Source organism: Serinus canaria, chromosome 8 (assembly GCF_022539315.1).
Source record: "Serinus canaria isolate serCan28SL12 chromosome 8, serCan2020, whole genome shotgun sequence".
Lineage (NCBI taxonomy): Eukaryota > Metazoa > Chordata > Aves > Passeriformes > Fringillidae > Serinus > Serinus canaria.
In genome coordinates, this window is record NC_066322.1 from 20,202,306 (window position 1) to 20,441,140 (window position 238,835).

The window sequence follows — 238,835 nt, forward strand, 5'->3', positions numbered from 1 at the left end:
AAATGGGTGAGTCCTAAGATGTTCAGCATGACTGTTTAAGCATCCTTAAAATGAAACATATACTTTCCTGTACCAGAAAGCTTTCCAGCATTTGTTCCTCAGTGCTCTTTACAGATCGAGGTCCTCTTTTGCAATATTTTCAAGTAATTGTACAAAAATTATCCATGAAAACTCATTTAAATTGGCACATTCTATGTTAATAGCTAATGTGGGATGCATAAACACTTAAATGTACATATAGATTCTAAATCTATTCTCCCCTTTTTTTGCCAATATTGTTTCTGTGTGCCATTTTCATGGCAGAGAACGGCTGAGCTACATGAAAATGAAAGGAACAAATAATGACTGCAGGAAAAATGAGGGTAAGTGGCTAAAATGGGGCTACTGTGAGCATTTGCAGGTTTAATATAGCTAGTAGCACTTCAAAAAACATTTGTCAGTATTTGAAGCTTAGCGTGCTGCCTGTCCTGTGCTGTCCAAGGAAAGCAAGCTGCTCCAGGGACTCTGGGACCAACTATTTATTTTAGGCCACAGTCAACCACTTCCTCCAAAAACATCCTTTCTGCAGAGTTATAGCCTTGGTTTAAAACTTCAGCCACAGAAGTATCTGAGTACAAGTCACATTTACATCTTTAAGAAGGGACCAAAGCAGAACGGTTTCAAACAATGCTACTGAACCTGAAGCCATACAGGACTTGGGTTTTGTTAGTTTACTGCACTTCATTACCACTGAAAATTGAGCTTCTTCATCCTGTTTGGGAACTGTAGAAACAACTCAGATGCACAGGCAAGTGGGATTTCTCCACTTGTGTTATAAGTCTCACTTTATCATCCTGTTTAACTGGTGCTCTCAATCAGTGCTTATTGTTCGAATTTGTGAGTTAATACAACCTCAGGGGGCTGTTTAAAAATAGGAGTCTCTAGCAAAGGTTTTGGTAGATAGATATTGTGCAAGTGGCTCCAGAATCATCCACTCATTGCAGCTGGTTAGTGAAATGGGCGACTACTACACCATATTGACAAAAAACCAAAAAAATTAAGTTCCGTAGAGCACAGGATTAGACTCACTACTCAGTCACTGATCCCTCTTCTTAGGTTCAGAATCACAATTATCCTGCAGGCAGGCTCTCCATCACAAAGGAGAGGCCAACATCTCCACCAGGAAAGGACAGTGCTGGTACAGAAGCAGATGGCTCCTGTTTGACCAAGAGAGACATGATTCAGCACCTGTCCCTGGGCAGAAGAAACTCATTTGGCAGAGGGCTGCAGCAGAGCCTTGAACAGGCTTGTAAAGGCCCCCTCCCGTCAGAGAGCAGCTCCTCTGCAATGCAGCTGATCTCCAAGGGTGCAAACTGGTGCCAAATTGCCTAAGGCCAGATTCATAGCTAAGATTCAGTGTGCATTTGCTTGATTTATTTTGTTTTCCATTACATTCTTGCTGCTCTTTTTTTTCCAGACAGCAGCCTATGATTTTAATGGGATATGCCTTGTTAAATACTGTTTAACACTCTGAATGCACCCATAGGATCTATTTTGCCTATTTTAAAGTGGTGCTATAAAGCTTCTAAATCCATATCTTGATTATTAAAAGAAATTTAAAAATGCTTTCTTTACTTAATGGATTGCAGGTTAAGTAGGTGGTCCAGGTTAATAGTGAATATGCATTTATAACCATTTTCTGCAAGTGAGCTGTTATATCCTTTCAGTCATGTCTCCAACATGGAAGTGCTCTAAAGAAAGATGTAAGTACATGTGTCCTTATGGTGCTGGAATACTTGAGGAATGCAGGGTTGGAATTAGATGATCTTTAAGGCCCCTTTAAGGACCATTTTAAGGCAGACCATTTCACAGGCTGCTAGGAACCCATTAGGATGCTGTACAGAATAGCTCACACAGATGTGACAAGGATTCATACCTATAAACAATGCTGTTGCACATTAAATCACTGTGGAGGTACAGCCTCTCTATCATTATTGGAGGATATCTATAGTTCTTGTCTAGTTCACTGGAGGATGTGTATCCTATGCAAAAGCCCTTTGTGTGGCTGTTAATTTTGATTATATGAGAAATACTGAGTGTTGCTGCAGGTGTTCACAGAACTCATTCCTCAAATCTGCACCCCAGGAAAAATAACTGCAGATATAACTTCCCCCCACCTCCTTTTTTGCCAACAGTGAAAGCAAATCAAGGCACACTTGTCTCAAGCATTTCTCAGTGTTATCTCAAGTTCTTAAGTTGAAACTTTACAGGTTTCAAGATTTTTATGTACTAACAGCAATGGCCATTTTATTGTTAATCACCTAAAATAATAAAGGCTATAAGTCAAACAAAACACACTCTGTAGTCATCACGGATGTTTTTCCAAGCTAATTAATACCAATTATGGGAAAAATATAAATTATATTTCCATGATGGTGTCCTTTGAAAAGACACCTGAAACTACTCTACAAAGAATGATAAAGTGTTTTAGTAATATTTTTACATCAGTTGTCAAAAATCACACGTAGAAACAGTGGCAGGGAAAACTTACATTGTGCATTTGAAACCAAACACTGCAACAAGCACAGAAGGCCTTGGAATTAGATCCTCTAATTTCAAGGCTGACTGTGAATGAAATCATTGGTTTGTTTCTTGCCTGTCAGAAACATTTTTGTTTCTGTTTTGAACGTCTTTTGGTTTCTTTTCTCTGTCCACAATGTCCAGGTAGACTTACTACCCATTCTGTGCTAGGTCAGTAAAAGCCTGAATCCACACTGTACTCCAGGAGCTTCACTGCCCTCTGCAAATGCCTCGCTGTCATGTCAGCATTAAAACCACCATAGGATGCAAAACTCTTATCTATGTGAAAAAAAAAAAAAATCCAAACTCTTATTTTGATTTTTTATTCATCATATTTTACTGCCTGAAAATTCTCCCTATGCTTCTACTAAAACATGGGACTTGTGAGAAAACTACCAATTAATAATAGCCTATTAAAAAGCACAAACACAAACCAAGAGTAAACTTTTCAAATAGCCTAATTAAAAAAAACCCAAACCCAACCCAACCCTTTCAAACAGTGATCTACTTAGAAAGATTAGTCCAAGTCATAGAAATGCAGATGATGCAGGCAAGAGCATAAAAAGGATTTCCTGGTAGAGATCATTTACAACAAAACTGAGGCATCCAACCATCAGAAGTTACTTTTTTAAATGTAAAGGTCATAACTAGCATCTCTCATATTCCCATGTATAAAATAGAATTAATGACACTGTTAGGGCTTGCAAAGAGACTGAGATTAGAAGAAAAAGCTCTTTTTAAGTGCCAGTCAAACCCAGGTATGCTACTAAGGAACCAAAGCACCCACCATTTACTGCACATTCTTGTTTAAAGACAGGTGGAACCATAACATTCCACTGACAGCCTTTCCTCTTCAACAAGGAACCGCAGACATGGGGAGCAATGGGATTTCTGCTCCCAACAACAAAAACCATCCATAAAAAAGAAGGGGCTGCATGTAACTTTTGTGCAACACAGGCTCTCCATGGGATGTACGGATGTTAAGAGATGAGTGTTATACAGGGATACAGGTTATGAGTGAAAGGGATCTTTGACTTTCATGGATGGTAGGGTATCACTGGTTAAGCTGCATGGCCTAATCTTTGAACCCTGGGCACCAAGAGAAAAGAATAATTATTTATCTGACAGAAATTGTTCTCTCAATACTCCCTCTGCTTGTGCAGTTATTAAAAGGTTCATCATAGGACAAGTTTAGGATATTCCCTTAGATTAATGAATATCCACAGATTAAAAAAGGGAACATTTTCATGTACGTCTCTGTAGCAAGGATGAGATCCTCAATTAGGATAAATCCAGTGAGATTAAAACTGTACCATAAGGGAATGTGAGTGCCAGTGTTTCTCTTACTGCAAACCTGGGGACAGCACAGCACAAATTCTGCTGGATTACTGTACTAGCTGTGTTCTGGCAAATTATTCAACAATGCAAGAGAAATTGTTGCACCACATAAAAAAGAAATTGCACACTACATAAGGTGTATGTGACAGTGCATACTCAAACTGGTTGTCAAGAATTTTAAAAATCTACAGAACATAATTAAAGAGTTTTAAATATTATAGCTTGAAGAATATACTGAAAATGTGTAATGGTTTGCAATGGGTCAAAGCACTGTTTTAGCAAAACCACAAATTATTTAAAAAATGCCTAACATGTATCATTAGTAATAGCCACAATTCCACATATGTATTGAACTCTTTCAGCCAGAGGATCACAGAGTTTTCCTGTCTGTATTCATAGCACAAACCCACTGTCTGAATAAGTGGGCTCCCATTCTGGAAAACATTGAAAAAATAATTGTTTGCAAGGCTCATACTTGTTCTCAATTGTACCAATTGCCTTTGTGCATGACATCAGCTAAGCTGTTAGCTTCTCTGCATTTCCCAGATCACATGCTTGTGCTCTTAAGAACTCCTTACAACATGCCAGAATTTTCAAGTTGTTGCAAAGCAAGTAATAATCTAAGTTAAAAATAATAAACAGGTAAAGGCAGAACACAGGCCCTGTGATGACCTCCTGACATGCCGAAACTGAAAAAGAGTTGTGAGCAGAGCTCTTTTACCAACATCACCAGAAAGGAAAGGAAAAAAATGAGGAAAAGGGGAAAAAATGCGGAAAAAGGGGTGGGGGGAAGAATTAAAAATTCTCTCAGATGTAATCTACTGTTAGTTTTTTCTTAGACTTACTTCTCTGAAGTTAATCAAAGTGGAAAGTATAGAACTATCTTAGTAAAAGCTGTTCCACTGACAGGGAGCAAAGATGTTCCCATCATTTAATCAAGTGAAGTGCAATTTGCTGTGACAAAGATACATGCTCCTAACAAAACAGAGAATAATGAAAAGTATGCCAAAGAGATTTGTAATAGTACAAATTAATAATAAGTCTTACTCCCCCAAACATATTTATGTTTATGACAGATTAATTACAAAATATGATAAGTTCTAAATGAATTCAACAAGTAATGGGAATCTGCATAGCAAGAGCTCCTTCCCAGCACTTCCAGATCAAACAGATGCAGGACCAGACTTCCATAAGAGCCCAGGGGGTTAATCTTCAAGGGCTCAGCACCCTCAGTTGGGGATGGACAGATTTTTCAATATGCCAAGATCATATTTAAACACTTTCATGATTTCAAGGAGCAGCTGCCCCTCGTGTCCCTGGCAGTGCCACAGAGATAGGACTCTGCACACACACACTGAGCCCTTGGGTTGAATACGATCACTTTGTGTTGGTGCCTAAACTGGGGATAAGCTTTTGAAGGAAGTCTGGCTCACAATGTGGGTAATGACTTTTCTTTTAGAAATCTGCTCCACAGAGCATTCTTTGGATTTCTGACAAGAACATCCTTTCTCATCTAAATCCAGACAGACCAAGTGGGTGACCTGCTGTGCATAGTTACATGGAAGCTGAAAGCTTATTGCTGCATCTGAAGCGTGTGCTGGACAAGAATCCTAACTATAAGTGAATACAAGTTGTAGTTTTTCCTCTTCATTTATTGTAAAATTCTCAGGACTCCCTGTCCTTCTAGAAGGGGTTATGTGGCAACACAGTAACACTTGACAGCCCATGCAAATGAGCTTTGTGATATTGTATTGCTGCATTACTACCACTACCTAACACTCCAAGGGATATTGAGCTCTAACATGTTAATTGTAGCACAAAGAGCATTGAGACGGGCTTACATGCACAAATACTTATTAGTATGGTCCATAACTAATGGCATATTCAAATAGTGCAAGGTTTTTGGTGATAAAATTACAAGAAGAGGACAAAGAGAAAAGACAAATTAAATCTCTACTAACCAGCTGAGGAAAGGTGAGTACCCCACCATGGATATCCCCACCAGTGCACCAGGTTCTCTACCAACATATCTCCCACAGCAGATATCTTGATTTCATCAGGACCTGATCAAGCTCCCAAGAGGTTTCTCCTGCTTATGACCCTGCTTGCACTGACAGGAGTGGACATTAGCTGGGGCAGCTGCTGCGCAGCAGCTGGTTTGTCACCTTTACATATGTGTGGCATTGTGTAACCTGCTGTAAACCAAGAGCTACCACCAACTGCCAGAAAAAAAGAGGTGGGCAGTGAGAGACAAGTCTCTCATTGGTAGTGATCAGTTGCCATGAGAATAGTACACTGTACAATTCTATATTTTGTAGACACTCCTGAAGTGCCATTCAGAGCAAAGATTCTGTGAAAAGGACCCTTTGCTCATCTCTTCCTTCTACCAGATACTATGGAAAAGGCAGCACTGATTTGCTATCACTGTACTATGAGAATTCCATATACTAATATTTGCTACAGCATGAAATTCACCCCTTTTTAATAACTGTATAAATTCAGGGATCTGTAACAAATAATAAAAATTGCTGATTCTCAGAGAATGCTTTACTCAGTTATTTGCTGTGAAATCACAGGAAGCTCAGATATGTCCAATGAGTAATTCACTGTGGAAAAGATGCTGAACCCCCTGGGCACACAGAGTGCACATGTTTAGAGAGGACAGTGAAAACCAGGTATCACTTGAAAACATGTGAAACAGGCACCTGTTTCTGATTTTTGTGGAAATACTGCTTGACTTGCAGGAAAGCCAGCTTGTCAGAGCATAAAACAAGGGTCTGTACTCCCTGGCTTAGAAAGACAGCCCCTATCCAAGGAGTTTACAGGTTTTGCTGTGTTTTTACAGTACCTGGCTACAACAGAGTGCAAGTCAATAACTTGTGCTCCTTGGCAAAGTTGAAAAAAGAGTACATGTCCCTGCCATGTCACAGAGTATGTCATGATGTACTTTCCTCACTCCTCCACTCTTATATCCTGAGAGTGGTAAAACTCAGAGATTAAACAGTATTCCCTCCCACTCTCCTGTTAAGGGTGCTTTAACTTCTCAGACTGCCCTGGTTTCTCCCTCCTTGTAGCTTCCTGTGTAGGTGAGAAAAAGCTTTTGTAGACATGCACTCCCCAGGTTACACATCCTTTCCCTCACAGAGGAACCAGGCACCAGCTTCCTTCAAGGGCTTCTGCTGCATTTGTCCTGCTAAACAGGACAGGCAAAACCAACCCTCTTGTCCTCCAAGACAGCCATAGGTTGAGCACTTCAGCCCACTGAACAGGCTAAATCCAACAGGCATAAAGACACGGGCATTAAGCCAAAGGTAAGAATTCATGAGGAAGGAGCTCAGTAAATTCATGAGTCCTCACATCAGTAAGAAAGCACTGGTTCAGGAGCAACTCACTTCTGAAGATGTCCCCTGCAAATCCCCAAAGCTCTTACCTCAGTCTCTTGGCCTCTTTCTGCTCTCCCTTCCACATGGCCAATTCCAGCACACTCTCCTGGAAAACGGGGTGGACAAGCACTTCTGAACAGATCAGCCTTTGCGGTTCAGCAATTTCCATGGGAATGAGTTCTGTCTCCCCAGGGAGGGGAAGCCTCACTCTTCCTCAGCAAAGTTCCTGGATGAGGGCCCCATGTCCATTTCAACATCCCATGGCAATCCCATAGCAACCTCCACCCCTGAGCCAGCTCCAGCCTTCTTCCCATACCTGTCATGCCCATTAAAATCACTAAAAACTGAGGGTGGAAAAGTAACATTTTCTTATTTTCAGCTCAAGGGAACCATATCTTCCTGCCCTCAATGAGATGGAAGGAAAAGGAAGGGTGAGCCAGCCTCTGGGAAAGTGGGGGCAATAAGGCACAAGAGTGGGGAGACACTGTGTCACCCAGGGTGCACACCAGAAGCATGCATTGGCAGCCTCAACAGACCCCAGGCCTTGTGGCACAGACTTGTACATCACTTAGAGAAAGATGCCCTTCATCTCTTTGCCTTCAGTCGTCTTCATTAAAATAACACAGCACATCACTGTGCAGCTCCAACAGGTCAGACTCTCAGCAGTGGAGACTCAGTACAGAATGTCCAAAACCCAGGAACTATACTGGGCTATAATCCTTGTTTTAAGTTTTTCAATCTTCTTCCAAAACAAAAAGCCCATCATATTTTATTTCAGAAGTAGTGAGGCAGGTGTAACAGCCGGCCTGCTACAGTAACAGAGAAGAAAACCAAGGCTTCCACTGCAAGTAAATCAGCCATCATCAGCATAAAAGATTTTTTTTTCATCTTGTTGTAATGTCTTCAAATTACCTTAACACACCAACTGTCATGACAATGTTCTAAAATTACCATAACTGTTACTATAAAAATGCTAGAAGATATTACGCCTCTCTTTCACCTTTTTTTTTTAGCCCAAATAAAATGGAAAGCTACAAACAACAGTGTTATAGAAAAAGGGCAAACAAGCAACTGGAGATTGATAAAAAATGTTAACATCTTAAATTACTAAATCCTATTTTAATTTCCTTAAGGTTGTTAAATACAGATTTCTTCTATTTGGTAGTAAGTACTTAGGAAATATAATCTATTTGGCCAGGGAGATCCCTACTTGTGATACAGAAAAAAACATTTAAATCTCTGCTCGAGCCATACAGAGCCATAACAGCAACTGACTTCTGTGGTGTTCCGCTACATTTATCCCAGCACAAGTGAGTCTAGACCCTGACCCTTGGAGTGCTCACAGAGAATCAAATGCAGCCCTTATTACTCTTGAGAATAGATACATGTTAGTAAAGTGGGCACTTGGAATAATGCAAAGTGCCTCTTCAATAATGCTGTTTGTGAAGCTGCACTGTGTTTTGTTCATAATGGACAGCTTCAACCCTGGTTCGGCACTGGGCAAGAGTTCTTAGAGAATGCAACAAAGATCCATAGAGTAGCTATGTTACTGCAACAATTAAAATCACTTTGAAGAAGAGAAAACGCCCAGATGGAAAAGATGAGACAGCAACAATTACACTGTGACAGTGGTTTGTGAAAGATACCCGAAACAGAAAGACATCTCTACAGAACAGATGGAATTTATGTTGACAATGCTTTTAAGAAAACCTATCAAAAATAACCCTTTGTCCTAGGACCAAAATGTTTTCCAGGACCATTACCTCTTGTAGGCTTCTCATCCCCTTCATTTTTAATTAGCTTTTGCCTAGCTGCACTTGGTTCCATTTCCGCTGTAATAGCTGTCTTTACTGCTGTCCTCATACCAGAAATGTTAGCAGGCAATCAGTGCTCTTGGGACCGGGACTTGGATTACAAAGGCACAAAGAAGCAGATTTACAGGCCAGGGCTCTCCTGCCTTTGGGCAGTAAGCTGGACTGAGTAGTGGGGTCTAGTCTAGATGGATCAACGGACACATCTGCCCACTCCCAGATAAGTGCCTAAAGGTAAAAGCAGAACCAGCTCAGAGCAGTAAGGAAGCCAATACTTGAACACATTGTTTTAAAAGCAAGCATAACTCCACAAGCAGAACCAAAGTCATCCGAGCCACAGGATCGGATTTTTTTTATACTTCTGTAGCACCTTTCATTTTTATAAATTAATTCCTGGCTTCAACCACTGAACCTTCAATTAGAACCTAAGCTCTAATTTACTCCAATAAGAATAAATGAACCAGTACTATCTCCCTTCCATTATGCTCTGCAATTGTTAAACTCCTTGAAGGGTTGATCCTGGAGATTTTGGCTTCATTTTCTCAATTTTACTGAAATATTTCACAATGCCGTTGCTTTATTTCCCCACAAAGGGCTCGCTCTCTGTTCTTGCCCAAATGGATTTTTAGAATTCTTTAACAAGAATTCTGTTGCAGCTAAGACTATTCCAATATGGTAGAAACAGAGTAATTAACATCCAAGAGCCATTTTTGCTGTTCTCATTGCACTTGAGCAGAAACTTGATACAAGTCACACATTTTGTGCTCTCCTTTTTCACAGATCACTCGGACCCGCTGTCACTTCTCATAAGGAGTGTGACAGAGGGAGCTAAGAACCACCACCTTCTTTTTACCTCCGACAAAGGGCATTATAAAGCTCATCATTCCCAAATACAGTCAGGTTCACAAACAACTGCAGGCATTTCTCACTGAACTGATGTTGCATTCATGTGCTGCTCTTCCATATGGCTTTGTACTAAAGTTATTTGTAAGCACGTTAACAGACATGATAATGAAAAAAGCACATAGAAACTCCCAAATACTTAAAATTAGATCACTAAACCATTCCCCTCTCTGGAATTATGTTTTATATTGCATATTTTCTTGCTTTCCTTAACCCCTACTAATCAGATGGGTTACTGAGGTATGAAAAAATGATTATCAGTTTCTCAAGCATTCAGTATTTTTTAATATTAACTATAGGTTCAGTTTAATTCTATTTTTATCTGCACTAGTCTGTCCATTTCTAATGGCTTGGTTTTATTCCAAAAAAAAATCTTTCTTATTTTAGCATTGAGATTGCAGTACACTCTCTTCCTCATTTATGAATGTTTTAAGGTCTCAACACTAGAGTTATTTCCTCTTTTCCATGTCAGTAAGGAAAGGTGCATTTCATTTTAAACTGCTTAATTAATACACATTTTGTAAAATATTTGGCAGCAGAAGCTTCCCCAAAATGATGATCTTGCAATTACACATCTTAAGTGTAATGACAGAAGACCAATTTGGTTGCTGCAAAATTAACATCAGCATCAAACAACTGTCTCCCTGAGCCTGTTTACTCTTTTCTACTGATCTAGAATTCTTATCAAGAGCATGATAAATTATTAAGATGTATGACAAAGACTCCTCCTGGAGTGATACTACAAAGGCATACTTCTAATGCTAAAATTCTTATTATTATCAAAGCAATTGAAAGAGGCAGGAAGATGAAGCAGGATGTATAAGAATCATTTCAGGAAGATGTGTACTTAAGGTCTTCCAAGTAAAGAAGAGAGCCAGTCAAGGGAGAATGCTGAATCTACAGCATTTCATCCCAACACTCTTGCCACTTTCTATTCAGATAGTGACTCTGGAAAATGCTGAAGAAAAAAAGTTATGGTCCAATATTCTGTTGGCAAAGTACAGTCACCGGCATTTATTTTATCATCATAATAGCCCTTGGCAGGCTATCCTTCCCAGCAATACAACAAACATTTTAAATGCCTTTTCAGCTAAGCAGCTTGGAGAGCTGTGCAAAAATAAACCACAAGTAAGCAGTTTCAAACCAAGAGTTAAAGCAACAGTAACTGCTACTTAATTCCTACTCATTTGCAGTTCCCATTGTCACAGCAGAAAGACAGAAGCCAATCAGGATTCATTGCTTAAGTACAGTGAACAAAACTTTTTGGCTGCATAACTTTCAACTAAGATCACAGAAAATTTTGGGTTGGAAGGGGCCTTAAAAGTCATCTGGATCCAATACCACTGCCATGGGCAGGGACACCTTCCTCTAGATAAGTAGCTTAAAGCTCCATCCACTGTAGCCTTGAACGCTTCCACAGATATAGAGTGCAGTGTTCCAGCACCTCAGCATCCTCAAACCAAACGGTTTCTTCCTAGAGTCTAATATAAACCTACCCCTTCCAGTTTAAAGCCACTTCCCCTTGTCCTAGCACTGGACACCCCTGTAAAAAGTCTCTCTTTCATAGTCTCTTTTAGGTACTCAAAGGGTCTCTAAGGTCTCTCCAGAGCCTTCTCTTCCCCAGGCTGAAGGCTCTCAGCACATGTTCATAGGAAAGGTGCTCCAGTCTTTTGAGTATCTTCATGCTCTCCCTTCTGGTCTCACTTCAGCAGCTCTATGTCCTTTCTGTGTTTCCAGCACCAGAGCTGGACACAGCACTGCAGGCTGGGTCTCACCAGTGCAGTGGGGCAGAGTGCTCTCCCTGCCCTGCTGCCCACACTGCTTTGGATGCAGCCCAGGGTGCAGCTGGCTCTCTGGGCTGCAAGTGCATGATAATCAAAAATTCTACTGAAGAGATACATTTGCTTAGTGAAATAGAGTTGATAAGCCTTTGGGATAAGAAAACAGTAATTGAACACAAACAGTAATTTGCTAATGAAAAGGCCTTACAGATTGCTGGCAAACAAAAGTTTCTGAGCACTAAACTAATGTGTACTGAACTTGCATCAACAGCAAGTTCTCAGTCCAGCAGGTTTTCTCAGCTTTCCTTTTGTACTTCAATCTTCTTCTAGGATATTGTGCATATATAATTATTTTTATATAGGTTCAAATCATACCTTTTTAACAACATTCTCAAATTGCTTATATTGAGGAGAGATACCTTGCTGTGGACTGTAGGAAAAGTGTTCTCATGGGGAGAAACCAAGGAGAGAGGAGACACTGAAGTTCTCATTTAAAAGAACTAGTAGCTTGGAATGAAAGAGGTTTTTGTATCCTAGTACTACACTTGGATCTTGGATCAGTCACAGCCTCAGTCTCTCTTATGCTGAGTCTCAGACTAACATTTCATAAGCCTTCAAGACTCTGACAAAGAATATTTTCTCCAGATCGTGACAATCTCATCTGTCATCTTCCTACTGCTTTAATGGGGATAGGACTCAGCTATAAATGTGTGTGACCCCCAGAAGGAGCAAAGGAATTTAAATTTAGAGAGAGTGCTAGGTACTAAATAAATGTACAAGCCTAGGCCATATTGCTCCCCAGTACACATTCTCAAATGACACACTCTAAAGCAGCAGATACACTGATCACAGAAGCACAGACTTTGCCCTTCAATCTGTGAATTAATGCCCCTACCAGACATAGAATAGTTCTGAGAAATAATGTGTTCATTAGGATAAAATATGCAAGACTAGAGAACCAGAGCTGAGTCATTGGACACCCTGTCTAGTCCCAGCCCAACATTACATGATTGTCTCACTAGCTGGCTAATTTCCAGTTGAAATGTAAATTTACCTTCTTGTTTAGTATTAAGGTGACAGTCCACCTGCAACACCCACTAACAGAAAGGCAGAGGCACAGCCGACACTGGCTCTGCTTTGCCCTCTCTTGTGCAAGTCAGAGGAAATTGAGTCACATGACTACAGGTGAAAGCACATTTCCCATTTCATATTTCCATCTTGCTGGAAGGCTGGTCCTGACCCTTGCCCTAGGAACATTAGAAATCTATTTCTAAATCAGTCTAAACATTCACAACTCATCTTTGTTTTCTTATCTTTTAATTAAATACACATAATTCTTCCAGTTTTCATGCATTTGTCATTCTCCATTATATTTTCCTCCATATACTTTCAAACAACACCCTTGCAAATATTTTGCTGCCAACAAAAATTATAAAACTTTGTGTATTTCCTTCACCAGTCACTGTTTTCAATGTACAATACCAGTTTAACCTACTGTTGGCAACCTGATTCGGATTGTCTAGTATCACTCTGTAATTCCTTTAAATTTTGTTGGGGAATTACAAGTCCTTTAATGGTCAGACAAAGTTCGTTGCAGTTGACGGGCTAAAAACTGTACTTTTCTAAAATTACTCATTTATTTAACTGATATTAAATGCCTGTTATCTGCTACAATTAAATAATCACTCTGAGCAGCAATCTGGTTACCAGAGTTAAAAACCTTTGAAATTCCATTCCTGCAAATACATTTTCTTTCTGTACAAGAGAAAAAGCTACAGGAATGATTGGGCTACTTGAGAATGTGTTCTACAGACCTTGATCTTTCAAGGTGGTGAGTCATTAATTCTGACTGAATTTAATGAGAGTTCAAATTCTTCGCACATTTTGGGTTAGTGTCCCAAGCTCAGAACCAAAGACCAGTAAGAAGTTTTCAGTGAATGTAGAGCAGCCACAGAAGGAGGGAGAGTGAAGAGTTTACAGAAGAATAGGTAAAACGACAGGAAAACTGAAAAAAAAAATGGAACATAAATCTTTAAAAATCTTAAAAACTCAGATCAGCAGCCAGTGCATATGTTGAATAAATGAGCCATTTTTCTTACTCAAATTATCACAGCAGCATACATTTTGATGCCAGTTTGAAGAGATTAGAGCAGTGATAATATTAGATTCAGTAAACAACGACTGAACATACATTAGTATTCTGCATCTTTTATTACTTAACCCTTTGGAATAGCAATTAGTTTTCAGTTTAATTGATCAAATAAAGTTGGTAGAATGACAAAACTGAGGCATTTTATTGATCATAGTTTTTAATGCAAACTGAGGACTGCTGAGGTAGCAGAATTGTCCACAATAGGTTACAGCGTACAGCGATAAACTCCCCATCTCCTATCAAGCCTTCAGCCTGCTGTTCACGGCACAGTCTTTATCTTCACATGCTGACACATGTAATCTAACATCCTCACTTTGTCACTGTAGAAGCAATTGCTTGACAATTTGATTATGGTTTCCTGTCAGCTCATACACAGAATATTCTTGGAGCTTTCAAGATCTTCAAAATATTTTGATTTTACAATGATAATAATCTTGTGGGGAAAACATCATTTAAAATATTGATTTCTGATAGGCAGCCTGCTCCAGATCTGCATGCAGAAACTGCTCAGAACATCTAGAGGCAGATATTCTGCACATGAGAAGAGAGGCAGAAACAACAGTAATATGCAAATAACAGAGGAAGAGGGTCGGTGGATGAAAGCAGTTACTGTCTGACAGCTGCTGTCCTCACAAAATTCCAGACAGTCTGAGCATGGTGGCCAAATCCTGAAAGGACACAAGGGACACCTTTATGCCTAAAAGGGGTTTTGGTAAATCCTGGCTGAGGTTCATGGAACTAGGGAATGGCGGAAGACATGCTCAGTCCCTGCCTTTTTAGTTGTGTCCCTGAGACAATTGAGCACTGCACAACAATTGCTGTCAGCCTAGCACCTTGGGTTTGTTTTTCAGAACAGCACATTCTGTAGCTCTGCATTTTTGGGCTGCAGCCAAAGAGCTGTTGCCCAGGTCAGAGGTTGGGGCCAAAACTGAACTGATGCCACTTCTGCATTCCCTCCACCCTGTGGTGACTTGGTATTAAATTGATCCCCTCCTAGGTTATTCCATTTTATATTGCATATCAAAATCCCCAGTGGCTCAAGGGGATATTTAACACCCCACAGCAAGGTCTCAGTTAAACTCCTGGGCTTTGGCCATATCCTAGAAGCTTAGTGCTCACACAGATCTCTTGGTATAGCCAGAGATGTCAAGTGGGCTCTCTGCTAACAAAACCACCACAGCAGCTGCAATATGCTTGGTAAGCTGAGGCCACACAGTTCAGTTCGTTGCCTTCAAATGAAATTTCAAGAAACATTTTTGTAACAAAAGAACACTTACTTTCCTGAATGTCAAGTGATATAAAGGTCTGCATCCTGAGGAACAAATTGCGTGAATGTTTTAGAGACCAGTTTCTTTCACCACATAGTCAGGATTCCTACCTCAGACTAAAGCAAATGGAAGACAGACACCCAAAGAGTTTTACTTAGATGGCTGCTGAACATATGTGGAAACATTATCCTAAAAGCCAAATGGTCTTGGCACAAAAAATTCAATATAGATCTTTTATTTGCTTAAAATATAAAGTATTATGGGTTTAGCTTCTTGGTTTGGGGGTTTTTCTTGTCTGTGTCAATGTTTTCAAGACATCAAAATACATTTTCTTTTCATTTTTCTCATTGCCATTGTCCCCAAGGTATGACAGTTACATGTAAGAGAACAAGAGACTAACCATACTGAAACAAGACAGAGCAGTCTTGGATAGCTAGAATAAGACTGAAAAGCAAGCACATTAAAATGGCAGAGATACAACTGAAAATAATCCCATTAGTTAAACTGCATGACTAACAATAATTTATATGCACCCAGAACATATGTGCACCCCCAGAACACAATCAATCACTTCTCGTGGAATACAGCCACTCAGCACTATTATATTCATACATACAAGCTGTTAGCTATCATTAATCAAAATGCTTTTAACTAATTACTTTAACTTTTAAACAACAAATTTATGAATTTACACTAAATTACCAAATTGCCATCATATCTTATTTCATCAAAAGGTATTCAACTAACAATTTGCACTGTGACAAATGCTAGACAATCTTGGTGTGTCACAAGAAGCAAACATGTCACATTAGACACCCCGTGCTGGTAAAACTTCCAAAGTGTGAAGAGCTGTGACATGCTGTGAGACAGGGAAGCCTCAGAGAGCCACATGGACCTCAGAAGATCGTGTGTAGGCCCCTACATCTAATGGGATCACAAGAAATCCCCAAACTGAAGACATCCAAATAGAAGACATCTTCACTTGCTGTACAGACTCACTGAAGTCTGTTACTGTTAAACAGGGAGAGCAGCTTAGGAAACAGAAGTTATCTAGCGTAATATAAAAGAGGCTTCCTTCCATCACACAGAAAAGTAGAGAAAGCTTCTCTCAGCCTTGCTAGATGACACTGTTTAACCTAAGGCACAACAGTTTGAAGAGAAATTATCTAGTTGTAGCCAGTTGATTCCACTGTTGTGCTGTAGCCAGTCTTGCCAAGTGTTAAAATACCATTACTATTTCATGATAGACTTTTCCTTTAAAAAAATAAATATGACAGCCTGCATGAGAAGGGAGTATGAACTACTAAAGCAGAGCACTTTGACAAATGGAGTCTCAGATTAGATGAATTGAAAGCACTGTATTTTCTAAAATGTAATTACGTGTACATTTTATAACTAATGCTGACTTACACGTACAAATGGAATAAAAAATAGAAAGCAATACTAAGATATAGCTCAGCCTTTTTGATTCGTATGAAACTTTTCATCTTTAAAGTGATCAAAATTTAAACTGAAGTGCTTTCTAGATAGAATCTAAAAGCTGAAGGGGCCTCTTTTCTGTTCTAGCTTGAGTTTTTTGTGACCAATGTATCATTTCTCACCAAAGTGCTCTTTTCAGAAATACAATATGTAAGGCTCCACAGCCCAGAAGTGTAGATGTGAGGCTGTGATAAAATACTTCTGGAGTAGTTTTCTTCTACAATTCTGTTTTCATTACTATGCAGATACCCTTCCCAGGAACTGCATGGAATTCATGAATTGCATGGCATCAAAACAACATTGGTGGCTCTTTGCAGTCAGATCTAATAGACCTTGACAATATAGAGAGATTACTGAAAAGAACAGAATCTCATCTCTCTGGTTGACTCTCTGAAGCACATAATTTGTTTTATAAATGAAGAAAATATATTTTTATAATTGCAGCAGGTGTAGAATATAGATGGTTCTTTATTTATGCTAATAATCAAAATAAATGTCAGGCCTACCACATCCTTGATCATTTAAGTCACTTTAATGATACATGAAATATAAAATAAGTCCTCACTAAAGGTCTCTAAACAGAAAAGGCCAATACCAGTAAATAAAGAAGGATTATCATGGTGGGGAAAACTTGAAAGAAGATGTATTAATCCAAAATGCAATTTACTTTGACAGTCATTTTCTGTATTTTCCCTGCTATTATTGAACATATGTTTTTGACCAAGAACTTTTTTCTTTGAGAAGCCATTCTCTTTGGTGAAAAGTCATATAGTCCTGTTAAGTCATATGTTAATGGCTTCACCATTTACTACATAAGAAAAATCATGATGATGTCGTCAACTGGTCATTTAGAGCCCTAATACAGGGTTAGGAAACTGAAGTGTTCTGAGGCATGAATTCAAAATCAATGAGTTCAGCTTCATAGAGCTGAAATGTGAATGATGAATGCACAATCATTTAAGAATTCATATTTTATGCCAACAGTTAATATGGTGAAGGCATTTCCAGAGATTGTTTCTGAATTTTTATAGGTGATTATTAGCTTGAATTCCTGTACTTTGACCTTCAGAGACCTCAAATCACTCCAAAAAAGGAAAATTCTCAGAACGAGCATGAATGTAAATCACATAACACCACAAGCCCTTCCCATCAAACACACCACCTGGCACTGTAGGAAGACCTCCTCGGTGTCACTCAGGCTCTAATCTGAAGCCTTTTGATATATTCAATTATTATCATATCTTCACCTCCTACTTACACAAAGGTCCAATGCACCGGTTAGAGGAGAGGACGCTGTTTGCTCCTCCTTTATACCTCAGAGGAAAGGCAGACATGCCCCCCATTCCCTTGGTCTGCACAAACCAAGATGTGTCAGATGTGCCACCACATCCTTGATCCCCTCCGTCCCTGCTAGGCCAGCACACTCCTACATCTCCCAGCTCCCCAGCCCTATTAGCAGCGTTCCCTGGTCTCTGTCAACACCAATGCTCTACATTCATTTACATGCACCCTGTTTCAGACTCTAAATTCTGTTAGTGCAGTCTTCTGGAAGATGTTTGTCTTGATTATTTTTCCCCTAACTCCTGTCATTTACAAACCACATAGCTGTAGAACAGCTCTTTTGGGGAGCACTCTTTTAGCAATTGCATCGGTTCACAATGCAGATATGCAAAAAACAGGAAAAGCAGGAACACATTTATGTTTTAAAGCTGTTGTTCTCTGCATAGTTTAACAAATCACTTCCCTCTATTGGCAACCACTTATGCCACAGGAAAAAAAAAAGCATTTCTCAAATCATAGCAATACTGACTTTTTTTCTTTACCACTGTGCTCTCATATTCTTACAAGGTAAAATTAGTCTAAGTGGCAGCATATTTCCACAAGGCTCAGCAATGAAGCTGTCACATCAGGAAAGCTGGTTCATCTCACTAAAAAAAAGTTACAGAGAACACAAGCCACAGAAGGCTTTTGCTGAGAAACCATCTGCTTTAACTATCAGACCATTTCCTGCCCACAATCCTATGTTACTGCAGGGTAAGGACTATGAAGGATTTCTCCCTCTGTCAAGCAATATCCTTGCACAAGAGCCTGAACACTAGACAGCTTAGATATATGTGCTTCCAACATCCATGATTTACAAAACAATCTTAAAGACTGAAAATTGTCAGAAGTGATGAGGAGAAATCCCCCCTTGGCAACAAGAGCAGGAATGACAAGCAACAGGGGGGACAGGAACTGAGCTTCAGTACCTCTGCTTCAGGAGTCCTAAATTTCTCACAGCTTATCCAACCTGATAGTACTCCTGTCAGGGGACTACCAGTACAAAAGCAGCTATTAAGCTACTATTCATGCTGAGTCAAAGTGAAAAAATAAGGTAGACAAGCAAGCAAAAGCAGAAATTGCTATTTAATAGTCCTGGTCCTATCAAGGACAGCTCATCTACTTTTTCCATTCTCCTTGCTGTTGAGCATCTCCCTACCACTTGTGAACTCTGCTGCTGAACTTTCCTCCTATAAGGAATTTCCTTGGGGCCTCACAATGTCCTCACCTAGCCTTCTTCAGGAGCCAGCATTTCATTTGTGCTTTGTTTCTTAATGGTTAAAATATGGCTTGGTTTTTTATTTCTTAAATCCCATACCAAGTTTATGCCTTTCTATTAGCTGATATCTCTCCAGTAGTTGGTGTGAGATGGGTTGATGACCACTTTCCAGTTTTGCAACAATACATACTTGATCCAGTTGGTATCCATGCTTGTCTCACCAGACTGAGCATTTCAGCCAAAGTCCAGTAAGCATCAGACCTCTGCATTGTTATTGTGGCAATAAGGAAGAGCTCAACCAAACAAGGCTTCTTTTCTGAGTGCAGCATCTGCATTTACCATTCAGGCTTCAGCTTGCCTGGATGTATCAAGAGATGGTTGGAGAAGGGACATCTGATCATCTACTGACTACCTCTGGTCTGCAGAAGCCCCTGGTGTAAAGGCAGCAGTACCATCAATCTTGCACACTCATCACAAGTAACGCTGCCTGCTGGAGCTGCTCTTGGTTACCTGCACTTCAGTACCACCATGCTGGGGCTTCCCTGCTGGGGAAGGGTCCTGAAGCAAAATGCCTACACAACATGCTTGTCCCACCCTGCCATGCAGCCACTTTTATTAGTGGTGATATCTGCTCTCCTACTGTCAAATCCCCCCTTCCCACACAGGGAGCATAGAAAGGGATTTCATACTGTGTTTCCATTAAATACAAAAGCTCAGAAGTAACTCAAACTGTCAGGATTTATTCTGAATCAATTTTTCCCATAATAAATAGAAGTTCAGTTTTCTTGTGGTTAAACAAAATGAAATGCACACAGTGAAAAAAATTAAAGCTGTCAAGCCATTAGATGTCTCATATTAATGTGCATAAATGTTCAGAATTTAATGGGAAAAGGTGTGAGCTTTTGTAATTAATATTAGATGTTGCCAGTAAAAATTAGACTTAGTTTCAGAAAACTGATTGACCTCTTGATCCTTCAGATCATTGCATATGAAATCCTTTTTTCATTACACAGTTAAGTGTTCACATACAACATCCTATTTCTGAATATAGCAGACAGAAGGGGTATTTCTTGCAGTGATTTCCCTACAGGTTTGACAAGTGTGGAGTGGGGAAGAAGGAATTTAAGCAACCAGCTGCTGAAAAGTTGGTTTATAGCATATTACTATCATAAATTATTTTTACCTGAATATTCTGTTCTCTCTTCCAGATATGAAAGGACAAGAGTCTTAATTTTTTTAGACTAAGCATTTGAACTATTTAACATACAATTTTCATACCAGGCAGTGCAATTCCTGGTCTAGTTTCCAGGAAGACTTCTGGAGAATTAGGCAAAAATACTCAATATCTGTTCCCCAAGTGCCAATTTTTGGCTGCTGAGCACGTAAGCCTACAGCAGCAGATGATGTGCTGGACAGCCTCTAGGGAACAAGAGGCATTATCCTCTGCTAATGCTGAAAGTAGTCTCTCTTGCTTACTGCTAGTTTCTATTTCCAGCAGAAGGCAGCAGATCTATTAAATACAATGTTTGATGCAGTCCAGCTGCTGGTGGGTGGATGGCCATATCCTTCCTTCCTTATCTTTTCCTTGACAAGATGTGCTCTGGAGCCCATGAGTCATGTGAGGGAAAGGCACCTGCTGGCAGCCACAACCGTGCACATCAACACTTCACAGTCTCTGGGGCAGTGACTGGAGCAACTGAGAACCTGTCTTTTTTGTAGCTCATGGTGTGACACACAGTAAAGGAGCACCATTTGGAAGAGGAAAAGGGCAGCAGGCAGGAGAACTCACCAAGAGCCACAGATATGTTAAGCTGTCAGAGCACCAGTACCTGGAATCACCATGACCCCAACACTGTGCACAGAGCAGCAGAGGAGCAGATCCCAGCCCATCAAACACTGCTGTGTCCATGTGGGGCAGGCAAAGTAAGAGCAGACTCTGCTTCTCCAGCTGTCATCATGGCCCACCTGTACTTCCAGACCTCTCCACTGCCTACTTGGCCACAGCACTGTCACCAAACTTCCTACAGTTAAAGTTAAGGTGATATGCAAAGTGCTTACAAAGATGGAAACTGTGAAAAGCAATTAATTTGCACTGGCCTTTCAAAATTGACAGCAATGCTTGAACAATCTGGCTGTTCAACCCTTCCCCTTCACTCCCCACCCCTATTTGCTGCAGCATTAGATCATCCTAAAGGGAGGGAAAATGGGATTCTGTTCATGAAAGCACAAATAAAAGTGATTTTTCGTTTACCTACGAGAACATTTTAAAGAGGAGAAAATTGCATTAAACATACTCAACTATATTTACTAAATTATTAATCTAAGAAAAGCCAAGCAAAGATCACACATTCAGGAAACACTGCATTTTTTATTAGTTGGCTGAAATGTCCTCTGGTAGCCTCCTCGAAGACTGACTATTATTTAGGAATGAAGAACTCTTAAAAAGAAAAAATATATAAAGATAAATTGTTTTATAATTAGAATAATTTGTAATTAACCAGGTACTTCAGCCCTCATGGCTGAAGTAGCTCCCAGGGTACCAAAAATTTAGAGGTTGTACTTGGGAAAGCAATAGCTCTTCCTCATACAGTAGGTTTGACAGGCTATTTCTGACCATCCTTCATAACTACTCACCTCAGAAATACAGTGCTAAAAGAATCCTACGTTTCTGAATCTGAACAGGGCAGTGGTTTTACTAACAGTCATTCAGCATGCACCACACAGCACTGGCCTCCAGCCTGGCTCAGGTTCCTGGGCCAGGCAAGACTTGCCTGTTTCTCTCCTCAGCTATGACATTTACAGAAAAACTACCTGGGGTAGCAGGCAAGGTCTTTCCCTGGTGCTGAGGCAACACTCATCAGGATATGTAACTGGGCCTCTGTACAGTTTCTAGTGAAAGGAAGCATTAACCCCAAAGGAAGGCCGTCCACCCTAAAGGATCTCCAGTGATTCCACAGGGAGGAGTGAGACTTGTAAACCTCTCCTATCCCTGGTTTACAAAGATGTCCATTAGTGTTCAGTATCTTACACAGCTTCCTCAATCCTGCTGCTAAAAGCAATTAACAAAGGAAAACGACCCTCCCATTGCTTCACTAGTAAAATCCATGTTTGAGAGTCCACTAGTCCTTGAAGTAGTTCTTTTGTTTGTTTATTTTGGGTTTTGGAGGTTTTTTTCATTTTTAAGAAAGTAGAGTAGAAGTTTATTTAGTTTCTGTAATACATAAATGTTTACTCAGCATCATTCAAGTCCCTCTTGGACAGGGACCCCAAGCTGGCCCCGCTCTGAGCTACTGGTTGGAATAGCACTGCAATGTTCGCAACATTCCCTATGGAAGCTGTATGAAAGGCATGGACTGCCCTGCAATAGCCCTAGGAACAGTTCTCTGGTATTACTGAGCCAGTTACTAGATATCAGTTAGAAAAAAACCCAAACATACTTAGCATTACATGCCTTTGTAAACTGAGATGCATGAACTGGGAATCTATTTGTACATCAAAGTACCTAGACTTTCAAGATCACTCAACTCTCCAGTAAGATTTTGTCTGTTGATGGAGTTATCTACTAGAAATGTTATTTATAATTTTTTGCTTCTTCTCTTTACTCTTGTCCTTAGCAAAAGTTTTTTCAACTCAAAAGAACAAGCAGGACCTTTTTGACAGAGACACAACTGCTCATGGCAACAATGTTTGTAAGGTTCAAACCCAGCTCAGCGCAGAAGGTCCACATAAACAGCAGAACTGGGACAAGAAGGCAGCAGCATTCCCTCCACAGCTGTTTCCTACTTGTGTGCAGAGCTGTGTTCCAGGTTTCCACATTACTGCACAGCAACTCCAGCCAACTCCTAAACAGGAGCAAGAGCTGATAATGGGCTCTATCACCTGGCAGCAGATGGGATCAGCCCTGAGCTTCTAGTGACAGCACGGCTGACTTGTGCCAGCCAGAGCTGGGCACCGCCTTCACTACCACAAAAAGTCTTCAGATACATTATTTATTAAAGACTTTTTTTTGCCTGTATTGTATTGAATAACATAGGCTTCTCTCTGACCTGTGCCTCTATAGTCTATGCAAGAGGTATCTATTCATCTACAATACAAAAACCCAACACCAGCTGAAGTCCAAACTCCTCATTGCATAAGGAAGGGAGGGAAAGGCAAGTTGGACTTTAGCTTTTAGAATTAATACAAATTTGGAAGTGCCACTTAGCAAGATATAGATGTCCTCCAGATTTATTGTCAGCTCTTTCCTACTATATTCTTATATGCATAAGGTTATAAAGTTTGGACACTTTCACATTTAAGCCTAAAAACTATCTGTTCAGTATTTTTTTAATTTTTATGGCCATAGCTACATAAATTATACAATGCAAGTCTTTATTTTAAAAGCTTTTTCTCATTAGTGTCTGCTCTCAGCTCTATAAATCACTGTGCTATACATGTGATTGTGCCCTGCCATAGAGCTCCAAGTACAGAATGGACAAATGAAGCTGTTATAAACCCATACTAAGTGACATTTTTAACCCATACATTTTGAGAGCTTTTTAATTACATATTTTCTATGATTTCTGATTAAACCAAAATTGCTTTCAATGGCACATAATAAATCACACCATAGAATTATTCACATTCTTCCCAAATGTAGTCAAATGACTTGTTTGCTACTTTCAGGACTGAAGTCCATCTTCCATTAGGAAAATAGTAAATTAAAAGAAAGTACTTCTAGATACTCAGACAACTCCAGATCTTTCCTATGACTTGTTCTTCTCTCACTTAAGCTCCAAAGGAAGATTTACTACACTTTCTTTAGGTAAAAGAAAACTTAGCAGCAGGTCTATGGGTATGCCTGCCAGTGAATGTGCTCTGTCTGCTGCTTTGTATCAGAGTCCCTGTACAATCCGAAGGATTGCGGTTTGTTGCCAACTTGCATCCTCATGAAAGTATCACAACAAAATAATCAGAAATAATCCCATTAAGGAATACAGATTCTCCACAGCCAAAAACTTCAATAAGAAAAAAGCATCCGGCAACTTATTTTCTTCATCTTTCCAGGCATTGTTTCTCTAAAAGCTTACTTTTTGACTTTTCTCACCATCTTAAGCCATACAACTCTTATTTCCCCCTATTTCAAACACTTCAATGACACTGCAGTCAGCTTCTAGAAATACTAGACATGAAGATAAATTGTTCGTTTTAAAAGTATTTTATGTAAAATCTAGAATTAATGACTACCATATTGAAAGATCCTTATATACTGACATAAAAGAAGCCTTATTTAATCCTTTTATCATCATGGAATATGATAAATACCTGCATTACATGTAGTTGCAAGCACTTTTTCACTCATGGGTTTTTATCCCTATATTTCATTACAATAACAAATATGGCTATTGCCAGCCGTATACTCACACACACACAGAGTTCTGTCTCCTCTAAGGTTTGGTAGCTGTATCTCAGTACTTTGGAATATAATGCCACTCAATGTTCTCCACTCTGCAAGATACATTTTAGAGTTCTCTACAAGGAAAAAGGGGTTTTTTTACTGTCTTACAGATTACAAGATAGCAACAGAAACTTCTGAAAGTTAAAAAGTTGTGCTTGCTCAGCATCATTTTACCCTTTACAAATGCTCTTCATACAAAATTTGGGATTTTACAATCCCTGTGACAACTTAGTTTATCTAACACTTCCTTTGGGAGCGACAAAGGCTGGGAAATTGTGATTCTTTGAGTAAACAGCAGGAGATATCTGAAACAGAGAGAATATTTGTCTTACAGAAACTATTGGACGGAAAATTACTATCAGTACAATAGGAGCAACCACAAGGCTGAGCTATAGCATGCTGACTTCCAGGAGTGGGAGAATTTTTAATGCTTGAATTCTGCTGTTCATGTAATTGTTACAAGCAAAAAAGCTGTCTGCCTCTATCATATTCCCTACCCTTCAGAGAGCTAAAACAGATAAGCTCCTTTCTACTCCTAAGTTCATGCATCAATTTCTGAGGAAGAAAAAAAGCCATCAACAACTCAAATTAACCTCCTCAACCAAAAGCAGACTAAATTCCCTGGTTTGTTTACTCCTTATCTTGAGAGAAGCTCCAGTTTATCACCATTCTCCCCTGGTAAGTTATCATCAGAAAATACAAAGCCACTAGCCAAAAGCACAAGAGAAAGCAGAGGCACAGGCCTGCCTTGAAACTTCACAGGACAGCTACATCGAAAGACAAACCTCCAGAATCAGGTTTCTAAAGTGATCATGCAAAACAGGGACTTGGAAACACTGGAAAACAGTATTTTTATATTATTCTGCTGTCTCATCTGTTCGTTTCATGTGGTGTGATTCCCCTGGAATCACAAAGAAATTTTAATTAGACATTCTTTACTCAACAACCTGTCTACAAGCTGAATGGCAGGAAACAATCAATGCCTTGATGAATAAGTTGTCAATCAAATCACATCCCTGCATTTGGTTACCTTGAGCTTTCTCAGCCAGACAAACATGGTGAAAGAATACTCCTGTTATTAACCCTCTCTGCCCTGCATTGTCAGGAATAGGATAATCAATCTATTTTCCATTTACCCTTAGCACCACTGATAAAATTGATCCTCACAACAGTAATCTTATGTTTCAGTCTCTAAGACTGCCACTTAAGACACCCTGTCAAAAACATTTTTCAGTTAATTTTTTTCCTACTGAGCCATTTTAAGCAGGGAAAGTGCTCATCTCCATACAGATCCATTTTGCAATACAAAACATTCAATTAAGCTACACCAGCATGAATGGTGATTACTAGAGATCAAATTGAAGGGCAACCAGAAGTGACTTATCTATGCTTGAGTCTGGTGACCCCTTCATTCCTTGCCAGGGAATGTGAAGTAACAGATTAATAAAACACAATAGCCATATGCTTACCTTTTTTTAAAAGCAATCAGATTTCCACAGTCAGAAAAGCATTGACAAGTTGTTCTATGATTTTCTCAGCAAGCATGGCTCACAAAATCTTGTGTTTGTAATCAAAATGCAGCAAAGAGCTGTAGCTCTACCTGTCATCGTGGCCCTAAGGGAGGACAGAAGCTGTGTGCAACTCTTACTCCCAGGATGTATTCTCCAGATACTGGAAAACCCTTTGACCAAACAAATTATTTTAGGGTAAAATGTACTGGTTTAGGGTAAGAAAGACAGATGAGTAAGCAGGAGATGAGAGAACTATTTTAATATCTGTCTATATTTTCATAGAAAAAGACACTAAATGTAAGACATTCTTAAGACCTTTGCCTGAAATTCCTCATTTATAATAAGATTTATAATGTGAAAATTATTTTTCCTCCCCTCACAGGCTTCATTGCAGGGGGATGGAAAAGAATAAACACACTGATGAGAATAATCTTATTTAATGGATTGACAAAGACAACTTTGTGGCTGATGATATGACTGCACTTATTCATTTTTCATTACAATGTATTAACCTGTGGTGGAGAAAGCCAAAATCAGCAATGCATTTAAGGAAGTCTTTAAATCAAAGCAGACAAACAGCCACACTACTGCCTACTACCATTACATCATTAAGATGCTTAGAATTAAGCACCAGTTTAACATTGTTAGATTGTGTCCTTAACATTGGCAGAGCAGAAAAACAGGAAACCCAGAGTCTTTAACTCATATCTTACAAATATATTCTATCATCACAGGTTTCTGAACTCTGAGGAAAAAGTTCCTACATTCCTCCGGAGTTAGGGTTGTGGGTTTATATTTAGGAATTTCATTTGTAGTGAGTGACATTTTCAGTAGGATGGTGAGACAGCGTGGCTTACAGGAAAACATCCCAGCCCAAACAGCTACCATTGTGTCCCAGCAGATTATGTAGAACAAGGATTTTGACCCAGTTTTGGCATGACTATTATTTACAGCTCAACCTGCAGCTGACTGGTTTCCTGGATTTACTCTCTCTCTAATGCATTTATCTGTTTTTAGGTTACTTTCCTTTTTCTTTAATAATTCTGTTCTAGACATGCTGCAAGGCACCTTTCCTGATGAAGTGGATGAATCTACCAACACCTGGTATTTGAAACCCTAGAACAGCCAGATGGTAAAGACACAGACTCTGCAAATGTCATTACAGCAATGAAAGCAGTGCTGCTGCAGACAGAAACAGTCCCTGGGGAAGGGAAAACAGGAGAGAAGGGAGGTTGATTGGGTCCAGTTTTCCTGAGGGCCAGCTACTTATGCTGCTGGAAACGCAGCCCAGAGGGCCAGGCAGCACACGCTGACTGCAAGCAGCAGGTACACAAATAACTGAGCCTACTCACAATCCTGCTTCTGAACTGTCAAAGGATTGCCTCAAAAGCCGTATTATACAGCAGCCCAAACAACAGGTGGTTTTGTGGAGCTTCAGGATTACCCACCTAATCTTCTTAAGGAATGAAATAGAACAGCCATAGAGGGCTCTACAGAGGAAGATCACAAAGTTCATCAGCTGAGATGTGATTATAAGAGAGCTAATCAGTTTAGCAACAAAGTAGATCATACTATTTGTTCTTTGGAAAGCTCCTCAGCTTCTTCAGAGATTTTCTCTTCTCCCCTTTCCCTGTCCTTGCCCCTCTTCTGTTTACTCCCTTTTGTCCAGATACACAGAAAACATTGTATGTTAAATATTTCAATTTAGCCAAGGAAAAACAAGGATATATTAAAAATATTTCCTCCGTACCAGTGTAGTACAGCAAGAGCCTTAAAAATCTAGGAAAGGATCACTCCAAAATTATCACTTCCATTTGTACTTCTCACTTCTATGTGCATCTATGATCCCTGTGTTGCTGTACTTAGTTTCCAGCAGAAACCAGCTCCAGGGTTTGCACAGCAGGCAGTGTCATGAAACCACTGAGATGCCATAAATCTGCATGGCTAGTCTAGCTGGAACTCAGTGGTCAGAAAAGAGTATTTATACTGTTGACAGGCAAAGCACTGCTAACACCTTCTTTCCTAGTCCAGGGTTCTTCAGAAGCTCAGCTCTCCTGTCAGGGAATAACTCTCCATGTTGCCACAAGCTCATTTCAGACCACAAAGTAGCATCCTCCGCCATGAGCATCATTTTACTATGAGCAATCTCTAGCTGTAAACAGAAGCAGCACCTAGTGGACAAATGAAAGTGGAAATCTTGACGGGGTGATTCCTGACCCTTATTTTCTGCCTTTTAACCTCAGTCCCAAATGACAGTTCCAGGGTACTTTCTCTTCAGATTGCCAAAACAGAAGTAGCAATAGTTACAAGACACACACTTGGATTAAATCCACAAGTTCATTTCACTTACCAGTCAATAAACAATCAGCTTTCTATAATTCCTCCAGCTCTTCAGGCTTCATAGATACACACGTCTACTCCAAAGAAATACATAATCCTTTTTTTTTGGTTGGTGGAATTTGGTGTTTTCTGGGGTGGGGGGGAGAGGGAAGAGATGGCAAACTCTTTTCTTTATAAGGCCTAACCTGAAAATCTCTGACTCAGAAGCAGCTGCCTTCAGAGTTCCCTGATATTACCTGGGGAATGGGCTGATGGATCATCACCAATCAACAACAATCACCCCCCTCCGCACACTGAGTCACTCAGGTGCCAGACATTGGGTCTCATCATCTCCTGAGCTAAAAGCCTTTAACATCTGAGGTTGTTTCCATGTAGAGTACTTACACAGATTAAGCTCCCACTTTGGGAGAAATCCTAGTAATTCATTTTTGTCATACACTTATTTTCTGTTCTTTTCACACTTGCTCTCAGTGAATCAATATAATGAAGATGTGTAAGAGAACTGTAAAACTTGGGATATATTGATAAGTCTGTATAAACCCAAGTAAGAAAATATCGCAGAGACTAATATAATACCTAAATTGTTTTATCTCCCATAACAAAATTTTAACTTCCATTTATTTTTTTGATTTTGAGCCATCTCTGAGATTAAATTCAAAGTTCCAGAAGGTTTCTCTGTTTGCTACTTTAAAAAAAATATTTCATAATATTCTAAAATAGTTGATAATCTTTAAACATTGGGACCAATTTAAGGTCAACTACAAAACTGTTCAGCTGTTTTCCCAGGATCTGCATCTTTCCCAGCAGCCAGTCCTGTGGTTCTAGGATCACAAAGGACCATCACTATGATGGCAACGTGCTCTGTGTGCAATCAGAACTTGCCTGTGAAGGTTAAGAAATTATGTGACAGAGTTCTTCAGGAACACTTCACACAAGGGAAGACTTGTGTGGGAACCCCCTCTTCAATAAATGAAAGACATTTATTAAAGTGCAACATTTAAAGTACAGCCTGGTAGTCTTCATTACACAGATCTAGCAACACCTTGACTCTGGACCAATACACTTCAACAATTATGTCTGGCAGATTTTTTGAAGTTTCCTAATTTTTCCCATTCTGATTTCCAACAGTACTACACACATTTTTTTTCCATCTTAGTTGAAGTGAGAACTTGCACACATACTGCACCCCACCTCCCCCTCAGAAAAGCATGCTTTTTAAAACAGGCATTGGTTTTAAGTGATCACCCAAAAACATTTTCTTGAGTCAGGACTTGTACCGAGGTCAAGAGCAGAAGGATGAGCAATCATATATATTTCTTTTACATATATTTCTTTTTGACTGATATAAAATAACTCAGCGTCAGATCCCATGAACAGGCCATTCACTTTGTCATCTCAGAGGAGAAGCATTAGCCTGACAAAACCTGAAGTATCAACCCTACCTCCTAAGGTTACTGAGAAATTCAAAGGAATTCTGGTTATGTTGATACTGCTTACATAGTTATGTAGAGTATTCTACTTGCTGGACATTATTTCTGAGATTAAATTAAAACCATAAAAAACTTTGTCATGCTTTCCTATACTCTCTTCAGGCAGGCTTTTATGATCAACTCTGTAGGTATTATATTTGCATTAAAAAATGCAAGTAAACTTGCTTAACTAGGCAGCCAGACTTCTGCTACTTCACAATTTTTTTTCAGTGAGCTGTTAAAAAAAAAAAAGCCACGTAGTCTTTACTGAATAACAAAACCAGTACTTGTCTAAAAATGCTCAGTGTTACAGGAATTGTATGAAAGGAAACAAAATCTGAGTTCAAAACTACTTCTCTTTAATATACACCATACTCTAGATTGCCTGTCAAGTTGGGGAACACTGCAGATATGAATGCAGCCAGTGCATATGCCAGCTTTCTAAATAAAACCTGTCAACTTCATATTCAAGGGTCTGTTTTCCATGTCTGTCTTCTCAGGCTAACCTCCCTCAGCATTCTACTGTAAACTCAAAAAACAAACTTCCCAGGAGTGCTGCTGATGATAGAGTGGAGAAAATGCTACAGATTTTGGATGACTTCTGCTGCCTCAGGCATGGATTTAAGAAGGGCTGTGGGCATGTGCTCCTGTCCCCCACTCCCACAGCTGGGTGGTGTGCTCTGCACCTTTCTCCTCCACAAACCACCTACTCACATAAGTCTTTTCACTTGAGTTCTTTCAGCCCCCATTGCTTACCTCACGTTTCTGGGATGGCTCAAACTGTAAACTATCAATTATGGCTGAAATAAGTTCTTTGAAAACAATGAAAAAAATCTCAATGAATATTTAGGATTTTTGCCACTCAGCTACAAGGGGTCATTTTGCATTTGTGAGTCATGGGGTTTTTTTCCATTAATTGAAAAGTCTCTTTTTTCCCTCTGAGACAGTTACAAAGGAAGTTCTTGAATAGGTAGTTAGCTAATACTAAAGTAGTTGGTTCACTTACTTCAAAGCTCATTTGAGTTTCCACTGTTTTCATACTAATGCCCACATAAATTAATACAGACTCACTATTTCTCTGAGTTCCTCCATCTACCACTATTGCCTCCTATCTGATTTCAGAAAGTGCTTAGCACAAGGTTTGCCTTTCTTACTGGTGGGTACCTAACACATGAAGTCTCCCCTGTGCCTGGAACATCAAGTTCAGCAATCATTCCTTGGAACTGGAAGCTCTGAGTCTGAAAGTGAACAGGTACATGGGCCATTTCCAGCTCACATGTGTGAGATCCACAAACTCAGTGGCAAGAAAAGGACCATACAAATGACCCTCTGCCAGTTCATGCAGTTTTGGTTTAGTACAGTAGAGTGGCAATCCCACAGGTAACTGCAGGGTCTATGCAGAGGGCTTTGGATCTAAGACAGAAACCCTGAACTGGACCGTAGTCCACAGGAACCCAGCAGAGAGCCTAGTACAGGGTGACATGTTGATGGCAATCTGCATTACTAAGCCAGTAAGTGGCTTGCAGCAGTTAGAGGGTTTTCACAGTATTTATCTTAAGACCCTGATGTAATGAATTGCAATACTCGAAGTTAATAAGCTTATGTACTTGGATCATGATTTCTAGACCTTTCTAAGAAAAGGGGGCTCAATCTTCAATCTGATCAGTGGCAAATAGAAATATGTGTTCTTTAAATGCAAGAGTACAACATCAAGATAAGACAGCTGGATCATTTCCTTGACAGAGACACTGTGGAAATAAGGCCTAAATTCATATCTCAAGAAGCTAAACAGGTAAATTACAGTATTAGCTTTTTTAATGAAATACTTTTTTAAAGGAATAAAACAGGATGGAATCAATTTTTATTGCTCTATCATGCCTCTAAACTGATTGCAGATGTAAAAAAATTAAGGATCCCATTTCATTTAAAGCAAGGAAAGTAATTTTATTTACTTTTTTCAGTCACACCCCCACACAAGTGCATGCACAGAGCAATCAGCCACTGCACTTGTTAACTTGCTGATTAAATACTTTGTCACTTAATGCTGCACTAATTAAAGAGAATTGAAGCTGCCTGTGCATCAGCTAACACAGCATTAACTTAAACTGAAATCCCTACACTTCATTCATTTCTTCTGTGAGAGCTCAGAGGAGGAAGACCCATTCTGCTTTTTTTCCAGCCAGTAGTTCCAATATATCCCTCCCCAGCTGCTGAGATTTCTTTGGCCAATAACTTTTGATGGCTGTACTAAGCCAATAACATTTCCTTGTACCTGCAGAGTTTTGCCGGCTTTGTGACCCACAGGTGCTGAGTGTCAAAGCACAGTGGTGAAAGCCAAAGAGCTGCTGAGCCCTGTGGCTCCAGCTCCTGCCTGATACACACCTTGGGGACAGAGAGCAAACCCTATTAACAAACTGCTGCAAGTGTTTGCTTGGCCAAATAATTGATAATTGTTCAAAGTCCCACCCCAGACCTCTGCCAATTTGTGAAATTCATGCCTATGTTTTTTCGGCTAATTAATAATATTCACAAGTCTTTACATCTCAAAAGTCAGATTTCTAAGCCAACATCACCATTCCTGAGAGTGTGACTCTCCAGTTGCAAATTTTGTTACCAAAACAGAATTACAGACGAGGAAAAACATACAGACCAGGAAAAGCCTCCTTATTGCAAAGTTAACCACATTAAGCATATGAGTTTGTTCTCTCCTCTGTAAATGATATGCACTGAAGTGACAAATGAAGTCTAGATTGATTAGCTGCGTAGGTGTGTGTCTGTGTTTGCAGTTCATGGAGCTGATCACTTAATCTAAACTGACACTTAGACTATACATGTTTCACCATCACGTTTTTTTGGAATAGAACCAAACAGATGGTGCATGAACATCACAATACAGTCACAAGTTCCCAGAAGGAGTTAACAATTTTTTTTTTTTTTTAGAATGGCAGCTCATTATATACCATAACCAAGGTTGTATCACCCATTTCCCTGTAAACTGTGATATTCAAGGGTTTACGATGTAACCACGAAAATTCATTCAGGCTAGAAAAATAGCCTGAAACCAAGAACTCGTTTTTTGTTGAGAAATGTCAAGCAAGCTATCCCACCACCACACAGTTTTCATTTTTTTAAGTTCTCCCCATGCATTCTTAAAAACTGGGAAAGGAGGTAAGAGAGAGCTCCTAAAATTAAGTCCTTTAAAGAAGGTAAATAATTTGTATTTTTATGCCAAATTTCAAACCATAAAAGTTTTTTATTATATTTCTGCATGTTATAAACCAACAAAAGCTGAGAAGCCAAAATAAAGAAATATGTTATTTCCTGATCACAGCATTTTTTTAAATGCCTCAATTGGAGGGACTTGAGATCCCAAAATCAGTCTTTTAAAATATCCATATAGATTGTGCACACCAAGGTTGGTTTGTCCATGCAATTTCAAATATTTCAGTCACTGCCCCTAGAATATGTAAAAGGATCAGCAAAAAATCAAAGGGATTTCATCAACATCACTCTTAGCCAGTGCTGTCAGGCTGTAGAAGCATCATCTTGCTCCTGCTACCAGATGGGTTAAATGTACTTTGGTTTCACTTTCCTTCCACAGGGGAAAACAGAAGCAGAATAAGGTCTTGAGAAGGAAAATACAAGCCTTGCCTATTAAATTTATGGTCACACTTGCAAAATTTGGTTGGGAGTTTTTTTTGGAGGTAAGGTCAGTTTTCTGCATACAGACACACATACATGTGCCTTTTTTTATTGCACTTTGTCTTAAAAGTATCAAGCATGCCCTGCAGAGCATCCCTCCATGCCCATCTCTGTGCTTCACTCCAATCCATCATTCTGTGGCTTATATTGTTAGCCTTAGAATTTTTGGTCCTATATAGAGTGGGTCATATCCAGCTCCAGACTTGCTCTCCTTACTTCCACAAACTAAGCTGTATTTTATTTCTTTCTTGGAAGAGCTACAGGTCAGGCAGCAGATAAGATGACATGGAAAACAAAACCATGCAGCATTTCAGAACTGCCTCCCTATCATTGCATTGTCTGTCTCCAGGTTTGATCTCCTTCGTGTTCTTTGTCATTTCTCTTATGGCTGGGTGTGTTTTTTCTCTCTCTGAATCTGTAAAATGGGGCTTCTCTGTAAAACTCCTCAGACACCTCTGTAAGAAATTCCCTATGTGCATTGCATGGCTGTGCTTTGGAAGAAGAGCCCACAATGGCATGGCTGTGCCAGCACTGTGCCAGTCCCTGGCATGCCCAGCCCAACCAGGCCTCTGACCTGCCCCTGAACAGCACTGCTGGTGCCAGCCTCGGACTGCCCGCACAGCAGCTGGGCACAGGGAGCTGGGGCAGCCAGGGAAATCACTAGGGGAAGGCCAATTGCAGCAAATTCTCCTGACAGAACAGAATTACCTGCAGTGGGAGGCCTGGGACATGTCACCAGCTCTGTTGGGACACAGCTCCGTGCTGCCATGCAGGCTGCAGCTGACTCACTTTGCTGTGCCTGGCTACAGCATGTGCTTCCAGACACCCCTGCAGGCTGATCAGGAACACGAGTGGGATAAACACCATTGGAGTGTACAGGCAGAACTAACTGGCCCAGAAATGGACAAAACCAAGGGAAGACTATCACCACAGTCCTGTGCCCTTGGCCTCCTGCAGCCCGATGACCCCAGGAGGCCCCAGAGCCAAATTAGTGAGCAGAGGCAAGTGACCAGCTGTGACCTGGGCTGAGTATTACACATCCCACAGCAGCCCCAGGGCACAGCTCCAGTCCCCAGGGCTGTTGGCTGCACTGACTTTTGCACATCTGAACACCAGGGTGTTTCACAGCTGCTCCTTTAGGGCAGGTTCTGGTTGGGCTGTATTAAAACAGAGGTCAAAAATGGGATTCTGGGGACATGTTTAATACACAAAAGTTATAGGCACTCAGGTCAACAAAAAAATGTTTGATATTTGTTGCAGGAAAATATTAATTAGGAGTTACTTTAAATGATGGATTCTGGCCCATTCCCATCTGAACAGCTGGCAAACATCCTGTTGCAATCAGGTTGGATTTGGAGGGTCAGGAGCGTTGGGGTTTCTTGATCAAGATACTTTGTTATAATTACAGTCTATTAAGACTTTTTATTAGCTTATTAAGACTTTAGCTTGTTGTCTGTATGAACTATATTAAATAGTACTTAATTTAATATAAAATAATGACACTAGAGGCAAAAAAGTCATCAACTACATGAAAAAAGCCTTTTGAAAATGCAGGTGATCACTTAAGTGAAGAAAGACACTTTTGTACACAGCATCCTTACTTATTCAGATGGTTGATTGCTACATGATCACGATTTCTTTTGTTTTGCTCACTCAACATATGTTCCATGCCTTGTAAACTGCATACCTGTAAGTAGCATCCCATCTTGTTTAGATTAGTGAGATTTGTACATCCTGTGCTCTTTTTCTGAACAGATTTGCCTGGAATGTTTTCAAGCTGACATTAACAAGACACAGCAACATGCAATAGAGATGTGCTTCAGTGCTTAGAATCATCTGTGAGCTTAAATGTGTGTATGTCTGGATTGGGTTTTTTTCAGTTAATACTGGCCCACCCTATCTATGATATCAGTGATGGTCATTGATTTTTTACTAAAAAATTTCTGAACAACATTTTCCCTCGATGTTTCCTGTACCAAAGAAAGTAAAATCTGTTGCCTTGGCATACAGAGGGAAAAACTTGATTCAGCAGTTCCTAAATTATAACGTTGCAAGCATAGTGCAGTCCTTGGGGGTTCCTGGCATGCATAGCTACAGGATAGAATCAGATAATTCAGGGTTAAGTATTTCCTCAACCTGATAAAAAATAGTTCACTTCATATGCTCAGCAAAATCAAGAGAAACCATTTGCACCATTGGCAGTAAAATTTATTCTTATCTATAACATTCCAGGAAAAAAATAAAATTAAAAACCTGAGTAAGATTTGCTTTAATCACAAATCTTTTGGGGCAAAGACTGCCTTTTCTCACAATATCCAAGAACACATTAGACCCAAGTCATGGCTCCAGCTTTTAGGAACTGGCACAGAGAGGAAGAAGACAGCAATATCTGTTACTTGATGTCCTGTGGTGTCTTTGCTGACACCTTGAATATGGACTGCTTACTGCTTGAACCCTCTTGAAGAGGTGAAACACCAAGATTCCTGTTTTCACTGGCCTATCATGCATGTCATTTAATATTTTTAAGACTCTTCACTTTGCAGTTTGTCACCACATAAAATACAGAAAATGTCACTTATTTTAAAAGGCTATATTTAACATGCAGAGAAACTGCATTCAAATGCAAGTAAGATTGTGACAAGCCATAAAGTGTGTAAAATTACAAATAATGCAAAATTAGTACACGAAACCTTGGCCTCCTTCCCATGAAACACAGCAGTACAGAGCTGGTGGCAGGCTGAACAATTGGTAGTTTGCTATGCCATCAGTAAAGACAGAAAGAGAGTAAAAGAAAACCTTTCTAAGCAAAATTATCTTAAATTTTCATTATAATATAGTGCAAGTATCAAGTTTAGTCTTAGCAGCATGTCTCCACTCATGTTGTGAATGTAATGGTAACAAAGGGACTCTGAAAAGTCTTACTAGTAAGAATATAGCTTACTTTTACACAGATCATTGTGGCCAGAGGGGTTCTGGTCACCTGCAAACCATTGCCAGGATCTTATCTTCAGACCCTCAAGTGCCCAGCCCTGGTGCCTGACTGTCCATATCTGCCCAGAGCTCAGACAGAAGCATGCTAGCAGCTCAGCACAAACAAACAAACCATAATATTGAAAGTCACATCCTGTCCATGAATCTGAACTACAACATCCTTACTTCTTGTTATAGCCATCTCCCAATGGCTTCTGGTAAAATATTTCAACTCCTTGGAATTTCTGCAGAAATCCTGGGTCATCTTATGGAACTGAGGTCAAGACGGATTCAGCTTATATAGAAGGGCCATGAAGTGAGACATGAAGTTGCATGATGCAAACCTGTGTGATGTAATGATGCAAGAGGAAGGAATGGACCACCAGACAAAACACTGACAAATTGCTCCAAACTAGCCCTGAGTAGAAGACAGAGTTGAGAGAAAACAGACTTCTAACAAAACAAACAAACCAACCAGAAATATGTTAGAAGAGCAAATATGTAAACAAACAAGTCCTAAGCTAATGGACACCTGAGAAGAAAAAGGCAAATGAGTGTGTGTCTGCACATGCACCTGCGTAAGCACCCAACCTCCTCTGCAACCAGCATCTTCCTGAGGGAAAGGAAATCCTTTCCTCTCACAAGAACATCTCTTCCTCCAGTGTGGCTTTTGTCATTTCTTCCATTTTCTGGTTAGAAATAAATGGTTTGGCCTCAATAAGCTGTCAAGAGAAGCAGCATCTGTTATGGAAGGCAAATTGGCAAGAACTACATTGAAGTGGGATTTGAATAATGGTTGTTTTCCTCAAAATTTAGACTATTTCCAATTTTTTTATTACTACAGATGTAATTAAATAATTCATATAAATTCAGGGCACACACGGGTTTTATTACTGGGCTTGGACTTCAGTCATATCTGAACCTACATTTTGATGAGAATGAGGCCTAAATAGCAGTCTCCAAAATTCTCCCCCAAACTGGTGAGGACTCAAAGTTAGAGCTTTATTTGCCTCAACTTAATATTTGTTTTTCACCCTAATAAATTCTGTGGAATTGTTTTCTATTAATCCTTGTATCCTTTCAAAGAAAACCCTTGTACAAAGTTTAGTCCAAATAGCAGCTTACTCTCTTGTCCTAAATTTACTTGTCATATTGCCCTAGTATTCATGGCCCTATTTCTATTCCTAATTTTCACCAGAAGTATATCAGCCAAAAATGTGATAAATACACTTGCATATACTGTATTTCTCTTGATTGGGCCATGGAAAAGTACTTTATGCTGTAATAAAAACAAGTGTATATATAGTAGAAAGCATTAAAATGTAGGATCAGTCACTATATTCTGAAGAAGCACATTCCATCCTGTGTAGGACTACACCTCTTCTAATAATAACCAACACATCAGGAAAAAGGCTTCAATTCTTTCTATTCCTGATATTAACACCTTTACTGGAAAACCATAGTGCAAACACCACAGGCAGCAACATATATTATCTTTGTTATGCATTCTTATTAATAGAATAAAGTGCTAAGTATGCATTTAATCTAAATTCCTTTAAAAGAGCTGAGGGGACACTAAGAGGAATATGTGCTACTCCCTGTACAAGTTTTGAATTCCTACTTGGAATTCTGCCTGCGAGAGAGATTGGAGATGTGTGGTTGCCTCAGTTCCAGGGGAAGTCCAGGATGGGTGGCACCAGCAGAGGCCTGGGATGTATTCACTGCCCAGAACCAAGGTCATGTGGATGAATACTGCTGAGGTTTGATTTTAGCATGCAAAACTGCCTCTGACTGATGGGGCAGTAAGAACCTCCTGCTTCGGCATTTCTGATCTAAAACTTTTTGAAAGTTGTTTGTCTTTTGGAGTAGTTGAAAACAAAGTTTTGATCTAATTTGAACTAGAGGTATTACCAAATTTTAAGTATTTTCCTCTGGAGGGAGGATTCAGTTTCAGACACAGGGTAAGAACAGGAAGGGATTAGTAAATTGCTGCCATGAATGAGCACATGAACTGCTTGTGCTTTTCTGATTTTTTTGCCCCTTACTGCCATATATACTCCTCTTCATCTTTTACCTGAGCAGACACCCTATTTTAAAGAGAATTGAGGCTACAGTTTATTCCAGTTCCAAACTAATGCAAATTTACATTCAGTATTGAAAGGCACAGGTTTCCATTTTGCATCTAAGTAGTTTAGGGAAATAAAGGAGAAGAGTCAACAATGTCCTACAATGCCTGTGAAGGGACACTTGCCTACCCTGGCTACAAACCCTGTCTTGTTCCCAGCACATCAACCAAGTGTTGCAAGCATTGCCAGCAACACAAGAGCTGGCAAACCACACGGGAACCTCGCTGCAGTTCACTGACTCATAAGGCAGAGAGGAGACCATATAAACAGTTCCTGAAAGCTGTGCCTCTGAGCCACCAGGGAAGGCAGCTTCTTCCAAGAACAGGATCTGCCACAGCAGTGCTGTTTCATCAGGAACATGTCTAGAGCCCGAGCAAGAGAGGAGGGGTGGGCAGCTGGCACACTGCATCTCCCCAGCTTCTCCTCGCTGGGCTTCAGAAAGGAGCAGAGAGAAGGAAGGTGGTACTGGTCCAACAGGGCTCTCCAAGAGCTGATTAGTAAGAGCAGCAAAGCACTTAGAACAGCAAAGCTGCCAACAGGGTAGGTCATGGGCAAGAGACTCAGTGGGCACCAGGGCCTGCGGGGTCTCTGTCCCTGCCCTGCTCCCAGGCAGGGACTTTGCCTGGCAAATCCGAGAATGGTGACACCATGAACAAAAACCATGCCAAGAGATTTCAGCTCTGGCAGGGACGGGCCTGCTGTTCCTGCTCAGTAAAGAAGTTTGTGAGAGGGAGAGTCAGAGACCCAGTACAATCTTTCAGGAGCAATCCCAGTGCCTGTGTAGGGAGGCAGCCCAGCTTCTGTGGGACACACAATGCCCAGGTCCCCAGGACAGAGACTGCTAAAGAGCCCACAGCACTGTACGTAAGTGCAGGAGTGTTAAATGTAACAGCATCCAGGAGAAACCTCAATTTGGATTAACAAAATTATTCCTGCATTTACAGTCAAATTCAGAATTATCCTTTCTTTCTCTGCCAAATTTTTCTATTTCTGAGCTACTGTGGTCCAGATGAGAAGGAGGCAAAATGATTTCTGCCTTGGAAAGAAAGGTGTCTTTTCATTTTCCCGGCCTTGTCTAGTTTTAAATTTTTAACTTACAGATCAGCTAAAACTGAAATCTAGAATTAGTGATATGATACCCATTAACTCTATTTTCTATATTATCAAAGCAAATGTGTAAGACTGAAGTGCTTTTATGATATCCTTGATTATTTCTAGCAGTATTTGGTGGGGGGTGACCATCAGCTCAGCTCTGGGATGAGTATAACTGTTATACATCTGTCATGTTTCAAAAGGAAGAGCAGAGGTGTTATTCTCCAGCTGGAAAGTTGTATTTCTCTTGTTCAAGGATTTTTGTCTTTGTTATTGTTTCCCATCTTGTAGATTTGCAACAATAACACTTGGCATTCAATGGATCACATCCAGCAGCTAACTGAAAGGGTATGCATCTATTTATTTTGAAAGACAGTAAGCTACTTCCTTACTATCTACATTAAATTTCTAGGTATTATATTATTAAATACATTTTTAAAGTGTGAGCCTAATTGCTTTATTAAAGAGAAAATCAGGTCAAAACATTGGAATTGAAAAATACTTTGCACCAAGCTTCTTTGCATGCTTGTGACCTGCAAAATGCAGTTAGCTTGTTTAACTTGTGATTTTTTCTCTTATGATATGTAGGAAGCTATTAAATTGAAATGAAACTCTTCAAATATAGTTTTTACATTGGACCAAAGTCTAAAATGAGGAAAAAGAGTATTTTGCTAGATATGCCCATATAAATGGAGTAATAACAGTTAATAATAATGGAACATCAAACTTTAAATAAGCATTTGTAAAGGTTTCTGAATTTCTCCTACAAACACCTCTGTGGAAGAAAAAACCAAAATATTTGATGCAAGAATACTAAATTACAAACCACCCTATTCTCTGTTAAGCAAGAGAGGGTGACGGCCCAAGTTTGCATCTCACTGGCTCCTATATCATTGATTCCTTTTGGCACTTTCTATCTAGAACACAATTCACTTGTTCAATCTTCACCATCATACTACCTGCCGAGCTTTGTACTGCCTGAATTGTGCTGCTTTATTTGGAAAGAATTAAAATTATCTACCAGAAAGATTGAAAATGTTTGATATTTGGGTTTTGGAGTAAGTGGCTGTTCTTGGTCATCTGTCAAGAGTATAAAGAACACATTGTTGCAGGTGCTGTGTACAACTCATGAAAAATAAAAGTGAGGCAAAGCAAGAAGCATAGATCGTGATTCTTTGCTTTTAAAAATCTGTGCTCGTGTTTTCCCAAGGTTATCATTATCATGACATCACCCATCTGATTCTTCTCTTAGTCCTCAGGGAGTTAAGACAGAAGTTAACACATGGAAGATGAAACAGTCTTAGGTCCTCTACTTCAGAAAATCTTACCGATATTAAGGCCAGCAGTAGATTTTAGCCATGTCTCTCCTAAAAGTTACTCAAAATTTGGTTACTTACACTCGCAGCAGATGAAGTTATTGTGCAGCAATGGAGGTACACGGACAGTAACAAAGAGGCACTCCTCTTACAAAGAGCAGCCCAGCTGGTGATATAAAACACTGGACAGCAGTTACATTATTTGCTGCTGTCCTGATCCTACTGCATGAGCCGTGGGATGAGGAGCACTCTGCAATTCAATTTTAAGCAAAGGGCAGTATTCCTGAAAAATAATTGAGAACTGCAGACAGCCACGACTAGGAAAGTTCTAAGTAACATATACTGCATGTCCCTGGCTAGAGGGGACACTGACATGACTTTTTTTTTTCCCTACAGATAATTACAGAAGGTAAAGCAACCAAAAATGCTTTTAAATGATCATGATTAGGTGAGGAACTCAGGCCCCAGCATCAGTAATAACAGACAACAACCAGTAGTGAGAATTATACTCATAGGCACCATTGTTGCAAGGCAGAGAGAGAACAGACACCAGCACTTACCAGTGTTCCCCAACTAAAACTGCTGATCCAACAAAAGGCATTTCCCTTCTAAAAACCCCACCCATTTAAATCCTAAAATATCAGCACTACAAAAACAGTACTATTAGTCTTTTGCATATACAAATACACACATATCTCCACTATAAAGGCATGTATTGATAAGCAAATGTTTAGGGTATTTCTTAGGGTTTTTAGCACAGTAATGATTATCAAGTTATTGAGGAGAGGTATGACAGAAAGGAGAATTTTTCTAGCTCATTTACCATGAATAATGACCAATCCTTATGATCTTTATGACCCTGAGATGAGCACAGGGGGTTAGAGTATGGTACTAATGACACCAATCTTATGGGTTCAATCCCCATATGGGCTACTCACTTAAGAGTTGGGCTTGATGATCCTCAAGGGTCCCTTTCAACTCAGAAAATTGAGATCTGTGATTATGATTCACGACCAGTCAAGAAACACATTAAAGCTACATCTCCTCCAGGACAGATGTGACTATCAAATTCCTCCATTTACTCACAGATAAAACTACACAAACAGCTCCTAAAATTCAGGTATTTGGTGTTCTAAACCAACGCAAGGAACAAAGGCTACTTAAGAAGTCCTCTGTAGACTGCATTTAGATTACACTTCTCAATTTCAGAATACCTCCATAACCCCAAGAGCCACAGACAAAAATCCAGAATACCCCATTTGAACAATCACCTTTTATGTTCCCCAAAATACAGATTGCAAAATTTAATGTGAGGATAGAGGTGTGCTTGAACAGCAATGAGAAAGTCAGCTCAAGGAGCTGGCTTTCACAAGGCTAAACCACCTTTTTTTTCTTTTCCCTCTACACCATCCATTTCCTTTCATAGCGAGGGAATTGAAATTGCTTGCACTCACCCTATGGAAGTTCAGCCTGCAATAAATCCCAACATTAGCACTTGGCAACACCTGCCCACACCAAGAGCAGGACCTAAATGGCAGCAAACAACTTCCCAAAGGTTTCCCAGCTTCCCACTCCATGCCAGATTCCCCTTACCCACCCAACAGGGCCCACGACTTTTGGAAGTACAAAGAACATGCTCAGCCCTGCAGCAATAGGGTGCTTCTGCCAGCCAGAGTGTAGGAACAGGGTTGGCAAGGGAGATAGTGCTGTTGCTGACTCAGCAGTCTCTGGGCCAGAGGTCACTCCATGCAGAAGGCAGCAGTGACCATGGGCAGCAGAATTAGGATCAGGCAGAGGAAGAATGAGGGTCATTAACACCTGAAAAAACCAAACAGCCTGGCAAGTTTGGAAAACACTGTAGTAAGTAGAAATTCATAAAATAAATCTTACTGCAAAATATATTTTTCTGAGGTTCTTTTTATAGCAAGCTTTATTTTTTGAAAATTGATGTTCAGTTTTACGAGATATTTACAGCTCTTACGAGCACAGAGAGTCTTGCTTTCCTTACTGTTTTAATGTTAGAATTTGATGAACACCTTCGGATATGCTGATCTTTATTATCAACTGCAGCTACACTAAACACCTTAAAGGAAAAGGATATTGGCTCACCTGTCTGTAGCAGCCATCCATTACAATATGCAGATAATTGGGCAGCACACATCTAATCACAATAAGTAAGAGGCTGGAAATATTTGCCACTGCCAAAACAAAAAGAAATAACCAAAATCACCAAATCAGGGAGTCTCATTTTTATTTTTTTTTTGTTGTAAAACAGCTGAGGTGATTCTGTTCAGAAGACACTGAACTTCATGTCCATGAAGCTAATTAGCATAGTCACTGTTTGTTCATTACTCAAACCTATGTCCTCCAATTTACACTACCCATATGCTGGGCTAATTTTGTACGGCATAAGATGCCAGAGAAAGGTGCCAGATCCCTAATACATAAAAATTACAGATACTGCAGTGGCTTAGCAGACAGGCAGAATTGCTTCCAGGATGGAGTTTTGGACCAGTCTGTCACAAAATTCACCCTACCCATATGAATCCTTTAAATCTTTTTTTTCCTAGGCTAAAATTAGATTTTTAGCAATGCAAGGGGGCAGAAGGGGAAGGATTTTCCGTGATAACTGTTTTTGGTGGTGACTGTGCAGAATTGTATGGGAGGTACTGAAAAAATTGAAAAAGATCACTAACAGTCAGATGGGGGAAGGGGGTGCAAACACAGAAATAACTCTTGTAAGATATAATTTTCCAAATCAATCCTCTACTCGGTGCCACAAACATACAGCTATAACAGAGATGTATGATTACATCTATACAACAAGGCCGTGCAGAGTGCTGCTGAGTACAATCTGACAAGAGAAGACCAGGTTTCCTAGACAGCTGAGAGGGGAAAACATCTCCCTGTTTTTAAGACCCTTAGACACTGATGCATGGAGAACCTTACCAGCATCAATAAAAACATGGATAATTTCCTGTCTGGCATAGAAGGCAGCAGTGAGACTTTCTGGTGTATGCAGGAAAGAACAGGTCTTCCCTGCTTAATCTCCTGATGGCTTACAGGCACTCCCTCCATGAGAAGAGGAAGCAGGCAAGAACATGCCAGACATTCAGAGTGGCCCAGTCGGGGTGAATGCCCAGCCTGAACCCCACCAAGACACAGCCTACTGCAAAGCAAAACAGGGCTCTAGGAAACTCTACTCTTGCCCTTCCAGGGTAGATCTGAGGCTCTGGCTGCTCTCTGTTGCTCTGCCTTTCCTGATGTGCTCCCATCCTCTCTTGTCCCACAACACCAGGCACTTTCTGCACACCCTTGTATTTGGACATGAAAACAGGGAAAAAGTAACTTCTCTCTATGACAGCAAAGAAATTCAGCAAATGTTTAAACTACCAAACTAAGTGGAATATCAAGAGAAACTTCTGAAAATAAAAGCAACAGTGGTTGTAGAGATTTTCCTCTCCTACTCCTACTAAAGAAGACAAAGTACCCGTGCAGAGGCCATGTCAGCTGCTCACCATGCACTGGCAGCTCATTACAGAGCTCATCCAGCAGGGAACACCAATCAAACTGGCCATGGGGAAGCCAGAAACATGATTAGCACCCAAACAGCAACAAGGGTGAGGGCCCTCTGTAAGGGCAGGAATTCAGATGTGCAGCCTCCTTCCTCTTCATTATCCCATAACACAAGCACATACAGCTGTAAAAGGAAGATCCTCCCACTGAGACCTACTGCAGATGCAAACATACTGTCTCCAGAAATTAGCAAGGCAAATAGATCAGCAGAGCCTTATTGAGGCTTGTGACCGCTATTATACTTGGCTGCCACAGCTCTCCTGGTGGAAATCAAACACTAAGCAAAAGAGAAGAAAAAAACCTTTTGCACCTTGCCTGTCAGTGAGCCATGTGCAATCCAGCCTGTAAATAGCTGAGCTAATTCACAGCTGTCATATTTTTAAATGCCACCAAAGTGCCAAAGGGAACGCAGACATCCAGAGCCATGCATCGTCCCTGATCAGCAAGAACAACGCTACCCACCCCTGCTCCTCTTCTGCCAAAGGCCGCTGGGCTAATACAGCTGATAAGTGTAATTCAGAAGGCCAACTGTCAAAGCAGATGAAGTGCATGTTTGCTTCCCAGCCTTGTAATGCAAATCAGTACATCCTGTCAAAGAATGACAATTTCAGGTTTCCTTCTTGTACCTGAATGAAAAAGGTACCAGTTCTCAAGACTTGCAAAGTCATATCCTCTTTATGCACAGGCCAGGGAGGGCAGCCAGCTACACTCTGAGCCTTGCCAATGCGCTCCGTGGCAGACCTAGAGCACACGGGCAAAGGTAGGATCAGACAGTTTTGAGGTACAGTCATGTCCGATAGAAGTTCCTTTTGTGACAGTGTTTCATTAAGCACTGTACGGTGGTTAATTCCAGAGAAAAATTAACATCCCCTGTTTGTTATTAATTAGGAAAGTAATAAGACTGTGCCCCTTTTGCATCTTGTGACCTTCTCAAAAAGCAGATGTCATCTACATTAGTGCACACACAAAAGCATTCCTTGAATCTTGCCTCGGCATGAGAACCTAATTGCTTCAGAAAATATATTTAACATTATAGGAGTTTAAGCCTCTGCTGAAGCCTTTTAAAAATGTCACATACAGCTCTTCAAACCTCCAATCCCAGAGCCTTCCTGAGAATGATGAAGTTAAATCAACTTTACTCTGGGATTATCTTGCCCCTCCAAGTCCTCCCTTGGTCAGAAGTAATTTATTGGAAGATTACCACCACTAAAAAAAATTCTCTATCCTCTTTGGAAGTATTTCCTTCCAAAGACTAAAGAGCTTATGCTAGCTAGACTTGGAAAAGCTGGCTAATCAGAAGGACATCTCTGTTAATTTCTCTAATGTTCTTTGCAAACTGCTGGCATTGCAGACAGGCTGCTCAGGTGTGTGGACAAGCATCCTGACCATTTTTCCCGCATTTATTAGAGACACAAATTCAGCCTCCACCACAGCTGTGCACATCATCCTGCTTTTGCCAGTATCTCTGACATGGGAGTAGTAGGTTAGTTTTCTCATTAACAGCAACTGCTTTCAGTCTGGGTATTAGTGATTTACAGTACAATGGCTGGAGCTCTTTGCACGGCTGTATAGCACAGTAAAAAACACGACATAGAAAAGCGTTAATGAATTTGTAAAGTATGGGAGCAGACAGGGTCAATGACATATTTATTATCTTAAAAAGATAGATTAATCAGCCTCGCTAGAACGGAGAAAAGGTGGTTCTGCCAGTAGATACATGTGAAATCCCTATCTGTTAGTCTATGACACAGCACAAGCAAAAAGAACCTAAAGACTACATTTTTTTGTTCAAAGCAAACTATCTCAGAGAATGCACATTCCAGTCCTTTGAAAGGGAGGAGACACCTTTAAATCTGTTTAAATTATCTCTGATTCTTGCTCGATAGCAATAAAATGTGAAAACAGCATTGGCCTTAGCTCAAGGGGAGCTATTGTTAGGCATAGCTACAGCTATTTCTAGGTACTCCATGCACCCCAGCACTGCTCTGTGCAGCCTGCTCTTCAGGCTGCCCTGCCTCTGGTAGCTGGAGAGCAACCCCTGCACATGGGCAGAGAGGGGATACCCTGTACCCAGTAGGAACAGGATCAGGCTCCCTGCCCAAAACCCAGAGCTCTCCACAAACCTTTATTCCACCAAGAACCCTTAGACAGAGAGAAATAGGCCAAGAATGTAAAATGTTAATTCAAATACTTTAATGGTAAGCAGACTAGATTTTAGCTGCATTGCTTTAAAAAAAAAATGAACAAATATAAAGGGATCATTAAGGAGTAACTTGAGATTTCTCAGAGAAGTGGAGCTGGGTTTCATCAATGATACCCTGACATAAGCAGCATTAGAATAGAGGTTTTCCTCTTTTCTGACATCCCTTCTCCTATTCGGTGGTATGAGCTGTATCAGTACAAGATCTCTCTGGCATTTCAGATGCATGTTCTACCTGCTCTCCTCTCTCCCCACCCTCTCAATACTCTGTCACTTACAAAAAGAAGGGATTTTGATTAATGAGTTCTTCCTGCCAAAAAGATAGCCTCACAAGCAGCGGAACAAAAATAAGTTAGATTCTATGGAGCCCATAAATACAATATTTCTGCACAAAAATCTCCAATTAGTTGCCAGGCACACTTGCTTATGAGTCATTAATGAATACTTCTATATGCTGAACATTCATATCTTTCTGTTTGTGACACCGCCTCCAAGCCTGACCCCCTGTCATCACATCACAAGGATCAAGATTTTAAATGAGGTATTAGCAATTTCTTAAATAGCTTTTTTTAGCAGCAGGGGAAAACTATTGAACCGTGACTGTTAAGTCATAGGCAACTATTGAAAACCCAACATCTCATCTCCTCCATCCTTCAGCAGATGAATGCCATGTTTCACCATATATAGCATTCCTGTAGAGGAGTGACGGAATTTTCTGTTATTTAGAACCCAGCCACGCAGTGAAAGTCTCTTATGGGCAGCTTCCTGCACTCTCATGGAAGTTGACATGTAAAAACAGCAGATAAGCCAAGTTCTGTAAGACAGCACCAGGAGGAACTCACCTGTAAATCACTTGGCTTTCTAAACACAATTTGATTCTACCAGATATACAGATTAGAGAGAAACTTAACTGGTATGTCCTTTATTCTGCTATTCGTTCTACTAGCCCTAAAACTGCCTTTTTAATTATCTGCACCTTATTCTGGGTTTTAAAGTGAGGTAATTACCAAATTTGGGCAAATCACATTTGTTTTCAATGTACCACATCTGATACCATTTGGTTCTTGGACCACATCACTACCAACAATACCAGTGACTATCACAAGAGTAGTAAACAAGGGGTTTGAGCGACTTTGGCAAGCAGGGAAATGGTTTCCCTCTGCTCTCAGCCATCCCCTGCACAGCCAGGATAAACCTTCCCTTTCACTCAGCCCCAAAGAAGTACCAGCACTACTCATCTGATTTGTCTTCCTCCCCAGAGCCCTCAGCACCCACAATATGTTTGTTCCTGCTTTGTATGGGATTTGTTTAAAATCCCCAAATCTCTGTGGTACAAAGATGCTCTCAGGTTGGCGCAGCAGGGCCGGCCATGGCATGATCCACTGCTTTGTCCTAGTGCTGGACACAATTCCTACCCTCTCCACAAAGCTTTCCCATTTAAGTCCAGCAGATCAGCAGCTGTGAGGCAAGGTGGCCTCTCCTGGGGACACGTGTCATTGTTCACCTTTCCCCTCTGATGAATCAGAATTTTACCACAACCTGGTTCACCCAAAAATGAAGCAGTAAGATTCAGATACATTCAGCTGCCCTTGCTGCCTAATAAATGAGTGCTGTCAAAAGAAATCCAGTTCTTGTTATTTTGAGGCTTGCATAGGGTCATCGTATGATGATTGCTCCTTGCTGGGGGGGGAAGGCAATTTCCGTGTTGGATTGCTCCTTTTAGATATAAAAAGGCACAGGATGTTAAAACAAAAAAAAAAAATTGAAGTGCAGAAGAGGCTCATATACATTATTTTAGGCTGGAGGAAATACCTTACAGTAAGAAACCTGAACAGCTCAATCTGTTTATCTTATCAAGAAGAAGATTGAGTGGAGAGTTGATTACAACCTCATGGGGAAAAAATACCAGGTACTAAAGGGTTCTTTAATCTAGCAAAAAAAAAAAAGCATAAGAAGCAATGGCTGAAAGCAGATTTATTCAAACTAAAATTAGGAATCTATTTTTTAATAATTAATTCAGCAACCTATTGAGCATGATAGCAAAGAGGGAGAAACTGAGTAATGTAATACAAAGAAGGTTTGACTGGACAACCTCAAGATCCTTGTGGCTCTGCACTCTTTCAGAAGGGGAGTGGGGGAAGAACTGGGAAGTATTCTGGTGTAAGAAAGTGAGATATTTCTTGCTAAAATCAGACAACTTCAGTTGCCCATGCTTCATTCCTTTCTTCTCCTGGAAGGAATATTATAAATTTTGTTAATTTAGAACATTTCAACAGCTAAATCATTCATGTATTTCAATGCACATTTATATTATAATGTGCATCCAGAAGTCACATCCAGGTAACATTTCAATAGATATGAGGAAGTAAAATTCTCTTAGTATACTTTGTTAGGGAATATATATACACACACACATAATATATATATTTTATGTTATTATACATATAAGTATTTCATAGTGATCAAAGAATATAGCAGGAGAACTAGAACTGGAACCAAACAAAAGCAGCTTCTAGAGTCCTTAGAGATGACAGCTCAAAGGGGCAAGCTGAAAGGCAGCATTCACCTCTGAATGAGATGCACCCCTTGACCCCTGCACATTCCACCTCACATTGTGGGCACAACACCTTGGCTGGGATGGGCGGTCTCACAGTGCACAGTGCCACTCAAGGGAGACTCATCTCAGACAGATCAATAGAGCTGAAGCTTGAGGAATCTCTTACATGTCTCACTGGCCACTTCTTCATCTGGCCATTGTACAAGAGTGGTGGATAAAATATTTTGCTTATGTGAAAGCAATATTTTTTCTGCATTGTCAGTTTCAAATTGCTGGAAAACCAGCACCAAAAAATAAAGCTTGTATAGAAATTGACTGCTTTCCTGCAGCAGTCCCTGTTGTGCTATGGGGAGCTACAAAGCTATTGATATTTACCTTTATTCTTCTATTTACTGTGGATTTCAGTTAAACCTATTGCTCTGGTAACCCTCATGCCAATTAGTGTGATCTCAATATATACTGAACATTTCTTTTAAATGCATGTGCTACAAAGAATGCAAATAACACCACAGGAATGCTTACTTTTTAATTAGAAATTGCATTTAAATAAAATTTAATAAATTCTGGTCAGCTTTAACAACATAATCCAATGTACATTAATACTATTACATTAATGTAAATTATGTATGTAATTATGATTACAGGATTTTGCCCAGTAAAGCATGAAAAAATTGTGAATATTTACGGAAGAAATGAGGTAAGGAGCCACACTGAGATCATCCATCACTTCATCATTAAAACAGGTTGTGTAGATAGAAGCTGCAACTTTGTTCAGGAATCTTAATTCTGAGTTGGGAGATTGCTGTATTTTGTTCCTGAAAGCCAAGCCTCTACCCACCAGGTTGTCCAACTGGGCATTCTCAAGAAGAAAGTTGCTTACTGTACCCCAAAAATACATATTGAGTCACTACTCCAGGTGACAGAAAGCTTCAGGAATCACCATAAAATATTTAATCAACACTGGAAATTACTCATGATGAGCACCTAGTTATAAGACATACTGATTATTTCAGAAAAAAAAAAAATTAAAACCACCACAGTAAAGATACTGCAGAAAAGTTTATGCATTTTGAAAATCTCTTAGGCATTTGGGCTTTCAGTATCTATAGTAAATGCTCTTTACTAATCAGCTTAAACAATGATTTGGAATTCCTATGGACAACAAGTCCTTTAAGGTCACACAGGGAGCCTGCACTGATAGGCCACCTCAAATAAAAGACACTCACAGGAAAAGAAAAGAAGCTTCTACACCAAAATAACACATCAAAAAATCCACTCAGCAAACAAGATTTAAAGTAAACAGAAAATCAGATATCTAGGCAATTAAGCAGGTATGGGATGAACACATCAAGTAGTAGAGCAATCCATTCCCATGGCCTCTGTGTTATGGGAACAAAAACCATAAACTGAAGACGGCTCAACTTGGCTGTGATACCATCTCATGTATTTCATACAAAAATGACAGGATAGCTGAGGCAAGTCCAGCAATGCAGCAGGTAGATCACATACAGAGAAACCAGTAGGTCTGGTTGGGAGGGAATTAAAGGATGCTCTATTTGGCAGGGAAATGAAGGATGCTCTATTCTACAGGCTTGGTCTTAGTCAATAAGATAAGCAAAAAAGGTAAGAAAGACAAGAAAAGGTTGCATTAGCAATAAATTATCCTCAGAAAAATTATTACTAGATCTCAGATACGGAAAACATAGGTAGAAGTCTGGCATAATGAATTTGAGTATTATTCAGTTTAATTCCATCTGTAGTTCTGTCATAAGACTTCCATGAAATAGAAAATATCAGAGGAAAGAGCTAAAAGAAAGAAAGAAAGAAAAAAAAAAAGGCAGAATTAACAGCCTTGCTGATGTAAAGCAACTTCAGGAAACCAAAGGCAATAACCTGGGAGGGGGAAGATCCAGGGGCTGAGCACCATTCAGAAATGCCCTTCAGGGCAACAGTTGACACGAAAGGTGGGGAATAATCATGGACTCAGAAAGCAGTATGACAAAAGATGGCAAAGCTGTGAAAGGAGGGGTTTAAGGCAGGAGGTTTTTGCCAGTGGAAGCAGTGACACTGCATGGGCACTAGCGGCAGCCTGGAGGGCAGGCAGGCAGGATGCAGTGGGGCATCCTGCAGGGATACCCAGGCATCTCACAGGAGGGAGGGCACAGGATGGGGACCAGGAGAGCCTCTTGCAGCCCTGCTGGCTGTGATTTATCTCTTCTGCTAGGAACAGTGGCTCCCAACCTGTGGAGGGAAAGCAATGCATAAGCAGGCTAGTACTCAAGAATGGGGAATCATTCTCTTAACTATCACTTAGGTGACTCCCTAATCACTGTGTAAGCAGCTATTTCTTATCAGAACACTATTCTGAAAGGTCTTCTCTATTTTCTCTCAATTTCAATGTAATCTGGAAAAAAAAAAAACCCACAAAAAACACCACAATGCTGAAGGCTTAATAGCCATTGCAAGAACAGTCACTCCTCGCCCATCTATACTTTTAATACATTGCTGATGAGTAAATTTAAATCAGATTTACAATTAAGATATTTGGTCATGCAATTAACGATGAAGATACCTGATACATGTCAGAAGAGCAGCACAGTTCCTGTGAAGACTGACAGGACTTCTACTTTTTACTTCAGTGGCAGCAGAGCCACCCTAATGGTGAGCAATTCAGAATTTTCTGCCTTAGAGCTTTTTTAATGCCATGAATACATGCTGTATCCTTGGTAGAATATCTTTGAGACTATCTGCTGGCATGGCTTAATTATCCAGTATCAGCTTTCAACAATGAGCATATGAATTCTGACATGGCTGTTAGAAGTCTAACAGCTCTTTACCCAAAATGTACAGGCATTCTCTGGAGTCCTTAGGCACAATTTTTCTTTTCCATCACAGCAAAATGTGACCTCTTTACCAGCATTAGCAGTGATATTGTAATTCACAAACCATTTTTAATTTGGGCTAAAAAGCATTTTAATGATGAGAAAAACTTCCCTGAAAAAATATATTCTGCTAGCTGAGGTACTGCGTGACAGCTTCAACACTCAAGAATCAGAATGCTAAAGACATTCTGAGTCAAAGAAAGCTTATGGTAATAAAGAATAGCCTGGTACATAAAGGGAGAAGTCACTGTCTTAAGGGTGAAGTTAGAAGACTGACTTTGACTGCATTTTCTTTTAGCCTTTCCATGCACCTTATTACATGTCTCCTGCAACTGTGACAGAATAACTGCTTTAGAGCAAGCCTTCTCTCTGGCTGCAGTCCTGGACCTCACAGCAAATCCCAGCATTCCCAAAGACAGCTCTTTCCTCTGCTTACAATGAGAGGAACAGTAGGGGTAGGAGCAGGCTATGGTGAAAACTGCTCTTCTAGAGAAAAGCTTCCTAATTCCATTATGATTTTCATTATGTTTCCATTTTAAAATGTCCAAACAATAAACTCATAAAAATACATAATGAAAATAGTCAGACCATTAAGTAAAGTCAAATGCAATGCCACTATAATAAAACTCACAGGTGCTCCTGTAATCCGCAAAGCAACACAATTCTGATTAAACCAGGAAGAAGGGATTCTTTTAAATATTTTACTTCTGCTTCCAGATACATAGAAAATGTGGGTTTAATGTGGCAAATTATGTTTCTTCATGTCATTATTTTCCTAAACTGGATGCCGTGACAGCAGTCTGCATTTCATAAGGCATGGCTTCCAACAAGCAAATTCTATGCTCAACAGGAAATATGCTCCACTTAGTCCAAACGTTCTGAGGACATCAAACATATTTGTATAAACATGCTGTATCATAATTGAGAGGGTTGCTAGTACTTGGGATTTAGACAGCACTTTACAGCTTCAAGGTGCTGTACAAACATTTAACTTATTTATTAATTTTCTAACTAGGGACATAACCTAGATTTAGTTAGAAGAAAGCTGTGGATGAGAGGAGGTTAGGTAAACAGGTTTATCATACTTATGTAAAAGACCATACAGAGTCCTCTTAGAGGTGCTTCCTCACCAAAACAAAAAGGTAAAACATCTCAAAAGCTTCTAATCCCTGATGGGGAAACTAACAGGCAGCTCTATGAAGGCCAGCTCAGACCATCCGGCTGGGGGTTTCAGAGGTATTTTTCACTGGTCTCCCCACATTCTCCCAAAGAATATATTATTTCCCTTGGAGTCAGTGGAATATCAATGAATACTTTCAAAAACTTCTTGTGTCACTCAGCCATGTCCTTCCCTAGTCCATAAACTAGAGCACTGCAAACCAGCAGGCTCAGTACTCCTGCTCTGGTTTCCATGGTTTATTACCACACTCAGGTATATTTTCAAAGGCTCAAGCCTTATGACCTAGATTTACAAAAATATGTAGATTTGTAATCCCTATTAGCTGCTTAATAACATAAATAGCCTCAGTGCCCATCTCCAGAAGGGTTTTTGGTAAGAACCATTTACTACACAGCTGATTTTAGCCCAAATTACAAAATTGTTCTGAGTCAAACAGGGTACAGCTAAAATCATCTGACCTCTATGGGTTTATGTTCTGATAACAGAGAGTGAAACTCTCTCATCTGATATAGGAGTGTCTCTGCAACTTATTACTCTTTCATTGGCACATAGTAAATTGAGCTCTGGCAATAGCAATGCTACTGGGAAATAAAGATAATTAAGAAACATAAAGCATGCCACTCTTCTTGAGCCCAGTTGGAATCTTGGTTTTCTGTGTCTCTCATTGTAGGATTATGAGCCTGGTTTTAAGTTTGTAGTCTCATAATTTTACATAATTGACCATTTGCAATCTTTTATAATCTAAAATGTCTAATAACTATGCACAGAAAGCGAGCCCTTTCCATAGTGTTTATAAATATTTCATATGAACTGGAGTTAATACAATTTATTTATAATGCATGGGAGTCTGCAGTGGGTTTATAAAAATAATGTGTGTTAACATGCAGTCATGATTTAATAATCAGGGACTAATTTCTAAAATACATACGGAGAGTGGCTGGTTCCAGTAATTGGCAATAGGATCGAGAGGTGCAGATATTGACAGATGGCTGAGCTATGGTTTACACACCATACAGGGGAGATCAAAGACAGCACTAACATAACCTTCATCCTATTCACTCCTTAATAATTTCACTATCCATCACAACAAACCTAGAATAGCTTCTTCAGAAGTCCCCAGGATTAATTCCATACTTCTGCTAACAACCATTGTGGTAGAGGATGACATCACACATATTATGTAACCACAATGCAATAAGGCCATCCAAGGATTCCCACCCGCTCAGGAAGCTACCAAGAAGCCATAAAGCTACAAGAGCCACTAACCATCTATTAACTAAATGATTCAAACCTGTTAAAAGAGAAGTTCCCTATCTGTTCGACAGTAAATGCATCTCTCATCTGATACACTGAGGTTGCTGAACCAATTTCCACACCACTTTGGAGATCGACACAGCAGATGGGAGTGAAGAAACCTATCTGCAGAAGAAAGTAGATAAAGCTATTGGATTGACTGGAGAACATGCACACAGCTGAAACAGACCTTCTCATTTTCATCTGTGGTGAATAAAAGGATGCAGAAATAACCAAGCAGATACAGTTGATGGTGATAAGACCACAGCTGCAATAAGACATCCACACACAAGTTATCACAGAGAGCCCCTAAAGCAAGAAAATAGGCTTGCCATGCTAATGCCATTTTTGAAACACAACTCAAATCATTTACCATATTCTTTTAGCAGCCTGCATATTAAAAACAACTGAAAAACAATTATTTGTGTTGCTAGATGTTCATTTCTTCTTTTGGGGGAGGGGAGAGTGTCACAGCATATGCCGCAGTCCAGACAGCCACAACAAACAGAGTGCCACTGTACAATTCAGAGAGCTTCAACCCACACAGAGAAACACCTTACCTCATCAGAGGGCTTCAGGCATCTGCCCATGCAGAGCAACATCCTAACTTCAGAAGGCTGCAAACTCTGCTCTTCTTGATCTTCAGCCCAGCCTTTTATCCCCTCCTGTTGATGCATTGCACCTGTGTGCGCTCTGCTCCCTTTGGTGGTTGCTCAGTGCCCCTGGGCACTCCATGGCTCGTTGCTGTCAGTGCTGCTCACCTGCTGCTCACAGCTGTGCCCACTGGGGATGAGGCTGGGCCAGCCCACTCCCAATCACCCCACATTGGGCACCTACAGAAGAGGACCTCAACAAACACAATTAACCCATGAGATCTCTACTGCAGTCATGCACATCCTTCCTGCCTACAGTTTCAACTGCACATTGTTCATCATTCATTACAGGATTAATCACACTTTCTATAATGCTACAGTGACAAAATTACTCTAAATGTATTTCTTTACTTTTTTTTCACTACTCAGCAACAATAAAGGGTGAAATGTGTAAGAAGACAGTATTTCTAATGGCTTTCTTTTAAAATATATTTCAGGTTGTTCATGCTACAAAATGCTTATCTTTTGAACTATCAGACTGTTGGGATGCACAAAACAGGGCCTTAAAACAAAATTTAAAACCAAACGAACAAAAAACTGAACAAAAGTTGGGTTCTAGTTCTGATCCCTATCTTAAATACAATTTTTAAATAAGAATCTGAATGGAGTAAGCAGCTCTTTTAGGGCAGTTCTAAGTTTCTCAGAAGTAAATGAGTGTTCAGGCAACAACTTATTACATGACATGACTTGAAATATTTCAATTTCCTATTGTAAAAGACTTTGTGTTCTCTGTTTGGAACAATAACCAACATATTTATTTACAAGAGAATGTAATTACAAAGACAAAAGAACCCTTAAGAACTAATATGAAATTATTGCCCTTAGTAAAGTTACTTTCAAGCTTTAGCACCTGCAGTTATAAGTTGTATAGCCTCAGCTCTCCGATGAGTATTTATTTAGCACACCCTTCCTGCAGATTCCCTGCCCCGTTTTGCCTGCTGGAGGTGCCCGTTATGGAACGCTTCAGTAGGGCCACTGTAGACTTCAATCAGAGCAGCACATTTATATTTCCTGTAAAATATTTTTTAGCTCCATGCCACTGAATAGATACAAAGAATAATATATTATGACACTCGATAAAAAATGTATTTTTTAAAAGTTGCAATATATACTAGTTGAGCACACAATGTTCCTCATTTTGGATATCATTTGTGATTTCAGACATCAGGTGAAGCATATGAAAAATGAGAATGCATATTTTAGTTTATGTTTTTGCATAAGTCAGAAGGATATGCATGGCTAATACTTAAAGTGACAACTGTAGCTGATATCGATTCTGATCTCTGTGAAATGCTGTGCAGGACTGGAAGCCAGTGGCAGATTCCCCATTGAGACAGACGCAAATGTCAAAACATGCTCTCCCAACTCTCAGTCCCTGAGAACCCAGCCCCAGATCTGATGAAGTCAAAGAGCCTGAGAGGGTAGATGGTCCAAAGGATACCTGGCAGGCAACTTTGAAAGAACCAGATCTGAACCCTGCACCCACTGAAAGCAGTTGTAACTTCACCATCAACGACAATATGAATGCTAGATTCATCCCCTTGGCATTTAACTTCTGATTTTGGAAACTTATCTTTCTTTCAATCCTTTTCATGTGTTTGTGAATCATTCTGAAAAATATTAATTCTGTTAAAACATTTGCTTTCAGAGATCCTTTGCACTTTCTCTTTTATCAGCAGACCATATCCATTGCTCTCCTCTCTTAACAATCCTCAGGTTCTGTTTAATCCAGTTTTACTTTTCTGAAATTACTTGTCCATTGTTCATAGTTCTTTTTAAAGTATGTTTAAAAAGTGAAACCTCCAGGTTCACATCTTTTTCTCTGTGAACATGCCTTTTTGGAGCATAATACAGTAAGTTCCCATCCTCTCAGGTCTTGAAAACAGTCCTTGGATCCCTCAAAATGTCCAAGCTCAGAGGAGGGGAGGGCATGTGTGATGATTAATATAATGTCTTTTCAGAGCATCAAGGAAATGAGAGACTGGGAAAAGGAAAGCTTACCCTCGGGAATGTTACTTTTAAAAGCCCTGGAGAAACAGACCTCTGAGAACAATCACAAGAAGCCTACAGAGGTGTGCTGCACTGCAGGCTGAGCCCACAAGCCTGGCACAGGTCTGGTTTCCTCCTGCTCTAATTTATGCCAAGGGCCAAACTCCTGCAGCCATTGCTCTGTGGCCTTCTCCCCTCCACTGCTCCTGCAAGGAATGACATCCCTGTCCTGCAGGGCTGAGAGCCCCAGGCTGCTCTCCCTCCCTCTCCAGCCTCAGACACTTGGGGCCCAGCAGCTGTTCCCAGCCCGCTGTCATACACAGCTCACACCACCCTGGAGAACTGACGCACCCCTACGATATCATTTCACCTGGGACAAACATTTGCCCTCCTGCTCATTTTTTCTCCCACCTCAGGTGGAAGCCCTACCAATGCATGGAGAGCAGAGCTCCCCAAGATGTTCGAGCATCTGCAGCAGCCTGGGTAATCAGTATACACTACTCAGGTAAACTAGTAAACTTATAGCACAAGAGAATACAATCATAATGATGTATATGAGAATAAATTTGTAAATATTATGGATCAAACTTCAGATCAATAGATGTTTTACATATCAGAGTAAACATATAAACTCCACTGCCAACTTCAGCTTTAAATAATTTTATTCATTTGTGTATTCATTCATCTTTCTATATTCTGATGTATGGGTCTGGTTCTTCAACAGAAAAACGATTATTGCAGCAAATGTCACCATTTTAATTTGCAACCAGTGTCCCAGAATTTTTCATTAATTAATTGGACAGTCTTACACATTAAATATAGTAATAAATGTCTTGCAATGCAGGTGAAATTTAAATTTAAAACATAAATAAATGGTGAATATCCTGATATTTATGTTTAATAAGTACACAAGGCTGCTAGAGAAAGAAAGCAACCAACATCATCTTGGCCCTGACACCTTCTCTACAGTACTGCAAGGCTGAAGGCATTGCACGTCTGTGTGAAAAAGAAGACAAGGAAATAAAGCCAGTTTGGAAGAGCCATCCTGGGGCTGGAGAAGCAGCACCCAGGGGCTCTCTCCCCTGCAGCCCACCCCTAAGCCATAAGGCTCCCCACTGGGTTCTCATTTAACTCAGATCTTACAGGCATGATGGACGCTTGCCTATCTAATCCCCTTGCCTAGGGAGCCAAGGGTGGCTTCCTCAGCCAGCACCTAATTTTCTGTGTCTGAAGCACTACAGGTGAAATTCCAACTCTGGTACACACTCTTTTTTTTTTTTGTATGCCAGCTCTATGCCAGAAAGACTTAGACATCTTTTTAAAAAACTAAAGCACTCATATCATTCAAAACATTGCAAGGACACAGTGTCAGCATCTGAATTCACATGACAAATACTTCAAATCCAGACCATTTATATAGCTTTGTTTTACATTGGGTAGATGTACTGTTGTTGCCATGGACTTGTAGTATAACACAGCTTCCTCTGGAAAGTCAACATATTATTTCTGGAGTAAAAATCAAACCACTATTTTTTAGATGTGAACATGGGCATAGAACCTTTAAAGAGAGACTAAATAGTGTAGGACCTTTTAATTTTATTCCCTCCCAAACACCATAGTAAATAAGATAGTACTTTGAAAGGGCTTGTATAAGTTATACAGCTAAATTTTCACGCACGAAGAAAAAAATAAAACTGTTACTGGATTTCTTTCCAATATCCTGTTATATTGAGCATAAATACAAGTATCAGACACATGGATCACTAATTCCCATTGAAAAATGCTGAAGAAAACTTCAGAAATAAAAGTACTAATCTCATTTACAATTTGTGTAGAAAATGAGTGTTTTGAGCTACAAAAATATCTGTATTATTGTTCACATATTTCTGATACTAATCATATTTCAATTTGCTAAAATATGTTTTGATGTGTAGATCCTATACTGCAACCTAATAAAGCAACTGAACTTACCATACTCTTAGCAAGAGATTCACCTTTTCAATAAATGAAATGGCCTTTCCTAAAATTCATTACAAGTAAGTTGTTCATTTGTAACTGCAGCAATCTGGTGACAAAAACAAAAGGCTCTTGAAGTTACTGGTTTGCAGTAATACAGCAACACAACCATTTTTATAGCAAATCCTGTCAAACATTTAATGTTTACATCATTGTAAACTTGAAAACATAATTAGTGATCTATCCAGTTACCTAGAACAGTTGGATAGTGCTGCCCTTCGCTGGTTCATAATGGTATACCACAAATCAAAACTAATGGCTACCTGACAAAACTGTGGCTCAGCTGCATCAAAACTGAGTTGTCCCTACTCCTTCCTCCAAGACTTCCACATACCTATCAAATGAACAGCCAAAACTGCCTCTTCATTATCCAAGTTTTCAAGTAATGAATGCTTTTATATACTTGCTTATGCCTTTCACTGGGAGAGATAAGGTAGTTGCCAATACTATCCCTGTTCTTGTGTTTTATCCCATGTCAGAGCACTACTGTTATCCCCTCCTTGGTGTTAAATTATGCTTTTCCTCCATGAAAGAAATGCCTCAATAATAGAATAATGAACATTTTTGTTGGAATGCTTCTATTCAATATTAAAATATTGGACAGATTAAAAGTGGTACTAAATATTGTCTGTATTTGTGTAGGAACAGGTGGGATCAGGTAAATAACCAGTAGTTTTCATGTGTATTTTTCCCTGTTCTGAGGGAACGGAATATAGCTGGTTGAGCAAACGTAATAGTCACCTATGTCCAAACATTGTTTCATCTAGGAACTGAATTTAGATTAGTTGGTTGTTTCAGGTTGTTGTCATACACATACTGAGACCTATGGGTCTTTAGAAAAGTGGTTTTCCAAAGAAATACATTTAGGATAGTATTAACAGCTAGAAGGTGTCTGATGACAGATGATGAATGACTGCTAATTACTGTATGTATTATATGCAGCAAGTCCAACCTTAGATGCAAAACTGAGATGAGAGCAGTGCTCATTTCTGGACACAAACATAAGCAGCAGTCCCTGACTCCAAGTCCTAACAAGTCTGTCTGCTAAAAAAAAGCCAAAGTACAAGAAATATTTTCAAAATATAGAATCAAGAGACAGATCCTCCATTTCAAAAACAGGCTCAATATTTTTTGACAAATAATCTATTCCTATTTATAATATATTGTGTTTACTACTATGTTTGAAAAATGGCTGAATCTTGCATTGGTGCTGGCCATTTCTAGAGAACATTTCATTTTTAAAAGCCTTTTTGGAAGTGCAAAAAAACCTTGCTACGCACATTTTGAATCAATTGTATTGACAGCTGTACCCTATGATCCCCCATGTGGGCAAGTAGGCTCCCCCAGAAATCGGTTCAGTTACAGCAACGGGAGCCTCCGTGAAGTTCTGCATGAATCTGTTTCCAAAAGAGTTCCAGAATTTCCAGAAAAAGTGCCCAAACAGAAGGTGAACTGAGCAGAGAGAAATTCAGAAAACAGGAAATTTTGAAAACTTTCCTACAAAGCACCTTGGACAATACCATTCAGTGAGTTTATTGCTATAAAGATGGCTGAGTCATCCCAGCCCAGTTACTCTGCACTCACCCTTACTAGGGCACCTTATTTTCATTTGATTAATAAGTATTGGCTCATGAACAGCAACTGGTCTTTTATGATCTTTGTCTTCTACAGAATGCATAATGATAGCATGAAAATGCTTCAAATAAAGCTCTTTCATCTCTTATTTCATGGTGGAATATTAAGGTTTACTTTTTCTAGGAGGTTTGACAAATTTCTGAGGACCATTATGTCAGCCCCACTACTAACCATAACCAATGAACTGTCAACAAAAACAAGAGTTAATGGCTGGAATGGTATAAATAAAAGCAAAACAAGCATATAAATAAAAGGTCTTTACAAAACAGCCCAACAGAACAGTTCATGTTTTGTTAAGCCTTTGGCGTAAGCGCATCACTACCTTTCCCAGAAAGTCCGCTCAGCCTACTCTGGAAAGATGGGCATTTCCTCTGCAGTTTAGCAAACCACAGTTCCACGTGGCTTCCCTGAAAATGGCACAAACTACATTGCACCTCCTACCAGAAATCAGTGCTAAACTACCATCTAACTTGTTATCCAGGGTTCCTGAGCACAGCCACAGCTTGCAGCCAGCGGCTGCTGCCGGCTGTGCTCACACCGTGAGGAAGAGCAGTCACACTGCGAGGCAGAGCAGCCACAGCGGAACCGAGAGCAGCCGCACCCCCGGCTGCCAGGTGGGACAGCCATTAGCGGCAATACAGCCCAAGGCTTTGTCAGGAGGGTTCTCAGCTGCTGCTGGTTTCTAGGAAGTGATGAAACCTAAAAATACTGGACACCGGAGGGAGGAATCAATAAGCGAGAGAAGGGTGTATCTCTGTCTGCTACCCTGCACCACTCCAGTGTCTTGTGCACAGCACAGCGCCGAGCCATTCCCTGTCCAGCTGCGGCTTTGACCCCAAGTTGGTCGTTTCCTTCTCTTCACTGCAGAAAAGGACTGATACTCTCATATCTGATCTTCCCTCCATTGCCAGGATTTTCTACATTTCTGTCTGGATTTTGCTTGGGATACTGCTGCAAAGACTGCAAAAACATTAACCACGTTCCATTTAAAAATAATTATCAAGTATTTTTCTTTTCTTTAAAGTGTGAAGTATTTGTTAATTGCAAAGGAAAACATTTAATTTAATGACATATCTGTTCACAAAACAAAAAAACAGTGATTGAAAACAGAATGTATGCTGCCACTTTGTGAGAGTCATTTACAGCACAGAAAGACCACTTTGGCAGATACATTTATGTCTATACAAGATTGGATTTCGCATTTATTTTGTGCATGTGGCATATTATTAATTATTAACACCAAAAATAAACGTTTATGTTTGCGGAAAAACAAGCTGCTAAATTCTGAAAAAATATTGTTGAAGATTTACACATTGTGTCATGTATGTTATGTAAATGGGAACAGCAGAGATTCAGGGCTTATTATTAGAACAAGACATTTTTCATTCTGCAAGGGGAAATCCAGGCTGTAATTTACATGCATCTCTGAATCAACAAGTACAATACCTAAGAACAACACTTTGTATAAAAAATAACTGACTTTGCCTTCTCACAGAGGGCACATCTCATGAAAATTCTTTGCCTGCATTCCTTTGGGAACTGCATGGGAATTACAAACACAGTGCTCTCAGGAGACCTGAAATGGCCCATTTGCTACCCTAGACCTGAGAAAAAAGTAATGGGGTCCCACAGCCTGCTAGCAGGAAACAGTCCCAGCCAAATGAAAAACATTGCTGATGAGGTACTCTTTCTCCCAGATTTCCTACCTACCTTATTTCAAGATTTCAGACCCCAATGTCCATTTCAGAGAAGCTCTCAGCCCTGAAGCATCATTGGGAAAGATCTCCTTACCCTCTAAGGAGAAAAAGTCATTATCAAGCTGTATGGAAATGGAGGCAGGAGTAGGCTGACTAGCATATCTCTTGATGTAGTGTTCATCAGTGTAACATCATACTCCCAGCTGGCTGCCCAGATTACCTTACTCAGGGGTATGCCTCCACAGGCCTTTCCCATTAGGACTTCCCAGGCCTGCTAAGCTGGGTCTGCTAGTGCAGAGTGCTGTGATGGAAGCCATGGTCTAGACAAGGCACCTGTAGCTGCCAGCATTTTTTGTTCTGTCACCCAGCCTGCTCAGAGAAAACCTCTCACAAACTGTACTGTGATGGAGGTTTCAGAGCAAGGGGTGACATTTTTTTCAGTAGCCTCCCTGTCCCCTGCCCTTGAGCTATGCTGAAGCTTGAGCAGTGTCAAAACTACATAGGGATGTCTGTGTATTCACTGCTTCACTGAACAGAGGTCAGGATTTGTCCCCCGCCTGTACAAATCATAGAATCATTCAATGTCCTGTGTTGGTTGCTAGTTCCAATCCTCCTGACATGGGCAGGAACACACCATCCACTAAAACAGATTGCTCAAAGCCCCATCCAGTTCCTCCTTGAACATTTCCAGGAAGGGGGCATCTACCACTTCTTTGGGCCACCTGTTCCAGAGCCTTACCACTCTCAGAGTAAAAGATTTCTTCCTAATACCTAATTTAAATCTATCTGCTTTCAGTTTAAAGCCATTTCTCCTTTTCATATGACTATATAACCTTGCAAAAAACCTTTCTTCGGCTCTCTTGCTGTTGGTCTCCTTTAGGTAACTGGAAGGTGCTAGAAGGTCTCTCCAGAGCATTCTCTTCTCCAAGTTGAACAACTCTAATGCAGAAATCTTTTGATTTTGTCATTTATCTAAATACAATTTTCCAATCATTCTGCTGTAAGCACTGGAGGCACTAAATATGGAAGCCCAGAACAACACTCAAATTCTAGTCAGCCAATTGATTTTACAGAAGGCTAAACTACTGTGGGCAAAGCAGCAATAAAGTGGACAGACCGGCTCTGCCTCTGGGAGAATTTGCTGTTTCTTGCCATTTCTACCCCTGTCTCAGCTCAGCAGTAGGGGGCAGGGGCAAATTAGCACTACTCTTGCTCTTATCTCCCGCACCTTCTTCCTGCTGCTCTGCAAAAACTCCTTCAGCTGGTGACAAGAGGTCAGAAATATGTGTGCAGGGTGATGGAGGAGCAGAGCAGCACATGGAGCGGGTAGTGGCTCCGCAGAGCAGAGGCGCACAGAAGCACCGAGCCGCTCTCTGCCCAGCAGGACCCTCCTGCCACCACTCAGCCCCAGCAGCTGCAGCCACTGCCTCCTCTCCTCTGTCCTGCCAGTGCACTGGCCCCACCATGATCAGCCTCTGTTCTGAGGTCAGGCCCAAGCTGCTGCACCGCATCACACCTGCAGTTTCACTGCGGCCCTCAGCCACCAGCATGCTGAAACACTGAGCTTCAGGCAGGGAAGCTCCCTGTGTCTCTGGATACATTTCCAGGGACAGCTGCTACTTCAGGCAAAGCCAGGTACTCTGCTACTGTCCAATGCAGCAGTACTCTGCTGTGGGGAAAGGCACTAATAAAATAATTCTGCTGTATCATTAGAGGTCAACTTGGACTACAGCAAGTAATAAAAGATTCATAATGGCACATGAGGGGATGCACTAAATAGCCAAACCACAGCTTGAAAACATGCAAAGCTTGTTTAGATTTAGGACTTGGTTAAAAACTTGCAGTTCAGCTGGTGCTTCATCAGAAAAGTTTGCAATCAGCGATATCACTTCTGTACCACCAATTTATGCTGCTTCTAGTATAAATTATGCCTTGTAGCAAGGAGTGTCCTAATAGGCATAGGTGCTTCCATGTTCAGGCCAGTAATCAAAAATTAATCCCCTTCCCTGATTCTGTTAGGGGCCAATGCCAGCTATTACTGAGAAGACATAAGAAATACTGCCGGAAGCACTTTCAAGATAACACTTTCCCAGTGTTGTGACTTTCCATCCTTTGGTATTTAACGACTGCTAAATCTTCATTTTTAGTCAATTTCCAATCCTGTAAGGCAGGCAGTGGGACCTGAGGTGTTTTTCGATATTCCTTTCAAACTTTGGTTAATCTTATCTTCTGTCTACATATCAAATCTGCTTTAGGAATCCTGCTAAAGTCCAGTCTGTGACAGTGACTTGTCCAGCCCATTTACATGCGAAAAATCATTACTTACTATCAAAAGAGTTGTCAGAAATTTAGTACAGGTATTGGCACAGTCTTTTCAGTGTGGTTATAAAAGCACTGTTCCTTCTCTTTAACTCCAGCTTGTCACTCTAAAAAGAACAAAAACAACACAGATAAATCTCTAGCTGCTGAATTCCATCTGCTTTTCCATCCTTTCAGCAGCCTTTGACAAAGAATTTAAATCAGATCCCTTTTCTCTCATGAGCTTAAAATTTGGCTGTAAAGTTTGGCCACATCCTCAGACTAGACTTGATTTTTGGACATCATTTTTACCAGTAAGGCACATCTAATCTCAGACTTGGTGACACTGCACTCAAACCAGCTGCTCTAGCTTTGATGCAGAAGAGGCCAATACCATTGGCATGAAGAAGTTAATGATGTTTGACATGATGACTCGATCCTGCCTTTAATCTTTGTGTCCAGCTAGTCCCACCAGTCAAATAATGGTCTCAGGAGGCCAAAGACGCTGCACAGAGGAGAGAAAACTTCCAATACATCTCTGGAGGTGAGGTTTAGGGCATGTGACCGGAGCAGCACAAGGTGCAGAGCAGGTGTGAATGGCACGCTCCAAGTACACCACTGCCAGTGGCGTTGCTGTGACATGAAGAGCTTCACACATGGAAAGAAGGCATCCTCTCCCAGTTCGAGTCTAAAGTAAGACAACACTTCTCCGGTGCTCCAAAACCACTCCCCTCGCAGCACCTGCAAAACAGCCGATGCAGCCTGGCCCAGAGATGAAGAAAGCCACCACACAGAGCTCCAGGAGGCAGCGGAGCCCCACAGCCGTCACAGGCAGTAGGGCTGGTCCATCCACATGTGCCCACTGCAGGGACTTGGCTCAGTGTGTACAGACTCTTGCACTTCACTGCACAGCCCACCATCTGTCTAGTAATTAGGAAAACAACCCTTTTCTTCCAACTGCACTGAAACTCTGCCCCTCTTCTTTACAAAAGGCCCTATGGAGCCTCAATGCCTGACATGCTTCCAGTTCAAGTGGGAAATAAAAATTACTGATTTCCATCTTTTCTCCTTTTGTACCCCAGGGACCAGGAGGCTGCAAACAAAGCAAGAACTGCTTCTGGGGATTGAAAATCCCTGAAGCTGGCTTTTACCACCCCTTTGATCATTCCTGGATTTCCCACACAAAGAACTTTTCCATGCATGTGGTACCTGCACTAACACGGCCACAGAGATTCCAGAGAATGAATGGAAATGACAAAACAACACCACTGCCCATACAGAGAAGAAAAATCTGGGAGGAACTTGAAGGCTTCTTTTTTACTTTGCTGGGTTACCTGTCTTAGGGAAAAGAAGAAAACTGTCCTTCCTAATGACTCCTGCCAGTTATTTCCACAACCTACCAAATGCCATGGCTCAAATAGAGAATAAATTTCTTACTCTTCCATAAATCCCCTGCCTCATTTCATCTGGTTACCTACTGGCATTGCAAACCGCCAAATTTTGTCAACAAAATACAACGGCACTGTTGCCTACATAAATACATTTAACACCTCTTAACATGCAAAACACGCAAACAAACGGTAAACGCAGCTTCTGAGCGTTCACAATGCAGCCAGTGTCCCACTGCCCAGCGCTGGCAGCTGCAGTCGGTCAAATTCAGTAACCAGGTAGTTGCCAGGAGTAAGTAAAGCACAATTCCTGCACGGGACTTGATAGTCATTAGTTTTAGATACTATTTTGTAGCTTGGAGAAATCTAAAAGGGAGAAGTGCTTGCGCCTCTCGTTTAAGCGACAGAAGTAGAGGGCGTGCAGGAGGGAAGGAGAAAGCATAGCAGAAAGAGGAGACGGGGTTTTCGCGTCTTTCAGGAGCCCTGAGGGGCTGGTACGGGGCGGGCGGTCACAGCAGCAGCACAACAGGACAAGTCGCGCTCCCTCCCTGTGTCGGTGGCACTTCGGTGCTGTAGGCAGAGGACGGAGTGGCGCTTCCTCGGCGTGCCCAGCACTGCGGAGGGACCCTCCGGCGAGTTGGGTGGCACGCTGCCCTGTTCTGCAGCCGAGCGCGCCTGCGGCGGGGCGCTGGGGTCAGACCGCTGGGCTCGGGGCTCGGACGGCAGCAGCACGGACAGCACCTCCGCCTGTGCATTACCAGACTGAAGCCGAAATAACACGGGAAAATTAAAGCTACTCCAGCGGGCAGGGAGCAGTGACAGCCCTGCCGGCGGCTGGGAGGCTCCGGCTCGGTTCGGGGCGGTAGGTCCCGTCCCGTTGCCCCCCCGCGGGGCAGGCGGCGCCGGCGGTGCGCCCGCGGGGCGGCGGGGCGGGGAGCGCGGCGGCGGGGGGGCGGGCGCGGCGGCGGCGCTAGGGCCGCGCGTTGCGCGGGCCCGGAGGTGGGGTAGCTGCCGCCGCCCCGCTCGCCGGCAGTCGCGGCGAGGTCGCTCCGAAGTGAGGAGGCGCTGCCGCCGCCGCCCCCCGAAGTTTGGCCGCGCCGCCGGAGCCCTCCGCGCCGCAGCCCCGGCCAGGGGCGCACTCCGCTCGCGCCGCGCGCCCCATGCCGCGGACGCCGGCGCCCCGCGCGGGGCCGCTCCCGCCCTGAGCGGCGGTGGCGGGCGGGGAGCCCCGGCGGGCAGGACCCGCCCGCCGCCCCGCCGAGCGCCGGAGGAGTGCGGCCACCCGCCCGCCGCGCGCCGCCCGCGCCCCGCCAAACTTCGACGCCGACAAGTGCCTGGGCCAAGCCGCGGCCCCGCCGAGCCCCTCCGCGACCCGCCGGAAACTTTCTCGGGGAAGACCATCCCTCCCCGCCCCCCCACGCCCTCCCCGCGGCCCTTCATGCCGCCACCGAGGAAGCCCCAGCGCGTCCCAGCGCCGCGGCGGCTCCGCGCCGCCCCGCGGTGAGGCTCGGGCGGCCCGAGCCCGCAGGGTGAGTACAGCCCGCATGCCGCTCCGGGGCAGGATGGGGCGCGGGGGCTGCGCGGCGTGGAGGGGCCGGTGCGGCTGCCGGGGGCTGTGTGCGGGGGTCGCCCCGCCGGGCTCGGGCCACCGACCGCGGGCGGATCGGTGCGGGCCGCGCGCCCCCTGCCGCCCGCGCGGAGCGGAGCGCGGCGGGGCCGGGGCTGGGGCCGGGCTGGGGCGGTACCTGCGCGGTGCCTCCTCCGCCGGAGCTCGGAACCGAGAGCCGGAGCTCGAACCGGGCCGGGCTGCGCCACGCCGAGCTGTGAAGGGGCGCGGGCGGTGCGAGAGCCCTGAGGGAGCGCGAGCGAGCCCTGAGGGAGGGGCGCGTCCCTCGCGCCGGCGCCCGCCCCGCAGCGCGGATCCAGCCGCGGGCGCCGGCGGAGAGCGGCGGTCCCGTTGGGCAGAGGCGGGGGCGGCGGCGGCAGCGCAGGGCATCGCCCCGCCGGCGAGGAGCAGCGGGCAGGTCACTGGTACCCAGCCTGGAAACAGTTCCTCCCTTGCATCGGAAATTGCAGGCGGCTTTTCTAAACATTCACACGCACCCAGAACCCCCAAAGAAAACCCCTCATGGCGGTGAGCAGCGCAGATCAGCTAAACGCGATAAAACAGATGCTTCTCTACTCTCAAAGTTGGTGCATGTGCGGTTTTGGCCTCTGATTGATACACTTTTATTGTTCTGCAATCAACTTTTCAATACTCCGGATCCGATGTGGTAGGAGCCAGCATTACTTCTACAGAAACGTTAGCAAAGACAGTGAGTGGAACGAGCGGTGGAGATGCTTTTAAAGAGGGAATAAGTCACTGTCTTGCCTAAGGACAATGCGGTTCAGGATGAGAAGCTGTGGCCGGGGAAAGCCCGTCAAAGGGAAGAAAACCACAGCAGAACTTCCCCTGGCTTGTTTTTTGTTGTGGTTGTGGTGATGGTGGTGGTAGTTCGTTTTGGTTTTTTTTCGTTTTGTGCTTTTCATGGGGAAAAAAATAAAGGTTGATTTCTGGTATATTTCTGGATCTTAAAAGGATGATTGCTAGAAAGTTTCAAACAGTTAGTGGCAATACTCTCATGGAGTTATGAACTTTGTCTCAAACTTCTGACATTGATAAGCAGCATCAAATTTCTAGCTATTTATGTAAAATACAGCAATAGCCCAGAACAAATTCAGCAACTGGCGGGCATTCATTTTTGAGACTGAGAACTTTCACTTAGAAAGTCATCAGCTCACAACATAACTTGAAAGCTTTGTAGCCCTATATATATAGCCTGGATACACTGTGTGATGAGCAAAAATCACCTTATTGAGCGTGAAAATCATTGAAAAAAACCCAAAAACAAAGCCTGTAACTTCCCCAAATGCTAAGTTAAAATCCCAGAGGAAAAACTTGCAGAACAGATTGATGCTAGGTACAGAGATATTTAAGGCAAGACGCTACAATTATAAAGATGTGAGAGAAAAAAAAGCAGCTATGTACTAAGGCTCTAAAATTTAAATAGATGAAATGCTTTTTACTCCATATTCTGACAGCTGATGATACCTGGCAAGCAATGGCAGTGGTAGTATGATGTGTCAGTCAGCAAAGAATAATGTGTGAAAACCAGAAGTATTTCAAGTATAGTGCCAAATTGCAGGGTTTGGGTAGCTGTATTTTATTTTCTTTAATTAGGTATTGACATTTTAAATTTCTCCTGAGGCTAAGAAATCTTTTTCTGCTAAATAGTTAAATAAGCTGGATAAGAATAGAATCTAAACTTTGATTGGAACAGCATTTGAGGCCAAAGACACCAAAGTAGTTGCTTGAGTATACTGCATTTCATACAAGTATTGACAGAAATAATATGTATTAAATCATTAAATACAGGTTCCCTTCTTCTTTGAATAGAAAAATAATTTTGCCTTCATAAAAGGGGTTGGTTTGTATATGTACATGGTTCTCAGGTTGCCTAGGTGTAACATGGTATACAACATGAGGTTAGTAAATGTAAGTTGCACCAGGCTTAGTTCTGTATTCTGATACACATTATTTCCTATGTTTTAAACTGGCTTTTAATAATTAACAACTGGAGTGGACGAACAGGCGCTTTTTACTTGGGCTTGATTGGATCCATTCATCTGCTTAAGCTGTTCAGGATACAAACTTGAAACATGTTTCCTTTGGAAAAATCTGTTCTGCAGTTGCCGCTGTGGGGAGGTGACAGCCGGCGCTCCTTGCCTTGCCTCGTATTTTAGCCAGTTCTCCTCAGGCACTGTAGTATCTGCCTTGGCTCTCCTTCCCGCTCGTGTATGCTGGCAGGGTTCACTCCATCCAATGCATGGTCAGTGTGGGAGGTGGTCACTATTTTATTAGCTCCTTCACGTTCCTGTGGCTTGCCAAAGAGAGGCCCAAGAGCCCACCCCTATGGATCTCACAGTGATTTCCCTGCAGGGAGCTCATGCAAGACATCCAGCCACTGTGGTTTGTGAGGAGGGAAAGGGGGTGGATTTTCACAGTGATGGAAGGAGGTAAAGGAGGAGTGTTTGCTAACAACCCCTAATGAGACCTGAAGTTCTTCCCTGGCACTGATGCTGCCAAGATGCATTTTATCTATTCTGTAAAGGGGGTGTCTCCTCCATCTGCAGAATTAACACGCTGCATGAGCTGTGACTTCCCCATCAGGAGAGGAATGCATGTGCTCAGAGCCTCCTCACAGCTGATTTCAGTCTGGGGGTCAGCTGCATGCCATTCTTCTCGGATGGCTGTGACATACTCACGTGTGGCCAGAACGACCGGCACTTCGCAGACGGAGCCGCGCTCGCTCGGAGAGGAAGGCAGAAAGCAGAGGTGGCCTTTGCGCCGGTGCCTCCCAGGTGCCTCCTAGTGTTTTCCATAGTGCAGAGGCTGTAGCACATGGGAATGTTCAAGGCCCCAGCGCTGCTGCCCCACACAGAGGACGCGAGGAGCAGTGGGCTCTGGAGGCTTTGCATACATTTGCTGAAGTCGTCCCAGCACTTGGCCGTTCTCTTGCCCTTAGCCAGCAAGGATGCTGATCCCTCTTTGCCACCTCCGTGGCCCCCAAAACCCGGGGCGTGACTAGCAGGGCAGGGGGAATCAGGGCATCAGACAGTGGTTATGAGTGATTTGTTTCATTACCTTTTTCTAAGGTCAAATGCACAGGCATTACAGGGGACAAAAAACCCCATTGTGAATGTTGCCCACAGCTAGAGGCTTATCACTAAACATCTGGTACAGCTCTAAACTTCAGAAATGTTACTCCAAACGTTTTTTCTACAAAATAATTTAAATAGATATGTCCTTAGCAATAGGGCAAATGTAAAATGCATATCATAAGTGACTCTGCAGGAACAAACAAAAGCAAGACAAATTATATAGTCCTGTCAGAAAAAAACCTGACAGCACTCAGCACATGATCCTTAATGTGCTTTGGTCAATATCTTTCTCTATATCAATGGAAGCTCATTAAAAGAAGATAGTGTAGACTGAGCCGTGCCATACTAGTTCTTGCCAAAGCTTGACATTTTTAATACATTAATAATATGTCTGTAATGTAATGGAAAACTATTAATCAGAACTGGTTATATGCCAGAAATTTAAGCTATAATTGGCTGCTTCTTGTCAGGAGTGTCTGTTGTACATGGCTACAGCTGCCTAATGCTCAGATGTCTTGCACTCCTCTGCACTTTTTTCTTGTCAGTGCACTAAATTCAATCGATGTTATAGTCTATAATTCTGTGTAACGACCATCATTATGACTGGCTTACTTTAATGAGAATTCATTATATGGGAAGTATTTTAGCACAGTGTGTTAAGGTAGCAGCTTGCTTCACATTATTTAGTCCTACCCAGTCCTGTTTATTAGTGGATCTGAGTCTCGACAGTTATAAAAGGTTATAGGTAACTAAAGAGCTCGAAAGGAAGATATTAATGAAAAACTTTTTTTTTTTTTTGCCTGAATCTTGCAGTCTAAAGATAATTACACTCAGTAACTTCTCATTTCTACACAGAAAAATTGCATTTATGTATTTATTTACTTACTGTTTATTCCAGCTTTGACCAAGCCATCTCCAATAAAGGGAATTTGATTTACCATAAATTTAAAATAAATTGCGGCCTCTTCTAGCAAGGAGTTGTTTCCCATTTTCACAGTGACATAGTTTCCCATAACCCTAAGCTATGGGCTCTTGTGGGTGCATTTTTTTCCCCTTCAAAGTAGTACATGCATTGGAAAGGAAACACGGGGAAGAAGTGTCTTTAGAATGACACAGAAAATGTTCTCTGAATTACTGAATTCCAAAATAATATGCAAACACTCCCACTAAAACCAAAAAGAAAAGAATGTAAGGTTGCTACAAAGCCAGCAGTACTACCCAGCATGCTTCTTAAAGAGATTTAAATTTAATTTGGCCTTAGATATTTCTGCTTTTGTGTCAAATTCAGATTTGAAGCTTAAATATGTTTGAGCGAATTGAGAATTGTTACTGCAGAAAAATTCAGATATTCTTTGCGTATTCTGATAAAATGCATGAGAGTTGTATGGTAACACTTGATAAAATGAATATAATGGAAAATTGCATTTACGTCCATACAGCAATTATTGTAAATTACTTTGCTATGGAAACACAATTCAACCATCTGTTGGCATTTCATGGTGTCTGTAGTTTAGCTCAGTTTAAGATGAAGCATTATTTAAATATAGGGAGGCTGTTTGCGAATAGCTTTGAAGATAAGTTTTAAAAATGAATATTCCCAATGTGACACGTTAAGGAGCTTACCAGGTCACACACCTCTTCCCATGGCTGTGGGGTGTAGGAGGGATCATGACACTGGGCATAATTTAAAGCTGGGAAGCAAAGCAGGCTGCAGAAAGTGGCGACTTACGGTTGTTTCTCAACATCTGTCCAGCGGGTCTGGCTCGATTTTAGCATCCAGACAAAGGAAGTGTGGAAGTGCTGCAGCGTCTGGCTGAAATCTCCTGCCGACAGCCCCGCGCCCTGGCTCTCCAGCCTCAGGTGGCACAGGCTGACACCAAGCACAGGCTGACACAAATGCACTGGAATTCCTAGCCCTGGTTTTCCTTGTCCCTGTTTTGGGTACTTAATCTGTCTTTGCAGTTTTCCTCATAAAGAATTTGGATGTTTTTTCCCTTTGTTATTTAGGAAATACGTATTCGAAGTTGCTGTGATATAATTCTGGCATTTTACACCTGTAATAATATGATTCAGGTGCCACAAAGTGAGGGGATTTCTGGTTGTTTTCTGTAGAGGGGAAAGGGCATATATCTGCTGAGAAAAAAATGCTGAGTACTCAGGAACAACGACCCTCAAACCTAAGAAAATAAGGGGGGAAAGCATCTTTATAGTAAGCTACAAAATAAGCTTTATCAATAGTTTGTCTTTATCAATAGTTTGTCATCAATGTGGTCAGTAAATTACAGTTCAAAGGCAAAAAAAAAGGAGAGCAAAGCTCTTGCAATGCTCATGAGAAATGTCAAGGAAATTGGATTGTACTTGCCATATCTTTGTTATTCTTAAAATAATAATCTAAAAGAAATCTGTAAGGCTTTTGGAGCTCCGTGAGGTCCACTTGCCAAGAAGCTACAAGCACCTGCTAGCCCTGATGCCCATCTCTGTGTCACTTGAATAAAAGAACCTTTCTGCTGCTGCCCTGCAGTGCTGGGCTGCCTGCTCCCCTGCCTGCCTGCACCATCTGGGCCATGGCTGAATTCAGTAGTTTGCTCTCCAGTTTTGCTAGGGTGAAAATACAGTTTTGGAAGCAGGAACCTCTAACTCACCTGAAACATTATAAATCTGTCTTTGTTAGAGTACAGTTAAATCTTTCATGTCAAAATACTTTTCACTGTGAATTATTTTGGTAGTTTCTTCATTCTAGCACAGAACCCACAGTAAAGGTTATCCATATTGTACCAATTTGCTTTATATTGCATCAAACCTCCAAAATGTCAACATATCGTATATTTTGTAATGCATTGATTCTTGGACAATAACTCTTAATTTTTATTGTTTCTAAAAGGGTGCTGGTGCCAGAAGAAAAGGATGATTGATGGGAAACAGACACCAGCCTTTAGACACTCACCCTCTTCCTTCGGATACTGATTTATCAGTGTGTCCAGGCATTCCCTGCAAGCCCTGAACACGGAGGATCACTCAGGGTTATCGACAGTGGAGCTGAAGACCTGCAACTTCACAAATTATTATCTGCTCTTGGACATCTTTTACAAGAAGCCCTGACAGATAAGTTATAAGACGAAGGACAAGTGCTGCATGGCTGTGAAAGGCTGTCATCGGGGCCTGGGTGGCTTTTACCAAAGTCTAACATAGTGAAACAAACATCCCATCCTAATGCTTCACGTTTGAGTTGGAACCTATTTTATAAATATATACATTATATGTACATATAATCTCTAGACTGCACATACGCCAGCACTGAGCATCCTTACGAAGCGGACATAAAAGGATTTAGAAATGTATTTGTCAAGATTCCTGTCACTTCACACCCTCTGGGTTACTGTATCCTCCGTGATGCAGCACTACCCTTCTGTGTGGGGACACTATGACGTGTGTAAGACTCAGATTTACACGGAAGAAGGAAAAGTATGGGATTACATGGCCTGCCAGCCAGAAGCTAGAGACATGATCAAATATGTAAAAGTGACTCTGGATCCCCCCGACATAACATGTGGAGATCCTCCTGAGACTTTCTGTGCAATGGTAAGGCAAGCTTTTCATTTTGCATACTTATTGGGGGTATATTTGTGATAAATGGCTTCAAAATAGAAGCCCTAGAGTGCTCACAAAATTATCCAAGAAAACCTGTATCATATTCTAAATGTGAAAGGTTCTGCTGTACAAAACTCTGAGCAGTACATTAAGCTGAGCAATGAGATGTTCTGCTTATGAGGACTTGACTTGATCTGAATTCAGTGTCTCTCTACAGCAACTTTTACTGTATCAAAAGAAAGCAGCATAAAACTCCTATTGTGCTAACCCGTAACTGGGATGGCATTTGTCTGATCAAGAAAGATTTGAATGAAACGATTCCACTAAAATCAGTTTAAAGCATCATAGCATGGCATAATTAAGTATAATTTCCAAACAGTCAAACCAGTTAAACTCAAATTGCTAAAGCTTAAAAACTGGTGTTGGGAGTTGGGCTGTTGAAGTTTTCCCAGCTACCCAAGGAGCTGCAGCAGGTGTGTATGGACAGTGCAGCTAAAATCACCTCCAAGCTCTAGCAACTACTCACAGCTTTCTTCCTAGCTGAAACTGTAGGCATTCAAACAAAGCTCCTCATTTTACATGGTCGTAGAATAGACTGGGTTTGGAAGTGTTTGGCTTTTTAAGTAAATGCACAGGTATAAGAATTGGACAGACACTATATATGTACATACACACACATTATATATATATATATATATGTATGTATATCAATATTTTACAGCTGTGCTGCTCCCAAGTGTTTGATAGATCACACTGTGAGAAGTTATTTCAGTTAAAGGAGATCTTTAACTTTTAGATAACTTCTTTGTCCTCACACCCACAGAGACTCTCTTTTCTTTGCAATTGGATATTTCTGTTAAACAGTGAGTGGAAGATGTTGAGTTCCTTGAAAAGAAAATAAGAGTTTGGTGTACAAAACATGCACACTTACATCTGTTAATACAGCACTGGAAACATGCTCCACATTACCTACATTATTTAGATTTGAAAGACCAATGAGTTCTGGTAAGTGAGGTTATCACAACTGAGAAAAGCCTACAAGATATTTATTTGCCTGTGTACAAATCATCATTGCTGGATGACAGCATCCCCGCAGGAAGGAAATCTGCTTTTAAATGCCTTGTGGCATCATTTTCCACCACTGCTGTTCTGTAAGGAGTTGAGATCCAACCACACATACATTTAAGGCATTATTTGCACGCACGCAGCTGCTTCCCACGTACATTATGGTAATAGCCACGTGATAAATTGTGAAGCTACATGAATAAATTACATTCACTATGAACCTTTGACTGCACCACTTGCTCTCTGCCCACTAATCCATCTCTGCTGACATGTCTTTGACACTCTAAATCTCCAAGCAGCTTCAAGCAGCCACTGTTTAAGAACAAATGGAAATCATGTGCCCCACATAATATTGTCTTACTGGGTTTTTTCCTTAATCTTGAAATACATTTTTTCCCTCTGAATAGTAGTAGCTGTGATTTAGCACTCAATAATATTTAGTAACTCATCATCTAATGCAAAAAGTTGTTCTTTTAATGAAAAAAAAAAACCCAAAAGAAATAAACCTGCCCAATAAAACTTGTTTCTTCCCTTTAGTGCAGATAAACATTGCAGCAATTCCCATCTTAAGTACTACTGTAAGTTTTTGAAGGCCAATATGCACTCTAATTAGAATAACAATTTTAAACAAAAAACAACCAGACAAAAGACATTTTGATTAAATCTACGTATTAAAAATGGTGCCAGAACTCTCCTTGAAAACATTGGACTGCACCGGGTCATCAGTGCTGTGATGTGGGAGGAAAATTTGCTTGGGAGTGACCTGAGATTACTCCTGTAGCTCACCTGCAGTTTAAGCCTGTGAGATGCAGAAGGCCACCAGAATCCTCACATGAGAAGCAGAGAAGGGGAGTAACTGGGGAAGAGCAAGAGAGAGCCCACAGAATGAGAGTGTGCATTCAGCTACACAAGTGTAGAGTGACTGACTCTTACATGATAAACTGGGGGATTTGTGTCCAGGATAGATATAAGTTGTACATATACACTGTATCTAGATATGCATTGGTAATGGCTTGGCTTCCTTGAAACATAAGGAAAATGACAGAAATATTTAGTGTTTCTAAGGTACTGCCCATGGCTCACAGCAGAGCATTCTCATCCCTAAAAATGTTCCATTTCCTATCTGTACTATAGCTATCTGTAGGAATTAGGTATTTCCTGCAAAATGAGGTTTTATATACTTTGTAGGGCTGAGCCCTTGGCATTTTTGAGACCTTGAATTTTTGTGTTCACTTTTAGTTTTAGAAAATGAGTTAAGAAGATAGCACTGACATATTTGGAGAAAGTGGGCAGTGGAAAAAAGTTCTTTCGTGTTAGGCATGTTCTTGTGCTAAAAAAGCCCAAATTTGAAGTGACAAAGATGCAAAGGTTTCTTTTCAGCACGGTGAAGTGCCAAACTGGCTTACACAAATGCTTGGTTTTCTTCTTGTAAGTACTGGCTATGTGCCTGCCAGACCTGTACCACTGTTTTGTTATTGAAATCAGGTTAACACTGACTTGGAGAAGAACAGGGTCTTTTCAGCTATTCTAATAATAAGCAAGGGTACCAAGAAGCCAAGTCTGCTTCTGCAGGATGACAAGGAGGTTGAAGCAGCCTCCTGTTTTATTTGCATGTCGGTTTCCTGATCAGGTTTACTAATCATCTCTTCACCAAAAGGACTAAGGTACTAGCTGTTGAGTCTCTGTCAGCCTTTGGTGTAATATAGATTAGATCCTTGAAACATACCAGACTGAGAATTTCATTCAAATCCTGCTGGGAGATTATGGTAGCATCTACAGCAGTCTGTGAGAGTAGCTGATAATAATCTGCAATAACACACAAAGCAGCCGTGCATTGCAATGTGTGCAAGCATACAATACAGAGGAGATGGGTGCTTAAATTGGCCCCCTACTTATTTCTGCATATTCCCCATGGTATTAAATGTTCTTATGAGTCTGTGATGAATTTGTACTTTCCTTGTTTAGTTGACAGACTGAATAACAGGGCTTTGCATATGTAAATTTGTTGCAAAATATAACAGCCCTAGCTGGCAGCTAAAGCCAGCATTTGGCAGCTCACCACTTGCAGGTAGCTTTGTGGTGTCCCCCCAGAACAGCATTTGTAGCTATTATGGGGAGCATGCAACAGGAAAAACTATCCCACACTTGCTTTTGGGCATCTATTCTGAGAATAACATTATCATTTCTGGTGACATTCAGTATTGACAGCTCATGAGATTATTCTGAAACCTCAAACCCCTGGAGCCGTACAATTATGATTATATGAGATTCTCAGGTTTCATTTAAAGCATCATCTTTATTTCCTTAGTCCTTCTGGTTGCAGGGAAAAGTTTGAAAATGAAACAAAAGAGCTCAAAAAGCAGAAGCCAAATAAATAATCTTCCAAATTATTGTTTGTTTAAAATCTTAACAGATTTAAAGTCATTCAGGATTTCTAGAGCTTGGAAAGGATTTTTGCTCAAGAGGAGACATGCATAAAAGAAACTTATAAACAAGTGGCTAAGAGCAGTTGAACACTTACAATTTCTAGATGTGGAGTTGCATGTATCTGTAAGGAGGATGTGACAGCATCCTTCCAGAATAAGTAGGGCTCCTCCTGCCTACAGGATAACCAGCACTGTGGGAAGGGTTCACTGGTCACTTCTGGCTTCTCTGTCCATTTTAAAGCAGTCTCTAGTTTCTGAGTGAGCTACATATGCTGGAGGAAGGTGCATGACTGCTTTCTGTGGTATTCCTTCAAGGAAATTTGGACATCTTTTGTCAGTCACAGACTTGGACTGAACAGCCACAGTGTTTGAGCCAGCATGACCCCTTCCTGCAGATCTGTAATTTATGAACTTTGAGCATTTGGCATTGCTGAGAGTGTGTCTGGCACCGTATGCTTGTGCATAGCTGGCCTGGGAGGAGAGAGTGGAGAGGAGAGAAGAGAGGAAAAGAGAAAGAAGCTTTTCACATTTTCAGGTTTGAGCTGCAGGTTTCACTGTGCAGAGACACTAAGCAAAGTGTCTGTTTTGAAGTACCTGGTGATGCTAGTTCTTGTGGCCTGCAGCATTTCAGTGCAAGACAAATCTTGAAATCCCTGGGAGTGACTAACCGTCGGCAAAATCTACTTCGCTCTTTGTAAGAACAATTCCACAGTACTCTGTCCAGTCATAAAGAGAAACAAATCTGACTTCCTATGATCATCACCATCTTTTGCTCTACCAGAACAGTGTGTAGGTGGCTTCTGGCTTTCCTTCTAAAACACATGCCAGCTATATGCCTGGTACAAGCTCAGGAACCTGATGATGCTGCTCACAGCTCAGAGATCCTGTCGCCCCAGTCCCACCTGCCCTGCACAGGGACTGACCCCTCTGCTGAAATCCAGCCTTTAGCATGGGGTTTGCATTCAAACCTGAGCCGTGATTACTGTGCAAATTCATCATGAATTTGACCAGGAGACTCCTAGTGGCTATTGCTGTAATTTGCAAACTAGAGACGGGTTTGTGTTACCGACCTGTGTTTGCAGCTCAAATGGCAACATTAAAATATAATTTTCTGTTTGTGTTTAGACCTAGATATCATAATACATCCCAACAGCTAAAAAATGATGAAATTATCATCAATTACAGTTGCCTGCAGCTAATTTCCTTCAAAGGTTAAATAGAAGCTTGAAAAGGAGCCTGCAGATGGGAGTCCCATGCATTTGTACAATTTATAGAGCAGAAATGCTGATGACAGTAGAAATTTGAGCCCTTGAGTGCTACTCTGTATTTCATAGCCAATCAAAACTAAATTAAGAAACAAAAATTATTAAAAAGTATTCTGCACATGTAATTCTGGCATAATATTATGAGGTGGACATTAAATTTTTTTCCCTCTGAGACTTTCAGCATCATTAATATAGCATTCCTTTAATTACAAGTAGGCTCATATTCCTCAAAAAGGGGGAAATACTTTGTAGCATAGATAGTGATACCAGTATTATGTTTACTGAAATAATTAAATGAACAAATACTTTTCTGAGTAATGGGTAAATCACAATGTGAAACAGAAATTACTTTTTGAAAGCATTTTGGCATTTATACATACTTGCACGAATGAGACATTTTAAAACAGTGTTATGCAATACCATTAAAAGATGCTGTTAAGAAAAAAAGCTTTTTTCTTTTATGGGCTAAATTTGAATAAAAATAAAGGATTCTCAATTCTATCTGTATAGTCTTACTAGATAGCATGGGGTAGAATGGGAACAGGAAGTTAAAGATGAAGCTATTGCTACTGTCTTGTTTAAAGTGGATTTGCACAGTTGTATATTTTTAAAGTATGTACAGCTCAGAGTTACTGCAGACTTCATTTACAACATCTGCATTCATCTAGTTTGAACTCTTTGAGCACGTACAATTACTACAGCTTTCCTTTGTCACTGTAGAGCACCTTACCCTTCAGGGAGAGGGATTTTTATTTTGGTGCCTCCCCTTCAGTCACTGAACATTTCATTTGATTGCATTTCACTTTTAACACTCCGAGACCTGAGAGTTTCATCCCCTGCCCGTGGGCCTGTCCCCAGCAGGGCAGGACAGCTCAGCCCCACTGCTGTGGCTGTTCCCATCCAGCCCCACTGAGCCCCTGAGCAGCCAGTGGGATAGGAGGGACACCAGGGGCACAGACTGGCCCTGTGCTGTCCCCCAGGGGCACAGACTAGCCCTGTGCTGTCCCCCAGCTCCCTCCCACTGGGCAGCACCACACGCCAGCCTACCTGTGCCTCTGGTAGCACCTGCTGTACACTCTGCAAAGGCTCCTTGGTCCTCATGGGAAAGGATTCCTTGCTTTCCTACAAGATGTAAAAAGATGGATATACTTAATGACAGCAAGAATAAAAAAATAGTTTGGTAAAATCCCTGTTTTCATCCAACAGGAAGCAATCTAAAAATTAATAATTGCTCATAAATCAAAACTGAGGACTGGTAGTAAAACAGATTTGCATTTTATTCATTATCACACATCAAGATGCTCCAGTAAATCTTTAACAACACTCTGTCCAGTTGCCTTTTTTTTTTTCCCCTCCTCAGTTACACTTTGGGTACTGGAATGCTTTCAAGCCTGAAACAAAACAAAAGCACACCCACAAAGTACTTCAGTTGTTAAAAATATTTGAGGGTAAAACAGGGTTCCTAAACAAAATAAACGGTTTTTACATATTTTCAATTGCAGTTTTAAAGCACATATCACTAGTATGTGTAGAAGAGCATCCTTTTAAGGAGATTTATATTTTGTAAATACACTTTGTAAGAGCAGCTGTTAAGCATTTTTTAGCATTGCCTTTATTCCATTTACTACTTGCTCTTCCAGTTGGGTTTGTTTTTCCCCTGAAATTAGCTGGGAAGAGTGGACATTTTTAGACAGTTATTTTAATAACAATTGATCTTAAAAAGCAGGGAATTGTGCCAGGGGAGATTGTGGCTCTGTGGATAAGGTTCTTTAAAATACCTGAGCTGGTGTCTTCCCCCACTGCTCCTTCCTCCCTGGGCCCCCCAAAGCACCGAGGTGGGTACGTGGAGGGAGATACCCAAGTACTCTGTGGGAACTTGGAGTTTTGGCTTTGTTTGAGTATGGAACCAGCAACACCAATTTTTATAAAGAAATAAATATCTTCCACTATAAAATAAATTCCCAGGCATCCATGGTGAGTGTGAATGGCTTGCTGTCAATACAGTTGGACCAGAAACATCCCCTCAGCAGCACCTTTAGTGAAGTAAAATAATACTGCTTTATAAATAAAATATTTACAAGACCTATCATAATTTGAACTGCTGCTGGTGAGGCAGAGGTAATCTCGAGCCTGTGGCTCACTGCAGGGAGACTCCTGACCAGATTTGCTGGGGAGCAGGGAGACAGTGCAGTACAGCAGCTGGTGCTCCTCAGCCAGGGCAGGACACACATCTCTCCTGCGCTGACGGGGGGGAGGGCTGGGTGACCCCATTTCTTCTTTGCTAGCAAGCCTGAACTTAGAATTTTTCCAGGATGGTAAATCCTCCTTTCAGCAGAGTGACCTTTGCCTCCTAACCTGCCAGTGTCATGCAGGCAGCCGGGTAGGAGTGGAGCTGCAGCATCGCGCCCTCAGCTTGCTTTTGCACATTCTGGTCAGGGGCACAACACTCTCAGTCCCGAGGGATTATGCAGCATCAGGCTTTCCAGGCTGAGGACACTGAACAAGGAGCATGATATTATATTTCTTCCCACTGTGGTAGACAAGTCTCAGAATGTGAATTTTGGATTTACTTGGCAGAACTGAGCAGAGATAGTTTTATGCTGTTCAGGTTTGTCCAAACTATCTGGATAAACCTATTTCTCCATCTTCATTTACTAGCTGAACGTCTCTGATTCCCAGAGTTTCATGTCTTTTTCTTGCAGAGCCTGTACTTTGTAAAAGCTAAGAATCACTGGAAACCAAATGCAAGTTCCTGAGGCACTTCCATATATTAAAATTTCCATTTGTAAGCATCTTGTTGAAACAAAGCCAAGTGAACTCAGCTGAGAATTCTACAAACCTAGTGTACACCAGGACAACCATTCTGGTTAGTGGGCTCCCCAGAGTCCTTTGAGAAGGAAGAAATCAGTAAATTGACTCTCAAGTAATGATTTTAACATTTAGACACTTATGTTGCTTATAAAACATCCAGTCCTAATGCAACCCAAATCACCTTCATTCATTCAAGAAAAAATAAATATACAAACTGAGATGATAATCAGCACTTCCGTCCCTTCTGCTTTATGCCAGGAAGCAGAGAGGGAGAAATACAGACAGGCATTAGCAATTCCTTTTGACAAAGTATGGAAATTACCCATCTCGTTATGTGAGGATGAAAACCTGTCATTTATTTTTACCCACCGAGTTTAGAAAGGGCTGAATCTGTGGGAGCTGGTCAATTTTAGCATGAGTACCACTGCCACTTTTCTTTTTTTAATACTGATGCTGCTTTGCCAAAACTGCCATTTCTAATACAAAAAATAACATACCTATTTAAGAGTAGCTAAAACCAGATGAGAGACCTGTTAATCCAAATATTTCTTGACTTATTTCAAGGCTTCTGAGTACTGTCTGAATATGAAAATAAAAAATAATCCCAGATACTATTAAGGCCATTGAGTGATGAGATGCAGATCCCTGTGTACACTAGAACACTAATTTCCCTAGTTAAAAAATAGAGATAGCTCTGTTCCCAATTTACTTGCAGAAACAATGACTGTTGTAGACATTTTAGATATGGAAATTCATGTTTTCACAGGTCACTTGTGGGGACATCATCTTGATCTACAAGTACAAATATAGCTAAGGACACAAAAATCCTTGGCATTGAGCTGACTTGGCAACGTGCATAAGTGATTTAATGTAGCTTGGATGTTTGATGTGTTGTATTTTCTGGAAAATGGTTTTATTTTATATCTTGTAGTTCTTTAGGCAGACTGTTTATATGGAATTTAGGAATAAAAAAAGGGGAGGAAAAAAAAGGGTGCAAATGAATTTCAATTATATTTACTACAAGCAAGAACTTGTACTATATCAGGGATATTTTATGTCAGGCTTCAGCCCAGGAAGAATTTTTATAGCTAACTATTTGTAAAACCTCTAAAAGAAGACACCATTATGATGAAAGGAGCATTTTCTTACATGTACGTGCCATGTCTTTCCAACATCTTGGTGCATTTTAGATTTTTATCTGTGAAACTGTCACAAGCTACATTTTAACTCATCAATTTGATTTTTACCAGCTACACCTGCTCATAAGACACATTCCTCCAGTGAAAACTAGAAACAGCTACTTGTGGGTGACATTTACAAGTGACTGGGGGTGGGGAGGTGGTAAAAAATAAATAAAAAGGAATAGCAAACAACTACACAAAAGCCCTCATCCTCTAAAAACTGCAACGTGCATAGCTGTAGGGAAAAAAAAGGTACAGAACGCAATTTTCTAACTGCTAAAACAACTTTTTCTACACGTGCTATTTTCCTCCTCTATTTTTAACACAGGCTTGCAGACTGACATGCCTCTTGGCTTCCTTGACCATATGGATCTGCCAAGTAGTATGAATACTGTAGGGATAGCCTGCAGAAATATCCTAGCAAGGTGTCTCACTTCACAAGGGTTGATTCAGACTTCCAGACACATCAAGTAACGGGGTTAAGGGGTTCAAGCATTGTAGCTTCCCTCACTAAATTAGTGGGGTAAATTTTTGCTAGCATGTTTGCAGCTGAAAACCCTATTTTCCTGAAAAAGAAGTGGGATAAGCCTTTGAAAACAAAATTGTAAGAACATAGAAGCTTTTTGTCATCTGAAGCAGTGGCTTTGATTTTTTAAAAAAGATACACTTCAATAACTAAAAGGAAATTAGAAGTGACTCATCATGTATATTTCATGCCTAAGAGCTACTGTTTGACTTTACATCAACAGGGCTTAAAATATGATCTTTCATGGAAATTAATGTGCCCTGTGTTAGGCAACAGGACTGCTACTGACAGCAATGGATGGCTTCCTTAGTAGTGAGCATTATCCTCTGCACTGTACCCATTTGAAACTCTCAACTAGAAACCATAAAACCATCTTAAGTAAAGTTAACTCTATGCCTTTATATTCTAAAATTCTTCTTGTCAGAAGCAATCTCACTGAAGTTCACTTATTTCCAGCATTTTCAGTTTTAAAATGTCTTTTACTCATTTTACTGGTGCTGGGTTTTGGATTAGTTCAGTCATTGTGATCTTCAGTGCAAGGCTCTTTGTCCCTAGTGACAAAACAAGTTTTGGAGAATGGGACATTATCCATCTTTTCTTGTTTTTGGGGCATACAAGAATACACCGAAAGCATCTAGCTGGAAGGTGCCACCAAGAGTACATATATAGAATACATAACAGGGTTTGCATATTGAAATATTCTATTTTAGTTTTGTGCATCTCATGGATTATTTGTAAATAATTGAAAAGGACAGGAGACTATTATTGACTAATCTTTCCATAGTTCTCCATAACTGCACCATCATTGCTTGTAGCAACTCAGACATTAGCCAGGCATCATCAATCATGAACTGCAAGTTTTATAAGTTTAAAAACAGGTCTTGGAAAACACTACAACAGTTGTCCTTCCTTTGTTAATCAGACAAGATGGGGGTTTCAACAGAAATTTTGTCAAATTGTAAGTCTTGACAAAAAGTATGCCATTTTTTCAGTGCTAAACTGTGGTCTGATATCTGAATGGGGTTGGTTTGAGTTTTTTTGAAGCCATACAGACAATTGTTTTGCCTCTTCTATAATCTCCAAGTCCTCAGCTGGTGTAAAGCATACGTACATTTAATGGGATGGTGTGGCAGGCAGCTCTCACACATCTGCCACTTGTGCAGTCCACACAGCCCTCCAGGGTGCCAGCCCCTCCCTCCCTGCCTTGAAAAGGGTGGAGAAAACAAGGACTGAAGAGAGACATGGGGAGTTGTTCCAAAGAGCAGAAGAATCTGCCTGCCTTCCTTCTGTCACCTTCAATGTTCTGCACCTTGAGAAGCCGGCAGGGCTAATGGGCTTGTTCTGACAGAATTCTGATATCATATTTGGATAATACTCTTTTTGGAAACAGTACAGACCCCACAGACCTAATCTGTGGACTTTAGATGGGTAAGGTAAAGTGTTTTCTAGATGTTTTCTAAGTTTAAAGAGTTCAGCAGTAGAATGGGAAAAGATTGTGCAGGAATGCTGATGCTCCTCACCATGCTGCTTTTCCCAGGCGCTCACTGTCTAGGACAGTGAATACCTTGCAGGAGCTCAGAAAAAACAGGCATAGCCTTTTTACAAGGCAGTGTTTGACTCTCCCAATCAATAACAATCTAAGAATTTGAAGTAAATCTTGTTCTGGTGATTGTATCATGTCAAGGGCATCGTATTACTAAGTGATGGGTTTGGAATAATAAAATTGTCCATAAGATCAGAAACAAAAATCAGAAAGCAGGAGGGCAGTTTTACCTTAATAACAGGGGCTTTTTTCAGTTCCCATCCTCAAGGTCATCACACCTCTAATAATGCAGCCATCAACATCCTCCTCCTGTCAGGCCAGTTCTCATAACTTCAAAAGAAGATTTACAGGAGCTGACCAAGAAAAATGTTCTTCACAAATTACTGGGATGAATGTCACCTGTGCCTGTGATGACCTGTTTTAACACTTTCTTGATGACACCACCATACATGAGCTTCTCTCAATTCCTGTCATGTAAGCCACAGTTCATTTTTTTTGTCTTTCAGCCAGCCAACTACCAAGGCCACAGAAAGCAGATGTAAGGGCAGTGCGGAGCAAACCTTTGCTGTCACTGCCTTTACTCTTAGTAATTGTTTTATTGGTAATTATGAGCTGTATAAAGCATCACAGGAAAAGCAGAACAAGTTTACTTTTACAGTAATGAAATAAATAATCAATTGGAAATACTTTTTAGTTCAAAACTACCCCTCCTAACCAAGGATCAGGTGCACAGTATTTTGCTGCAACATGTGTGAACGTTGGCAGTGCAGGTCTAGCAAAGAGCAGCTGCTGAAGAAGAGAACAAACTTCCCCATCAGAGCAAGTAGGGAACCTACGAGGGAATGCTGGTCTTGGTGGCACACCCTGTCCTGTATCCAACACACACCAGAGAGTTCCAGGGGGTGCTGCAGCCCCCCGAGCAAGCCATGCACATGCAGAGAAGCACACAGCAATGTTGCATGTCAGAAGATGGTAACAGATCCCTCCCATTTCTGTGGGAACTTGAAGGGTTCTTGGATAGTTTGTTTCCTGTAGAAATCAGCTTTCTGCCACATAAGAAAGGCATATGAGATTCTAACAGTACTGTCACTGAGACTTTGTTAAAGACATTATCTCGCCCATGAACACCCGAGGCAGAGGAATTTGCAATTGAGCCTGCAATACCACTGTACCTAACAACACAAAAACTTATTTCAAACCTGCACATGGTGATGGGGTTCAGTTATTACTGGCTTTACTTACTTACAGTTTTCTGACCTAGGTCTCTTAATGCTTGATACAGAAAAAGCAGTACAGATAGTTAGCACAACAAAATACAGGCAGACTTTAGAGCAAATTTACAGAACTTCAGGCTAATGAGAAATAAGAGTCCATTCCTACAATATCTTTGTCTCAGTGTCTTATTCTGCAGACAGTGAAACTCACAGGCATGGAGAAGCCATAGAAAAGAGCTGTTTTTTGGTTTGGGTTTTTGGTGGAATGTTTTTAGCTTTTTCAAGTTTGATGAGTCAGGTTTCAGCTATATTTTTTATCTAATTTTCTTTGCTAATTGTAAGTACAAGGGTCACAGAACTAAGGTTGTAAAAAAAAAAATCTAATTTTAACCTGCAGTTGATTTATGAAATGATACTGAGTTCCTTGAGTTTGGGAAAATAACATATACCACTAATAATCTCTGGGAACTGATTTAACACCGTATTCTATTGCAGTGCTAGGAAGAAGCCAAGGACTTGTAACAATCTGTCATTTGCAGTGACATTTTTATTACTCTTTCAGAAAAGCTGTGCTTTAATTGTCTCCTTGCTTCAAATCAACTTCTTAGTTTGCTTTAACAGTATTTTTTTCACTCTAGCTACCATTGCCCTTGCTATAAGAAACCTAAACTCTCTGTATATTTCTGGCATGGTAACTGCCAACAGGAACAGGAGCAGAGAACCTACCCGTGTCCTTCTAATTTAAGAGAGTGAAAATGCTACTGACTGCAAGTCGCATTTTCATGGAGTTCACACCAAATTCCTTTTAGACCTGCATGCCAGGCAATTCCCCCTTGATTCACTAGGATTGACCTGAGAGAAAATCCATCAAAATAATTCACCATTTTTCCCCACTATTGTGGCTGCCCAGTGGAGAAATAGCTTTGCTTTCAACTATTATAAAGAAACTGCAAGCTCTTAATTTAGTAGCAATGTCGCTAGTGCTTTAGCATCTTCTGCAGTGTGCCTCCAACTGATGAACTGAAGCACAACTATAAATAACGATGATGTCTTTGTCAGCTTGTGAGAAAAAAGGGTTGGATTTTGGTTTTGTTTTTTGGTTTGGTTTATTTTTCACATTTCCTGGAAGTGCATGTAGTAAGATCTCTCTAATCTCTTCTTCTGCTTAATACATAGATTTATCTCTTTGATATCTCCTTGGGTTACTGAATCAAACCACCAATTGTTTTGCCTGCTGGTTCATGGCTCAGTGAACCCGTGGAAACACGGCCCTAACATTGTATCATATACAATGGGCACCCCAAAGTTTAGTGATTGCATCAAGTTCTCAGCTTTACAGTTCAGAACTTAGCCTCTCACTTGGCAAGGGAAGTGCACCTCAATTTCCCTCCACCCCAAACTGGACTTCACAGAACCTGGCCAAACTGCATTCTCAGACCTCTACTTTCTGTGCATTCCCTGTCCTTCACCACTCTGTACTTGATAACTAAGAAGTTGTCCAGGGAACAAATGGCTTTGCTCATTTGGATGTATCAGCTCTGTATTTTAAGAGAGCAGTCAGAAAAGTATAAAGTTTCACAAATCCCCAGATTGAGGACTCAGTGCAATGATGAAGAGGATGGACTTGATGCCCACTGTGGCAGCATAGCTGGTCTGCATGCTGAGAGGTTTTAATGAAGCAGATGAAATCCATCCTGGATTCTGAATCACATACACATGCTGGCAAAATATGATGGGGGGGGTGGGGGGGCGGAAAGAGTCAATTCTCAGGGCTTGCATGCCTTTGGATTTGTTTGCTTGAGTATATTTTTGGACAGTAATGTTAGATGCTAAGGGAAAGTTACAGCAAGGCTTGTGACTAATGGATAAGATGCAGTATGCCCTGTGATGCTATGAGAAAAATGCTGATGCAGTTAACTGATACCAGAGAGATAAAGTAACACCAGCATTAAAAAAAAAAAAAAAGCCAAACTGAAAGATTTTGTCAATTTTTTGAGATCCCACCTTGGTATCATTTTAGAGGATGTTTCTAATTAGTAGCCACAGAAATAATTGCTGATTAAATAGTCATACAACTCTATTAACGAGGTGAAGGAAAAATAGCAACATTTTCATTTTAATGAGATGTCTGCTCTCTCCTCCTCTCTACTATGCATCTTAATGTACCTTGCTGTCTGCACTGACTTGGAGCTCCAAGGCTTTGTCATTTCTTGGCAATTCTGTTCCCTAATTTCTTCTGACACATGGTGCTTAAATCCACACGAAATGTGAGGTGAGGCAGAGAGGATTCCTGCAGACTGCCATGCCAGAAGAGGAACACTCATTTGCATTATTCATTAGATAAATGCACTGATTTGCATCTCATTCCGGTCTCTTCCATTTCCAGGCAGGGGATGGAGACAATTCACGGAATTGCTGAATTTTTGAATGATATTCATAGTGTTCGTTTGGGATTAAGCCCCATTGTCTGCTGCCCTGTATTTTGTCCCACACTTACCTTAAATACCTACAGAAACTAGATCCTTTTGTTCTTTTAATAGTGAACTGTGCTTATTTACTGCGTAGTAAAACATGCTATTTTGTTTATCATTGCAATTTTGGAAGCATTTATCAAAGCCATAATTCAATGCTTGATCATTATTTGTGATTATTGCAGTCTTTCTCCCTGTTTTTCTGAGGTTATAGTTCAAAAGCAAAAGCTTGTAAAGCAACTGCAGTGATCTGACAGCATCTATTATTTTTTTGCCATTCAGTATTCTTGAGCAGTAAGCTTTTAAGAACTACATGCCCTCTGTTAACTAGCATGTTAATGCAGTAAAGTTGAGAAATAGTATAGCCCTAGATAACTGTCAATATTGTCTCTCTCTCTCTTCTAAGCTTTATGAACCCATTTACATTATGCTTAGCATTAATATTTGATTCAGAAATCTATACTGTAAAAAGGAGAGGATATCACTGTTCTGTCCTCAGGGTGTTGGGGGAGGAAGGTTAATTTTGCAGGATGGTGGTTAGTACTGTTGAGCTCATTCATCCTGTTACTAAACTCAGGAAACTGTCTGGGGAAATTTGGAATTTTAAAGGACTTAAACAAGTATCATTATTGCATCAACACTTTTTGAGAAAACCAACATCATAAACACCTTCAACTGCTACTGCAACCCAGAGCCATTCCCTGAACCATCATTTACCTCCAAGGACAGCAAATTGCAAAAACAAATAGTGGTTTATTAGCTCAGTGAGTTAGGGTGTGGTGCAGACAGCACCAAGGTTGTCGGTTCAATCCCTGTATTGGCCATCCACCTAAGAGCTGGACTCAATGGTCCTAGTGGTGGGTCCCTTCCAACTCAGAATATTCTGTGACTTTCAAAGCCCTCCTTTACACCTGCTGCTACACTGGGCTGCATATTGCCCAAAACTAAGGAAAGACATTGCCACCATTTTAAATATCTTAGACCACAATTGAAACACAGATGTCAAAAGCAATTAAAAAGTGGGGCTCTGAAGGCTTAGGCATGTGTTAAGGCTAATGATTGCACATTATGACTCTGTGGCTGATGCTGTAGCTCTCTGATTTGCCATGCTAAACAAATTCCATTCCTGAATCAGAAGGTGGGAAACGCAATGGCCCTGAGGAACAGTTAGTCAGGACACTTCATCTGTAAGCAGGGTTATGGCAGAAAATACAATTGAAATGGCATCTGAAAATGAAACCAGTTTATATTAGGACTCTGCCTAATGCACAACTTAATTATAACTGAGTTTGCCACAAGTTAGTGACAGCTGAATCTAAACAAATCACCTAGCTAATGTGCTGATTGCACTAACCGCAGTTGTTGTCAGGGGTGGAAGATGCCATATGGCTCCTCTTCTCTACCCAGGTCAAAATATCATTAGGAAGAAGCTTCACTACATCAACACAAATGAGGAATTAGCCAGTCTGGCTTTCCTCCAGCCTGCAGGGTGTGTGCATGTCCCAGGGTCTGGCCATTCCCAGGCACAGTGAGGGGCCACCCAGATTTTTCCAGAATGTACAGAGTGGAGGAGTATCCTGGTACTTGAGGACAAACAAAGGCAGCTGGTGCTCAGTTGCATTGCTCAGGCACAGCTTAGCTCTCCAAGACATGCCCAGATCATGTCTGGGCACTTGGTGAAAGGAAAATAGAATGTAAGTGACACAGAGTGCAAAGGTGGGCAGGGGAAGGAAAGGGCTGGATGACGCAGGAGCCGGTCCTGCACCAGGCGAGGTCGGGTTCAGCCACAGGGAGGGCTTTCTGTGCAAATGAGGACACGAGCCAAAATCCCAGGCGGTGTGTTTGGTACAAGTCTCCTAAAGTTTGTGCAGCCCTTTGATTTTGTGAACAGACAAACCTGTAGTATAAATCTTGCAGTGCCATGACCAAGGTGCTACCCCTTGCATTCCCTTTTGATTTCAGAATTTTGTCTGTTTTTCAAGTACCAAATGCTAAAACCAATGACTAAGAATAATGCAGAAGCTGCTGCTCCTGCAAGAGCCACAGAGCCTGCTTGCACCACCACTTTGAAATGAACTTTTAGCATGTCTGTTCTAAACTGTGTGATGCTTTTCTAGGTTGCACCAGAAGTACAGTTTATGCTATATTAAATTGTTATTAACTACAAAATGTCATCCAAAGTATAATGTTCTGCCAGTTTGAATTATATATTTTTGTTACGCTTCTTGCTTTGAAAAATACGCATTTGAAATTTTTAAGCGTGCCAAGTAGGCCAGATGCTGCCCTTCAGAAATAAAAATTGCCTTAACTGATTCTATGATGATTTGGGTTGTACAAGAGCCGTAAAATTTCTGGCAGACTTAAAATATCTTTCCTTGAACACTGGTCCCACTGTGCTGATCTTGCTGTCAGCAAGGGTTTGCAGATCCTCCGTTATGAAACACCTTGTCACCACTCACCCAGCAGCATGCTCCTGCTTTGCTGTGAAGTTTGCTAAAGCACTTTGTCCAGATTTTGAACTATAGAATGTATTTTTAAATTAGTTTATAGAAAAATGGCTGTGGACAGTCCTGTGATAAAACTCAGAGTAGCTATTCTGAACGGTATTGCAGAAAAGGTGGATAATTCATTATGCAGAAGCTTTTAGATTATTCTAAACAATATTTACCCTTAAAAATGTCCTTGTCTTGTGCAAAATGAGGAGAGCAGCTGTTCAAAATTTATTTTTATCATCACTCTTCAATGGATATTAGACCTCTTTCCCTTTTGGGGCTTGCCACAGTGTCCCTGACGAATTTACTGCAGAGCTCTGCCTCATTCATTACAAACCACCTATTTTATCTGCCATGGGCTTCTCTGCACTGTCGGCAGCATCTCTAAGTCTAGAGCAAGCCTACTGAAGTCACTGTGGCACCATCTAGACCCTGGTTTAGTTTCTCCATACTGCCTTTACTATGTTAAATAGACCAAAAAAAAAACCCCACCTTTTGGTTGGTTTTAAGATGGAGCAAAAGATTTTTACTGTCACAGGAAGAATTCCTCCAGTGGCAGAGGATTGGCAAAATCAGCCCAATGCCATCTGCTCTTTAATCCTCCCCCTATTTCAAAAGCTTTTTGAAGAGATGGACCATGCCAGCAGCTGGAAGACATGGAGCAGGCCTGAGAAAAACCCTTCCAGCCAGAATGCTGGGACTTATGTAGCCAACACGAGCTAGAGTACCCTACAGAATGCTCTAAATTATGCCTGGAGTTCTTCCAGGTCTTAATCAGGATGAAATGTTTTTAGGACTACCTTTCTCCCTCTTCATTTGTGATGAGTATAAACTGGAAACCAAAACACATGAATTTGCTCCACACTGTAGGTAACAATTTCTACAGTATGTTCATAAATTTATAAACTGAATTTGTTTCAAACAAGTTTCAATAATGACAACAAATAAAATTTTCGACACCTTTCAGATAGAATAGAATCTTAGAATCACTAAGTCTGGAAAAGACCTCCAAGACAGTCAAAGCCAACCTAATCTATTACTGAACACCGCCTTGTCAACTAAACCATGGCCCTAAGTGTCACCTCCAGGAGTGGTGACTCCACCACCTCCTCTTTCCCATGCTTAATGACCCTTTCAGATAAGAAATTCTTCCCGATGTCCAACCTGAACCTCCCCTGCCACAGCTTGACACCATTTTCTCTTGTCCTGTTGCTGGTTGCCTGGGAGGGAGGACAAGCCCCACCTGGCTACAGCCTCCTTTCAGGTCATCTTAAAGGGCAAAATGTCTTCCCTGAGCCTCCTTTAGGAAGCTAAACACCCCCAGCTCCCTTAGATGCTCCTCATAGGACTTAGTCTCCAGACCTTTCACCAACTTTGTTGCCTTTCTCTGGACATGTTCCAACTCCTAAAAGTCTTTCCTGATGTGAGAAGCCCAAAACTGGACACAGACCGTAAGTGATTCTTGGTACTACAAGAACATTAGTCATTTGCAACACAGAAAACTTTACAGGCTGTGGTCCTTCTAAGATGCCTCACTAATTACAGAAAGGTGATCCTCATTTGTTCATCCCTCTCGTGTGAAATTCTGAGAGCTGCATCAAATGAAGTTCCAAGTATATGTTCAGTTTATGTTGAGATGCCACTATTTCAGCAAAAAGAGAAAAGGAATATTGCTTTCCTTCAAGCAGTTTGAACAACAGCACAAGGAGCTTACATCTGTTACAAGAGGAAAACACTATCTTTATGCATTTTTGCGAAGCAGCCAGTGGCTAATGGACAGGAAGTCTTTCTGAAAGTTTTTCAAATCTACATAATGTTCCTGAGGACTCGAGTGTGCATTCGAATCACAGATTTAACTGAGAGAAGAAAAGCGGGGGCATTTGTGCAGCCAGATAGCTCACTGTTGGCTGTGCATCTGAGAAGGATCAAAAAAATCACAAGTCTTGCCAGCTAAGAATAGCATTATTTTAAGTTTAAAATACTCCCTTTATGATGTTTCCTTTCAGTTCATAGCGCATAAATCAGTGCTGCTTCCTGCCCTTCACAGGAGACCTAAGCGTTTGTAGGTGTTGTGCCATGATAAATGTGGATATCTGTGAGTGCATGGAGTTGGTCCCTTCTCCAGAGCAATGACTCACTTGTAACCAGGGTGCCTGACAGAAATCCTATAGAGGCATGAACTAATCTAAATTGCAATGACCAGAAATAAATGTGTACAGTGGTAGCTGATTACACTACAGTTTCTTACCATGAACTGAAGCGCAGAGTTGTAAGACAGCTGCTGAGAAATGCAATCTCTGACAGACTTACATTGCACTTAATATTTGTGTTGTGGAGCAAATGCATCATGGGGTACTCTCTAAAACCCAGAGACCTCTGACTCAAATAACATGATTTATACCATGATCTTCCTGGCACAGCATCTGCAGTGCCTGTGACAATCCATGTACTTGCAGTCATGTGCTGTGAACAGGAGCCAGCACCTGCACCTCAGCTCACACCAGTTCCGTGGATCAGCAGTCAACTTCTCACAGCAGTGCACTGCTTCTAAATGCTTTAGTGTGCAAGCTCCTCCAGAATACTGTGATTAAGGGTTCTCCCAGAGGAAAATTAATATTAAAAAATTATAGAAAACCATACTTCATATTTCTTAGTCTGTCTCACTGTTCACTCCAAGTACTGTCAAAAGAATTAAGTATATATTTTTTAATGCTTTAGAGGTTGTACAGGAGATCACAGAGCATTAAAGTTCCTGCTTTCATATAGAATTGTTAGAAGTCAGTCACAGTGGTAATTTTCAAGGAATAGCATTTATTTGCCACACCAGCTGAAATGAGGAGATTACTGCTGTAACTCAGGCATTCCAGTTAGTTGTATTTTTTTTTAAGTTGATGGTGCTATTGCAGCAACTTAATCTGTTTGCATCTATCATTTCTCAATATGTCTCCTTCAACCAAGCAGTCCAGATTTTCTTTGTCTGAAAACCTTTCCACGCTTCTTATCCTTTCTTTGTCACAAGGTAATCAAAGTTCTCTGAAGATCAAATAGCATGAGAACAGCAGTAACAATGTCTAAAAAGTTGTGGGAGTCTGCAGGGGAAGTCAGGCAGAAAGTAATATCACACTCTGCGTCGGCACTTAATGATGCATCATTTCCATAAACTTACTGAAGATGGGGGTTTAACTGGTTGATTCCCAGGTGACCATTTTCTATGCTTTCACTGTAAAAATATTTATACATCTGTATTATTTAGGGTAACATGTATTTAAGAGCCCTTCTTGTGCTGATTGCATGCTGTCCAAACATCTGGGTGATCCCCTACCCCAAATGCAAGCTCTTGTTTTATGGACAAGTTTTGTAGTACAGGGAAGTAAGGAACCCACTCTAGCCAGCATGAAAGATACTAACAGAGCATGCAATTAATATTTAGTACTGTATTTCCAGTTGCTGAAAAAGAGGGGCCCCTTTAAGGAGATTCATGATCTCATTTCACTGATTTTTATGGAAAACTCCTCCCAAGTGTGAAAAACAGTATGGAAGAAAATACAAGGGTTCCTGTGTAATAAAAAAAGTGTAAGTAAGTAAAAAACAAATAGGTAAGGAATAAAGGCTCTTCTCACCAAGCAGTGCTATGAGGGCAGCACTGACTGTCTGATACCGAACTGGAGATGATGAGTGTGGCAGAAACAGGCAGTGAAGGGTTCCAAAAGTGAGGGGGAACAGCTGATGGCTGATGAGATGAAGGAGTAGCTGGTGCTGGAGTGCAACAAGAGCACACAGTGAGCTAGAAAAATGATCTTAGCAGAAGCATTCTGGATTTCTGGATGGTTATCAGCAGGCCTAGATTGCATTTGTCGAGGCCAGAAAAAAGGTTGTTGCTGTAATCAAAACACGGTATGGGAAGGGCCTCAATGAGAGTTTAACTAGGAAGATGGATAGGAAAGACTGTATCACAGTGATATGATAGTGATGTAGCATGGAAGCCATAAATCATCTGGCAGAGCCAGTCCACTGTCAGCAAGGCCAATTAGCCCATGATGAGCACTGCGCTGCCAAAGCGAGGCGCCTGCTCCCCAAGCTATCGGGTTTTCAGCTATCACAAGAACATCTAAACAACGGATTTATAGCTAGCTCGGTTCTCTGCTCTGTGCAACTAAATACAGTGGAAACATATTTAGCCTAAGTGTGACTTTCCAAATTAATCCACCTGACAAGCGGGAGGTACAGCAGATCCTGTTTGCTTTAAGTCATTCTTTGCAGAATGTTTCCTGCAATCACAGTTTCCCTTCTCTGCAGCCCTGCTTTTGACTCACAGTTCTCAACTTCAGTCACTTACAGCCTCTCCTCTAGCTGATCACTCACCCTAGAGCAACCCCATTTCCTCCCCCAGTACCTCAGGTTTAAAACTGAGGGTCCAGTTCTGCTTTGTCTTCATGTCAATGCAAACAATGTTTACCCAGACAGATACTCAGCAGAGATGTGCACTGGGAGGAGCGACATGCTCAAAGGAACAGATCTTCTGGATCTGGCTTTTTGCTGTATTCCTCCTAAGCAGCATATTGTCATTTCTCTTGCCTCAGCATCAGATTTGCCGTAGCTTTATCGGGGCACTTAAGCATATGGAGATTTCAGATGCCTGCTTCCCAAAGGATATACTGGTCATTCCAAGACACACCCATCTTAGAGTCATTTGGCAGTTCCAGGCTGCACACATTCCATCATTGACCCAAACCATTAAATGCATTTACAGTAAAGAATTTTGTGTACCTGATAATATTGGAGAGCTTTCTAATGATGCTGAATGATAAACACAGGCATTCTGGAGAGGGGAAGACATGGAATCCAAAATGCTGCTAAAATTGGTGTCAAATAAGCCTTGAAAATTCATGTTGTGCTACTTTGAATCTGATTACTATCAGTATAGTGCGTTTTTTTTTTCTGAACAACAAAGATACAAAATTATCATTAAAAGTATTTTGTATACTGGGATGACATTTTCCCAGTTACTAATTTGGTACCTTCCAGATGTTAAGCCTTTGAAGCAAAAAATTAAAACAAGTGTAATGTGCTTGATGGCATAAAATAAGACCTAGCTAAACATCTGTATGAACATGCTACCAAACACTATCAGTGAGTTTTTAAGAAACTAAGCTACGTTTACTGTGAAGTACCTGTCCACAGAATGAAACATTTAATGACTGAGACACAAATAAAATTTAGAGGCTAGCTTCAAGCATTTCTCAGCAGCTCAGAAGGTTTGTGCTTTTGTGACTGGGGCCCATGGAAAATGTTTTGGTCAGCATTAGCCAAGCCAGAGGCCATCATTGTATTCATCAGCAGTGCTGTGGAACACTGCCGATCCTGGCTACTGCCCAAGCACTGGTCCTACACCAACCCAAACTCCCAGGCAGTGAAGCTTGAGGTTTGATAGAAATGCCAATACTGTATTGCTGTGACTGCACTATTCCTGCTCATTTTGGATTCTGCTTCCCCCTCTATTTACCCTGTGTCCTTAATTTGTCCTGATTTCATCCACTAAAACCATTTAAACCTCCAAAGCACTTGCTTTCTTTGCAAATTCACAGACTAATACAGGAAAGAAGTGAAAGACTTCAGCTCTAGAAGGGTTACCTGTTGTGTCTGAGTAATTGTGAGTTTTAGAGAACATTTGATTTCTATCTAGAATTTGTATTTAGGGTTTTATCTCAATTTTGTCTGCTTTAGACCAGCATAACCGTGACTTCCCTAGAGTGATATGAAAGAAGGAACATGCAAGGTATCTTAGCTTAAGTTTTGGCACAAACTCAGGCTGTGCTTGACAAGTCAGTGGTTCATGTCCCCAAAGAATGGAAGCAAACCTGTTCCTGCCTCAAAAAAAAAAAAAAAAAGGTTGGGCGGGGGGGAAGTGAGAAAGACCTCTGCTCCTTTCATTTTTCTGCAGAGCTGGCATTTCACCACAATTAGTGGTATGTTTATAAAAGTCATTATAAAAAGTGTTGTTTTCAGCAGAACAAATTCAAGGGTCTCGCTCATCAATTTTAAATGAGAGTAGCAGGACTGCAAGGTCAAAAGTATGAGCTTATGCTGTTGCTGCTTTAAAATGCCAAGATGGATTTTCACCGTAACTCTGCTTCACTCCAGAGAAAAGCCTCCTCCCTTATCTTTTTAAATTAAAATGAACACCAAAAAGCTAAGTTTTATGAATTAAGAGAAGGGCCTTGGCATTGTGGCTTGATTTGGAATAATTATAATTGTTGGGAAGTATTTTTCCCAGTACACTTCCTGTTTCTAATTAAATCCATGGAAATGCCTCATTTTTTGGTTATTGCCAAAGTGTGTTTCAAACTCACATAGAAATGCACAATTGTAATTTCATTAGAATTTCATTTCTCCAGGCTATGCAGGTGCAATGAAAGAAGAGGGAAAATTAATTAAAACTGCGGACATGTTTATACCCACCAGGTGTCATAAAAGGTAGTGGCTGAGACATTTTTCAAGTAATTAAGCAGACAGTTCTGCTTTTTCTGATGAGTTATTGCCCTTCCCTCTTTAATCTGTGTAAGAGATTTAATCGCAGAGCTATTGTCAGGTGATGGGATTGCTCTTTACAGTCAGCATCCCCCTCACACTGCCGCTCGTTAATGGAAATCACATCATCGCTGCAGAGCGGCACTGACATGCCATCGGCACGTTTCCAAAGGCAAGCTCCGTGTGCCAAGCTCTGCCCACAATTTAGGCTAAAAAGGGGCTAACACAATTTTCAGTTTAACCATATTTGGATTAAATAGCTTGAGTGTTCATTCAGGGCATAGCGCATCTTCTGAACATAAAGCACAGCTCTCCTCAGTGAGGGCAGCATTTAATCAGATTCATGTGTGTTGGTGGTGTTTGTGTTATCGAGTTTTTTCATTCCATTTCTATTTTGTCAGGAGTTTTTCTTCTGGCCACGTTGAGATAATCACTGGTTTTCCTGAGGATGTGCAAATTGCCATGGTCACATCCTCAGGCAATATAGTACATAAGACTAATAATGGCATTTCCTAAGTTTTTAATGTAAGTTAGGACCAGAATTTTGTACCTTTTCTTTCTCTGCTTTGGCAGCGGATATAAATATACCTCTTGGCTCCTCTCTTTGGGCTTCCAGTACATAAACACAACCTCCACATCCTGCTGTGTATCCTGTGTACACAGCTCTGCCTAGGGGAGGAGCAGATGCTCTCTAGGCACAGGCACGACCCCACATCTCCGGTACCAAGTGCAGGGCCAGCCTGGTTCAGTCAGCCTGGACAGAGAAGGTGACTCCTGGGACAAAACAGTGCTGCCATTGCCCCTCCTGCAGGGCAGTGCAAGAGCCCTGCCAACCCTGTGCTCCCCACAGCCCTGCTCAGCATTATGAACAGCCACAGCTGCTCTGCACCTCCAGTAGCATCCCCAGCACATGAAAGCTGTTTTCCATCCCACATCCAAGGGAACGGGCTGGAGCCTGCCCTCTATAGCAGGTCATACATTGTCCCTCCCAGCCATGCACTGATGCAGACAACCAAGTCCACCATGCTTTCTCAGGAAAAGTGGTCATTTCTTATTTTTGTTTCCTTTTTCAGTTGGTTTGTATTCTGCAGTTCCTATAAAGTATTTTCTAATTAACAATTTTTAATTGTTTTAATATTGCAAGAAAAAGAGTCAGTGTATAGGTTACACTGTATTCAACAAAGTGGGACATGCTAACATTAACTTGCAAATATCCATAACAATGGACATACTTAGAGCAAAATAATTCAGGAGGACAATATACAGTGCCTATTTCCATTTAGAGTTGGTGCCTTCCCTGATCTTGTGTTTTTATTTAATGCTCTGTCTTTATTAACTTTTATCATTTTAATTAAATTACCTTTCATAATATTATAATATTCTCCTGCTTTCAACATTATCCCTTACAAGGTCATCTCTGATACATGACTAATGCATTTGACTAAAATGCACAAATAAAATATGATAGTCACATTAAAGCCTATGGGACTGTGCTGAGAATAACAATTCAGTCCAAGCTTTTAACAATATTTTTTTTTTTTTTAAATACAGTAAAACCTTGGAGATGAAGGATAAAGTCATACACTTCTAGCACCAAATTCAGCTTGTGTATACTTTGTACCTGCTGTTCTGGGGCTGAATTTGACCTTTTGAGGGTTGAAGACGGGGTTTGAAGCAGTTGGTTGTTTTTTTTTTTTTTCTTTTCAAGTTTTAAATAGCCATTTTATTCTATTTCAGTACTGCCACAGTACTGCTTCTGCTACAACCAACATAAGTCCAGATTCTACTTGACCTAAATGGTGCTTTGTTGCATTTCTGTGTCACATTTGTTACCTTCTTTGCAATGCCCAGGCATTCAGTTAAACATCATAGGATTAAGCTCCATCAGTAATTAATTTAAAATATATTGCCTGTAGAGCCCTTCATTTACTACTTTTTTGCAAGTCACACTATTCTCCCTAAACATGCTCACATTTTTCCTCCTTTAGCAGTCAGTCCAGACATCTAATAATTTCTATCACATGATCTTGTGTCTTTTCTATTTTTGCAATGTCCTATGTCAGGTGAGGCATACAAAAATATATTTTAAGAGAGGGTACAACAATGATTTATGGAATGACATGTCAGTATTTCCAGTGTTTTTATCCTATTCTTTTTGCACCTTAGTGTTATGAATTTTTTTTTCCCATGGGAGTTTCTGCTTCATACACATTGTGTTGTCTTACGTTCTTTTATAGACTTGAAAGAACTTTGGTTTACCACAGAAAATACTTTACAAAATGTTCAGTAGGGACCAAACTCCTCAGACCTTAAGGTAAGATACCCTGAAATCAAAAGTTAGGCAAAATACAATATGGAGATTCTTAAATTTATCAAGGAAGAAACTCTTCTGGGAAAGTTTTGGCAATTGATATTTTCTATCACTTACTGGAGGAGCTGTATGCTTTTAATTTCTTGGAAAACAGTTTGTATGGCAGCCAGCTGCTTTCAGAGCATCTGACCCTAAGTTCAGACTCTTACTGTTCTCTTGTGAAATAACCTTGGATTGATAGAGAGTCCTTTTTTACTTCAATGTATTTAAAGTGCAGCACTAACAAGGCATTAAACACATATTGCTTGAAAGATTTTTTTTTTCCTTTCACAGTAGATATCAAATTTTAAATCAGAAAAAAAGCTATGCTGATGAGGGATACTCCAATGCCTTGGACACGCTACTGCAGCTGCCCCTGGTTTGCCTTTTGATTCTGTGTCTCCTGACATACTGCAGCCTTCCCTGGTGAGCCAGGGGGGACTGCACACAGCCTCAAAAGCCGTGAGCTTAGAGAACTTGAGAACCAACATTACTGCACAGCTGAGACACAGCACTGCCACTAAGGAGCTCCAGAACACATCCATGGTGATAGCACCAGCTCCAGCAGTGACTCAGCATCAGTCAATCCATTTCTTTCCTGCCAACATTGTCCTCTGACCATCGCCACTTGCTGAGAGCCCTTCCAGCAGGAGCAGACACAGTAACACACTGCAGAGGTTAGCACACAACACTTTCAATAGGTATCCACAGCATAAAAAGTAATGTCACTGGCTGCCTATGAAACACTATCCATAAAAAAAAAAGCTGCAGAATTCTAGGAGAATAAAACCTTAAAGTCCTATTCAAATAATTTGAAACTTACCTTGCTTAGGACTAAAAGCCATCACAGCCTTCCAAACAGTAGCAACGTCTACAGACTGCCCTTGACATGCTAGCTTAAGCTCTTAGTTAACAATCACCATTACCAACCTTAATTGGGTACATTTGTGGAGGTATTCAAACACAACAATCATCCATGCCTAATTATCACCTTGCTTCTGAAAGCTGGGTCCATGCTGAGGCAAAGTTTTCACCATGGCTCTCAAAAGAAGTCAACCTAAAAAATGAAAAAATTGAATTGAAAAAGATAAATGTATGTTACAATACTCACACTCTAATTAATTGGGAATGGAGCAGTCCATCAGTACTGTGTTTTTATATGATGAAAACATATTCATGCACTGCATTTTTAGACTTACATTTTTAGAAGTAATAGTCTACTGTGGAGATTACATAGGATTTGAAGAATGTCTCTTTTTAGAAAGATAATACTCCTTTTAAAATGTGAAACTGGAAGCAGAATGGTAGCACCTGAGAAAGATGTAGGTGGATAAAACTTCAATAAATAAATCAAGCAGAGCAAATCCACTGTTATCCTTGGGTATCTGAGTGTGTTCTGATGCTTTCTCAATAAAGGATACTTTAATTTTATAAAAAGTATTAATTTTATAGAAAAGTTGTATGATCAAAAGCCCAGACCTATAAATAAGTAGGTAGCTTGGAATAAGGCATTGAAGCTTAACATTCAGTCGAGCTAACCAAATCATGCTGTTTGTACCTGTCCTCATCCCACTCTTTCCCTAGCCCACATATATGTGTTTTTCTAGGTATGGGATCACTGAATTTTTATATAGCATGTAGGCAGTTATGTATGTCATTACCAGTGTGGCAGAAACAAGTTGGTTCTGGTAACTAAACTTTTTCCAGTGCAATTTGCTAAGTGAGAAAAAAAGAAAACAGAAAATAATTGTAACCTCTCTGTGACTAAATGTGACAAAGCTGAGCTGTACCAGCAGGGTCTGGAAAGCTGCAGTATGAATGGGTATGCATGTTCCGTCTTCTCTTGTCTTGGGACCACAGTCCTCTCTCGTTGCTGATAGAAGTAAGACTGGCTCCATCACTTCCAGGAAGGGAGGCTGAAGCTAGACACACATTTCAATAAAGCAGATGTTAATCTAGTGAAGCATCTGGAAGAAAGGTGCTAATTTTATTCATCATTATTGTTCTCTCTACGGGCCACTACCTCTGAAGGTTTTCTAGTTTCACAGAATCTGATGTTCCAAGTGTCTTTTAATCCTCATTGAACAAGGGCACCACATGGCTGAAGATAGATTGTCCTTTGCTGCAGTGTCCTCCTCTGCCTGCTGGTGTTATTGCCCATTCCCCCTCAGCCAAGGCCACAGATGACTCCCCCTCTGCTTCAGCCCTGAGGTCTCCTGGTTTAGCTCTAAACCACAGCCAGCAGGGCAGTCAGCAGAGCTGATGAATTCTGTGCTGACATGAACAGCCAGTCTCATCTGCCAACTGCTGTGGGTCTGTGACCTCTAGGGAGGGGCCATGAATTCATCTCTCCAGCCAGAGTCACTGGGGAGCAGATGTCAATGCCCTCTGTGAGCTGGAAATGTCATTGTGTCTGAGCCCAGCAGCACCTCATGTCTCTTGGTTTTGGATGGGTGCATTTATCTAAACAAAGCTCCTTCTCTGTTTTGTGTTTGTATGTTTGCTTGCTTTTTGGAAACAGAGGGAGGGTTCAAATTCCTTCAGTACCAGTTCTCTGCTGTATCCAATACTAGTTACAGGCAGAGTAACCAAGGAATAGAAAACTTGTGCTTTCTTACACCCTCACTTGTTTTATCTTGGCCTTGTGGGAACATCCCAGCTAGTCCTCTCAGATGGGACCACATGGAGTCATAAGTTCTTTTTGTTTCCTTTTCCTGGTTCTTTCTTGGTGATTTATATCCATACACAGCCTTAAATTACTGCAATTCATAGTCCTGCCTGTTCCACTCGTGGCAAAACGTAGAGTCTCACTAGCTACAGAAACAACTCCCCATCTTTCTTCTGGACATCTTGCAAACCACTGTCAAAACTGTTTTGTGCCCTAGCCTCCTGTGAGAGTCTGTCTCACATTCAGGCAATAACTTAATGTTTATTCTTTAAGAGGACCAAAGGCTGTCCATGAGTCCTTGTTTTCTAGAGCAATGTAAACTTCCTGATGCAGCTTGGGAAGTTGTCGAAGATGCCTTGGCCATGTACCATAGGCACCCTTCATCACAGGTCCTGTCAGGTGGGGTCTGACACTATATGTCTGTCAGAAATTCCAAGGAACACCTTTCTTACAACCCAGGAATCCCAACATGCGCATAATTTCCCATTTTTACAGCCAGCTCTGCAGCCAGATAGTATTGTGCTTTAAATAAATAATAAAGTTGCATTTTCAAGGAATTCAGTAAAAAGCCTTTTCACTTAGAGAGAAAATTATCACACTTCTTCTCTATCAGGTTGGTCTTTTCCCATTTTTCTCCTAAAATGGGCATTTCTAAGGGCAATGGTAAAACCTTGTACTCCCAGGGAGGCCCATGCTCTGTCACCTGGGGAGGCTGAGCTGTGATTACACACAACCTCACTGTGCTGGCCCCACCACGCCATTACTGACTTGAGACAGGCAACACAAGGAAATGTTTCCTTCTTCACTTTCTACTCATTTTCTCGCTACTTCTGCCAAAACCAGATTTTTGCCCTAAAGATTCATGCCTGGCTTTGTGGGTATAGAGTATACTCATACAGCTGTTTTAGGGTAGCGTTCTTAGATATTTCAGAAACCATGCTTTAGTCTGGCAGCTTCTGTTGAACTTTGTCAGTGAGCAGGCTAAAAGTCTGACCTAAGGGGTTTGTGTATTCATTTGTATTACAGCCATCAGTATTTGGGCAGCTCAGGATGACTGTGATTGGAAGTTCAAAAATACAATGATCCTTTGTGTCTAGTGCATGTTATGCAGGAGAATATTTAAATCAATAATGATGCTATCAAAGCTGGAAATCAAATGCAAAATAATTCCCTGGGCTTCCCCTGTATAATGACATTTGCTCTTTTGATGAATTGCTAATGTATTCCTGGACAGAAGAGCTGGCATTCCATCCTGCTTTACTATATAAACGGCAGGATGGAAAGAGCAGGATTGTATTTACTACTATTTACTGTTGACAAACTACACACCTTTCAACGTGTCTCTCTCTCTCTGCTATGAATTATTCCTGTTCTGAAAAGGGAACATCTAAACAAACTTTAAGACTAGTCTTCTAATAAATTACTATTTTCTTCAAGGAAATGTTAGTTTGCTTTGTTTGTTTTGAAGTGACAGTACCAAACTGAAACATTATCTTTTTAAACAGGCAGAAATTATTTCAGCTGTGATGCCTGCCTAACGCTCCCAGCAATTTCCGTCACTCTTACTATAGAGCATTTTTTACTGTAGAGCATTTTTTTCTCTTGTGTTTGTTTCTGACACCCTGTGCAAGAGAAGCAGCCTGACCTAACCTGCAACAAACCAGCACTCGCCACAATGATACGAACTAAATCCACAGTGTTGTCCAATGGACGGATGAGAAAGCAGAGGAAAAAAATCCTCTATTATTTTCATTTTATGCTGGTAGTAATTTGGGGGGTTTCATCTTTCACAGTAATCAGCTAAAACTCAGATGATCAAGCAAAGATAAATCTGAGAGTTGTTTTGCTTCTTCGTTTAATAATGTCGCCGTAAGGTTAAAAAGGCGATGATTGAGTTTTATTACCCTGAATTATTAATTTTGTGAGCATTTAAGAAGAATAGTAGTTTTTTCTAGAAATACTGCTGTGTATGATTCCTTTCCATAGTGGATTCTTAAAGATTTTCAAAGCATGAAGTATTTCTGATTCCCAGAGGACTCCAGCTGGATGATGACAGCTATAGGACTGTATGGAAAACTTTATATTTGTATGGGCTCTAGTAATATTTAGCAGATGCATCTTTTTATCTTGAGATTGGTTGATGCTCTGTACCTGTAATATTTAGGTATTTTACAAGCATAACTCTTCAGGTGTCGGTGCAATTTTATGATTCCTATCTGCAGTCCAAGACAATCTGCATTAATCCTGCTCTGGTTACCTTTGCTATTTCTGCTGACTGCCACCAAATTCCGCAGACCATGCTTAAAAATTCTAAACTCTAATATATAGTTTCCAAAACATCTCGCAAAAGGTGTGAGACTTTCAGAGAAGAACAAATGAAAAGTTTTCATCTTCACAACCATCAGAGCCTTCTACTTGACCAGCAGGCAGAAAAGCTGAGTGCAGTGCCCCAGCCAGCCCCGGCACACACAGCTGGATTATCTTCCTTCCATTTCTTCTGGATACCATAGTCATGGGAATGCATGGAAGTTAGGTGCTTCCTTCTTTTGCTTCCCTGCTTGCACCATTGCTCCAGAGTCCTGTATGCACAGGATCAGGCTCTTTGCTTATGTAAATCACTCAGCTCAAAATATCCCCAAGTTGTGTGTCCTCGTTACAGACTGCAGCACGCACCATGCCGCTCTCCCAGCACAGAACAGTTTATAGCCAGTTTACTCCCTAACAGAGCAAGTGCAAATTTTATCAGGGTGATGGATTATGCAAGAAAACACATTTCCCCCATTGATTCATTGTTTCAAAGGAACCATTATCTCTCCCATTTTCTGTAGCATTCCACTAAAGGTCATATCACTGTTTCTGGAACTTTTTGAGGAAAAAATAAAACTGTGATTATTTCTTTTTTTTTTTTCACATCTGAAAAAAGAATAATTTCACAGCTGTTGGCAAGAGGTTAAGAGTGTGCCAGCAGCTCCAATGATTAGCACAGGCTGCTTCTGTAGCCTTGTTTGCTTGTACACTATCCTTCATGTTTCTCCAGTTCTCATTGCAGGGCCTGGAGAATCTAGGAAAACTCTCTGTGAGAAAAGCAGCTTGATGTCAAAGCAGTTTTGCTGATAAGATTCAGTCTGGCTCACCACTAGCACTGATAAAGCTTTAGGTAGACAGTAAATAATAGATCTATTTGTGCTCTATGTGTTAGTTGCTGCTATACTCTTATGAGAAACACAATGTTACTGGCTTTTGGCTTTTTGTAATGAAGTGTGTCTAAAAAAAATCTGTTGTAGAAGAACTTCATTGCTCTCCATTTCAGGTGTTTAAACATTATGGGGGCTATTCTTTTAAAAGGATGTCTAAATACCTGAGGGTTTAGATTATGAACAGGTCTGTGATACATACAAGCATTCACACATTCAGAGCATTAAGCCCCCTTAGACATAACTTTATCTCTGAACAGAGGAGCTTAAGAAAGTGGGGATGGAGAGCAGCCCTGCTGACTGTGCTCCTGTCTGTGGCAGGTTGTGAGGACAGGCCTGTGCAAGTGAGCACAGAGCCCCCCAAGCCCCATGGAATCCATGGTGACCATGCCACAGGAGGTTTAACCTATTTCTGAGCAGTCACTCTAACTGCACAGACAGCTTTTCTCTGTGACTGTGCCTGACATGGGCGCCTTTGCTGACTGTCGCTTCGTCGATCATCAGTGTCATTCTCCATGGCAGCTTTAAACATGAAACCAAACCCTGGTGTAAAGCTGGTACCCTCCTGAGAGGCAGATGAAGAAGCTGCCAACTGTTTGGTGCCAACTGCTGTGGGCATCAAGCCGCTCACTGTATCTTCCCCAGAAATGCAGGCATGCATTCAAAATACCCAGCCACTCTGACTGGAGACTGAATCAGTCAAACATTAGATATTCATCTTTCTTTCCTGCCTGTTGGTACTAACTGATAGCCGAGGTCTTTAGCATGCATCATACCTCATTGCACATCATAGCTGTAACTTAGTTAAAAATACAAAGTCCCCTTCAAACTAAGAGACTTTATAGATCTTAAGTTTATGCAATGTTGCCTTTTGTACAGTAATTCCTATTCTTCAGCTGGTTACGTCCATGCTGTGCTCTGATTTGCACCAGTTAAATCCATACTAACATCAGTAGCTTTAGCAAAATTAGTACAAGTTTGCTCTTATTTTCTCTATCAACATTAGTATTTTTCAACTCCTACCATAGCAAGGGTTATCAAAGCATTTAGACAAAATCTGAGCCTCAGGAAAGATGGAGAGATGTGAAAGCAGGGAATGAGATGGGGTGAGCACTGTGCTTCCTCTCCTTCCTCCTGCACCTTGCCCCTAGCCCAGGATTGGTATTGAAGTTCTCCCTTGATGCCATGTCTAGGAAAATCAATCCATTTTTCAGAGCTGGAGATTACTAGTTAGTGGGGTTTCTCACTAATTTCCATTAATTAATAAACCAGTTCTAGTTGAGAAATTTGCAGGGAAAAAAAAGTAGACTATTTGAATATCTCTTCCATTATGCAGAATTGCAGAGAAGACTGCAAGGCCAAAGTAAGCTTGAAATAATACATCCAGTTTTATTACCTTCTTTCTTACCTTTCTCTTTAAAAACCCCACAGAATATTCACTTGAAATGCTGATCCATCTGAACTTTAAGTTGACATCTGCATGAACTTGTTACCTGTGGTTTTGGGTTAGCTTCTTGGCTGCTGAATATACTTTAACATTTTTAATCTTTTATTTTTCTAGCCTTTTTCCACTTGCCAGATTTCAACATTTTTGCAATAGCATATAGAGGCACCATTTTTTTTCTGTTATCAATCAAGGGAATGCAGAGAAGAAAAGAAAAAAAAAGAAAAAGAAACTTGAGCAAAAGAGCAAGCACCATTATTTTTTGAACAGGCAGCTGCTTCTGACAATTCACCTAAGGTAGTTTTTCATTTTTTCTCTGTAGGACTTGAATGCATTCCTCTCAAGACTTTGGTATTGATCCTTCTTCTTTACAGAGTTCCTGACCTTCCTCCTTTGCTGTCTCAGCCCAGCTGGTATGCTTTCATACAGCTTGGTTAGCTCCTCAGCACTTGCATTTTACATTTCAGCAGGGATACCCTTAACATATTTCATCTACTCAAGTATACCAGAGCAGCTGAACTGGTGAGAGATAGTCTGTAGACCTGGTTTATTTGGTTTTTAATAGCTGATGTTAACTGCTGAAATAAAACCTCAGGTTTATTATGTCTCATCTATGAAAATCTCACAAATAAAAGTCATGGTCTGTCTAGAGCTGCCATTCCTTGCTTCTCTGTATCCCAGCTTTTTTTTTTTTTTTTCCTCCTCCAAAAACCTGAAATAATTCAAAGTGCTTTGTGTCAACATTTTTAAAAAGTTGTGTTTTCTTCCAAGTAAAATTTTCAAATTTTCAGTTTGATATTCAGCTCAGAGCCCAGACTTTGAAATCTCAAAGTGCTTCACGAGCTGCAAGTTCTGCCCTCCTCAAAGCACGACTGGAAGCTGCCTGACCCCCCTCTGCCAGTCTGTTCCCAGTCACCCTGTGGAAGGGCTGCTTCTGCACCCCCTGTGCCGCGCTGTCCCTGTCACCATGGGAGAGCCCACCTGGCTGCCCTGTGCCTCGCAGGCGGAGGAGCGGCTCTGGAGCTGGGCCAGGACAGTGCCCGGGGCTGCAGGGCATGGCAGGGAACCGTGCCCACGGCAGGCACCAGGAGCCCGGGCTGCTGCTCACTCATCAAAGGGGCCACAGAGGAAGCCAGAGGAAATGGCCAAGTGGTGTGAGACAGGGAGGACAAAGGGAAGGAGGAGGCTTTCTTTCTACAGTTCACATCTCCTGTGGAATGGAAGGCAAAAAAAAAGACTTCGGAGTTGCTAATTCCTTCCGTGGTGAAACAAAAGACAGTGTAGGTCACGGTGGAAAGAGCAGCAGGCACTCTGTCAATAGCTGAGACATTGGGAAAATAATTCTTTTACTTTCACACTTTATGGAGTAGGAAAACAGAGATGTATGTCTAACCATGTCAGATGAAGTGAAAACAAGAGCTGTCAGTGGTGACGTCACAGAGAAGAGCAAAAAAATAACTACTGAGGAGAAAAAATCTTCAATAAAATATATTTTACGTTTTATTAGTTATGCTGAAATGTTTCTTGAACCATCATTAGTATGTTCCACTCTTCTCTGACTTTTTCCCCTTCTTTTCCATAGCTCCTCATGCTCCTACTTTGTAAGTAAGTGAGATTATTACTAACACTTAATTTTCGTCGTGACCTGTAACTGCTCAATAGTTACCTGTCAGACTTTTCCACCCTTTGGCCAGGCCTATCTTTTCATGGACTTGGTATAATATGCTTAATGCACAGTTAAATTTAGGTGATGGATCTAATGATTCACAAGACAATTTCAGTGTCATTTGAGAAAGATGCCATGATGAGCATTTATCACCAGTCCCTAGGGAGCATCCACCCAATCTCAACTAGTGAGCTACCACCAGGAAAAGTACAAGGAATTATTTTTTTTTTCCTGGCATCATTTTGAAATGACAGCCAAACTAAGTAGTTAAACAGTAAATATATAAATGAATAAATTCCATCTTTACATGTCTGTTAATGAAAGTCAGTAAGGATTACGTATATTTGTCCAAGGAGAAGTTTCTTTTTTGTGGCATTTCTTTAGGCATTTCCTAGGTTAATTTTGGTAGATGGATTTAAAAAGAGAAAATCTGTGTAAAAGAAAAGATTGTTAGAGGTGTCTGTTAGAAGACACATTATTTTAATCCTTAGGGAAATGCTTTTGCTCTTATTTAAAAACACTTCTGCAGTGCTGCCCTGGAAACATTACTGTGCACAGTGGCCCCCAGCGTGCTCACTGGGGACTGAGACCTGCCCATCTGCTTCTAATGCCCAATGCTAATGCCCAGTGAAGGAGAAACACATTCATTTTGCAGAATCTTGATGTTTTACTTACTAATTCAGATTAAAAAATGTATTGTCTTGGAAAAATTGCATTACTGTCTTCAACTGGACTGAGCAAGATGGCACTCAGCTGACTTACACTGGCTGAAGATCAGCCTACAATTTTCAAATTACATGTTCTGCTAATTAATAAAGGAGAGCTTACACTGCCCAATTTGAACCTGTGCCAAACACTTCTCTTTCTCCACCACTTATTGCTCACAGCCCTCGATCGCTTGTCTGAGGCTTTGTGGTTAAAGGACTGGGTTTGATGTGTGGTTTGTGCTATAGATTTGATGGCTTGGGGTTTTTTTGGTTTCTGAGTGTATTATATCCTTCCTGTTCTGCTTTGACATTGACATTGTGTTTTGCCTCACTCTGAACATGTAAGAACAGACAACCCAATCTGCATGCACCCCTTGTGTCACATTCCCCTTCTGAAATTAGTATTCTTCAAAACAGCCCAATATGTTTGTACTGCATGTAACAGACTCTTTGTGAAAGCCAAAAGCACGAGTACAGTATGGCCATCATTTCAGGCTGACTGTATTCATTGCCATTCAGGTCATAGCTTAGATTAATAACTGCATTTGTGTAGGATGTTCATTAGGAGATTTCCTGATTGTTGTTCCCAAGATTGATTACTTGTTACATTTACCTTGTGGCTTCTGTGGGGAAAACATCTTTAAGGTTTCAACATTTGCAAACATACTGAGGCCAGACAGGGCCCCTGAGAAGTGAGGATACCTACACCTGCCACATCAAGCAGCCATGATATACATCTGCATTAATGTATGTAACAATGTAGTTGTAGTTATGTATATAAACCAGGGTAGAAAGCAGAAGATGTATAAAACAAGCATTTACTTTAAAGTGCCTCAGTCTGGAGATGGTAACATAGCCCTCGGTACTGGTGTACTTCTCATAATTAAAGTAAGGGAAAAGAAATTTAAGAACTTACAAGAAAATTCCAATTGGCAGATTTGTATAGATGAGACAAATGGTTTGCCAAAGAGCCCACCCTAATCCTGGCTGTAGCTGGCACGCAATTTGCAAAGATCCAAGTTTCCAGGTCTTGAATTTCATCATTTGGCGACAGAGTGACCCAGGCTTTGCAGGCAAATGGAATGACTTGCATGATGTTTCTCCTAGAAATTGGCTGGTTTGAGGCAGCAGTAGGAATGAAGCTTCCTGCAGAAAAACCACAATGTTCCAATTAGTATTGAAATGATTTTACAGGTATTTTTAGGAACACTAGCTTTAAGGGAATTCAAAAATATGTTCAAGTCAAATTAGGAGACATCCTTGAGCCTGGCAAAGGATAAAGGCAGGAACCATTAGGTTTGACTTTATCTCCTGTACCTCTCCTGAAATATGTTTATTAACCAGATAGACTCACGGGTCATATTTCCTGCTGTTCATCTTTTTTGTCCAAACACATGATCATATACTGCTGTTTGCAGCAATAAAATTATGAGGTACTGAAAAGAAGACAAAAAGTAAAACAATTCAGCAGTCGTACATGCTCTAAATAGCTTTTTAAAACTGCCTTGCAAAGCAGTGCTTAAAAATTAGGAATAAGCTATAAGGCTGTATATTACTTTGCAGCAGACATGAAGTTTGTCTTTGTTCATTCATATAATCCACTTTATTTGCAGGCTAATGAAGCAGAAAAAAATGTCTTTAAACTTAAAAATAATCACTAGAGCCTGATAAAAGATCTTAGCAAGCATTTAAGATGGTAGCATTGCCAATAGCAGCTTTGTTTCCCAATTTTTTCCTGGTGAAGCCAGTAGCAGGCCCAGTCAGAAAGGGTTCAGAGGACCCTTTTCCTTTTAGGTGCTATAATGAGATAAACTGTCAAGTAGAGGGTAGTAGATGTGATGATGATGGATGTGACACAGTAACACCAAACAGATAGTTAATGAGTTTTTGATTTGCTGTTAAACCTCTGCATCCAGCAAACAAAATGCTGTGCTGCAATATCTCAATGCAGTGGTCAGTGCAAACTCTCACACTGGTCCATCCAGTAAGTCACTTAATGTTAATCTCTGGCCTCTTTCCCTCATCTGAAAAAAAGTATTTTAGAAGCACCTTAAGAAGTGGACTTATTTGTGAGACACTGTAGGAGACTTACCTGCAAGAGTTGCCTAATGCTGGAGGCATGTGGTGTCAGTGAACCAGACCAGCAGTTTATTTTTCAGTAAAAATCTTCCTTCATGCATTTGCTGTGTCTCATACTTTTCCTTCTGTCATGCATTTAGTTTCAAAAATGGCATGTTAAGTAAAATTACTTAACATTGCAAGCCATAAAAATAAATTATGGTTTAGTTCTATTAGAAGCCCACTTCTGTTCACAAGCATATGCTCTTTATAAGAGCATCTTTAGACTACTGGGGAAAAAAGGACAAAAATACAGCTTTACAAAGTTGCACTTCTGGCAGTTCTACATGAGAAGTTCTTGTCCTAGTCTTTACCATTTGTTTTGTCATTTAGTATAATGTCTACTAAGATAGAGGAGCAAAAGGAAGTCAGGCAGTAGAGAAAATTACCTAATGGTAACTCACTTTTTTGTAATCTAGCCCTTTTACATCCCATTTTCTTTACCTGTCTTAAGACAGCAACCTTTTATTTCCTTTTGTTTTTCTTCTTGTATGCAAAATTCCTCCACTGCCTTCAGACTGGACACTCAAGTCTTTGCCTCATACCCAGTGAAATGAAGGTGTGCTTTTATATGCATCAATGTAGTTCAGCAATTTGAACTGTGTTAGCACAGATTTAAAACAAAAAAGAGCAGCTGGTTTAAACCATGATATATATTCAGGGAAATGACCTGAAATATTTGAGGACTAAAGAAGAAGAAAAAAGTAACAAAAAGTTGTCTTTTTAAACTTCAATTGGCTTTTGCATTTTTTTTTTCTGATGATCTCATTGCTTTACACCCCTCCTTTCCTGTTCCATACCATTACCACCTCTCTGTTTCAGTTTTACCTGGTGTTGCCAACAGTTGTCACTACCTTGTTTCAAAATTTAGTTGGGTTCTTTCCTCCCTCTCTGCTCCCTCCTACTTTCTTTTCAAACTTCCTTCTTGACCAAGGACACACCCAAAGCCTGCCTGTAGAAATGGATGAGGAAGAGCTGCAGTGCCCTGGAATGGATCACTGCTGGGACACAGCAGTCACTGATCCCACTGTGCAGCAGCACATGCAGCTCACACAATCAGCCCTCAGGTACAGCTGCAGTAACTTCACTCCTTTGTGGGGCAAAGACTCTGAGCTGTAAATAAAGAATTCACATTTAATTCTCTGGCCAGAAGATTATCAACAGCACATGCCAGTAAATGCTGCCTGTGAAAAGCACGGCCCAACCACAGCTCCTCTGTCCTTGAAACTTCCACTTCTGCAGCTGTTACCCATCCTGGGGCACTTTGAAAAGTATAAATCCCGAAAATTATGCCAGCATCAGTTGCAAATGGTTAAGCACCCAAAATATAATTTAGTTCACATATTCAAATATCAAAATATTCAGCTTCTAAAGTCTTAATGTATTTTTTAGAGAAATTTGATTTTGATTAAAGGTACCGCAGGGAACCTAATATATCTTTAAAGATCTAATTTCCTAATTTTTTTGTTGTCTGTTGCAACTTTAAAAAATTCAGAAGAGTTATTCCCACTTTATCCCGATTTACACAGATTTCCTGTAGCATTTCATTAAAGATAAGAATATAAGCACTATAGTCCAGATTATCTATATTTTCACAGCACTAAAGAGTAAATGTATATTTTCTCAGAGATATTATTCAGTGACCCTTAATATCATCCAGAAAACTAGAGATAATCTCCCCTCAAACTCTGGAGCAGTTTAGGAATGTAACTTTGTATGTAACTTCTGTATTGCAATGGAGGAGTGTTAAAAAACAAGAGTTTCTTCTAAAACTAAAAAAGCAACTGTATTGCAAGAAGGGAAATGTATTGTTCTTACAAATACTTGCTTGTGTTGAATCACTGCAAAAATTAAGCCTTCCTCAACCCTTCTTACTCATCTGCTCTACTACGGATTCAAAACACAAATAAATCCTTCCTGCAGCCATCTCACCATTGAGTTGGCTGATATTGCAATGGCCCTTTAAAGAATTATTTTAAAAATACAAAGCATGAAATCACGTAGGACACTGCAGTCTAGGGTATTGCCTTTACAGATAATGGTATATTTTCTATATTTTCTTACAAGATCACTCTCACAAGTAATTATTATTCTTGGTATTTCACCAGTTCAGAAAAGTTTTGTTTCCGAAGTCTAGCACACACATGCATCAGGAGTGCCTGTTTGGCTAATGCCATGCAGGCAGCATGCTGCAGCCTGCCCTCAGAGCAGCAGTTCTATTTGCAGAACAGTCTATTTGTAACTTAATTACACTCACTTGGTGAATTATTTTAAATGTCATCATTCATAATTGGTGTTTGGCACTTTTTTTAATGCAGATATACGGAGAAATAATTAATTTGCATCAAGTTAAGTCCAGTAATAAAATAACACCAAACAATGAAACACAGTAGGAGATCAGTCCTCATCTGAGGTGACTAGAAGGGCACATTGTTTGTTGCAATGTCATTTTTTTAACCTTTACAACTATTCATCATTAAGAGACTGATTTTATTCCATGTCCCACATCAAATACAGTGTGTCCTTTCATTATTTTTTTCTCCCAGTGTGAGAAAATTTTGTCTCATAAGCTCTTGCTGCTGTTTCCATAATTGGAGCATCTAGGAGCAAGTCTGCTTCAATTTAAATCAGTGCAAAGATTCCCACAGTCTTCAGTGGGAGTTAAGAGTGACACATGAAGGACTTGTCCATCACAATGCCAGAGTAACAGCACCAAATACATATATGTATATATGAATACATTTTCTTCTTATACTTATTTTGCTTCCTGAAGTTTTGCTACTTGGATTTACTCAAAGTGTAGCATGGGGCTGTTTTGCATCCTCTTCTCCAAGGCACAGCAACAAGCAAACACCTAAGCTTTGCTAAGACCAGCACATGCTTGACAGCTTGTCATTGTAATAGTGACACAATTGCAGCTGGCCATCAACAAAATAATAAAACTGACAATGAGAGATATTAAAATGCTGTCGAGATGGGCAATGCCTCCAGGCAGAGGTTTCTTCACCCCTGTTTGGACAATGGCCCTCAGCAAGCTGTGAGCTTGCACCACCACTCCATGCCATGCCACTGCAATACCAACTTGTAAAGAAATAGTAATAATTAAGACATTCAACAGAATGACAGCCAGCAGAAAGATTTCTTTTCCTCTACTTAGCTTCAACCACTGTATTAATCTTGTTCATGTAACTGAACTACAAACATTTTACACAGACCTGTGGCATTGAACACAGTTACACCTCTTGGACCGTTGAGTAAGCTGCAAATTGGCTCCTCTGCTGCAAATAAGAAGGAGGGATGACAAACACTGAGTTCAGGCTCTTTGACATCTATGATTTTTAGTGGAAAATGTGGACTATCCAGTACATAATCCACATTTGAACGCCATTACTATATAACCTAAATTAAACTGTCCTGCAGGGTGATAAGAGTCATTATTGTATAAAAGCTAGTCAGAACCTCAACAAATCTGCCTTTTCAGTCTAATCTCTTGTAGTTACATCATCCCATGGCTACCTTCACTCTGCTAGCTTAGACTCAACTAATAAAGCCAGGCATTTGTAGGTGTAGGTATTAAAAACAAAATCCCATTTGTGATGGTGACTGACAAACACAGAGCATCTGAAATGAAGGTGTCCTGAAGGACTTAGAGCCTGCAGTGTAATTTAATTAAGATATCAAAGTGATAGCATTATATCATCTATGACAGCTATTCTATTATAAAACATTTCTTTAATTAACAAAGGCAGCATCTGAGAAGGCAAGTGCTGGTATGAAACACACTTGCCTTACACTCAGAGAAACACAATTGCTCTTCAGACTTACTTGAGTTACACTTGTTTTACTGCCTTTTTATTTGCCTTCAGGTGGGGCTGTGGCCTCCATTTCCTGTTTTCCCAGACTCCCCACAGTCCCAGGATGCTGTAGGGATCTTGTCCTAAGCCTTGCCACACCTACGAGTTCCAGGAGCAGAGCAGTGACTTTTAGTTTTCCCTCAGTCGAAAACTGCCTCTTTTTCCTCCACTGCCATTGGGGGAGCAGCTGATGGCAAAGCAGCTTTGGAGAAGCTCAATGTGTGCAGAGTTAAAACCTGCTGGGAGGTGACAGAATTATCTGGGGCTTCATAAGCACTGGGATACCTCCCGGAGCTTTTGTTCAATTGCTGTTCACGTTTTTTTCAGTAAGAACATCTGTTGGTTTCAGCAAATTCATGTCTAGGAATTAAATTAATTGAATCTCTGGATAGGATTTGCCTCATTGAAAGAAACTTCAGAGAATTTAAATAAACTATAAAGTCCTAATAAAATATTTTTTATGGCATAGGGTTGTTTTATAACTACTTAAATATCCCTTCATGTATTCAACACAGAATTTTAAATGATTTTCTTATGTGCTTGCAGATTTAAAAAAAGTAAGAAGTTTCTATTTTTGAGCTCCATATCCAAACTTTTGGCATCAGCCAAGTTCAGACACCTGCAAGTGTGCAGGCAGTTTCTCCAGGTTTGGAGGGTTACAGGACCCTACAAGAAAATGTTACAAATATATTATATATACACACACACACACACACACACACATATATATATATATATATATATATATACACACACATACATATATACATATATACACACATCCATATACATATAGTTGTGACTCTGAGTTTCTCCTATATCTGCAAAATAACAATTATGAAGTCTAGAAAAGCACCCTGAGAAATATGAAGGAACTTGAGTAGGCATAATATCACATGGAGGAATTGATTTTATGATTAAAAGCTAGTCAGTACAGTGTTGCAGAATATATACAGATAAGTAGAGAGATACAGAGTCACAAATGTTTGCAAGGAGATGAGAGGTAAACAATAGATTTTTTTCTTTAATAGCTCCTATGCAAAGACAAGTATCTCTCCAGCTTCTTGAATAAATTAGATTAATACATAATTTCCATAACCTTGCTATGTCACTGTGAGTTATTAAAATCAAAGATGCTTTAAGAGGCTTGCTTTTTTCTTATATATATTTTAATTATTGACCAGCTTTTTGAACTTGCATGTGCCCACAAAATACTATTAACTCGTGCATTCAAGTGCTGTATAAAAGAATTCACAAAAATAATCTCAAATCCATTTAAAATTATTTACAGCCTTATGTTCACTTCCATTATAAGCTAAAACTTGGAGTTATTTTCCATTGATCTCACTGCAGCATTTTCAGTAAATGCCCAGTGAAAAATTAGAAGAAATGAAAATTAAAAAAATCCAAGGGCATATCTTTTGAAGTTGCTTTTTCCTTTTTTACTTTTGCATTAACATATCACAGATGGCCATGTGGAAAAGGGTGATTTTGTATGCTGTCTAAAGACATTGTTAAAAGCAGAGCTATGCCACTTCTTATCCGTAAAACACTTTATTGGGGCCTGGAAATACTCAGATGCAATATGCAAAGGTTTTTTCATATGACAAAATGTAAATGTTGCATACCTTTAAAGAAAGGGGCATATGGCTCTGGTTTGTAGCACAGTACAGCCTTAAATTCTGTCAGGTGAGAGAATACCTCACCTGCTCTGAGGTCTTTTATTTTTGCACCCTTACAAGTACTGACTCATTTTATAAACTGATACTTCTCATTCTAGTAAGTGCATTTCATACAGCTCCTTTCATACTAACTGGAACCTAAATTTCCATTTAAAGATAAATGCTGAGCAGTGCTAGCTTGTTTAAATCACTGAGTCCCTGTAGGAACACATGGAGGCATATCTCTCATATTCATCCCTTTCTGGCTTCAGATGCTGCCTTGCCCAGCTGCCACCTGACATCAGAAGCACATCCAAGTGTTGGGGAGGGGCTGTCCCTGTTGTGCCCCTCACAGAGGCAGCAGCTAAGGTGGAGCTGGGTTGTCCCAGTACTCTCCTGTCCCTTAGCACCCCGACCTCTGGGCTGCACAGCCAGGACACTGCAGGCTGGTGAAAGGTTTTGACCTTGCTTGCACCTACTGCAAGAAACAGAGTCTGTTGGAAAGTAGGCATAAAGTCAACCATTAAGTCATTAAACAGTGTTTTTGCTCAAAATTAGACAGGCTGGAATAAGAGAATGTAATTTTTCACATCTCAAATGGCAGCAGTTAATTGCATTACTCCAGCCAAGGTGTTTCTCTTTATCACATCTTCTGTAAGATGTGTGATGGGTAGGACTGATAGGGAACATAATATGCTGTAATTTATTACTTCCCAGGGTGGTACAGTGGAAAGAAGCATAGTTAGAGCTTCTCTTATCAGCTTGCTCTGTAATAGATTGAAATTTATTAGGATAAAAGGAAACCCTGTCCATAAACTTTACCTTCAGGCATCCCAGCAGGCAACTATAGAAAGTCTATTTTTACCACTATAGAAAAATCACATTCAGTCTCTTCTGAGGAACTCCTCTACCTAATGCTTACCAAAAGTCAAATACTTTTTAGGTCATATTCATTTGACAATGTTTGTGAGTTACAGTTGTCTTGTCCTAGCGTGCACATGCAGATTTCATCTCTGTGGGGGGTTAATAGCCCAGAAACAGAACTGGCAGCCCAACACCCCCAGAGACAAGCAGCACTGAAATGCCCAGAGCACTGCATGGCCCAGGCTACCCTGGTCTTACTAACAAAGTTACCTGAGTTAGCCCAGTTCATGTGCCATGAATTCAGGACTGTTCCTGGTTACACTGGAGGCATGCAGAGGTTCAGAGGGGGACCCCAGCTTGCAGAAGTCATGCCACAGCTCTGTAGGGAAAGAAGCCTCTTCAGATTTGAATTACATTATAAACAACCCAGGAAGCAAGTTTGCCTCAGTTCAGGGGAGCTGGTTGCATGCTACTCATCTGATGAGTTAATCCAAAGTGTTCCATACCTTATCCTAAGCCTTTCTTGCACTTGGAGATGCTCTTGTTTTACTTTAGGTAAAATATTCTCATTCAGGCTCGGGAGGTACTCTGTGTCATTTGGGACAGTACCTGAGGCTATGAAATCTTGTTGGGACTGGTTTTATCCCATTGCTCTGAGGTGCCCACCTGAGGCAGCAGCAGGGATCACACAGACATTACACCCTGCCCTCTGCATGGGACAGGAGCAGCTGCTTCCCTTCCCCTTTCAGCAGCCCTGCCACACAACCAGTTGGGCTTTTCCATATTCCAGTGTGCTGTGATGACAGAAGTTTTTTAAGTGACAGGTTGTTAGGAGGCAGTGCAAGTACATACCATACCTGAAGTATAAATTTGCAGGTAACAGTAGTAATGATTTTAGGAAGTCACTGTATATTTTTCAGAGCTGTGTGGTTATTTTTTATTATGGACATATGTCATAAAGGAAATTACATGACATTCTCCAGCACAGAACTGAGAAAATTACCAGTTTATCACAAAGTTTGCAACTCTTCCTCAAAAGATAATATGTGGGGATTTTTTTTTTTGATTGAATTACTTATATTGGTGCAGTATCCTAATGTGGATTTGATGAGTGACTTTATTCTTTTTCAAAGCACTATGTACTTTAATTTGAATGTGGAGAGACATCACACAATTCATTGTGAATACTAATAAGACATCCCTTCACTGTATAATGAAATTCAACATTCAAATTTGTCTCTATAACAATTCCACATTATGTAGGTATACACTGTGACTCATTAAAAATATTTATTTTATCATCCTGACAAACACAAATGAAGGGAAAACAACGTGGTCCACCTTTTAAGAGACATGAGGTGAAATTGGATTTCACTTACAACTGTCATTATTGTTTATGTTCTTTTTCATTCTTCCTTTAAGTGGTTCACATACATGCAAATGTCCTCTAAGCCTGGGAATCCTGCAACAAAAAACTTCCCAAATTCAACAGAAAAGAGTGCAGGTTTGGTAGCAATAAGATAGGAGGGCGGGGGGGTTATAGATATTAGGAACAGTGTTTCTGCATAACATCAGCAATTCTAATTGGGATATTTGGCATTCAGTGTCAATCCATCAGCTCTAATACTTCTTAAAAATGGCAATCGACATACTAGTAGGTCCGAAAGTGTAAAAAATAATAATACTGATGTTAAGACTCAGAAGTAAAATTAAAGTTATTGTAGAAATACAAATGTGCTTGAGGTCCACGAGCACAGAACCAATAACACTCTGGAGTAGGATGAGCAGTGTCTGCAGATGCAGACAGTCCCAAAAACACAGCTGAAACATCCCTAGCAAGAAAATATTCTCTTCTGTCTCTTTAGTCCTTTTTATTTGTTGTCTGTCTTTGCACTTTTTTCTATGGCATTAGCCATAGAATTAATTAAAAGATTTGTCTTTGAAAAAAAAAATTAATAAAAAAATTTCTTTTGGAAAAAAAGGCCCTTGAGGCAAAGGAAGAGCGTCTGGCTTAGCCACCACTAATCTGAGCACTAATTACTTCACCTCTTTGTCTGATCTCCTGCACCTGTAACTTTGTGGGCAGCTGAACATGGTTGTAAGTCATTTGGAGATTTAGAGCTAAAAAGTAGCATGGAAAACATTACATCAACATGCAATATTACATAAACGTGGATTGAAAGTTTTTTTACAGTTTTAAGTGACCTGGTTTTGCTATCCTCAGTCACAGCTACTACACTGCATCCTATTCAAACTGGTGTGATAATATGCAAAATAAAGGACTGTCAGAGCTGGGGAAGACAGCCTGCCTTGCCTTGGAAAGGCTGCCTAACTTCAATGACAACAAAGGAAAAGTTAGTCCAGCGGTGGGAAATTAACTGTTTATTGAATGGCACTCAGCATTTCTCCCATTGGGGTGATTAGTAAAACATCAGCTCACTGTTCTGGTAATGCTCTAGTGAATATAGGCATTACTTAGTGTAGGTTGTGCAGGTATTTGATTAGACCATCTGTTCTAAGATTACTTCTTTATGAAGAAATAAAATGAAACCGAAAATAATTTTTTTCTAACTGTGTTTTGCATTACATTTGATGAAAGTTATTTAACTATTGCTACTACTTAGGAATCCTCTTGAGCAATCTCAAAAGTCTCCCACAGAGGAAGCAAGAATCACCCCAGGAACACTATTAAAGCTGACAGTGGTTTGTCACAGGCAACCATTAATGAATACCGTGGAGGATTTGGTTTTCTTCTGCTCATTGTCTTGCCATAATTCATAGTCAATATCCCACAGATTTTGCAGAATGACTGTGTAGCTGCACATCTAGGCACCAAATAGCATCTTTTAAGTTGGTGAAAATCACAAGTGAGAAATAAATTATAAGATCTTGCTTCTGAGGGTGAATACTTAAACAAGAACTCTGCCTCCACAAAGCTAGGAAAGGTTTGGGATTTAGTTTTGTTCGTTTCCCTTTTAACTAGTTCCTAGTAAAGGAGTGTGCTTCTCTATGCATGAAAATAGTTTTGGATCAACTTCTTGTCAATCAGAATAGCTTGGTACAGTGCCTTTGGCTATCTGCACCAACACAGTCAGCCAGTATTCAGAGTAAAACATAAAACATACAATCACAATGACATAACAAGGTATGCCTTCCATCACACTGCTGTACTTCCCAGTTGTAGCATATTCTACAGTTCCACTTTCAGGAAATAATAAAATTACCGGGCAAAACAAATTAAAAATGAAAGCATGCTCACACAGATGTGTAAATACAGAGGAAATAAAATATTGCCAGTAGAAAAAACAGAATTCTTCATACCCGAATTTAGATTGTTGAGTTTGCAGCAGCAATACCTGCAGTGCAGACGAGGGTAAGCATTTGCAGGTGCTATGTTTACATCTGTCAGAAAGGAAATTATCTGAATTTGTTGTCCTCAATCCTGCTGCTCTCTGTAAGAATAAAATTGTAATGATGCCTTGGGGGGACATGTGCAGTGAAATTCATTTTGTTGGGACAGAAATGGTTGTGTCTAAGTCCAACAGACACAACATTCCCTGAGTAGTCTTCTGCAACATAAATAACACTTGCACATGCAAGTAGCTATTTTTGTATGTAAGTGACCTTTTAGCCACTTAAGCATGAGTACAACAGCACAGACATAATTTAGCTCTTTGTTCACTATTTAGGGTGCATTTTCATGTTGCCCTTAAACCAGTCAATTTATCTGCACTGCTTCACTTCATTCCCAGCTGTTGCATCCCTTCTGGTAGTACCAGTAGTCTTCTAGCCAAGCACTGCATCAGAGCAGAGACCTGAGCTTAAATAGGGTCTGGCCTGGGGCCCAGGTGGGGCTGGTCAGGGACATCAAACCCTGCTCCCAGGTTGGGAGAGGGGAGACATTAAGGCCTGCAGGGGTATTCCATGCTATCAAATCCTGTTCCTCAGACTTTTTAGTATGCACAGTTTTCTTTTTTGGACCAAAACACTGAACACAATCATTTATAACAACAAAGGAACAAAAAAAAACCAAGGAAAAAAAAAAAAATGTAGTGTTCCCAATACGCTGATTTCTCCTGTCCCCACCAGGATGATTTCATTTCTCAGATTTTGATTCTCACATTCCCTCCATGATCACTGTGATCACTGATAACATCTGTTCATAATAATGGACTGACTTCCCTGTGGGCTGGCTTTTCCTTGCTCAGGAATGGCACCTTTCAGCTGTAATGTTTTAGACTTCTTCTTTCTACCTTCTCAATGGCTCCCATTCTAATCCATGGATAGTCCAAAATAATCAGAAAATGAGCAAGATGAGAGCTGTATCAGAACACAAAAGCTAAGGCAGAGGCACCCCAAGCTGTTGTTACTGGCAGCATAAGCTATTCCCAGCTGAGGACACCCCCTGTATCTCCTGCACTATTTCCTTGCCAGAGCTCCTGCAGGGCAGCAGGATGGCTGGAAAACTGGCTCAGACAAAAATGCTGAGCTGAGCAGGATGCTGGAAATGGATACCTCTGCTGCCTTGTCCAAGGAGTGCTCTCATGGATGGGCTGCTTTAGCCAGGACAAGTGCCACTGTTCTGAGAGAAGGGGGTATTACACCCCCTGGGGTTTCAGTTTCTTCAATCCAGGTATGCATCTGGTATAAAAGAAACTGTTTTTCTTGGAACATTTGCTGTATTGTTCAGCCAGAGCTCAGCACAGTGGGGTCCCAGCATCAGGCATGGCATGACACTGCAAAAGCTATAAATAGGAAAGTGATTATGTTGCCAGATACCTGCTGATGCAAGAGGAACACAGTTTCTGAAATAACAAAACCACACTGGGGTTGGTGCCAGTAAGATCTGCCATAAGGTTATGCCAGAAGGATCAAGTGGCCAAAGTTACATCAGCAAGGTTGCCAAGTCAGAGACAGTTTCAGCAGCAGAAAGCTACCAGTGAGGAAAAGAAGGATTTTTACTCCCCAGAAGTGCGTAGAAATATTTCAGTGGAAACAAAACTCCATTTGACTCATAAATTGAAAATCATTTTCAAAAAGTAACTAAAGTTACTAAAAATAGAGAATGTTCTGCTAGGAAGTAAATGCCTTTGCAAATGCACCAATGCATTTGGTCCTGCAAATATTAAATGTTCTCCTATGCAGCATTTTCAATCCATAGTATTGAAAAGAGGCAGTAATCTGAGAACTACTCTGTATGCCAGGAATACCTTCACATGATCTACCAAAAGGCTTTGCAAGCAGCAATACAATATAATCAGGGATTACTGAGTTCATCATGCAAAAGCATTTCTCTCTAATTCTGCATCTATATGTAAATTTGGTATAAGAATCCATACCTTGTGGAGGTGTTGTCATGAAGAATAATTAGCTAGGTTTGTGTGCCACACAGCAAAGTGCCAGATTTTTAGAGGCTTAAATACCTTTTTTAAATCTGAGTTACAAGGGCCTTGTTACACCAAGTTTGTTTCAGGATCAGGACCATAATCTACAATATACTTCTAGGCTTAAAAGTCCATGAAGTTGTTAAGCATTATTGTCTATTTTTGGCCAGTCACATCCTCCCTGGTTTAATCTTTTTAAGTCTCCCCAGAAGGTATTGATTTAAACATGCTTTTATTCTCTTTTTTGCTCATTTTGAAGAATGTACATTGTTCAGCCTGCAGCTCAGAGTTCAAAGTGCTAGTCTGGGCATCCAGATGCCCTCGCCTGGGAGCTCTTGAAGGAGCATCAAATCTTCCACTCAGATTTTAGCACTTTTTCTTTCTTAACTTAAATCACTTTAACTTAAAATGCTGTCACTGCAGTGATGAAAGGCTGTTGATGGTAAAATGTTCTTGTCTACAGCCATTCCTGTCACCATCACAGCAATAATTCTGCAGACATTGACCAAGATGCTCTCAAACCAGCTAATGGATGTAGTGGCTTTGATAACATCAATTATCATGCACCAGATCCTGGACCTTTCCAGTCCTCCACCTCACTGACTGTTTGCCTTTAGCAAAACAACACCTTATTAGGTGTAGTAGTATCTCACAATTAATGTTTCATAATCTGGCTCTGTCACAGTAAACAAGTAATTCCTGGTTAGAACCCACATGCAAAATGGAAGCATTAGGGCAATTGCTGCTGTTAGCTATTACTGTCTAATTAATCACCTACAATGTACAGCATGCACCAAGTGAATTAATTGTAATGATCTTTTGAAAAGGAAAACAGAAATACTCCATTATCTCTAAAAGTGTGACTTGAATGTGGTAATTTACCACACAGCCACACTCCAGACATAAGTGAGGCTGTATTTATTTCTTGTCTCGTGCATCTGATCTAATTACCTTGTGGCAGTGGTATAAAAATCAGTTGGAGTGACTCACTTCTTGAAAATTTATTTTGGCTCTTCTTAAAGTCTTAGCCAGCTTGACCTCAGCAGCCTTCAGCAGTCTGAAAATGCAAGTAATAATCCTCTGTGGGGATTTAGCTAGGTGTCCATTACAGCATGTAATCTGTGATACAGCTTCCAGTCTTCACGCTACCGAAGATTTAAGCCCCTCTGTCTTTGTTCCTGAGTGAGAAAGTCCACGAGGTCTTAATGTGGACAGGGAACACATTGAAAGGAGCAACATCTTCAGTCAAACCCTGAGCCTGTGTGGGTGCCACTGAGGAGCTGCACAGGTGAGAGACCAGAGGCTTCACCTGAGCAGCAGCACTCAAACTGCAGCCCTTGAACAGCAGCTGCAGCACTGCTGCTGCTCCCCTGCTGACATTCAGAGGTCACACTGCTGCTGGACATCTGGTTTTGACCTAAATCCTCACCCTAGGGTCAGTGTGCTGTTCCTGGAGAGGCTTTTGGTAGGACACATTGCTGCCCAGGGGGAGCAAAGCCAGCCCTGGCACCCCATCACAGACAGGGACATTTGCAGGGCACCTCCAACACCACTATGAAAGTTCAAGCTGGCTGGCACAAAGAGACATTGCTGTGTGCTAAAACAAACTAAAGCCAGCTAGTCGAGGGGAAACCTACTGGGCCCAGTCAGCCCCACTCAGGAGCTTCTCAGGTGACTCTGCTTTTTCCAGCCTGGGCTGAGTGTCATCAAGGCATGTGATACAGCCACATGTCCTCACTGTGCCTGCAAATCAGGTACCTCCTCCTAAAGCCAACACTTAGACCACGGCAGTAGTTTCAGTAGTACTTTCAATTCCATGAGCAGCCAAAACCAAAATAAATAGCTGCTTAATTTGCTTGCCTGCAAGAAGCTATCTAATCAATCTCCCATTGCTGTACAGGAAAATAGAAGGTTTCTTGTTGGTAGTCATGGTTGTGGTGTCGGGAAAGACTCAGCTACCTTTTATGCTAATTGGCACTAAAGTGTTTAGAAGTATTTATCATTATTTAATTATTTAGAACTCCCCCCATGGCTTCAATATAATTTTGAAAAGTTATAAATATTTTCCACCTCGTCCTACTGAAGAGCTGCTTCTTGGAAGGCTTAAATGAAGATCTGTTTACAGCTGCCTGCTAGGCACAAAATTACTTAGAGATGCTAATGCTCTGGTCCTTCAGATGGCCTCAACACAGACTGAGCTTGGTTTTCACAAATTGGACAAAGTTTGTCGTTGTTGTATTCATTTTACTGAGACAAAAGTCTTAAAGAGGATTATCGTAGAGATCAAGGCATTAAAATATGTAACTAATCCCAGTTAAATTAATTGTTTTCATAATAACATGTACTAAGGGACATTTGTGTAGAGTAAGACCCTTTTAGACTGTTTTGGTAATGTAAGTATGACTTACCATGCAAATTACATTTAAGATTAATTAGAAGCAGTTGAAAGCCAAGTTGCAAGCAGAGAAAATGGGAACCTGATTCCAAGCCTCTGAAGCAATAATTATGTTAAATATTTCAAAATTACATCAGCAATTGCCATGTCAGTAGACAGAGGGGAATTTACATAAACTCATAATTTCTCTTCTCCTGTTAAAATTCAGGACACTTATTTTATTGGCTTATAATCAGCTTAGATTTTTTTTCTCCTTATTTTCTTTTTCAAGCACTTGAACTCCACACAGGTTATCTTGGTGTCATCAAATCTTTCACCTCTTAAAAGAGAATTCTGTGCCATAAAATTAAAAGAATAATTAAGTTTATTGGTGAGGATATACCCGAAGCTTTTATTAGGATTCTCATTTGCAGTGATGTCCTTACCCTGGTGTTTCAGTGGCAGGTTGTGGCACTGTTGTTACCACTGGTAAAAGTTTCCAGGTGGAGGACACAACAGCACTGTGATTTTGGTCTATTTCTCACAATACTCTGCCATTAATTGGAATAATCTCATCTTTCCCTAAAAATCTCTGTGCACAGAGTTGTAGACTGCATTTCAGTTGCAAGCTAGTGCTGCCAGCTCTCAATGTCATACTGTATTCACATCAGCTTGTGGGGTGTTTTTAGAGCCCCTCTCCCAGGTATTCTCTGATTGTGTTGGCACCTCAGCTTTTGCTAAAACGTAAAAGATAAAAGGCAAAGGGAGTAAAATAAAGCAACAAATACAGAGAGAGAAACACTACATCCCAGCTAACCTGGGTTAGCTGCTGGAAGTCATAAAACATGCTTCCTCCAGCATCCAGGGACTAAGGGATCAGAGTGGCTTTAGTTTTTAACACAAAGAGTCACAACAGACTCAGCGGTTGCTTGTGGGACAGAAAACTAAAGCCATCCCTCAGCAGTGCTTAATGCACCTGTCTGGCTGCACAGGAGCATTTATTTGTTGCGTTCTGATACCTGTGACTGCCCAGTGCAGTTGTTTTTGCCAAAGCAGAAGCATAAAGCATATAGATTAGAGGTACACAGATCTAAGTGACCAGATTTTTCTGGGCAACCTCAGACAGGTGTGACTTACGCAATCTGAGCATCTCCTGATAAACCAGTATCTACATATAGCCAAAGGATCTGGAATCCTGCAGATTTCACAATATGTATATTTTCCCTGAGGAAAATAGGCTTGTGTAAGTTAGCAAATTCTACCATTTGTATCTGATATATTCAATGGAACTTAAATATTTTAAAATTCTGTGTTTTCTCTCTTCTTCTTGAAGCTTACTTTTAATTTTCACTGTTTTATTCAAAAGGAAGGCATAGAAATAGCAACCGTGAGCTTGAAATCAGAGCTGTAACAGATTATAGACAAAATTTTGCAGAGTATTTCCAGTTACAGCTGGTTTTCAAACATCCCTTTTTGTTGTCGTGTAGTTTTTTTCCCTAACTTCCAGTCCCAGTGAATCGTTGTCAGTTTTAGCACTCAGCTGTATTAACAAGAAAGAGAAAGAAAATAGCATTTTCCAACACAGGTAAGAAGAAGTTGCCAGTGGGGGGTCAAAGTGAGTGCAGAAGTTCTTTTGCTTGTGTTTTGTGGGAGTATATCAAGGAGCAGAGCAGTGGCCAAGGTGGAAGCTCATGTTTGAATCCTGTTTTCCACACTGGATAGCATTGAATCACTTCATTGCCCTCAGGCTTTGAGATGGAGAGAAGTATAACTGCAATTACAAGAAAAGAAAAGGTTGATCATCATGCCAGGGCTTGTTCTCTTTTCAGAGCAGGTGCAGGGAGCTCTGAATAATGACAATGAGAGCTACATTAATGACCTCATCAAGCTCTGCTAGGTATAGGCATGTGGGTATTTTCCCCCAGCAGTGCTGACTATCAGTGAATAGAGGCTTCTTCCACAATCTGAGTGTCAGGTGGAGGGAAGGATACAGAGCAGCAGTTGCTTTCTGGAACAAACACAGAATGAACAAGTAGCAAAATACTAACGTACTGTGGAAAGCTGAAATTAGATATACGTGATTCAGTGCAGCCTACAGGGTCTGATATCTTGGCAACTGCTGCAAGATATCCCCAATCTGCAGACAAAATAGCTTTTGTGAAGAAGCAGAAGATTATAGTGTGAAAGTTAATGCATCAAAAGGCCAGAAAGAGAATAATTCACTTTCACCTTGCTTCAGAGGACAAGCAGCAGTAAAAGCTGTGCACTGTTGGCAAGCTTTTTTTTGTTGCTGTTTTTAACTCAACCCTCAGTTCAGAGCTCCTGCCACCTTGGCAGTGTTCCAGCTGGAGCCACTGACATCTCCCACCTAATCAAATGCTGGATTATCTTGTCCTGATAAATTGAACCTGGTGCTTCATGAAAAGTCTTTTCTGAAGTACTTTGGTACCCCGTAATAAGATGGCAGATACCTGAATCAAGTCCCAGAGCTGACAGAGCACTGTTTTTCTAATGGCTTTTGGTTGCAAGTGTAAACGTTGTAAGGCAAGGCAGTGTTGAGCTGGTTAAGCATGATAAATTTCCCACCTGGGTGAAAGGAAACTTGAAAGTGTACTGAATACTGGCTCATACTGAGTACACACAGGCTGCCCTGCTAACAAAATACACTTGCCCTAAAAATCAGTACTTTTTTGGGCAGAGCTCTGAGGAACATGCTTGTTTTAAAAAGATATCCTCTTTAGCTGCTGCGTCTTTCTAAGAAGAGCTGGAATTATTGAGCTATTAGAGACTTGCATACTGTTCTTAGTCTTTTGTGACTCCATCTCTGGTCCAAGTTGTTCAGGGTAAATAAGCTTGTTTCTTTAACATATATTAAGAAAAATATCTACAGTACAGACACAAGGGTATTCTCTATGTTGTGTTTTTACTTCAACAGGTAAAACAGCCAGGATTAATCTCACTAAGATAAAGTTATTACTTGCAGGCGTTTGTTTTTTCTTTCTTGGCTTCCCTCCTGGAGAAAAGCAGTCCTTAGTTAAGAAACATCTTATATATGTCACACTCACCTCTGTGGTGCCCCTTGTAACACTGCTTTGCTCTTTTCCAGGGGAATCCCTACATGTGCAATAATGAATGTGATGCAAGTACCCAAGAACTGGCTCATCCTCCAGAGCTGATGTTCGATCTGGAAGGAAGGCATCCCTCCACATTTTGGCAGTCCACAACTTGGAAGGACTATCCGAAGCCTCTTCATGTTAATATTACACTCTCCTGGAACAAAACCATTGAGCTTACAGATAACATAGTCATCACCTTTGAATCTGGCCGTCCAGACCAAATGATCCTGGAGAAGTCACTCGACTATGGACGAACGTGGCAGCCCTACCAATACTATGCCACGGACTGCTTAGATGCTTTTCACATGGATCCAAAATCAGTGAGGGATTTATCACAGCACACAGTCCTAGAAATCATTTGCACAGAGGAATACTCTACTGGGTACATGACAAATAGCAAAATAATCCACTTTGAAATCAAAGACAGATTCGCTTTTTTTGCTGGACCTCGGCTTCATAACATGGCTTCTCTCTATGGCCAGCTTGACACCACCAAGAAGTTAAGAGATTTCTTTACCATCACAGATCTGAGGATAAGACTGCTTAGGCCAGCAACTGGTGAAATATATGTAGATGAGCAACACCTGGCACGCTACTTTTATGCAATTTCAGACATAAGGGTGTACGGAAGGTAAGAGAATATATAACTTTAGAAACAGGCATATGTGTTTGATTTGAGAAGGTATTCAAAACTGTTTATTTTCCCAAAGAAGATGATATTTTCTGCCAGTGTTCATTGGAAATCTGGCTCAGCTGAAGGCCATTGCTGTCTCTGACTCAGTGGCACAAGGTCTGGGTGTTTGCTGGCACTCACCTTGGATCTTGAGCCCTGGGTCTCACAGACAGGACGGTTTACGTGTTGGTTCAGGAATTCATCCTAGCAGTTGAACACTTTCTTCTCTCATGTAGTTGGAGTCTTATCCAGTGGCAGTTAACTAAAAACAGAGATTCTGTTTTATCATTTGACCTTTCCAGGCCTCTAATGTGAGCTGTGATTGACACAGCAACCCTGGCACAAACCCGTCCCACTAGATCTGGGTGTGAACAAGGAAAGCAGCGGAGATTAGAGCCCATTCCTTCTACTTTAATTAGCTCTGAAATGCAGAGAAACTGAATTAAATTGGAAAAAACCCAACAGTGTTTTAGATAGACTGATTTGAATATAACAAAGATGATTATTCAGCTGGGTTCAAGACAAATGGTTCCCTCTAGGGCAAGTGGTGGCTGGTATCAAGTGCTGTAGTCCCAAAAATAATAACTGCAGTGACATTCCTATCAGGAAATTTTGTTCCCAGCTCAAACTAGCAATTGACGGATGCCCTCAAGCAGGAGGGTAGTCCCTTTGTATGGGTCTCAGATGCCAAGTTGTTCAGAGGAAATAAGTGGGATCACCTCTATTAGCAATTCACTTGCCAATCTAATATACCTTTTGTTCCCTCTCTGTTTCTCCTATACGGGGTTTAAGACTTCCTTTTTAAAAAACTTTTCACTTTAAGAGAGTCTAAGTATCAAAACAAACATAAAAGCTAATCTATCTTGGAAGGTCAGGGACTTTCTTTGCAGACTCAGAACTGAGTGAAAAAAAATAATTATTATATAAAACAGTGCTGACTATATTTTTATTATTGCTGCAGTGAAAATCAAAATCATCAAAATACATTTCTTAGGACTGGAGATTTAACATGCAGTTACAGTCTTCTGTGTCCACATCAACTATATATCCCTACGTACATAATTACTAGTCTAACATTTGAAAATCTAAAATAAATGTTGCTGTTTTAAGAATTCTTCTTGCAATGCTCATTAGTTACATTGTAAATTATTTTTCAGAAGTCTCTTGGGAGGGCTAAGTGGATCATCAACAGCTTAAGATACTGTTTGAAATAGTTTGGTAAAATTAGCCTCAATATAAAGAAAACCTACCTATTTAATGTGTATCTTTTCTCCACGGGGCTCCCTCCACATAGGTTAGCTCTACTGAGGCATCATATCAAAGCTCAGGATTTGTAGGTCCTTAGGCATTAAGGAAAGCCCATTCCCTGTCTGAAAACCCGTTTGGAGCTTAGTCTGACTTCAATTAGATTATCATTACTTTATCAAAGAAAGCGTCTGAAGGATTAAAAAAGAGTGCATTTCATGCAAATTAGAAACAGAAACCTTCTGAGCACATCTGGGGCTCACCAGTCTTGTGAAAAATTATCTGTAGAAATGAAGCGTGACTGTACAGAGAACTTATCTGATGCTGATGCTTGTTGTCTAAATGCTGCAGTAATTGGACATGTGCTTTAAAAGAAGTATCTGATGTGTAATAGTACCTCACTAGATTAGATTCATGTGAATTCTTATCACTTTTCTGCTAATGAGAAGAACAGCTCTTTTGGGATTTGGTGCCATTTCCTTCAACATCTAGTGAGCCTTCCTTGTTAAAGTCTTTAGGGCTTGCTTGCTGCTGAGCAGCTCTGGGGCTACAGTACACAGCCCCTGGTTGTTTAGTTGCACCCGTTGTAACTTGCAATGAGCCCACTGTTACCTAGTTTTAGGTGGTTTTTTGTCTCTTCCAGAAACTTTATGGCCTCTCCCCACCAGAGTCTCCCAATCAACAATCCCAGCATATGCCCTGGCATGGCCTGAGCATGGGAACCAGTGGAGGGAAGCAAGGCTTACCAGAGTAGTTCTGCCACTGTTTCCAGTCCAGCTGAGCTTTCCAGCTCTTGCTCCTTAATTGAGAACGTATACTGAAAATTGTTACAGATCTATTTTTTTTTGCTACCAATATTCCTATTCTGGGCTTTGAGACCCAGCTATTTATATAAATTTTGTAAGACTAGACTAGATTATTCCATGAAGACAGGATACAGAGGGAGGTTACCAAGGAGCTTGACATGTAGTGGATGAAGGATGCTGGCAGGCACTTTAAAGCTAGTCCTTTTTCTGAAAAACATAACCTGTAGGTCAAGTATAGTTAAAATCACCAAAGCTCATAATAGCATTTTCTAAAGGCAGCATAAAATGTAATTTGTTTCACACTGTGTTTTAAGCATCAATGACAGTGAAAAGCAACTATCTTAAAGCCACTATGTTAAATATACAGGACTATGTGGTGGTTAATACTTCACAATGAATTACAGGCAGGAGATTGGCCCACTTAATATAGGTTTGTTTTGTCATTTGTTTCCATTTTGGTGTGAAATAAGCCTGATGTATGTTGCATTAGAGATGAAAACCTTTGCCCTCACAATGAATGCCTTTCTTCCTCTATTACTACCTGTTTATTCTTCTCCAATTTACCACTTCCATTGTGTATTTATTAAGGTGATGAAAAAAAGGAAACATGGCTGTTAGCAATTTCAGCAACCCCATTGTGCTCCCATTATTCAAGAAACCTAATAATCCACATGAACTAATTCTGACTTACTGACGGTCTGCTTCACTAAATCAGGGTGATTTTTTCTAGTGAATAATGGACGATGCAGTGTGCCAGTACCTTAATTAAAGAGAGCCTCTCTTATTCTTGATCTTATTTTAATTTACAGGGTAATACTACAATAATATCACTAATGGAAGGTACATTAAAGGGCATAAAGTAGCATTAACTGTATTAAATTATGGCACTTGTGTTAATTAACTGCTGAAGCAAGATGGTCCTAACAGCTAGAAAGGTCAACTAATGCATAAATAAAGTCTTCTGGGATGAGAAGCTAAGAAAGAGCAGACATCTTCCCCTCATCTGGCCTTGCTGCAGAGGATCAGAGGGTGTCCTGTGCTGCAGCCTCAGGAAAGTTTCTTTCACTGTGCTGCCTGCAGAGGTGGCCTGACCTGTCTGCAGGATCTACCTGTCTTCAATTCCATGTGAAGGACAGTCCTGGCAGTAAGCAGTGAGGTACAGCTCCCAGTTTTAAACCTATTTTTGTAGAAGTTCACTAAAATGCTGATAATAATTCCTTTGAAGTCAAGCTCAAGGTTCCTAGCAGATTTTGGATCAGACTGCTGAAGGTTTAACCATGTTAATTTTAAAGTATTTTTGCTCTAACTGTTATATTGTCAGTGACATGTACATTTATACACTGTAAATTAACAGTAATTCGGGATGCTTGTAAAAACCGTGGTCCCAGTGGGTAACAGAATGACTGGCTGGGTAAAACAAAGGCTCTTACTGCTTTTGAATGATTAGGTTTTGATCTAAGAGCCACTAGTTTCTTTCTGACACCAGAATATCCAGTCTCTGCACAATGTTATTAAGCCCTCTGGAATTTATTTTTATACTCTTCTCGCCTTGAAGCTTCTGTATTTAAGCCCCAGGGTTTTCTGACTGCATCTCAGCTGCAATAGAAACCTCTCTAACTCACAATACACAAATGAAAAGTAACCTCAGTTTTAGCACTTCCTTGCTCTCACATTATCTATTCTAAATTCAAATCCATCTCAGCATCTGAATAAATTAATCTGAAGTAAAATATATTTGCTACTTAGGGGGTTGGTTGGTGCTTTTTTGTCTCCTTGGTCAGCCCACTGCTCCTGCCAGCTGTGAGGCTGAACTGCTCTTGAGGCTGTGGTGAATTTGGGGTGGGTGAGGGCCCTTGCCCTGAGTGGGAGCTCACCCTGCAGCTTCGGGCACGCAGTTCCACCAGTCAGGCTGGGCTCTACTCGGTCCCATCCTCTGCCTTATTCTGCAGGTGCAGTCTGTGGATGGATTAACTGGAGTAAATCTCGATGTTGCTCTGTCATACACTTGGCAACACTATGATAACGTCCCTCTGTAATTTAACCAGAACTTTGCCCTAGGGAAGTTATAATCTATAGAAATGCTGTAGTTTTATTTATAATATAAAATGTTTTAATTGATGTTCAGCTCAGAACCCAACCATCAATATTAAGATATGTAGGCTTCAAGCTTTTAAGGAGACAACTGAATACTGTTCTTGACTCTAGTAGTTATTTACCATACTTGAATACTCTTTGTTTTACAGGAACACTTGCATAAGCAGATTTTCTCCTTTGAGATTTTCACTAGTATTTGGAGGGAATCTAGCAGTTTCTCTGATTAAATTATAAACTCATTAGAGAACAGGAAAGAAAAAGAAGCATGTATTTAAGAGCATATCAATTGATCTGTAAGTCCCAAGTGCAATTTTTGCTTTTTTAATATATGTACTGTAGTATGTCACTAAGGAAAATGGTCCTTCATTTTGTGTAAGCAAATCTAGAGTCATCAGGAACTGAAATAAATGGTCATGTTGTTTATTCACACATGAGCAGTCTCCAGGGGTTTACTCAGTACAGGTGTCCTGGGTGGGTTTTACTGGTACCTGTGTTTGAATAGTGATTTCTACCCTCCATCCTGATGGCATAAGTCCTGTCCATCAGCTCAGTGTGGCCTCAGTCACAGTGGCTGGAAGGAGAGCAGAGCAGTGGAGTCAATGCTGTCTGCTGCCTCATTCTGCTATATGCTTTTGAAATCAATCAGTGGGTTTAAATCCCCAGGTTTCACTCACCACCTTTGCTCATTAGCATCTGGTCATCTTTTCATTTTTGCAAAACATCAAGTATTTCCCTACTGATGTTCCCCAGCTGTCTTTCAAGGAAGCTCAGTATCATGCAGGATCAGGGTTATTGAGGAAAGGCACCAAGCCTTTTTGTAGTATAATTCATTTTGCCATTGAATATTAAAAGAGTAGAGATAAAAATCCTGATGAAAGAAATGGGGATTTTTCTTTCTGTATTGCTTTGTGTGCTGAGAAGCCTACAAAGAGCCTGTCTGAATAAATTCAGTGACTCCAATAGCTTGCAGAAACTTTCTTTCCTTTAAGCTTTTCATTTGAAAAGAGTGCAATTTAATGCAAACACTGAAATAAGCTTAAGGATCTCCTGTATCACATATACAAATGATTCCTGGCACAGCGATGTCCTTCTGGCTGCAGTTAAAGCTGGACTGGTACAACATATTATCACATTCAAAGTTTAAAAATTTCCAACTATTTCACAAGTAATAGGAACTACCATTTTTTAGGCATGGGTTTGGGGTTTTTTTAAGTTTACATTTTGATCCTTTCCATGGGTACCAGTTTGGTGATATTGCCTGCCCTTAGTTTTGTTCATGTCAGTACCTGATTGCATCTACTTAGGTGCTGATTCTGCCTCGACACTTTCAGTGTGTGAAGTGCCTCAGAAAGTAGTAGCTGAACCCAAAATATCCACGTACTTTCTCTTGACATAGGTGATGCTTCTCTCGCTCTCTCAGTTGTTTTTTTTTTGGTTTTTTTTTTTTTGTAGCTGTATTAAATAACCCATCATTCAGCTGTGATCTAGGAAAAAATCTGAATCTAAAAGAGTTACCCCACTGCCTTTCCTCTCATTTCCCTTTAGAATGGTGCCATAGTATGCTCTGTATCACTCCCTGTATATCAAAAATTAAACATTGAAACAAGAGACCAGTCCTGATACTCGTTTCAGATGCCATCCTGTAAATCAGGGTAATTTGAGTGAAGTTACCCTTATTAACCCACTGAGTTTCAAATGCATGTAGGAGGAAGGAGGGAAAACAGGTCAGGACAGAAGTCAGAAGGCTATCCCAGCTTCTGTTAAAAAAAAATTTAGAAAAAAACTCACACATCTCAGTCTGTTCACCCTGTCTCATGTCTGTATGACAGAGCTGATGTAAAGCAGCCAGTTCTGTTAAGTCCAGTGATACAGTCACACCTATTCAGAAACTAGAAAGTGAATTAGTAAAGTTCAAGGTCTAATGGTATCATTGTGTGGGGTCTGCAAGACTCTTCCTACCATTCCCTCTGGAGTCCTCCCCAAGGATTTTTGTGCCTCAGCAGTACAAGTGACCCATGCTCAAAGGGAATCATCACAGTCCCTATTTGATCACAGCGGGCTGTAGTGAAAAATCCTCAGTAAAACAGAGGTGAAGTGTAGCGTTAACTGGGCTGAGCTACAGGGTAAGTTTTCAACACTTTCCTATAGATTATCATCTAGTTCATGGAAAAGTAAGTAGAGAGCTCCAGAAACAAATGGCAATGCTGCAATTTTAGCAGGCAGCAATACGGTCAGGGAAAAGGAGCCGAGGAGTTACACTGCAGGTCGTATTCCCAAGAGAAAGTCTGGCTGCTGACGCATTCAGCAAAGCAGAATGCTGGCTGCAGCCCTTTGCAGGAGAACAGGCTGTGGCCCTGGAGATTTGTGGGATATGGTAGAAATGAAAGGATGCTGAGTAGCAAGAGGTGTAGTAATGACATTAGGAGGGAGTAGGAGCTGCTGAACTTCTTGACACACTGCAACTCCCGAATGAGACCACCTGTAATTTTTGCAGCATACTGAGTCCTTAGAGCCTTAGAGTCAGTCTGTCAACAGTACCCAGTTGCTCACACAACAGTTCATCCAGACTTTTATGCTGGAAATGCTGTTATTCTCTGGAGTAACCCAGCTGTACTTCACTATCAATTAATTTGATGCAGCTGGGGTGCTGGCCACCATTTTGAAATGAAAAACCATTTCAGGATAAGGCATAGCTTCTTACTGTAGATTACATCTGATCAGGCCTTGGGACATACCATGGATAGTTCATTACATGGCATATAGACCTGCCCATGTTCTAGTTGCACAGGGCAGGTTTCTAAAGTTATGTTCTTCCTCTGAACCCTTGAGTCTTATCTTCTGACTTTGATGTTCATGTAAATGTCAGTAGTTGTCTGCTTGTTCCTTGCAAACTCCCTTGAAGACCTTGTGATTCTTTTGATTTTCTCTCTTAAATCCATTTCTGTCTTTATGGTAGCTCTGAGCATACTCCTCTCTGCCAAGCAGCATTCCCACTTCCAGCCTCTCCAGATGTTGTCCTGCAATATGACCCAATTATCTGATACATTAGGATTTACTAAATACTTTGAAATACACTTAAGAAGGATTGATAGAGAAGAACAATGGATTTTATAATCCACCCTCTGTGCACTATCATTCATGAAATAGCATGTAAGGGAGTGCTGGTGGAAATATTAATGATACCAATACTCTCTTAATGGTAAAGTGACACGAAGGTTCACATTTAACTGCCACCAGTATTTCTGTTACACCACACATTAAACCTAATAACAACCAAGAAGACTAAATTTTATTACAATAAGGATATATACATTGAGATATACATCTTCACACTCAACTAATTAGTTACCATCGACTGTTTTTACTTTGCTCGGTGACATGTGGTATATAAATCATTACAATATGTTAAATGCAAATGGTTGGTAATAGGGTAACCATCTGCTCACTGTTGGAAAGTTAGCAGAGGAATATAGTAAGCTGTACTTCTAGTAATGATGCTAAACGCACATCCTTGAAATACCAAATATCTAAAAACAGCTGCCTCCACTAATGCCAACATTGCTAATACGTCTCTTACCCTTTTCATTTTCAGAAGTAAACCACATATTGTAAGAGGTAATTTTGTTCTTCAGCTTGAACTTGATTTCAAGGCTAGAGTCTGTAACAGCAATGTGAAACACCGTATTGGAGAGCCTGATGTTTTCCTTATATTGTGCTGAGGGCTTCTGAACAGCCAATAAATAATCAGGCTGCACACTTTTCTCAGGACATCTTTTCATCCACAAATATAATTAAACCCCCTTCGTCCCTAACGAAGGGGGTTTAATTATATTTGTGGATGAAATATATTTGTGGATGCCAGGCCCTTTTTGAGGGATGACATTATTTTGTAAGTGACAGATAGGCAGCACATGCTGTCTGGTAACGTATTACTCTGGAGACCATCAAAGGGTGCCTGCCATCTAATAACCTCCCATGCCCTATGAGCATTAAAGATCACCACTGCAAAGACGGATCAATTATTTTGCTACAGACATTTATTGTCAGGGGCTGTCACATACCTTCATAATGAGGTTTCCTGGATACCCAAGCCACAAAGTAATGCGTTGGAAAATTAGCAGTGGGGCAGGAGTGAAGGACTGCCTGCCAAAGTTGAGGCTGTGCCTTCAAGCCAGAGCAGCTCCTTCACTCCTTACCCATTCAGTCATCTGCTGGTCAGGGTCACTATCACAGTGCTGATGTGCTGGCTCCCCCATCAATAATACATTGCACTGTCACCTATCAGAGAGATTAATATGTTCCTGTATTGAATTCCCGAGATTCCTCAGCATTAAACTGAGGAATTAATTTGGCTTCCACTGTCTGACTCAAAAGAAGTTTGTGATTTCATCAGTCAGACGTTAGTGCTGCCATGGCTTGCTCAGACCACGGTGGGAGTGAGGACTGTGTTTACTCAGGAGGTTACATCTGGCATGGCCATGTCCAATTTAAGATTGTGCTTCCAGGGAAGCACCTGCAGGGGAAGAGGCTGCAGGAGAGCTCATTAGCCCGGCAGTTTCCCCGTCCCAGAATGAATTACAGAATAAGATGTGTGCTCTATAAGGTCCCAAAAAGCTGTGACATTGTGTAGGTATGCTGTCCTGCAAAGCTTTCCAAGTTTAAATGCTACAAGGAGACTTTTTGTGCTAATACATTTTCCTTTGTTAGCTTTCAAGAAAAGAAGCACCAGCTGAAGGTTGCACATGTTTGGTGACTCCATTTTGATTCACAGTGAACACCTCCCTGTTTCAAAATGGGGTGTCTGCTCTTTAAAAAGTTATTGGGAGCATTTATAGACAGGGATGCTGTGATGAGCAGCACTTCATAATACCTCAAAGGCACGGTGCCAGAGCAGGGAATTTGATAAGCTAAGGTCCTGAATTGGATTCCAGCAATGGTCACAAGTTTTAAGAAGCTCTCATTTGAAATTGCAAGCAGAGGAAAAACGGGATTCTTTCTCTTAAATTACATTAGTTTTATTGAACTGAAGCATTGCTTCAGTTCCCAGAATACTTTATATATATTTTAATGCAAGTTATCAGATACAGAATGGTTGCAGGACTATTTATTGTTTCTGACTTTCATAGGTGGTAAAACAGATTTTACTTATTTTTCCCTTCAACTGTCTTGTGCATTAGGGATCTTTAGATGTTGGGATGGTGTTTACTGAAATTGTCATAACCATAGTAATTTAACTTTTTTGATTTGGTAATGGTTCTATAGTGCTTCGGCTTAGGCCTGTTCAGAAAAGCCAATCCAAGCACATGAACATGCACGGGAGTCCAGGAAACTCTGGCAGCCATTTGAGCAGGAGAGGAAATATGAAATTCATTCCCTCTGTAGCTGATCTTTTTCTTTGGCCTTAGATTTCTCTCATGTTTATTGAACTGTGGGCTGTTTCTTCCCCTAGATAGAGCCAGAGCTGTTGATTTTGCCATGTAAGCACAACCATTAATTGACTTGGAAAAGTTGTTTTGTTTTTTAAAAAAATGACCATTTCTGGCCCGCATTTAGAGCACAGCAGGTCCCACAACCTGCTGTTCCCTTGGGGGAGTGGAGCCAGCAGGAACAGGGAGCAGCCGTGGCAGTTGGGCCAGGGGACAGAGCTGCAGTATGACAAGGCATCTGTTTTGTCAGTGACCCACTTGGGGAAATCCTCCTTCCCTCGTCCCACACCCCACATACCTCCAGCTGCTCACTTCTCACTGTCTTTGAGTCTCTTTTCCATGATGGGGTCATCACTCCTTAAGTTGTAGCACATGGAGAGTCGCTGCCCAAGTGCATCAAAGAAGGAATGCAAACCTTCAGGAGGAACATCTCCTTTTGCAATAAAAAGTCAAGCTATACTACTTCGTCAATGCAGAAAATTGCTTATCATTTAACAAGCTTCATTAAGGATCCTGTCTTTATGGAGCCATACTTTCCTTCCTTTGAATGCCCCTGAAATACTTCTTTCAGCAGGACAGCAAAACAGCAAGGAGCCAATTACATTTTTAATCCCTGGTGTCCCCTAGGAATTGCAGTCTGCCAGCAAGGGCAGCTCCTTCCCCTCTACAGCACAGGAGGAGAATTAAAAGATGGAAAGCTGTGGTTTGAAAATGGTGGGTTACAGTTAATAATGAGCTAAAGATCAAATAATCTGCTACTAATATTCTGCTATTGAAAATGTTTAACCTAATCCAGAAGCTATATGGGAGGGAGGTTGGGGCGGGTATGAATAAAGGGCTTCATCCTCCTTTTCCATTTGTTTTATTCCTGAGAGGTGAAGGGGGAGTGGAGAAATAGTTGGATGAAATGAAAATTAAAATGAAAAATAATATTTCATTTCCCCTCTAGTGTACATGTCTTGAAAGAAAGTTTCAACAGTGTACAACCCTTACACACCCAACAGTTTGCATCATTGTACCTTCTCATCAGGTAGCTCAGTTAGACACTGCAGGAGTAACCCTCAGTGTGGTGATTCTTTCCAACAGTAATCCTTCCAGGTGGATGACAGCAATGGCCTCCATTCTGCCATGTACGAATATCTCATGCTTCAGACTTGATGCCTTAAAATACAAATTGGAACTTTAGGGTTTTAAAGCAGATCCTGAAATACCTCATCTTTCCAATGGCTCCTTTTGGAGACTAATGCCGACTTTGTGGTCTATATGTTGGTTTGTTTGTTTGTCTGTTAGTGCTTCATAAAATATAGATACTTTAAATAGGAGAGATGCGAGACAGCGATACCACAGAGGGCTATGTGCTCTGATTCCAAAGGATATACTTTCAATTGTCCCTGCTTTCCTCCCTGTGCAGTCATAGCCATGGTTTGACTAACAAATGCACAAGTGTGTGGCTGACATTCAGCCTGCTCGTGAATTGTGGAGAGGAGATACATATGCTCTAAAGGCTTCATCCAAAGAGGATCACTCAATGCATCACTCACAGATTGTTAGAGACATTTGGCATTTAAAATTAAATTATGTAACAGTGGTTGAGTGCTGACTCTTGAAAAAAATTGGAGATTTTGGAAATTTTGACTGTGTTTTATTATACCAGGGCTTTTGAAAAATCTCTTGCGCATATTAGAGCACAAAAAAAAGAGCTTACTGTCACTGAAAAAGATTCAGCAATTTAAAATGGGCTGAGTGGAGAGGGTTCTCTCTCCCAAACAGGAGAGAGACCTTTTGGACAGTTGTGCAAATATTGCCACAATGCAAACACAGTTAATACACCATAAAGTCCAGTCTCAGTGCCCTGTATGCAAGAGCTTCCGCCTAATTCCCAAGACATAAAATGTGTATTTTTTATATCATCATAAACTTAGCACCTTTAAAAAAAAAACCAAAAAAAAAAAAACAACCAAAAAAAAAAAACAAAAAACAACAGCTGCTATAACTACTTTAAGCAAGCAAGAAAAGAGAAATAATTGCCCAGAGGTGCAGGGGAGAGCAGGCACTTGTCCTGCCTTGCAGCCACAGAAACAGGGGCTGGTAAGACTGAGAGGGGGCAGCTGTTTTGTCAGAGGTGTTCTCAGAGTTCCCATTCTGCAATGCTTGCATTTCAAGAGAAACCTGTTATAGACTAAGACTTTTTTCCTTATAGAGTTCTTTACCTTCACAAGTAGGTCAGCATCTGAAAACCCAGAGACTATGAAGGGGTAAAACTGAGACAAAATACAGGAGTGACTTGCATAGGTAGTTAAAAAAAAGAACAGTAATAGAAATATTGCATTCTCAAAAAAAAAAAAACCAAAACAAAAAACAATCTACATTCAACTTCTGTTAGAAGAATAGATGCCAGAAGCTTGTCCCCTTTGTGATATGATTATCTGGCCATTAAGTCATTTGGCTCAGTCAATCTGCTACTTATCATGACAAATCTGTGTATACCAAAAAATCTACAAGTGCTGCCCTTTTTCTCTCCTGATGTTTTTTGCCCAGTTTGCAGGCAGAGAACTGCTTTGACAAGATTTGGGGAGACTTCTGAGTCCTGCATAATGCTTCCCCCTCCTGGCTTGTGTAGGTCAACAGGAGGAAATGCTGAGCAGGCATGAGAATAGATGAGGAACAACAGTGAACAGCAGTAGTGGGAAAGGAGGTCATGACTGCTGTGGGCATCATCCTAAATTCCAGTGACCTGTCTCCCTCCTTCCCCTCTGCAGCCCTCATTGTCTGAGAGAGAGAACACAGCTATGAACACATCAGACAAACAATAACTCCTTCATCCCCAGAAGTATTACTCAGAAAAATATTTTCTAATGAAGTGGCCATTATGTTTTTCTTCTTGATTTTTTTATTTGCATAATTCAGGGAGTTTGTGATAATTATGCCCCAATTCATTAAAAATAAATCTCTGTGTCATGCAAGCATTTTTATAAGGATTCTCTCAGGGCACCATGGCCCTTCCTACTCATCAGATCTACAGGACAAATACCTCTTCTTATTTTCAATGGATGGCAACACTTATGCCCTGAAGAATACTTTAGTGCAAGGAAGCTCTTGTTCACTATCTGACTGTCTGTGCCCCAAAATGGATCCTGTCCTATCTTGCTAGATCTATTCCTGGTAATAACCTGCTGCTTGAGAAATAGATACTGCTATACTTCCCTGTATTAAGGACTTTTGGGTTTTTTTCAAATCTGAGCTCTTTCTTTACCTGCACTTGTTAGTTCTCTATTATTTTTCACAGAGCTATTTATTTTATATATGCATACATTTTACTTCCAGATTAGCTCAGTCTTTGAGAAACAGAAACAGCTTGTATATTTTCCAGGGGAGTTTAAGGCTGAGGAATACTGCTTGACATTTCAGGGAAAACTGAAAAGTTTGTATAGGATTTCAAAAGCTGTGTTATGCAAGATGGAATTGCTAAGGTTTGTTCTTCAGTATAAACATGTACTGATTGTTTCTGTCAGCAGTATTTCACTGTTGCTTTCCCCTATGACAGCCTTACATTATTCATAAGTTAAAATCTATTCTTTAAATTTTCAGTTATAAGAGTTTCCTGGCGGGGGTCACAGAATATGAAGGGAAGTATTGATTTGAAACATTTAAAATATAAATGAAGTTGTTTAGTTCTTCTGGTACATAGAATATTATAGTCACTGGATCAAATTCGACCCCCCAGCATGTCTGTTTTCATAGACAACAAAAACATGTTCCCAGCCTCTCAGTGGACACTGCAGTGTCTGTGTGAACATTCTTTGATTTACCCAGTATTTGTTAAAAACAAACATGAATAATAAATGTTCCAGAGCACTTGAAGGCCAAAAGCGATCCCTGTTTTATTCTCATCTGACATTAGGTCAGAATTTTAAGACTTTAAAATACAAGGCTTTAAAACTACCAGCCCTTTGCCACTACAGCTTCCCAAAGCAACCCCTTTTCACAGTGACATACACAAAGGCTCTTGTCCCATGACACATAAGTTTGTGGCTTGGACCTCTACTAAAATCCAATGGCAGAGCTATTTTGGCACTGGGGGAAAACCAGCGTTGGTGGTACCACAATGGGCAGGCCTCTCTGCATATCCACACATGTCACCTGCTCATGTCCACATGTCATCTGCTCATGTCCACATGTCACCCGCTCGCTGCTCCAAGGCCAGTGCCAGAAGCCAGGTCCCCTCCCTCTGCCTTTTGCCATCTGAGGTCTCAGAGCTCCTTTCCAGCTGCCTCTGGCCAGGACTGCCCAGCTCTGGCCACCCACCTCTGAGAAGACCACATCAGCCATTAGAATCACACCCAGAGACCATCCAGGGATCACCTTGTGAGTCCCTTCCAACTCAGAATGTTCTGTGATTCTGCACTTAAATTATTCCCTTTACATTTTTCTTTGGTAAAAAGCAAGTGAAAATGGGACCATTAATCACCTATCTCAAGCATTCTAATACTAAAAAGTATTTTCCCATCTTTGTATAATTCCTCTGACTTTATTACAACATAATAAAACATTTGCAGTTCTAGCCAGTTTATTGGCTTCAAGATAATAATAAGTAGTGTCTATAATTAAAAAGTACTGTCATATGGTATTTCTGAGAATGAAAATAAGCTTTCTCTACACAAAATCAACAATTGAAGTACATTAGATGAAAGCATTGTTTTCCCAAATTAAAGATACACTTAGGACTTTATTTCCTAAGCTGTTTAAAATTACTCCTAACATATAGCATTGTGTTTGTTGTGTTGTTATAACCAACAGGGCTAGAAATAGAGTGACCCAGTATCTCTTTTTCAGTATCTTAACTATAGGATGCTAAGTTGCTTTTGGCGTACTTCAGCAGCTCGCTATTCATTGAGTTTTCTTCAGCAGGAGAAAGGATTAGTATTTTTGAAGTATAAATTATTCACAGATGAAATTTCTGTCCAGGATGGCTGAAAGTATCTTCAGAATTTAACACACATTAGTAAACACTTTTGATTAATTTTTCCAAAAACTCAAAAGAGGTACAGTTTATCCTTTGGAAATATTTTTCTTTAAAAATTGTCAAAAATATTCTAAAATGCAGTTTAAAATCTGAAAATAAAACTGCACATTTCCTTTGACATGAATTATTTTTTTCCCCCAGGTTTTTGGGGTTTTTTTCAGTTCAGCCAGTGAGCTGAAAAAATTAATTACTTGCAATGGCACTACTGGCAAAAAATTCGTGTAATAATCATTCTAGAGGGAATTATTCTGTGACAAGGAGCTTATATTGTATGGAATTTAGAAGTTAAAAAAATTGAGGCTAACATGATAAACACTGAGAAATGTTTTTTTGTTTTTACACTTTTCTCTTTCAAGTTATGACTCCAATCGAGATGAAAAACCAAAAGAAAAAAAAGGCAAAAAGAGGAACTGTAAAAGCTCTATGTATTTTAAAGTGGGTTGGGAGTGTCTGCTTGGATAATAAGCAGCTATCAATACCTAGTTACTTTAAATGGAGCTATGAGGCCTAAGCACTTTAAAAGTCAACCCTAATGAAAGACAAGAAAACACCAAGAGAAAACTAGTTTTGAAATCTTTACTCAGCTTCCTTGCTCTGAACAGATCATTAAGCACTCTCAGCTTTGCTGGTTTAATCATGAATACCCTGGAACACGGTCCAGAGGAGAACAGAGCTGCCTTATAATTACCCTTAAAGTTGAAGTTCAGCAATGTGGTTTTTCAAAAAGAGATCAATTAACCTGCCCTCAGGGTAAGCACCTTGTTCTCCTTCAGCCCCGAGAGGCTGGAGAGAGGTGGAGCAGAGGCAGCAGGAGCTGGCAGAGAGCAGTGAACTCTGTGCCCTGGGAGCCACAGCTGGGCTGCAGAGGGACACAGGGCACCAAGGCCTGATTCAGTAGCACCTGGAGGTAACATCAGCCACAACCAGCAGGACAGCAGGACTCAGCCTACCTGGCTAAAAATGTGCCTTTCAGAGTGGTTACAGCACTGAACATCAGGCAGTGGCTGCTGTGCAGATGAGGTGAAGGTAGGAATGAGCCTGAAAAGAGAAATGTTAAGCTAGTTTTCAGAATCATCCATTAGTCTGCACAATTCAAAAATATTTTAGATATTTCTCATTTTAAAATAGCCACTAGGAGTATAGGCCACTAAATCATATGCCAGAAGTTTTCATGTCTGGATCTTCAAAAGTCTGAAAAGACAATCACCTGAATTACATTTCTGTTTATGCCTTCACTTACCCCAGCAGTTTTTCTAAATGTCCAAACAGTGTCCAGACATTTCATGGTGATATTGAAAATAAAAGAGTGCTTTTAAAGGTAAAATATTTTTTTACCTTTCCCCAGCACATCTCCTATAAAACAACAACAACAAAAAAAGAAATTAAATCTGAATCTTTCTGTTAAAAGTACTTACAGCCTGGGCTTTTCAGGGACTGTTAGGCCATTTGTAACCCTTAACAGAACCTAACTGGAAAGAGAACTTAGCCTTTGTTTTTTGGTATACTTTATTGCTGGTTGTGTGTATTGATGGTTCACCTAAAGCAAAAGGTGGCCAACAAACATAGCAAAAAAAGGGGGATGTGTTCAATAGACCTTTTATCTTTGGATAAAAGTCTGACTTCTTCCTGGCTCTTTTCAAAGAGAAGTAAGTGGGTCTCCTGATGACCTGCCTGAAGCTTTTCTGCTGGCTCCTTTCCCTTGCTCCAGCTCCATATCCTTGCACATCCTGCATGGCTCCTGTCCCTGGGGTTGAAGCAACACCTCTGGCAGGGTTAGACAGCTTCCAGAAACAATTCTGTTTTGTGTTTGCTTTTTTCTCAGTACCACTCATCTTCTTGGAAACTCATTTTTCCGTGGTCTTTGTGTTTATCTGGAAAGGAGGTGAAAATCTTCTCAGGACTTTTTGATTTGTAAAATCCCCTCACCTACAGACACAAGCATAACCAGAGAGATTTAAGGCAGAGCTGGTCACAACAGATGCCTATCAGAGAATGAGCAGGGGAGAAGGCTCCTCACTGAATCCTAATAGCAGCGCCCTCAGGAAAACCCTTCCTGTTACTGACTCCAGCAGGAGCAGGACCTGGCCATTCATTGCATTTAAGCTATCAGAGGTCTCACTTTTTCAGGTGATACCTGGTGCCAGAAGCCAGTGTGGGTGGGGTGGGCAATTCTGCACCCTTCTGTGCTTCAGGTAGGGATCCTGCCCTCCCAGCTCTGCAGCTGCCTGGGGTGCAGAGGTTCCACCAGCAAGGACAGCAGCAAGCCCTGGACACCCCCTGCCCCTCTAGGAGCTCTGCTCAGAGCAGCACAAGGTGTATTTTCTCTGCCTTGGAGGCAACCAGTCGCAGCCCATACTCCACTCTTCCATGTATACCATCCACAGCAGTGACTACTGGGGACATGTTTGAGCTTTTAAATAAGTCTTTGGGAGGTCTCTTAAACAGAAACGCTTTAAAACCTTTTAAGAAGAGCAGCAGATGTATGGCTTCACAGAGCTGGTTTCCCTGATGTTGAATTCTGTGTGCACCATGGACATCTTTATGCTGCTTTTCTCGATTATAGTCCCCCAAAGGTTACCAAAATCAGTATGAAATTAACCTTCCTTGTTTCTCATGTAGCAGAAACGCTGTTCTCTTGACAATAAATACTTTATTCCCTACTGTGACACAATAGGTCCTATGCCCTGAGTCTTTTTCTAAGCTAGTAGAGGTATTTTTGCTTCAGCCAGGTCTGTCCTGCATCAGTCATGGACACAAATTCCTGACAGCCACGTGGGGTATTGCTGCATGCAAGAATAAAATTTCTCCCGCTGCAGACAGTTAAATGACATTTTTGAATGGGATTTGTAAACCATGTCCACTTGGATGGTAATTTAATGGCCACAATTTTAGACCTCCCACACAACAAATTGTTCCTTTTCAGTGTTGTGCTGGGAAAAAGAATTTGGGACCAGCTGGCAGCTGATGCTGTAAAATACTACTTACAAATAAAGACAGGAAGCTTGGCGTAATCACTGGCATCTTGGAGCAGCTTTCTTGGGAGTGCTGCTGAGCAGATGTAAGACTGGTACTTATTAATTAAACTAAAGCCAGGAAAATTGATTTCTCAATAAACTTGCAAGTGGTGATGCACATTAGCACAATGCCGGGAGTTTCAAATCCAGTGTTCAGATTTGTATCAGGAGAAAAGAGAAGAAAAACTCCTAAAGATTTCTTAACTTCTCTTTTTAAATTTGTAAGCTATAAAACTCTGCAGTGATATATTGCTGCACATTTCATGCAAGATTTGTGTACCACATTCTTAGATCTAGGAGGTTCTTTTACACTTGCTTCAATGCAGTGGTTAAATTCTGCCAGGTGGTATTATTGTCATTAAGATAGAAGGTGGTTTTCAGGTGTCTTTTCATGTCTGTTGACTTGCTGATAATGATAACTGCCCAATGATGGATGGCAAACTAAGAATGGCTAAGAAGGACATTGGACAGCATCAAAAAATTTAAAATACCAAAAGCCTTTCTTTCCTAATATGCTGATGGCAATAAGTAGTTGTCAAATCTCAGATAACATGCTCTCTAACTTCATCAGACAGACAGTGGCAGGGTACTGCCAAGCAGACTGGGTTATTCCAGCTGGTGGGTGGAGAGAGATGTATTCAGGTTTTCACCATCTCCTAGTTTTTCTTTTTATTTAGAGCAAACCAATTAAAACAGAAGATACATCACAGCAACTCAGAACACCTGAACTCTGTAGAGTACCTCTGCAACACCCTGTGTCAAGACATTGATTGCTGTGTGAAGTACAGCAATTTAGTAGGTGAGACCAAAGGGATTCCAGTGAGAAAGAAAAAAATTCTCAAGTGAGAGAGAAAGAAAAAGAAAATTTCTTGTAACAGTGATCTACTTAGAGTTTACATCAGCTATTTTTTATCAGTTCTTCATTGGTAGTCTGGGAACCTACCAAAACAATCACAAGTGTTAAATGACCAGCTGGTAGCACTGGAAGAAACTGTCATTCTTCCCTTTGATCTTCATCTTCACAAGAGGTTTTGCTTTTCTGGGAGAGATGTGACCAATTTGACAGCATCCTTCATGTAGATAAGAAAAGTTTCCTATTTCTGAGGTTAAAGATTAGAGCAAAACAGATGCATGGAAACAGTGTGGAATACTGGCATCCTGCCCTGTCAGCAGTCCTGTCCCTAAGCACATCTCACCTGGGCTCCTTACCCTCCACAGTTTCCATCCCGTGATTATTCAAGGCCTTGGACCTGCCATGAAAATTATAAAAAGATTATCTGTCGTTACCTAAAAATACAGCCACCAAGCTTAGGATAATATGAATGAAAGCTGGAAACAAATTAGGCTTCATTTCAGGCAGTGTGAACTAACATAAATTCATTGAATTTACAGGAGCCAGATGGATTTACTTCAGCTAAGAATCTGACAAAGTGTGTTCACGAGTGAAAGTATTTGCAGAACACGCTGCTGGCAAACTCTGGCAGATTTTATAATCACTTTCTTTATTGACACATTTCCATAAAAACCAATACCTCTGAAGAAAATGCAAAAATGAACGTTCAGGAAGGGAATGGAAGTTAGTTTTCTACAGCAGCTAACAGCAGCTATATATTCAGACATTTATTTCTGCTTTAGCACTTAAAGAATATGGAATCAAAGTTAGAAAAGTTTGTGTCCACTCCACTTGGCCAAGTTTATAGAAGTGTTTAAGGATAGGATTTTTTTTTATGTGGTAAACTGAAATAACTTGGACTCATAATTAGCTGTTCTGTTCAATTAGACATAAGCATCAGTGGATTACTTTTAGACTTTGGATCTAAGAAATGGAAGAAAGTCTGAATATTTTCTGAAGTCAGAATATCTGTTGGTCTGTGACACTCCTTTATGCAGTCACAAAATCAGAACAGTTATAAATGCTTAACTACTGAGGCATTTGCTCAGGTTACTGCCTCCTCCTTCCTGGGTTTGTGATGAGTGCTGATGATCTAGGCTGCAGCATTTTCAGTTGCCTCTGTTCTTCTGGAAGGCTGTCATTTGGTAACCTACTGCATTTCAGAAACATAGTTTATTTGGCAAGGTATAGCAGCTTGTGGCCCTCTGTCTGAAAGAGGCGGGGGAAAAGGAGAAGCAAAGCCAGAAGGATCTGCCTCAATGATATTTTACTTGAAAAGGAAGATAATATGCATCTATCAGACAATAATTGATCTTAATCAAATAAAGGTTGAGATATAAACTGATCAGTAGTGATGCTGTAGTTGTTTGTATTGCCAGCATTTACCTGACAGTAAATAGAAGTGCTTACTAGCATATGAACACAATAAATGTTATTAATGTTTAAATTTAGCACTGGTGTACTCTTATTGTTGGGCTGGCTTAGTGCAAACAGTGGGCAATTCCATGCCCTGCAAGCTTTCTGTGAGCCTTGGGACTGAGGGAAAGGGAATTATGCTGCCCTTTTGGACTTTGTTTTCTTTTTTAATTTCAAGCTCTCCAAACTGCTTGGAAGTAGGCCGCTGAGAAAGCAAAGCAAACATGCTCTCTGTGCCTCGGCTTTGCTGCTCCCCACTAGATACATTATATTCAGCTGAGGGAGAATAAGAAGTTATTTTCCCCAATTTTCCATACTGCCTGTGGGAATCTAATTCAATTTCCTCCCAAATTTAGCAGTGAAAACGAAACAGTAAAGAATAAAGTTGAAGAGGCTTCTGTAAATCTCTGAATTCTAAGGTACTAAGGTGCAGCAGGATTACTGAGCACAGGTTAAACTTCTTTTCTAACCACAAAGCTACTTACAGATTTAAGAAGCTTAAAAACCTGAGCCACCATTAGTCCTTGCTTTCCAAATGAAAGAATAATGTATCTACCTATAAAAAGTTATATTTGTTATTATTGAATTTGTTTATCCCTTATTATTGATGTAGCCCTATTCCACAAAGGAATTTTTTTTTCAGTGAGAGATTATGATGTTTTAGATAAATTCAGGGAAAAGGACATAGAAAAAAATGGAGACCAAATGCATTTCCAGAAATAAACAAGTGAAAAAAAGGACTCAATTCATTACTCTCACTATAGTGGCTACATTTGACCACCAGACCACAGGGGTTTTATTCCTAATGTCCAGAAAAAGACGCAGTGCCCTCTCTGCATTTAGATTCCATACATCATTGTGAACCTGAAAAACTCATATGACTAAAAAAAATATTAATAGAAAAGTGAAGTTACTTTTTTGCTTCATGTGAGCCAGAACATTTGTTCAGCAGACCTACTTGCAGCCAGCAAGCCATGCCATTTTCTGGTTGTCAACTGTCCTTAGATGGTTTTGACCCTTTTAGCTCAAAACTTCAGATGGGTAGTCCTTACAGTGAACATTGGTAGCCAAGATTGCAGTAATTATCTTGTGACCATTTTGATGAAGGTGTGTCTGCTGCATCCTCATGGGAAATAAATTAGCCAGCAGTCATTTTATTTCTTCACAACAGTATCCTTTATACTTGGTTTTATCCCCACAAAATCTATTAAGCTTAGAAAACTACAGTAAGGATCAGCATACTGTGGGGTTTTGACATGACATGGAAAAATCTTACAATATTATGAATAATATCGTTCAACCAACATGATGTTTTTGAGACTGTGAGACTCAATGAAAATGTGTTCACTTATCAGAGAAAATTAAAGGATAACCACACTTACCTAAGTAATGATGTTTACCTTGTACACTTGCACAAACAGTGCAAGAGTTTTGTAACTTACCTGTGCATGTAGTTTTTCAAGTTATGATGAATCTGTCTCATAAAGAGGGAAAAAAAATTAAACCTGAAAAATAATGATTCAGTGATAAAGATTTCATGGTATATTTTGACTTTTGCTTTCTCAATTTACATCTCATCCACCTTCCTGGCTGGGGTATCACTTCAAATGTATTTGTAATGTGGAATTTTCCTCTGTCTACATTACATTAGAAAACTAAACCTCACTGGGGAAGCTGCCTCAAGGTCATTAGTAAGCTTGAGAGGCATAATGTAGATGACAGCATTAACACATTTGATGTCATGATAAACACGGCCAAGTCCTTTAGGACAACTATAACAAGGTGCTGGAAGTAGTTGCTAGCACTGGGGAGCTGACTAAGGCTCCTAACATTGCCAACAGTGTTTTAAAATGCCTAATTAAAACTGTGTGGGGATGGTATTTTTCATTGTGTGGGCAGTAATGTGAAGAGCAAACACACCAACTCCTCTGCAAGCTCAGGCTTTGCTTACCTGGGAGCAGGGAGCCGACTCGTGGCGTGCAGAAGCGAAGAGCCGGTGCAGAAGGCTTCCAAGTTGGTTTCAAGTTAATTTTCTAAACTTTGGCAATGACCTAGAATGATTCAAAGATGTATCTAAGTGAGGAACATATGGCTAGTCGTTAAAAATGTATCAAAGAGCTCCTCTTGTCTTTCTTTCTCGTGAATGATCTCTTGAACATCAAGGATCCCCTCACGTGCCCCCAGTCTGTTGGTTGGCACTCCCCTGCGAGAGCGTCAGCACGCTATTAGCAATTACCTTAGTGATATTTACAGCATTTTAATGTCACTTGCCTGAATGTAAATAGAGTCTGTGAGGAGCACAGCACACCCAGGGCTCCCACCACAACAGCACTGCTCCGTCAGTGCGCCACAGCGCTCCTGTGCCTTATGTAACTGCCAAAAATATCATTTCAATTGCTTTATGACAAAATAATGAGTCTGTCAGAGATGAGTGGTCAGAAAAACAAATTTGTTCTCCCACACAATTAGGGTTTATAGCATTGGACAGCAATATCAATCTCCAGTGATTCAAAATTGAATTTGCACGTTGAGGGAAATGTGTTCTTGCGTGTGCTATAACCAGGCTGCTTAGCAGGTTGAACTGGGAAGATGGATATCCACTGTGCTGCAGAAATATCAGGGTGGAAGTTTCCAAATGCAGACAAGTTTTGTGGGACTATGGCATTCACTTCCACAAGCTCAGCACTGACAGATCTGCCCCACCAGGAGCAATAATAAAAAAGTCTGCAAAAACTGTCACCAGATATAAATGGCAGACAGCTTTTCCCTTCAGGTAGAAAGCCATTTCAAGGCCTGCATCTCTCCATACGTGACCTAATTGTCCATGGAGTTGTTGATATTTATAATCATGGACTTCAGTCATTCTCTGTAAGTCATACAAGCATTAGACCTCAGCAGTGCCATTTACAGTGAGCATGTACTGTATCTCAGAACTGCACTTTGCCCTTAACATTTGCTGTGTCCTTACATGAGATTTTGCCCTTAAGCTGTTAGCCAGTGTGGTGCAGGGGCTGCAGCACAGATCCTGTTGTGTTTTCCAGACCTTAACCTGTGCTCTCAAACCTGCTGTACTGATTACAGCTCCCTCTGTCATCCCCTTCTCTGCGCAGGCAAACCCACTTGGTGTGCTAGCAGCTGCTACCCACCCACTGCTACCCAGTAATTGCCTTTCTGGGTGTGTGTACATCATACCCTTTACAGGATTGGACTTTCTTCTTTGGACTTCTAAATGGGCATGGAATACTGTCATATGGAACTCAGTACACTGCAGGTGAAATCAGTATTTTAGGTTTTCAGACCTTCTCCATTCTTATACAAGCAGCCCAAGCACATTCTGCCAATGGAAGCATCAACACAGGCTATGGATTGTTGTGTTAAATGGGATTTTTATGTAATTAAACCTTTTGTTAGTATTTTAGATTGACAGCAGTAACAGCTAGGAACAGCCTTCAAAGCAAGTGGTTAATGAAATTACAAATGGTACCTAAGATTTTCAGTAATAATTTATCACCATGGATATTCATATAAGATAACAAAATCCTTCCTTCTCTCTGGAGTAGAAAAGAAAGGTAATCTTCCATAAGAAAGAGATGAATTTGGGCATTCTCCATAGGAAGCTGATCACACATCTTGAGTGATCTACTGGGAGCCCAAATCAGCTCCCAGATCAGTGGTGCTCAGCTGATTGACAGCTGGAATTCCTAAGGCCCAGAATGTGCTGCTTTGTTTTCACACCACTGACTATCCAGTGTATCTCATCAAAAGAGTGATTCTCTTATGGTCTGTCTGGGTGCTACTTGTACCAAAATAGCCCTCTTTCTGTAACCCTAAATGTTTGGTTTCCTTATTGCCTATTCTGTAAATAGAAGCAGATTTTTATTGTACTCTAGTCATCTCTCAGCCCCACTACGCTCATTTACCTCTCTCAGTCATCCGGAGAAGTCTGTCCCTCAAGCACAACACACATTTCTCTTTGCAGAAGTCTCTGAGACTGTGCATGTGTACACTCTCATGAGGTCCCTGGGACAGATTGCCCAATTCCTAGCACACCCTTCATAAAAAACCAAAAGCATATGAAATATTATTTCCCTGTTTCTTTCTCCATATATACCACAGAATTTGATACTGGCTTGGGTTCCCCAGACATGGTACCCTCCAATTTGCTTGCTACAGATGCTTCTGGTTCTCTTTCAGTTTTCGCACTGCCTGCATTTTACACACATTCACTATTCAGCCACGTCCTTGATTTGCAGTGGAAATCATGATCAATCTCTTCAGGACCTGTCAAGTGCCTTCAGCAAAAAAAATGGTGCAAGAGGAGAATCAGAGCCTCTGGTTCAGCCTTCCTAACATCATCTTTCACTTACACTTCCACTCTTTTACTCCTTATATATAGTTGCTGACACTAACAAGACTATCAGTTCAGTTGCTTCAGATTCTATGAATCTACTTGTATGAATTTCATACTTGTATGAAAATAATCATGAGCCAAACCCAACTTTTTTTTTTGCTATACACTAAGAAGGCAAAGTTGTTACTGCACATTATCTGATATTTTGTGGTTTGGGTTTGGGGGGGGGAGTTTAAACATTTATTTTGTGTCTAGTATAACTCTTATTAAGTCAACTTTGACATTTTTAATATAAATGTACTTTTAACCTTAATTTTAGCTAGTCTTGTAGTAAAACTTAGCAACCGCATTTGTTCCTTATTTTCGTCTCGCTAGAAAGTGTACACAGTTGAGTTTGAACCATTCTGAGGATTATTTGGAAATTCACCATTGTTGTCTCTTTTTTTGCTCAGTTATTAACGTTAGATTTGGGCTATCCTCTGCCTACAAAAGTTTTAGGTTAGTCCTTTATTTTTTTTTCCAGTGACTGAAGTTATTGTTTCTCTTATTCTCTCTAAATCATATTCCTAGAAGGCTACACTACTCTCCCCTCTCTCCACATAACTTTTGTTTTGTTTTGTTTTTGTTTTTTGGGAGGGCAATGCTTTGGCATTTGATTTGGGGTTTTTTTTCAGTTTTTTATTATTACTTGGAATTTTCTTTTAAGATGGGATGCAGCTTTCTGGGTAATTCTGCTGGGAAAGCTTTCAAAAATACATATAAAGCATATAAATATGTTGATTTGCATAAATGCATTGATTGAATGAATCTTTGATTATTCTACTGGTTTAGGACACAAAAAGCTATTTAGCAGTTCTTCCATTTATGAAGCTAAGTGGCTAAAATGTCCCTACTTTATTTTGTATGTGTTTAGTCTGAATGCCTATATGGGGGCTGTAGGTTTTATATCTCTGTTAATAGGGTTTTAAAATTTGACAGAAGGTTGGTTGCCAGCTACTTCTAGAAGAAAATGCATTTTGCTGTTTTTGTGCAAAGCAGCCTGTACCTGGTACAAACAGCCCTGCAGAATGTCTCACTGTCTCTGTCTGGTGGGGCTTGGTGGCTGCAGTCACAAGGGATGCCTTGTGCAGGACCCCAGAACAGCTGGGTGTGGGTGCTGCACCCGGGCTGAGAAGCACTTCCTCTGCAGCAGTCTTGCCCTAAGGAGTTAAGAAAACAGGCACCAGGACAGGCAGCAGAGCTGTGCTGCCCATGCTCTCTTGCCTGGGAAATCAGGAAAAGGAGGAGGCAGCCTGTAAAGAGGTGGGACACCGAGGGATTAAGGCAAGAGGGCAGTAAAAGGAAATGGTGAGGCTATATGGGAGGTATTTGTGTATGCATGTATATATCCATACATATAAATACATGCATATGTTTTGCATATGTATCTGAAGAGGCATGGCACATGTCTGGATATAAGCAGAGGAGGGTGGAGAAGGCCAGAGTCCATCCAAGACTTTTACCCATGTAAGCAAAACTAAGGAAGGGTCAGTCTCTCTTCAGGAACATCTGACAAGCACAGCATTTAAGAAGTGCAAAGAGATTTCGCACAAGATTTTGTGACACAACTATTCTTTATTTTCTGGTGCTTGTTAAAAGAGCTGTGAATATTTACTCCAATTAGCAAAGGAACATACCTTTACCTTCCCCCACCTCAGTTCCTGTACAAGTCTGCAGCACCCTTTCAGAGCACTAGGTACTACAGCTTTTCCTCAGAGTCAACCACTTTCTTCCTCTTGCCTAGATCAGTTTGCTGCCTCTGACACTGAGTCCCTACAATCTGCTCCTGAAAGAAATCCAGTCCCTTCCTCTCTAATTTGTTCTAGTTACTTGACGGTCTCTCCTGCTTTTCTGCTCTATTTTTTGGTCTTGTTCCTACTGTATATCTCTCCTGTTTGGAGTGTTCCATTTTGATATTCCTGTGGACAGTAAAACAACCCATGACTTTTTTTAATAGCAGTACCCTTTACCAGAAGGCTCAGTGTCTAGTGAATAGAGGGATGTCATTCACTAATGCCCAGACAAGCATTTTTCACTCTGCTATGGCAACTCACTGAAAATTCACAATTGATTTAGTCTTTAAGCATACATATTTTGTAATTTGTGTAAAAATTACTCTCTTGTCCAGCATATTGAATACATTTTGGTCATTTCAATTTTAAAAGTGTTGAGCCCGTTTCTCTTTAGAATGAGCATTGCTCAAATAACAGCAGTTTCATTCATTTCTAGCACAGAGGAGAATGCTCCACCATCTACTGTATTACATATTCTTGTGGATTTTCTCCAGCAGCTACTTATGACAACTGCAAGCTTGTTTTACCCTGGGGATATATATGTATGTGCCCAGTTGCTTCAGGTCATATTCCTTCCAAATGGAAGTCAGCTTGACAGCTGTTAATTTGCACTTGGCCATTCCACGTGTTGTTTTGCTCTAATTATTGGTCACTGTATGGAACAGGTGACAAATGCCCACATGAGAACCCTGTAAATTACTAGATGTACAATCATTAGGAAAACAAACAGGAAGGGTCATTAAATACTAGTTTTCTCTCCAGCCCCAAACAGAAATAGATTTTAGCTGGTTTTGACATCCAGTGGAAAAGTATGGAAAGAGGTGAAAATACCTTACTGTTTATGAAAGTAATTTCCCATTCTATAAGTGCCCTAGTTTCAGAAAAAGATGGGAATTTAACGAAAATACAATTGTTTTAAGACCAGATGCAGAATCTGGTTTATCTAGTGATTTTGTCACAAGGCTTGATTAGGTTTCTTTCCCAAGTAAAACTAAATGTGCCTACGAAAATAATTCATCTGACCTTCAGCTACTACAGCCAAATTAAATTAAAGCAGGAAAAGAAATTTCCTTTCTGAACAAGACAATACTTGATGAACAAGAATGGCAAGACACCATTATAATAAGCTTTCCTTCTACTGAGGTGTGGTATTGCAGAGGCTATTTAAATGAAGTCTGTTTTCTCAGGCTCCCAGAGTGTAATTTGGACCAGATTCTGTAAGGACAGAAGCAGAGGACTTGTTTTGTTCCTGGGAATAGTAACTCTTGAATTTTTGCAAGATTATAGACCTATCTGTAATTAAAAAAAATATGAATCATTTCTTTGTTCTCAGTGGTGCTGCATTAGTGAAAACAAGATTCAGCATCTTGGAATCTTAGTGACATTTCTGCCTTTAGACCTGTGTGAGCTGAAGATCTGCAACTTGCTCTTTGCAGGAATGTCTTGTGATGCTATGCTTGCATGGTAGAACAATACCAGAGGGACAGCACAGAAATCCAGCGGTTGCCATAGGACATGCTTTTCTAAAACTTGAGCTTAAACTCACCTCGCCTCTAAATAATATCCCACTTTGTTCTATTTTTGCCTTTTAAAATTAGGTGTAAGTGCAACCTTCATGCTACTGGCTGTAAAGAAGAAAACAAAAGACTACTTTGTGAATGTGAGCATAACACAACGGGCCCAGACTGTGGAAAATGCAAGAAGAATTATCAGGGCCGACCGTGGAGCCCTGGTTCTTATCTGCCTATACCTAAGGGCACTGCTAATATCTGTAAGTAGTTTTGTATAATATGGATATTTCATTATTACAATTCTGCCCCATATCATGACTCTGACGGAAGATTAATGTTTGCAAAGGTTTGTCATTTCTTTCTGACTCTGTGTGTTTAATTGGACAAGGTGTCAATTTCTAAGTGCTAATTATAAGTATACATCATCTGTGCTCTCACATGGTCTTAAATAACTTCCAGGAGAACCACATGTTTATATCCATATACACATCCCTGGACACTGCACAGAAAGGGCTAAGGAATTGAAAAATTAGGACTCTTCACATAAAAACCACATACAGAGGAGAGAAGACAATGGGAATAACTGCAGCACTGTTCCAGCCACGGTGCCCTCAGCTCTCCATTCGTACATTCTTGTCTTGAGATTAGTGACACTCTCAGCTCAGCATGTGATATCCTTGCTCATTTTTTCTCCATTTAAAAAAGGAGGGAAAAAAACCATCTCAGGCCAGATTTTTCATATTACTAACTAAAGATCTAAAGGTTGGGAAACATTTCCCTGATCTTGACCTGCCGTCCAGATTCAGGTGCACTCTTGTAGATCAAGTATTGAAGAGAGAAAGGGAGGGCAAAACCTGAGCTTTTACATCTGCTTGTTTCCAGCTAACAGCCACTCCACAACACACGTGTACTGTTCCTGCACACTTCCACATTATGCAAAGCAAGAAGTTACTGACAGCTCTATTTCCTGGTTCTGGACAGGATTGGACCAAAATAAAAGGTGGTGCTGAAAGAGAGGGCACAAAGACAAGTATGAGCCTCAGTTCTCCCTTTCACACATATATGAAATAGGCAGTGATTCAGAATCCCCCTGAACTGAGTAACAGACTTAAATTCCTTTGAAGAAAGGACTGAAAATGAGGATACCTTTTGAGATAAGTTACTAGCTGCTTTTAAGAAAAGAGTCCACAGTTTTGCCCTGAATAGAAGCAAAACATTCATTTTAAAATATTAGATATAACAATTTGTTGAAAAAGTTACTTGAGAGAAACAGAGCTATGTATGCAGCTGCATGGAAAGTTTAAAACCAGGAGCAATGTGCAATGCTCAGAACGTTATCTAAGACTTCAAAGCAGCAGCTGTGAAGAATCAAAACTCAGAAATGAAGATCATAGGAAGCAGGACCTTATCAAGTAAAATGTGAGAGTAATAGACCAAGTAACAAACCATGAAGTCTGGGGGCATGAAATTATGATAAAATTCTTACTGAGCAGAAAAAAATTAACTTCCAAAAAGAAGGGAAAAACATTTTGTAAGAGTATTCACTTTTTTTTGCCTCTTACAAAAACTGAGTGTGGCTCACAGAATTAATACTGTAAAGCTACATTTGGGAAATATAGTGAGATTTACCAGGTGGATTTTAGCTAAATTCAACTCGCTGTGAGTTTTACCTCATTCCCAGTCAGCTGAGCACACACCAGACAGAACAGTGGAATTAGCACCTGCTGAAATAGTGTCTGAAGCTTAAAGTTAAAGTTAAATCAACTTTATGTTAAAACAACATCAGCGAATTTCAGCAAATATACAGTTTCATCAAAACTCAAAACATTTTGTAAATAATATGTAGCCATTTCTGGGTTGGTGATGATGATGGTGATAGCATCATGAAAACATAACCCTGTTTGAGCTGACAAAGACTCCACTTACCCTCAAATCCTGACTTCAGTAGTCATCGGCAGCGGGAATTTCTGGCAAACAGGAAGAAGCCTGAAGGATTTCTTCTTCACCTTCTCAGTTACCATGAAATAATCTGGCTTTCTGAGCTGGACTGCTGGGGTTGCTGGCTGCTGAACAGAGAGAGACACCCAACTGACATAAGCTTGACCTCAGTGATACCTTATGGCAACACATTTCAAATTTTAGTGAGACAATGAGTGAAAGGTATTTTATTTTGTTTGCCTTAAATGTTTTTCTATGGTTAAGCCAGTACCTCCTTAGATAAGGAAGGAACAAAGAATAATGCACCTTTGTTTACATCTGTTACACCATTTATCATTTCATAGACTTGACTTTATCCACTCCTCCCCTCTTTTTTTAAATGACATATCCTGATCTCTCTCATCTTATCATAAAACCATGCCACATCTCTGGTCATCTGTACTTTCTCTTCTGGTTCTGTGATGTCATTTTTTTATTTGGTGAGGCTAAAACTACACATGATATTCTAGGCATGACAACAACATGGCTATTTTATGATAACATAAAAATGTGCCTCTTTTATAATTTGTTATTCTCTGGATCAGTCCTTGAATCCTTTTTTAAGACTGTACCACAGTTAAAACATTTCTTCTGGCCTCAAGGCTGACTTAAATTACAGGTTATATCCTATAACACTTAGTTCAGAAACATCATATTTGAGTGCCTGTAAAATACTTCTTGGGGTAACATTTCCTCATGGCAGTTCTTGTTCAATACCATTTACTTCAGATGCTAACAGACTTTGAGAAAATTCCTCAGGAGGTCAGAATCTCTTTCTTTCTTGTGAACATCAGTGAAAACAATTCATGTAGTATTCAATATTTAATGAATTAATAATTAATCAAATTAATCATAGTATTAATAATACCAAAATTGCCTATCTTCCCAGTTATCTCTCTGGGCCTCCTGCTTCTAGTATGATTGTTTAAACAAAAAACAATTTCTAACTTCTGTGTCCATAGGAAGTTGATCCTCAAAATACTGTGGTTTATATTTAAATTGGCAGATTTTATGCTTTTTTTCCCCATAACTTTCTCCACGGAGAAGACTTCCACTTTTGAAGGCTATCTTTCCAAAATCATCTACATTCTTTGGTTTTCAGTTTGGCATTGGAGTTTGGATTTTTTTTTTTTTTTTTACTTATAAGAGAGCTAATTTTTATAAGTTACATAAAAAGAAAAGAGCTATATATGATTATTCTGAGCCTCTCACACACATGTCTCCAGCTGCTTCCATGCTGTTTGCATGCATATCTTTTTAGATGTTCTTTTCCCTTTTCTTTTATCTAACTTCCTCATTTTCGTTTCCTCGCTTTCTCAAAGTTAAATATTACTGCATTGGATTTTTTTTTATCCTTCTCAACAAGCATGTTGATTTTCAGTCCAGAAGTGGTTCTCTGATAACTACTTCTTGAATTGTGTCCTGTGCACTGCTTCAGAACTAAATCAGCTTCTCTCCTTGTGGGTTGTCTGATTCTTTGGTACAAGCAGCAATCATTTATGGTATGTAAATCTTCATTTCTTTTGCCACTTCCTGATTTAAGGCTGTATGTGTTGGAGCATATAAAGTTATACATTACTTTGTAAACTCTCTGTACAGCCTGTTCAATTTCACTTAACTTGGTGCCTTTATGTCACCATCTCCATCGTGTGATCAGCAGTGCAGCCCTGGTGTTGTACTCTCCCTAGTCAGGTGTGGATTCTGAAATAGTTCCTGGAACATCATGATAGAAATAACTTCCCTTCATATATTACTTCAGTTCTCTGGGGGCACTTTGTATAATCCAGTAATACAGTGTTCCTTTGATACTTCTCCTTCCTCTAATTTTCAAAGACCATCTTTTTCATCTAAGACCAAATTATTTATAAATTTAAATATGTTTGAAGTTTACATGAATACGTTTAAATAAGATACATTTAAAAATAGTTGTATAAATTAAACAGTGAAATTTTTTTTTCTTCTTTCCACAAAATAAAAAGGACACTCTTTCATGAGATTCCGTGAATTTGTGAAATTTGTTCAGCTTCAACAAGAAGCTTAATGTCTATTTTCAAATCTTTCCCAGCTAGAAATTCTGTTATTTCCATTGCTCTGTTTCTGCCATTTTTTGTGGCCAGTAAGACTTTATCTTACCTTTTCAAGTTACAGCTCCTGAAACAGACCATTCCAGATTATTCTGTAGTCATAGCTGAAACCTTGACAGGAAGCTATTTTCTTTATCCATTTATTTCTTCACTATTTTAAGTCACCCTGAGTTTTTCAAGAGAATGCAAAACATTTTTCCATGCTTTACCTGTGAAAGACAGCAAGTACTCTGTTGTTTACTGGCACTAACAATATTTCTCCATTTGTCTCCACACAGCATTTATTCTATATTTCCACTCTATCTTATTGACTATTTTGTGATTACATTCATTCCCTTGTGCTGCCACATTCTATAGATAGTTTTTTCTGCAATATGTTTTGACACACAAAGTGAACTTATTGAATTTCTCTCTACTTGGTATTACAGGATAGCTTTTCTCCTCAGCAGTTGTATGTGTCTGACATCACTAGCCCTTCTCTTCCTCTCATTGTTTAGATGATCTTTGGCACTTAGGTTCTTTGCTCCATCAGACAGAGCTGTCTCAGAGTGCTCTGAGCTGCCCTGCATCAAAGCCTACTCGCTTTGTATCAGTCCCTTCACCATCAATAACCTGTATCAAAAGTGCCCCACACTCAGCAGAACCCCCTCCCAGCTGTTACATGGCTTTCCTAATTCATTGTTCAATATGAAATAAAGGATTGACCAGGACATGGGAAACATTGGTGGTTCTTTTCAGTCAGGAGTCAGCAGACAGTCTCAGTTTACTGAATTTCTCCTGCAGTGGATCCCCTCCCATGGTATAGCCACTGTCTCAGCAGCACAGCCTTAAACCTCCCTGAAAGACAAAAGACTTACAAGGCATCCATGCAGCACAGCTGCCACAGAAACATTTTCTTGCAAAACTTTTGGCACCTCCAGAAGTGCACTGGTATTACCCTCAGTGATGTTCAGTTTCCCCCATAAATACTTACTCAATAAAAAAGCCATCTTGAAGGACCAGCATAGGTGAAGTTGTCCAAGAAGTTGTGCTTTCTAGTCAGGAATCCAGGTGACAAGGATCCCTCTAACTGAAAGGATCACACATCCTGCTTTGCAGTCAAAGCAGACTCATAAACTAGACACTGTCCCATTTTCCAGGGGCCCATTATCCCAAGTAACTAGAAGTTTTTCCAGTGTCTTCTTTATGACTTGATTTGAAGGAATGGGACACATGCTGAAGTAATAAAATATTGTTCTATGATGCTTTTGACAATGTGTTTCAAAGAGAAAAAGTAAGACATCAATCAATAAGTTACAAAACAGCAAAACTTCATATTACTCCTATTTGATATTTATGTTACATCTTAATATTAGTCCATGAAGCTTACAGAAGGTATAAAGCCACAGGAACATGTCACACAAAAGGCTGGGAAACCTACTGTGAGGGCAAAACTGCAGTGTATCAAGAACATTCAGGGAGACAGGAGTGTCAGGAAAAACTGCAAAAATCTGCAACTGATAAACTCATTTTCCTTCAACTGGGTATCTAGTGCAATAGCCAGCAAAATATCACAGGTACATACCTAAAAACAATGCAGTATAAATAATGTGCTGTATTTTTTTAAAATAGGGCTTGAAAAATTACCCTTCAGCACTCTACCCTCTTGCATGACCCTGCTGAGCTGGTTATTTGTGCTGGCTGTGGTGACATCTGTTGCTGGGAAATGAATTGTTTCTGTACGTCACTGGTTTCAAACAACTCTATTTTTGCCATATACAGTGAAAAGGTGAAATGAAAGAGGCTTATGGTCCTTGAGTAGCAAGCAGCAGCATGGGAAGGCAAAGTGTCTGTTTTAAGATATTCAAAGTGCCAAAAAAAAGTCTGAATTTCAGGCTTTTCAAAGTTTGTAATATTCTATCAATAAATTATGATTACTTGAAAAAAAAATCTTTTGATCTCCCTGGGTGTTTCCTAGACAGAATTTTCAATACTGGTTTGGACTCACTAAAACATGACATGAACAAGTCCGAATTTTAAAAGATGTTACCCAATAAAACAACAGCTATTTCCTCTGTCCCATTTATTTCTGGTGATATCGCTTGGGAAAGCAGAGGTGAGGGATAACAAACTTCATCAAAGCAGTTCCTTTGCTATGAATTCAATCTATACAGAGGAACAACTGCAAAATTAACCATCGCAGGAGTTCTGGGGCTCTTGCAATGAAATAGATGAAATTTCCAAAGAATTTTCTTTCACTGTGTGTAATCCTTTGTCTGACTACAGGTTTAACAATCCATGAAAACTTTACTCCTATGATCACAATGTTCACTCCCTTTGAGGGATTACAAGACGCCAGTATCATCGAGCTTCTCAGGGCTTTAAATTGCTAGAGAATTCAGAAGTTCAAGAATTGATGCTGAGCATCTGATATTGCAATCAATCCTCAATGGAAGAGCTGCAAAAGGAAGAAAGACTCACTGCAGGGAGTGCTGTCATGCTGCAGGGGAGATACTCTAGCAAAAGAACGGATGAGGCATTAACATCCCTGCTCTGACTCTGCTATGAAAAGCTCTGTATTTTGTTCCTGTTTAAGAGTCCTGCCAGAAGCACATGTGGGTGCTGACAATGGAGGTGCTAAGAGGGTCTGCAGGGTATGACCTGCCCTGACACTAGAAGCAGCAGTGTGGTCCTTCTCACCGAAAGCTTGATCCATTTCTTTGTGTTAACTATTTCACACTGACACAAACTAGAGACAGAATCAAAAACTTGCTTTCTTTGCTAGCATCTGATTTGCTTTTTTCTTCATCTCAATAGCCAGCTCCATGGTAGCTAAGAGCTAAAACAACCCATTTCTGGAAGTAGGGGAAATGAGAAAATTACAGGGCAGATGCAGAAGATCATATGAAAGGAAAACACCAGATTTTTTTCTTCTCAAGTAATGCATATATATTTAGATGCACTTACAGTGAACATGTAATATACCAAACCACCGCCCTCAAGTATAATAAATAGTATTAGTGACTTTCTCCTGCAATATTTGCAATTTCAGGGGCAGTACCAACCTCTGAACTTATTTTGCATGCTTTACTTGATGTCCCTTTACTATATATCTATTACCATTAATAACCATCCCAGTGATTTCAACTGGAAGATAATTTAGGCTCAACATTGCTTTGGTTTAACAACTGAATAGGTGTAAATTGAATCCCTTTTTGTACCTTGTTCAATAGAATTGTCCATCAAAGGAGGCCTGATCCTTCATCTCTCTAACCTGCCCCCATCACTTCACTGCTGCAGAGTACTCACAGATTTCAGTACAAGGCTGACTGGAAACAATCAACACCGTGTAACACACCAGGCTCAAGCCAAGGGCCAGCAGTGATGGGATGACCCTGCAGCCTGTGGGTGTCCCCAGCAGTGGGGGAATGACCCCACAGTCCACAGCAGCGGACTGTGCTCAGGCCCTTGCCTGCCTCCACACTGACAGAGAGGGAGGGCAGAATCACACCTCCTGATTACCTAAGGACTTGCACCAAATCCAGCTCAGCTGAATTCAAGAGCTAGCCTCAATATGTAACTCCAGATCTCACACAAACACTCCTTCTAAGAATAATTTCCCCATCATATGTGCGGTTTTCACAGAGTGTTAATAGATCCTGCTTCGTGGCCCTACATAACCAGCTCCTTTCCAGACAAACTCAGAAGTGTCATTCTCACTCTCTTTAGTAAGAAGGGCATAAAGTAGCGCACTATCAAGGCCAGTCACCTCACACAGGGATACCTGGTGGTACAAAAACCAGTCTGGTTAGAGAAGACCACACCAGCTAAGAAACTCTGTACAGAAATATCAAAACAGCTTTTGAAACAGAACCTGAAGATATCTTTGCAAGGTTAATACAGAGCCCTCAGGCTAGCAGGCATCTTGTGTTCATTATTCTCTGCCCAGGAAGCATTTATCACTATTAATTCATTGAAAATTTTGAAGTACAATAATATGAGGCAAGCAGACTTACAGGAAAACCTCTTCCTTTGCTACAATCTGCTCAGGAGAGAAAGGAAAGGGTATTTGTATGTGTGTGTAGGAGACAGAGAGGTTTGAGGCGGGGGAGTATACCCAGAGGAAATACAAATACCATTTCACAGCACAAGTGTGAGTGCGAGAACACAGTTTTTGTCTTTTATCTAATATTTGTGTATGTTCCATGAGTGTATAAAGGAAAGTTAATCCTGCTAATTTAAACCAGCTACAATGACTTGCAAAAATTTAAACAAGCTGCTATTGAAACTTCAGGGAAAAATATTTGAAAATTGATTGTCTTTTTGACATTTAAAATCAGGGGATAGAGGTTCTCTTTAATTATTTTAACCACAAAAAGCACTTTTTGTTACTATTAGAACTATGACCACATTGTTTTATTATGATGATATTTGCATTTAGCTTTCGATACCTCATGGTGCTAAAATTTTGGAAAATACATGTTCATCTCAACAGAAGTAGAAATAATTAAGTTTGCAAACAGTGTCTGAGTGTGGGGCTGGGTGAACAGCAGGTGCTGTCCATGGTGCTCTGCCAGGCCACAGCTTCCATAGGCTACCAAACCCGGGAGCTGCAATTCTGATACGTGTCCCAGGATTGATGTGGTGAAACATAAAAAGTCTTGGTTTGGTTCCTATTCTGCAAATTCTCTTACTTCAGCATTGTCTTAGCCATGCCACAAGTGAGGATTTTTCCCAAATGACTCTGCAACCTTAATTACATCGCATATCATTTATTCTCAATATCATTTATTCTTCACTTAATTGCAGAGTGAGATCCATGCCATCTCTGAGTAAGCGAGAACTTTAAGATAGGTGTTGAAAGAAGTGTAGCAGATGTTTAATGGAGAAACAGACAGATTTCTGCAACAAAATGCATGCCACAGAATTCACTTAAACTTTAAAAAGGCAAACTGTATTTAAGGAAGAGGATGAAAATATCCAGGATTTCAATACTGATCTGTAGTTTCTGACTAACCCAAGTGGTGAGCCACAGTCCCATTAACAATGGCATTTAATCTTAAGAAAATGGCATTTCAGGAAAGATTTCATATTCATGGTTTTGAAGTTCTTGAGATTGCATTATACAGCATGAGATCCTACACTGCTTATCCAGTGAAGGAGTTTTACTCCTTAACAGCCCCACCTCTTGTGGTGAATTTCACCTGTCTCTGGAATGGTTTCCTTGCATTAATTCGGTTTAGGAATTGAAATGAACACAGGGAAAAAAAAAGTCAATAAGAGGCTTAATCAATATGGCCAACCTACTGCATTAGATTGTTTCACTCAATTACATTTCTTTTACATAGCTTAATTTAGATAACTGTCAGGTAAAAGAGGGGAAAATAGTTCTATACAATTAATGCAACAGAAGGTACCAACTGATTTAAGCAGCTGGCCAAAGCAGTTAGCAATGCATCTATCCCTTGGTTAAATTACTCTCCTGGATCTGCATAATAGAGGCATGACTGATATTTTTATCTAGAGCATTAAACCTAATGGCTGGTTAGTTGAAATACAAAACTGTTCTGAACAAATTCATGAAGTTCAGAGAGCTGGTATAGATCCCATCTGTCAATGCATTTTAGTGGTCCCTGCAGCCCCATACTGAAAAATCTAAAAGACTCTGCATTTACAAAGGACTGGGCACGTAATGGCAGATGCTTGAGTTTAACTATGTATTGATAAAGTATTCTGAAGATGTTGTCAGCATCTTAGGTGTAATAGCTCAGCCAGCTACAGCAAACAGCTAACTACACTTCTTTGTGTTTTCTTTCTCTGCAGGTATACCCAGTATTTCCAGTATTGGTAGTAAGTAATAAAACCAGTATTGTTTTCCATTGTCATTCAGCTTCATGGATCTGATTTCCCAACATCCCGTTCTGATGTAGATAATGTTTCTCTGACAGCAAGCCCTGTGGGGCAGGGGCTGTGTATTGGCCTTCCTCTCTGGCATTAACATGTTACTGTTATTATGTGGTCAGAGACAATGTCACTCCTTACATCTGCATTCAGCCCCAGATTTTCTGATCGATTCTTATCAGCAGATGAACACTGAGTCCTATAAAACTAGTGTGACACAAAGAACTAAGACACTGTTGCAGAGAAAATATTTGTTGAGCATTTTGAAGAAAAGTGTTTGCTAATAACAGAAGTATAGGACCAATAATTTTCACGTATGTATATGTGTGTGTAAATTCAAAGAGCAAATAGAAAAGTTTATAAATGGAATAGCTTTCATTTCTATGAAGTAGATTAGCAAATGCAGCATATCTGCTGGAATCTGCATTAACTCTAGCAGCCTTTGAACTCGGCTTTACTCCACAAAATACATAGAATTGTGTTCCTTCACAGAAAAATGCTTTCCTGTATGTAATGAAAGTTCCAAAATACAACTCAAACTATAGCAAAGCCATGACACCATTACATAAAGAACTAATATATCAATGAAACAGATGAGTACTTAAACAAAACACGTGAAGAGACCAAGTGCAAAGCAGCTGAGCTCTGAGCCTCGGCTGAGCTCTACAGCTGAGAAGTGCACACAGTCATGGCATGTTAGTTAATTGCCAATAAAGCAGGGAGGGAGAAATGGGGTCCTGCTGTGGCCCAAGGAAAGAATATTCCCCACAGCCTCAGCTTTGCAAATACTTTGGACACAACTTGCATAATGGACAGAACAACCAGAGTTTTAAAATATCACAGTTGTTAAATGCAATTTGCCATACCCAGTATCCAAGTGAAAAGGTTTTAACAATTTGGATAAAACTGTCTCACTTCTTAAGATGCAGGGTCAGAACTATCAATTTATAATCAATTCAGTTCACTTAAGCTCATGAATAGCACTGATTTGTTAAGCTCTAGACAGGCAAGTAAAATGCCATCAAAACTATCTCCCTTGCAAGTGTGAGCAGCGTTAGCAGCTGAATGCCACAGCATCTGTTTTCTGCTTTAAGTAGAAAAACAGCATCAATGACAATAATGTGCAAATGAAAGCCTCCAATCTTAATAATGTCATTTGCCTGCTCTAGTGTCTCCTCTGGTATTTGCATGCCTGCAGATTCATAGTGATGTGCTCTTTTCAAAGTTTGTGTTTATACATATATACATTACAAAAAAAAAACTAAATGAAAGAGAATAAGTTTATGACACCATTCTCAGAAATATTCCTGCCATTAATAACTGAAATGGATGAATGGGAAATAGCTCTTTGGAGTTTGATTGTGCTATAGTTTCTTAGTACTACTGTGTTGCATGGTCTATATGGTTGTGTTTTCACTTCACCCTCCATACAGCCTTCGTCACCACATCTACCATTTCTGAGCATCAGCAGATGTTGGCCTTTGAAAACTTAATAGGGAAACTCAAATACCTTTTGAACAATGGTGAGCTGAAAGGATGCATTGTTGACCTCTTTGTAATTTACAGTGGGATGATTAGTACAGTTTATTTATTACAAACTGAGAAATTTCTGTTTAACATTCTATAGGAAATACAAGAGTTTCTGCAAATCTGTGTTTTATCTTTCGTTTGCTGTAAATGTCTTGGGATGATATGTGGTAGAATTCAACATGTTTTTTGCCTACCTGCAATATGAGCCTCTCTTCATGAGCACAAGTAAATACTGATACTCTGCTTGCTTTTTCCCTGTGATTTTTCTTAAATAGCTCAGGGGAGAAATAACTCTGCTTGCTTAATGCTCTAAACACCTTTTCTATAACATAGGAATAGCAGAATTTTTGTTAAGCAAGGATAGAATCCATAAATTTATCCTGTTCTCAAAGAGAATTTAACAGAAGTCCAATTAACACACAAAACCAAACAAGATTAATTAGTCATGGCTGCTTTAATGGATTCTGCATGATTTTTGTTTTGTCTATGCTAACACAGTATTTGTTTTCATATCAGCAGAGTTTTTCCCTATCTGGGGGCAGGAAATTACCCTTGGGAGATACAGTTTGGGTTTCATTTTGCCTGGCAGCAAACACCTACAGGGGGGTATTGGCTTTTGTGTGCTCCCAGGTTTTTCTAGTTTATAAGGAGGATGGGGTTGGGGCAGGGGGTTGGAAACTAAACTTCCAGCATGCAAAAAAGATGCCACCTCAAGCAATGTTCATTTAACCCTTTTTTTGAGACTGCAACGAAAGCCAGAAAAGAACAAAATACATTCACCTGTGTGCACATATATGTATTCTCTATTTTCCCTTTTTTACCTCAAAGGATTTTGTATTAAAGCAGCTTAGCACTAAAATTTGAACACAAAAAACCAGTGGTCATTAGTAAACATCCTTTCTGATCATCTAGAAGAAAACAAAGCAAACCAAAAAAAACCCCAGAGCTTTCCCATTAAGGTCATTTGTACCTGCTGTTGTCTATCAGTTGAATAATAGGTTCTCTGATTATTTCCAGCATTCTTGATTACAATGCTGGCTCTTTCAGCATTTTTCAGCCATGTCTGAAAAAATACTGGTGAAAGTGTTAGCAATTAATGAGTCCCAAAACCATTTCATAATTTTAATAAAAGCCTTTATACAGTATGTAAATATTCCAAAAACTACATTATTTTACTTGCTAAAATAATGATTGTACAATTTTACATAGACCAGTGCACCAAAATGTTCATTATTGTGGCCAAATACCAACATTACTAATCTGTACATGTTTGCCTTCAAAAAGTTTAGAAGACTCAACTATTGCTTCTTTTTTTTTCTGTAAAGCATAACTCCACTAATTATGCTAAACAGTTTGTTATAGAGGGTATAATTAGATAGAGGATAAGATAGACATGATGTGCAAATAGCTCTGTGTGGGTGATTATCACCTTAAAGCCTGCTGCTGGCAGATGAGTCAGAGTTTAGAGACAGACCATGCACCCAAGTGCAAGATGCAATCACAATAACCAAACAGTATTTTCTGCTTTGTTCTCTATGTTTTTGCTCTTCCTTATAGTCAATTTTACATTAAGAGAACTTTTTTTAATGATAATAAATGCAAGATGAAAAAGTTAAAAAAAATAAGACTGAATGAGCACTTTCTTATTTTATTGTTTTCTTAACCTTGAAAAATCTCTTTGGTATTTTTCTGGAGCTAAAATAGTGTCTGGATGAGTTTATTTGTTTTTCACATCTGTAATGATATTCTAATGTGGTAAAAATATATCTTAAAAGGCGGTGAGAGCAAATACTAGTGGATTTTTTTTCTTTTTTAGTAACAACACAAAGTAATCTGGACCTGATTTTGCCCTTTTACAGTAACCAAGAAGTTCTCTAATTAAATCTTCAGTCTTGTGAGCAAAGCCATTACCATGCCAAGCTCTGGACTAGAGTCTATACGCAACACATGTCAGCAGGACATAAACATGCATAACTAGGTTGTACATTACTTTTCTATTATTATTTGAGGTCAAGTTTTACAGAAAGCTGTACTGTTGAGGGACCATTAAGATATTTATCTCTTTAAAACATTCAAATATTGTCTTCCGACTGTATCTGTTATTTTGGACATATAAGCAAAATGTTCTCATTTCAATTTAATTTTATCCAAATCTGACCTTCTAATAAATATTATTGTTAATCAGGCTTCCAGTCTAAGGCAGTCACCTTACCTAGATAACTGATTATAATATCAAGCCAGTATTTGTTTTCCCTCCTTTAATGCTCTGAAGCTCTTGGAATCTTTTCCTTTAAAAATTAGATTTTACACTATATTAAAACATTTCTGAGCTGAAAGAAAATACAAACAGCCTTTGTGGTATGATATGCTCATCTGAATACTGGATCTGAGAGAAATTTACATTCCAAATAATTCCATTACAGGTACTTGTACCTGGTAGGAGTCCCAGCAAAGGCAGTTTGCTGCTGTATAGCTAGGGTGTGACCCCTGAAGGTGAGGAAGCAGAACTGAGCCCAGCACAGAGCAGAAACTGCCTCTTTGCTAAAATTGCTGTGACAAATCAATGAATAAATCAAGTGATTTCGAGGGCAGGGTCAGAAACCACCAGTGCTGCCCCAGGGAGCACTGCCAGGTCCTTGGGGTGGGATTTGGGGGGGCCTTCGTTTCAGTTTTGATTTTGCCAGATCCACCAATTTTAACAGATAAGAAGAGCTGTGCTCAGCAGTCTCAGACACAGCCACTGACAGTTTAGAGTTGTTTCTCATTTCTCTTTCTAGTTTTCCACCATCATCTTGAGTTAGTTTAAATAAGTCTATCAATCACATAGTGACCACATGCTTTTTTGCTGCAATATTTAGAGAACTACTCAGTTCATAGTTATCTTTCTTTTAACCATTAATAAATAATCCAGTGATAGGATACTCTAGAAAATAAGATATCAAAATTCCAATATATACCATGGTACCCATGCAAAGCACTTGCTATATGCAAGTTGAGCTCAGTTACAAAAGGAAGTTTATAGAGAGTAGATATGACCCAAAAAGATATTTTAAGATATAATTATCTATAAAACTTGGGAAAAAATGCCAGGAAAAATTCATTTCTATGTTACCCTCTCATCTTTTTCTTTCTGTTCCTTAAGACATAGAATCAATTTCACAGACTAAAGCAAAGAATGAGGTTTCCAAACCAGCATAGTGATTTAAAAAAACAAATCTTGATTTACTGTTCATCAGTTGTAAATTACTGTACAGGTGATGAGACAATTTTAACATTTTATAGGAAAAAGCAGAACGAGTCCAAGTAAAAAATAACAAAACAATCCCTGCAAACTATCAACAAAGTAATTCTTTTTTCATGAGAAGGTACTTAAATGTTTAATTCCAAAAATACTTGAATTCATTGTTCACTTCTACAAACATTTAGTGGAAATACTTTAAATTGAAGAATTCCCTCAGCCCTCACTATTTTGAGAATCAGCCAAAATTTGTTCAAATCAGTGGTATATTTTTTCTGATATCTGAAGGTTTCCAGAGATGGATCCTTGGATTATTTTTTAAGGCTCTGAAAAGATCACTTTCTTTTTTACTCTACAAGTGGACACATAAAGGACTAATTACATTTAAATTCTTCCAACAGTTATAAAAGCTGTTATGGCTGAGGAGCTACCATAAAACAACCACATCTTCACATTTATGCAGAATTCTCCTTTCTTCAAAGGAACAGGTATGAAACTTCCTACATTGCTCCAAGAAAGATTGCCTAATATTGGCCAAGTATTTTTTAACTTAATAAAGGGTTGATAAAAAAATCAGCATTTCTCTCTTTCAGTGATTTAAATTTTGCAGTTTAATGAAAGTGCTAAAAGGCAAATTTTATGTGAGGTGGATTATCATAGCTTCCAAAAGACCAAAAGAGATAGAAATGCTGTAACAACGATATGATGATTGCAAGAAGTGGTGGAATACCATCTGATATAAACACCCTTGATTACTCCAGCAGCTACTAAATCTGCCAGTGATTTCAGTGAGCATTATTTCTTAAAAATCCTAATGTTTTTGTTCAATATTAGCACCTAAAACAACTGTCCTAAGTCCACTGTCCTCAGCAGGCATCTATACTTGAGAATAGACATTTACTGCTGCCTACTCATGGTTTAAAATAGGTAGCAGCAAGGCCAGCTTTCTGTGGCTAGAGACATGAAGTTCTACTGAATCATTAAGTTTATACTGATACATTTTTAATTTTTTTTTAATGGAAAGAAAGTTAGAAAACATCTTAATCAGCATATCTCACTGGGGTTCCTTATTGTTATTAAAAATGAAATTAATAGCGATAGTTGCCAACACAAGTGCTCCCTGTCTGCCACAAGTGAGCATTATTTAAGACTGAGAGATTTATGGGTAGTAATTTCCAGCAGATGCAGTGTCTGTGGGCTGGGCCTGCAGGATCACTTGAGGAGGTGATCAGGCACTGCTGGCTGCAGAGCGCAGGTGCACAGGCAGCAGCGGAGAATTCCTGCACTCCATCACCTCTGCCCTCATCCCTGGGCAGGGACAGCCCCTCTCACTGGGAATACACTTTCATTTTACTGCCAGCTCAGTACTTGGTTGGAGTGAGAACCCAAAATGCCCATTAATTTCTGCCAAGATCGTGACAGGTTTTTTTCATGTGCAGCTGTCAGGTTGGAATTAGGCTGAAACTCCCCATCCATTTCCTCTATTTCCCCCATTTGAAACCATGGTACAGCCCATGGTACAGACTGTACTTGCAGTGAATATTTGAGACAGATTTTCTTCGTTTATTATTGGAAGTATTTCTGATACTGTATGTCAGGGAGGAAATTTAAAAAAAAAATTGGGAGGAGAAAAAGGAAATTATCAAACATCTAATAAATATAATGCAGTAAGTTTTTTCTTACTTCATGAAAATTAAACTTTTTCCAGTAGTTACTTTCTACATATAATTGGCTTTGGAACAATAGTAACTAAAAATGCAAAAATATCATATGCAAATTTAAAATGTCATATTGATTTTTTTCTCACTCACACAGCTTGCATACCTCCACTCTTAAAGATGCCTACAGTAGCTTCACTTTTAAATAATAACACTCAAATACACATTTAGAAACTCTTTTTCACATTTCTTAGCCTTGCTTGCCCAGAATAACTGTCATGGAATATTTTACAGTAGATTGAAATAGCACATCGTATAGAATACCTACCCCAAGACACATTTATTACTCTGGTAAATAATGACTCTAATTACAAAATGTAGTTTCCAGGCATGCAACAGTTCTGGAAAAGATTGGTTATCTAGTCAACTTCTCTATAAATAAAGCCCTTGGTGGTAATCACCAAGGACTAGAAATATTTTCACAGGTTGCTGTGAAAGAATAACTAGCTGCTAAATGAATCTTCCCAGTGTCTGTTCAAGGGATGACTCATCTGTTCCAATGTACTTGTGGGAATGACATCCAACATTGTTGGACCTGGACATCTCTCCTACCTTTTCAGATAAAACATTTCAAGTCATTACCATTAAAAAACATTCAAAGATATGAAGAAAGACCTTTATCAAAAAACCTGTAGTCTTGACAGAAATACAGGCCATGAATAGAGGAATGAGAAAAAGATATCCTCTTTACCAAAGACTGAAACAAGCACATAACAGAAGCATTAAGTCTAAGGAGCATTAACCACATTACCAAGCAGCAGCTGGTTTCAGCTGGATATGACCCTCAGCATCCTCATCTAAATTTAAAGTGGACCCTGCCATGAGCAAACTGTGGAAATAAATGACCTCCAGAAGTCCCTTCTAATATGATTATAATTATCATTAATAACCAGTAATAATCACTAGTAATAATACTTAAATGGTAATCTCCAGGCACTGTAAATATGCCCTTCATTGTTTTGGGTGCCCATTAAGAAAACCAGTTCAGTGTTAGCTAATTTAAAGGGTCAGGGAACTTTTAATTATTTTGCAGTAAGTCACAACCTCCATTTTAAGGAATTTTGCTAAAACAAGCACAGACCTATAGCATTTATAGAATTTCTAAAAAATATGGGGTTTTCTGCATTAGAAGGAATTATTTTACTTGGACATGATATTACTTTGAAAAATCATAATCAGGATAAAATATATATTAAATATTACTGATTATATCATTTTGATGAAGTATCTTATTTATATAGGACCTGCAGTTTATGACATGACAAATTCCAGAGGGTTGGTCCTAAGGCATTACAAAGTTATTTGACACCATTAATTTTAGTCTGGTAATACCTAGGCCTTTTCAGTTGAAGACCACTATACATATGAATTTTTATAGCAGGTGTGCCACACTGTACTCAACAACACAAGTAGGATATTGGAAGCTCCAGTCTGAAATGTGACCAGTTTTCTGCAACAACTCTGATACTGCACAATGGCTAAAAGAAAAAAAAGGCTCAGGAGACAACATGGTCCATAATGACTGCTTTTCCTTTTTTAACTCCTGATTTTTATGTTATGCTTAATATCCAGTCACTTCATAATGTTTAGGTCAAGTCTAAGTGTTCCTAAATGGACCCAAATTTGACAGGCAATTAACTGTGCAAGTAATTTGTCAGTGAGTGTCTGATGAAGAGGAAGGTGGTGTCTCAGGTGCTTGGTAGCAGTCTGTCAGTGGAGGGGGTGAGGGTTACCAAAGCACCCCCTAGGTACAGCTTGGAGATACTTCTTGTCATCCCCTCTGACTGGGGCACTTGCACTTCCTATGTGTGGGAATTGGTGGATCTGACCTGTAGAGGCAGGTTAATGTCAGTCAAGGTGTAGACTCTTTGAGAATCTACCAAACTGCTTCCATTTTTCTTTTTTCTGTTTTCTGGATTGATAAGGAAAACGCTAAAAAATGCAAAAATCTGATGTAATTATGTGATTAAACTACAACTTGACCCATGCAATTGCAGAAGACTGCCTAACAGCAAATGGCACAGTGCAGGTCCCCATCCTTTCCTTTCATTGTTCTCTATGTGGGACGGCTTAAGGGACAAAGGCTGATGTGACCCTTAAGAAGAATTCTGTTTCGTTCAGACAAGAGACAACTGCAGTACTCAGAGAAGATTTTAGAAACATGGTCCAACTCTAATGTTCAAAGCTAGGCAGATGGCAACAGAAAAACATTTTCTTTCCTTCCCCAAAACCCCATCCCCTTCACTTTTAGATCCAAGTCCCAGCACCAGTCTGCTAAGGGTTTTCATTCCTCACTTCCCCAGCCCCAGAACACTTTAATCAAAGGAGATGAAGATCTAAAGAGACACAGCTAATTCTATTGCTCACACAAAATGCTTCATGCAAGTAACACATTTTGTAGAACTTACAAGAAATTTAGATATTTAACGTTATGACCAAAAAAATCAAGCTGTAAAATATATCAGCAGATATATCAGATGATAGGAAATAGATGAAACACACAAAAGTGTGAGAGCCAAAGAAGAGGCCCACTCTACTGGTAAATATATTTCTTCTGATAACAGATATGTAATTCACTCAAAAGGCCCTGAAACAGGATGTTACAGTAAGATATGTGTCTTTGGTAAGAAGTCCATATTTGTCTGATACTGTCGTTTTATCTCTGCAGAGCAGATTTAACACAATATGTTCCTGTTTTGTTCCTGGTGCTAGAACTATATATATTGGCCTAGGATATCTTCTCATCATGAAAAATTGTATTTTAAGCCACTGAAGAGAAATTGTTATGCACAGTATTTTATGTCCATTTGGTGTTTTGGGAATCATCAATTGCTTGTTTTCTTGTTCACTGTGGAGTCATGTTCTGTTCTAGTGCAACTTAGACTAGTCCAGTAAGAGCTGTGTGTAATCTCTGTCTTTGTCCATATGCTTGCCTGTTTAGAACAATATCACAGATGTAAATAACAAAACCTGATTTTTCCTGATGCATGCAGATCCTCCAAAGTTTGATAGGATATGGCCGAATATTTCTTCCCTTGAGGTTTCTAAACCAAACCAAGGTAGGATGCTGTAAAATTCCTAGTGGTCTAAAGGTACTGAAATTGCTCTCAACGAGTCCCACGTGGTGGCAAAAGTAGTAACAATGATACTCCAACTCATTTTTCTCTGGTGCTAAGTAATGCTGTCCTGTGAGAAAATAACTATAAAACAAACCTTACCTGAAAAGGGAGTCTTCCAACATTCAGACTGTGCACATTACTGCAAATATGGGAATAACAGACATACAGACTAAAATTTGTGATACACAGGACAAGTTTGGACTTGTTTAGATAGCACAATCTGTATTTTGAGTAAATTTTGAGATTTTTCAGTGAAGAGAGGTTGTCGCTGTCAACATAAAATGCATTTTTAATGTCTTGTTTCCACTTTGTTTTCCCAAGTGAGCTGAGAAGCATTCTCAGCTTTCGTGCCATCCACAATTTAAGCAAGTTCTCTGCAGGAAAGACCCATGGTTCTCTACACTTTGAGTGCCACACAAAAAATTACTCACATACTGTGATACGACCATTTGCACTGAAAGAAACAAAATTACTTTTTATGATGACTAATAAAACTAAGATTCTTTGTTAGTTGAAGAAGTATTCAGCTATACTTCACATTTCAAAGAGATTGCTCATTATAAAAATAATTTCCTTCTGTTCTTATTTACTGCCCTTTCCTCCCCCAAAAGTCCCTACAGAAATCTGGCCTGTGGCTTGTTTCACGTTCAAAGGGTGTCCTTTCTGTGCTCTAACACACAGAAGTGGAGGGTAAAATTAATGAAAAGGCAATCTAGAAAATGGCCACTACATCAAATGAGAGGTATTGGGAATGTGTTGGGAATTACATGGGAAGGGCTGTAATTAAGTCTGTGGATCACAATCACCAAATCAAGCATAGCCCATGTGCATGTGAAATCTGCCATGTTCTGCGTGCAAGTTTCTATGTGCCCAACAAAACAGAAAATACTAATTGATCTGTGCCCTGTGTAAGGATTAGAAATGTACTCTACTTTGGATATTCACCATGTATTTAAAATGAACTACCCCTGATAAAGTAATACCTAGCATTCCAATTTCATTTAGCTCTCATTGTACTTCCCAAGTTTATGCATGTCTTTTTTAAACAACCAAAAAACCCCACCCAGACTGATCTCTTTTCCTCTGCTCTCTGTAAGGATTAGCCTACGTTATTCAGAAGAATTTTAAATTAAAACATTCTCAATTAAATTATACTTAGCATTTCTAATGGATTTCATCGCTTAATTATACTGTGTGTGATCTAAGACCTAACTTCATTGCAAAATATGTTTTGAACAGCACAGAATTATTCAGTGTTTCTTCCTCAAAAATCAGAGTTTTAGTAAATTTAGTTTGGATGTTTTGGAAGGGAGCACAAAACACAAAAACTTCAAAGCATTTCTATTCAGCTTCTGTATGTTAGCAGCATATTGTTACAGTGTTTAACATATAGTTGTAGATTAAATATATCATTTCAGGATAGTGTATGAACAGAATGATTACAGAAATCTGCCTATATCTAAATATTTTATTATAGGTTTTAGGTTTATGCTAATTGGCCAGAATAAATATGCATTCAAATCCAATAAAACCCTTTTCAGACCACTCTGGTTACCATATAGCCATTTGTTGTGGATTGGGAGAAACCACCAAATAACCCCTAACATAAAACTGCCAAAGTGCATGGATGCGAATTCCATTCCCTGTCCTGATCCTGGATGTTACAGCTCAAATAATTCAATAATTGACACTGCATAACTCATTTTCTGTAACTTTACCCTTACAAAAAAATAACTATTGTTAAATTCAAATAAAGATGTTTATTTTAATATTTTGATTTGTTCCTATATGATACTTTTTCTAATTTGCTGTTCATTTTATTACCTATCCAGTTGCTCCCAAATTAGCTATGTCAACTGTTTCTTCTGTTCAAGTTGCAAACCACAAGAGAGGTAGGAATTCTAGGATTCATACAGTGATCCCATAGTGCTCTGTGTTGTGAAAACATTGCACTGTATGAATCTGGAATATCTGTGGAGTGTACCCATTAGTTTACTGGTGAGGCATCTTCATTGAATACAACAGAAGCATTAAGCACATAAACATAAGCCATACAAAGAAAATTAAATATGCTTCTAAGACAGTTGTTGGTGGCAAATAAAGTGACACGGCATTTATTTTCAAAGGAGTTAAATGTATGAATATGACTATTCAGATCCTTGCCTAGAAAGCAGATATTTACTAGAGTTTTGTTTTCCTCAGTGATATGCATAAATTGTAAAAGAGGAAACATAAGCAGATTAGTTGAGAGCACACAATCCATAAAACATCAATTGTCCATGTCCTCAAGAAGTATCTGTAAATGCCATGGAATGTAATGCATTGTTGTGTCTCTTAATGCATTGTAAGTGTGCCTTATGTCTTCATTTTATTGTAAGTGTGCAAATTCAGAGTGCAGGCATTACATTTGGAACTGATGTTCTAGTTTTCTATCAGAATAATGGAATTTTATTAATACAATAAAGGATGCCAATATTCTTTTTGACTTACAGGCAACCTGTTTCATTTGCATATATGTCATTCACAGTCTGAACCCTGAGATCTTTTCATTGTTTTTCCTCATCAATTTATCTGTAAAGAGTATGTATGAAGATGTTTTGTGTTTCTGCAGCTATTGAGAATATCTCATTATTCATGAAATACATATGAACAAGGAAAAGGGTTATTAAGAATGTCTGAACTTAGTTTGACCCCTTTGATGAGATCATGGTAATGAGCCATACTGTTTGTTATGAAGCAGGTAATTTCTAAGGTTACAATGAAATCTCCTTTGTTTGCCTTAGTGTATGGAGGAGGAGCACGGAGTGACTGGAAAAATGAAAAAGTAAAAATAATTTAATGATTTGTGAATGCACTTTTCTTGAAATATGCTTTGTGCCTTTAATTAAAAAGTGACACTAATAGTTGACTCATGCAACCTTAGTTTAGAAATGATGCTACCCTTCCTTGTGTATTTATCATTGTTTCATGTGATGACATTTCATGTTTTAATGGTCGTAGCTGAAGCTTCAGCTGAACTTCATCCCTACAATAGCAGTATGTTACGTCAAAGATGTAAGTGATCTCAGAGCATTAGAATGGGAGGAAATTGTTCAATTTATAGAAACAAAACAATTAGATTATCAGCTTTGTGAGCCTGCTTCAGTGGGTAGTTTTATCATGCTTTCTGCAACAGAATCAAGATTGTTTCAACAAAATCATTGCACTGGAAAATAGTCAGGGAGGCTCAGAGAGTCAATGCTTCTGTGAGTTTGCAAGGGATTTGACAGTTCCTGAATCAACCAAAAAATGATCACATCTAACATGGCAATCCCTTTTTCCTTCACATTAAACCTATCTAGCTGTCATTACCTCTTCTCTGAGCTTTTTCATTTCTGAACCATTCACTCCTGATTGTTATTCAATTTATCTGTGTCTTTTCTGACATGTGGTACTCAGAACTGAAAGCTGCATTTTCTAGCACTGTGAGAAGCTTGTGTCATCTCACAATGGTTGGTAAACCATGTGCAGCCAGATTTTGAGACTTTTCCCCCATCTCCTTCAGTGTTTGCATGACTTTGCCAGTGCGTGACAGTGCTTTAGGCTGCTAGACAGAGCCGTGTGCCTAAAGACCCTAAGCTGTGCTTCTGACAGGTCTAACAAGCAGAATACTTTCTGGTTAAGGTGAACCACATGATATGCTGGAAAGGCCATACAGCACTGACAGCCTCCCAGCTGGCACGGTGCTGGATGCAATTCTGTGTCAATGCTATGTCTCAGTGGCTTAGGGTAGCACCTCATGTAGCCCGTGGAAAAAGTAATAGCATTTCAATCATAGGAGGACTTTTTACATAGCTTATTTTTGTAAGCACAGAGGGATGTAAAAGTGATTCACTGACCAGGTCAACAGCAAAACATTACTGCACTAACAAAACATTACTGCACTAACAAACAACGTGGTGGGAAGGCAGGGGAGAAGCAAGCATTATCACAAAAGTGATTCAATTGTTACGTGCCATTTCTTTTTACTTTTTCCTTTTGCCATTGCTAATGTTTGATCAGATGTTGGACTGCTTTCGAGTTAACTGTGGTTTTTTCTACACCATGTAGCATTTACTTGTCTGATGAAGATACTAGAGCACTCCTGTACCTTAGCATTAGTTAACTTTGACACAAAGACTTTGTTTCACACAGCACAGTTGTTACAAAAGAGCAATAACCACAGAAATGCAACCAAGTTTAAAAACTGGTCTCTTGGTTTACCTTAAGTATTGATGACCCACCTCTGAACTTGAGCAGTCCTCCTGCATGTGTTTCAGAGCACATGCATACATCCAAGTGCTTCTTATTATTAGAGGTTTCTTCACTCCAAATCATAACTTGGAGCAGGCCTTGTGTTACAGAGTAAATTGCTTGATGTGCAGCTTTTGTTTTTGTGCTGTTGTTATGGCTAATTATGTGTAGTAGTAATATAATTGAAAGTTGTATTGCAATTTCAGAGTAGAAGTAGTGCAGTCATTCATTCACGAATTATTTTCAGTTTCTTTCTGCTGCCTTAAATACAAAAGATGATGTAGTCAGTTTTTCTTTATAGAAATAGTCAGTTTTTCTTTATAGTATATAGGCAAATTATTTCCTCTAAATTCACCTGGAATATAAAACTGTTTAGCAACAAGTCTGACCAACATACCAATACAGTATTATCTCACCAAAACAAATTCTCTCTTGGTAGCAGAAGACAGGTCCTTTGTCAGACAGAAAGACTGACAGCCTTGCTTCTGAATCTTGGATTCAGAAAGATCAGATTTCTTATCACTAGTCAGTCTTTCTTACTTTAAAAATCAAACGCAAACAAAATCACACCAATTTTCCATTACTTCTGTTTGCTAGTGCTGTTTTCCACTTTTAGATCTCATCTGTTCCACACAGGCAGTTTTCACTTGAGCAAGATGGATACACTTGGGGAGAAATGCTGCAGGGTGGATGCCTGAGATGCTGAATCAGACTGACCAGCTGCAAAAGACAACAAACTAACATTTTTTTCCTACTTACTTAATTGTGCCAAGTGGTAACATACTGAGACTGATACACCAATTTTTTTCCTGTACTCCAGCAGTTACTGGCACCAAAATTATCAGATTAGCTGGAACCACAAAACACCAGTTTAGCAGAATAACATTGAAGAGAACAAGAAGTATATGTTAACTAAATGCATATATGGAAAATGGATTAATGTTTTCTGGCAGCAGAAAGGCAGCTCTCAGGATTAAAACATATGTTGTGCTAAGTGTCTAAAAAAAATTTTAATCCATTTACAGTGCAATCTATTTACGGTCCAGTACATCAGACAAAAGCCAAAGAAATATCCATGTATTGGGAGTGCAGAGCATACTCAGAAACATGTACTGCTACTGTTGTACCTTTACAAAAATACAGACAGGCTCAAATACTGAATGTGATGCCCTTCTCCACCAGTCATGGGGATGATCAGGGGCCCCAGCATATTCAGGAGCATACCAGAGGAAAGGCAGCACAGGGGACTTGGCCTCTATCATACATGGAAACATTTTACACCCTTTGCTACAGCTTTATCTAATTACAAGATAACTTCAAGACCTCAAAGCCCTTCGAAGTCACTGTATCCAATGCTCCATTATTGCAGAAAACATACTGTAATTTATTCTACCAGTTAATAAACTACATCTGTAAAGCATCGGTATGTTTTGCCACAAATGGCAAGTGTCCAACAAGCTCAGCGCCCTAGTGCCTAGATACCATCTTCTAATTTCCAGCTGAAATTTCCCAGTAGCCAGTTAACACTCATTTGTTCTTGTGGCAGTATTGTCCATTAGGATGGCAGGAGGCTTAGCTCTTTGCTGCATTTATACTAGAAGGTGAAATCTTCTATCATGCTTTCCTAGACTAAACAAGCCAAATTTTTCTAGTCTTCACTTTTTAAATAGATTCAACTTCTTTTAGCATCCTAGTAACCTTTCCTGCATTCATTCTGGGCTCATAATCCCAAGAGTTGAGTGATCAGGCTTACACAAGTGTTCTACAAAAAGCAGAGCTGTGTCTTCTATAACGTTATTGATACATTTCTGATTTTTAATTTGTTCTGCATAAAGCCAAATATTGCTTGTCATTAAAGGCTAAAAGGCACTAGCATTCTATATTTAATGAAGGTTTTAAAGTGGCTTTCATGCCAACTTCATTTCAGATGGCTGCAGTAAGCATGCTTTCTAGTCAGTACACATTTCAGAATTTTCATAATCTTTTCTAGCCCAACAGTTTTTCATCTCAGAAAACAAAATCTGGTTAATGCTTACCTCAAAAGTACAGTTGATGCAGTTCTCCAATAACTGTCTTTCTTCCTTTTCTTCACTGTTAATTGTTTTAGGAGGTGTTGGCGAAAATTGTCAAACTAGAGATGTGTTTGGCCATGAAATAAAACACTCTGGTTCTCAAGGTGCCTACCAGTTAAAGCACCCCAAGTTCAATGGCATTTTTGAATACTCTCCATTTCTGTCAGAAAGAAAAAAAAAATATTTTACTTACTGTTGTGGATTTAATTATAATTAAGTTTGACAATTTTGTCCCCTGAATTTAACACTGTTAATACGAGGAGGTTTTTCCCAGTTCCCAGGTCTTGATATATACTCATCTCAAATGTGCAAAAATATGTGCATTTCTCTCAGCGGAAACTGAACCTCCAGTACCCTGAAAGGTTTACAACTGCAAATGCTTCAGTTCCATCAGGTCGGCCAACAACAGCCAACCTCCGACGTCATGCCGTGGTTGTCGGGTCACGCTAGCCTGCCTGAAACCAGCTCCACTTCCATTGCAGATAAACATCTGCTGCTGTCCATGTTACATTGATTAACATGTATGTGCCATTCATTCATACTTCTGCTCATGGTTCATTTTTACTAAGCATGTAATGTGCTATGACTCTGCTGCTGTATACACTTTGTATACATTTCTGTTCTTCCTTGAAAGACTGCGAATGCTTCGGGCACTCCAACCGGTGCAGTTACATCGAGCTGCTCAATACGGTCATTTGCGTGAGCTGTAAGCACAACACTAGAGGTCAGCACTGCGAGTTATGCAGGCTGGGCTACTTCAGAAATGCTTCTGCAGAGCTGGACGATGAAAATGTGTGCATAGGTCAGTCCCGGGATAACTGCGCCTTTTCTTCTGTGCCTTTTCAGCTCCTGGCAGCTGCTAGGGACCACTGCTGCTTACTTGCCACTGAAGCCAGAATGAGCTTTTTCAATGGATCAGAACATCTGTGTAGACGTTTCACCTCATTTCTATTGCCCTGGTAGCCCCAAGGAAGTATTTTGAATCCGTAAATGATGATGAACCTCTCTGGCTATGGGTCCTGGGCAGACTTTCCCCAGAAACCCCTGAGAAACTGGATGTGCTCTCCTTACACAGGAGGGAGCCACACTGGGGTCACACATGAAAATTAAGGAGTTGAGTCTTAAATACCTGGTCTCAATCTGACTTTTGCAATTACTAGTACACTCTTGAATACTTGCCTGGATACCTACAAAAGTTACCAGCTGCATCAAGAGGACATGGGGAGGGACCCCTGTTAATCTCACTAAATTTCACATGTTGCAGCTAATTCTGCCCCCAGACACAGGGCTGTAAATGCAGTGTTACTTCCCCTCTACTTGGAGGAGGAGCTGAAATGATGCCGTGAGGTTAGGAACAGAATTTGTCAAATCAGTGTGACACAATGTCAATTTAGAAGAGGGATTCCTAGGTGAAAACAGTGCTTTAGAACAAGCATCTGCTATAAATATTCAAACTGCAGAATTAGAGAAAATGTTAGAACATAATAAGAAAAGCATATTATGAAAAAAATTAAGATCCTGCATCCTAGAATAATATGCATTGTTCTCATGTCGCCACAAAGAGTATACAACAAAGTTAGGACACTTCAGGTGAAACCTCAACATAGTCAACATTGTATAAAGGAAGCTTTATACAATGGCCAGTAATTAACAGATAGCCACTGAAGACATTGTTCTAATAACAAACAGAGGTGGAGAATTTCACAATATCATGTTTCTTATAGACATAAGCACCAGTAGGACCTGTTCTGGATTTTCATTGTGATTTTTTTTTTCTTTCAATCTTCCAGGAAGTAAAGAGCAGTTAGCAGATACTGTAAAATCAAAATAGACTACGGGTGAATAAATTACATTTTTATATATTTATAATCCATTGCTGAGATTCAAACCAGAAACTATTTAAGTTGCTATTATTTGAGTTTGTAACTTGACAGATTTACATATTTATCTTGTGATAAACACACAGATCCATCCATGCACTGCATTTCATGTGTCCTTTTAACTTTGCTTGGCAATGTATTCAGGAAATGCATGATCTCCTTTGCCAGTAATTAGTCAGAGCTAATAAGAACTTTAGTAGGCAAGTCATGATTTTGTATGACTGTGCTGAGGAGATTACCACAATCAAATGTTCTTGGAAAAAAACTACTGTCCCACATATTTGTTTGATGTAGATGACAGACATCATTGGTATGACATCAGGGCTGTGTAATTTCAGCTGCTTAAATAGGCCTAATGAATACAATTCTAAATTGGTCTGTTTGGAATTTTTCATCAACTCATTCAATGTGTTGTTTTCCCATATACACTGAAATGCTAAGACACCAGCTGCAGCTACATAAGACAAGGAAGTTAGTAAACAAAAAGCCAAAAATAAGTAATTTTAAAATTAATTTATAAGTGATACATTTAAAATGTCATGGTAAGACAACTGTGCACCTTAACGCAAGCAGAATTCTCTTGGACTCCCATGAGAATTGCACCATGTGAAATAACTATAGGATCAAACCTTGTTTTTCTACACGTTAGGTAGTTAATTTTAAATAAATAACATTCTTGCTGGACTAAGACAATTTTCTGGATCAAAGTTACTATACAAAATGTATGTTTATAATGTATGTGTCCTAGCTGATTTGCCAACTTAAGAGGTCTTTCCTACTTCTTGTGTAAAGTCAGTGAAATCAACAGACACCTAAGCACTTTTCAGAAAACAGATAAGTTTGTTCTTAAAGTGCTGTCTTGATCTGGGGCTCCTAAGATTTAATTGGGCAAAACGTGGAGTGTTTTCACCTGTGAGAGAGTTGATGGATTTACTACCCTTCTAGGTCAAGCACAGTCTTGCTCTATTGGAAATGCTCATTTCTCTTTTCTCTGAGTTGAAAAGCAGTGTTCTGTTTAACTACAAGTGAAATGTTGGCATGAACATTTTAATAAGCAGATTTGCAGTGATATGTGCAAGTCTTTTTCCCGTATGAAAGTCATTTTTTCAGGCTAATTCTTTCCTCTTCAGCCATGTATGTAGAAAGGTAACAAAGGTTTGGATGAGCTAGTTTAATGGCAGCTAATAGGGCTTTGGCTCTGATTTGTCAAAACTGCTTCACAGTTTGCAGAAATACCTATGGTAAGTACATGGATAACAAATCTGTGAATCTTAGCTGATGCTAAATCAATAGAGAAAATGCAAAATGCTTAATTTTTAAGAATAATTCAAATACTGAGAAGGTTTTTTACCAGTGAGCCAAATGCAATGTATTATACAGTGGGCTTAAATCTAAATTCTTGATGCCCTTAATTTCTTTAGAAGCAAAATAGATTTTATTTCCTAAAATGAAATATCAAAAATTTGTGGGTTTGTACGTTAACTGCAAAATTACCTCATATGGGCAACTGCAGTTACAGAATAAATCAAGGTATTCTAAAGTTAAAAATTATTCATTCAGTGTGAAAAATAATTTAACAGCTTGAAGAGTTTTTTATTTCTTTATAAAGCCCAAGTGCCTTTCAGTGAATGCACACACTGACAAGCAAGGATAGCATGGAAACCACCAGGTAGACCCAGAGTAATAAAACATGGCCTTTGCCTCACAGCATAAATACTCAACTGGTGATTGCTGTCACACTTTTAACAGAGCCACCCTTGCAGTCAGTCAGGCTTAAGCTTCAGTTAACACCAGAAGCCCTAATGACACATGATTAAGTTAAGCCTGGGGGTTGTCCTGGAGCCACTGTCAGCTCAGACTAATAATCAGCAAGCCTGCAAGCCTCAGCCCATTCCCCCACCTCCTTTCTTATTTACCCTCCTTGTTTTTTGTTTGAAGCATCACATTGATAGAGTGAAGCCCAGTGAACAGATTACCATTTCTGTTATCTTCTATCCTTACAAATAGTTCCCAGATGAAGTTTAGGATGAAAATTCTTTCTTGGTTCAGATCTACAGGGTTTTTTTCCCCCACCCTGGAACCTGTGTGTGGTTTGCTTATTAGGGTGATCTGGGAATGTTAGTTTAGTGTTACTTAGTGCCCTGTTGTTGTACGGGCATTGGAGATACTCACTGCCTCCCTGTGGCACACTGAAATTGTGACCTTTGAGATGTGTAATGTCTTAAGGATTTGGTAGGCCTTGGGAAGTGTTCCACAAACTGTGATATTGTGTTGGACAATGACCTCGAATGTTCTGTAGGCTATATTACTGTGGTATCCATTGGAAAAGATGGAAGCTAGAATTAGTCTGTTGGTGGTTCTGATTGGATCTACTACTTTGGCAAAATGGCCTGGCTTAAAACTTTGTTTCTGCTATTTACTTCTCCTTCAATAGCATGATATGGGCCTGGAACTTCCTACATGTTTATGTGATAGAGTTCAGTAGGAAAGGTTTCACTGGTTCAGGGTCTTGTTCTCTGGAAAATATAACATCCAGTATCACAGGCTATACATGTCTTTCACAAATACTTGTTTAAACCACTGTAACTTCATCATGTCTAACAAAGCTATTTTTAACAAGAATTGGGACCCCTATTTTTAATGTAATTCCAAGCTTTTGTCTTTCAAGGTTTACTATAAACACTCTTGAAGCAAATTATTTTACTTCCTGCATTCAGAACGTATCTCAAGTCTATGCCTCTTTACATAAACATTTGATACATCTGATTAACATCAGAATTCCCAGCTTTTTAAATGGCACTCACTTTGCTGTAATACTCAGCCTTGCACAGCATTTTTGGCATGGCAGTTTTCCATTTCATTAATGACTGTTGCCAGCTAATTGACTCTATTATTATTGTAGAACCCTTTTGCCAAAGGTAACTATTCTTCTTCAGCATCCCAAATGTTCAAAGTGCCATCTGTAATTTATAGTTAATAAGCAGTAAGACAACAGATGACAAATGTCTTCCTGGTAATTTTTTTCCTGTTAGTTTTTTTCATTGGAAATCTAACTTCCCAGTTCAACTCCATTTTCTCATTTATAGTACCAGTGAGGTTTAACCTAATGCTAGGGAACAATTGCCAGATGTAGACATCAAAGCAGCACTGATTCACAAACTTAGAAATCCAGACTCCCAGCAGGTTGCCCCAAATCAGCAAGAAGCAGAGATCAGATGCTTCCAAAAGGAGTCTGTGGTCTCAGTTAACAGTGAGGTTACTCTGGGTCTACATGGGTCTACATAAAAATAAGATAACCCTTCATTTGAAAACAAAATCTAAATAACCACGGTGAAGAACAGGAATGCCAAAAATGAGCTCTGTGAGCTCCTTGCCTTTGTTCAGCTGGCTGAAAGCTGAACACAGATATTGTAATCACATTAAAGAAAAGGGCTGTGAATGAACAACACAGTAAGGGTTGTGGGAGGAAATGTGTTACCCTACTTATTCTTTAATTAGCTGAACACATGTGAAAAATATACAGCGGGGAATGAGCCTCACTGCATTTTCCATCTGCACGCTGGGAGGTGAGAGAAATGAAAATGGCTGCATAAAGCCTGTTCTTAAAGGTTTTGCATTACATTAGTGCTCACCTCAAGCTTTTCATTGCAGAATACGCAAAAGGTTTATTAATGTCACTGATAAAATCAATCTCATCAATTTAATGGCAAATATTCACTTAAATTATTATACTGCTCAAACCTATAAAGGAAGACTATCTTGGAAATAAGTAAAGTGCATTTATATAGCCCTATAAAGACATCTAGCACTTCTGAAAATATTGAGTAATACAGATAAGCCTATTTTAATGAAGCGAAACATTTCACCCTGATGGCACATGGATATATCCATACTATACAAAGCTTTACTAATGTTCATTAAATTGTCAAAAATATTTTTGCCAAAAAGAATCTGTTACAATCACTTACCCTTGAGACCATGGTATCTTCTGCCTTTATATCTTTTCTGTTTACTTTTTCTCTTGGCATCATAAAACGTCTCTTCCTGAAATGACACATGCAAACAAATAAATGGACATGTAGTAATTATATTCACTACACTAGATGTTCTTAATAGACAGTCTTCCTTTACCTTTAGCACTGGAAATGCACCCTTTATTGGTATTGAATGAATTATCTCCACATGTAGACCTGAATCCAGTGTGTATGTGTTGTCTTGTTTCTGCAGACTGTTATTGTAACCCTTTTGGTTCAGTCCATGATCGCTGTAATGACAGAGGATTTTGTGAGTGTAAGGAGGGAACATCAGGGCCTAAATGTGATAAATGTCTGCCGGGATATATCTGGCACAGCTTGGGCTGTCAACGTAAGTAACTCTGAGAGTCGCCCCTCTCCTGCAGCTCCGCTGCCTCTCGTCCGTGTGCTGTCATGTGCCAATTCTTGGGAGCAGAGAAGGAGCGAAAGCTCTGGGCTGTACCAGTGCCATAATGCCTGAACCTTGGGAGACACCCAGCTGAGGGCACTGACTGTGCCATCCAGTTAATTCAGTGCACTTTTGGTGTCCTCTCTCTCTCCCGCTAACACCCGGAGGAGCTCCCGCTGGCATAGGTAAATACACCTGTCTTGGCAACTGTGATGTAAGTTTTCCATACTAAAACATCAGCATATTGCTTCCAAATTCAGAATTCCTACTAAAAGAAAGAAGGTGATTTCTCTGCATGTTCACTTTTTTCTGTTCTAAACTTCAGCTTCTTGACTCAGTTAATTATGCTTTCATACCTTTAAACTATCTCTGGACAGTTACTGCAAAAACACTGGCTTGGTACCTGTAATAATGAGCGAAAACTAGATTAAAGCTAATGGTTGGGAAAAAATGGAAGTATACTTAACATCTCTTAAAAATAAGAGCTGAAATTTCCCTTAAATGATGCCAGAACACATGTTGTTTCAATGCCTAGTTATATATTTTGCTTCTCTTCTGGTTAACAGGTCTTGTAAACAACTGAGTAGAAATATCACTTCTATATACTGTATATACAGGATTAGACTTTTACTGCAAATTTTGTTTGTAGTAAATCCTTAAGACTTAATCTTTTAACAGTTTTGATCATCTACTTCCAGAAACTCTGGAGGGTCCTCTCACATTTTTCTGTCACCTTCTCTCACTGCCTCTCTGCATTCTTAACCACACACAGACTAAAGACAGATTTCTACAAGAGCTTGCTTTTGATTCTAAAGACTGAGAAACACAAGAAAATGAAATTACTGACACTAATTAGACAAATATTATAAACCGGTCAACATTCATACAGGTGCTCTAAATACTCAAAACCGAATGCAAATCTTATATAACAGATATTTTTGTTTTTTAAGGCAATAATGCTAGAGATTACCACTGCCTCTCCAAGTGATGAGTACCTCTGAAGCAGAAAAGCTGGACTTGTGACAAATTCTCAACAAATTCTATCCGGAAAGAAAACCAATAAATAATTTCAGGAAATACTGTGATGGTTAACCAAACAGCATTAAAGATAGCATATGAAAAGAAAAGAAGCTTGCATGGGCAACACAGTTCAGTGCAACCTGAGAAAACTGGTCTTCCTCAGCTTCTACCAGCAAGCTCCTGTTTGTATTTGGCAGGGCATTTAAACCATATTTTTCACACGTGATTGTTGACTGTGTTCTCATTTTCCAGCTGCTTCTACTTGAGTTATGATTCACAAAATTATTGGGCAGTTAGAATTGCAGCAGAAAGCAGGTGAAGTAATGTTTCAAGTTTCAGAGTTCTCTAGTACTAAATCTTCACCTAATCAGATCCTAGTTACCTCCCAAACAACACACTCAGAAATAAGAGGTCTCCCTCTGCTTTGCACCCCGTGGCAGAAGAAGGTTGTTACCACCCTGTACCTTATCCTAGATACTGGCAAAATAACCATTGGGATTTACAAAGCATTGGAAATATTGCAGTGACCCAAACTACGAAGGAAAAAAGCAAAAACAGCAATCAGTATGTTTCTCTGCATAGAATTTGAATAGAGAAAACCTACCACTATGTCCACCCAGTGGGTTTAAAAAAGATATTAAGTAGCTGAGGTACTGAAAAAGTCTGGAGGACTGTTGAGCAAATTTTACAGTAATATATATACACTAGTTTGTCAAAGCAATTACTTACTAATTTCAGTACTTCCTATCTTTTTGAGTTTGGACATTATAAGATAAATAATGTTCTTTTAATGAGGAGTTTTTTGAGCCCAGCATATAATTAGCTTGATTTTAGCTGAATCAAGAGTATCTGTAAAAGATTTGGACAGTTGTTGGAAATGCAAGCTAGTGCCTTTAAATTTGCTGACAAAACTAATTGAGTTTCCCTCACTATGTTGTAATTTTCTGAACAAATCTCAGTCTGATTGTGTAACTGTCAGATATTCTCCAAGTTTGAACAAATTATCTGATCAATTTCAGAAGAAAAGCAACTAGATGCGGTTGTCAGTTTTATGGAACAGACATCAAATTGTCGTGTTTTACCAACCACACACTGATTTAAATCTCATTTCAAGTCTTATCATGGAGAAACAGAATTCCAATTAATTTAATTTTGTACAGTGTCAGTTTTAGCTTTCTTATTTTCCCATTGAATTCTAAACAAATGACCAGGCAAACAAGCAGACCCCAATATATGAGAAAAATAAGAACTCATTCTGTTGCCTTGGCAAAGCTCAAAAAGATTATTTGTCTGGACACGTAGCATGTGGTTTTGATCTGCTTTTCCCTAAGCCTGTGCTGCACAGGAACATAGATATGCAAAGATGGATACACACACTCACCCAACAGACCAATATGTGCTTGTTTACTTTTTGTTATACATAGGCTACTGGCATTATTATGAAATTCTATTCTTATGGAGTTTTGTTGCTAAAAACCATTGACCTAGTGCAAACAGAAGCTTGACTATATATAAAGAGTTTAAATCTATACTATAGCTAGTTTAATTACATGTATGATTCTATAAGTAAATGGAGTGTCATAATTTTATATTAGTAATATGTATATATTAATATATAGTATATATTATATACTATATATATAGTATTATATTATATAGTATATATATATATATATTATATATATATATTATTCCCTATTAGGGGAAAAACAACACAAAAGCCGAGTTGTGTTTTCTAAGGCCTGCAATACATCATTTGATAAATTACAGTTTGGAGTCTACTTTGTGCCACACAAAGTAGAAGTCACAGAAGCTATTATCCTCAGAACTATTTACTTAGGTACCTCACTCTTAGTGATTTAATCTAAACCCTTTGAGGATCCAGGCAGAGCGCCCCTCGCTTGGTGTCTCTGCGCACACCGAGGTCAGATGCAATTTTAGACTTTGTCTCCCAGATAAAAAGCACTGCTAGCAGCTGTTATCTTCTTGCATTCAGGGTTTGTGCTGCAGAGACGTAGCGGTCAGCGGGGTCTGGTTGGTACAGGAAGGTTTGCTGCCCTCAGAAGAAGAGGCACAATAGATGTGGCTGTGCCTGGCGCAGCTTCCGAGCCCTCCCCAGCACCCCTGCGGGCGTGGGCGTGCGGGGAACGTGCTGGGCTCAGCGGGGCCTCCCTGCCTCATACCCACAATGGATTTTCTCACCAGGATCAAAGCACAGGAATGAATTCAGAACAGAACAGTTTGGTCCTGAAACCCTTTTAGAACTCTTGGAACATGAGAAATTACATAGCATAGCATATATTTGATTCTTCTATTTTATAGAAACTGAACGATTTTCTTTAAAGATGAACATTAAAGCAGAACTTAAAGCTCCAAGCCTGGCAAGAAATTTAACCTGCAACTACTGTTGATTTGGGCCATTTTTTAACTGAACATAGTGTTTTTTGAAAATAGGAACCTGTATCAAATGCAAAATCACTTAAACACCACCAAAATATTAAGTAGGAGCATTCACTTGATCGTCTACGTGTATTGCTCACAGTCCTGCGTCTTCTGTATTTCTTGACCATGATATTTCAGGTGACTAAAGTCCACTGCATACATACAGCAGCATTTTAAAATAACAGCTTTTCATTTTACTCACAGAAGCATTGATTCCAAAACCAGCTGCATATTTATCCAATCAGGCAAAGAAAAGATCTTTTGCCAATATTAGTTTGGCAGCACAGCTCGAATTTTCATTAGGCATGTTCCTCATGGGGGAAAAGGTGAGGGAATGTTCAATGACTAATAATATTCTCTATCTCCCTTCATACAAAAACCAAGTAAACACATTGAACCCACATCACTACAAAGGCCTAGAGTGAGTGAGAGTTACCAGTGGTAGCTGGCACCCCATAGCAAATCAGTGTTTTATCTTTGTTCAATGCTGCTAATATTAAACAATTAGCAAATGAGTTTTCAGCCAGATGCCTTATATCCAGGTCTGAACAATCTATCTCATTTTACCCTTTCTCATTCATTTGAACAGAAGCAAGCAAAGGATTGCACTCTTATCTTCAATGCTCAAATTGGACTCAGTGCTTGTATCTGTCTTCCAGACTAAACTTATTGTATTACTCTGCAGCCTGTCAGATAATTCATATTCTGTCACAGCATGAATTTAACTTATTATATGATTATTTAAATATGAGCTTTTTAGGGGTGGATTTTTTCATGTGTTACAATTGTTAGAAGCTGGGGCATTTGATCAAAATCATCATGCAGATTGAGCTGCCAAAGAAAATCAAACTTGAAATTGTAAACTTGGAACTTAATACTAACATTTGCTTTTGGAGCACTGGATTTACTGTTCAGCAAGAAAAGAAAAGACATGTGCCATCTAATTCTTATAATTATTTTTTTAAATTACACCCTGCACTTCTTTCTAGACAGATAAAATACATATAAATGCAATGGTCCCCCCAGTGAAGTTCAGTGATCTTTTACACGTTTGTCCACAGATCCAATACCTACACATTGAACTTCTACCTAGGAGAGAAGACAAAAAAAAAAAAAAAAAGAAACAAACGCAGCATCAAGGTGCCCTGCTTTCCAGTTCACCATTGCAACTGCCTGTGTGGGAGCCATAGAAGATGCACTTATCTATTTTTACATCTTTTTACCAATAGCAGTTTTAATGCTGTCAGCTGCTCAGGATACACTAGGACTCCCTCTGCACAGGTGCTGTACATACTTGCAGTTCTGCTGTGGTTTGGTGCCAAGGCTAGTACTAGTAAGCACACTGATACACTTGAAGCTGAAGGGAAGTGAAATATAAAAAGAATTTATTGAAAAGGATAAAGTTCTGCTGGAGCTGAGCATTGTTGTCCTCAGGGAACAGTATCTGTCCCTGGTCTTTATACCAAAATACTTCTTTGAAAATACCTATTTTATATGGTTGTTATGCACACTAAAGAAATTGTGGGTGTGTACAGGGGTTTGGACACAAGAGGAACAGACTCTCCTTCAATTGGCTTCAAATTTAAATCCAGAATAGTTCTCTTTACATTAATCCAGAATCCAACTACTGCAACTCACAGCAAAGTATGGTGTACAGATGTAAGACAAGCAAGGCAAGAATGCAAACAAAATTACAGCCTTGTCAGACCTGATCCTCATCTGATGCAAAACACTAGTTCTGCTTGCCTCAGGGGAAGCGTGCTGGTGGCTTACAGGTGTAATGCCATCCTGATATCCTTTTAAAACCAGGGTCTTTTAAACCTGAGAAACAACAATGCAGATGTGCTTATTAATTCATTCCTTCCAAAACATACAAACCACAGAATACTCATAGAGATACTAGGATACATAGAAAGTTGTTCACCAAAGTGTGAATGTCATGGAATGCTATTATTTTTTAATGAGATGCTAGATTTGAAGGAGAAAAGGAAGGTTGATCTCTCTCTGGGGAGAATATATTTTAGTCAGAGTAAACATGTCAGAACACAAACACTGTATATGAACAGAAATGATTAAGTGAGGCACCTCTCCTCTAGGAAGAGCACAGAGGAGATGAAAATATAAGATGCTCTGAGAGAGTTATACACATCTGCATAATTCCTGTAGCATGTCTAGGTTGGAGACCATGCCTTAATTTTCTTCTTTGAGCACTGCTGCTTACAAAGTGTGTGGGATATTGTGGAAATGGAAGAACCTGCAGAAGCAGTAGACTAGAGGGGTGCTGGGGAGAGCTCAAGGACTCCATCTCGGTGTCTCTGTGCTGGAAGGCCTCTGAACAGGATGGGGTTGTGAATTGGGTAATACCTGTGTGTGGAGAAGCCAAAGAAAATAACAGGCAAATCAAATCAAGCAGCAAGTGAGGCTCAAAAGAGGGGACTAGTTTGCACAGTTACCATGTTATTGAGAGGCACCAGGCTCCTGACAGACTGCAGCTCCTCAGGAGATTTACTCTGATAACCTGGTGATCAGGAATTGCTTTCTCCAAAGCAGAAAGAAATGGTTCAGTAGCAACATTTATACACCTGACCTTTAACAGAACAATTTTTCCCCAGCAAGGTGAGGAATTGGATTGGAGCAAAGAGGTTGTTCTCCTCTTGATCTTGCCCAAGTGTCAGCTTCAAAGCTGCTATTTCATGGCTGTCCAAACTGCTCTAATTGCAAGTGCTGCAATCCCTCTTCTCCCAATTCCCCACTATTTAGTCCCACACCCCTAGCAATCTCTCAGGCAGTTGTTTGACCTTTCACTGAATGATTTCAGATCTAACTCAGCAGGACATTAACCAAAAAAGAATAGTTTTTTTGCTATGTTAGTTCTGTGATATGAATCATCCACTGGTTGAACAAGCAGGAGCACCCCAGGAGAGCATAACCCACTCAGCTGGGGAGGGATGGAAGCCTGGCAGCCAGTCAGGCTGGGCTGGGCTGCCATGCAACATGGCACATCACTCCCCATCACTAGACCATTCTATACTCTAGGAACTTGCCAGTATTTTTATCTGACAAAGCCACAGAATTTCAGAAGGACGAGCAGGTGGGTAATTAGGGAAACATCTTAAAAATTCTGTACTCTCCTAAAATAGTTTTAAAAATCCACTAATCTATAGAAAAACTAACAACTCTCTAATATTCTCTTGTACTGAAGCAGAATCATAGCTTTTCAGAGAACAAAGCTTGGATTCTGCATGCAGAGCCAAATTAGACAGTGATGATGGATGTGAGCAGAGGGCATTTCCAAAACAGCCCAATTCAAAGAGAACGAATACAATTTGTAGCATCTTGTGTATTTTTAGTGCAATATAGGGGGGGGGTTCTGAACAACTAAATATCAGAAAATTCATGAAAACTTAAGCAAGTAACATTATTTGTTTTCTTCAGTCAGATGATTTTAAAATGCTTAATATTTGATAGCACAATGATAAATATTTTAATAGAGTATATTGCAGTCAGTTAGGAATAGATCAAAAAGATACAAAGTAAGCTCCACTAGATAAACTTTTATTAGGTACATGAAATAGAACATAAAGCTTGATAGCAATTACTACTTAATCTATTCACATTTGGAAGCGTATTGAAGGGGAAACTTATAACTCAGTTGTTATGAATTATTAAGTGTTCATTTGAACAGTGATGAGCAGGACTTCTTTTCCTCTGAAAAATCTGTCATGCTTTCCTTTCAAGCCTGCTTAGTGGCCATAGATTCTGTGCAATTTGCCTGCTCACTGCCTTTTTACGAGGACAGAATAAAGAGATCAATAGCAGCACAGACACACCCAGATGGGGCATTTTTATGAAGGTGCCTTAAAAGGACCATTTAGAAGTAAGTAAAGTAATCTCCATCCTACTTAACTGCAGATAAAAATTACTGACCCAAGGCAAATAAAGATAGCCAAGGTTTCCTGTCTTGGCACTGATGCAATTGATGCTATTGCTGAAACCAGCACGTGCTGATTATCAAGGCATAGTAGTTGTATTTTTACCTTCCTTTACACATGTGCAGACACAACAGTATGGAAACCAAAGTTTTCTTTGCAAGGAGCTAATGGGTTTTAACTGGCAAAGTGCTGACAGCCTCCACTAACAGAAGTTAAGCTCCCCCAGTGGTATTAAAATAAAAAAAATCCCTTTTAACATTAGGGGCACACCTAATGTTAAGGTGGTTTTTTGCTCTGAATTTAAACATGCTAAATGGAAGTAATCCCAAAGTAATCAGGTTTTCTAGTGTCAGATTTGTACTTCTATAGAGCTGAGTATTGTAATATCTAACATCAAAGGAATTCAAGACCTTTTTTATATACTACTACTATTTGACATACTTGTTCAAAATATTTTTGATGTCTTGATTAACTGACAGTGTTTGTCATGAGTAATCTGTACAGGTGGGGATAAAAAATTCAGACAGAAAGTTTTAAGGAAATTTAGTCAAACTAAGGGAGTTATTACTTAGTGACAATAAATTGAGTGCTTCAGCAAAGAATTTCTGAATCTTATCAAGACTTTTCAAGATCTGAGCTCTTAACTAAAACACTTACCAGAAGTGCCTTTTTGCATTTCCCAGTTCCCATTTCATCCTATTTCCTGACCATTTTACCTGGCTCATTTTAGAGCTAGTCTTCAAAACCTTTCACTCCTGCGAGTCATGTGTTTATCTTCATGCTTGCAGGCAATGGAACACCTCACAATAGAAACTAAAGCTGTTCTGAGCTGGACCAGTGCCCTCTGTGTGACACCTGCAGGCTGTATGAGCTTCAGGCAGCAGAGGCACCCAGCTGCTGCAAGGTGCAGCTTACAGATTTTCTCAGCCAAAGAACTCATCAGTATCTTCATATTTAATTGGTCTCAGTGAGTCTTTCAGCCACTAATTTGCCTAATAACTTCTTGAGACATTCATACTTCTGTTATCCAAATGTTCTGGGCACAGGTTCACAACAACAACAACAACAACAATAATAATAATAATAGTAATAGTCTTTGTTTAACTGGTTAGTTGTTCCTTCCTGGTTCTTGAGAGGAAGAATAAATGAATAATCATTTCCAATTCACCTTCTCCATAACATCTGTGATTTTAAAGACATATATTTTATTTTTCTTCAATCCATCTTCCCTTTCTTACACTGAAGAAACACAATTTATTTAATCTATCTTTTTATATGGCCTGCTTATAGCTGTGACAGCTTTTCATTCTCCCTTTTATGGTACTACTACACGTATATATCTTTTCAATAGCAGGACTTCATGCAGTGTTCAAGAGATGGGCACATCATGAAGCTATATAGTGACATTGTGGTGTTTCCACTTCACTCTTTTTCCTGTCTTGAAAAATTCAATAATCTATTTGCCTTTCTGACTGATGAAGAGCACTAAGTCAAAATTTTCAATAAAACACCCTCAATTACTCTTAGGGTGCCTTTTCTAAATGGTAAAGCCAAGTATCTGTAGGAATACCTTACTCTTGGAGCACTTAATTTCTGTCACCCACACCTTAGAAATTCTTCTGAAGGTCTTTATAGCCACAATAACTTCGTAGTCTAAGCAAATTTATTACATCATGCTTCACTCACTTTTCCAGCAGAATTCTATATGTGTAAGTCCTCATAAGACTGATTAGTAGTTCCTGACATCTATTCTTATTATTCAAGCTATAATTATTCCATAAAGAGAAAAATAAATTAAAAGGACAAAACACATCTTTGCTGAGGCATCTTGGAAAATGCTTTTTGTAGAGTAAGGTACATTGTCAGCATGATCTTTTGCATCCATATACTTACCTGATTCCTTAAAAAAAATCTTTTACTAGGTTTGTACATTATTATTTATCTCTTTCATACCCATCATGTTCACTCATCTAACTGCTAATCCTGTTCTTTATCACATTTTCTATTGAGAAAATTAGAAACTTGCCTGCTGCAGAAGTTCTAATTGCCAGTCTCTAGTTCCTCTCCATCTCCTTGAAAATCTTCATAAAAATCACTCCTGCCACAGGTCCTTTTTTGTAGTTAATCAAGCCCATCCTGACAATTAGAAAAATTAAATTAGAAAAACCACAAGTAGCAGTGAAAATGTTGTTTCTGCATTTTTTTAAAAGTTCTCAGCATTAATATTTGCTTCTGGTGGTCTGATGCAACAGACTTCCATTTTTAAATAATGGTTTGTATAAATGTTCAGAGACACACCTCCAGAACACGCCCCCATCACCATAGGCAGGAGCCTGGTAACCTCCCAAAGCTCTTCCATAGTTAATACATTTTTCCCTTCCTTACCTTAAAAAGCATTAATTTGCCCTACAGCCTTTCTAGAAGGCCTGGCTTCTCCTATGCTCCGATAAAATATCAATGGCTAATTTTTATGACTTTACTAAATTTCTCAATCATTTCTGGCCTACCTTGGTACTTTACCTGTTCTCAGTAGAAGAGAGAGCTCAGTTGTACTATTTTCTTTTTTCCTCCATTTCATCATAACTGCACTGTTTTTCTTTACCCTTGGTAAATTTATTTCCTTATAAAGTTTTTTTTACCTGCCGCTAACAATGTAATTTTTATAAAAATCCTTTCAAATAGGTCTGGGGGTTTTGTGATACTCACTTTACTCTGCATCTCAAATACAACCAACTCACCAAATCACCTGCTAGCATTCTGCCCCTTTAGCTTTTCCTTGCATTTCTCTCTAATAACTGTCTGCATGATCATCTTCTCCCAGATCCATACACCTGAGACATGGACCAGCCCTTCCAGCTATTTCAAATTCCTCTTCAGAGTAAGCATGCAAGGAAAGGTTTTGACAAGGAACATGGATATGATAAAATCAGGAACAAAAGCTTGATCTCATAAATGTCAGTCCAGCTCTTTGTCAGATCTTTCACTACCAGCTTTTATAGCACAAATTCACTGCGAAAGTGAATAGAGCTTTACAGGATTTACAGTATAAATTTAGAGGGGACTCATAGCCCATACAAAAAGACCATGATATTCAGTAAAATATTAACAGCATTGCTCTTTCAATTTCTCCCAACCCTGCACAATTTTGAGACTTTTTTTTTTTTTTTTATTATTATTATTATTATGACCTGTTCTTCTCTAATGCTGGACTACACTCAATGGTAAAATCATTTAAAAAGACTTCTGGTAGAAGCCAAGCTTCTTATAATTACCTTGGCTTCTCAAGAGAATAATTAAATTGTTAATAAAATTGTTACCTGTAATCATCAGGTGAGAAGAGAAGTGACAGAGCTGGAAGTTTAAAGATGTTACAGAGGAGAGGGAAGAGTTTGATCATAATTCAGTTGTTGGCAATTAATTTCTATAGAAGACTCCTTGTATCTGAAATCAACTTGAAGTAATTATATTAAAGGGACTGTATTCAGTAACATCACTGATGTCAATAGGCAGCTGAGGATGATTCAAGTTTTATACCTAAAATTATGTTGCATTTTCATAACTACATCTTGGACAGGTACTTCTCGATATACTTTTTTCTTCTTAACAATGACTTGTCTGTTCAGACGGACATGGAAAGCCATGTAGTAACAACTGTACTGATGCCACTGGCTTAATCTAGAGCCAGTATTTTGATTTGCTCTTGTCTGTAGATCAGTTTACCCACTTTATTCCCTTTCTAGAGACTGAGCAGAATAGTTTTCCAAATCTTTCACACTTAGATATTTATCTGTATTTTCCAGATTTACAGATCTCTCTGTGGATAACCCAAAACGTTGTTCCAGCTCATGGAACCAGTATCCAACACTAGCCCCTATTCTTACTCTCTTTCCTGCCTAAATCTGAAACCTTTTCCAATAGACCCAAGGATCTATTCTTGCCTTTCAAAACCTCTAGGTTATAAGGAGTTCAGCCATAATCTCTTTGGAGGAAGAATTCTCTCTTTAATAGGTGTTTACGTGAGCCTTAAGAAGCAGCACCAAGCAGCTACAGAGCAGGGGCACAGAGGAGGTAAACTAAAGAGCTGCCAGTTTTGTTCTCCACATGCACTACCCAGTCCCTAAATATGCTGACAAGCACAGGAGGAACAAACTCCAGTGTCCTCAGTACAGCAACAGCAGTCCATTGGAGACAGTTCAGTAGGCTGTTCTGTTCATGAGATGCTGCACCACTGAGCTCTGAATGGTACACATACTTTAAATGGGAATTGAACTTGCTTTTTAAGCCAAAGGATCCTTGAAATAGGACTCTTACCTTGAAGAATTTAGAATTTCATTTCCAAGGAGTGCAAATCGTTTCATCACATGTAGCTGTTCCTTTAAAGAGCTGAAGCTGCATTTTGATCATGAGTCAATAAGCAGTGACTAGCATCTAAGGCAGACAAGTTACTCTCACAAAATTCAAAACCCTAACTTACTTCCTACTGATTTCAGGAACAGGAGAATCTCAAGATGAGATTTAAACTGGGGCTTGCTAGTGCAAGGAAATTCATCTTGAGGGCAAGCATAGCATCCTTAAATCAGCTCCATTATGTTGACATTATGCAGCAAAGCATAGCTCTCTGCAAGGAGGCTTCCACTCTCAGAAAGAGCCTCCTATTCCACATATCTTAGAGACAGACTACAACAGCATACTGCACCACAAACATATCAAAAATTGACCTGGATGCTTTGAAATTCTTCCAATTTCATTTGCACACGTGCCCTTTGATACACAACTGGGGAGAAATATGAAAGGTGGCACGTACAATGCTATCTTCTGCAAAGGTATGAAAATCTGGGTCGAGATTTACACCGCCTGTCAAAGTAAAGCCATATCTTGCAATAATTTTTCTGCAATGACCTGGGAGCTTTGCTAGTTCATGCTAAACCATTACTGATTTAAAACAAAGTGCAAAGACACTTAGGGAAGTGTACTCCAGTTATATCTTTTATTCAGTGGCAACATGACAACTTAGCGATGATGCTGCAGCCCACGCTGCTCTGCACCATTAGAAGGACCCTGAGTGTTTTGCAAATACAAAACATTGAGCCAGCTAAGATGTGTTGAGCACCTCCCTCACCTACTCCTACCCGCCCTGGCTTTAGCCCAAACCCCTCTCCAGAGCTGTTCCAGTTCCAACTACTTCCCTTTAGCACTCCTCCTGCTGTTTTAGCTAAACAGCTACTCATTCTGTAGCTTCTGGCAGTCTTCAGAAAACCAGCATCCCACTCGGATCTGCCATGTTACCACTTCAGAAATGCTGTCTCACAGCAGAAAACCTTTGCCTTTCACATTCCTGTCATACCCTCACTACACTCTGGGGCTGTGTTTGAAACCTGAGCAGGCACTGTGCTGGCTGGCCCTGCTTGCCTTTGGGTTCCATGGAGCAGGAGGAGGCTCCATTGCTGTTTGCCCCCAGTGTTTGTCCCTCACAAGGCTCCAGACCTACAAAAATTCATCCTACCTGGAATGACAGCCTTTCCTTGCCCTCCACTAGCACATGCAGCCAGCAGCACAGGCATGTTGCAAATACCCTCTTGCCATTGGAGTCAATGCCAAGGAATACAGAGTTCTCGGGGAGCTGGGATCTGATCAGTCAGATTTCCTCTGCCATCACTGCCAAGGCTGCTGGAAGAGAAGGACAAACGTGATAGGAGCCGTGGGATCTCATATGTAATGTAAGGGTTCTCTGGGGCAGATGACAGGACAGGACCCAATGAGATAAACTTGCCAGGAAATACAGATTAATCATCATCCCGGTTCTCTTGTGCAGAAATTTGTCTCCTTTTGCACTGAGAGCTTGAAAAGAAATATAGTCAAACATGGTGTTTTAAAAGCGCATTCTAAAAGTACATTTTCATAAACATTGAGTGGGTTTTGTGTGACCCTTCCTTTTTCAAACCAGAAGTTTGTGACATTGCTCTACACACAGCCTCTCAGGAGCAGGAGAAAATGACCGAGGTCTTGGTTTCTCAGTCTTAAGTGCAGACTTTTGAAGTAACACAACTACTTCTTTCCATCATTAGATTTAAAGCTATTGATACAATAGATCTTCAGAAATATCTAGCACACTATCTAAAGTAATTTCTTAGATCACACTTAATGGAGATATCCTTGCTATTTTTCAACTTTGGAATGACTTGACAAATTAAAAATTGGAAAAAAGAATTTTTAACAAACAAGGAAAGTACTTTGAAGTGAAATGGCGTTTGGCAGTTATCTATTCCTCAAGGATCCCAAGTTATTTCAGTCCTTATTAATAATTAAATTTTAACACCTTTGTGCATCACAATTGATAAACAGAAATATAAGTACATTAATCAGCATGCCAAAAGTATTGCTAGAACCATATAAAGCTCACAGGGAAACAGCCCTTACTCATGAGAATAAAACTCTGGTCCTTTTAATATCCTGAATCATCTTAACACTTTGTCATAGTAAGCAATATCAACATCCATGGTTAGAGACACTATCTTTAGTTGGAATGCTGATAGAAAGAACTTTTCAGACATTATCCCAAACAAACCATGCTATGTACTCTCTAAGACAGGTCTGTGTTTATTCAGATCTTTTATACATTATAGCAAAACCTTAAAGTTGATTAAAAAATATCAGTATAATTCTGTTACTATTGAAACAACTTATTAGTGATAGCCCGCAAATCAATATTGTGAAAAATCTGCAGGTTGCCTGTATGCCTGCTTCAGCTCTACTGGTTGGTGTATAATAATGAACATCTTTCAGACATTTTTGTTGAACTGTATGATAAGTCAGTTTTTAAATGTTTTCAAGTAAAAAAAACCACTGGCTAGGATTGTGACATTGGTTACACCTGGCAATATACTGCAGAAAAACTGATGTGCCTGAAGAAGATTGTGTTGGAAAGAGAGGCTCTGTTATCTGGGGTTTCCCATCTAGTGGTTGCTCTGTCATGAAGATAAATGCACAGTGATAACCCCAAGCAAGTCTGTGTGCAGCAGTAGATATTGTTGATGAAAACTAGCATGAAGCAACTAATGGCTTTAATTATTTGTACATTAATTTATTCGTTCTTATTTTTGCAGAGTGCTACATGCCAGCTGTTTGAATCATCTTATTGGTATTCTGATGAAAAGAGTGGAAAAGTAAAGCATTGCACCAATTAAAATCCCTCTCACAAGAGAGCATGTTATCATCTGGTATATCTCAGACAGGAATTAGGATATAAAAATCTGCCTGTTGAATTCATTTTTTAATTTTAATGTAATACAAAAATAGACAATAACAGGTAATGTTTTTATAGGTCACATGAATCAGAGTGGATAAAAGATTTGCATATTTTTACTGCCTACCTCATGTATGAATATGAAGCAGCTGAAGTTCTGATAGATGAGATTAGAAAGAGATACGAAACACAACATTGGTATTTGAGAGTATTTAATCATCTTATGCAATCACATATGACAATTGGACAAGATTGCATAGTCCTTTTTTAAACTACATAGTTTAGAAACCTTTTCAAAGCTGACTGTCAGCAAACTCCCCTGGAAACAATAATCAGCTCTGCTGTTGTATTTATCTAATCAGCAGGGCAATGTAATAAATAGAGCAGGAATTCACAGGACCTGCATCATTCCCTCCTTTTGTTTGCACAGGCAACTCATTGGACTTGCCTTGGCATCAAGCTCCCCATTGTTCACTAGCACTAAGAAGTTTTAGTCTGAATAGCTTTGACACCTATAGGGAAGTGTTTTTATCCCCATTCTAAAGCTGGCTCAGCAAAAGCACTCTGCAGCATTTCATCCACACTCAAAACAATAAATCAATGTAGATTGATTCAGAAAGATCTCCTGATTCACAGCATTGTTACTTGAACAAAAAACCCCATCCCTCACTTCATACACATTGTAGGAATTATGCAAATGTTTTACCTTTTCCTTTGCATTTTAACTAATGTTCACATAAATTTAGAATGTTCCTCTCCTGAGGGATTCTACACCATTAACTTTGCACACTGGTGCTGTGGTCTCCGGTAGGAGAACGTTGCTTTGATACCTTAAACCTTTCTTTTGGCAAATTCCTTCGGCACACAGAAGGAATATATAATCACATGTAGATACAAACTTGGCTTTACCTTTCCTTGTGGTCACTCTAAAAGAGCTGCTAAGTCACACTTCCATTTAGTTACATACCCATCCCACTTCAATAGCCTTGATAATTACTACAGTGCAATTAAGATTGTTGGTGTTTCCATTACAAATGCTGGGTTATGTAGTTTAGAAGTTGATCATAACATATATTTCCAGTAGTTTTTTTCCTCATTGTTCCAAAGCTCCCCTGCAACTGACTTTTAGCCAAAGTAGTGAGAAGAAAGTTTGCAACTTTCAAATTATTTTTGATCGCAAATAACTTTAGGATAGCAGTAATTATTAATAGAAGCCACCAACAACACATTGTCACTCTCTTTTACCCCTTCCCTAAAAAAAAAAAAAATTAGGAAAATACTTACTAAAATTATTCTAATCCCCTAAATCATTGGGGAAGTACTTTCTGCTGTGTTTATCTTGCCTGATTTTGCTGCCAAATAAAGTAACAAGTGTTTGGGATTATTAAAGGATTTTCAAAGCCTTCAGTGTAGCGTTCACTGGGAAGAACAGCCAAAAGAGAAACTATCTTCTCCGTAAACAAAGACAAATTCTTTGCATTCTTTTGTTCCCATACCATTATTCCAAATCGAACACCTTAGCAGCCAAGGATGCAGGAACATTCAGCCTTTTATATAATTCATAATCACGTATTTGAATTGCTGACCTTCACAAGATCCTGCTTTGGTTTGTTTTCCAGACTTTGTCCTGTGGTTTTGTGCCCTGTAAAAGCAATACTTGTTGCAGGTCTGTCTCATTATTCTTGGGAAAATCAAGTCACAAGAAAATCCTATTGTTGCACATGAAGCAAGAAAATGCTGCTGTGCAGGCAAGGTCACCCTGCCAGCCCTTTGGATAGGACTGAAGTGGCCACAGATGTCTCGGGAGCAGTGGCAGCTGGGCGTTCCCAAAGTGCCATGGAGACAGGAGCAGGACAGGAGGAGTGAGGGACAGCAGGACAGGAGTCTCCCAGCACACAGTCCCCCAGGCCAGGGGAGCAGAGCAGCTCCAGTGGTGGCCATGGGGTCAGGCACAGCCTGCAGAGCTCAGCTGGAGCAGGGAAGCAGTGCCTCAGATGGGAAGCTGCAGCAGGGAGAGGCTGGCAGCAGAGCAGGGCCCAGGAGCTCCTGGCAGCACTGCTCCCTGGTCAAAGCCCCCAGAGCTCCTGGACACACCTGCCAACTCCATGTACATGTCTGAAGAGCCTTCTGGAAAGCTAATGGCAGTAGCTGCTCGTATTTTAGGGAACCAAATCCCATCCCCCAATTCATAGGGCCTTTTGATGACTTCATCTTTTGCATCTGAGCACTTTTTGTGCTTAACGAGTTTTACTGATAGTGGTTACATGTAAACCCTGACCTTGCTGTTGGCAATAGGGGGGGGCAGGGAAAAAATACATCACCAACAACTCTGTAGTAACTGCTTCTTTTCCTAGTTAAGGGAAGACAAGACAGGTCATGTAAGAATGTTCATTTTTCTCCAAGCAGAGAGGAATAATGGCACTGCAGCTTACAGCTTTGTAAGTGAAATATGAATGATAGGGGCATGCAGTCCCTTCTGAGCAACTAAAGCTGATATGTAGTTTATTGCTCTCCTGAGATTACCCTAAAGTATGATCAGGGTCATGCCAATTCAGTGGTGCTCCTTTATAAGCAAAGCAATAAAAACAATAGGGAAATTTTTCTTCCCCCCACTTTGGGAATCATCCTCTTTTATACAAGTATGAAATTGGAACCATCAAATCAGAAAACCGAAAGGTTAAATCATTCATTTCCTGAAACCAAGGAAGATTGAAAGGTATTAGTTCAACTGTAATTCTTAGATAACTAAATCTGGATTTGTTTTCATCCATTTTAATACACAATCACGTGTAGTTTCTACCAAAGCTACTATGGCTATCATGTATGAGTATCAATTCCAAAATTCAGTTTTGCCTTGTGTCCTTTTGACAGGATAGATGTATTTCTTCTCATTATTCTTTATTAATTAAACCCAAGGATTTTAGATTAAGAGATGAAAAATGAGAAAGCACAGACACAACCTGTGAAAAACAGTAACTTTTGACCTCTACTATCTTCATATCATGGTTAAAATCCCCCACATACTGTGTACAGGATTTTGCACTTTCAGTGGTGAGAGATAATCAACTAAGCTTACCCATGTGGATGCTGGGATAAATTACTGCCTATTTCCAGGAGAGAGGAATCACCATCCATTCTCTGGCTGTGTGCTGGGCAGAACTCTGAGTAATAGCTACATCTTCTTGTAGAAGCTCTGAAGACTTTGCCTGCAATTTGATTAGAACTGGCTTGGCTTTGAACTGCCTGTTGTGCAGAAAAAACAGAAATTATATGTAGGCAAACAATCTAAAAATTTTACTGGAAATTTTCAGCGAACACAGTATCTCCATTACTCCTCTGTTCATTTACTCTCTGATAACTTAATAAAAGTGGTTTGATAAAAAATCAAGTGTCATTTCAATTGTGCTTCTAACAGGCATTTCTAAGACAAGTCAAGATGGAGATGTCTGCCTTTACAAACTACTCTCACTTGGTCAATGTTTATTTCCTTGTATTGCTGGCAGTATAATTAATCACAACATTGTTTCAACTTTGCACCAGAGATCTTTGTATTAATGTTTGTCATTTCGTGACCATAATTTTGACACAGTAAGATATGCTTTAGGCTTGTACTTGTTGGCAGTGATTTATTTTGTCTTAACTTAAGAATATGCTTTGGTAGATAAGTGCAAACCAGTTTTATTTTCATGCTGTCAAAGCATCTGCCTTGTCTTGATAGTATCCTAAGATAGTTTTACTACTACAGCAAATGTTGAATTAGTGTCACTTCCAAACAAAGAAATTATTATGAATATCTCATTTGCAAGAACAGTAGCTGTTTTTCATATCAGGTATGTTTGTGGATTCAAAGCACTGAAGAAGTCTGATCAACACTGACACATACTCACAGTAGTAAAACATTTTAAAGCCATTTGGCAGTAATGGAAATGGTAACAATAAATGAAAATCTAAACATTAGAATAAAATAAATAAAATGAGTACTTCTAATTGGAAGACAGGCAGGGGAAGAAATCTCAGTGACAAAGCCTTCAACTGAGTTATTACCCACTGGTTATTCAAATGAGTAAGATACTTAAGCTATAAAAACTTGAAGTATTGTCATCTGCTGTGCAACACGAACTGTAACAGCAGTAGCTGTAACCTTTCAGGAGAAACCTGACTACTGTTTTCCCCATGCCCTCATATCCTCTTACCTGACATCTGTGCTGTATGGGTGAGATCTCATGAGTCAGTGGAATTCCATGCAGAGATCTTCAACACACAGCAAGTATATATTGTATTTTTTTCCCAAACACTGAAGGTATTTTTTGCTGACCATGGCAATTTGAAATATTTTGATTGCAGTCACTTATGTTCAACTGGAACATGCAACTGGGTACAACAGGAAATAATTTCACACCTTTGCATTCGAATGAGACTTAGTCTTTTGCATTCCCCAATTCCATTTCTGCCTATCTGACAAATTGGGGGGGAAATGTTGCTAATTCTGCCACAACTGCAGAGGTCTTCCAGCTATGTATGTATGTTCAGATGCTCACATTCTTACTAGGCATACACACAAGCTTCATTCAATGCCATTTCTTTTCTATTTTGAGATTGTTTTTACCATTTATTCATTAAATGATCACAGATTTAGAGAATAATGCATGTTATTTACAGGTTCCTCACAGTATTCACAGGAACTAATTCTGCATTTGACAAGAAATCGCTTGTGCTTGGCCTGGATTCACTGTACTTATTTATGCAGCGAGACGAAACCTCCCAATTTTTTCATGGCATTTCAATGTGCTGCTCAGTGTCTATATATAGACAGCCACTGCATATGTTGGAGCTACCTATTAACATCATTACTGAAAACATAGGTTGCACTATGCTGCGTTTTTACTCACTTATGCACAGACAGAATATTCTGTTAGCATGTGTGCTGAAATCTTCCTCATTCATGAGTTCAAGTAATATTCTTTACTAAATAGGAAGTACCAAGGCAACAAATGCATCAAAGAAAAAAACAGCCAAGAATAATTTTTTCAGCCATGAGACCTGCATGTTCTCAAAATTATGAACAATGGATGGAATTCAAGGTCAAAAATTCAGTGGTGCCAGTAACAAAAACCACTAAAAAACAGTATGGAAAATTCACTGCAGCAGAAGTCAGGGCAAAGCTTGCATCAGTGCTTTAGAAAAGACAAATATGTTGTGTAATATATTCAGAGCTGTCAACCCAGCAACCTGCCCAGGGACTATGACACTCATGATCTGGGAGACAAAAAGGAGGAAAGTGAAGGGATGGTTTTAAAAAGAGAGAGGGAGAGAAGCCTGTAACAAATGATGTGACAAAAGGTGCACACTGAAGGAAAAGAGTGATAGGAGTGAACGTAGGAAACATTGTTTGAAGTTAAAGTCTTAAGAATTCAAGAAAGGAAGCAAGGATCTCTCATAACAATTTTTCTTTCTGTGACTTTTTCATTAATGATCTTTATGTTGTTCCCACAAAGAAAATTTCATCATAAATCCAGATTTTGATGCCGAAAGAGAATACCATCTATCCCAGCTCAAAAAATGTGTCAATATTGGCCTGCCCCACCTGAACAAGATGCTACTGTAGGCAAGCTGTACAAAAACTAAGGAAGCACAAAGAAAGGTAGAAATTTTATTTTCTTCCCTCTTGGATAGCCATTGGGAAAGACAGGAGTGTAGAAGAAACTGTATTTAAGCTCTGTAGCATCCTGTTGTTCTGTCTGGGCAGCAGGCAGACCTAAGGCCCTGGGCATGTGCTCTGCAGCTGCCCAGACACAGCAACAGGAGGTGCTTAAGCCAAGAGCACAAGGCTGTGCCTGAGGTGCCCCTCCAGACTGAAGAGAGCAACGCCTGCATTTCTTCTTCCCTGTCCCTGCTGCTGCCTCACAACTAAAATCAGCCAGAGCTAACCCTTTTCTTTCAAGAAGCTGCAAAGATATTAAAGTTGAATTTTGGAGAGACTCAGGAATTTTCATGTATTATTCAGATTTGAACATTTAAGAGGAAAGTAGCAATTTGTCAAACAGCTGTGTTACTCACAATATTTCATTTAATACCCAATATAAATTCTATGAAACACCAGCACATCTATTACAGGCTACGACTATCCCTTGAGCCGGCTCAAAAATGGGTATTTTTCCCTTGTTTTCCTTTTTCATTCCATTCCCAAATTCATTAACATTGCAATTAAAGATCAAGACTAGTTTGTAACATATGGCAAGGCATGTTGTGCCTTCTTTTCTGTCTTCTTTGTGAAGTGTTTTAAGGATCCTATAACTGGACCATAGTTAGATTGCAAATTGATGAATTATGAAAATAACTTTAAAACAATTTCCTTTAGTTTACTTTAAATATTTCACTTCATGCAGTAGCACAGATCTGGAGACTGTCCTTAGAAACATCCCTCACAAAGGGCTGCAAAGCTCTCCAAAACAAATGAGATTCCTGTTTTGGTTTTTAAGTGACCAGTTTGGTGTCCTGGCTTCTAATTAAGGAAGATCTGCCAGAAAACTCAGAGCTAGTTCAGCCACACAGGTCTTAACAGTCTTCAATGTGATGACTTCAGAATTAGGTCTTTCCCTTGTGTCACTTCTCCATGTTTCCTTCCTTGGTCAGAACTTGGTATCTGATTGCATTCAGATAATTATTAGTCAACATTAAAGTTTTGAAAGTAATCCTGCCCCTACTTTCAGAAAGGTGAAAATGGTACTGGAGTTGGTTGGAATAAAATTAAAACAAAATCAGCAAAAAATAATGGGATTTCATAACATTTCAGATTTTTTTCATACAACTTCCAGCTCACAATTTCTATCTACATGATACATATATGTGCATACATCTGTGTGCAAAAGAAAAAGATAGAAGCACAAAATGAGGAAAGCTGTTGCAATACAAGATCAACAACTCCAGAATTTTCAGGTATTTTGCTAAGAACAATAAAACCTACCTGCATTCCTGCGGGCAAACATTTAAAGCATTCATATAAGAATAAGGATGAAGCTTTTGATCCATCCCTTCTTTAAGCACGTTTGAAAAACTTTCTAATGAGAAAGAAATTATCTGATTTAGAAATCAGCATCTATAATATTGGATCCAGAATATTGTAGTCAGGAAGAACATCCAGCATGGAGCAAAACACCTCTGGAGCCCCTGAACTCCAGCCACCTGTAACTACAGACCAGATCTGGGCAAAGGACCTCTTCAAATAACAGGCTGTAGTCTGCAAAATAAACTTTAAAATAGGAAAGATATTTGTTTTATTATACATTCCAAAAAATACAGTTTACTTACTTGAGAAAATTTGGATAAATTATTCCAGGCAAAATGTGAAGTGAAACATCTCCTCTGCTGGTTAAGAAGTGGTACTTAATGAACTGTTGACTCCCACTGAGTATGTCAAGGCAAACAAAGGTCTGTATTGATGGGACAGCTATCTCCCACCTTTCACTGCCTGAACTGTAGGAAGCATCCCAGCAATGAGCAGTCTGGAACATGCAGATCCAGTAGCTGTACCATCAGATAAAGTACTTTGATTTTGCATATTGAGATGACTAAATATATATAATCTAAATAATAAAGTCAACTTCAAAGATACATAGCCTCAGTTATAAGAGATGTAATGCAAATATTGACTGTATTAAAATACAGTTAATATTTTCTCCTGTTACCATGGTATTTTTTGGGTTGTTAATTTCATCACATTTATTTGGTGGGGACTTAGTGTTTCTTACACATTTTTTCTAATGTATGAGTAGAACATTAAAATTCAGACATAGAATCATCAACAAAATGTGTTGTACCTTACTATTCAGTTTTTTTCCATTGCAACTCAAACTGGACAAAAATATTAAATCATAGCTCTTAGTAAAAACCCTAGACTGCTAAAGGAATCACTAAAAAAATAATTATTTACTGGTCCCTCTTAAATGCATCTACAAGTTTCCAACATATTGCATTATTTAGCCCACTTGGATGCAGAACATCTGAAAGCAGCTATTGGAGAGACCTTCTAGGGTGAGAAAATTATTTTTCTGAAAGCAAGCCAGGACAGATAAGATTACCAGTCAGGTTAGTGGTGCACAAAATAGTACAGATTTATGTAGAAGCACTTAAGAACCTGGACTATTTCACTTGTAGTTCTCATGATATTTGGACTGCTTTTAAAAGTAATTAAATTAATATTTGCAAAACTGTACTTCTTTGTAGCAATAAACAGTAATGTTTAAGATAAAATTAACAATACTTTCTCTATTCTGAATTATTTAGAGTATTTTCAGGCTAAGGTATACATAAATATCACATGAGGTTGAATTTGCTTCTTACCCAAATAATCTTCTCCCTAATTCTCCAAGTTAAAATTTTTACTGTTACCTTCTACCTAGATCGTAGGTGCAAGTTCCTTACTAAAATTGTCTCTCTGTGGAAGGCAGAGCTGTAACCAACACATATCATACTAGTGCTATCATCTGAAATAAAACACAGATTGACACATTTAATTGGTACGTTGCTCATACCTCTGCATTTTCACCCATGATATATTTGAATTTATATGAAGCAATACAAAGTAAAGCTGTCAGTTTTTCAAATACTGTAATATTATGCAGGTCTAAAAGTTTTGCCTGTATTATTGTCTCTTAACTCTCTTGTCAAATCTGATTTCCGAAGTTATTATCAGGCTACAATATCTAAGATATCTAAGATAGCTTTAAGATGCCATGTACCAAAGTAGCAAATCTAATTAGGATGACATATTTGATCTATAATGGAAATAACATTATCTTTTATTTCCAGATGTCTGTACCATATAATCCCCATCCAACAGCATGCTGAATTTCCTGCCTGTGCTTGCCTTATCTTTTTTGCACAATTTTTTCAGATCATTAATACATGCAGTTCTTGATTATAAAACCTTGCGCTCTCATGCAGATCTTTTTACTTCAGCAAAGCCATATTGCATTTTTAACCACTGTTCGTGGTTTCCAAAAGCTCTAGATACATTTCTCCTTTCAAATAACACACCCCACCTACAGTTCCAGTTCAGTCATAAAGATGCAGACATTAGCACAAGGCACGTACTAAAATTCTTATTATTTCATTATTAAATAGTCCTTCATATAAAATGAATCAATACTTTAGTCAGTGGTGTTAAGTGAATTCGATGGTTTTCCAAGAGTACAGCCTTAAGGGGGGAAAAACCCACGAGTATTTGAAGAAGCAGAGCCCCTTATGGTATGTCCCAGAAGAGGAGGGAGGTGGAGCCTCGGTTCTGGTGCATTTCTGCTGAAGACCAACTCACGCTTGCTCTCTGTTCTCTCCCCCCTTCCCCTGCTGTCTTGCAGCGAACGTGTGTGACAATGAGCTCCTGCACTGCCAGAACGGCGGGACCTGCATCAACAACGTGCGGTGCCAGTGCCCGCCGGCCTACACGGGTATCCTGTGCGAGAAGCTGCGCTGCGAGCGGGAGCCGGGCGGCTGCGGCGGCCGCAGCTCGGCCCCGGGGCGGGCGGGAGCGGGAGCGGGGCCCGGCCCGCGGCTCCTCCTGCTGCTGCTGCTGCTGCCCGCGCTGCTCGCGGCCCGGGCCCGCGGCTGCTGAGGCGGCCTCAGGCCTCAGCCCGGACTGTGCACGGCCCTGGGCCGCGGGGAACGGGACAGAGCCCCGGCGTTCGCCACTGGAATCCCTAAAGGGGAAAAAAAAAAACCAGTAAAAATAACCACATCCAAACTAGGAAGGCCGAACTGAACTAAGCCATATCACTCAGTCACGGACAGGGCTGCGAGTGGAGACTGCTCACCTCTGACTCGAGACACGCCGGCAGCCGCCTGTTCTGTCAGATCCATCGGCTGCGGGACTGACATGGCTTTGACAGCCCCCGGAATGGAAGAGAACCACAACAGCATTCGCTACTCCTCTCTGGTGCGCTCCTGTACCTCCGCCCGGCGTGCGGACTGACCAAACCAAGGCATTCTTTGCTGTCAGTGCATTGTGGGTATAAGGAAATCTGTAAAAGCTGCCATATTGGCCTGCTTCAGTCCCCAAATCCTTTCCGACCTGTGCTTTAGTGAACGTTGCTCTGTAACCCTTGTTGGTTGAAAGATTTCTTTGTCTGATGTTAGTGATGCACATGTGTAACAGCCCCCTCAATAAAACTCAAGCCAGTCATATCCTTGTATACCTTAGCAGCACTGCATCAGTAAGATGCTGTGTTCACCTACTGTACAAGAGTGGCTATAGGACAACAAGTGTATTTATCCTTTTGTATTCAAATGAAGTTATTTTTCTTGAAATAATGTACAATGTAGATTTTTTGTATTATTGCCTATTTGTGTTACCAGACAATTTATTAATGTATTTAATTCTAATCAGGTAAGAGAAAACTATTACTTTTTATTTAGTCCTTTTCTTTTTCCTTTCATTTAATTGTGCAGAGATTTCTCTGTATGGGCAACGTGCTGGCATCAAAGAATATCAGTTTACATATATAACAAGTGTAATAAGATTCCACCAAAGGACATTATAAATGTTTTCTTGTTGCTTTAACACTGGAAGATTTCAAAGAATAAAAATTCCTGCATAAACAGTTCCAGGATGACGTACTGCTCTTTCTTAAGGCCTTTTTAGAAAACAAACAAAAAACTTTTATGGTTTTACCGTTCAGTATCTGGAGGAAACCCAGATTTAAAAGTGGAAATCACATCATAGCAATCGAACCTTGCGTTAATTTTACTGCTGTTACTTTGCAAACTTAAAATGTTAAGGGCATAATTTGCCCGAGAAAGATTTAATCAAATCTCAACCTTGAAAAAGGCATGAAAAGTTGAATAGTCCTCATCTTTGTACTCTCAATTAATCACATACATTATTCCAAAACTAAATTACAAGGTATCATAGAAGCTGCTCTTTAATTCATACCTTTTTTGTGGATTCTGGCAATAAGCAGATAGATCTACAGCTTACATTATTTCTCCAAAACCTTCATTAAAAGGATATGTTTATATATGTACTATTCTGCTTAAGAAACTGCAAAAACAGCAGCAATCACAAAAAAGCACCAAGATTTAACTTTTAATAAAGTCAGATTTAATATTTAGAAAGACTGTCAAAATATACAGCAGCGAGTAGATAAAAAGTGCTGCTCTAGCAAATAAAGTTTGTTTCAAGTATCGCCCAAGGTGTAATAAATTCTTGTTACTGCCTTTTATTAGGCCAATTACTGAGTGTGACAGAAAAGAATAGCAAGACTAGAGAGGCAAGCCAAAACCACAGCAGTGTTTCAAAGTCCTGGGAAAAAAAATTCTAAAGGTAGCAGGACAGTGTGAACTCATTTCCTGCAATTTTCATCATAACGGTTATAAATATTTTACCGACATAATAGCCTAGTGTAGAAAACAATTAATCAGCAAAAAAAAAAACTCCTGAGAGAAATAAATTCTACCTGGCTGCCTCTTTCAAACGGTGAGGAGCAGAATTTAGGGCACTGCTTTCTTGGAGAACCTCTTTCTGCTGAGGAAGCAAGTTTTGCAGGACAGTTCCCAGCCTCCAGAAGTGTGTAGGAAAACCAGGTCTTCATTTCTAAAAAGAAATAGGATTCTAAAAGAATACTATGAAGATGCTGATGACATCAAGCTGCTGCCTCTTCAGGCTGTCACCCTGACCCTCCATCATGCAGCAAGTTTGCCGTTCACACTTGCACTCATTTGTGGGCTAAATAAGGTAAGGCAGAGAGAAATGAAGTGCTCTGCTGGTTGCCAGCCATGCCTACGTGAGACTGCAGGTATATTTTAGAAGTATGTTCATGAAATAAACAGAAGAGTACACTGAGCAGACTCAGTGAGGAATAAAAATGTTAAAACAGGTGACACACAGAGCTGGAGACTACCTAAAACTAAGTGGATTTCTGATATAAGATGGGGAATTGAAATTTTCTTATATTACCACAGACCAACTCAGATTGTGTAATTATTGCAAAAGAAGTGCTTTAATTGTGATTATAAACTCAAGGCTTTGTGAAAGTGCTAAGTGAGCATGTTATGCTCATTTGGTTAGAAGGGATTCTGCCAGCAGTGCTCAAGTGTAATGAATATAAGATCACAATCAACTCAGAGACATTTCAATTTCATATACTTGGGATCTTTAAACCAGGGCAGAGGATATGGCTTTCCACGTATTTGGGGAAGACTACTTTATACATTTTGTGCATGTTACCCTCCTTCACCTGTTAATAAAATTACAATTTTATACAGGAATACATTCAGTGGAAAATCATCTTATCAACCGTACTTTTCTTCAGCTTCATTATTTTTTCCTCTAAACTCCACAGAACTTTTCTAAAAGAAAATTTGAGTGTAAGTTCCTGCGACTGGATTCCAAGTATATTTTAAAATTATGTAATAAGATTACAGCATTACTCAGCATTACTTTACCTGCAATTTTTTACTTAACTCAGTGTGAAATGAAGGCAGAACTTGTTCCCCCCCTTCAGAAGCAGTGGAAAACAACAGATTCCTTTTCCTGAGCATTCAGTAGGATCTCTCCATGATAATGTGCAGTCGCAGCATCTGCTTTGTTTTTCACCAGAAAATACAGACCCATTCCAACCTTTTGAGGTTTCTTGGACTGGGTATCCTCTCCCTGCCAATGTCTGTAAAATAACACATTCATGATACTGAAAAAGGCCAACCCAATCCCCTAGGCTAGGATTTTACTTCTGTATCAAAACGCAGCAAAAGAAACCTGCTATGGAATTATCATTTTCTGCCTGATACTTCTTTCCTGAAAGGTTTCTCCTCTAAGAACTGACCAGGCTCTAGATTGCTGAGCTGTCCAGATTATAGTTCAGAGTACAGCGACCCTAAAACTAGCATTCATCATAGAATTATTCAGTTATATTAGTTCCAGCTGCTTTACTAAATCAGTCACTTCTAGTCAACTTGCTATTCCTGTGTTTGTACCTAGAGAATTGGCTATACAGGATTCACATGTGTTTTAACATCTGAAAATGGGGCACCTTATGACAAGGTGCTGCTCCCTGACAGGAGAACTGCAGATATTTCTACTTCACATCAACCATCTTTATCACAGGGAGGTTAAGAGAGAGGCATCTGTCTTTGTGAAACCTAATTGTTTCAAAAACAAACTATCCAAATGGAAAAAAAAATTAGTCAGATATTGCCCTCAAAAAAATAATTGATCTAATACTTTATTTTGACAGAGCCACAGGTGAGAAGTTATTTCATGTAGTGAACAGAAAAAAAAAATAATGTGCAAAAGACTCCTCAAATTTAGAAAGAGTTCTTCTGCTTGCATATAATTTTATACATCTTTCTCATAACTCCAAGACACCAGGGGGATTCGTTATAACCTCATTGGGATTCTAGGTTTATTAAACCATTGAATTAACTAGGTTCATCCATGTGTGCAGTTTATTCACCTGTGAGAAATGTGAGTAATATTTTTCATAGAATATGCAAGACCAGATTTTCAGGCAACCTTCAGCCTAGTATTCATGTTTGTCCTTGCAAATGAAAAGTTACAGATGTAAATATTAAGACATAATCAATTCATTCCCAAGAAAAACTGTGCATTTAATTATTTATGGATGCAAACATTTGTCTACTACAATGCAGATCTAGTATAAATTAGAAATTTTATATTAACCAACAATACCTTTTCCCACCCTCACAGAGTAGCAAAAAGAGGCTATAAGTATATGCAAAACAAACAAGTAGAGAGGTAGCATTTGGCACCATATGGTGCATTTCATTTAATGAAATGAAAGTTCATCACCAGAGCAGTATGTTCACCAAGACACCATTTTGCCATAATATGCAACAGATAAAATTCCAGTACAAAGCATATGTTTCCCTTAATTGTCTTTCTGGCCATCATTATCTATACAGACACAAATATACAGACAATGAAGTACTGCTTGAGACTTTTTGCAGCCTGAAATAGTACAGGGAAGACTAATTTATGCAACTGGGACCTAAACAGATTGCAAGGGCTTGGGGCTTGAGTTTCTGCATACATTGCTATCCAGTGCTCTTTTCTGAGGAGGACTGGGATAAAGATCACACCATGGAATGCAGTGTATGGGAGAGAACCCAAGTGCCAGCCCAGTTAGGGAGCACCACAGCAGGGTGTGGGCCTGGCAGCAGGGGCACATCTCACATGGAGACACACCAGGCATCACCCCCCCATCAAACCTTGGCAGCTGTGTTTGCAGATGTGCTCCTTCCAGTCCCAAGACACCTCCTGAGAACACAGTGCTGCCCAGTGCAGCTGCTGGACACAAGCTCAAGTCTACTGTTGTCACTGGAAATACACTTCTTGCACTAGAAGCAGAGTGTTGTTGAGAAACTGAAGTATTAGCAGTGTTTTCTAGGAGAGGAAGGAGGGTCACAGGTGGGTTCTGGAGCTATGCTTGTCTGCTTAGAGAAAATCGGACTGGTTTGGGTTAAGTATTTTCCATTTCTCATATAGTGTAATTTTCACTCAAGTACTCTCTGCAAGTATTTGTGACATCCAAGAACAAATAAGTAAATTCTAATGTTTATATATACGAACATGACTTCTCATGAAATAACAAAAAAAAAAATAATTTCTCTGATTTCTGATTCAGCTCCATTGAACAAATGGATTTTTTTGAATATTTTTTTCTGGTTAGGACAGTGATTGTTTTGAGCTTAACACAATCTCTGCATTCAGAAGTGCAACACCATTCCTCCACAAAAGTACCTGATGAGATGTAGATCATGCAGGCCCTTACCCTGACAGTTTGTGTAAGGCATAGTCTAAGTTCCCTGGTTTTAAGAAGCCTTGATCTAGCTGATGCTTTCACATCTCTCAGTGGCTCTACTCAGTGTTACCTGAACAGATAAATGAAAACATTTCAAGCCTTGTGTATCTACTGGGAACATGGCTCACCTTGCACCTGAAAATAATTGTAGATGTAAAATTAGTGGCTGCTGCCTATATTAGTTGTTTACAATTGACAATACCAAGAAATCTCCTTCAAAGGCTTGGGTCCCTTTGACTGGATTGTGCAAACACATTGAAGGAAAGAGTGTATTTGCTTGCTATAACTAAATAAATACGAGGCTGACTGATTCTTACAAGATTCTAATGACACTCAAAGAGAAAGCACTTCCATTTATCACAAGTGAGATACTTCAAAAACCCTCAGAGATACAATATGGCTAGACTTTTATTCTCTACAGTCTGTAAATGTTCAGATACTTCAGCTATCTTTTAACAGAGATGATGAAACTGATTCAGAGAGGTAATGCCAGAAAGAGCCCAAGAAGCAGCTGGCAAAGCCAAGGAACAAATTCACCACACTCAAGCTTTGCAGCACATTGAACCTGAATAGTGTTACACTACAAGAGTATTGAAAACTTCTTGGTAGCTCTGCTTACAACTACCACTATGTATAGCATTAGTATACACATAACAATGTTTTTATGCATAACCTATATTACTAATCAGAAAATACAACTTCACACCTCCTCATTTTATAATGAGGATCAAACCAAATTTGTTCTCACAAGTAACAAGCAAGACACAAATGTATCCCAAATGGTGTGAAATTATTCCTTGCCTGAGCAGGTAACTATTCTTACTTAACTTCATTCTTTCTTCACTTTATTAAGAGTTATGAATACCACGGGCATATAAAAGAGAGCATTCCTGTACTGGTATTTTAATGGGAATAAACAACATACAGTGGTTCATAAATTAATGATAAAAATCATGGGTTTAACTATCATGATACCCCATAAATTATTTCCTATAACTTAATACTAGTCATCTTAATTGCAGGAGAATTTAATGTATTTACAAAAATGCACTAAAAAATTTAAACAAGGACTGAAATATTTCATTGTTTACTTGTTGCTGGTTTTACTGACCTTATGCAAAGTAAGTGTATTACATTCTTCTTTCAAAACAGACCTGCAAAATACATTTCCAGCTAAAAGCTATGTATGCCAAAAACCAGTAAGCTAAAATATAATGACAGTCATATTTCTAAGTTGAGTTTTGCTCATCTAATAGCAGTAAAAAGCATTCACAGGAAACGGAATTCTAATATTAAAGTTCTCAGCTTCACAGTGTAGAAACTTAAAAGGTTAAACACAGAAATGAATGTTGCAGCCCACACAGTAGAAACAGGTTACTGCAGACCAGCAAGATCAAGTAGAACTAAAAGTGTTGCTCTTACTAATCATCAGACACAGATTTTACCTCAATCCAAACAGAAGTGTACATGAAAGGTACTGGAATGCAGAGGGAAACAAAGCGAAAAGGAGAAGTTCACTTTTATCAAGACTTACAAAATTGTAAAATGAGGAAAATCCAACACCAGGAGAATGAAAAGGAAGAGAACATAATGCCCAGGCTAAAAATAAGCCAGATATCAGGGAAAAGCCAATCTAGGCACTACATACATGCTCACAAATCTGCAGGCACAGATTTCAGCATGGCAATTGCTGATTTGGAAATTGCAGAATTTGAGCCTCGCACAGACAAGTCTTCACTTGAGGGTTTCCCCTTGTGTCTGGGTGATACTCTGCTCACTTACCTGCTGGAAGAGCCCAGGCCCATCAGCATCACTGCTTTGTCTTTGCTCCAGCTGTGCACTCCACACGAGTCTGGCCATCCAGTCCAGATGTTCATGCAGCAGATGCTTTTTCCACACATCACAGGCCTGGCTCAGGCCACAGCACAGTAAACACAGTGCAGGAGGAATCCCCTGGCCACCATCTGGGCAATGCCAGCAGTTACACTGGCTCTTTGCCACACACCTCTGAAATCTCTAAAAGTAATTTTCATGAGGGCATAGAAAATTAAATGTGTTCAGAAAAGAATATTTTCCCTTCTGTTGGCATCTGCAGTCAAGAAGGGACTGAAAGGCCCTGGATGCACTGACTCATTTGATGCATGTCTTGTTAACAGCTCTTACCTCTAATTACTGTTGCTTGGAAGGATGGGAGAACTGACATGTAGAACACCCTAGCAGTTACATTTATTATACTGCTTTCTTTTGCCATACTCCAGCTTGCTTTCTTCCCTCATGTCAGGGTTTTTTCTATGCCCTCATAAATTATTTTTTCTCCTTTGCTCTGCAGATCTCCCACAGGCACTAAGTAGGTGGATTGGTACCTATGAATTAATTTTGGCAGTGCTCCTCTGCCTTCCCAGATCTGATAGAGGCACAAGGACTTTTACAATTCGCTCCTTGAGTAGGATGTAAGGAACGATGACTAAACTATGTAGATGGAGTGCTGAACAATTTTTTGACAGTTTTCTCATTTACTGACAATATCTAACATCAGAATATCTCCCAGACTGTACTGAGGTTGGCCTCATGACACTACTGCAAAGCAAGGAAGTATGTTATTTCCATTTTATTCATAAGGACTGAAGCTTGAAGATGCTGAGAGACTTACAAACTCAATTACAGAGAGAGAGATTAATTCTGACACCTCGTCCACCGCAATAAGTACTGAGACCTACAGTTCCCCACTCCATCCAGATTACACAAATCTGAAGTTTAATAGCCTCCCATCTGCATCTTTTTGCCACCCACTTACTTCAGATTATCCCATCCAAGTCTATTTTACATTACACCTCCCAAAACATTGGAGTTTCAATGTTGTGATATTTAACTCGCACATGTGATTTTGCTGGTCTGGTTTTTTTCTCTTTGGAAATTCAGTTCAAGACTAGAAGGAAACCACAACTACTGTTTTGTGAAGGGATGTTATATAGGAGTCAAAGTAAATGGAAGCTTTTTAACAGTCTGATGAATTAAAAGATGTGCATACAGAAAAACAGTTGTGCACTACAATTCTCTTCCAAAATAAAGAGATTATTATGGGTTTTCTTTTCCCCCTCCTTGTCTGATTTTTATTTAACTGGGTATATTAGAGCTCACATAATAATATTATGCCTTGATAAATATATATAATATCTTTTATGACTTGAAATACCTATAGCTTAGGCATTTAATTTCTTCTAGGAATGTCTATATAGTGACCCAATTAGATTTTGATGCATAGATATTTCTTGCTTACTGGAAATCTGGTAGCAAAAGACTCTACATTTTGAATAGGCTCATAAATATATATTGAATTTAATTTTTTAATACACAAAATCCATTTTCCTATTATTTAGTTGTTTTGCTGACTGCTTGAGAGAAATACTTTCTCTAAATATTTTTGTTTTGTACAACTAATTAGTCCATAAATCAGTACGTTGTAATATGGCAGAGATTACCCTCAAGCCAATAGAGAACAACTGATGGAATGTACTTTCTTTCTAATTCAGCTATCTCCAATGTATCTGTATTTTCTTCTGCTGCTTCCAGACATTATCTTGCCACTTTTTTCTCTATTCCTACTCTTCAAATGTACATTATTTAGCCAATAAGCATTATTTGTTTTAAACACTGGATTTTTCCTGTGTTTTGAACCAAGCACAGTGGGCTGACAAAGTACATAAATAAATAGCTAGATAATCACAGAGCAATCAGTTTGATTCTGTAGTAGGAATTTTAACATGCTTTCCAATTTCACATTACTAGGGCCATTTACTGATAATAAAATTGTGCCAACTCTTAAGCCAAAAAAATGTCTCTACGAGAGGTGAGACAAAAACCACAAATGTAAAATTCCAGTAATGAAGTCAAAGTTTGAATTGAAAGTCAGTTCAGGATGGTAACCATATTTTAAAAATTAAGTGTAAGCACGTGCTGAACTTGGAGCATATACTTTAATAACACCAAAGTCTTCTTTAGTGTATTTTTTCTTCCTAGTCTATAATGCCTACTTTATTTTCCTCAAAAGCCTGATGATGGCTAAGAGGTAGGAGCACTCTGAGACAGTAACACCTGTGAGCTGTATGCCCTTTGTCATCCAGCCCGCTCCAACTTTAAAAATCAAAACACAAAAAGCAGAGACAGACAAACTGAGACAGGTGTGGCTTTGTCATTACATCTGGAGACTTCAGTTCTGGGTGGTAATTCTTGTGTGGCAATTAGTCAGCAGCCTTGGTACAGCTGCTAAGAGAGATGGGCATGCTGATAACAAAAGCTATCGGTGGATTTTTCCTCAGCTGTCAATGTTAGCAAAGGAAGGCAAGGGGAAGTGAAATGAAGATGAGCTAACCCTGCATATCTCAAAACCAGGCCTCAGAGAAGGAGGAAATACACTTACAAAACACTCTGAAAAAACAGAACTTCGGTGTAAACAGTGCATCTATTCTGTGAACAATTAGGTTTCATTCTTCAAGGAGTGACCAGTTTGCATTTGTTAACAACCTGTTCCATAATCCATTAAATGCAAAGGAAAACCTCACCTTGATTTCAACAAAACAGAATCAGGTTTTAAATTAGATTGAAAAATAATTTCACGAAAAGAAAAAGTAATCCCTTAGGCATTATCTCTGATCCTACTATAATCTGTAGCATTTGTACAGTTCCATGTACTATTTATTGTGCATTATTCTATTGCAGCACTTCTATTTTTCTCATTTGAATGTTTCCATAGACCCAGCATTTCTGGTGACAAATGTCTTCATTTAAGATGCTGGTCTGTATGGCAGGCACCATTTCTATCCAACAGAGAAAGGAACTCCCTAGCTGAAGCTGTTTTCACCAGCAATTTGTTTGCCAGCAGCATGTTTTCCTGTTTAATCCGTGTTAACATTTTGTTCAGAGTTATCCTGGCTGGCATGTATTCTATCTGATAAACATCTCCTCTTCTCCCTCACAGAAACATTATTTATTTATGACATTATTGTTACAGACAACTAAACAGCCAAGAGGGAAACACATTTGCTTTTCTACAAATACCTGCACATGCTCTTAAAACTGAATAATTTTTTTAATAGAAACATGAAAAATTTGATAAAAGGCTTCCTGGGATATCTTTGGTATCCACTGAGAACAAGGAACAGAGACAGACACATGCAGCAGGACAAAATCAGCAAGGGTTCAGAAGAACACAAGGAAAATAATGACATTTCAGATTGTTAGGCTGATATATGAAACCTGCTTTCCAGCCCAATTTGTCATGACTCCACAACTAAGTGAACTAAATGGACTTGAGGTAAAATGATTCAAATCAAGAGTCTCAAATTCCTTCGTGTTCTCTGTGTCTTTGCCAGCATAGGAGCTGACTGCTGTATCATTAAGAAGCCAGTACCCAGACACACACAGAGTGAGCCAGCACCAAATGATCTGTCAGAGGTCACAGAGTCCCCCAGGCTCCTTCAGGACTGACACTAAATTAAGAAGGAATAGTATAAATCAAAATTACCAAATTCCTGAGGAGCAAATAACCTTAAATTCCCTATCACTTCACCAGTTAGTACCACATGCAAATCCTCAGTGACAAAAACACTATTCATTTACAAAAGAACTCAAAAACCTACATCTGTTTCATAAACTACACCAGAAGTTGTAATGAGTCACCAGTTTGAGTCTGCACTACATGGGACTGACCATTTTCCATCTCTTGAAGTTCCTATTCCATTCAGGGTCTGTACTTCTACCAACATAGGGAGGTTCTAGAGTGTCTACCTGTAGTTTTCCCACCTTCTTTCTGTGTTACCTGTGTCTAAAAGTGCAAGCTTCTTTACCACATCAAGTCTTCCAACTCTGTGATACAGTTCAAGACAGAACCCATCTCCTCATTTAGTTTTAACTGATCTTGTCACACTGGGCTAGGAATTTTTCACAGACACAAAAACTGCTCTCTGTAGAGGCTCAGGTCAAAGGAGCAAAACCACAAAACCTGGGGAAAATGGAATGCATGGACTTTAGACAAGCAGAACAAAGGCAGTCTTTAAAGATGGACTCAGCTGTTAGCTGTATTATTTAAGTAATTCAGCAAAGTAGAAAATTTTTAGTTTAGCCCTGGAATTTTTTGCTGCACACCAATGCTCCTGAGAGCAGATCAGGTCCTGGTCAGTGAGTCTTGCCTACTTCATGTCTTGCAAAACATCAGGTCTTCCTAAACTTAGAAGAACTCACCCATAAACAAACAGCAACTTCTCCTCCTCCCCTGCACAATCTAGAAAAACATCTTGTTTCTTACACACCTTAGAACTCTATAAACTTATTTCAACAGTGCTGAGCAAGTAGAGACAGTACTTATAAAGCCCTCTTAGAATCATGTGCTGGTTGCACTTCAGACTCATTATTCACATAGCTCCACTCCCAGCTGAAGACAGTGGGGCTTTGACTCAAAGGAATAGAGGCAAACTCCAAATCCTTGCACCCACTGAGAGAACTGGGCACTGTGCCCTTTATTTCTAACCATGTCTCAGCACAAAACAGCAAAGGCTGAGAGTTTTAAATAATTCTAAGCCAAGTCTTAAGGCTTTAGAAAGATCTGACCATCCAGCTTCTTTATCAGCCTTTAAAAATCCAAGATTTCATTGTTACCCTCATCAGCATTTTCACTCAAGCACACAGAGACAGGCAGAGCCCTCTAAGCCCAGCACTGCTCCTCAGCCTGACATCTCGTGGCTGTAAGGGACATCACACTGCTGAACCAAACACCAGCCCCACACACAGGAGCAGAATAATGCCTGTGTAATTTAAGCAAATACAGAACAGCTCTTCAGCAATGCAGGACAATTATTTCATTTACCTAGATGTGATGTGGTGTCAGCATCATGTTCTGATAAGACAAACTGGCACAGATTGTAAAGCTAAACCGCAGTTACAAATAATGCAGAGCTTTGGTTAGCTGGAATACAAGAGATGATGTTTTGCTCAAAACTGCAAAGCCATCTAATCTGAAATAAGAATTTCTGGAACATCTGCAGTTATTCTTTTGATACTACTAAATATTAGTTCAATTTTTGCCACAGGAATGAAACCACTGCTGCTGCAAGAGCAGAATTTGAGTGCAGCAGGCTGCACAAGGAAAATTATGTCTTCTCAGCCAGGAAGAGAAATGAGGAAACAAAGAGTGGGTCTGCCTATATACATGGGCATAGCATGGATACCTGCCTAGCAGGGGAGAGAGGGGAAATGCCCATGCTGTGAAGAGTAAGTGATTTTTCTTTTCCTAAAAAAGTTTTGCTGTTGATTCATTTTCAAGCAAAACAACTCAAAACTCAGGGGAAGAGAAAGGTTTCTTCCTTTTAGCAGGATTTTCTGCACTGTCTGAAGAGGTTTGACACTCACCTCCTGTTCTCCTTTTCCAGCATAGAGAACAACAATCAAGTAATAACACAGAGAAAATAATTTCTGCAGTTTGATTAGTTTCCACACCAGATGTTCCCACATATATTCACATCTCCCCAACTCTCCTTCTCCAGCCAAGAGTGTGTGCAGCTGCTACTTCTGTAGTCAACACCAAAGCTATTTAACAGAGTTATTAGCAGGGGGTTTACATTATAGATCCCACCACCATTCTCTAGGGGTCTGCTTCTGTTCCCATTGAAGTTAAGGCATCATTGCACTCATTATCTTCAGAGAGCCAGAAAACATTGCTGGGATTTTTTTTCCCCCTGTTCTGTTATAAATCTGCACTTGCACCTCTTCCAGCCTCTGATTTTTCTCTCATTTTCTTGCTGGTACTGAAGGCTGTGCAGCTGTTCACTGGCCAGCTCTGGGTTTTCATTTTTTGTGAAACAGATTCCAGTGGCAAACAATTTTAAGAAGCATCACAACAGGTAAGAACTGTTGCTTGCTTGTTAATTAAGCTTTAATGACCACAAAGTTCAAGAAATGGGAAGTCCAAAGTTGCATCTCATTAATGTAGCATGGCCTGAATAAACCTCAGATGTGGACATGAGCATTCCCAGATGGTGACAACATTCATGGGTTCAGGAAAATTCTGCCAGGGCAAGGAGTGGCTGGGAAGCCAGCCCCTCAGCTCTCAATTGGGCACATTACAATAAATTACAGCTTCTGTTCATTTGGGGGTAAAAAATGTTCTTACTTAATACTGACAAGAAAACTGCCACAGCCTTTGAGCTCTGGGATTTGTTCTAATTGCTCTGGTTGTGAGTGAGTGGCTTCCTGTAACACGCAAAAAAAGAGAAACATTTACTATTCCTTCATATCTTATTAAGAAGGCAATTATACATGTTTGCATTTCTAGGAACTCAGTAGCTGTATAAATTCTGCAGCCAGTTTGCCTTCACAACTTATGTGTTTTGTTGCAGAAGACATACATGTGGAATTTTTTAATTAAGGATTTATGCTTTTTTGATGTCAACTAAAGGTGATCAGAGGTGGAAATACGCTGGTGGAAGCACTGCAGTAACAGCTGGGAAGAAATCATCCTGTATACCCACAATGCTGTCCATGGGGGTTTTTGCCATTGTGTTCTCAGAGTATGCATGTGAGGACCAGGATTTCCCTGGGGATGATCACGTGGAAAACAGCACTGAAAGATGAACAAAGGGCACTGGTTATCAGCTGAAAGCTGCCACTCTCCAAAAGGGACATTTTAAATATGGAAAAGCTGGGTTAGCTAGATTATCTTAGATAACTAAAAGCATAAATAAGGAGCACTGCTTTTGGAAAGCAAGTGATTGCAGGAGCTGGTCAGTAATCACATGGTTTGGGGAGGAGGAGGACTGGTCTGTTCCTGCCCCTGAACTCCCTGTAAGGAGACACGATATGGTGCTGCACTGGACCCACACAGTGAGGCTGTGAGAGTGCTGACAACAGACCAGGCAGGTACCACCAGCAAGCAGCAAGGTACATCAAAATAAGACTAGCAAGCCCAGCCCTCCCACCCAGAGAGGCACAAGCTGATAAGCCAAGGATCTCTTCAGAGCAAGGGTGGTGGGTGTCATGAGCCTCCTGAAGCCTTAAAGGGAAGCTATGGGTACAACTAGCTCAGGTAATTAGATGTAAATTATCATATTGTTCGTTGGACTTGAAATGTCACAATGTTTATCACTCTCCTCTGGTGACTGGTATTCCAACAGAGAAATCTTGTGTAAGACCAGGCAGAAAATGAAAAGTACCCAAAAAGTAAAATCATCCATTGTTTGCCTTCTCCCAGCTAAATGAGGCAAAGAAAGGTAAAAGAGCACAGAATTAGAGAAAAATTACATGGCTAATAATGTCTGTATACAATCAGTGAGAGCAGAATTAGGAAACACAGGCATCTGTATTAAGCATGTGAAATCTTGTTTTCCTGAGCTTTCATGGGTCCTGCCACTAACTACAATGGAGTTAGTTCTGCCACTAACTCCAATGTATCCAGAAAAATGTATCAGGTCAAACTGTGTCAGAAAATGGAGTGAGGAACACTGCATACTTCAGTATTAAATCAAAAATCTTGCCAGTGAGAATTTTTTTCATCATTGGAAAATAAAATCCCTCTGCATCATACTATCCCAGTAGCTTCTTCCCCTCCCTTCATGCACAGCTGACTATAACTCCCACTCTTCCTGTTAAAAGAGAGAAAACACGAGGGCCTCTTTCAGCTGCATCAGTGGAATTGGATTGTCAAAGCTCCAAAGATCAGAAATTACATGGAATTCCTGAATGCATCTAAAATCTGTCCCACAAGTCCAGCAGCAATGAAATAAAACAAAGGATGTTTTGTCATCTTGCAAATCTCTCTCAAGAGGTAACAAGTGAAAACAAGCATAACCTCAGTAGGAAGGATAGCAGGATCTAGAAAAGCAAAGGATATCTTGCACAAACTGAAATAGTGCAAGAAAATATCATTTGGTCCCTGCCTCCCAGTACTCAGGAAGTTTTGTCATCACAACTGCTTAGGGAGAGACTACATGGCAACAAAGTGCTTCCCCTTCCACCCCCTTCAGCAAGCTCTTTTCAGTGAGTTATAAAACACAAACATAAAAAGGAGAGAGCAGATGTTAATTACAGCAAAATGGTCTCAAAGCCAAACTGAAATTTGGTTTGGTTTTGCACAATTAGTTGGGCAGCACTCCCAAACAGTGCAAACTGCAGGGCATGCAAACCCTGACCACTTGAGGAAGATATATGCAGAACCTGCCCATCCTGTGTAACTGAATGTCACCTCTGTAGTTATTGCCAATTGCCCTTAAGCTAATGCATCATATGTCTTTTTGACAAGAGTAATGGCTGGGTTCTGACAACGAATAATTGCCATTTCAATTGAAAATGTTAAAATATAACTGAAATCAGACATGAAATTATTCGTGAAAAATGTAGGAGAGATGATGGAAGTGTATAACTTCACTGGAATTATCAGTAGCTTGACTGGCATTGTCTTAGTTCTAATAAAGATTCAGTATAATACAAGCCACAAAAGCAAATGGGAATGGTAGTTAGAGCACTCTGAGCCTTAGTGACTAAGAGCTTCACTGCTAACCAGAGAACTGCTGAGCTCCTAGACTGTTTCCACTCCCACCAAATCTTGTGCTTAATGGCCTAATTCCTCCATTTTAAACTGTCAAACTGCTGAAGAGGCTGAAGCTCTACACACTGTTAAAAATGAGCAATAAGGCCATGTGTCCCTCAGGGTCAGCTGCTGGGCTCCCCCCAGCACACCTTTCCTGGGAAATAAAGAAGAGGGCTGAACATAAAGTGCTGCAAGTCTCTCCCTCCAAACCCCAGACTTTTGCAGTATGCCATTGTCTCACTTTCAGTAATTGAAATTAAGCTCTCTAAATACTCCAATCAATTTCATTTTGATTTACTGCCTTCCATGGCATTTTCCTCTTCCATTTATTGGTGCACTTGACTTGTATTTCCTACAGGGACATTGCGTGATAGAATTATATGTCATTCTTTTAAAATGTCTCTTTGCTTCTAGTACAAGTTTTAGGCTGTACCCTGCAGAGTGCCCCTGATCTGATCTATCCTCTCCCCAGACCTAGTAGCAATCTCCAGGTAGCAGTTTTTCCACCACAGCTATGATTAGAATACTGATCAAAAGCTTCCCCTGAATCCTTTCTCTATAGGACTGCACTAAGCATAACAAAATAATGGAATTAAAAATCTTCCAGCTCACATTTGTAGTGTCTGATTTCCTACATTCAAATGCACCAGCTGTAGTCCTTGTCTCCTTTTGAGGAAAAATAGATCCAAATAATGAGTGGACTTTTCCCACCTATCTGCAGAGTACAGGGCAATCCAGACTTGGGGATTGCTCTTCCTACACCAGGCAGTAATCATTGCCAAACAAGTGAGAAGAGCCTTGTGCCAGCTGTGGGGCAAATGGATGATGGAAGTACCATCAGAGCAGCTCTTCCAAACCCACTGACTTAAGCATCACCTTAGTCATCAACTGTTACCTGTTCTGCAATGGTTGGAAACAGGTGTTTTCTAAAAATGAATTTAAAATATCTCTTTGTATTCTACCCAGCCTCCAAAATACTCCAGCATTCACACTGAGTGCTTCATCACTCCTACTGACAGAGATTATTCTTGCATGCACACAGCCCTTACCCACCCCTCACAAACACAGTGCTTTTCTTCAGCAACAAAATTCTCAAAATCTCTAAATTAATCTATTTCCAACACTGTTATGCAGACTGAGACTTTAAAAGAGAAAAAGCCTTTGGGATAGTAATCTCTTCAGTACAAATATCTATTCTTCCCATGTATAAACATTGCAGAATTCATCCTTTAGTCTGATGTTATTTTTTGTTAAAGTACCAGAAACTAATTAGAAAGCTGTGCCTATACTGTACCAACAATTCATAAGGCCAAAGAAAGTGATGGGGTGGAAATATTTTGAAAATTTAATTAAACTTCAGAGAATCAATAAAACCATTTGTCTTGTTCTAGCACCTGTTTTTAGGCAATATCATCTTCATGCTGCTGCCTGTTTGGTTATATTAGAAACTATCATGATCTGCTCAGCTTCAAAAAGACTATTGATTTGTATGTAATAGCAGGGAGAAGTACTGCCTGTTTACAAGGGATTCCTAGTTACTGTGAACACTGTCTGTAAACAGGCAGGGACTCCAGTGTAACACCACATGCCTCAGAGCAAGCAAGCCAAACACAGCAGCAGCTCACACAGCAAGCACTGAGCACTTTCTTTGTCAGGTAAGAAACTTTACAAGTCTGACAATATAAATAACAGAAAAGATGTCAAGCTTTTCAACAGCTCCTGAGAGGAAGATAAGGGAAAGGGAAATCAGGGAAAAATAAAAGAAGCTTGAGAAACATGATCACTTACCATTCCAGCAACTTTTTCTACATTATCCTTCCTGTATACCTGTTGCTGCATCTGCCACAGTCCAGACAGCCACAACACACAGAGTGTCACCATACACTATCAGAAAGCTTCAACCCATACACAGTAACACCTTACCTCATCAAAAGGCTGCACACATCTGCCCTCTTTGTTCTTCAGCCCAGCCTTTTATCCCCTCCTGTTGATGCACTGCACCTGTGTGCCCTCTGCTCCCTTTGGTGGTTGCTCAGTGCCCCTGGGCACTCCATGGCTCGTTGCTGTCAGTGCTGCTCACCTGCTGCTCACAGCTGTGCCCACTGGGGATGAGGCTGGGCCAGCCCCACTCCCAATCACCACACACCGTGTGCCTGCATATACCTACTAGAAATGCTTAGGTACGTGATGAATTCTAAAAGAACAGGAAAACTTATCAAACCACTAACCAGTGAGCACTCATTTGTCCAAGGCACTCCAGGGAGAAGAACTCACTGGTAAGAAGTTTTCTCCACTGAAAGAGTCTGTCCTTGACCATTTCTGACCATGCCAGAGAGCAAGGAAACAGTCAGCAGAAGTGCAATCTTACTCTCGAGAGTTTACAACTTTTTCTCTATAGGATTTAAAAAGAACATCTCAGAATCCTTGTTGACCATGTCTGCAATACCCATCAAATCCAACTTCCCAGCAATATTTAGAGTGTGTCTAAAGCAGAGTTCCATTATGTAACAGAATGTTGTTAAAATGATGTTCACTTCTCTCTTACAATAAATTTCCTCCCTGCCTCACAAGAAGCCACACTCAGAGTATCCTGTAAACCCATAAGAACAACCTACCACTGAGTAGGTGACATGGTGATTCTATTTGAGGTTCTATCCTCATCAAAGCATGCAATATAAAACATTGGTATTTCTGAAAAGAAGTGGAAAGTACAATATATACTAGAAATGCTCCCTTTCAAATGCCCAGAGCAAATGCTGATTATGCTTTAAGTGTGTGTTTTGCCATTGAATTTCCTACTACAAGAGGGTTTCTTTTATTTATATATATATGCCCCATACTTGTTGCTGTGCTGGGAAGTGTTCTGGAAGCTGTTCCATTGTGTATATTTCAACAAGTTGAAGTTAATGCTCTACTAAGCATTTTTCACACTATGTGAGGAATTAAAAGTTACATGTTTCTTGCACTGGTAAGTATAATGAGAAACCAGTGCCCAAGGCAAGGTGCTCTTTGTGAAAACTTAACACATGCTGGGAAAAGGCTTCTTGGTACTGCTTCCTAAAACAGGGATGAGGAATTGACTGAAGTGTTCTTTTGTTGATGTCATCAGACACGAAAGGGAGGAACAAAGGACACAGAAGAGCATGAGGAACCACGGAAACACTACACAGGCAGAGAAGAAAGTCACACATGAGAATAAAAGACAAAGGATATCCCAGAAACAGCAATCTCTGGAAAGAAAACAGACTGTTCATCTGGAAAATGGAAAAATCTGTACGTTCTTTCTAAGTATACTGGCTGTACCAATGAAATACTTGATTTTTCCCACCGATTTCTTCTCCTAGAAGCAGCAAGATGCTCAACACTGGCTAAAAAATATTCTGTGTGCACAGTTGAATGCTTTATGTCACATCCTCTTGTCACACAGATATAGCTGTAACTTCAGTGTCTAGGTAACACAGGTTTTTCAATTTATTAAAAAATTAATTTATCTATAGAGAAAATCCTGATATTTTGCAGCTCTTTGAAAGTAAGGTGAAGCCACACAAGGACCCGTTAATATCAGCTCCAAAATAAGCAGCCATGTCCCACCCAGGCTGAAGTGTACTGAAACATGTACAGGCTCCAAACACCAGTCACATCAACAGGTTGTTGATTTTGAATCCAGGTTCATTTTGTGAGTGGAGACAGGCCAAACTCCAATGACACAGGGAAGAACAAAGTGTCATCTCATATGCTACTTGTTTTCCAAGCACATCCTGTTAGGCCACAGGTTAATCATTGTCACTTCATGCACCCACATATCACACAGTTCATTAATTATTACTTAATGTCACTACACTACTAGATTGTTTGATGAATTCCATTAGTAATTAGAACTGCTCATGCAGTGACATTCAAATAAAACTTCTCTTCACAGTGCATTCATTATGAAGAGCCAGAAAGAGAAAACAGCCAGATTTTATTAGATGCATTTCATTTAGACTACAGCTTGTTGATTTCTTTTACTGTTACCTACAAAATTCTCATGACAGTCTGAAAACTGAGACTAAATTCAGCTGCATGTAAGACAAGTCCCTGCATCTCCTTACACACATTTGGAACAGAGGAAAAGGATGCCACACCAAGAGCTAACACCATTATTTATCTAGAAAAGGTCAAACAAGGAAAGGATGCTTTTAGAGACCAAGTAGAATTAATCTTAGCACTAGTATTCAACCATTTGACTTCAAAAAAGAGTACAGTCAAGCTGATGGCTTGCTTACTACTGTGTTTTAAGGACAAATTTCACTATTACAGTACTTTTGCAAATTCTGCCTGAGAACTAAATAAACCGGGCTTGTTTTACAAAAATGTAGTCTTTGATGATCTGAGGGAAGAATGCTTGAAGCAAAGTCATTTCTTTCTCACATCTGCCATTTTCTTTAAGTTCAGAACAAAGTAAAAAGACACGGTACCTTAGCTGCCTTTCTTCTTAACTTTCCCTGAAATCCATACATATTTAAGAAAAGTTTTGATTTTACAAACCTACATATGTTGCAGCAACAGTATGTTCTATCAAAAATAAACCTGTGAACTGCAATAGTGCTCTTCAGCTCATGCCTCCCACTGTGAAGCAAGTCTTAAAGACTGTGGGTTTACAACATTTTTACTGTGAGCTAAATATGAGCCAATTGCATCTCCTGAAGAAACTGTTTTAATTCATCAACATTCAAACCCTGCATATTTAGCAGCCTGCTAGCTATGGATGTTCACCTCATTACCTTTTGTTTACCTTCTCCTCTACACATCGGTGTAACATTTCTGTGAGGGTTTGGTAAACACCAGCAGCCACCTGCAGCCCTGCACAGCTCAAAGGCAGTTCCAGGAGGGAAGTAACAGTAGGAGCTCCAAAGAACACCTGATGTGCATCTCAGGCATCTCTAATTCCACATAAACCATCCCTGACAGACATTTAGCTAACCACATCTGAAACACCTCCAGGCTGCAGATAACACAACTTGCCCAGGTAAATTTTTATCTGTGTAGCTTGGTGTTCAGAAAACTCTCCTAAAAACTGAGTTGCCTTTCTTCAGTTCAGGGCTGTGTCCTCTGTTACTGTTACACTGACTAGGAACTGAACTAAGGGTTCAACCTCTAAGTTATGTAAAACCTTTCAGTTGTTTGGATGCTATTGCCACACAGCCCCCCTCCTTATCCTGTTCTACACTTCCATTCAGACAATTCCAGTTTCTTCACATTTTTTTAAGTCTCTTCAGGAGTATTTTCAATATATCCTATTCCCTGTATTCTTTACAGGGCTTAGTGGCCAAAGGTGGACAAAGAACTTAAGCTGGAGCCTTACCAGAAATTAACTAAATGATGACTTCCCATTTTAGAGATGATGTTCCCATTACTGCATCAATACAGTATTTACCTTCTTTACAGTAAATCCTGTCAACTTCTGATCTGTCCATGGTTCAACTTCTACTCTTTCCAGCTGCTTCGCCACAAGTTGCCCAGTCTTTACTGATACAGATAATTCTTCCCACCTGTAAATAAAACTGCATGGATATTTAACTGCATACTCTTTGCTAAACTACCAGTTTATCAGTATCTGGGTGATCCAATCCTCCCTTCCACTCACAGCCCATGTTTGCATGATATCACCTCAAAATATTTTAAATTTATTCTAGAAACAACGAAGACATATTTGTCAAGAATATTTTGGGAGGAAGGTACATTTGAAAAAGACATGGGAGCATGGGATCTTAACTCCCTAGAGACACACTGAGACCAGCAGTGACTTCAAAGGGAAGAATGTGCAGGCTGGGAACCATTGCTTTTGGAAACTTGCTTTTTCTAAAGCCATGTGGCTCTTCAGTGTAGCACATAAAAGAAAATTATGATCAAATATTTTCTGTAGCAATCTTTTGTATACCTGTAGATATATATATAAAAGAAAATGTTTACTAGCATGTCTCAGAAGATATCAAAAGGATTTTGTGCATCTGGTCTTACTGTAGAAATTTGAGGAGTTGTAATCAAGTTCTAGAAGGAAGACTAAACCTGCATTCCCATATTCAGGAGAATTTACCAAAAAAAAGGTATGTTCTCCTAAAGTAGGAATCAAAATTGCAAAGACTGAGAAGCTGAATCTAGACTTTGTTTAGATTTCTACAGTTTGATTTTCAATATCCTGCCATTCTGATCAACTGGCCTCTTAATCATCTAATTCCATCTTTACCTGATCACATACTTACATTAAAACACCACTGCAAAAACCATAAATCTCTCCAGCTGCCATTGATTGCATCCTCTACTTGGAATAGTTCTTGGGAATACAGCAGTTGATACAAAAGCTAACAGAAGTCCCATCCTGCCCTTTCCCAAACAATAAAAATTAATGCTACAAAAACCAAAATCAGGCATGACTGCTTTTATGACCTGCCTGTATTTTTCTTCTCCCCACACAGGTGGTGTAAATACTTGTGGGACTTGTACCACACCTCAGTTGAACTTTGTAACAGGGAAGGGAGAAGAAGTAGAAAAGATCTTTGAACATACCCAGGTAACTGAGTAGGGTGGGGGTCTCCTGGCACACTGCACATTATTGATAGCCACAGGCCATAAGGACATTGATTGTAAAACTACCAGAGAAAAGGTTTCTTCAATTATACATATTTCCATTAGCCTTATGAACAAACAAGAAGTATAATCCTAGAAATAATACTGCATCTCCTTGAGGAGACCTGTCAATTGCTTTGGGGGAAAAAGACAACTAATTGAAAACAGAGAGTTATCTGGTAAGACCCGGACCAAGTGCAAGAGTTCTTGATCAGGACCAAATTACCAAATGTTTTCCCACATGGTGACATAACAGAATTTCTGTTTCCAATTCAATGCTATCAAGAGACACATAATATGTTGGGCAATCATTTGGAAAAGTTCCCACATACCAGGTTGTTTTTAACACATATAGTGTGGTATCACCCTTTTACTTCTTGTTTTCCGGTCTTCTCTATTTCTGTTCTCCCCAAAGCCACTATCAACATAAAAAAACCAGCTCTGAAAGAAGCAAACCAGCCTGATGCCCCTTGGTAAACAGCCACCTCTGAAACTGCCATTTTTTGTACCTGTAAATTTACTTAAGATCAGATTGCAACCTTTTATTATGAACTCACATATTTTCCAAAAAGCAGATTTATCAAGTAGAAAATTGGAACCCAGAAATAATCACCAATAACTTAAATATTCCAGGAGGCTTATTAAATAAAATCTAACTTCACAGTCATGTAAGCAGCAGAGATCCTCATAATGAATGGGCAGAATACACTACAGCAGATCAGGAATTATAAAACTAAATTAGAAACCCAAATTTCATTTGCTATAAAAACAAACTGCTCTTTGTTCTTCAGAGGAAGTTGCTGAGATAATGCAGTGAATCACCCTTCCACAGTCAATTTCTGAAGCTTAATCCTTTCTATATTTTTTTTTTGCTAATCATATATGCATCATACATTTCAGCATTTTGTGAGAAAGTGGATATGATTAACATCTCATCTCACAGCTTTAGGACACCTAATTACCAAAACTACCCCTCCTTCAAGAGTGGCCATGGAGGAAAGAGCCAAAACCCCACAGCATGTTTCACTGCTTGGCTCCTGCTTCTTGGAGCAGCTTGGGACAGGACAGAGCATTGCACACACACAGAGGGCATCCCTGCCTGGCAGCTCCCTTCATGCCTGTCCATGCTGACTGCCACCATCCCAGCCCTCACAGCCTCACATTTCACACCTGCAGCAAAAACAGGGCTGACAACACACTGAGGGTTCAGCTCTTGCTGGACAGCGTTGCACTCCACCAAGGCTTTCTGTTTCTAACTCTGTGCCATGACTCCCAGTGAACAGAAGTTTGGAGGACACTAAGAAGTAGATGACCCAAACTAACCAAAGAAATGCTCTGTCATATTATTATATGTACTCAGCAATAAAATGGAGAGGACAGAGTGCTTCTTCTGTCAGTCAAATGAAATAAGCGGTGCTCTGAAGAGAACAACTTGAATGTCAGACAAAATAGGAATGTAAGGCTCTCAGCAGCCCAGTTTCCAGCAAGGAGACAAGAATTATTAGAATCAAATACTTTTGAACTGAACATTAAAATCAACAGAACAAAACCTGGGTCTGAGGCTGGATATTTTGTATAAACAAGCACCACTGCTTTCTAGATGTACCCTTGTCTCACCTTTATAAATGGCTAAAACCTCAAGAATTGTCCTTTTCTTTTTCTTTGCAGAGCATCTCAGGCTTGCCTGACAGGCAAAGGGGAAAGGAATCCTGGTTGGCATAATTTTCATGGTCAAGACAGATTTTCTCAAGGTGAAATTTTCAAGCTTCCAAGCCTTAAAATGGGGAAAAAAAACTATTGAGAACACAGCCACAAGTGGTTCTTATGCCCTAATTACAGTGCTTTCTCAATTTCTCACCCATCAGAGGCCACATCTCTTCTCACATACACGGGGAAGGAGAGAATGTCTGTGACCGAGTGTGATACTGTTAACAAGAGCATTTAATTGGGACACATTTTTGCATCCCACATTAGGTGTGA

At 39.8% G+C, this 238,835-nt stretch overlaps 1 protein-coding gene across 1 annotated transcript; it reads left to right on the forward strand.

Annotated features, from left to right (window-relative positions):
- Positions 1-74,135: 74,135 nt before the first annotated feature.
- Positions 74,136-214,830, forward strand: NTNG1 (netrin G1). Its single transcript, XM_050977773.1, has 6 exons — positions 74,136-74,820; positions 129,742-130,382; positions 158,122-158,294; positions 167,898-167,924; positions 214,220-214,379; positions 214,650-214,830. Exons 1-6 carry the CDS (start codon positions 74,575-74,577, stop codon positions 214,828-214,830), a joined length of 1,428 nt encoding a protein of 475 aa, XP_050833730.1. The 5' UTR covers positions 74,136-74,574.
- The last annotated feature ends 24,005 nt before the right edge of the window (positions 214,831-238,835 follow it).

Bases quoted from the DNA above. Each gene is read 5' to 3' on its own strand.
- NTNG1 (XM_050977773.1), top strand. From the start codon at position 74,575: ATGTATTTGTCAAGATTCCTGTCACTTCACACCCTCTGGGTTACTGTA. The intron at 74,821-129,741 runs GTAAGGCAAGCT...GCTCTTTTCCAG, and splicing joins CTGAGACTTTCTGTGCAATG to GGGAATCCCTACATGTGCAA. The intron at 167,925-214,219 runs GTAAGTAATAAA...GCTGTCTTGCAG, and splicing joins CAGTATTTCCAGTATTGGTA to CGAACGTGTGTGACAATGAG.